Here is a 288,358-nt window from a genome sequence, read left to right on the forward strand (position 1 = left end):
GCCAAGCCTCTGCCAGGATCCCACCCCTGGCAGAGACCCTACTGTCTCTTCCTCCACAACACCCTCTCTCACTAGGTGTTGCTTCGTTCAATCCAGTCAGCGTTCTCCCTAACTTCCTGCCTGACCCCCAGTTTACCCACTATGGTGGGGAGTGGCCTAATGAATAGCACCCTTAGCTCCCCCCGGAGGCCCTGCTGTGAAACATATTGGTGTCTGTGATACCTGATCAGAGGAACTCCTTCAGTGCCATCGAACGCACCATGGCTCCCCTTAGTGGCGGAGCCACAGTACTGCAACGACCAGGACTCTGGGGCGCTGCATAAACGCATTGGATCAGCTGAGTCACCGTGTAGAGGCTCGTAACTCTGTACCCCAGAACCTCAATGACCTGAGGGCCGATCTTCAAGAAGAGTGGGATGCCCTGCCTCAGCAGACAATAAGGGCTCTTTTCCACTTGCGAGATAAACGTCCGTGTCTCGCATGTGAAAACCCAGCTCTGGCGCCGGCACTTGGGAGCGGAGCGTGCGGCTCCATGTATTGCTATGCGGCCGCACGCTCCGCTCTGGAGTGCTGGCGCCACAGCTTGGTTTTCACATGCGAGACACGGACGTTTATCTCGCAAGTGGAAAAGAGCCCTTACTCCACTTGTGAACAGCAGTTGACATTGTTGTCAGCTGTAATTGATGCTCAAGGCCACATGACAACTTAAGGTACCTTCACACTAAGCGACTTAACAACGATAGCGATCCGTGACGTTGCAGCGTCCTGGATAGCGATATCGTTGTGTTTGACACGCAGCAGCGATCTGGATCCCGCTGTGATATCGCTGGTCGTTGCTGAAAGTCCAGAACTTTATTTGGTCGTCAGATCGGCGTGTATGGTTGTGTTTGACAGCAAAAGCAAAGATGCCAGCGATGTTTTACAATGGTAACCAGGGTAAATATCGGGTTACTAAGCGCAGGGCCACGCTTAGTAACCCGATATTTACTCTGGTTACCATTGTAAAAGTAAAAAAAAAAACAGTACATACTCACCCTCTGATGTCTGTCACGTCCCCCGGCGTCCGCGCTGCTGCTTAGAGCTTCCCGCACTGACTGTGAGTGCCGGCCGTAAAGTAAAAGCATAGCACAGCGGTGACATCACCGCTGCGCTCTGCTTTTACTTTACGGCCGGCACTCACAGTCAGTGCGGGAAGCAAACGGCGAGGGACGTGACACCGGAATGTGAGTATGTACTGTTTTTTTTTTTTTTACATTTAGATGGTAACCAGGGTAAACATCGGGTTACTAAGCGCGGCCCTGCGCTTAGTAACCCGATGTTTACCCTGGTTACCCGGGGACTTCGGCATCGTTGGTCGCTGGAGAGCTGTCTGTGTGACAGCTCCCCAGCGACCACACAACGACTTACCAACGATCACGGCCAGGTCGTATCGCTGGTCGTGATCGTTGGTAAATCGTTTAGTGTGAAGGTACCTTTACTGAGAGATTGATATTTATTGTCGGGGTATACGCATCATTGTTGTTGGCTTTTGTTTCAATAAATTGTTTGAGATGAGGATATCACCATTGCATGCATCTACTTAACTGCCCTACTATCATAATATATCACTATAGCATGAACTTTTTTACATTTTCCATAAATTTTGCCTGAAAACGAAAGATCCCTAACTTTTTGTGAGTAGTGTATATTACTTTTGGACATTCCCTTTTTACCTTTTCTAGGAAGTAATGTGTATGTATTCACTGATACACAAGTTTGACCTGAGCAATAACCAAAGTTTATCTACCACCAGACATGCTGTAATAATGGCTGAGACTAGAAGAAGATCAGATTGTAACAGTAAGATCAAAGGGCTCACTTTGGCATCTTAAAGGAAATCTGAGATGATCAGTGTTGGTTTTCCTTATAACTGTGTAGCTTCATTTCATAGTGACAGGGATTCCACAATTGTCTTTTAATAATTTACAAATTATTGAAGTCCGTCTTACATTTCTATGGCGACTTGTTATATACGCATATTTAGTATCAATTAACTGTGACAACTTTATAATATACTGGATCCATTTGGCATTCATAATGGGGCCCCTCTGGTTTAACAGTACAATATTGTTGAAAAATCTAAATTGAATGTCTCCCTAAGGGATTAAAAAATAATTCCGAGCACACTTTGTCTGTTTACAATAAACACATGATTAATATAGGCCTGACCCTAGTATTATATTTACCAGTCGTTGTCTTCAGCTGTCCCAGCACCCATCTAGTCCCATTCCATGATCTTGTGACAGCAACTTCTGACTGACTGGAAGTCAGAGGTAACGGGTTGCTGTTCTCTTAATGTAAGTCTCTGAAAACCTCGTTCTGGTTCACGTAGACATCTACTGAGATGTGACTTCATCTTCAACCAGCAAACACTGGAGCGATCAGGTAGGTCAAAGCCTGCAGAAGACGCCGATAACAGATGAAGATGGCGGTTAGTAAGTATGAGACTACGGGCAGGGAACTTACATTAGTGACACCACTCCGTCAGTAAAATAACAAACGCAGGAGTGGTGCTTTCAAGTTTTACCCAGGCAAAAAAAACCCCACTTAAATAGCTGCTAACTAATAGCATGGTAGGGTCATTATTGGAAATTTATAATATATTTTTTCTTAGTTTAACCCATTAATGACTGCCGATATGCCTTTTAACTGCAGTGGTTAAGGGTACTTATTCCTCGTTGTTACTTTTTAGTGACTGAGAAATAAGGTTATAGTGCCAGCGTCAGAAAATCTCCAGGTTCTCGACTACCTGAGGTAGCTGAGGCCCCGGAGAACATGATTTGGGTCGTTTTTTACAGTCCCCAATCTTATGATCGTCATTATTCACCGAATAACGGCGATTGCAAAAAAAAAAAAAAAAAAGTCTGATTCCCATTCACTTCTCTATCCTCTGATATGATCTAGCATACCAGAAGAGAGAGAAATGAGGTCCCCCGAAACTACCCCCCCCCCCCCCGGTACCTCCGGCCCCCGGTGTCTTCTACCTGGAAGAAAATGGCGGGCGCAAGAACAGTGCGGCTGCCAAGATCTGTCGGCCAGCAACAATAGGAGATTTTTCCTATTGGTTAATTTTGATCACTGTGATAAACCCTATCACAGTGATCAAAATAAAAAAAAAAATAGTAAATCAAACCCCCCTTTGTCACTCCCTTAGTTAGGTAAAAGTAATTAAATTGAAAAACATGTATTTTTTTTCCATTCTTTGCGGTTAGGATTAAGGTTGAGGTTAGAGCTAGGGTTGTGTTGGGGTTAGGGTTGTGTTGGGGATACGGTTGTGATGGGGTGGGGGTTAGGGTTGGGATTAGGGTCAGGGGTAGACTGTGTTAGGGTTGGAGTTAGAATTGGGGGAGTTTCCATTGTTTAGGTACATCAGGGGGTCTTCAAACGCGACATGGTGCCCGCCATTGATTCCAGCCAACTTTGTGTTCAAAAAGTCAAAACAGTGCTCCCTCCCTTCTGAGGCTTGTGCCCAAACAGTGGCTTTCCCCCACTGAAGAAATTGCACAACAAGTTTTATGGTCCATTTTCTCCTGGTACCTTTGTGAAAATAAAAAATTTGGGTCTAAAATAAACTTTTTGTGTAAAATGTTCATTTTTTTCCTTCCACTTTGCTTTAGTTCTCGTGAAGCACCTGAAGGGTTATTAAACTTCTTGAATGTGGTTTTAAGCACCTTGAGTGGTGCATTTTTTAGAATGGTGTCACTTTTGAGTATTTTCTGTCATATTGACCCCCCAACTGTGAGGTGGTCCCTAAAAAAAATGGTTTTGCAAATTTTGTTGGAAAAATGAGAAGTCGCTGGTCAATTTTTAACCCTTATAATATCCTAACAAAAAAAATTATGTTTAAAAAATTGTGCTGTTGTAAAGTAGATATGTGGGAAATATTATTTTGTGTGATATAACTCTGATTTAAGGGAACAAAACCTAAAAGTTTGAAAATTGCAAAATTTTCAATTTTTTTGGCTAAATTTCCATTTTTTTCATAAATAAAAGCAAGTCACATAGAAGAATTTTTACCACTAACATGACGTACAATATGTCACGAAAAAATAATCTCAGAATCAGTGGGATACATTGAAGCGTTCCAGAGCTGTAACCTCATAAAGTGACACTGGTCAGAATTGTAAAATTTGGCTTGGTCATTAAGGACAAAATTGGCTTGGTCACTACGGGGTTAATACAAGTTTGTTTGTCCATAGATCCCCATTGTTGTCTTTTTTAGCAGTAAAACTATGGTTATTCATCTGATGAAGTTGTTACTAGGATATGCCATCATGTTATGATTGGGGTCTGACCTCTGAATCTTTCCTGAGAATGAAACTGCTGCAGCGCTGATTTTGCTGTTCAGTCTCTGCATTGGTTGATGACATAGGCTGTGCTGGGGATTACAGCAAGACCCCGTTTACCTCAATGGAGCTGTGTTGTGGGTCCTTGTACAGCTTGGTGACCCAGAGAGCCACTATGCAAAAATAAAAGTGAATGGGTTACAGTATAATTCCCTACCGATCATAAAGCGATGGTATATAGTACTATGCTATCCATAAATAAGATGGGAATAAAACTTTAACGAATGTGATACAGTGATTTCGAAATGTTCCAATGTTCTAAAATTGCACATCGCTTTGTAATGAACTTTTACATATTTCGCCTCTTCCCAGTTTGACGGCAGGACGTGGATTAGCTATTCATGACAAATATATTATTACAAGAATCCGCTTCTTATCTGTTGGAAAATGCAGCTACTATTCTAGCGGGTTGAGGAGGGCAAAGTGGTGCTGTAGCAGGGAAGTAAACACATCTGAATATTTCATGCAGGCATATGTTAAATATGAATTATAGATAAGTTATGTAACCCTATAGTGATGTATAGATTTTAGCAGACAAATGTGTTTTTTTTTCACTCTTCTGATGAGGATAATTTTCACACGTTTACATACATCAATAATGCATAAAACATAAATACTGAATAAAAAGTACTATAACTTCAAACCTCTTCTACATGTTGTCTGGAAATCGACACAGTGGGGAAAATATCACATATTGCTTTACATTCGTAAACACATTTATGATTTCGTTGCTAAATAACAATAAAAAAACTTGTTAAAAAATCATCGGTATATTGCTCACCCATAGGGTATTACATCTTCTTGGGTACATTTTGTTGCTATAAATACCTCAAAAAATTGGCCCAACAAACAGGCTCTCCATGCATGTGTTGTAACTGTCACACAGCCGCGACACATGCAGCTGCGGAGCCGAACTGCTGATTATCAGGAGCACTTCAGGTATCCGGGTTCCCGAGGCAGCTATTCGGGAAGCGCTATAGCTATTCCATCAACCCTAGTGGTGAGTTCTCATTCAATGGAAGTCTTCACACACAGGCATGGCACACATCTCCCTGAGATGGTTTAGTGAATCCTGCACTGAGCAGGGGGTTGGACATTATGGTCCTGGAGGTCCCTTACAACTCTAACCTTCTAAGATTCTATTACAAGAAGGAGACCAGGATGGTGCATTTCTACAAGATGGTGACATTGCTACAAGATGGGGACCAGGAAAGGGACATTACTGCAAGATGAGGATCAGGATGGGGCATTACTACAAGATGAGGGCATTTGTTCAAGATGAGGACCAGGATGGGAACATTACTACAAAGAGAGGATCAGGATGGAGATATTACTCCAAGATGAGGACCAGGACGGGAACATTATTCCAAGATGGAGCAATACTACAAGATGGGGACATTACTGCAAGAAGGGGACCAGGATGGTGCATTACTACAGGATGGATGACATTATGATAAGATGGGGACATATCTACAATATGGGACATAACTACAATATCGGGACATGACTATAATATGGGGACCTGGATTGTTATGACCCCAGTGGACAGGGTCTCAGAGGAACGTGTAAGTCTGCAAGATACAAAAATCCAGCTCATAGGGCTGTGGTAACTGGGTTGACCAAATAGCTACTCCTAACGCCAACACTAGAAGTAGCCGGGGATCATGCCTACGGTGATCGCTAGATGACTCGCGCCAGCCGGAGAATCTAACTACCCCTAGGAGAAGAAAACAAAGACCTCTCTTGCCTCCAGAGAAAGGGACCCCAAAGCAAGATACAAGCCCCCCACAAATAATAACAGTGAGGTAAGAGGAAATGACAAACACAGAAATGAACCAGGTTCAGCAAAGAGAGGCCAGCTTACTAATAGCAGAATATAGCAAGATAACTTATCTGGTCAACAAAAACCCTATAAAAATCCACGCTGGAGATTCAAGAACCCCCGAACCGTCTAACGGTCCGGGGGGAGAACACCAGCCCCCTAGAGCTTCCAGCAAAGGTCAGGATACAGATAGGAACAAGCTGGACAAAAATACCAAACAAAACAAAAGCAAAAAGCAAAGAAGCAGACTTAGCTTGAAAAACAGGAACCAGGATCAGAGGACAAGAGCACAACAGATTAGCTCTGATTTCAACGATGCCAGGCATTGAACTGAAGGTCCAGGGAGCTTATATAGCAACGCCCCTGAACTAACGGCCCAGGTGAGGATATAGGAAAAGACAGACGCTCCAGAGTCAAATCACTAATGACCACTAGAGGGAGCAAAAAGCAAAATCACAACAGTACCCCCCCCTTAGTGAGGGGTCACCGAACCCTCACCACGACCACCAGGGCGATCAGGATGAGCGGCATGAAAGGCACGAACTAAATCGGCCGCATGAACATCAGAGGCGACCACCCAGGAATTATCTTCCTGACCATAGCCCTTCCACTTGACCAGGTACTGAAGCCTCCGCCTGGAGAGACGAGAATCCAAGATCTTCTCCACCACGTACTCCAACTCGCCCTCAACCAACACCGGAGCAGGAGGCTCAGCAGAAGGAACCACAGGCACAACGTACCGCCGCAACAAGGACCTATGAAACACGTTGTGGATAGCAAACGACACAGGTAGATCCAGGCGAAAGGATACAGGATTAAGAATTTCCAATATCTTGTAAGGACCAATAAAACGAGGTTTAAATTTGGGAGAGGAAACCTTCATAGGAACAAAGCGGGAAGAAAGCCACACCAAATCCCCAACACGTAGTCGGGGACCCACACCGCGGCGGCGGTTGGCAAAGCGCTGAGCCCTCACCTGTGACAACTTCAAGTTGTCCACCACAAGATTCCAGATCCGCTGCAACCTATCCACCACAGAATCCACCCCAGGGCAGTCAGAAGGTTCCACATGACCCGAAGAAAAACGAGGATGGAAACCAGAGTTGCAGAAAAACGGCGAAACCAAGGTGGCGGAACTAGCCCGATTATTAAGGGCAAACTCAGCTAACGGCAAGAAGGTCACCCAATCGTCCTGATCAGCAGAGACAAAACACCTCAAATAAGCCTCCAAAGTCTGATTAGTTCGCTCCGTCTGTCCATTAGTCTGAGGATGGAAAGCAGACGAAAACGACAAGTCAATGCCCATCCTACTACAAAAGGATCGCCAGAATCTGGAAACGAACTGGGATCCTCTGTCTGACACAATATTCTCAGGGATGCCGTGCAAACGAACCACGTTCTGGAAAAATACAGGAACCAGATCGGAAGAGGAAGGCAGTTTAGGCAAAGGAACCAAATGGACCATCTTGGAGAAGCGATCACATATCACCCAGATAACAGACATGCCCTGAGACACCGGAAGATCAGAAATGAAATCCATGGAGATATGTGTCCAAGGTCTCTTAGGGACAGGCAAGGGCAAGAGCAACCCGCTGGCACGAGAACAGCAAGGCTTAGCTCGAGCACAAGTCCCACAGGACTGTACAAATGACCGCACATCCCTAGACAAGGAAGGCCACCAAAAGGATCTGGCCACCAGATCTCTGGTGCCAAAAATTCCTGGGTGACCTGCCAACACCGAGGAATGAACCTCGGAAATGACTCTGCTGGTCCACTTATCAGGCACAAACAGTCTGTCAGGTGGACAAGAATCAGGCCTATCAGCCTGAAATCTCTGCAACACACGTCGCAGATCAGGAGAAATAGCTGACAAGATAATACCATCCTTAAGAATACCAACAGGTTCAGCGACTCCAGGAGCATCAGGCACAAAGCTCCTGGAAAGAGCATCGGCCTTCACATTCTTTGAACCTGGTAAATACGAGACAACAAAGTCAAAACGGGAGAAAAACAATGACCAGCGGGCCTGTCTAGGATTCAGGCGTTTAGCAGACTCGAGATACATCAGATTTTTGTGATCAGTCAAGACCACCACACGATGCTTAGCACCCTCGAGCCAATGACGCCACTCCTCAAATGCCCATTTCATGGCCAACAACTCCCGATTGCCCACATCATAATTTCGCTCCGCAGGCGAAAACTTCCTAGAGAAAAAGGCGCAAGGTCTCATAACAGAGCAACCAGGGCCTCTCTGCGACAAAACGGCCCCTGCTCCAATCTCTGAAGCATCCACCTCAACTTGAAAGGGAAGCGAGACATCAGGCTGGCACAAAACAGGCGCCGAAGTAAACCGACGTTTCAACTCCTGGAAAGCCTCCACGGCAGCAGGAGCCCAATTAACCACATCGGAGCCCTTCTTGGTCATATCCGTCAAAGGTTTCACAATGCCAGAAAAGTTAGCGATAAAACGACGGTAGAAGTTAGCGAAACCCAAGAACTTCTGAAGACTCTTAACTGACGAGGGCTGAGTCCAATCAAGAATAGCTCGGACCTTGACTGGGTCCATCTCCACAGCAGAAGGGGAAAAAATGAACCCCAAAAAGGGAACCTTCTGTACACCAAAAAGACACTTTGAGCCCTTGACAAACAAAGAATTTTCACGCAAAATTTTAAAGACCATCCTGACCTGCTCCACATGCGAGTCCCAATTATCAGAAAAAAACAGAATATCATCTAGATAAACGATCAGAAATTTATCCAGATAGTTCCGGAAAATGTCATGCATAAAGGACTGAAAAACTGAAGGGGCATTAGAGAGCCCAAAAGGCATCACCAAGTACTCAAAATGACCTTCGGGCGTATTGAATGCGGTTTTCCATTCATCCCCTTGCTTAATGCGCACAAGGTTGTACGCACCACGAAGGTCTATCTTGGTAAACCACTTGGCACCTTTAATCCGGGCAAACAAGTCAGACAACAGCGGCAAAGGATACTGAAATTTGACAGTGATCTTATTTAAAAGCCGATAGTCAATACAAGGCCTCAAAGATCCGTCCTTTTTAGCCACAAAAAAGAATCCCGCACCAAGAGGGGAAGAAGACGGACGGATGTGTCCTTTCTCCAGAGACTCCTTGATATATGAACGCATAGCGGTATGTTCAGGTATCGACAGATTAAACAGTCTTCCCTTAGGAAATTTACTGCCTGGAATCAAATCTATTGCACAGTCACATTCCCTATGAGGAGGCAATGCACTGGACCTGGACTCGCTAAAGACATCCTGATAATCAGACAAGTACTCCGGAACTTCCGAAGGCGTAGAAGAAGCAATAGACACAGGCAGGGAATCCTCATGAATACCACGACAGCCCCAACTAGACACTGACATAGCCTTCCAGTCAAGGACTGGATTATGGGTCTGTAACCATGGCAGCCCCAAAACAACCAAATCATGCATTTTATGTAGAACGAGAAAACGTATCACCTCGCGGTGTTCGGGAGTCATGCACATGGTAACCTGTGTCCAATACTGCGACTTATTTTCTGCCAATGGCGTAGCATCAATACCCCTAAGAGGGATAGGATTTTCTAATGGTTCAAGAATAAAACCACAGCGCTTAGCAAATGAGAGATCCATAAGACTCAGGGCAGCACCTGAATCTACAAACGCCATGACAGGATAAGATGACAGTGAGCAAATCAAAGTTACAGACAGAATAAACTTAGGATGCAAATTACCAACGGTGACAGGACTAACAACCTTAGATATACGTTTAGAGCATGCTGAGATAACATGTGTAGAATCACCACAGTAGTAGCACAAGCCATTCCGGCGTCTATGAATTTTCCTCTCATTTCTAGTCAGGATTCTATCACATTGCATCAAATCAGGTGTCCGTTCAGACAACACCATGAGGGAATTTGCGGTTTTTCTATCACATTGCATCACATCAGGTGTCTGTTCAGACAACAACATGAGGGAATTTGCGGTTTTGCGCTCCCGCAACCGCCGGTCAATTTGAATAGCCAGGGACATGGTATCATTCAGACCTGTGGGAATGGGAAAACCCACCATAACATTCTTAATGGCCTCAGAAAGGCCATTTCTAAAATTAGCGGCCAGTGCACACTCGTTCCAATGTGTCAGCACGGACCATTTCCGAAATTTTTGGCAATACACCTCAGCCTCGTCCTGGCCCTGAGACATAGCCAGCAAGGCTTTCTCTGCCTGAATCTCAAGATTGGGTTCCTCATAAAGTAAACCGAGCGCCAGAAAAAACGCATCAATATCAGCCAATGCCGGATCTCCTGGCGCCAACGAAAAAGCCCAATCCTGAGGGTCACCCCGTAAGAATGAAATAACAATTTTTACTTGTTGAGCAGAGTCTCCAGACGAACAAGGTTTCAGGGACAAAAATAATTTACAATTATTCCTGAAATTCCTAAACTTAAATCGGTCTCCTGAAAACAGTTCAGGAATCGGAATCTTGGGTTCAGACCTAGGATTTCTGGTAACATAATCTTGTATACCCTGCACACGAGCGGCAAGCTGGTCCACACTTGTAATCAAGGTCTGGACATTCATGTCTGCAGCAAGCTTAAGCCACTCTGAGGTAAAGGGGAAAAGAAAAAAAAAAATGAGAGAGGGAAAAAAAAAACTCAAAATTTTCTTTCTTATAATCCCACTTCTGCAATGCATTAAACATTTAATACTGGCCTGGCATACTGTTATGACCCCAGTGGACAGGGTCTCAGAGGAACGTGTAAGTCTGCAAGATACAAAAATCCAGCTCATAGGGCTGTGGTAACTGGGTTGACCAAATAGCTACTCCTAACGCCAACACTAGAAGTAGCCGGGGATCATGCCTACGGTGATCGCTAGATGACTCGCGCCAGCCGGAGAATCTAACTACCCCTAGGAGAAGAAAACAAAGACCTCTCTTGCCTCCAGAGAAAGGGACCCCAAAGCAAGATACAAGCCCCCCACAAATAATAACGGTGAGGTAAGAGGAAATGACAAACACAGAAATGAACCAGGTTCAGCAAAGAGAGGCCAGCTTACTAATAGCAGAATATAGCAAGATAACTTATCTGGTCAACAAAAACCCTATAAAAATCCACGCTGGAGATTCAAGAACCCCCGAACCGTCTAACGGTCCGGGGGGAGAACACCAGCCCCCTAGAGCTTCCAGCAAAGGTCAGGATACAGATAGGAACAAGCTGGACAAAAATACCAAACAAAACAAAAGCAAAAAGCAAAGAAGCAGACTTAGCTTGAAAAACAGGAACCAGGATCAGAGGACAAGAGCACAACAGATTAGCTCTGATTTCAACGATGCCAGGCATTGAACTGAAGGTCCAGGGAGCTTATATAGCAACGCCCCTGAACTAACGGCCCAGGTGAGGATATAGGAAAAGACAGACGCTCCAGAGTCAAATCACTAATGACCACTAGAGGGAGCAAAAAGCAAAATCACAACACTGGATGGTCATATAACTACAATATAGGGACCAGGATGGGGCATTACTACAAGAATAGGACCAGGATGGGACATTGCTACAAGAAGGGGACCAGGATGGGGGACATTACTACAAGATGAGGACCAAGATGGGGCATTACTACAAGAAGACAACCAGGATGGGGGACATTACTACAAGATGAGGACCAAGATGGGGCATTACTACAAGAAGACAACCAGGATGGGGGACATTACTACAAGATGAGGACATTTGTACAAGATGGGAATCAGGATGGGAGCATATACTACAAGAAGGGGGACCTGGATGGGGACATTACTCCAAAATGAGGACCAGTATGGGGCATTACTAAAAGATGGGGACCAGGATTGTGCTTTACTACAAGATGGGGGCCAGGATGGGGCATAACTACAAGAAGGGGACCAAGATAGGGCATTACTGTAACAGGACCAGGATGGGGACATTACTTCAAGATGGTGCTATACAAGATGGGGACATTACTATATGAAGGGGACCAGGATGGAGCATTACTACAAGGTGAGGACCAGGATGGAGACTTTACTACAAGAAGAGAACCAGGATGGGGCATTACTAAAAGCTGAGGACTAAAATATGGGGACTTGAATGGGGACACAACTTGAATGGGGACACAACTACAATATGGGGCCATAACTACTAGATGGGGACCTGGATGGGGACATACAGCGGGGACAGAAAGTATTCAGACCCCTTTAATTTGTCACTCTTTGTTTCATTGCAGCCATTTGGTAAATTCAAAAAAGTTAATTTTTTTCTCATTAATGTACACTTCTGCACCCCATCTTGACTGAAAAAAAAACAAATTTAGAAATGTTTGCAAATTTAAAATATGAAATATCACAAGGTCATAAGTATTCAGACCCCTTGCTCAAATATGAAATATCACATGGTCATAAGTATTCAGACCCCTTGCTCAGACACTATTTAAGTCACATGCTGTCCATTTCCTTGTGATCCTCCTTGAGATGGTTCTACGCCTCCATTAGAGTCCAGCTGTGTTTAACCCCCAAGGATGGTTTGCATGTTAATGACTGGGCCAATTTTTACAATTCTGACCACTGTCCCTTTATGAGGTTATAACTCTGGAATGCTTGCATGGATCCCGATGAGTCTGACATTGTTTTCTTGTGACATATTGTACTTCATGTTTGTGCTAAAATTTCCTTGCATTTATTTGTGAAAAAAATGGAAATTTGGCAAAAATTTGGAAAATTTCGCAATTTTCCAACTTTGAATTTTCATGCCCTTAAATCACAGAGATATGTCACATAAAATACTTAATAAATAACATTTCCCACATGTCTACTTTACATCAGCACAATTTTGGAACCAACATTTTTTTTGTTAGGAGGTTATAAGGGTTAAAAGTTGACCAGCAATTTCTCATTTTTACAACACCATTTTTTTTTTAGGGACCACATCACAGTTGAAGTCACTTTGAGGGCTCTATATGATAGAAAATACCCAAAAGTGACACAGTTCTAAAAACTGCACCCCTCAGGGTGCTCAAAACCACATTTAAGGCCTGCTTCACACGTCAGTGGCTCCGGTACGTGTGGTGACAGTTTTCTCACGTACCGGAGACACTGACTCACGTAGACACATTAAAATCAATGTGTCTCTGCACATGTCAGCGTGTTTTCACGGACCGTGTGTCCGTTTGCAAAACACGGAGACATGTCAGTGTTCGTGGGAGCGCACGGATCACACGGACCCATTAAAGTCAATGGGTCCGTGTAAAACACGTACCGCACACGGACAGCATCCATGTGCTGTGCAGGAGACAGCGCTACAGTAAGCTTGTGGTGCTGAAGCGGCCATTCATTTCTTCTCTCCAGCAGCGTTCGCTGGAGAGAAGGAATGAAAAATCTTTTTTTTTAAATTTTTTTGGCGGTTGAAATAAAGTTCCCGGTAACATGCGGCTCCACCTCCCATAGGGGTGGAGCCGCATATTCATCACCGTAATGAGCGGCACCACGTGACCGCTCATACAGGAAAAGCTGCGGCGCTGAGAGGAAGCATCGAGGGAGCTGGGTGAGTATTTTATTTCCAGCAGGTGGGCGCACAGGGGGTGGGAGGGGGTTGGTTACTGGGAACTTTATTTCAACCGCCAAAAAAATAAAAAAAGAATAATTTTTCATTCCTTCTCTCCAGCGAATGCTGCTGGAGAGAAGGGATGAATGGCGGCTTCAGCACCCAAAGCAGGGGACAGCGCTTACTGTAGCGCTGTCTCCTGCACGGTCCGTGTGGTACCCAGTCGGCACACGGGTGGCACACGGCTGCCGCACGTGTGCCACACTGATGTGCCACGTGAGCTCACGGACACACGGACACGGATAACTCCGGCACCGATTTTTCCGGTACCGGAATTATCTGTACGTGTGAGACTGGCCTAAGAAGTTTATTAACTCTTCATGTGCTTCACAGGAATTTTTGGAATGTTTAAAAAAAATGAACATTTAACTTTGTTTAACAAAAAATTTACTTCAGATCTAATTTGTTTTATTTTACCAAGGGTAACAGGAGAAATTGGACCCCAAAAGTTGTTGTAAAATTTGTCCTGAGTACGCAGATACCGCATATGTGGGGGGGAACCACTGTTTGGGCGCACGGCAGAGCTTGGAAGGGAAGGAGCGCCGTTTGACTTTTCAATGCAAAATTGGCTGGAATTGAGATAGGACGCTATGTCGCGTTTGGAGAGCCCCTAATGTGCCTAAACAGTGGAAACCCCCCACAAGTGATACCATTTTGGAAAGTAGACTCCCTAAGGAACTTATCTAGATATGTGGTGAGCACGTTGAACCCCTAAGTGCTTCACAGAAGTTTATAATGTAGAACCGTAAAAATAAAAAATCATGTTTTTTCACAAAAAATGATATTTTTGCCCCCAATTTTTTATTTTCCCAAGGGTAACAGTAGAAATTGGACACCAAAAGTTGTTGTGCAATTTGTCCTGAGTACGCTGATACCCCATATGTGGGGGTAAATCACTTTTTGGGCGCACAGCAGAGCTCAGAAGGGAAGGAGCACCGTTTGACTTTTTCAATGCAGAATTGTCTGGAATTGAGATCAAACACCATGTCGCATTTGGAGAGCCCCTAATGTGCCTAAACGGTGGCGACCCCCCAAATCTATCTCCAACCCTAACCCCAACACACCCCTATCCCTTATCCCAGCCCTAACCATAACCCTAACCACAAACCTAACCCTAATCCCAACCCTAATCCTAACCCTAACTTTAGCCCCAACCCTAACCCTAACTATAGCCCCAACCTTAACCCTAACTTTAGCCCTAACCCTTACCATAACCCTAATGGGAAAATGAAAATACATTTTTTTTATTTTATTATTTTTCCCTAACTAACGGGGTGATAAAGGGGGGTTTGATTTACTACTTATAACGGGTTTTTATGTTTGGCAGCTGCTAAAAGATGCTTTTTATTGCAAAAAATAGTTTCACCACATTTTGAGAGCTATAATTTTTCCATATTTTGGCCCACAGAGTCATGTGAGGTCTTGTTTTTTGAGCGACGAGTTGACGTTTTTAGTGGCACCATTTTCGGGCACATGACATTTTTTGATAGTTTTTTATTATAATTTTTGGAACAAAACCCAGCAATTCATGAATTTCTTTGGGGGGGCGTTTATACCGTTCAGCGTGTGGTAAAATTGATAAAGCAGTTTTATTCTGCAGGTTAGTATGATTACAGCGATACCTCATTTATGTCATTTTTTTATGTTTTGCAACTGAAAAAGGAAAACCGGTCACAGGAGCGCAGGATAGAGGACACAGACACCAGTTTGGGTTGAACCATAACGCGTTTCAACGGCATACGCCGTCTTCTTCAGGCGCTCCTGTGACCGGTTTTCCTTTTTTACTTGCAAGCAACTTCCCCGCTGGGGGTATCTGGCTGGAGCTCCGGAGATTCGGGTGCCTATCTTCCCCTTCTTGGGACTCCTGCTAGTGCTCCACTCACAAACCGCTAATCATTGTTACATATTTTTTTATGTTTTGCCACTTTTATACAATAAAAACTATTTTATATAAAAAATAATTATTTTCACATCGCTTTATTCTGAGAGCTATAACTTTTAAATTTTTTCGCTGATAATGCTATATTGTGGCTTGTTTTTTGCAGGACAAGATGAAATTTTCAAAATACCATGTTTATTTATATCCGTCTTTTTGATCGCGTATTATTCCACTTTTTGTTCGGAGGTATGATGATCATTCTTTTTTAGCCTTGTTTTTTTATGAGGTTCACTAAACGGGTTAACTAATGGGACAGTTTTATAGGTCGGGTCGTTACGGATGCAGCGATACTAAATATGTGTACTTTTATTGTTTGTTTTTTTATTTACATAAAGAAATGTATTTATTGGAAAAATATTTATTTTTTTTCCTTTATTTAGGAATTTTCAAAAAAAATAATTTTACACATGCTAATTTTTTTTTAAACTTTTTCACATTGTCCTAGGATGGGACATCACTATATAAAGTCAGATCGTTGCACTGCACTGTATCAGATAAGCAATCTGACAGTGAAGGAAGTTGCTGGTGCCTGCTCTCAGCACGCACTGAGAAGCCACCTCTCTGCAGGACCCAAAAGAACCCCGCGACCATCTTGGAGCCAGGGGTCTGAAAGGAGAACCTCAATAAAAAACGCAATTACATTGCGTTGTACAGAGGGAAGCATGCAGGGAGCCCCCTCCCTGCGCGATGCTTCTCTATGCCTCTGCCGGCATCGGAACACTGCGATCTTGTTTGATCATAGACATGCAAAGAGAATAGAGTAATACTTCCACCAAGGAATAATTTTATCACAAAATTTTATTATAATTAAAACAAAAAAGGCGCTTTCATATTACTGGCATAATTTCCCAGTGACAGAATTATAGCAAGGGAAAACAGGTGCAGCAAAAGTACAACACCACTACGCAAGTGCAAGAGGAAAAGATATTGCTTCCATACACGTGAATATAAAGTGACAGTGCAGTAATGGGTCCAATCGATATCAAAATAAAGTGACAGTGCAATAATGGATCTGAAAACCCGTCAGCATAGATGCAGTGTAACCTCAAGTGAGGTATTTATCCAAAGACTGAACATCAGGCCACAACCTAGTCACATAATATTAATCCTCTTACCCATGGCTGTAAGGGGTTCCGCACACATCGCCCCGACGAGCGTTTTGCGTGGGCTTCTTCTGGGGGCTTACTTGTACATGATCTAATCTCATATGTCCCCATAAATACTAAACTGCCAGGTGTTCTTACCATCGCTAATTGTTGTTTGATCACAGTGTTCCGGAGGTTATCTTGTTTGATCACAGTGTTCCGAGGGTTAAAGTGCCGGGAGCGGTCCGTGATCGGAATCAGCTGACAACCGGCCGCGATTGGCCACACACCCCGCGTGAGCGTGGCCGATCACCGATGACATACTATACCGTCTATGGTCAGACGGGCCCATGGCACATGGACGGGATAGTACGTCAGATGGCAGAAAAGGGTTACATTTATATCAAGACGTTAACTGTGAAATAAAAATTACAAAGTAAATATATATTTTTGTTTCAGCATTCTTATGAAAATAACAGTTTTACATAGTTTTCATTATATTATACTTTTATAAAATAATTTTAAAAAGATAAAAACTTTTTTTTGCCTCACCGTGTAGCGAGAATCATAATAATAATAATAATAATAATTTTTATTTATATAGCGCCAACATATTCCGCAGTGCTTTACAAATTATAGAGGGGACTTGTACAGACAATAGACATTACAGCATAACAGAAATCACAGTTCAAAACAGATACCAGGAGGAATGAGGGCCCTGCTGCTCGCAAGCTTACAAACTATGAGGAAAAGGGGAGACACGAGAGGTGGATGGTAACAATTGCTTATTTGGACCAGCCATAGTGTAAGGCTCGGGTGTTCATGTAAAGCTGCATGAACCAGTTAACTGCCTAAGTATGTAGCAGTACAGACACAGAGGGCTATTAACTGAATAAAGTGTATGAGAACACGATGCAAGGAACCTGATTATGGGTTTTTTTTTGTTTGTTTTTTTATGATAGGCCACACAGGGATCATTAGGTTAATGCGTTGAGGCGGTAGACCAATCTGAACAAATGAATCATACCTTATTATTAATATTTTTCCATCAGTGTAGCTTCATGAAGGCGTTTTTTGTGGGGCTAGCTGTAGTTTACATTGCTACCATTCTTTCGCTTTGAAAGTGTCACAAAATAAAAAAGAATCAACAATTGAAAAAATTTAAATTATTAATGTTTTAATTCATAAAACATATATAATAATTTTTTAAAGTAAAATGAAAAATAATGTAAAAAGGTTTGACATTTCCACTTTTACACACTAGGGGGAGCAGCTGCTGACATTTGTCCTGAAAACGTACAACTGGCTCACATTACGATTGCAGTAAATGTGGGCGGGGCCTGATCACACATGTGACGTCTCCTCTCCTCCCCTTCTGGGTGTAACAAGATAAGAGAGGATGACATTTAGGATCACAGTGAGGAGCCATTTTGTTGGTGACTGCAAAGTGTTACTAACAACTAGACAGTGTCACTGAGGACGGCTGTCAGCGCAGATTCTGTTAGTTGGTGCTGCTCGCTGTATCATAACCTTGGGTTAGGGTACCGTCTCACAGTGGCACTTTGGTCGCTACGACAGCACGATCCGTGACGTTCCAGCGATATCCATACGATCTCGCTGTCTCTGACACGCTACTGCGATCAGGGACCCCGCTGAGAATCGTACGTCGTAGCAGATCGTTTGAAACTTTATTTCGTCGTCAAGTGTCCCGCTGTGGCGGCATGATCGCATCGTGTAACAAAGGTGTGCACGATATTGTATACTGTATATATTGTTTATCGTACTGTCCCGTACGACTTCTACATCGCAAATACGTCATGAAATTATCGCTCCAGCGCCGTGCATTGCGAAGTGTGACCGCAGTCTACGACGCTGGAGCGATACTGGAGCGTCATGGATCGTGCCGTCGTAGCTACCAAAGTGCCACTGTGAGACGGTACCCTTAGATACGTGGAGTGTATCACATGTGCGATTAGATACGCTTAGAGTAACACCCTGGGATTAGCTACAGGGCTCAGTGTAGTTTATCACATGATGGGATTAGATACTGAGCAAAGAGGAGTGTATCACACTGGATGGGCTTAGATGCACAGTATCTAATGTACAGTACAGACCAAAAGTTTGGACACACCTTCTCATTTAGGCTATGTTCACATTTGCGCTGTGCGATGTTGCGTCGGAGACGCAATGCACAATGCAAACAAAAACGCAACAAAACGCACGCAAAAACGCTGCGTTTTGTGACGCATGCGCCTTTTTTTGCCGAAATTTGGACGCAAAAAAAATGCAACATGCTGCGTTTTCTGCGCCCAACGCTTGCGGCCAAAAAACCGCATGCGTCGCAAAACGCATGTCCATGCGCCCCCATGTTAAATATAGGGGTGCATGACGCATGCGGCGACGCAGCGGCGCCCGACGCTGCGTCGCACAACGCTAATGTGAACGTAGCCTTAAAGATTTTTCTGTATTTTCATGACTATGAAAATTGTACATTCACACTGACGGCATCAAAACTATGAATTAGCATATGTGGAATTATATACTTAACAAAAAAGTGTGAAACAACTGAAATTATGTCTTATAGTCTAGGTTCTTCAAAGTAGCCACCTTTTGCTTTGATGACTGATTTGCACTCTCTTGATGAGCTTCAAGAGGTCGCAGAACTTCGGCCACTCAGATGGGACCCTGATGGTGTTGATGATGTAGCTGAAGGTACGCTAAAAAGGGGACACTGTTTTCATGTGGCAGGAGGCCAAGGCGTGGATACGCAGACACTCTCAGCCACAACTACGTCCCTGGTCCCCGCTCACACGGATGGCGGATTAGGATTTTTTCCAATCATACCTGGATAAGGATGGGTCCATACATACCAGGACGAAGATGGGGGCCCTGCATATCAGGATATGGATGAGGGGGGCGTTTCTACCACGCTAGGGATAAGGGCGACATGCCTACCAGGCTAGGGATGAGAGGAGCATGCATACCAAGATGGGGATGAGGAGGCCATGTGTCGAAGAGAGGACTGGGCAAGTCTCCAGATATCAACCCCATAGAAAACCTTTACAAGTTGAAAGTTTGTGTTCCCAGCGACAGGACCAAAACATCACTGCTCTAGAGGAGATCTGCATGGAGGAATGGGCCAACATACCAACAACAGTGTGTGGCAACCTTGTGAAGACTTACAGAAAACGTTTGACCACTGTCATTGCCAAAAAAGAATATATAACAAAATATTGAGATGAACTTTTGTTAATGACCAAATACTTATTTTCCACCATAATTTTCAAAATAAATCTTGACAAATCAGACGAGGTGATTTTCTGGATTTGTTTTCTCATTTTGACTCTCATAGTTGTGGTCTACCTATCATATCAATTACAGGCCTCTCCCATCTTTTTGAGTGGGAGAACTTGCACAATTGGTCGCTGGCTAAATACTTTTTTCCCCACTGTATGTCCTCTCATCCTGCTCCCATATATGTTGTATGAGCCCTTATTCTCAGTTGCACATGGAAACAGAGAAGCAATTGAATAAAACTGAAAGGGAGAAGATGCAGATTAGATATTAGAAACAACTTTTTGACAGTGAGGGTGATCAATGAGTGGAACAGCTGCCATGAGAGGTGGTGAGTTCTCCTTCAATGGAAGTCTTCAAGCAGAGGCTGGACAGACATCTGTCTGAGGTGGTTTAATCTTGCCTTGAGCAGGAGGTTGGACACAATGGCCCTGGAGGTCTCTTCCAACATTCTATGGGGGGATGGTATATGGCACTGATTACAGGCCTAGGACAGAGGCTGAATCACTGAGCTCCTGTGACCACTGTGGACCCCCATCACAGAGAGCTGCATTACTGTGCCGTGTGCTGTAGGAGATGGTGAAGCGACAATAACACAGGAAGCCACAGTCTCCTCAGGCACCCTGCCATCCTGCAGAGCTCAGGTACAGGGACACCCCCGCAGTCGCACATGGTCTCACCGGATAGCACTGCAGCATTCTGTAAGTGGGGCTCTAAAAGTTGTTGTTCAGAGGGGGGTTCTCAGAGGAAGGGGAGGCGGCGGCAGGGAGGAGCAGCGCGTGTGCTGTTGTCGCAGCAGCAGTAGCAGTCTGGGGTTTCCCTTCGGTGCCGGGCTGATTCCTGGGATCCCTGTGAGCAGTTCCTGGGACTGGCGCAGCCTCCTGTCATTCTCGGCACGCTGCAGACTATTGGTGAGACAGTGCAGGCAGTGGGCATTGGGCAGGCAGTGGGCAGGCAGCAGGCAGTGGGCAGGCAGGAGGAGGGGAGACGCTGCGCTGCAGGAGCTGTCATGACGAGGGAGGAGGGCTGTGGGCAGCAGACTGTCTCTGTACAGGAGCCTGCTGCTGCCATGTGCCTGCTGTGAGCTGTGCCTGCTGTGAGCTGTGCTGCCGCCGTCTCACTTCTGCCTTCTTCTAGGACCGTGCCTTGCCTATGGAGCAGCTTCTCTCCTCTCCATAGAGTGTGCCCACACTGGCTGCAGGATCACCACAGCACGCTCAGCCCACACTGTCTGCTGGAGGAGCCATGGAGAGGAGAAGTTCTGCAGACCAATGTCACCCTCTGCTGGAGGAACAAGCTCTCCCAGACAGGACTGCCAGGGGGGAGAAGAGCTTCCGCTTGTGGTATGTTGGGTGGGCTTCCCTAGACCGAAGGACAACTTTACCAATGCTGCCATGGCTGGTGGCAGAGATCCGCAGGCGTGCAGAAAGGCAAGACCCTCCTGGCTGTGTGGCCCCTTGTCGAGAGGTCCAGCTCCTGGTGGTTGCCCCTCACCTTCGTTGTGTGCCCTCTTTGAATGGAGCCAGTGGCAACACAGCGGTCTTCATCTTTGAGCACAAGGCACAGCACATTGCCCGCTTCATCCACAATACCCAGGACCCCTCATACTTTGCCTACTTGATTAAGACTCAGCCTGACAACCCAGAGTCTGAGATGGCCTGCCATGTCTTCAAGGCTACTGACCCCAGCCAGGTGAGAAGTCAAAAGCAGATTAATAACGTACAGGTTGGCAGGCGGAAAACACTAAGTCAAACCTGTGGAGGAAGTTTCGTAAAACATTTTCTGTAAATGATCCAACATTGGATGACCACCCCAAACATGTCTACAGGGAGCTGTCTGCTCCGCAAACATGTCTGTCTGGTGTATACGTTCCTAGAAGGCCACGGCGTACGCTTCCTCCTAGAATCTCATGCATAAAGTGACAGATGGGTGTTATCATCTCCCTTGTCAAACGGGTGTGTTCCTATGTAATCTGACTGTCGGCACTGATTGGCTAAAGTCGGGGACACACCCCCAACTCGTACCACCCAGTTGTCAGTTCATCCATTTCTAGAAGGAATAACGGGAATAGTACAATGCGGAGGTTTATGAAAGATGCTCCCGAGTTATGTTATTGGGAGTAATAAAGTATTTCCAAAAGTCGGACATGTCAGAAGAAGTGACAGGACCTGTTTAAGTTTCCATGTGCTAGGATTGTAGATTCATTGTTGGTGTGCACAAGGCCCTGTGCGTGGCATGTGTGCCCGCTGTGGTATAATGGATGTTCTGTCTGTTATTAAGAAGTAGGAAGTTGTGGTTGTGTCCTGGACGCAGGTATCCTGGTTGTCAACTGTAGTAACGAGTGCCGAGACCTGCCCGGAGAGCGCAGCTGACCGGTGCCTGCTTCCATGATCCATGCCATTACTGTGACACTTGGAAGTGAATCTCCACCAACCGCTGGACTAGTCCTAATGGTCCACTGGAGGAGATGCAACTCTACAATCTAGGGACAACCTGCATGCCTGGGAGTACTGAGTTACAGGGCTTGACCGATTAAACCAAATTACCACCAGATAGGTGATAGCATGCTATTAGTGGGGTATGAGCTCTTGGACTTGCACTGATCGGCAGAACGGGGGATTGTTATCATTGACTGGGCACTTCTGTCACTGTTACAGATCGGATGCCGGACTGCTGCTCCATTTATTCTCTATGGGGCTGCCGGAAAAGGCGGATGGATGGCGTACCAGGTGCACATGTGCACTACATGCTAATGGGGATAAAAGCTTCCCATTCTCCCAATCGGTGCAGGTGCCAACTGTTGGACTGCCACCGATTAATACGTTATCGCCAATAACTGTAGGTGACAATTTTCTTTCATCGGACAACCCCTTTAAGTGAGGCTAAAACGATGACATCTACCCGTGTTATGTGGCATCATCTATGCATCAAATGCACAAAATCTGTGAATAAAGTATGTAGCTATATATCGCTGCACATTGATAAAATATAAACCATTACAAGTGAAATAAATACTGTATGAGGCAGAAAACTAATACACCACATATACGTGTAAGTGATTAAACCACAAACCTACACTGAAGTGTTCTACAAAGCGTCAGCTGAGGCTAACCACGGCCGTGTGAGCAGGCTGATCTTGTTTTTGTTTTTAATTTTATAACCTGTCAGAAAGTTAAGCCATAAACGAGTAGGGGACAACTTCTAGGACCCTTGCTCATGCAAAACTGCAACAGAACAGGGAACTGGAGGACACAGAAAAGGGCCCCTATGTAAGAGCAGTTATGGGCCCTATGCAGTCCAATAGCTCATTATAATGCACAATGTCCCCTTCTGTGGAGGTGGAAATGGGCCCTTTATGTCTTTGGCCCCTGTGCGGTTGCACCAATGACATGTCTGCCCTTTGTGGGGGTTCCTGCAGTCACTATCCCACAAATCTAAGATTTATCACCTATTCATTGGCCAGATGATTAATGCTTATTTTTTGATGAGAGTAGTTGTGCACTGTGACCGGCCCTAGAGAGGTGGGACTGGGCGTCAGACCCCCATGATACTTATATGACCTGTACAATTTACAGCTTATAGGGTCTCTTGTGTTCTGCTTCTGTATTTGGTGCCTCCTTAAAGGGAATCTGTCACTACTTTTTTGGCATATCATGTAAAAATATCATTCAGTTCAGTGTTACCTATGCATTATAACAGTACTTCTGATACACCTTGACTCCCCACCTTTGATCCATAAATACCGTTTATATTCCTCCCGCTGTGTATGTAAATCTGCTTGGTCCTGAGGCTTTATTAGGCTAGGTAAGCCATGACGTTTGGTAGGGTTCTCAGATAGATGACATTCATCCTAAAAAGAATATAGACACCTTCCCCCAGGATCCAAAATATCAGTAAAATTGTTAGGGTAAGTTCACATAGGGCGGTTTTGCTACGGTTTTATTATGCTAATTTTCAGCTGCTTTTTACAGTACCAGCAAAGCCTATGAGATTTCAGAAATCTCTTGCACACACATTGGTTTTTTGTGTGATCAGTATTTTGTGCTTTGCAGTGTTTTTTGGACATAGGGCATGTCACTTCTATCAGCGTTTTTCCAGCGTTTACCACTCTTTGACTTGAATGGATGGTGAAAAAATGTTGCAAATACGCAGGTTGACTTTTCTTGCAGCGTATTTGCTACAGAAAAGTCAAGGACAGCTGGATGTGACGTCACACTCGGCTCTGCTACATCTAGATGGCAGGGTGCATGATGCGTCCATGCAGCTTGTCATCCAGCAGAGCGGACCCGATCCCCATTCACTTGATTGGGGAGACCGACAATACAGTGTTTGACTGTATCTATCTATTCATTCTATCTATCTACACTTCTACAGGAAGTTTTTTTTTCTCTGTGTGCACTCAACTTTATTGGCATGCACAAAGAGAAAAAAAACATGCATGAAAAAATGCACCAAAAACGTGGGTAAACCGCACCAAAAAACGCACTTACACCTGCATTTTTGGCAAAGCTTCTTTCCTGCCAAGTAGATCAGGTTTTGCTGCAGAAGAAAAACGCCCTGTGTGAACTTACCCTTATTAAGCTACTTTCACACTAGCGTCGTACGAGGCACGACGCAATGCGTTGTGCCGATGTACCGACGCATGCTGTGAAAAAAAAGCACAACGGAGGCAGCGGATGCAGTTTTTCAACGCATCCGCTGCCTCATTGTGATGTCCGGGGAAGCGGGGGCGGGGTTCCGGCTGCGCATGCGCGGTCGGAAATGGCGGACACAATGCACAAGAAAACGTTACATGTAACTTTTTTTGTGCCGACGGTCCGCCAAAACACGACGCATCCGTCGCACGACGGATGCGATGTGTGGCAATGTGTCGCAATGCGTCGCTAATGCAACCCTATGGAGAAAAAATGCATCCTGCGGGCAACTTTGCGTCGTACGACGCTAGTGTGAAAGCGCACCGTTAGCCACAGCTAGATGTAATATTGGTGCTGAGTCGTTATACCAGACACAGCCGCACAGAGAGCTGCTGCAGGGAAGAGGGCACCGCACTAAAAGGGGTTGTCCAGTGAGGATAGGTTATCACCTATCCCCAGAAAAGGTGATAGCTTGCTGATTGGAGGGGTCTAACCACCAGGACCGTAGTTACATAGTTACATAGTTACATAGTTACATAGTTATTAAGGTTGAAGGAAGACTGTAAGTCCATCTAGTTCAACCCATAGCCTAACCTAACATGCCCTAACATGTTGATCCAGGGGATTTACAGAAGGGGACACTTTTTCCACTTCGCCCATAGAGAATAAATGAAGCGACGCACTGCCGGTCCATTCCATATGTGGATAATGGAGATTAAACTGCCCGTTCTTCCCATCAGTGCGCCCACCGATCCATCAGTTGTTTCCTATTCTATGGAGAGGTGATTAAATATCCTCACTTCCCAACCCCTTTAAATAAGAGATTCTGGGAAGCTGCGACCAGTCAGGAAGCAGCAGGAAGTTGCTCATGATCACCATTCTGATGAATTACCGTCTATGTAATACAAGGCACAGACAAAGCAGCTGTTTCTTCTAGGTCACAGTGCAGAGCCCCCCAGTGTATGATGCCCATGTCTGCCTTTAGGGTATGGGGGCAGGGGTTGGCTTCATGGAGCCTTTCATGACCAAGTTCTGCCTTTTTTTTCTTGTGTGGGGTCAATAGATCAGTGATCCCTAAATCAAGGTCCCTATGTCCCGGCTTGCACACAAGGTGGTATGTACGCAGTCACCCTGCACAATTGCTATACGGAGAGGGTAAGCCCACGCGTGGCCATCTCTGTGCTACATCGGACAGTAGCGTGGAGTCCACGGCATCTGAGGCCGAGCATTGACCTCATACTGGATAATGTACAGTCATTAGCTGTGTAGCCCAGTTACAGCATCGAGGCTGGATGCAATAACTGCACACTTGGGATGTGGGGCAGAGTCACACAGCGCTGTTTTACACAGTAATTCATGTTCTGAACCACAAACAAGAAAGACAATTGTAAATACATGCTGAACTCTTCTATTGTTTTTTATGTCAAATTATGGTGTGTGAATGTGGCCTCAGACCTGTCCTTCCACATAAGCAGATGAAGTGTGCAGCCGCCTATCACATAGGCTCTGTCCCCTTGTTGTACACCAGGTGCAGCTCGGTGCTTCGAGGATTGGCAGGGACTATACAGAGCAAAGTGTCAGTCACTGCGCTCAGGCCGCATTCACACCTCTTTTTTTCATATGCGAAAGAAACAGACCTTTTTCATCATTCTGTCTTCTCTTATCATTTTACCTGTGAATTGAGAATATTGAGAATAAATGATGAGTCCTGGCGGAGAAAGAAACAGAATTCCCTAATAAGATAAATTACAAAGTTGCTTATTTTCATGTGTATTATTGATTAATAAAAATTAAAATGATGCTTACACTTTAAGTAAAAAACAGACACATGGAGTAAAATGGATGGAACTCTGATCCAACACATTGATGAAAAAGGTCTGTTTTTCTTAGATAAAAAAAATGACAGAAAACTTCCAGGCACCTTCCGCCTGTCAATTAAAAAAGAGACATGACTTGGATGACACAACAATGGTATCCGTTCTCCCTGGGTTTTTTATGGACCCATTTGGGTCATATTGATCCTCATATCAGATAAAAAAACACGTTTTTTTGTTTGTTTGTTTGTTTTCAATTTCGCTCGGACAATCCGTACTCAAACAAATCCGAGCAAGTGAATCTTCCCATAGACTATAATGCTATAATGGGTACCGTATATGTTCTTTCAGTGATAATCACAAATAGAACACGTGTCTGAAAATGAAGCTTTAGTTGAAAAACCAGCCAGAGGCACAATGAGAAACTTCAGAGCGGTGCCTGATAAACAAACAGCTGACGTGTCGGGATGCTGAGTCAAGTCCCCACCAATCTAATTGATTACATATCCCAAGAATCGGCCATCATTGCGGTTGATTGCTGCTACCAAGATGCCTTTATTCTGCGTAATCCAAGGGTGATCCATTGATTTTTCATGCTTTAGAATAAATGATCAGCCACTTAGCATATTGTGTGATCTTTCCATTAAAGACTTTATTACAGGGTTTGCACCAGGTTAATAACTTACTTCCTATCAATAGGAGATAGGGGATAACTTCCCCTTCTTTAGGAGTCTCATAGACAATGAATGGAGAAGAGATGCACATGCCCAACCTTTGCTTCATTCAGATGGGACTCTTGAGAATATCTTGGGAACTGGGGCTCCCAATGGTCGGACTCCATGATCAGTAACTTAATCCCTATCCTATTGATCGGTGATAACTTGCTAACGGAGAAAGAATAGAAGACCGAACAATGGAGGAATATCTAATAAAACATCACTTTTATTCAATGTAACAATGGAACAGGAGCATTTGATCACACCAACACATTTGGGTAGTTAAACCTTAGTCATGGCAGAATAAGAAATCACTCCCATAAGTGTTTTACTTCATTAAATGTGTGTATATGTGCATGTAATGTAGTGTGAGTGGATTACTATACTCTCCTACCGCCACTCTCTGGGTCCAGCGCATCTCCGCTCCTCAGTGACGTCACCGCAGTTCAGTGTGACCGGCTTACCCCATGCTCCATGCGTCAGTCGGAAGTCTCTTTTACAAAGTAAGCTTCTAGGGCCTCGGTCTGTCTCTCCATAGACTTACATTGTAAAAGCCACTTTCAGATCACACAGAGTGGAGCATGACCCGGAGAGTCTTAAGAGCGGTGACGTCACTGAGAAGCGGAGCAGTACGGCGCTGGATCGCGGAGAGGGTGGCGATAGGTGAGTATAGTATTCTACTCACACTACATTACATGAACATATACACACATTTACTGAAGACAGATCTTCACGGGATCGCTTCTTTAACTTGACGGATACACATACCCCCAATAGATCAGTAATATGAAGATCCTGTGGTGTTAAGAGAGCCTTGTCCCTTTGCCTTCTGGCCATTTACGGCCGCGATGACCTTTTCTCTGGCCCAATTCCATGGGGACCACAGTGCTGCAGCGTTCACTACTGAAAGCAAAGGCGCCTACAGTGAAAGATTACATCCTGACACCAGTGCCACCGTCAGGACGTACTTTGTGGGCGGAGTTACCTCGCAATTTGTACAGCCCCTGAAGGATGGCATAAATGTCAGAATGGCCCTTGGCAGGAAGAAGGCTCCTCACCCTTGCTTTAGGGCCTGCAACCATTGTTTTGAAGTTGGCCGGATGGCTGGATCCCTCCAGCTTCTGTGCCCGATACTGCAGAGGCCAAGCTGGCCCTGCTAGCAGCATGGGAGCGTGCTTGTCAGTCTCCGGGAGCACACCGCCCATGGCAGGCAGAAAGCCAGGAGGCAAATGTGCTCCTGAAGAAAGAAAAAATTAAAGAGTCTTAAGGCCCATCTAAAGAGGCTGATAATGAATGAGGGCTCATTCTCGATGATCATGTCAGTCATCACCGGACAATTAACCAAATGCTTGTTCTTCAGGTCAATGGATTATTTATGCCGCATAAGAATCATTGTTATCGGCAGCACATTGCCCCATGTAAATGGGAGACGTACTGCTGACAGCTTGATACCTTATGGGTCAGAAGTATGTTACTAACGATTGTTCTGTTCCCATCCTGCCAATAAAAACAAGATATTGTAGTTGATACATCAACTAATGTAGTTGATTAACAATACTTAATGCAGCACGGTGGCTCAGTGGTTAGGACAACATCTGCAAGGAGTTTTGTATGCTTTCCCCATGTTTGCGTGGGTTTCCTCCGGGCACTCTGGTTTCCTCCCACACTCCAAAGACATACTGAAAGGGAATGTAGATTGTGAGCCCCAAAGGGGGCAGTGACGATGATGACTGTAAAGTGCTGCAGAATATGATAGTGCTATATAAGCAATGCATAATAAATAATAAAATTAAAATAAAACGCAGTCAAATTGACCCTTCTAAACTGGCCTTTCACTTATGACATCTACCATACAAAGTGACGTGAGCAGGGCTAAATGGTCACAGGGATGTGACAAATGCTGGCGCTCCTTGCTTGTAGATGTAAGCTTTTTGGTTTTACAATTCTCCAAGGTGGTTAATTTTAGGGGGTCAGTGAAGGTCCCAATGCAATGACAATGACAGCGACCACTACGCAGTGAATGGAGGCAAATGTTATCCTCTCCATTCATCCAGGTCACGTCCAGCCACTGCCTGAGCTGGAACCAGAAGATGGGTAGACGTGCTGGATGTCGGGCTGTTCCCGATCTGATATTGATGATACTTCCTGAGTTATGGTGATCAATATCAGTAATCTGGACAACCCCTTTGCGCTCCATTGTGTCTCATAGTTTTGTAGAGGAGTGGAATGTGGTGCTCATAACTATCGCTCTTACCCTAGAGGAGATAGGTGTGAAACCATAGTGATGAGGACATGTGTAAAGCAGGGTTTACATTTCTTTGAGAACACAAGATGTTTATTACCATATTAAAAATACACAGTAAAGACTATTAATAAGTTGAAGCAGAGAAATGTTGGATATTTCACCCTAGTGAGAAGATGGTGTGGATACAACCTCAAAATTACAAGGTCTATTACTTAGCCAAGGTAATTTTCTGTGTCAGCAACACTTAAGAATTTCCATTGTGATGGATCAGGTACTTTGAAGGACCACTTTTGGGCCATTTTGGCTTCCATGCTATTATTTTTGCGCTTTCATTATTATAAAAGCTTGTTGGTGTAAAGTTCTTGTTCCTATTATTATTTACTATGCCCTTTATGTAGCCTTGTGTTGATATGCACGTACATATAAGATTGCTCTTTTCCCTATTCATTACTATATGCTAGAAAGAATCCAAGGTTTGGAGTCTGGAGGCCCTGCTAACCTTGTCGCGTTCCAGTATGTAGACACTTCATTGCACAGTGAAAGTTCAAGGGCGTACAATGAAGAGCGGGATTGCCAGGATGAGTGACGAACTGTTAGAGACAGTGTGTGTTGCCTTGATCTGTGCTTATTTTCCTTATTTGTCCTCATATTTTCCAAGAACGCGTTCTTTCAGGTTTCATCTGTAGAAAGCCATATTTAGCCGTGTTTGTCGAAAATATCTATGATGCTTGAATTAAGTGGGTTTTACCAAGTTTCTAAATTAACCCCTACTATAGAATAAGAGATACTTTCTTGATCTCTGGGTGTCCAACTACTGGGACCCCCAGTGGTCCCCAGGATGGGGCGATGACGAGTCACATCTGAATAGAACAGAGGTCGAGCATGCACACATCTTTTCCATTCATTCTTTATGGGACTGCTAGAGATAGCAGATTACTGTACTTGGCTATATGTAACAGATAATTTGTAAGAAATACTAAATTTTCACGTCTCATCTAAAATATGTAATGGTATTAGAAGCCACCATTATAGCTGCATTGTTGCGTGTTTTCCTGTAATTTATTTTTAGGTTTTCTTTTGGTAATAATACATAACAGTAAGACAACAACTATAAAACATGATACGTGTGTTCAGATTTATCAACAGCTAAGGCTAGGTTCACATTGCGTTAACAGCAGCCCGTTCAACACATGCGTTAACGGACTGCTGTTAACGCAAGTGCCGGCGTTTACATCGCGCTAGTGCAGATAGAGCTAGCAGATGCTCTGTCTGCGCTAGCAGTGACGGACCCGGAAACGCCGCAGCCTGTGTTTCGGGGTCCGTCACTCAATGACGGCACATCGCTAGCGCACGCCCATTGTGGGCGGGCGTGCGCTAGCGATGCGTCCGACATTGGACTAAATGGCAGCGTTAACGGACTACGTTACACCGCAGTGTAACGTAGTCCGTCTATCGGACGCCAAAAACGTAATGTGAACCTGGCCTTAACAATAAGTAATCATAAAACAGTAGGTATCATCAAAAAATAGTTTGTTAGACATAGGCCAAACTTTGTAAGAGCAAATATTCAACGGATCCACGTGGGCTAAATGTACATAGAGTACAAAGCAGCGTGCCAAATTATGTTCAAATAATGCATCAGTGTCCATCACCTCCAACCATCTTGTTCCACAAACATTCAAATTTATAAGAGCATTTCTTAAAGGGAACCTGTCACCCCCAAAATGGAAGTTGAGCTAAGCCGACCGGCATCAGGGGCTTATCTACAGCATTCTGTAATGCTGTAGATAAGCCCCCAATGTATCCTGAAAGATGAGAAAAAGAGGTTAGATTATACTCACCCAGGGGCGGTTCCGGTTCTGTTCTGGTCCCATGGGCGTCGCGGTCCGGTCCGGGCCCTCCCATCTTCTTACGATGCCTCCTCTTCTAGAGGGTCCTCCCCTCTAATCTAACCTCTTTTTCTCATCTTTCAGGATACATCGGGGGCTTATCTAGAGATCTACAGCATTACAGAATGCTGTAGATAGGCCCCTGATGCCGGTGGGCTTAGCTCACCTTCGATTTTGGGGGTGACAGGTTCCCTTTAATTTTTCATTTATTTGGCAGCACTTTACATACATGATCACCACTGTCCCCCTTGAGGCTCACAATCTAGATTCCCTATCAGTATGTCTTTAGAGTGTATGAGGAAACCCACGCAAACACAAGGAGAACATACAAACTCCTTGCAGATGTTGTCCTTGGTGGGATTTGAACCCAGGACCCCAGTTCTGCAAAATGCAAGAGTGTTAACTATTGAGCCACCGTGCTGACCCTAAATAAGACTGTACATTGCAACATAGTTATTTGCTTTACTAGAAACTTATTGCATTACATTTGGTGAATTCTGAAGAATAAATCGCAACGTGATAGTGAATGGGGTTTCTTCAAATGAATTAATTTTACAATTGAAATTCGGCAAACGTTATGAGACTTGTGAGCACCCAGTGTAATTACCTCCAGTTGTCCTGTATTACTGGATCACCCCACTATGTAGAGGAAATAAGTAAAATCTTTGCACTTTATAGTCCACCTGAGCTTTAGGGCACAAATTCCTAAAACTTGCTCCATAGTTGATTGCATGACACATGCTGTATTTACCAAGTAGCTAAATAAGTGCGTTGATTTAATAAGTAGGTGTCTGGGTACAAGGATGATTGTTCCTGGTACAAGGCTGGAAGTAATGATGGGCCCTGGCGGCCTGGGTCCGGTAGCTAATTTACTGATACACAGCCATAACTTCTGCAGACTGTTTATCTGTGTCAGCACGGGCAGATAGTAACTGGAAGCCTGTTTAGTATAATATTGCCAACTCTGCCATATCAGATAAGATGTTTGTGTGACTAGCTTGTTGCTGTTGTATGACGTTTATCCAAAAAATGCTACGGACCCTTTTGACATGAAAAAAAGTAATTTTTACATGTCAGTGGTTTAGCTTTAGTTAATAAAATTGCACTAGGTTTTAGTCTGCGCTTTAGATTCCTTCATTCATTTTCAGACCCTCTGCTATGCAGTTTGCAGCCTCATCTAAGTTTCAGATATTTTTCATGTGGGAGTGTCCCTTCCTGTAATACATGCTGGATGAGGTCTGTGTGTATCCAGGGTGCTATTGTCTTCACTTGCTTTGATGTAACAGCACAGCTCCAGAATTCCTCCTTTACCGTTGGCCTGTTTATTCTGCTCTCCATAAGACTCTACACACTTTCTTCCCTCTCCAATAAATAACCCTCTTCCCCTCCATTCTTCTACCTGTAAGGGAGCTCATACACGTGAAGTCAAAGTTGTTTGAAACTTCAGATTCGACCATAACTAACAGTAGTTAGTTGCAGATGCCTTGTTTCTCTGATTTATACAGTAAAAGCCTTGAAAGCACCTACTATGCTTAATATTAAAGAAAGCTCCCTATTGTTGAAAAATTTCATTGGAAATGTTTAGATTTTTTTTCATGATTGAAATGCCAGCTGTACTGATAGAGGCGGGAGGAAAGAGTTAATCCACATTCCATTTCTTTTTGGGTGTAACTCTTGTGCAATTAATATTGACAGTCTAAACATTTTCTTCTTTCTCGCAGATAAGATACTGACAGAGTCTGGCATATACTCTCCCAAACGTACAGAGGGCTTTTTTATTGAGTTAAAAGGCATTTTGCACATACAGGCTGTGTTATTCCAATGTGGATTCATAGCTACACTCTCAACACATTACTATACAAGGGGATTCAGAAAGGAGGGTGCAAAAGTAAAGGCCTTTAGGTACAGTGGTAAATGGCCGGTGACCGAAAAGCAAAGCTGGCTTATTTGCCCAGGGAACTGTTCCCAGCACAGCTTTCATTGTTCCATAGCTATATGTGAACTGTGCTTACATAGTGTGGTATAAGAGGGAGACATCGAAGCATCATAAAGCTTTTTTTGGATTGAAATTTGCAAAAACGCGGTCTGTTGTGACAGCACAGCGAAACTTTCAGAATGACTTTGGTACACATGCTCCATATAGAAACTGCATTTCACGTTAGGTGAAAGAACTCCAAACCACTAGGTGCTTGTCCTGGGACACGGTGGGGCCACTCAGAGACTTCTGAAGAGGAAGTGACAAGGATGTAAGTTGTGAATGAGCCTAGTCCAACAAGGCAACCAGGCTAATTAGCATTGAACTACAGATGCCATCAAATGCCAGACCTTCCGTGTCACCAAGGCAAACCAGCCTGAACATTTGTATATAGATAAACTTGGATAGTTAACTTTTCATGTTAAAGGGAAGCTGTGGCCAGTTTTGTCCTGTGTCAACTACAGCTATGACCTTAATCAGCGCCTGTGCTGCAGCCCATCAATGGTTGTATAACCCCCTATGTAACCCCAAAAAGCGTTGTGAAGTTCTCTCTATGTTAATCCTGACGGTCCGGTCCATGGGTGTTGTTTTCAGCGGTCTCTATCCCTCCCAGTGGCTGATAGCTGTCCTCTTAGGCCTCTTTCACACTTCCGTCGGGACGCTCCCGTCCTGCTGCGTCGCCGAGACGTAGCGACGGACCTGTGTCAAAACGTATGTGATGGGTGCACTGGGCCCGTCTTTCTGACGGACCCGTCGAGGCTATGTGCACCTGTTGTGTATGCGTCTTCGCAGCGGTTTTCCGCTGCAAAAACGCATCAACACAAACCAGGTTAAATAAAATTTAAAAAATCGCATAATCCTCACCAAATGGCGTCCCGCACAGCGATGCTCCCGGCAGCTAGCGTTCCTAGTAATACATTGCGAAATCTCGCGAGAAGTCGCAGTCTCGCGTGACCGCGACTTCCCGCGAGATTTCGTAATGTATTACTAGGAACGCTAGCTGCCGGGAGCATCGGTGACGCTGCGCTGGACGTCGGTAGGTGAGAATATTGCAAATTTTTATTTTTTTTATTTTAACATTATATCTTGTTACTATTGATGCTGCATAGGCAGCATCAATAGTAAAAGGAGAAAGAGAGTGAGCGAGAGAGAATTTCCCTAACAGGAAATTCTGCCACACATGCTCAGTTTGAAAAGATGGGACCCGTCGCTGGATTCCTGCTTTTCACAGTCAGCGGCGCATGCTGCGTCCATAAGCTTCCATTGTAGCCAGCAACGGGCAGCGCAGGATGCGTCGCTGACCGATTTTCCAACGTGCAGAAAAAACATTCCTCTGAACGTTTTCTCTGCCCGACGGACCATTTTTTTATGCAGGATCCAGTGCACGACGGATGAAACGGATGGCCATCCGTCGCTTATACAAGTCTACAGTATGAGAAAATGCAGGATCCTGCATTCTCAAAAATCGACTTATTGTGACGGGAGCTGAAAAATGGAAGTGTGATTGATGTGAATGACACCTTTTGTGTCATCCATGTAAGGAGGGCGAAATCTCGCTCCTGCACTCTGGCTCGCGGCTGCGCACTATGCTCTGCCTTAATCATAACGGCGCATGTGCACTTATGTTTTCAACTCTACTGGCAGAACGACAGAGCATAGTGCCAGGTGTAGACAGTGATTATTATTTCACTTTCCAGCCTTTTCGGTGAACACACTGCCTTCTGTTACAGCCACTTTACATTATGACCTGTCAATCTAGAGCACCAGCTGCCATTGTTCTTGTAATGCTGCTGCAGTGCAGTATAGCGCAACCTCCACCAGGGGATGTTGGTGAGGGAAGAGATGTTGCACACACAGCGCAACAGCACGGACCAGCAGCACAAGCACCACCTGGTGGCGAAAGAGTGGTCAGACGGGCCGAGTCAGAAACAGTCAGGATAAGAAGTACCAGAGGTCACAGCAATACACGTGGTCAAATACAAGCCAGAAGTCATGACAGTTCTGCTCCCCAGGTCCTATGTTCTCCTACATAGTTCAGTCATTTAGCCTTATTTCTATGTAGAAGATATGACTTGTTTGCACCCAGTTCTTTCACGAAGACCACTTCTGGCTACACGTCTCTGAACAGATGGGTGTAGCTGGTCCCACGGCTGCTGCCAGTTGTCACTGCTGGATATCGTTAGGTCTTTTAAAGGGAAGTAAGCTTGATGTGTCTTTCATCTGCTGCACTAATTTTTCTTGGCCGACCTCTGCGTCTATGCTTTCAAGGTTACCAATTTCTTCATGTTTTTTCAAAAGAGCTTAAACAGCACATCTTAAAAACCCAGTCTGCTCTGAAATCTTTTCCTGGGATTGATCTTATGGATCTTATGGACTGTTGTCTTGTTACCGCGCTTACTCTTGCCCTGGTGGGTGACCTGTGACATGAAACTGTCTTCCACAACCTCACCTTTGTAGTAGGTTCTGTTCCTATATTATCTACTACTATGTTGCAATGACATTGTAAGTAGAATATTAGACCCCACTTTCTATGGCATTTTGTTATTCATTAACTGTAAAAGTCTCGGATTTACTTTTCCTTCTTTTTTTTTTAATTGGTGAGGCCAATGCATGACATACGGGAGCACATCCAAAAAGTAAAAAAAAATATTGTATATTTCTCTTTCTCAGCATTTTACCTCTCACGTGATTCCTGTTTTTAGTTGACAGGCTCAGTAAATATTCTGTGGAAAATTTTGTCTTTTGTATTTGATGCATCATTTTTTGGAAAAGCATAGGTTACAATGAGTAAGGCTAGGTTCACATTGCTTTAGGGCAATCCGTTAAGCGCATAGCGCTAGCAGATTGCGCTAACGCAATGTATCTATAGGGATCGCGTTTGCCGATCCCGCTAGCGCAGAGGAACGGACCTCGGGCACACCTCGGACGCTGCAAGCAGCATCCGAGGTCCATCAGAAAATGACGGCACATCGCTAGCGCGTGCCGAAAATGGCATGCGCTAGCGATGCGCTAGAGAGCAGATTCACATTGCCGTCAATGGGTGCGCTAACGGACCTGTTGCATGGCGTTAATTGCGACAATTTTGCCATGCAACGCAGTCCGTTAGCGTTAACCCATTAACGCAATGTGAACCTATACTTCCTGCACTATGGGTTTTTGATGTTCAATTTACAGAATAATAATGATTATGATTTGCTGACTCAATTTAACTTTCTAATGACCTCCATACATAGGTTTTTCACAGGACCAGATGACTCCACGCTTCTGACTTATAATGTCGGTGTGAGAAGGATCCATCATTTTGTATAAAACACCTGATACTTCTGTTCTTTCTGTAGATAATTCACTATTAGAGTTGCAGTGGCTTACTTCCCTCTCCATATACAGAACACATGCATGCCCCGTCATGCCCAGCGTGCATGTTTATCAACTGCTATTAGCTAAATATGCAGCAAACCTTAAAAATTCTTATTTTCTAAAAGGAAAATAAGAATGTTGACAAATTTGAGACGTTGACAGATCTTATATACAGTACCTGTCTGAACAGGGTTGAAAAGTTATATAAAACACAACCCTCAAGTTATAGTCAACCCTGACAGAAGTACCGTAACCCTCAAGTTATAGTCAACCCTGACAGAAGTACCGTAACCCTCAAGTTGTAGTCAACCTATGCTGGTGATGATGCGTGTGTCCATTTCTTTCAGTCTGCCTTTTCCGATCAGTGACAATATGACGAGATTGGGGCATGAGGGCATAGTTGGCCAAGTCAATGAATAACTTCTGCGTGTCTAGTCCATCCTGGAGCACTGAGCCGCAAGTAGCGCTGTGAGCGAAAGGAAGTTTTTAGTTATGTTTTTCCCTTAAGAAAAAAAGATAATTCGGAAAGACATCAGGAGAAATGCAGCAAAATCCAAATAGTAAACTTGGCCTTAGAGCTGATGGTTCTGTATTGTAAGTTTACTCGTCATTGTCCAGTCACTAGTCTATAGGACACTTTGTGCCACCTTCTGATTATGCACTGCCAGAATACCATGACTACCACCATTCCCCTCCATGACACTTGATGCCATTGTACTAGTTTTGAACATATTTGTGGTACGCAGACCGAGATGGATGGCACTAGCTGACGTTGACCCTGATGGCGAAAGAGCGGGCTATGAATAACTGTCGCCCCCTTGCCTGTAGCCATAACTGTTAATTATGGAAGTTGATAATGATCGTTGTGTGTTCTGGGAGAGTTGTGCCCTGTGCAGTCTAGCAGTACCTCACTACCTTGCACCGTGCTGATCGGTAACATCTGCGGACTGCTTATTTCTGGCTCACCTAGCAGGTAAATGAGGAAAGACAGAACGTGATGAACCTTTGTCTGCTTTTAGCCAAACCTGCTCTACACAAACGTGTTTATACAGTACGCACTGCCCGTCTCCTGATCTCCAGCTGACAGGCCGGTTTTCATCTGCTTGACTTTCTTTCCTGGTGCGGGGAACAGAATACCTAGAAATGAACATAGTAAACATCTTCATAATGACATTGACTTCCAGGCAAGTAGGAACATATTGTACAATCTGCATTCGGGGTCAGAAATGTTTTCCCTATCATTGTGATATCCGTGACTAAATGTGTCACAACCTGGAGAAACCCTTGTTATTACACGGAATAATGCGCCCGCTATTATCACACATGTGAGGGTATATGGAGACTTCTCAGCCATACCTCCTGTTCTCTAAATGTTGTGACTGTTATTATCAGAGGTCACTACTGGAGTAAACAAGACGTACATAACTTCCATAGACTTCAATGGAGAGTCACTGTGCAAGCACGGCTGATAGCCCGTCAGGAAAGGAACGCATAGCCCCTTTTCTCAGCCAGATAAGGCTGAAGCAAATCATAAGTTTCTCTGTTGTTAATTTGGGTCTTTGATCGATTTCTCCATTGTAGTGGACTGTAGGCTAATGTCTGCACCTCTAGTGGTCTATGGCAGTAAAGGTTTGGTTTGTAAGGTTCCCCGGTAGACTAATGGTCTGAACCCCCTGATATCAATAGGTTCGGCTGATGGTCTAATGTGTATGGGCGTGTCGGCCAACTAATGGCTTGAAGAGATGTCTATCGGACATGTCTGATTTCAGACTGCCGATTGCATTGTTATTCTGAACATACGCTACCATGCCATGGCAGTCGGCAGGTTTGTCGAAAACACATTACCAAAAAAGGGCCAACATTTTTAGCTCTACCACAAAATTATATAATGTAACCAAAAAAGAAATGGGCCTTAGAGCAGTTAATAATTAATATAGAACTACTTTTTTACAAATAATGTACAGAAGAAAATCATTAAAATAAGTACAAATAACAGGGATAGTGACACCTAAGTGCCACGTCCGATAAGGTTAGTATACAATGCAAAAATGTCATAAATTGTCCCAGTAATACTATAAAGATAACCCAAAGAACCATCTCAGATACTGAAAATATTAATAGACAAGTGAACAAGCAATAAATAAATGATAAAGGAACGGCAAAAATATAGCTGAATATATAGGCTCTAAAAAGTGCAAGTGCAGTAAACAGTATTGTAAACAAATGGGTGCAGAACCAGTCGGCACAATCAAGAAATCTAAAGAGCCACAGCCAGATTACCGAAAACCTATGATGGATATATTGCTTTAAAACGCCACTTTTACAGGAGAGACAGACACATGTAAAATGGGTTATGAAGGGAGGACAGCATGATCAAATAATGAAAGCAAAACCAACCTTAAGACCGGATGTGGAAGAGGGACCCAACGCGCGTTTCGCTGTAGTGCTTCTTCGGGGGCGTCCCTCTTCATGACCCATTTTACATGTGTCTGCCTCTCCTGTAAAGAGTATACAGACAGGACAACAGGGGATCACAGCTGGTTTTTCCTTTGATGTAAAACATTGTTTATAATCATGCAGGGGAATGTTTTACCTCACAAAAAGATTCAGCTGTGATTCCCTGTCTGTATAATGTCTGTATACTCCCCTGCCCAGTAGATGTGGTATGATCAGACCATGTTCCTGCACGGTCAGACACAGCCATTACACAGTACATAGTAGGGGCACATTTATAAGATTATCTCAGCACAGGAACATTTTATTTAAACACATCCAATTGTGGAAATTATTATTATTGCAAGACCTATTGATTTTAAATTAACTTTTATTCTTGGTAAAACCTTTTTAAGTTTATCTCTACTGACTTAGGTCAGTAAAGTGGTTAATTTAAAGAACCCTGGCAGAAAGAAGGGACAATAGTGCATACCTGAAGTTCAGTAGGTTACTTACCTGTCCAAGCTCCATTGAATATGTACACCTGGCCGGTTCTCTCTGTGATTGGGCTGTATGACTCCAGGGTGTTTTGTCTGAGTTTTAAGATAAACATTAATTTTGTCTGTTCTCCCTGAATTCATCTTCAGCATGGACAGAGACCAGCCGCTATGATGTCTCCCATACATCACACACAGATGAGGAGATCCTGCTCCCCCATCTCCATCACGCTCGGTAGCAGTAGCAGCATTGGGACAGTAGACAGCGGAGATAGCCAAGCTTGCATTACACCACACTACACTACATGCTGCTCAGTACTCCGAGATGCAAGAAAATTAGGTATGAAAATGGTACAAACAGATTGGGTTCATCAGATTCTAATTTTTATTTTATCAAGATATTTTTTTTTACTTAAAATAAGAAGTAGTCCCAAGTATCTGAAAAGTGTGAAATGCACATCAAAACCTTCATTTCATGTTTTTATTTTTTCCTGGAGCACATTCCACAGTGCTATGGCTACAACTTTTGTTAATATATAAATCTGGTTCCATACGGTATAAACCTGTGTCCGTAAATAATTAAACGTGCCCAACCTCAGTTACCTGGACATGGGTAGAGTTTTTGTAATGCCCTTGTGTTTATTCTAATGGCTCCTAGTTATAAATTAACATAATTAGGTCTACGATGTGCAATTTTCCACTGTACGGTGAGCGATGCTGTGTATGTACTCAGGGCAGGGACATCAAACATTACAGTATGTGATCTAGGCATTCCAAGACTAAGGAGCGATAAAGACGTAATCGGATTTCTGCAGTCACCTTGAAGGCCGTGCTATGTTGTGAATGTTCATATTTATAATGTTCATTGTCCTGTTGCTAACAATCCAGTAATTACGTTTTATTGCTCATCTTAAAATTCCCTGATAGAACTTTGAAGGCTTCAAGGATTGATGAAGAAGAAAGTTGTTTTTGAGCAGAAGGGCCTCTGACGAGTACAAGATCTCAGAGGAGCTGTCATTTGTCCAGCCAGTCAAAATAAGGTTATTAAGTAGATAAAAGGATTTCTAGGGGATATGTGGCCTATGCAGACAGATTACGTGGCCTAAATGCCTTTTACACGGGCTGATAATAACGTTCATAATAACACTTGTTCTCGATCATTGACTGTGCAAACATGTCGCCGATCAGCCAACAAACAAGCAAAATGCCTGTTAATTGACTGATTTGATTGTTTTGCCGACATAAAAATCATCACTGACAGCAGCACTTCATTTCGTGCTGACAACATGTATAAAGGTACCGTCACACTCAGCGACGATGCAGCGATATAGACAACGAGCCGATCGCTGCAGCGTCGCTGTTTAGGTCGCTGGGGAGCTGTCACACAGACAGCTCTCTCCAGCGACCAACGATCAGGGGAACGACTTCGGCATCGTTGAAACTGTCTTCAACGATGCCAAAGTCCCCCTGCAGCACCCGGGTAACCAGGGTAAACATCGGGTTACTAAGCGCAGGGCCGCGCTTAGTAACCCGATATTTACCCTGGTTACAAGTGAACACATCGCTGGATCGGTGTCACACACACCGATCCAGCGATGACAGCGGGTGATCAGCGACGAAATAAAGTTCTGGACTTCTTGCTCCGACCAGCGATATCACAGCGGGATCCAGATCGCTGCTGCGTGTCAAACACAACGAGATCGCTATCCAGGACGCTGCAACGTCACGGATCGTCGTCGTTCTCACTGCAAAGTCGCTTAGTGTGAATCTACCTTAAGGGGTCAGAATGATTATACGTTAGGCTACTTTCACACTAGTGTTAACTGCAATACGTTGCAATGCGTCGTTTTGCCGAAAAAACGCATCCTGCAAAAGTGCTTGCAGGATGCGTTTTTTCTGCATTGACTAACATTAGCGACGCATTTGCGACGCATTGACACACGTCGCAATCGTCGTGCGACGGTTGCTCCGTGTTGTGGCGGACCGTCGGGAGCAAAAAACGTTACATGTAACGTTTTTTGCTCCCGACGATCCGCTTTTTCCGACCGCGCAAGCGCGGCCAGAACTCCGCCCCCACCTCCCCGCACTTCCCCGCACCTCACAATGCGGCAGCGGATGCGCTGGAAAAATGCATCCGCTGCCCCCGTTGTGCGGCGCAGAGAACGCTAGCGTCGGTAACCTCGGCCCGACGCACTGCGACGTGCCGAGCCCGACGCTAGTGTGAAAGTAGCCTTAGATTGTTCTGTTCTCAGTGTGTGTTGCCCTGTCTGAATGGGAATTTAAGTGATCGCTGATTGGCTTGTATGTTAATTGGCACTTGTTAATAGACTATAACAGTGTAAATGGGCCTTGAAGGAGTGTTTTTCCAACGTCATAAATGGGTAAAATTGCAAAGTGCTTGTAAAAGCCAGCTACAGTGCAATTTATTTACAGTTCTTAAAAAAACTCTGTCTGCAAGAATGGAGAGATTTTTAATTTTAGAGTTTGCTACTTGTTGCAGGTCTTTTATGCAGTCTAACATGGTTAGCCAAATATCAAAAGACTGACAGTCACCTCCAAACAGAAAACAGGTGTAAACAGGTGCATACTAAGAGTAACCATCTCCAGGTATATAGTATCATGGATAACCGGTCTCCAAAGCAAGGGTTGGTATTTTCTATAGAGATTGCAGTCACTTCTTTGAAGTTGCCCACACCACTGGATTTAGCGAGGTTTAGTGCTCCTCCAATTCTACAGACAACACAATTTCGGCCAGTGGCACAACTATGGTGCTGGCCCAAGCAGAGGCAGAGTAGTGGTGCATACCTGAAAGTACGATCATCATGTAACCCTTTTAAGTCTTATCGAAATCCATCTAAGACCACGTGCAATAAATATAGAACGTATTGTCAGGAGAGAGAAATACTATGGAGAAAACATCAGTCCTGAACTATGTTGCTTTTACCGGGACATGTTTTCTCTATACATCACATCGACCTGCAAAACAACTTGGAAGCAAGCTTTTATTTGGCAAAAGGCCCCCAACACAAAGCGCAGTATTGTGTCAGAAAGACAACCTTGGGATCTAGATAACGGTCACCTTTATAATGTCACAGGGTAATTGCTGTCTCAATTTGTATAAATGTCTGTCTGTAAAATTAGCTCATAGAGAAACCAAGAAAACATTGTGCTGCTCTACATCGCTGCAATGTATCTGATGTGCCTTCTAAATTTTTTTGTGCAACCTTTTTCCTCAAAGGCCTTTTTTTTTCTTTTCGATGCAGAATCTACTTACTGTCAATACTTTTTAGGCTAATCCATAAAATCTCTGCCAATCAATACAGAATTATATCTTTTTTTCCCATGTTGTGAACAAGCCCAAGGTGACACAATGAAAAAATACCATAACTAGGAATGCACGTGCCTTGTACACGTACCTACATCAGTGATCTGTATTCCCTGCTGTTATGCTCGCAGGTGGCACACGTGGTTCGTGGACCAACTGTGCCATGGATTGGATCTACCCTGGAGGAGCATAACTAAGCAGCTACCATGGTGTTTATTGGATCCTCTAGTGGCGAGGTCAGGTTTGTGCGACAAGTAGCTACCAGGTACCACTCCAGGGTGGCGTCCGACAGTAGCAGCTGACCACAAGGGTCTAAGCATTTATTCCAAATTTCTAGAGAGGGCAGGATGCCAACTGGAACAAGTTCAGACAGTGCAGACAAGACGGCCACTTGGGACGGGTTCAGACTGCAGACGGGACTTCCACTTGGGACGAGACTGTGCAGACAGGACGGCAACTTGGGACGAGACTGTGCAGACAGGACAGCCACTTGGGACGGGTTCAGACAGTGCAGACAGGAAGGCCACTTGGGACAGTTTAGACTGTGCAGACAGGACGGCCACTTGGGACAGTTTAGACTGTGCAGACAGGATGGCCACTTGGGATGGGTTCAGACTGTGCAGACAGGACGGCCACTTGGGACAGTTTAGACTGTGCAGACAGGACGGCCACTTGGGATGGGTTCAGACTGTGCAGACAGGACGGCCACTTGGGATGGGTTCAGAGAGTGTAGACAGGACGGCCACTTGGGACGATTTCAGACAGTGTAGACAGGATGGCCACTTGGGACGAGTTCAGACAGGACGGCCACTTGGGACGGGTTCAGACTGCAGACAGCACGGCCCTTGGGACGAGACTGTGCAGACAGGACGGCAACTTGGGACGAGACTGTGCAGACAGGACGGCCACTTGGGACGGGTTCAGACAGTGCAGACAGGAAGGCCACTTGGGACAGTTCAGACTGTGCAGACAGGACGGCCACTTGGGATGGGTTCAGAGAGTGTAGACAGGACGGCCACTTGGGACGATTTCAGACAGTGTAGACAGGATGGCCACTTGGGACGAGTTCAGACAGGACGGCCACTTGGGACGGGTTCAGACTGCAGACAGCACGGCCCTTGGGACGAGACTGTGCAGACAGGACGGCAACTTGGGACGAGACTGTGCAGACAGGACGGCCACTTGGGACAGGTTCAGACAGTGCAGACAGGAAGGCCACTTGGGACAGTTTAGACTGTGCAGACAGGACGGCCACTTGGGACGGGTTCAGACTGTGCAGACAGGACGGCCACTTGGGACGGGTTCAGACTGTGCAGACAGGACGGCCACTTGGGACGGGTTCAGACTATGCAGACAGGACGGCCACTTGTGACTGTTTAAACTGTGCAGACAGGACGGCCACTTGGGACAGTTTAGACTGTGCAGACAGGACGGCACTTGGGATGGGTTCAGACTGTGCACACAGGACGGCCACTTGGGATGGGTTCAGAGAGTGTAGACCGGACGGCCACTTGGGACGATTTCAGACAGTGCAGACAGGACGGCTACTTGGGACGTTTCAGACAGTGCAGACCGGACGGCCACTTGGGATGGGTTCAGACTGCAAACTGGACGGCCACTTGGGATGGGCTCAGACTGTGCAGACCAGACGGCCACTTGGGATAGTTCAGACTGTGCAGACAGGAGGGCCACTTGGGACGGGTTCAGACTGTGCAGACAGGACGGCCACTTGGGACAGTATAGACTGTGCAGACAGGATGGCCACTTGGGACGGGTTCAGACTGCAGACAGGACGGCCACTTGGGACGGGTTCAGACTGTGCAGACAGGACGGCCACTTGGGATGGGTTCAGAGAGTGTAGACAGGACGGCCACTTGGGATGGGTTCAGAGAGTGTAGACAGGACGGCCACTTGGGATGGGTTCAGAGAGTGTAGACAGGACGGCCACTTGGGATGGGTTCAGACTGTGCAGACTGGATGGCCACTTGGGACGAGTTCAGACAGTGCAGACTGGACGGCTACTTGGGACGTTTCAGACTGTGCAGACCGGACGGCCACTTGGGATGGGTTCAGACTGTGCAAACTGGACGGCCACTTGGGATGGGCTCAGACTGTGCAGACCGGACGGCCACTTTGGGATGGGCTCAGACTGTGCAGACCGGACGGCCACTTGGGATGGGCTCAAACTGCAGACCGGACGGCCACTTGGGATGGTTCAGACTGCAGACAGGAGGGCCACTTGGGATGGGTTCAGACTGTGCAGACAGGACGGCCTCTTGGGACAGTTTAGACTGTGCAGACAGGACGGCCACTTGGGACAGTTTAGACTGTGCAGACAGGACGGCACTTGGGATGGGTTCAGACTGTGCACACAGGACGGCCACTTGGGATGGGTTCAGAGAGTGTAGACCGGACGGCCACTTGGGACGAGTTCAGACAGTGCAGACTGGACGGCTACTTGGGACGTTTCAGACTGTGCAGACCGGACGGCCACTTGGGATGGGTTCAGACTGTGCAAACTGGACGGCCACTTGGGATGGGCTCAGACTGTGCAGACCGGACGGCCACTTGGGATGGGCTCAGACTGTGCAGACCGGACGGCCACTTGGGATGGGCTCAGACTGTGCAAACCGGACGGCCACTTGGGATGGTTCAGACTGCAGACAGGAGGGCCACTTGGGATGGGTTCAGACTGTGCAGACAGGACGGCCTCTTGGGACAGTTTAGACAGTGCAGACAGGACGGCCACATGGGACAGTTTTGACTGTGTAGACAGGACGGCCACTAACTATTGCCCCATCGACTAAAGGACTAATTTGCATAGCAAAGCGGAGCTTATGTATACTTTTTTCAACATGTAGGTGACTAACATGATAAAGGGCTGGTTAGGCGGGGAATTTAGCAATAAATACACAAATGCTGAGTTGGAGGGTATGGGAGACCTCACAGGTTCCCTTTAAGGCTTATTTTCATTAGCCTATATGAAGTGTTGATAGGCCATCCGTTGGCTAAATATTTGGCGACTGATTACTAGCCTGTTTAGACAGGCTGACCGTCCTTATGATAGTTCTGAGCACATAGATTGTCCTGTTTACATGTACTGTTGCCAAGAACTAGAATTTTTTTTTAAAGTAGGTAAGCCAAAAGATGTGCTCATTAGTTGGGTGATTGCAGCCTTTTACACAGCACGATTATCAGGAAATGAGCGATTCTAGGTAGGCTTGTTCCCAATAATCGTGCGGTGTAAATGCACCCCAGGAACTTTCAAAGAATCCAACATAGTTCATCTTTGTTCTAAAAAAAAACTAGACTGGAGAAATAATCCAGATCTCAGAGCTGGAATAAAATGAATGGGCCATTCGTGTACATGGGTATCATGGGTACAATCCTGTACTGATAATCTCCTGCTGATAAAACACTGATTTCGTGGAAACTACAAGAAGCAGCCCAGTAGGTGACACATGACTGAAATCAGTATATCTGCTCCTACATCATGCAGCTCTCAGATTAATATATCCAGATTAATATAACAAACATCTGTTGACAGATTCCTTTTTAACATAAAAAATTATATAAAAATTCTCGTGATGTAGTTTTGTTTATTGTAATATTAGACCTATATTATAATTTGAGGATTAGTGGTGGAGCATCAAAGATCTAAGAATTGGACAATCATCTTCAACATACATGGGAAGACTATTTAACCCTGAGGGTGATGGGTGATCCAGGAAAGGGTTAAGTACAGGGGCGTAAATACAAAAGGTGCAGAGATTGCAATCGCACCCGGGCCCTGGAGCCTACAGGGCCCCAAAAGTCCCTTTTGCCTATAAAGAAGACCAATGCTATTAAAGATTTGCAATAATTGGGGGCCCTGTTGGAGCTTTTGTATTGAGGCCCATAAGCTTCAAGTTGCGCCTCTGGGTAAGTAGATGTGTATTTCCTATCCCCAAGAGTGTAGTGAGTCTCCTTTGAATTTATCCATACCCTATAGCACCCTATAGCATGGAATGCTGGAATCTGAAGTTTTTCTATGAACTAGAGTCTCAGGTTGCAGACCACTGATGTAAATGTATAATGCATAAGTGTTCGCACACAGGTTTGAGTTTAGGAAATCTGATGTGTATGGGCAATGAAAATCAGAAGAAATCCTTGCCTGACCATAGTATTGTGCCCCAGATTTGCAGTTTACTTCTGCGGGTTTAGCCCCATTCAATTATTGGGTCACGTAACCAATCTGGAATCGGCCATTGTTGAACCTTAGAAAATTAAGGTAAATTGCAAAGATAGATAAAACATAGGACACTCACCACTGTACCTTGTCTCATGAAGCTCGCCTTGGTTTCCCTGTATCTAGTACATATTTCCGGCCATTCTCTTCCTCTGGTGCAAATACTTAGAAGCCAATGTCTGGTATATTTTATAAGATCTGCCTATACACATTTTCTCCATTTCCTGCCAGCCCCATTGATTGTTGCAAGCTCTGGTTGATATATTTTCATATACATCGTAAATTAGAAACTTGAACTAATTTACACTCAACCCAACCCACCAAAGAATTTTTTGAGTAATTGGATAACTCAGATAATTATCGTATATACTCGAGTATAAGCTGACCCGAGTATAAGCCGACCCCCCTAATTTTGCCACAAAAAAACTGGGAAAACTTAATGACTCGAGTATAATCCTAGGGTGGGAAATGCAGCAGCTACCGGTAAATGTCAAAAGTAAAAATAGATACCAGTAAAAGTAAAATTAATTGAAACGCCAGTAGGTTAAGTGTTTTTGAATATCCATATTGAATCAGGAGCCCCATATAATGTTCCATAAACGTTAATTATGGCCCCATAAGATGATCCATAAAGATATTTGCCCGATATAGTGCTGCACAAACGTTATAGCCCCATAAGATGCTCCATATAGACACTTGCCCCATATAGTACTGCACAAACGTTGATTATGGCCCCATAAGATGCTCCATACAGACACTTGCCCCATTTGCTGTTGCTGCGATAAGGCGCCGCTCCATCTTCAGCGTCTTCTGCACTGACGTTCAGGCAGAGGGCGTGCACTAATCATATCACCGCGCCCTCTGACCTGAGCGTCACTGCAGAAGACGCTGAAGACGGAGCGGCGCCGGAACAGGGAGCAGGGTGAATATCGCACAGCGCTGCGCTCCCCTCCCCGTTATACTCACCTGCTCCTGGCGCGGTGTAGTCCCTGCTTCCCCGGCGCCGCAGCTTCTTCCTGTACTGAGCTGTCACCGTTACCGCTCATTACAGTAATGAATATGCGGCTCTACCCCATGGGAGGTGGAGCTGCATATTCATTACTGTAATGAGCGGTACCATGTGACCGCTCAGTACAGGAAGAAACTGGGGAGCCTGGGACCTGCAGGGACCGCGTCAGGAGTAGGTGAGTATAATTAGACAGCCCCCGCTCCCCCTTCCCTGCCGACCCCTGGGTATGACTCGAGTATAAGCCGAGAGGGGGACTTTCAGCCCCAGAAAATGGGCTGAAAATCTCGGCTTATACTCGAGTATATACGGTGTTTGCTCTTCAATTAAATATTAAGAAAATTGGTCACTTGTGGTGCAATTTATGTGCAACCTAATGGATTAGAATTAATAAATCCCCACACTTTCATTGCAGACCCTATCATACATATACAGAACGCTTTTTGTACAAATCCCTGGGACTGTATATTAAGCCACAGAAGGCAAACACCGTGCATGATGAAATAAAAGATAAGAAGTAACACAACGTGCTTATTTCGTAGCAATGATGTGAGAGTACAGGACCTGAGATGAACTTCCAAATGTTTTCTACATTTGCAATTTCTAAAGAAAAACTTCAAGTGGTTGTCCACTAGTATGATATTAATGAACTATACTTGGTGATCCCCAGGTTGATGGGGGTCTGACACCTGGTGCACCCGCCGAGCAGCTGCTGCCAGCTCAGGTGGCGGTTGTCTATACACAGTGTAAAGATTGGAACACCACAGCGCCATATATTGCTTAGTGGCCCTTCCTGGCTACTGCAGGTCATCTCAGATTCACTACATTTGTGTGAATTGTAGCTAATTGGAGTAAGGGTTTAGGGTTATAGATCTGTAATATGTAGCTGCATCTTTTCAAAGGGGCCAAGAATATTTGGACAGTTGTTTCAAATACTCTTTAATGTACTGCATTGTTTTTTTCCCCTTCTTAATCTATCGTCAAATAAGCAGGTAAAAGGTCTGGAGCTGATTCCCAGTGTGGCATTTGCATTTGTTAGCTGTTGCTGTGAACTCTTAACATGAGGAATAGAATGGAAGAGAAACAGACCATCATTAGACTGAAAAAAGAAATCCATCAGAGAGATAGCAGAAATGTAAGGAGTGGCCAAAGCAATAGTTTGGTACAGTCTGCAACAAAAAAAGAGCACATTGGTGAGCTTGGGACCTCAAAAAGGCCTGGACGTCCATGGAAGTCAACAGTGGTGGATGATCACAGAATCTTTCCATGTTGAAGACAACCCCTTCACATCATCCCCCCAAGTGAAGAACACTTTCCAGGAAGTAGGTGTTCCAGTATGTAAGATTACCATAAAAAGAAGACTTCATGAGGGTAAATACAGAGGGTTCACCACAAGGTGCAAACCATAAATCAGCCTTAAAAATAGAAAGGACAGATTAGACTTTGCCAAAAAGACACCTAAAGAAGCCTGCCCAGTTCTGGAAAACCATTATTTGGCCAGATAAAACTAAGATCAGCTTGGACCAGAATAATGGGAAGAAGAAAGTATGGAGAAGGGTTGGAACGGCTCATCATCGGAAGTACACCACATCTTCTGTAAAACCTGGTGGAGGCAGTATGATGGCATGCATGGCTTCCAATGGCACTGTGTTACAGTGTTTATTGATAAAGTGGCTGAAGACTGAATGAATTCTCAAGTGTGCAGGGCAATACTTTCTACTTAGATTCAACCAAAACAGCAAGGTTAATCGCGCAGCACTTTGCAGTATAGATAGACAATGACCCAAAACATATTGAAAAAGCAACCCGGGAGTTTTTTAAAGCAAAGAAGTAGAATATTCTACAATGGCCGGTCAACCACTAGATCTCAACCCCATCGAGCATGCATTTCACAAACAAGCAACAACTGAAGTCAGCTGAAGAAAAGGCCTGACACAACATCATAAAGGAGGAAACCCAGTGTTTGGTGATGTCCATGACTTCCAGATGTCAGGCAGTCATTACCTGCAAAGGATTCTCTGCAAAGTATTAAAAATTAGCATTTTATTTGTGGTGATTACTTTTGAGCCCCTGAAATGAGGAAGCTTTGTAGAAAAATGGTTGCAATTCCTACAAATTTTACATGATATTTTACTTCAACCATGGAAATATAAGGACTTATTCTACTAAATCAGATACAATAATTAAAATTAAACAATCATACACAAAAAGACTCAACAACTGGTTGGATAAAAAAGGCCGCAGTGCTTTATTAAAGGGAATCTGTCACCCCAAAATTCGCCTGTAGCTAAGCCCCTGATGCTGGTGGCCTTAGCTTATAGGCCTAAAATGGGGTGACAGATTCCCTTTAAGGATAATGATTAAATAGTAGCCAATTAAACCAACAAAACATAATATAACAATAATAACAACTCAGTCCTTACTCGACTCAAGTCGCCATCCAGTCCATCGTTAAATATTCTATGCAAACCACCAAGACAGAAGGCTATGTGTTACCTCCCTTCAATAAAGCAAAGCAGCAGAAGTTGAAAGAAAGAGGGTGGACAGGTGGGAAAAAATTTTATTCAGTGTCCTGTCAGAATTCCTGTCGGAATGACATCATCTCTGCTGTGCCCAGGGTTAAATCCGGCCAAAGCACTATATTGTAATCCGAACGTGGTTAACTTCTTCTTCTTCTTACTATTATTATTAGGCTTTTTTCCGCAATTAATGCGGCCCGTACCACTGCACGCACAGACTCCAGTGAGGCGTCATTTCGAAGCCAGCGTCCACGAGAGGTGTGCTAAGTATTTTTCGTGTCGATCCGATTTGTAGTTTTTTTAAAAATCGCATTTTAAAAAAAAAATTTCCCATAGGAAATAATGGCGAACTTTCCATTAACCCCCAACTTGACCTTCCAAAGATGGCAGCTATGCAAATGTACGGTGTCCATTTTAGGATATGATCATTTATCAATGTCAAACATCAGAATAAAGTGACTATGACACCCTCTCATCCCGTGTGTGAAAAGTAAGTGCACCCCCGGTCCCGTGGGTGAAAAGTATGTGCACCCCCGGTCCCGTGGGTGAAAAGTAAGTGCACCCCCGGTCCCAGGTGTGAAAAGTAAGTGCACCCCTGGTCCCGGGTGTGAAAAGTAAGTGCACCCCTGGTCCCGTGGGTGAAAAGTAAGTGCACCCCAGGTCCCGTGGGTGAAAAGTAAGTTCACCCCCGGTCCCGTGGGTGAAAAGTAAGTGCACCCCCGGTCCCGTGGGTGAAAAGTAAGTGCACCCCCGGTCCCGTGGGTGAAAAGTAAGTGCACCCCCGGTCCCGTGGGTGACAAGTAAGTGCACCCCCACCCCCCAAATCGGACCCCGAGTGGCCCCGCCCCCCAAATCGGACCCCGAGTGGCCCCGCCCCCTAAAGTGGCACCTGAGGTTCCCCGCCCACCAAATTGGCACCTGAGGTTCCCCGCCCACCAAATCGGTCCTGAGGGGCATCCAAGTGTAAAACTCTTGCAGGGGCAGCCTAGGCACCATTCCAAAGCACTATCTGTAGTTCCTTCAGGAAATACCCATCTAGTTTATACATTGTTACCTGACCAAAATCAGACAGCTCATTAAGGTTGATAGGAGCTACTACTTGGGTTCCAATCCTGGTATCTGGCGCACTTTAGTAGTGTTATGTGTAGGGTGAGGCTGAACAACGCGTGCTTCTATGTGATATTTATCAGACAGTAGGTACAAATTAATTATCTGTGTTGTGAATTCTCGACCTTCCAATGATGGCTCATATAATGCAGCAGCTGGAAAGTTGTCACTGTTGAATTTGTAACAACTCACCACATGGTGTGTCCTACAACCCAAGAGTTACGACCTAGTGTTAAAAAGTACAGTGTTCGGTCTACAATGGGCTTTATTATTTGCTAGTAGAGAACAGGACGGTTACTTTATATGTGGTGAATCCTTTTCTCTGCGTGGTTGGGCGTTCTGATGATAATCATGTGACATCTCTGCTCGTAAAGACGAGATTTGCAGCCCTGGTTGTTATTGTCAAAACTGCTGATTATTATTACCGGTATCTCTAGCCAGGAGACATTTCTGCTTTGGCATCTCTTGTTGTAGACGGTAAAGTACAGCAGTGGGGAAATAAATCATCTGCAAATAATTGAGAAAAAAATCCTAATTTACCTTTTATTCCCCATTAGTGTGCCTGGAACTAGTGAAATACTTGGTCAGGAGCTTTAGTGTTATTTGAGCTTGTGCCTCAGACTGTCTTGTTGCTGAGAAATTTCTGGATTTCATGATGACATTTTGCTACTGAAGTGGCCACCAAGTTATAGTTTTTCTTGAGCTCCTTTGTATTGTTATAAGGAAACACAATATTAAAACTGAAAGGCCCAGCTCACACGTCCAGGGTCTGTCATGTAATGTGTCGTCATCTAGGTACCCCTGAATCCCTGTAGAGGTGCCCGGACCTCACTGGTGCTGGATTTTATCTGCTGTAAGCTGCAAGCACTAGGCTTTTTTATTCTGGACCATTAGATTGTTGGATGGGCTGATCCAGTCAAGGAGACGTCTTCTGAAGATCTCCTTTATGTATAAGAACGTTCATTTTGCTCTTATTGCCTTTGTTGTCTAGAATATAGTCCTGCCTGAGCCATCCTATACTTCTCTTTCTGCACTAAAACTTGTAGTCTTGGCCAAGCTAAGCCTGCATAGTGATGGGAGGAATATCTGTCAGGCTAATGCGTGTATGGTGACCATAAGTCATCCTTGTCACTTCCAAGTTTGTTTGCTGTGTTCATCAACCTCACTACGCAGACCATATCTATAGTATTGAACAGGGTGTGCGAGGAGCATTCAGTCCTTACTGGGATTAAGGAGTGGCCGGACTCATAGGAATGCAAGAGAGAAATATCAGGTGAGGAAGGAGTGGTTTGACATATAGACGAGCAGTGGAACCAGTGATGTGATATGTGGAGGGAGGGCATGGCACAGAGAGAGTGGGATTATATGGTGGGAGGGCATGGCCTAGAGAGAGTGGGATTATATGGAGGGAGGGCATAGCACCGAGAGAGATGGATTATATGGTGGGAGGGCATGGCACAGGGAGAGTGGGATTATATGGAGGGAGGGCATGGCATAGAGAGAGTGGGATTATATGGAGGGAGGGCATGGCATAGAGATAGTGGGATTATATGGAGGGAGGGCATGGCATAGAGAGAGTGGGAATTTATGGTGGGAGAGCATGGCATAGAGAGTGGGATTATATGGAGGGAGGGCATGGCATAGAGATAGTGGGATTATATGGAGGGAGGGCATGGCATAGAGAGAGTGGGAATTTATGGTGGGAGAGCATGGCATAGAGAGTGGGATTATATGGAGGGAGGGCATGGCATAGAGAGAGTGGGAATTTATGGTGGGAGAGCATGGCATAGAGAGAGTGGAATTATATGGAGGGAGGGCATGGCTCCGAGAGAGTGGGATTATATGATGGGAGGACATGGCCTAGAGAAAGTGGGAATATATGGTGGGAGGGCATGGCACAGGGAGAGTGGGATTATATGGAGGGAGGGCATGGCACAGGGAGAGTGGGATTATATGGAGGGAGGGCATGGCATAGAGAGAGTGGGATTATATGGAGGGAGGGCATGGCACCGAGAGAGTGGGATTATATGGAGGGAGGGCATGGCACCGAGAGAGTGGGATTATATGGAGGGAGGGCATGGCACCGAGAGAGAGTGGGATTATATGGAGGGAGGGCATGGCATAGAGAGAGTGGGATTATATGGAGGGAGGGCATGGCACCAAGAGAGTGGGATTATATGGAGGGAGGGCATGGCACCAAGAGAGTGGGATTATATGGAAGGAGGGCATGGCATAGAGAGAGTGGGATTATATGGAGGGAGGGCATAGCACCAAGATAGATGGATTATATGGTGGGAGGGCATGGCACAGGGAGAGTGGGATTATATGGAGGGAGGGCATGGCATAGAGATAGTGGGATTATATGGAGGGAGGGCATGGCATAGAGAGAGTGGGAATTTATGGTGGGAGAGCATGGCATAGAGAGTGGGATTATATGGAGGGAGGGCATGGCACAGGGAGAGTGGGATTATATGGAGGGAGGGCATGGTATAGGGAGAGTGGGATTATATGGAGGGAGGGCATGGCACCGAGAGAGTGGGATTATATGGAGGGAGGGCATGGCACCGAGTGAGTGGGATTATTTGGACAGAGGGTAGGACACCGAGAGAGTTGGATTATATAGAGGGAGGGCATGGCACCGAGACAGTGGGATATGGAGGGAAGGCATGACACCGAGAGAGTGGGATAAGTGGGGAAAGGATTGTGACTACCAATATCGTCACCATTTACAGGATTTTATTGTGCTTTACAGTACTTGACGCTGATTGTTATGATCACAGTGTCGAGACATGCATACTAACCTTGTAAAACCAGCAGATATCCTCGCATCAAGTGCTAATTCTACACTAAGCCCTATTTAAACTTTGTCCTGTTGAACCCCTTCTTTCACTTTGCAGTCTCTAATAGTTTTTGTTACTCTACTGCGCTGGATAGAGAGAGAAGTTTTTCTGTATCTTCTCTAGCTCCTCTCCTTCTGGTAATAAATACCTTCCATTGTTATTACTGCCAGTGCCCAGGACCGCTCACTTTGGCAGCGCACCATGCTGGCAGCAGTTACGCGCAGAATGGTTGGGGGTATGACCCCGTATGGTTATTGGTGGTGTTTTCTAGGTCATATTTTATTAGTTTTATATGTACAAATGTCCAGTAATATGAGATGGGCTTTAAGTACTGTTAGTAAAATCTATTATTGTAACGCACGTCGTCTTGCTGCGACTTGCACTTATTTTCTGACCCGTATGACTGACCTCAATCTTGAGAATACTGGATGTTCCGCAGTCTCCACGTTCGGCATGTTAATGGGAGTATTATGTGTTCATTATGCTTGGGCTGCACGTCGTCCACAGGTACATTGAGTTCTGGATGGAGCAGTGCTTTAATTGTACTTTATTAATGTGGCTTTTTTAGGAGATTTTGATCCACACAGTGACAATGTATATTATTGTTATCTATTATGCAAAATATGGAGTGTACATATAATGGTATTACTAATTGTTAAAAAAAACAGCGTTTTATAGTAACAGCAAAATCTCATTCACAGAGTGATTCATTCTTTAAGTTCTTCGACCCTTGGTGATTATTTTATAAGCATGTCCATTCTTTCAGCGTTTTTACAGCAGATTTCCCTATTTGCTATATGCACAGAAAGTCTTTTAAACTCCAACAAACCCAACAAGTTTTTCAAGCAGCACATGCATCAGGAAACTCTGGAGTTTTTTTTGTCTTGTGTCTCTTTTGACCCTTTCCTGAGTATTTTTCAGACTTTTTTTTTTTCATTTGTCTTTTTTTTTGCTATGGTATTTGTTATGTATTTTTATTTACTGTATTTTTTCTGTTTTTTTTTTTCCACTCCATAGAATAAGTTTAATTTTTAAGCAAAAACTTACGGCAAAATGCTTTTAAAAATTCTGATTGTCATCCAGGTATCTTTTGAGCTTTCACATTGACTTGTATTGTAAAATACACTGCGTCTTCCGAGTAGAAAGCGCCAGAAGAATGAACATGTTACATCATTTAACCACTTGGCGTTTTTAGAACCATGAAGTGGCCAGAAGCCTGAACATATGCACTGCAAGTCATTTTTACATAGACGCTAAACGTGAACATACCCTAGTGGTGCTCTTAGTATGATTAATAGAGAAGTTTTTCCATCAAGTTGTAAACTATTAGATGAGGTCCAAAATTATACAGTGCTCTGTGATGAGCACTGTGGAAGGTTTTCCTCCAAGTCCATGAAAAACAGAATTCAGATGGAGCCATTCAGTATAATGGGAAAGAGCGTACCAGTTTGGACTTTTTTTAAGGGAAGGACACAAAAGCATAGACTACTACACAATTGTTTCCACCTACAGAAGACATACACTGTTAGAATAGAGACAAATTATGTCTAAAATGTTTCTGTCTTATCATACTTAATATCTCCATTTGAATCCTGTTTTTCAGGAATTTAGTTGGAATTCTTCCATGCAGTGCTTAACATAGGGTACAAGGCAAATGTGAACTGTGCCCTACTTTCATCCTATGTTGATCTAGAGCAGGGTTTCCCAAATTCCAGTTCTCATGGCCCCCCACAGGTGACGTTCTCAGGATTTCCTTAGTCGTGCACAAGTGGTGGAAGTATCATCAAGACATTAGGAATTCTGTCACCTTTCTCACAGTCCATGAGGACTGGAGTTTAGGAAACATTGATCTTGAGCATAGTTTATCTGAAGCATAGACCAGTTTTGGAAGGGCACAGTTAGGGATGCAGATCTCATGGTAACCAGTCATGATCTGATGTTATGGAGTGTGCATTTTTGTTCCTCAGGGCATTGATGTGGCTATTTATATACAGTAGCTTTTGCTGGTAGATATTTTGGGGCGTTACTGAATTATTCCATGCTTAATTGTCATAACTCCCCAAACTCTGAATTATGGAGCTACACATGGAATATGTGTAGCCATAATCTCTTCTTTCAATACAATGGAGCTTTACAAATATGTGCCAGCAAGAAAGATCCCACGCCAAAGAGATGTCTAATTAGTCCGATTAAAAGGAGAAATGATGAAAAGTTGCCAAACTGATTCAAACTTTTTATTTCATGTGTTCACCATCTCACAAGTTTGGGCAGGTTTTCCTTATAGGAATAAAATTGCGACATTCCAAGAGGGAAGGTGAAAAGTCTTGTAGATTATCCAGATTATAAATACAAGGTTTTCCTGTATTTAATTATATTAAAAATCAAATTCACCCAAAACTGAAAATTCAGAAGAATTGGGTTTATTTTACAGGTCACTAGCTCACAAATCATTTTATAACTGAAATGTAATAATGTTCACCATTATTCCCCCCCCCCCCCGATTACAACAGCTAACATTTGACCCCCGTGGATGACCTAAGGAAGTAATGGAGGAATATGATCTGTGATGTCAAAAGCAATACAAAACGATTTGGCGGGGTATGTCAAAAGTAAAAGAAAATTCAAAGATGCTTTAGGATTCTTAGAGGATGAAAATGGTGAAGTGGTAAAAAATTATGTTGAGAAGACCGAACTTTTAAATTCCTATTTTGCATCTGTGTTCTCTCAGAAGGTAAATGGAACATCAACTGATCTTCACTCTACTGTTGAAGGAATAAAAGAATCCACACTATAAACGGAGAGATAGTGAGGGGACACTTAGCTAACATAAATGAATTCAAGTCTCTAGGTCCAGATGAATTACATCCTAGGGTACTGAAGGAGATAGCAGAGGAAATTATTGAACCACTCTCCATAATCTTTGAAAATTCTTGGAGAACAGAAGTCCCAGAAAATTGGAGAAGGACAAATGTTGTCCCTATTTTCAAAAAGGGAAAGAAGGTGGACCTAGGGAACTATGGGCCTGTGCACCTGACTTCTATACCAGGAAAGATCTTTGAACAAATTATTAAACAACATGTATACAAGTACCTTTATGAGAATGAAGTGATTAACCAGAGCCAGCATGGGGTTGTAACTAATAAGTCATGTCAGACTAACTTAATTTCCTTGTATGATAAAATCACTGACTGGGTGGATCAGGGAAAACACAGTAGATATAGTGTAACTTGACTTCAGCAAAGCATTTGATACAGTGTCTCATACCATCCTCCTTATTGAAATAATGACCAAGTACGGAATGGACAAGGCAACAGTTAGGTAAATTCATAATTGGCTTAGTGATTGGACTCAAAGAGTGGTCGTAAATGGCTGCACATCCAGTTGGAAGAATATCTCAAGTGAGATACCACAGAACTCTGTCCTGGGCCCTTGTCATGTCGGACGCTGTTCAGACCAGGTCGTCCGACAGACAGCGGTAATTCCGCTTTTGACCACTATTTACTCATTGGCGTCTGCTAGATTTTGTCTAGCTGTTCCGGGGTTAATTTACCTGATCCTCGGATTGGAAGCTGGGCCATTTCCATGGCCTTTAAATAGTTCTCCTGATCATTGGGTGTCGCCGATTATAGCTTCTGTCTTGCGTTGTTATCTCGGTCTGGTGTGGAGAGCTGGTGGTTGGAGATTCGTTGCTGGTGGTGTATATTCCTTCGTCTTATTTACTCCTTCCTATATTTGTGTTTATTTTGCCCTGCACATTTATAGTGTATTCCTGAGTGTCTGCGGCGTGGTGTATATTTTCCTTTATCCTTGTCTGTGCTAACTGTGGGTATTTAAGTATTACCTCTTCACTGGGTGGTGGGTGGAGGTTTCAGCCTAGGGCTGAGCTCAGGAGTTAGGGTGAGGTTCGAGGCCTGAACATGCACACCATCAGTGTAAACTTCAGGTAGAGGGTCAGTCAGGATTTCCCTAGTCTTAGGGAAATTGCAGGAGCCCGGGTTATTAGCTCTCGCTCACCAAGTCTCTCCCTGACACTATAATCGGCCCAACAACGACAACAACAAAAAAAAGGGGTTTCTTTTTTTTTTTTGTCATGGATCCCATGACTTCCATAACCCGCCAGTTGGAGGCGCTGTCCCTACAGGTCACTGAGTTGAGGGGGGCAGTGCAGCAACAGGGACTAGCAGTGTCCAATGTGCAAGCTGGAGCGACAGGAAGAGTTACTGAGCCTAAATTTCCGTTGCCTGAAAAATTTGCTGAGGAACGCAGTAAATTTGTTTCTTTTCGTGAAGCTTGCAAACTATATTTCCGTATGCGCCCGATATCTTCGGGTAATGAGGCTCAGCGTTTGGCCTGGTGTTGTCATTGTTAAGTGGGGATCCCCAAGCGTGGGCATTTTCTTTGCCATCTGATTCTGCGGCATTTGTCTCTGTGGAGAGTTTCTTTTCTTCTCTTGGGAAAATCTACGATGAACCTGACAGAATGGCTCTGGCAGAATCTAAGATATGCTCTATTCGCCAGGGGGAGCGAGTAGCAGAGGATTACTGTTCTGAATTCCACCGCTGGGCGATCGATACCCAATGGAATGATCCAGCATTGCGGAGTCAGTTTATACATGGGATTTCTGGAAGGGTTAGATGTACGAGACTCCTACTTCTCTGGATTCCGCTATGAGTCTGGTTGTCCGCATTGATCGCCGTTTGCGTCAGGGGGAGCATGAGACACCGCCTATGGGAGAGGGTTTAGGTTCACGTGAGGTTGCTGCAGGTGAGCCCACGGAGCCTATGCAAATCGCAGGGGTGTCACATGTCAAGCATCGAGCCCCTGAGCTCAGAAAGCAGGGAGCATGCTTTTACTGTGGTAAAACTGGTCATTTTATTAACATCTGTCCTCTGCTGCCTAAGAAAAACGCAACGGCGGAAAACTTCTGAGCTCAGAGGGTGTGGAGGAGACCAGTCTGAGCTTATGTATATCCTCCATGGTGGTTTCTCAGTGCATGCTCCCTGCTAAGGTTTTTTGTTGCTGGCAGTGAGCTGCCAATTACTGTTTTTGTGGATAGTGGTTCAGCCACAAATCTCATTGATGAGGGGTTTGCGCGCACAGCAGGTTTTAGGATTGAAAAACTGTCTCATCCTATCCGCGTGGTCACCATCAATGCTGCTCTCTCTCAGGGGGAGATTACTGAATTTGTGGCTGAGGTGAAACTCCACATTGGAGTTCTACATTCTGAGCGGGTTACATGTAAGGTGCTCAGGAATCTTCCTGCTCAGGTGGTTTTGGGTTTTCCTTGGTTGTCTATGCACAACCCGGTAATTGACTGGAAAACTCAGGACATTATTCGGTGGAGCGAGTTCTGCCAGGAGAATTGCCTGGCCACATGTGTGGCTGCGGTGACTTCAAGCGTTCCGGAGTCACTTCAGGATTTTGTGGGTGTTCTCTGAGAAGGGTTGTTCAGAGTTGCCGCCACATCGTCCTTATGACTGTTCTATCAGGTTTAAACCAGGGGCCAAATTACCTAAAGCAAGGATGTTTAACATCTCCGGTCCGGAGAGACAAGCGTTAAAAGATTACATTGCGGAAAGCTTGAGCAAAGGGCACATCAGGCCGTCATCCTCGCCGGTGGCAGCAGGGTTCTTCTTTGTGAAGAAGAAAGATGGCGGATTACGCCCGTGTTTGGATTTCAGGGAGTTGAACCAGATTACGGTTCGTGATCCATACCCTATGCCTCTGATACCAGATTTGTTCAACCAGGTGGCAGGTGCTAAGTGGTTCACCAAGCTTGACCTCAGGGGGGCGTACAAACTCATAAGAGTCCGTCAAGGTGATGAGTGGAAGACGGCTTTTAATACCCCTGAGGGTCATTTTGAAAATTTGGTGATGCCGTTTGGGTTGACTAACGCACCTGCAGTGTTCCAACATTTCATCAATGATGTGTTCTCGCATGTTTTGGGGAAATTCGTTATCATGTACCTAGATGACATTCTCATATATTCTTGCGACTGTGAGGCTCATTTAGATCATGTCAGGCAGGTGTTACAGCTTCTCAGAGAGAATAAGCTGTATGCTAAACTTGAGAAATGTGTATTTTCTGTTCAAGAGTTGCCTTTCTTGGGTTATATTGTGTCTGCTTCTGGTTTTAAAATGGATGCCGCTAAGGTGCAGGCGGTGCTGCATTGGGAACGTCCTGATAACCTGAAAGCACTTCAGCGGGTTTTCTAACTACTATAGGAAATTTATCAAGGATTTTTCCATCATTGCTAAACCACTAACTGACATGACTAAAGAGGGTACCAATTTCTCTGTTTGGCCTGAGGCTGCTGTGCGCGCATTTGAATTTCTTAAGAACAGTTTTGTTTCAGCCCCCATTCTTGTGCAGCCAGACGTATCTAAACCATTTGTTGTGGAAGTCGATGCGTCTGAGGTTGGTGTGGGGGCGGTACTATCTCAAGGCTCATATTTGAGTGGTTTACGTCCGTGCGCCTATTTCTCCAAGAAACTGTCGTCCGCCGAACGTAACTACGATATCGGCAACAGGGAGTTGTTGGCAATTAAGTTGGCCTTTGAGGAATGGCGACACTTCTTGGAGGGGTCGGTCCATCAGGTAACTGTTACTACCGATCATAAGAATCTGCTGTATTTGGAGTCAGCCAAGCGTCTGTCCCCCAGGCAGGCTCGCTGGGCATTGTTTTTCACGCGGTTCAATTTTGTGGTCACTTACAGACCGGGGTCTAAAAACACTAAGGCGGATGCTCTGTCCAGGTGTTTTCCGGGGGGAGAACCTCGGGAGGATCCAGTACCCATCCTCCAAAAGGGTGTTGTGGTTTCGGCTCTCACTACCGAGGTTGAGGCTGAGATTGCCGAGGCTCAGGAGGAGGTATCATCTGAGCTTCCCGTCATCAAATCTTTTGTTCCGCTTCATCTCCGCCTAAAGGTTTTGGCGGAGCATCATGATGCCGTCCTGGCTGGTCACCCAGGGGTTAGAGGTACCTTGGAGTTGGTGTCACGTCGGTTTTGGTGGCCCAAGATCCGACAGGACGTGGTCTCATACGTGCCAGCTTGTACCACGTGCGCTAGGGCTAAGACGCCCCGCTCCCGTCCTGTTGGCACACTACTTCCTCTTGAGGTACCTAGTAAGCCATGGACGGAAATCTCCATGGATTTCATCACTGATTTGCCCTCATCAGCTGGAAACACGGTCATCTTGGTGATTGTTGATCGTTTTTCTAAAATGTCGCACTTTGTGTCTTTGCCTGCGTTGCCTAATGCGAAGACTCTGGCGCAGGTATTTGTGCAGGAAGTGGTCAGACTTCATGGGGTTCCGTCTGACATCGTGTCTGATAGGGGGTCTCAGTTTGTGGCAAAATTTTGGAGAGCGTTTTGCTCACGGCTGGGAATCAAGTTATCTCATTCTTCGGCGTTTCATCCTCAGTCAAATGGTCAGACTGAGCGTATGAACCAAAATTTGGAACAGTACTTACGCTGCTTTGTCTCTGATAACCAGGAGGAGTGGTCTACCTTTCTTCCTTTGGCTGAGTTTGCCATTAATAATCACCGCCAGGAGTCGTCTGGGGAGTCTCCGTTTTTTTGTGTTTACGGGCTACATCCTCAATTTTGTACCTTGAGTCAGAGGGGCTCTTTCGGCATTCCGGAGGAGGACCAGTTAGGAACACAATTGTGATCAGTCTGGAGGAGAGTTAAACAGCGCCTGTTGAGTGTGGGTGCTAGGTACAAACGTGTGGCTGACAGTAGGCGTGTGCCAGGTCCGGACCTGAGTGTGGATGACTGGGTGTGGTTATCCACAAAAAACATAAGACTCAAAATACCGTCCTTTAAATTGGGTCCACGGTTTATTGGTCTATTTAGGGTCACCGCCGTCATTAACCCAGTTGCGTACCGATTGGAGCTCCCTACGGTGTATAAGATACACAACTTGTTCCACAGGTCTCTTCTAAAGAAGGTTGGTGGGTTCTGTGGACGCGGCGCCTATGCCACCTCCAGTCTTGGTGGATGGTAATTTGGAGTTTGAAGTCTCCAAGGTGGTTGACTCTCGTGTAGTGCGTCGCACTTTACAGTACTTGGTTCACTGGCGTGGTTATGGGCCTGAGGAGAGGTCTTGGGTACCAGCCTCGGACGTTCATGCTGACCGGCTGTTCAGGTTGTTTCACCGCCGTCATCCGGACAAGCCGGGTCCTGTAAGCCGTGAGGACCCTGGGGTCCCTCGTAGAAGGCGGGGTACTGTCATGTCAGACGCTGTTCAGACCAGGTCGTCCGACAGACAGCGGTAATTCCGCTTTTGACCACTATTTACTCATTGGCGTCTGCTAGATTTTGTCTAGATTGTGTGCATGTTCAGGTCTCTCCCTGACAGCCCTGTGTTGTTCAACATCTTTATCAATGATTTAGATAAAGGAATTAGGCTATGTGCACACGATGCCGATTTAGTGCGGATCCACAGTGGGTTTTTCCACGCAGAAACGCTGCAGATCCTACAGTACAATGTAAATCAATAGTGAAAAAAAACTGTGCACATGGTGCGTAAAAATCAGTGCAGAAACGCTGCGGATTTAAAAGAACTGCATGTCACTTCTTTTGTGTGGATCTGCAGCGTTTCTGCACCCTTCCATTATAGAAATCCGCAGGGGTAAAAACAACAGAAAATCCGCACAAAATCCGCATCAATTCTGCATAAAAACCGCACAAAATTTGCGGCAAATCTGCACCTACGGTTTCTGCCAGGAGATGTGGATTTTGTGCAGAAATTTCTGCACCCCATTCCGCAACGTGTGCACATAGCCTTAAGGGTAAACTGATTAAATTTGCTGATGTCACAGAGCTAGGAGTTATATCTAATACTAGAGAATAGAGAGGATTCAAAAAGATATAAATAAACTGGAGCAGTGGGCAGCAACAAACAGAATGGTGTTTAACCCCTTAACGACCGCCGATACGCCTTTTAACGGCGGCCGCTAAGGGTACTTAAACCACAGCGCCGTTAATTAACGGCGCTGTGGCAAAAGTGAATAGCGCCCCCCAGAGTCGGATTTTCTCTGGGGTCTCGGTTGCCGAGGGTAGCCGAGACCCCAGAGAACATGATTCGGGGGTTTTTTACCGACCCCCGAGTTGCGATCGCCGGTAATTAACCGTTTACCGGCGGTCGCAACAAAAAAAAAAAACGCGATGTGCCGTTTAATTTCTCTGTCCTCCGATGTGATCGCACATCGGAGGACAGAGAAATGGGGTCCCCGATGGCCCCCGATAGCCCCCCAATACTTACCTACCTCCCCCGGTGCTCCTCGTGGGTCCCCATGGGCGCCGCCATCTTTTTTCCGGGAAAAAATGGCGGGCGCACGCGCAGTACGCCCGCCGCCCGGCACCCGGTAGATCTTTGGGGTCTCGGCTGCCGGGGGTAGCCGAGACCCCAAAGAACATGATCGGGGTCGGTTTGCACCGACCCCTGTTTTGCGATCGCCGGTAATTAACAGTTTACCGGCGACTGCAAAAAAAAAAAAAAAAGCGATCTGTATTTCTCTGTCCTCTGATGTGATCACACATCAGAGGACAGAGAAATAGGGGGATTCGGGGACCCTAACATACTCACCCGGTGTCCCTGGGTCCTCTTCTGTCTTCTCCTGCCAGCCGGCTTTTTCCTTATGGCGGGCGCATGCGCAGTGCGCCCGCCATCTGCTGCCATCTGCCGGCCGGCAGGAGAAGACGAGTTGGGGCTAAAATTAGGGTTAGGGTTAGGGTTAGAGTTAGGGTTAGGGTTAGAGTTAGGGTTAGGGCTAGAGTTAGGGTTAGGGTTGGGGCTAAATTTAGGGTTAGGGTTAGGGCTAGGGTTAGGGTTAGGCTACTTTCACACTAGCGTTTTTTGGCTTCCGCCGCAATGCGTCGGAGAAAAAACGCATCCTGCAAAAGTGCTTGCAGGATGCGTTTTTTCTCCATTGGCTTGCATTAGCGACACATTGCGACGGATTGCCACATGTCGCATCCGTCGTGCGACGGATGCGTCGTGCTTTGGCGGACCGTCGGCACAAAAAAAGCTACATGTAACTTTTTTGTGCGACGTGTCCGCCATTTCCGACCGCGCATGCGCGGCCGGAACTCCGCCCCCGCCTCCCCTCACAATGGGGCAGCGGATGCGTTGAAAAAACAGCATTCGCTGCACCCGTTGTGCGGCGCTTACAACGCTAGCGTCGGTACGTCGGCCCGGCACACTGCGATGGGCCGAGTACGACGCTAGTGTGAAAGTAGCCTTAGGCTTCTATCACACTTGCGTCGGTACGGGGCGGTCGCAATGCGTCGGCCCGACGTACCGACGCACGTTGTGAAAATTGTGCACAACGTGGGCAGCGGATGCAGTTTTTCAATGCATCCGCTGCCCAGTCTATGTCCTGGGGAGGAGGGGGCAGAGTTACGGCCACGCATGCGCGGAAATGGCGGACGCGACGTACAAAAAAAAGGTTACATTGAACTTTTTTTGTGACGACGGGGCTAAAGTTATGGTTAGGGTTGGGGCTAAAGTTAGGGTTGGGGCTAAAGTTAGGGTTAGAGTTGGGATTAGGGTTTGGATTAGGGTTGGGATTAGGGTTACGTTTGGGATTAGGGTTAGGGGTGTGTTGGATTTAGGGTTTTGATTAGGGTTATGGTTAGGGTTGAGATTAGGGCTGTTTTGGGGTTAGGGTTGTGATTATCGTTAGGGTTGTGATTAGGATTATGGATCGGGTTAAGGATTAGGGTTAGGGGTGTGTTGGAGTTAGGGTTGGAGTTATAATTTGGGGGTTTCCACTGTTTAGGTACATCAGGGGGGTCTCCAAACACGACAGCCAATTTTGCGCTAAAAAAGTCAAATGGTGCTCCCTCCCTTCTGAGCTCTGCCGTGCGCCCAAACAGTGGTTTACCCCCACATATGGGGCATCAGCGTACTCGGGATAAATTGGACAACAACTTTTGGGGTCCAATTTCTCCTGTTACCCTTGTGAAAATAAAAACTTGGGGGCTAAAAATCTTTTTTGTGGGAAAAAAAAATATTTTTTTATTTTCACTACTCTGCATTATAAATTTCTGTGAAGCACTTGAGCATTCAAAGTTCTCACCACATATCTAGATAAGTTCCTTAGGGGGTCTAGTTTCCAAAATTTGGTCACTTGTGGGGGGTTTCTACTGTTTAGGTACATCAGGGGCTCTGCAAACGCAACATAACACCCACAGACAATTCTATCAAAGTCTGAATTCCAAAATGGCGCTCCTTCTCTTCCGAGCTCTGCCGTGCGCCCAAACAGTGGTTTACCCCCACATATTGGGTACCAGCATACTCAGGACAAATTGGACAACAACTTTTGGGGTCCAATTTCTCTTGTTACCCTTGTGAAAATAAAAATTTGGGGGCTAAAAAAATCTTTTTTGTGGGAAAAAAAAATATTTTTTATTTTCACTACTATGCATTATAAACTTCTGTGAAGCACTTGGGCATTCAAAGTTCTCACCACATATCTAGATAAGTTCCTTAGGGGGTCTAGTTTCCAAAATTTGGTCACTTGTGGGGGGTTTCTACTGTTTAGGTACATCAGGGGCTCTGCAAACGCAACATAACACCCACAGACAATTCTATCAAAGTCTGAATTCCAAAATGGCGCTCCTTCTCTTCCGAGCTCTGCCGTGCGCCCAAACAGTGGTTTACCCCCACATATTGGGTACCAGCATACTCAGGACAAATTGGACAACAACTTTTGGGGTACAATTTCTCTTGTTACCCTTGTGAAAATAAAAATTTGGGGGCTAAAAAAATCTTTGTGGGAAAAAAAAATATTTTTTATTTTCACTACTATGCATTATAAACTTCTGTGAAGCACTTGGGCATTCAAAGTTCTCACCACATATCTAGATAAGTTCCTTGGGGGGTCTATTTTCCAAAATGGGGTCACTTGTTGGGAGTTTCTACTGTTTAGGTACATTAGGGGTCTGCAAACGCAACATAACGCCCGCAGACAATTCTATCAAAGTCTGCATTCCAAAATGGCGCTCCTTCCCTTCCGAGCTCTGCCGTGCGCCCAAGCAGTGGTTTACCCCCACATATGGGGTACCAGCATACTCAGGACAAATTGGACAACAAGTTTTGGGGTCCAATTTCTCTTGTTACCCTTGTGAAAATAAAAACTTGGGGGCTAAAAAATCTTTATTGTTAAAAAAAAATATTTTTTATTTTCACGACTCTGCATTATAAACTTCTGTGATGCACTTGGGCATTCAAAGTTCTCACTACACATCTAGATAAGTTCCATGGGGGGTCTAGTTTCCAAAATGGGGTCACTTTTGGGGGGTTTCTACTGTTTAGGCACATCAGGGGCTCTCCAAACGCGACATGGCGTCCGATCTCAATTCCAGTCAATTTTGCATTGAAAAGTCAAATGGCGCTCCTTTGCTTCCGAGCTCAGCCATGCACCCAAACAGTGGTTTACCCCCACATACGGGGTGTCGGCGTACTCAAGACAAATTGTACAACAACTTATGGTGTCCATTTTCTCCTGTTACCCTTGGTAAAATAAAAATTTGGAGGCAAAAAGATCATTTTTGTAGAAAAAATGCGATTTTTTTATTTTCACGGCTCTACGTTATAAACTTCTGTGAAGCACCTGGGGGTTTAAAGTGCTCACCACACATCTAGATAAGTTCCTTAAGGGGTCTAGTTTCCAAAATGGTGTCATTTGTGGGGGGTCTCCACTGTTTAGGCACATCAGCGGCTCTCCAAAACGTGACATGGCGTCCGATCTCAATTCCAGCCAATTCTACATTGAAAAAGTAAAACGACACTCCTTCTCTTCCAAGCTCTGCGGTGCGCCCAAACAGTGGTTTACCCCCACATATGGGGTATTGACGTACTCAGGAGAAATTGCACAACAACTTTTGTGGTCTAATTTCTCCTGTTACCCTTGTGAAAATAAAAATTTGGGGGCAAAAAGATCATTTTTGTAGAAAAAATGCGATTTTTTATTTTCACGGCTTTACGTTATAAACTTCTGTGAAGCACTTGGGGGTTCAAAGTGCTCACCGAATATCTAGATAAGTTCCTTAAGGGGTCTAGTTTCCAAAATGGTATCACTTGTGGGGGGTTTCCACTGTTTAGGCACATCAGGGGCTCTCCAAACGCGACATGGCATCCGATCTCAATTCCAGCCAATTCTGCATTGAAAAAGTCAAACGGTGCTCCTTCACTTCCAAGCTCTGCGGTGCGCCCAAACAGTGGTTTACCCCCACATATGGGGTATTGACGTACTCAGGAGAAATTGCACAACAACTTTCGTGGTCTAATTTCTCCTGTTACCCTTGTGAAAATAAGAATTTGTGGGCGAAAAAATCATTTTTGTGAAAACAAATGCGATTTTTTATTTTCACGGCTCTACGTTATAAACTTCTGTGAAGCACTTGGGGGTTCAAAGTGCTCACCACACATCTAGATAAGTTCCTTAAGGGGTCTAGTTTCCAAAATGGTATCACTTGTGGGGGGTTTCCACTGTTTAGGCACATTAGGGGCTCCCGAAATGCGACATGGTGTCTGATCTCAATTCCAGCCAATTCTGCATTGAAACAGTCAAACGGTGCTCCTTCACTTCCAAGCTCTGCGGTGCGCCCAAACAGTGGTTTACCTCCACATATGGGGTATCGGCGTACTCAGGAAAAATTGCACAACAAAATTTGTGGTTAAATTTCTGTTTTTACACTTGTGAAAATTAAAAAAAATGGTTCTGAAGTAAAATGTTTGCAAAAAAAAGTTAAATGTTCATTTTTTTCTTCCACATTGTTTCAGTTCCTGTGAAGTACGTAAAGGGTTAATAAACTTCTTGAATGTGGTTTTGAGCAGCTTGAGGGGTGCAGTTTTTACAATGGTGTCACACTTGGTTATTTTCTATCATATAGACCCCTCAAAATGACTTCAAATGAGATGTGGTCCCTAAAAAAAAATGGTGTTGTAAAAATGAGAAATTGCTGGTCAACTTTTAACCCTTATAACTCCCTAACAAAAAAAAATTGTTTCCAAAATTGTGCTAATGTAAAGTAGACATGTGGTAAATGTTATTTATTAACTATTTTTTGTGACATATCTCTCGGATTTAAGGGCATAAAAATACAAAGTTTGAAAATTGCAAAATTTTAAAAATTTTCGCCATATTTCCATTTTTTTCATAAATAATCACAAGTAATATCGAAGAAATGTTACCAGTAACTTGAAGTACAATATGTCACGAAAAAACAATCTCAGAATCAGTGGGATCCGATAAAGCGTTCCAGAGTTATAACCTCTTAAAGTGACACTGGTCAGAATTGTAAAAATTGGCTCGTTCATTAAGTACCAAATTGGCTCTGTCACTAAGGGGTTAACAGGTAGAAATGCAGTCCTACATCTGGGCAAGAAAAATGAAAAAAAGCATATAAAGAATGGGAGGAATAGGGCTAAGCAACAGCACATGTGAAAATGACTTGGGTATACTAATAGACTAGTTGGCCCGTGCAAAATTTTCGCATATTGGTTGTCGGGGGCGCAGGCAATTTCAGGAAAATTAAGCTGGTCAAATGTAAATGTACTTAATGAGATGATGAACCCCGAGAGGTATGTGTTTCACTGATACAACACACACACACACACACACACACACACACACACACACACATATGTGTGTATATATATATATATATATATATATATATATATATATATATATACACACGTTTTCACAAATATTTTAGCCCATGGATCCATTATATGTCCATTTTGCAAGCCGGCGAAAAAAAAAATCGCCATATGGATGTCATACAAATGTCACTCGGATACTTACATGTGAGAAAATCGCATCCTCGCACTGCACACGGATGACACACAGATCAATGTTCAGGGAACATTTCTGCGATTCTCGTCCAACGGACCGATTTTTTTTATACGTTGTGTATAACTCCAGCCTAACAAGGATTTCAGTTGAGTTCCACTCTGAGTTACTGGGCCTGTACTTTTCTTTGTATGTAGTTCCATTAGTGTTCAGTAGGTTATTTCATGTGTTTGGTAGCCTTTCTTCTCCATAATAAACCTCATTTTTGCCATTTGACTGTTTGTCCATCTGTTCACTCTTGAACTTCATGTCACATAAACCCATGAATCTGGGACAGAGCAAGGGGTGTAATTAGTTTCTTAGAACTGGCGGCAGTAATATTACTATTTTACCCTCCCTCCTTCCTTCTCACTTGTAACCAAACACCCCTGAATTTCTCTTTCTGAAATAGCAACCACTGGCTCTCAGCATGCCAGCAGGGTTCACTTCATACTCTGACCGGTTAGTGTCTGGATACACTCAGATCTGCCAAAAATGTAAGATGTGGTCTGCAATATGATGCTTCATAATAAGGCCAAGGCCACAGTTACGTCATGCTTTCTATCAGAAAAAAATAATTGTGTTTGTAATGAAAAATTGTAAACCAGATTTCGGCATGTTTCTGAATATTAGTCTTTATGCACCCTCGCCAGGTAACAGTGAGAGCAGTTTTTTTCACCTTTAATTTCCTTGCAAGCTCTGCTAGCTATTGCTGTACCACGCTGTGCTGATCACTGAGGATTTATTAGACATTTCCTAACTTGCCTGAGATTATCACAAACATACAGTATCTTGTGTTTATATCCTCCAAGATTTATCTGGATACAGCTGCTCCAACATAGACATGTGATCCAATAAAGATAAAACATTCTTCTTATTTCTTCCCTCATGGTGTGCTGGAGTCCAGGTGGTAAAGCTATCTTCGTTCTGATCAGGTGTACGGTTGTGCCATACTCCAGCATGAATTATTCTGTAGTATCACATAACTCACCCTTTGTGGCCACTGCATTCTTGCTTCTACCCTAAACCTTGCCTTATAATAAAATTGCCATTTTTTTTTTAACTCGAACTTAAAATGCTCATTATAAAATCAATCAGGAAAAAAATAAATATACAGCCGTTTTGGTATGGATTTTCAAAGTAAATACACCAGCCTCATTAGGTTTAACATCAGAAGTGTAGTTATGGTTATGGGCTGCGGGGAGGAGAGCCTTCTGAGTGGACCCCTAACCAGGTAACCTTGATTACTACTATGATGGTGCACCCTAATAGTGGAGGAGAACCTCAGCAGATGACCGCGCTGTTGCTGAATATAATCTCTATACAAAGACCAACACTGATATTACCACCATATGGTTACCATGTAGTGGTAGACACCAGTCCTGCAGACCATGTAATAGATTACAGTACAGTTACAGATAGAGACTTACTGCTCATGTTCTTTCTGATGGAATAGTTTTTTTCCCCATCTTTTCCATCTGGCCCAAACCGACACAACAGCCACGACTCAGCTGCATAGATTACAACAAAGACACATTAACTTGACTTCTCACATTTCCTGATGAAACCCCAATGCTGAGCAACTGCTGCCTTATGTGTCCCTATTACTGCAACTATTGTGTGTCCTATGAATGGTAAAACAACCCTCTAGAATATAGTAATGCCGGGTGCATGTGCCATAGAAAACAGTGCCCACATTTTGCCCCCTAGAAAGTAATAATGCCCTCTGTGCGCCCCTTTGACAGTCACAATAACCTGAGTGAGTTCCCCTATAACAATAAGTGCCCACTTAGCATTTAATAATGTCCTGAGTCTCCCCACTGTACCGCTCCCCTCTACACAGTATGATGCTCTCTTATACATAGTATAATGTCCCTTCACTATACAGTACCCCCACACAGTATACTGACCCTTTAGTAGCCCCCAAACTGTTTGATGGTTCCAACACTGCATGATGGCCCCCACACTGTATGATAGTCGCCTAAATAGCCTCCGTATAGTATAATGTCCCCAATATGGTACAATGCAATACCCATGGCCTCTATATAGTACAATGCACTCCCCATATGCCAATATATAGTATAATGTACTCCCCATAGGCCTCTATAATAATCATTTTTATTTATATAGCGCCAACATATTCCGCAGCTCTATATAGTATAATGCACTTCCCATATGGCAATTTATGGTATAATGCATTCCCCATAGGCCTACATATAGTATAATGCTTTTCCCATAGGCCTCTATGTACCATAATGCACTCCCCATAGGCTTCCATATATGCACTCCGCATATGCCTATTTATAGTATAATGCACTCAGCAAAGGCATCTATAGTATTATGCACTCTCCATAGGCCTCTATATAGTATAATGTACTCTCCATAGGCCTCTGTATAGTATAATGCACTCTCCATAGGCCTCTATATAGTATAATGCACTCCCCATACGCAGACTCTATATAGTATAATGCACTCCCCATAGGCAGACTATATATAGTATAATGCATCCCCCATAGGCAGACTCTATATAGAATAATGCATTCCCCATGGGCAGACTCTATATAGTATAATGCGCTCCCATATGCAGACTATATACACTGCTCAAAAAAATAAATGGAACACTAAAATACCACATCCTAGATATCACTGAATGAAATATTTCAGTTGCAAATCTTTATTCATTACACAGTGGAATATGTTGAGAACAATAAAACATAAAAATGATCAACGTAAATCAAAATTAATATCCCATTGAGGTCTGGATTTGGAATGATACTCAAAATTAAAGTGGAAAATCAAATTACAGGCACGTCCAACTTCAGTGGAAATACCTCAAGACAAAGAAATGATGTTCTGTTGTGTGTGTGTGGCCTCCATGTGCCTATATGACCTCCCTACAACGCCTGGGCATGCTCCTGATGACGTGGCAGATGGTCTCCTAAGGGATCTCCTCCCAGACCTGGACTAAAGCATCCATCAACTCCTGGACAGTCTGTGGTGCAACGTGACGTTGGTGGATGGTGCGAGATATGATGTCCCAGATGTATTCAATCGGATTCAGGTCTTTGGAACGGGCGGGCCAATCCATAGCTTCAATTACTTCATCTTGCAGGAACTGCTGACACACTCCAGCCACATGAGGTCTGGCATTGTCCTGCATTAGGAGGAACCCAGGGCCAACCGCACCAGCATATGATCTCACAAGGGGCCTGAGGATCTCATCTCGGTACCTAATGGCAGTCAGGCTACCTCTGGCGAGCACATGGAGGGCTGTGAGGCCCTCCAACGAAATGCCACCCCACATCATTACTGACCCACTGCCAAACCAGTCATGCTGAAGGATGTTTCAGGCAGCAGATCGCTGTCCACGGCGTCTCCAGACTCTGTCACGTCTGTCACATGTGCTCAGTGTGAACCTGCTCTCATCTGTGAAGAGCACAGGGCGCCAGTGGCGAATTTGCCAATCCTGGTGTTCTGTGGCAAATGCCAAGCGTCCTGCATGGTGTTGGACTACCTGAGCGATTTGTGTGGGTTGTAGAGTCCGTTTCATGCTACCACGAGAGTGAAAGCACAACTAATATTCAAAAGTGACCAAAACATCAGCCAGAAAGCATTGGTACTGAGATGTGGTCTGTGGTCTCCACCTGCAGACCCACTCCTTTATTGAGTGTGTCTTGATAATTGCCAATACTTTCCATCTGTTGTCAAACAGTGTTGCATCCTAAGTGGACAGTTTGATTTCACAGAAGTTTGATTTACTTGGAGGTATATTCTGTTGTTTAAGTGTTCCCTTTATTTTTTGAGCAGTGTAGTATAATGCACTCCCACAGGCAAACTCTATATAGTATATAGTATAATGCACTTCCCATAGGCAGACTCTACGTAGTATCATTCACTCCCCATAGGCAGACTCTATATAGTATAATGCACTCCCCATAGTCAGATGCTATATAGTATAATACACTCCCCATAGCCATACGCTATATAGTATAATGCACTCCTCATAGGCATACCTTATATAGTATAATGCATCCCCCATAGGCAGACTTTATATACTATAATGTACTCCCCATAGGCAGACTCTATATAGTATAATGCAGTCCCCTTAGGCAGACTTTATATAGTATAATGTAGTCCCCATAGGCCTCCATACAGTATCAAGCACTGCCAAATAAAATAAATAAATACTACTCGCCTCTCCTCCTCTTTCCCCTTCTGCTCTGAGCGCCCGCACATCTCGGGACAGCGTTTGCCAAGTAATGATGTCATCGTGCCCACTGTCAGTGTCTGTGTCAGTGACCTCAGACGCAGAGGGGGAATGATGGCTCCCTCTCTTATCATTGCTTTCAGCTGTATCAGCATCCAGACGGGTTTCTGTGCAAGGAGATCGAGCCTCCCTGCTCTGCCACAGAGTTTAACTGTATGGACTCACTGCGCACTGCCATGCAGTTAACAGTAGAGTAGCTCTGGGTGGGCCCCTCTAAGCGCGGGGCCTGGGCCGACTGCCCCTCTGCTTCCGCAGTTGCTACGCTACTAAGATGTATATTTAATATAATGATATCTGGAGGACTGGACTCGGACTAGACTTCTGAGACATTAGGCTTTTTAAACTATGTTTTCTATGAAATGTTGCATAGTTTTCGAGTAAAATTTATATGGTTGCAATAATGCAACCAGTGTCTGATCTATGGGTGGCACGAATCTCTGGAGAGGAGAGGATTGCCTGCAGGAGATGTCTTCTGTGCATACTCTTACTGTGAAGTAGCATTTTCCTTGTTTTTTCCTTCGCTGATGTGACCTCTGTCCTAAATATCCTTTGTACAGTTGAGTGCTAATGTGATGTCTGACCAGCTGCATTCTCAAGGTCACATTGCCTTTATAATGCAGGCTAAAAGCTGTTCTTTAGAAGCGGAGCAGAGTTCTGTGCAGGCCGCTATTAGTCTAGTCAATTGCTTGTGCTGATTGTTACAATAACATTATGATGAGTGCTGTGGAGCGTGGGAAGATCGAAAATCTGTTTATCTTCTATTTAGTTTATACCTCCCACACTGCAATCAGGTTTATGGATCGGAGAGTAAAGAAAAGTGCGTCAGGCGGCCGCCAGTGAGATCTACGTGATTTTATGCCGCCATCATAGGGAACCTCTCCTTCTATTGTGTGGGAGATCCGACAAAAAGTGCCAGTGCCAGAATAATACTGTGAACAAAGGGAAGAGGATGTTACGGGACACACCGTATAGGAAGCCAATAATGAAATAGTAGGTCCAGTGCTGGATTTTAGAGACTGACCAATTCAGAAATATTATATTATATTGGAGGAATGCTAATTATGGCAATTAGAATGTAGTAAAATCCTGTAAGTCACGCATTAGTGGGAACTAGAAGGATCAAAGGAATCAGATTATTGAATATTCCTAATTATCTAGTACTCCGAAAAAGTATATAAAGTATATAAGTAAACACTACATCATAATAATACTAATAAGAATAATAAAAAAATATTATTATTGTCAGCCAAATGAGACTCAGTTTTCCTACTGTTCATCAGCCTATGTGTATAGATAAAAAAAAATCTGCACCACAGGTCACTTTACGTACAGAAATTATCCGCAATGTGTAAAATAATATTTGATAAAATCTCTGATATTGCAGATTGGTGCTATGTTTGCGTTGTGTTGGTAATGCAGCTTCTTCTCATTGACTCGCCATAGGGTAATGGAAGCAGTCAAACACAAACCGCTTTCTGTCCTAGCCAAGCCACAATGTTGTAGCCTCTAAGAATGAAAAAAAAGGGTTAAAACCTTTGCAGATTCGCTGTCAAAGCCATTATCTCTAAGACGTGGCATTCGTCTGGCGGCAGATGTTCGCTCTGCCCTAATTGCCAGCGCTGATGTCATTGTGTCAGCTTGAAGATGAAATAAATGCAATTACTTCTTGTCCATTAGACGCTCTACGTTTTCATATAGGAACAATTCAGTGAGATGCCGTGTAGACGCCGGTATATGGGAAAAGCTTGTTGCTAGGCCCATTATCGTCTAAGTGACATTGCCACTAACGTGAGGCACAATAATGGACATTTTGTAAAGGCGCCAAGTGCACTGGTTTTAGAGACTGGTAACATTTATACACTTTATAACCTATGACATGTTTGATCCATTCTGGGATAAACTGATCTTTGTAACATCCGTGTACAAGAAGACAACATGTGACACAAAATATAATGCGTGCTCCATTTTCTTTCCTATGTGAAGGTCATATTGATTCAAGTCACAGGCCCGAAGCCTGCAGTGGTCGTACTCCAATATTTCTGTATTCTGGCGGTTTAACATTGGGGATAAATGAGGGTCAGGGTGCAAAATCTGTAGAAAAGGTTTTTTTCTTTATATACAGTGGATACGGAAAGTATTCAGACCCCTTTAAAATTTTCACTCTTTGTTTCATTGCAGCCATTTGGTAAATTCAATTAAGTTCATTTTTTCTCATTAATGTACACTGCACCCCATCTTGACTGAAAAAAAAAAAACGAGAAATGTAGAACTTTTTGCAAATTTATTAAAAAAATAAAAACTGAAATATCACATGGTCATAAGTCTTCAGCCCCTTTGCTCAATATTGAGTAGAAGCACCCTTTTGAGCTAGTACAGCCATGAGTCTTCTTGGGAATGATGTAACAAGTTTTTCACACCTGGATTTGGGGATCCTTCCATTCTTCCTTGCAGATCCTCTCTAGTTCCATCAGGTTGGATGGTGAACGTTGGTGGACAGCCATTTTCAGGTCTCTTCAGAGATGCTCAATTGGGTTTAGGTCAGGGCTCTGGCTGGGCCAGGCAAGAATGGTCACAGAGTTGTTCTGAAGCCACTCCTTTGTTATTTTAGCTGTGTGTCTTGTTGGAAGGTGAACCTTCGGCCAAGTCTGAGGTCCAGAGCACTCTGGAAGAGGTTTTCATTCAGGATATCTTTGTACTTGGCTGCATTCATGTTTCCTTCAATAGCAACCAGTTGTCCTGTCCCTGCAGCTGAAAAACACCCCAATAGCATTATGCTGCCACCACCATGTTTCACTGTTGGGATTGTATTAGGCTGGTGATGAGCAGTGCCCGGTTTTCTCCACACATACCACTTAGAATTATCACCAAAAAGGTCTATCTTTGTCTCATCAGACCAGAGAATCATATTTCTCAAAGTCTGGGAGTCCTTCATGTGTTTTTAGCAAACTCTGTGCAGGCTGTCATATGTCTTGCACTGAGGAGAGGCTTCCATCGGGGCACTCTGCCATAAAGGCCCGACTAGTGGAGGGCTGCAGTGATAGTTGACTTTGTGGAACTTTCTCCTATCTCTCTACTGCATCTCTGGAGCTCAGCCACGTTGATCTTGGGGTTCTTCTTTACCTCTCTCACCAAGGCTCTTCTCCCACGATTGCTTAGTTTGGCTGGACGGCCAGGTCTAGGAAGACTTCGGGTGGTCCCAAGCTTCTTCCATTTAAGGATTATGGAGGCCACTGTGCTCTTTGGAACCTTGAGTACTGCAGGAATTCTTTTCTAACCTTGGTCAGATCTGTGCCTTGCCATAATTCTGTCTCTGAGTTCTTTGGCCAGTTCCTTTGACCTCATGATTATCATTTGGTCTAACATGCACTGTGAGCTGTGAGGTCTTATATAGACAGGTGTGTGCCTTTCCAAATCAAGTCCTTTCAGTTTAATTAAACACTGCTGGACTCCGATGAAGGAGTAGAACCTTCTCAAGGCGGATTACAAGGAAATGGACAGCATGTGACTTAAATATGAGTGTCTGAGCAAAGGGTCTGAATACTTATTACCATGTCATATTTCAATTTTTCTTTTATAATAAATATGCAAAAATATATGTTTTTGTTTTTTTCAGTCAAGATAGGGTGCAGAGTGTACATTAATGAGAAAAAAATAACTTTTTCAATTTACCAAATGGCTGCAATGAAACAAGGAGTGAAAGAATTAAAGAGGTCTGAATACTTTCCGTACCCACTGTAATTTCCAATAGTTACCAAAACACCTCAAAAGCACTCCAGAAGCTTGTAAAGTGCCCCTCTGTCAGTCCATCAGCACCCCGTGAAGCTAACACAAAGCGCTAATGGGTTTCCATGGCCCCTGAATCTGCCATAGGCATCTGCTAATTAGTCTGTGGCTCATCAGTGCTGCATTGACAGGCTATATTGCCTTGTAAAATCCATGTACAATACAAAGCTTACAGGATTCTCTAGTATACTGTAATTAAAAAAAAAAATTGAGTTTAGTAAAGTTTAATGATATAACTTGGCTTGGCTTCGATCCACCATAACAACCCTTTACAAAAAAAAAGTATACTGCACGCTATACATTTGTGGTGGCCCTCTGTATAGAAATCGTTTAATAAATAATGCAAACGTAAACTGTTGTGAATTCGGTTTGTGGGCTCCCCCGGTGGTTTGTTATGGTAGTGTCTCTTATGTGCCTTCTTCCATCTCTGATTACCTGTCGCCACCCTCTAGGGGAGTTTCCTATTTAAGGCTGCTTGGCTGTTAGTCATATGCCGGCCAACAATGTGCTAGTAGCATTCTGTTGCATTCACCTGCTTCAAGTCCCAGTTCAGCTAAGTTGAATTTTGTTTCTTGTTTTGCTATTTTTGTCCAGCTATCTGCAATGTGACCTTTCAGTGCTGGAAGCTCTTGTGGACAGAAAATTACTACTCCAGTGGCATGAGTTGTCACTGGAGTTTAAAGTAGTTTCTGGATGGTGTTTTTGAATAGTGTTTTTAGGTTGACCGTGAAGTAACACTTTCCTGTCCTTCTGCTATCTAGTAAGCGGACCTCACTGTGCTAAATCTGCTGTTCATCCTACGTATGTCATTTCCTCTGAACTCACCGTCAATATCTGTGGGGGGCTACTATCACCTTTTGGGGTTCATCTGGAGGTAAGGCAGGCCTGTATATTCCTCTTATAGGGGTAGTTAGATCTCCGGCTGGCGCGTGGTGTCTAGGGCATCGTAGGTACATCCCCCGGCTACTGTAAGTGTTGGGTCAGGTTCAGGTCACGGTCGACCTTAGTTTCCATCACCCGAGAGCTAGTCCGTTTTGTATTTTTATTCCCCTGGTCATTGGGGTAACCATAACAGTTTGGCCGGCCAGTAAAAAATCTATGTGTTAAAATATGCACTAAAGCAGGAAGGAGGAGAAAAGGTTTTTTTTTTTCTGTGTTTGAAAGTGCACCTTAGTTTGCTCATTTGTATTCCTTGCTTAAACTGCAGTCTTCAGCCTTTTTTTTTTCTCCTCTCCTCTTAACCTCTGAATGCTTGGGTTACACCCATTTGAATCATGGATTCACAGAGTTTAGTTGCAGGTTTGCATAACCTTGCGACAAAAGTACAGAACCTACAAGATTTTGTTATACGTGCTCCAATGTCTGAACCTAAGATTCCTCTGCCTGAATACTTTACCGGAGACAGATCCCGGTTTTTGAGTTTCAGGGAAAATTGCAAATTGTTTTTGTCTCTGAGATCTCACTCTGCTGGTGATCATACTCAACAAGTTAAAATTGTTATCTCTCTACTGCGCGGCGACCCACAAAGTTGGGCATTTGCATTATCGCCAGGGGATCCTGCGTTGTTAAATGTAGATGCGTTTTTTCAGGCTTTGGGGTTGCTTTATGAAGAGCCTAATTTGGAGATTTTGGCTGAGAAAGCCTTGATAGCTCTTTCCCAAGGGCAAGATGAAGCTGAGATATACTGCCAGAAATTCCGTAAATGGTCGGTGCTTACTAGATGGAATGAGTGCGCTTTAGCAGCTAATTTCAGAGAAGGTCTCTCTGATGCCGTGAAGGATGTCATGGTGGGGTTCCCTGTGCCTACAGGTCTGAATGATGCCATGAAATTGGCTATCCAGATTGATCGGCGTTTGCGGGAGCGCAAATCTGTGCACCATATGGCGGGGTCTTCTGAGGAAAAATCTGTGCACCATATGGCGGTATCTTCTGAGCAAAAACCTGTGCACCATATGGCGGTGTCTTCTGAGCAAAGACCTGTGCACCATTTGGCGGTGACTTCTGAAAAGGCATTGGAGCATATGCAATGCGATCGTGTTTTGTCTAGAGGCGAACGTCAAAATTACAGGCGCAAAAATGGATTGTGCTTCTACTGTGGTGATCCAGCTCATGTTATATCAGCATGCTCTAAACGTATAAATAAGGTTGATAAAAAGGTTGATAAATCTTTTTCTACAGGTACCTTGCAGTCAAAATTTCTTTTGTCCGTGACATTGATTTGTACCTTATCATCTGTGACTGTGAATGCTTATGTGGATTCTGGCGCCGCTCTGAGTCTCATGGATTGGTCCTTTGCCAAGCGTTGTGGGTTTGATTTGGAGCCGTTGGAAATTTCTATTCCCCTGAAGGGTATTGATTCTACACCTTTGGCTAGCAATAAACCACAATATTGGACACAAGTGACTATGCGTCTTACCCCAGACCATCAGGAGATTATTCGTTTCCTTGTATTATATAACCTACATGATGTCTTAGTGCTTGGATTACCATGGTTACAGATTCATAATCCCGTCTTGGACTGGAAATCTATGTCTGTGTTGAGCTGGGGATGTCGGGGTATTCATGGGGATGCACCTTTGGTTCCTATTTCTTCATCTACTCCCTCTGAGATCCCAGCATTTCTGTCAGATTTTTATGATGTCTTTCAAGAGCCTAAAGTTGATTCTCTCCCTCCCCACAGAGAGTGTGACTGCGCTATTGAATTGATCCCCGGTAGTAAGTTTCCTAAGGGTCGCTTGTTTAATTTGTCTGTGCCCGAACATACTGCTATGCGGGAGTATATCAGAGAATCCTTGGAAAAGGGTCATATTCGCCCCTCGTTGTCTCCACTAGGGGCAGGATTTTTCTTTGTAGGTAAAAAGGATGGTTCATTGAGACCTTGTATCGACTATCGACTTTTGAATAAGATTACAGTTAAATACCAGTACCCGTTACCTTTACTGACTGATCTGTTTGCTCGCATAAAGGGGGCTAAGTGGTTCACTAAGATCGATCTACGTGGTGCGTATAATTTGGTGCGGATTAAGCAGGGGGATGAGTGGAAGACCGCATTTAATACGCCTGAAGGCCATTTTGAGTATTTGGTAATGCCTTTCGGTCTCGCAAATGCCCCTTCCGTTTTTCAGTCCTTTATGCACGATATTTTCCGTGAATATCTGGATAAGTTTATGATTGTGTATTTGGATGATATTCTTGTTTTTTCGGAGGACTGGGAATCTCACGTTCAACAGGTCAGGAGAGTTTTTCAGGTTTTGCGAGCTAATTCTCTTTTTGTAAAGGGCTCAAAGTGTAGTTTTGGAGTTCAGAGAATTTCCTTTTTGGGATATATTTTTTCCCCTTCATCTATGGAGATGGACCCTGTCAAGGTCCAGGCTATTTGTGATTGGATGCAACCTACTTCTTTGAAGAGTCTGCAAAAGTTCTTGGGTTTTGCTAATTTCTATCGCCGATTTATAGCGGGTTTTTCTGCCATTGCTAAACCTTTGACTGATTTGACCAAAAAGGGTGCTGATGTTGCTAATTGGTCCTCTGCGGCTGTGGAGGCCTTTCAAGAGCTTAAGCGCCGCTTTTCTTCCGCTCCTGTGTTGCGCCAACCTGATGTGTTACTTCCGTTCCAGGTTGAGGTGGATGCTTCGGAGATCGGAGCAGGTGCAGTTTTGTCGCAGAAAGATCCTGACTGCTCAGTAATGAGACCATGTGCGTTTTTCTCCCGAAAGTTTTCGCCCGCTGAGCGAAATTATGATGTGGGAAATCGGGAACTTCTGGCCATGAAGTGGGCGTTTGAGGAGTGGCGTCATTGGCTTGAGGGTGCTAGACACCAGGTGGTGGTCCTCACTGACCACAAGAATCTAATTTATCTTGAGTCGGCCAGGCGTCTGAATCCTAGACAGGCGCGCTGGTCGTTGTTTTTCTCCCGATTTAACTTTGTGGTGTCATATCTGCCTGGGTCCAAGAATGTGAAGGCGGATGCCCTCTCTAGGAGTTTTGAGCCTGACTCGCCTGGTGATTCCGAACCTACCGGCATCCTGAAGGATGGGGTGATATTGTCAGCTGTCTCCCCAGACCTGCGGCGTTCTTTGCAGGAGTTTCAGGTGGATAGGCCTGATCGCTGTCCGCCTGGTAGACTGTTTGTCCCTGATGATTGGACCAGTAGAGTTATCTCGGAGGTTCATTCTTCCGCGTTGACAGGTCATCCTGGAATTTTTGGCACCAGGGATTTGGTGTCTAGGTCCTTCTGGTGGCCTTCTTTGTCTCGAGATGTGCGCATGTTTGTGCAGTCTTGTGATGTTTGTGCTCGGGCCAAGCCCTGCTGTTCTAGGGCCAGTGGGTTGTTGTTGCCCTTGCCTATTCCTAAGAGGCCTTGGACGCACATCTCTATGGACTTTATTTCTGACCTTCCGGTTTCTCGTAGGATGTCTGTCATCTGGGTGATTTGTGACCGTTTTTCTAAGATGGTTCATTTGGTACCTTTACCCAAATTGCCCTCCTCCTCTGAGTTGGTCCCTCTATTTTTTCAGAATGTGGTGCGTTTGCATGGTATTCCTGAGAATATAGTGTCTGACAGGGGTACTCAGTTTGTGTCTAGATTTTGGCGGACGTTCTGTGCCAGGATGGGTATCGATTTGTCTTTTTCGTCTGCATTCCATCCTCAGACTAATGGCCAGACTGAGCGTACTAATCAGACCTTGGAGACTTACTTGAGGTGTTTTGTGTCCGCTGATCAGGATGATTGGCTTGACTTTTTGCCGTTGGCAGAGTTTGCCCTTAACAATCGGGCCAGTTCTGCCACTTTGGTTTCTCCATTTTTTTGTAATTCAGGGTTTCACCCTCGGTTTTCGTCCGGTCAATTGGAGTCTTCGGATTGTCCTGGAGTGGATGCTGTGGTTGATAGGATGCATCGGATTTGGGGACAGGTTGTGGACAATCTGAAGTTGTCCCAGGAGAAGACTCAACAGTTCACTAATCGTCATCGGCGTATTGGTCCTCGTCTTTGTGTTGGGGACCTGGTGTGGCTGTCTTCTCGATTTGTTCCTATGAAGGTCTCGTCTCCTAAGTTTAAGCCTCGGTTTATCGGCCCTTATAGGATTCTGGAGGTTCTTAATCCTGTGTCCTTTCGTTTGGACCTCCCAGCATCTTTTAATATCCATAATGTTTTCCATCGGTCATTATTGCGGAGGTATGAGGTACCGGTTGTTCCTTCTGCCGATCCACCTGCTCCTGTGTTGGTTGAGGGTGAATTGGAGTATGTGGTGGAAAAGATCTTGGACTCCCGTGTTTCCAGACGGAAACTTCAGTATCTGGTTAAGTGGAAAGGTTATGGCCAGGAGGATAATTCTTGGGTGACAGCATCCGATGTTCATGCTCCCGATTTGGTTCGTGCATTTCATAGTGCTCATCCAGATCGCCCTGGTGGTTCTGGTGAGGGTTCGGTGCCCCCTCCTTAAGGGGGGGGTACTGTTGTGAATTCGGTTTGTGGGCTCCCCCGGTGGTTTGTTATGGTAGTGTCTCTTATGTGCCTTCTTCCATCTCTGATTACCTGTCGCCACCCTCTAGGGGAGTTTCCTATTTAAGGCTGCTTGGCTGTTAGTCATATGCCGGCCAACAATGTGCTAGTAGCATTCTGTTGCATTCACCTGCTTCAAGTCCCAGTTCAGCTAAGTTGAATTTTGTTTCTTGTTTTGCTATTTTTGTCCAGCTATCTGCAATGTGACCTTTCAGTGCTGGAAGCTCTTGTGGACAGAAAATTACTACTCCAGTGGCATGAGTTGTCACTGGAGTTTAAAGTAGTTTCTGGATGGTGTTTTTGAATAGTGTTTTTAGGTTGACCGTGAAGTAACACTTTCCTGTCCTTCTGCTATCTAGTAAGCGGACCTCACTGTGCTAAATCTGCTGTTCATCCTACGTATGTCATTTCCTCTGAACTCACCGTCAATATCTGTGGGGGGCTACTATCACCTTTTGGGGTTCATCTGGAGGTAAGGCAGGCCTGTATATTCCTCTTATAGGGGTAGTTAGATCTCCGGCTGGCGCGTGGTGTCTAGGGCATCGTAGGTACATCCCCCGGCTACTGTAAGTGTTGGGTCAGGTTCAGGTCACGGTCGACCTTAGTTTCCATCACCCGAGAGCTAGTCCGTTTTGTATTTTTATTCCCCTGGTCATTGGGGTAACCATAACAGTTTGGCCGGCCAGTAAAAAATCTATGTGTTAAAATATGCACTAAAGCAGGAAGGAGGAGAAAAGGTTTTTTTTTTTCTGTGTTTGAAAGTGCACCTTAGTTTGCTCATTTGTATTCCTTGCTTAAACTGCAGTCTTCAGCCTTTTTTTTTTCTCCTCTCCTCTTAACCTCTGAATGCTTGGGTTACACCCATTTGAATCATGGATTCACAGAGTTTAGTTGCAGGTTTGCATAACCTTGCGACAAAAGTACAGAACCTACAAGATTTTGTTATACGTGCTCCAATGTCTGAACCTAAGATTCCTCTGCCTGAATACTTTACCGGAGACAGATCCCGGTTTTTGAGTTTCAGGGAAAATTGCAAATTGTTTTTGTCTCTGAGATCTCACTCTGCTGGTGATCATACTCAACAAGTTAAAATTGTTATCTCTCTACTGCGCGGCGACCCACAAAGTTGGGCATTTGCATTATCGCCAGGGGATCCTGCGTTGTTAAATGTAGATGCGTTTTTTCAGGCTTTGGGGTTGCTTTATGAAGAGCCTAATTTGGAGATTTTGGCTGAGAAAGCCTTGATAGCTCTTTCCCAAGGGCAAGATGAAGCTGAGATATACTGCCAGAAATTCCGTAAATGGTCGGTGCTTACTAGATGGAATGAGTGCGCTTTAGCAGCTAATTTCAGAGAAGGTCTCTCTGATGCCGTGAAGGATGTCATGGTGGGGTTCCCTGTGCCTACAGGTCTGAATGATGCCATGAAATTGGCTATCCAGATTGATCGGCGTTTGCGGGAGCGCAAATCTGTGCACCATATGGCGGGGTCTTCTGAGGAAAAATCTGTGCACCATATGGCGGTATCTTCTGAGCAAAAACCTGTGCACCATATGGCGGTGTCTTCTGAGCAAAGACCTGTGCACCATTTGGCGGTGACTTCTGAAAAGGCATTGGAGCATATGCAATGCGATCGTGTTTTGTCTAGAGGCGAACGTCAAAATTACAGGCGCAAAAATGGATTGTGCTTCTACTGTGGTGATCCAGCTCATGTTATATCAGCATGCTCTAAACGTATAAATAAGGTTGATAAAAAGGTTGATAAATCTTTTTCTACAGGTACCTTGCAGTCAAAATTTCTTTTGTCCGTGACATTGATTTGTACCTTATCATCTGTGACTGTGAATGCTTATGTGGATTCTGGCGCCGCTCTGAGTCTCATGGATTGGTCCTTTGCCAAGCGTTGTGGGTTTGATTTGGAGCCGTTGGAAATTTCTATTCCCCTGAAGGGTATTGATTCTACACCTTTGGCTAGCAATAAACCACAATATTGGACACAAGTGACTATGCGTCTTACCCCAGACCATCAGGAGATTATTCGTTTCCTTGTATTATATAACCTACATGATGTCTTAGTGCTTGGATTACCATGGTTACAGATTCATAATCCCGTCTTGGACTGGAAATCTATGTCTGTGTTGAGCTGGGGATGTCGGGGTATTCATGGGGATGCACCTTTGGTTCCTATTTCTTCATCTACTCCCTCTGAGATCCCAGCATTTCTGTCAGATTTTTATGATGTCTTTCAAGAGCCTAAAGTTGATTCTCTCCCTCCCCACAGAGAGTGTGACTGCGCTATTGAATTGATCCCCGGTAGTAAGTTTCCTAAGGGTCGCTTGTTTAATTTGTCTGTGCCCGAACATACTGCTATGCGGGAGTATATCAGAGAATCCTTGGAAAAGGGTCATATTCGCCCCTCGTTGTCTCCACTAGGGGCAGGATTTTTCTTTGTAGGTAAAAAGGATGGTTCATTGAGACCTTGTATCGACTATCGACTTTTGAATAAGATTACAGTTAAATACCAGTACCCGTTACCTTTACTGACTGATCTGTTTGCTCGCATAAAGGGGGCTAAGTGGTTCACTAAGATCGATCTACGTGGTGCGTATAATTTGGTGCGGATTAAGCAGGGGGATGAGTGGAAGACCGCATTTAATACGCCTGAAGGCCATTTTGAGTATTTGGTAATGCCTTTCGGTCTCGCAAATGCCCCTTCCGTTTTTCAGTCCTTTATGCACGATATTTTCCGTGAATATCTGGATAAGTTTATGATTGTGTATTTGGATGATATTCTTGTTTTTTCGGAGGACTGGGAATCTCACGTTCAACAGGTCAGGAGAGTTTTTCAGGTTTTGCGAGCTAATTCTCTTTTTGTAAAGGGCTCAAAGTGTAGTTTTGGAGTTCAGAGAATTTCCTTTTTGGGATATATTTTTTCCCCTTCATCTATGGAGATGGACCCTGTCAAGGTCCAGGCTATTTGTGATTGGATGCAACCTACTTCTTTGAAGAGTCTGCAAAAGTTCTTGGGTTTTGCTAATTTCTATCGCCGATTTATAGCGGGTTTTTCTGCCATTGCTAAACCTTTGACTGATTTGACCAAAAAGGGTGCTGATGTTGCTAATTGGTCCTCTGCGGCTGTGGAGGCCTTTCAAGAGCTTAAGCGCCGCTTTTCTTCCGCTCCTGTGTTGCGCCAACCTGATGTGTTACTTCCGTTCCAGGTTGAGGTGGATGCTTCGGAGATCGGAGCAGGTGCAGTTTTGTCGCAGAAAGATCCTGACTGCTCAGTAATGAGACCATGTGCGTTTTTCTCCCGAAAGTTTTCGCCCGCTGAGCGAAATTATGATGTGGGAAATCGGGAACTTCTGGCCATGAAGTGGGCGTTTGAGGAGTGGCGTCATTGGCTTGAGGGTGCTAGACACCAGGTGGTGGTCCTCACTGACCACAAGAATCTAATTTATCTTGAGTCGGCCAGGCGTCTGAATCCTAGACAGGCGCGCTGGTCGTTGTTTTTCTCCCGATTTAACTTTGTGGTGTCATATCTGCCTGGGTCCAAGAATGTGAAGGCGGATGCCCTCTCTAGGAGTTTTGAGCCTGACTCGCCTGGTGATTCCGAACCTACCGGCATCCTGAAGGATGGGGTGATATTGTCAGCTGTCTCCCCAGACCTGCGGCGTTCTTTGCAGGAGTTTCAGGTGGATAGGCCTGATCGCTGTCCGCCTGGTAGACTGTTTGTCCCTGATGATTGGACCAGTAGAGTTATCTCGGAGGTTCATTCTTCCGCGTTGACAGGTCATCCTGGAATTTTTGGCACCAGGGATTTGGTGTCTAGGTCCTTCTGGTGGCCTTCTTTGTCTCGAGATGTGCGCATGTTTGTGCAGTCTTGTGATGTTTGTGCTCGGGCCAAGCCCTGCTGTTCTAGGGCCAGTGGGTTGTTGTTGCCCTTGCCTATTCCTAAGAGGCCTTGGACGCACATCTCTATGGACTTTATTTCTGACCTTCCGGTTTCTCGTAGGATGTCTGTCATCTGGGTGATTTGTGACCGTTTTTCTAAGATGGTTCATTTGGTACCTTTACCCAAATTGCCCTCCTCCTCTGAGTTGGTCCCTCTATTTTTTCAGAATGTGGTGCGTTTGCATGGTATTCCTGAGAATATAGTGTCTGACAGGGGTACTCAGTTTGTGTCTAGATTTTGGCGGACGTTCTGTGCCAGGATGGGTATCGATTTGTCTTTTTCGTCTGCATTCCATCCTCAGACTAATGGCCAGACTGAGCGTACTAATCAGACCTTGGAGACTTACTTGAGGTGTTTTGTGTCCGCTGATCAGGATGATTGGCTTGACTTTTTGCCGTTGGCAGAGTTTGCCCTTAACAATCGGGCCAGTTCTGCCACTTTGGTTTCTCCATTTTTTTGTAATTCAGGGTTTCACCCTCGGTTTTCGTCCGGTCAATTGGAGTCTTCGGATTGTCCTGGAGTGGATGCTGTGGTTGATAGGATGCATCGGATTTGGGGACAGGTTGTGGACAATCTGAAGTTGTCCCAGGAGAAGACTCAACAGTTCACTAATCGTCATCGGCGTATTGGTCCTCGTCTTTGTGTTGGGGACCTGGTGTGGCTGTCTTCTCGATTTGTTCCTATGAAGGTCTCGTCTCCTAAGTTTAAGCCTCGGTTTATCGGCCCTTATAGGATTCTGGAGGTTCTTAATCCTGTGTCCTTTCGTTTGGACCTCCCAGCATCTTTTAATATCCATAATGTTTTCCATCGGTCATTATTGCGGAGGTATGAGGTACCGGTTGTTCCTTCTGCCGATCCACCTGCTCCTGTGTTGGTTGAGGGTGAATTGGAGTATGTGGTGGAAAAGATCTTGGACTCCCGTGTTTCCAGACGGAAACTTCAGTATCTGGTTAAGTGGAAAGGTTATGGCCAGGAGGATAATTCTTGGGTGACAGCATCCGATGTTCATGCTCCCGATTTGGTTCGTGCATTTCATAGTGCTCATCCAGATCGCCCTGGTGGTTCTGGTGAGGGTTCGGTGCCCCCTCCTTAAGGGGGGGGTACTGTTGTGAATTCGGTTTGTGGGCTCCCCCGGTGGTTTGTTATGGTAGTGTCTCTTATGTGCCTTCTTCCATCTCTGATTACCTGTCGCCACCCTCTAGGGGAGTTTCCTATTTAAGGCTGCTTGGCTGTTAGTCATATGCCGGCCAACAATGTGCTAGTAGCATTCTGTTGCATTCACCTGCTTCAAGTCCCAGTTCAGCTAAGTTGAATTTTGTTTCTTGTTTTGCTATTTTTGTCCAGCTATCTGCAATGTGACCTTTCAGTGCTGGAAGCTCTTGTGGACAGAAAATTACTACTCCAGTGGCATGAGTTGTCACTGGAGTTTAAAGTAGTTTCTGGATGGTGTTTTTGAATAGTGTTTTTAGGTTGACCGTGAAGTAACACTTTCCTGTCCTTCTGCTATCTAGTAAGCGGACCTCACTGTGCTAAATCTGCTGTTCATCCTACGTATGTCATTTCCTCTGAACTCACCGTCAATATCTGTGGGGGGCTACTATCACCTTTTGGGGTTCATCTGGAGGTAAGGCAGGCCTGTATATTCCTCTTATAGGGGTAGTTAGATCTCCGGCTGGCGCGTGGTGTCTAGGGCATCGTAGGTACATCCCCCGGCTACTGTAAGTGTTGGGTCAGGTTCAGGTCACGGTCGACCTTAGTTTCCATCACCCGAGAGCTAGTCCGTTTTGTATTTTTATTCCCCTGGTCATTGGGGTAACCATAACAGTAAACTGGTCATACAGAAGCCAAAAGCATACTTGTCACAGGTTTACCATGACAGAGAGGAGCCGGAAGACCGCAGCATCTGATTTCTTCTGCTCTAGCACTGATTAGAAGCACTTCACCTTCTTATTAAACGGTGTAAATTTATTTTGGCAGTGTAGGGGTTAATCTGCTCGCTCTCAGCTGTGCTCTGTTAGCCACTCCCATCTCGTATATAATCTGGGCCCTGGCTAGCTCTCATTGTCAGAGATTATGCTGCATGGTTGCAGGTGGTTGTTGGTTAATACAGGAGAAGGCGTTTGGTGGATTTATCTGTGACTGTTGCTAGGTTTTGAGTGTGTGATAATTCCCTTTCTTCTCCTACTTTGGGTTTACCCCATCCTGCACTCCCTGGTGCATTCCTCTGTTGTATGTGTATGTTTTTTTATTTTTCATTACCCCTGTTCGTATTACCTTGTTAGTCTGGTTGGTGTATTACGGTACACTACTACTCCCTTCTTGCCTGGGTGGGGGAAGGGTACAGACTGAAGGCGGATTCAGGAGCTAAGGCAAGGTGCGTGGCCCCAGCATCTTCACCATCAGAAGTAATCCGGGTAACAGGGCGAGCTAGGGTGCACCTAGTGTTAGAGACAGGGAAGGAGTCCCTAGTCTCAGGACACCCGGCAACACAGTCGTGACAAAACTCATTTGGCCTCCATTTGGTCAATTGAGGCCTACAGAAATGTTAAAGGAGTTTGTCATAATTAGATAAACATGGTTGCCTTCTTCTAAAAGCATTGCCATTCCTGTCTACCGAATGCTCTCAAGTGAATGATGCTGGGCAGTAATACCACACACAACCTGTAGACAGGGTGTTGCTGTTTTTTATATGTAGACAGAAATGTTTTGATCATTTTTGAGAACTTTTTAATCCTACAATGCTTCATGATGTATATACGGTATACGTTATGAGCACGTTACTTTCTGCTCCATGACTGATATGTCCATCATGCAGGAATGATTGTCAGGCTCATCTGCAGAGGCCCAACTGTTATAAACAGCCGAGCTTCTGCTGTAATGCTGGGATTTGCGTTATTGAGAATCTTAGCAGTTTAACCCCTCAAACACTGCTGTCAATAATGTCAGTGGTACATGAGGTTTTTGACACAGGTCAAACCCTCTCTCTTCAGCCCGTTGGCACCCCTGCAGCTAAGTTGTGGGTGTTGACAGGTTGTTATGGAAAGCGGAGGCCTGACAAGGGATGCTGGACCCGCCATGCCCTATAGCCAATCAGATCCTGCCAGATCGGGGGCCTGATAGGCGAAATGTCAAAATCCCATTGGGGAACTAAGAAATTTTGTAAACAAAACCTAGAAATAAACAAGTATTCAAGGAAAAATAAAAAATGGAATAAAAAGGAAACAAAATTAACGCAGATTAAAATGTCACATTTGGTATCACGATATCCTCATTGATACGTACTGTAACACTATATTAGTATTTAAGAGAGAAACTGCACAGCAAATTAAAGTGCACTCCGGATAGTAGGTAAAACACAATTTTTATTAAATGACAAGAAGTGAGGTTGACAAACAATTAAGAACATTTGAAAAGTTGTAAATAACAAGCAGGAGGATTGATATAATAAACAAAAGATAATCCCCAATGATCAGGCACAAATAAATATAATACATGATTATATATAATACCCTGCTTAGAGCAGGGTCCCCAACCTGTAGCTCTGGAGCCACATGTGGCTGGTGGTCCCATGAACTGTGGCTCGCGGCTGTCTGTCAGCTTGGTGCATTAGCTCCAGTTCTAGCATACAGATGTGAAGAGCACACTATTGTGAGGGGGCGGGAGCTGAGTGTGGCTCGCGACCCTCTGTCAGAGGTGAATGTGGCTCTCAAGGTCAGAAACGCTGGGGACCTCTGGTAGAGGAATAGATGAAATAATGCTAAAGTATAAATGAAATGAATGGAAGTAAAGGCTTTCTTCTTCCACCTCTATTGAGTGTACGGCTTATTGTGGTCGTATCGACAGAGACTCCAGTCTCTGCTTGGGAACTCTGCACCTCCTTCACAGTTACCTCTGGTCTCTGTGCTACCTCTGATTAATGCCCCCTTGCCCGGGCTGAGAGTTTTGTTGGGCGGCTCTCTCTTGGCATGTTCTTTCCATTTGATGATAATGGATTTGATGGTGCTCGGGGGGATCATCAGGGAATGGGATTTTTTTTTTATAACCGAACCCTTACTTTGACTTCTCAAGGTATGTGCACACGATCCAGAACTGGCAGAACTGTGGACACAGCGTATGTTCACTGTATCCCAAGCGCTGCTGTCTATTGCACGCAGGTAAATTCGCATGTGTTCACTGAATCGTACATATTCAATGCATCCAGTACATTCTATGGGTGAAATTGACATGCTGCAGATGAGAAAGACATGCCGCATGTCCATCGGGAGAGCGTCTGTGGACGGATAGTGGGCATAAGATTTCTTAAAATCCCGTCGACTATGCTGTAAAATTTGGATTCTGCGTGATGGACGCTGCACCTATACGCAGTGTTTACTGATAGTGGGCACATACCGTCAACAACTTTGTCCCTAACTTGTTTGGTGATCTCCTTGGTCTTCACAGTGCTGGGTTAGTGGTGCTTCTTGCTTAACCCCTTAACGTCCAATGATGGACACAGTCCGTCATGGCCGGGTGTCAGTTCCTGCACCAGAACAGGCTGTGTCCGTCAGGCATTTAAACAGTTTAGTGCCGACAGCTGTCTGTGACAGCTGAGAGGCATGGGAAGAGGTGCCGGGACCCATGCTGTCGGTCCCCACACCCAGATCGCTTTAAACAGTCAGTCAATCTGACTGAACGATCACAGCATGGTCGCGCAGGAGATGCTGAAATATCAGCACCTTCCACCTGATCAGTGCTGCAGCTCAGCTCTGCCAGTGGCTGAGTGTCTTCACCAGCAGCCAGGAGCGGTGTCCGCGCCACCCCTGGCTGTTAACCCCCTAAATGCTGTGATCGAGCACGATTGCAACATTCAGGAGGGAGGCAGAGGGACCGGAGCTCCCTCTGCCTTCAGATCGACGTCTCCACGACATAATCACGGGGGCCCGATTGTTGCCATGGTGACCCGGGGCATAGCCCCATGCGGTAAGTAAGCCGATCAATGCATTCCTATGTGTGCGAAATCGCTGCGATTCCGCACAAAGAATGAGCATGCTGCGTATTTTCCGTATTTGAATTCAATGGGTTGTGTTGTGTATGCGTTTTCGCCATGATTTTGCAGCGAAAAAAACGCGGCAAAAACGCATGCAATCCGCAATGTGTGCACATAGCCTAAAAGTGCCATGCTAGTTAACTCCTTCAGTGAACACCGTTAAAAAAAACAAGAAAGTATCAAACTATGCTTTATCATCATACTGCTTGGAAAAAGTGGAATAAAATGCAATCAAAAAGACAAATGTAAATAAAAATAGTGTCACTGAAATTGCCGTCTTGACCCACAAAAAAACAAGCCGCCATACAGCTCCATCAGCGGAGAAATAAAAAAAAGTTGTAGCTCTCAGAATAAAGTGATGTAAAAATAAATATTTTTTCTATAAAAGTTTTTATTGTGTAAAAGTGCAAAAACATTAAAAAAAAACCCACACCACTGGGCCCTGGGCTACCACCCAGATTGACCTCATTATAATCCGCCACTGCTAATGAGGGGTTTCCACTGTTTAGGCACTTCAGGGGCCCTCCAAAAGTGACATGGCGTCCGCTGTCGATTACAGCCAATTTTGTGTTTAAAAAGTCAAACCTTGCTCCTTCCCTTCCGGGTCCTGCTGTGTGCCCAAACAGTGGTCTTCCTGCACACATGGGGTATCAGCGTACTCAGGAGAAATTGCACAACAATTTTTGGGGTCTATTTTCTCCTTCTACCTTTGTTAAAATAAAAAATTTGATGCTAAAAGATGATTTTTGTAGAAAAAATTTGATTTTTAATTTTCACGGCTCTACGTTATAAACTTATGTGAATCACTTGGGGGTTCATGGTGCTCAACAAACATCTAGATAAGTCCCTTGCAGGGTCTAGTTTCTAAAATGGGATCACTTGTGGGGGGTTTCCACTGTTTAGGCACATCAGGGGCTCTCCAAACGCGACATGGTGTCCACTCTCGATTCCAGCCAATTTTCTGTTCAAAACCTCAAATGGTGCTCCTTCCCCTCTGAGCCATGCTGTGCGCCGAAAGAGTAGTCTTCCTCCACACATGGAGTATCTGCATACTCAGTTGATATTGCACAACAAATAATGTGATTCATTTTCTCCTGATACCCTTGAGAAAATAAAAAAAAATTGTGTACGAAGTAAAATTCTTGTGAAAAAAACTGTTCATTTTTTCCTTCTACGTTAGTTCTTGTGAAGCACCTGAAGGGTTAATAAACTTCTTGAATGTGGTTTTGAACAGGGGTGCAGTTTTTAGAATGTTGTCACTTTTGGGTATTTTTTGTCATATAGCCTCCCACAGTCACTTCAAATGTGTTGTGGTCCCTAAAATAATGGTTTTGTAAATTTTGTTGGAAAAATGAGAAATCGCTGGTCAATTTTTAACCCTCATAACGTCCTAACAAAAAAAATTCTGTTTCAAAAATAAAAATTTTGAAAATTGTGAAATTTTCTAAATTTTTGGCGAATGTAATTTTTTTTCACAAGTAATTTTGAAGACATTTTACCACTATTATAAAGTACAATATGTTGTAAAAAAAAAACAGTCTCAGAATCAGTGGAATTCGTAAAAGCGTTCCAACAGTGGTCAAATTTAAAAATTAAGGCCTGGTCATTAACCTACTAAGTGGCTTGGTCCTTAAGGGGCTAATGGTGTTGCAGCCTCTGTGGCATTTCAGAAAAGGTGAGTATATGCTGACAGACCATGTGACACTTAGATTGCACACAGATGGGCTTCCTCTCACTAAACATGTGACTTATAAAGGTGATTGCTTGCACCAGAAATATTTAGGGGTGAATACATATGCCCATTCTAATTTGATCCCATAAATTTAAATTATGCCTATATTTTTCTCATTTCGCTTTATCAACTTAGACTATTTTGTGCTGACACAAATTGGAATACAAAAATATTTAAACGCAGATTATAATGTATCAAAATAGGGAAAAAGTCAAGGGAGTGAATACTTTCGCAAGCTGCTGTAAATTAAATTCAAGCAATTCCTATATAAAAAAGGAAAATACAAGATGTAACCTGCAGACAGTATGCCAGTACAGGCAATTGTAATGTTTCATGCTGAACTGCTCTAATCTGTGGTGGGGTTGTTTACTTTCTCCAGTGTGTTGCTTATGATTGATCAGCATCATACAGGGAGAAGTACTGTGCCAGTGAGATCTATCTGATAAATAGAAATGGGAGTTAACAAAAGTTAACTCATTAAGTCCCAAATACTTTGATAATTTCTGTGCAACGGAAAGGTCGAATTAAAAAACAGCTTTTTATTGTGCTTTCCAGCCACTGTTACATAGTTTATCCACTAAAACATAAAACATTTGGTGAAATGTTCTCTCTTTAAATGGTTTTTCCGGCCTGAACCTAAATGTGTGCATTCACTGTATGTGACTGCATATTGCCAAATCCTGACTGTGCAATAGCCTCACTGTCAGGATTCCCCTTTTTGCCAGCTCGGGAGGATGTCACATGACCACAAGTCAGGATAACCTTCTTTGGCCAGCTCAGGAGGATGTCACATGACCACAAGTCAGGATTCCCCTCTTTTGCCAGCTCGGGAGGATGTCACATGACCATAAGTCAGGATTCTCCTTTTTGCCAGCTCGGGAGGATGTGACATGACCACAAGTCAGGATAACCTTCTTTGGCCTGCTCAGGAGGATGTGACATGACCACAAGTCAGGATTCCCCTCTTTTGTCAGCTCAAGAAGATATCACATGACCACAAGTATGTGATTTTCATATTGTCGTTCACATGCTGACCAGCTTCTAATTAGCTTGTTTCAATAGAAATTGATAGAAGCAGTTAAAATTGCCAGTCATTATGTTACTGCAAGTATCCAGATCGCATACTTTCAGATATGTTCATTGGTCACTGTGGCCACTGATTGGCTGCAGTGGTCAAATGCTGACCAGGTCGAAAAAGAAGGAGCGGAGGCTGGAGGGGCACCCAACCAGAAGGACAGATGGAGGATCCATGGGCTAGTATATGCTGTTTATAGTTTTTATAGGACAATCTCCACATAAATTCATTGAATGTTAAAGGGGAAAACTTTGTTAAAATATAAAAGCAGAGACTTATTTGTCAACAGGTTAGCACAACCTAGCATGGTATGTGGGATAATTTATTTTCGTAGCCCACTATGTTTATACGTAGAAGTACAAGAAAATGTATTCACTAATAATAACATTGTGCAGATCCAAAGAGATAAATTAATCTCTGCAGCAGTGATAAAACAGCTAGTCCTGAATGATGTGAAATAACAGCTAGTCCGGATGTCAAATAACAGCTAGCCCTAATATGAAAAAGCAGCTAGTCCTGATGTGAAATATCAGCTAGTCCTGATGTGAAATATCAGCTAGTCCTGATGTGAAATAACAGCTAGTCCTGATGTGAAATAACAGCTAGTCCTGATGTGAAATAACAGATAGTCCTGATGTAAAATAACAGCTAGTCCTGATGTGAAATAACAGCTAGTCCTGATGTGAGATAACAGCTAGTCTTGATGTGAAATAACAGCTAGTCCTGATGTAAAATAACAGCTAGTCCTGATGTGAAATAACAGCTAGTCCTGATGTGAAATAACAGCTAGTCGTGATGTGATATAACAGCTAGTCCTGATGCGGAATAACAGCTAGTCCAGATGTGAAATAACAGCTAGCCCTAATATGAAAAAGCAGCTAGTTCTGATGTGAAATAACAGCTAGTCGTGATGTGATATAACAGCTAGTCCTGATGCGGAATAACAGCTAGTCCAGATGTGAAATAACAGCTAGCCCTAATATGAAAAAGCAGCTAGTTCTGATGTGAAATAACAGCTAGTCCTGATGTGAAATAACAGCTAGTCCTGATGTGAGATAACAGCTAGTCCGGATGTGAAATAACAGCTAGCCCTAATATGAAAAAGCAGCTAGTCCTGATGTGAAATAACAGCTAGTCCTGATGTGAAATAACAGCTAGTCCTGATGTGAGATAACAGCTAGTCTGGATGTGAAATAACAGCTAGCCCTAATATGAAAAAGCAGCTAGTCCTGATGTGAAATAACAGCTAGTCCTGATGTGAAATAACAGCTAGTCCTGATGTGAAATAACAGCTAGTTCTGATGTGAGATAACAGCTAGTCCTGATGTGAAATAACAGCTAGTTCTGATGTGAGATAACAGCTAGTGCTGATGTGAAATAACAGCTAGTCCTGATGAGAGATAACAGCTAGTCCTGATGAGAGATAACAGCTAGTCCTGATGTGAAATAACAGCTAGTCCTGATGTAAAATAACAGCTAGTCCTGATGCGAAATAACAGCTAGTCCTGATGTGAGATAACAGCTAGTCTTGATGTGAAATAACAGCTAGTCCTGATGTAAAATAACAGCTAGTCCTGATGTGAAATAACAGCTAGTCCTGATGTGATGTAACAGCTGGCCCTGATGTGAGATAGCAGCTAGTCCTGATGTGAGATAACAGCTAGTCCTGATGTGATGTAACAGCTGGCCCTGATGTGAGATAGCAGCTAGTCCTGATGTGAGATAACAGCTAGTCCTGATGTGATGTAACAGCTAGCCCTGATGTGAGATAGCAGCTAGTCCTGATGTGAAATAACAGCTAGTCGTGATGTGATATAACAGCTAGTCCTGATGTGAGATAACAGCTAGTCCTGATGTGATGTAACAGCTAGCCCTGATGTGAGATAGCAGCTAGTCCTGATGTGAAATAACAGCTAGTCGTGATGTGATATAACAGCTAGTCCTGATGCGGAATAACAGCTAGTCCGGATGTGAAATAACAGCTAGCCCTAATATGAAAAAGCAGCTAGTTCTGATGTGAAATAACAGCTAGTCCTGGTGTGAAATAACAGCTAGTCCTGATGTGAGATAATAGCTAGTCCTGATTTGAAATAACAGCTAGTCCGGATGTGAAATAACAGCTAGCCCTAATATGAAAAAGCAGCTAGTCCTGATGAGAAATAACAGCTAGTCCTGATGTGAAATAACAGCTAGTCCTGATGTGAGATAACAGCTAGTTCTGATGTCCTAACTTGTTGCTGAATAAGCTGTGTGCATGGAATGAGGATGGCTGCTGTAACATTGCTGGATTGTACGGAGCCAGGTTTACATAACTAGCTGACATTTATTCTGAATCTATTGAGACTCCGTAACAATGTTAGAAAGTTTATTATATGTTTTGGGGGACCTATGACCCAAACTACAAATATCATTGCTGTGTGAAGAATACCATGAAAGGTTTCAAGTTAGTCATTTAAATGTCAAAATAGGCAGCGTCTGATACATGCTGCCCTTAGATATATAAGCTGTCAGGTTCCCTTTAATGATTCGGGCCCATAATTTCATAGTTTTAAACCCCTTAGTGACCGGGCCAAATTTTTGAAATCTGACCAATGTCACGTTGTGTGTTACTAACTCTGGAATACAAATCCCTGTGATTTTGAGATTGTTGATTGTTTTTTTGTGGCACTTTATAGTTTATGATGATGGTAAATTTAGGTCAATATGTTTTGTGTTTATTTATAAGGCATATCAGAAATTTGACAAAAACATGTAAAATAATTTGCAATTTTCAAACTTTGAATTTCAAACTTTGATTATCCCTTTAATCCAGATAGTCATACTATAGAAAAACATTACTAAATAACATTTCCCTCATGTCTGCTTTATATCAGTACCATTTGTAAAATGTTATTTTACTTTGTTAGTCTTTTAGAAGGTTTAAAAATTTAGCCGTATTCTTTTTATTTTTTTCAAGGCAATTTACAAAATGTATTTTTTAGGGACCTATCTAGTGAATTTGTGGGTCATATATATATATATATATATATATATATATATATATATATATATATATATATATATATATATATATACACTCACCGGCCACTTTATTAGGTACACCATGCTAGTAATGGGTTGGACCCCCTTTTGCCTTCAGAACTGCCTCAATTCTTCGTGGCATAGATTCAACAAGGTGCTGGAAGCATTCCTCAGAGATTTTGGTCCATATTGACATGATGGCATCACACAGTTGCCGCAGATTTGTCGGCTGCACATCCCAAAGATGCTCCATACAAGGCAGGATGGATCCATGCTTTCATGTTGTTTACGCCAAATTCTGACCCTACCATCCGAATGTCGCAGCAGAAATCGAGACTCATCAGACCAAGCAACGTTTTTCCAATCTTCTACTGTCCAATTTCGATGAGCTTGTACAAATTGTAGCCTCAGTTTCCTGTTCTTAGCTGAAAGGAGTGGTACCCGGTGTGGTCTTCTGCTGCTGTAGCCCATCTGCCTCAAAGTTCGACGCACTGTGCGTTCAGAGATGCTCTTAGGCCTACCTTGGTTGTAACGGGTGGCGATTTGAGTCACTGTTGCCTTTCTATCAGCTCGAACCAGTCTGCCCATTCTCCTCTGACCTCTGGCATCAACAAGGCATTTCCGCCCACAGAACTGCCGCTCACTGGATTTTTTTTCTTTTTCGGACCATTCTCTGTAAACCCTAGAGATGGTTGTGCGTGAAAATCCCAGTAGATCAGCAGTTTCTGAAATACTCAGACCAGCCCTTCTGGCACCAACAACCATGCCACGTTCAAAGGCACTCAAATCACCTTTCTTCCCCATACTGATGCTCGGTTTGAACTGCAGGAGATTGTCTTGACCATGTCTACATGCCTAAATGCACTGAGTTGCCGCCATGTGATTGGCTGATCAGAAATTAAGTGTTAACAAGAAGTTGGACAGGTGTACCTAATAAAGTGGCCAGTGAGTGTATATATATATATGTGTGTATATATATATATATATACAGTATATATATATATATATATATATATATATATATATATATATATATATATATTGGGAAACCTCCAAAAAGTGATACTATTTTGAAAGCAGCACCCCCTGACATATTGAAAACTGCTGTCAGGTAGTCTATTAACTAGTGTTGAGCGATACCGTCCGATACTTGAAAGTATCGGTATCGGAAAGTATCGGCCGATACCGGCAAAGTATCGGATCCAATCCGATACCGATACCCGATACCAATACAAGTCAATGGGACTCAAGTATCGGACGGTATTCCTGATGGTTCCCAGGGTCTGAAGGAGAGGAAACTCTCCTTCAGGCCCTGGGAACCATATTAATGTGTAAAATAAAGAATTAAAATAAAAAATATTGCTATACTCACCTCTCCGAGGGAACCGGCAGCGTTGTTTGCTTAAAATTCGCGCTTTTCTTTCCTTACGTGAAGTCCCGGCTTGTGATTGGTTGCGTGCCGCCCATGTGACCGCAACGCAACCAATCACAGCAAGCCGTGACATAATTTCAGGTCATTCAGTATTTTAAAATTACGCTCCGGCTTTGTGATTGGTTGCGTCGCACTCACATGGGCGACGCAACCAATCACAGCAAGCCGTGACGTAATTTCAGGTCCTTAAGGATTTTAAAATTACGTCCCGGCTTTGTGATTGGATGCGTCGCAGTCACATGGGCGACGCAACCAATCACAAGCCGTGACGTCACGGGAGGCTGGACACGCGCGCATTTTAAAATGCGCGCGTGTCCAGCCTCCCGTGACGTCACGGCTTGTGATTGGTTGCGTCGTCCATGTGGCTGCGACGCAACCAATCACAAAGCCGGGACGTAATTTTAAAATACTGAATGACCTGAAATTACGTCACGGCTTGCTGTGATTGGTTGCGTCGCCCATGTGACTGCGACGCAACCAATCACATAGCCGGAGCGTAATTTTAAAATACTGAATGACCTGAAATTACGTCACGGCTTGCTGTGATTGGTTGCGTTGCGGTCACATGGGCGGCACGCAACCAATCACAAGCCGGGACTTCACGTAAGGAAAGAAAAGCGCGAATTTTAAACAAAGAACGCTGCCGCTTCCCTCGGTAAGGTGCAGGCTGCGTCGGAGAGGTGAGTATAGCAATATTTTTTATTTTAATTCTCTCTTTTACACATTTTTACATTAATGTTGTTTCGATACCGATACCCGATACCACAAAAGTATCGGATCTCGGTATCGGAATTCCGATACCCGCAAGTATCGGCCGATACCCGATACTTGCGGTATCGGAATGCTCAACACTACTATTAACCCTTCAGGCGATTTTCAGTAATTAATGCAAAGTGGCGTGACAGAAATGAAAAAGTGTATTGATACCACCTAAATGTCGCCATTTTTTGGCCATGAATTGCCATGACAAACATCAGGACCACACAATCATGATCCCAGGGTGCCAATGGGGATAAAGAGGAAGCCCCCACACTCTGTTAACCATTTATATGATGTAGTCAGTATTGACAGCAGCATCTAAGGGGTTAAACTGATATGGACGGTGCCAACACTGATCGTGGCTGATGCAGCAAGTTGTCAGCTATGGTCTCTTTCACACTTCCATCTTTCATCTCCCATCATAATGTGTCGTTTTGCGATTTTGCCCGCAGGATGCTTTTTTTTTTTCTCATAGACTTGTATTAGCGACAGCGAGGGATTGTGAGGGATGGCCACACGTTTCATCCGTCGTGCACTGGATCCGTCGTTAAATTGCTGTCCGTCGGGCGGAGAAAATGCACAGAGGAACGTGTTTTCTGCATGTCGGAAAATCGCTCAGCGACGGGTCCTGCGCGGCCCGTCGTTGGCTACAATGGAAGCCTATGGACACAGGATCCGTCGCTGACTGTGAAAAGCTGGAATCCAGCGACGGATGCCGTCTTTTCAAACTGAGCATGTGCGGAAGAATTTCCCGTCAGGAAAATTCTTTTGCGCGCTCTCTCTCTCTTTTTACTATTGATTCTGCCTATGCAGTAAATAGCAGCTAGAAGAGTTTTTCCCAATTCTTAAAACATAACCTTTACTAGTTAAATTTAAAATGGACAAACTAAACACATACAATACCAAAACAAGTGCTCATGACAAAAACTGTGCTCTAATAAAAAACTGGTTTGATCTCACCAATTATGGACGAAAGGGTCCCCACACTGGTTATGTAGGGTCCAGGGAGGGTCCACGGTAGCAGGGTGGGGTAGAGGATATGGGGACCTTTTCCCTAAACCCTGTCATGCCCCAGCAGTAACTCCTGCCCGAGGACTCACACACAGTGACACACGGTTACACAGGATCGCTCACTCCTGGGATTATTTAGCCACTGCTAATACCCGATATTTATGGACATTTGAGTTGAGATGTAGGCCTTTTGGCCGGTAAAAACTCCCCTGATGAATCTCCGGGATTGGAGAGGAAACGCGTAGGGAGGCGTCTGTATTTTCTGTTCCTATTGGGGGTGTCCATAGTAGGGCTCACTTGGGGACTGCCCTTGTGAGGACAGGAGTTACTGCTGGGGCACGACAGGGGTTTAGAGAAAAGGTCCCCATATCCTCTACCCCACCCTGCTACCGTGGACCCTCCCTGGACCCTACATAACCAGTGTGGGGACCCTTTCGTCCATAATTGGTGAGATCAAACCAGTTTTTTATTAGAGCACAGTTTTCGTCATGAGCACTTGTTTTGATATTGTATGTGTTTAGTTTGTCTATTTTAAATTTAACTAGGAAAGGTTATGTTTTAAGAATTGGGAAAAACTCTTCGGCCATGTTCACACGCTGCGGGTTCCTCTGCGGGTTAATCCCGCAGCGGAATTGAAAATCTGCAGGGCAAAACCGCTGTGGTTATCCCTGCAGATTTATCGCGGTTTGTTCCGCGGTTTCCGCTGCGGGATTACTGCTGTACTATTGATGCTGCATATGCAGCAATATGCAGCATCAATAGTAATGTAAAAAATAATAAAAATTGGCTATACTCACCCTCTGACGTCGCGATCTCCCCGGCGCTGCAAGCGGCTGTGCCGACAAGGACCTTCGTGACGTCACGGTCATGTGACCGCGGCGTCATCACGGTCATGTGACCGCGACGTCACCACAGGTCCTGTTCGGCACAGCAACTGAGACCGGACGCCGCGGGCAGCGCTGAGAGGTGAGTATAGCTTCATTTTTTATTTTAATTTTTTTTTTTACACTATTTTATGGTTCCCAGGGCCTGGAGGAGAGTCTCCTCTCCTCCACCCCGGGTACCACCCGCACATTATCCGCTTACTTCCCGCAACGTGGGCACAGCCCCATGCGGGAAGTAAGCGGTTCAATGCATTCCTATGGGTGCAGAATCGCAGCGATTCTGCACAAAGAAGTGACATGCTGCGGGTTGTAAACCGCTGCGTTTCTGCGCGGTTTTTCCCGCAGCATGTGCACAGCGGTTTGCGGTTTCCATAGGGTTTACATGTAAATGTAAACGCTTTGGAAACTGCTGCGGACCCGCAGCATCAAAATCGCGGCGGTTCCGCGGTAAAAACCGCAGCGTGTGAACATGGCCTTCTAGCTGCTATTTACTGTTTACCCTGAGAGTTGTGCAACAGTTTGATTATCTTAAGCTGAGGCTGATTCTGCCTATGCAGCATCAATGCTTAAAAGATATGTTAAAAAAAAAAAAAAAAATCGCAATATTCTCACCTTCCGGCGTCCCCGCAGCGGTACCAATGCTCGCGATGCTCCCGGCAACTGCCGTTCCCAGTAATGCCTTGCGAAATGATCCGAAAACAGCTGCGAAGACGCATGCACAGCAGGTGCACGCATACACAACAGGTGCACATAGCCCAGTGCACCCGTTTTTTACAATCTGCACAGGATCCGTCATTTCAACATTTTGACGGATCCTGTGCAGATTGTAAAAACGGAAGTGTGAAAGAGGCCTGTAGTGTACAGCTAACAGCTGCTGGATTGTCACCTGTATGGGGAGGCTAGTCACTTATATCTCAGGTCAGTAAAAAGACGTATTGGCGGTTATTAACGGGTTAAGAATGAAAGAAGATACAAGTCCATCGAGTTCAACCTATAACCTAAAATGTTGATCCATACAAAGGCAAGAACCCCATGAGGCATATGCTAATTGCTCCATAGAGGAAAATTCCTTCCTAATTCATCACAGAACTTAGTATCCATAACCTGTAATCTTAGGCTGGTTTCACACTTGCGTTTTGATCTGCAGCGTTTAAAAAAAAAACGCATGTGGTGAAAAAACGCATGTAAACGCGTGCAAACACTGCGTTTTTTAGACGCATGCGTTTTTGCATGCAGAAAAAAAACCGCGGCGTTTTGACGCGTTTACATGCGTTTTTCCTGCGTTTGCATTTTTGAAACGCATGCTGAGAAGTGTGTGACAGCTGCCAATCATCAAAATCAAATAGAAAACCCACTATAAACAGAAATAGCTAGGGTTAGGGTTAGGATCCCTAGTAACCCTAGGGATCCTAACCCTAACCCTAGGGATCCTAACCCTAACCCTAGGGATCCTAACCCTAACCCTGTTAGGGTTAGGATCCCTAGGGTTACTAGGGATCCTAACCCTAACCGTAACCCTAGGGATCCTAACCCTAAGGGTTAGGATCCTAAGCCTAAGGGTTAGGATCCCTAGGGTTAGGGTAAGGGTTAGGATCCCTAGGGTTACTATGGATCCTAACCTTAGGGTTAGGGTTTTCTTGTGTTTTCTTGTGTTTTTCTATAGAAACGCATGCGTTTAAAAACGCATGCAAACGCATGTGCTTAAAAACGCATGCGTTTACATAGACAGCAATACATTTTTTTGCCGCGAATAAACGCATGCGTTTTTTTGCGGCAAAAAAACGCCGCTAGAAATTACTACAGGTTGCATTTCTGCAAACAAACGCATGCATAAAAAACGCATGCGTTGCCAAAAACGCGTCAAAACGCATGCAAAAAAACGCATGCGTTTTTAATGTTAAGTATAGAAAAAAACGCATGCGTTTTTAGCGCTAAAACGCAGCGTTCAAAAACGCAAGTGTGAAACCAGCCTTATATTTATCAAGAAAGGCAAGGGTCCAATTGCTCTCGCTGGAAATACTGGAGAATCCTGACAGTGTGCAGTGCCCATGCTGCAAGATTTCAGAAGTCTATAGTCTCTGCAGACTTTTATCAGAAGACCGAACAGTTCCTATAATGTAACATTACGCTTAGTAATAGAGCTGCTTTACATAGTGACATTTATCCGTCTTTTTTCTCTTCCTTTAGTTTGTGGCACAAGTATGTTTTCTACGCACTATAGTTTATCCAGGTACAACTCTATAGCTAGACAATGTCATGTTGTACTGCTACTGTCTTCACCTGATAATACTTCTGTGTTTTCCTTTCTTTTTGACTGTACAGAATAATCTAATCTATTAGACTGCTCTTGTGTTTGCAAACATCACATGAAGGACATTTGGCACAACATAGTGGCATATAGGTACACGAGGTCCTGGCGTATATCCTCAGATAGCAGCACGTGATCATGTGATATTGGCTGCTTCCTACTAGTCGCTCTGTTTATACAAGGAAAGTCAATAACAAGGTGAACACATTTCCCTTCCTAGTTTCATACTTGTTTTTACTAGAACACCAAATATTGTACCTTATAAAATTAACATTTCTAGTTAATAATTTCATTTTTTCGTTGAGTTATGCCCCAAAAGTGTACCCTTTATTATATTTTTGCCCTTTAAGTTGTCGTACTTTAGCTATTAATTGTTTCTGTTAAATTTACATACACTGACGATTTTGCAAGATTTCCCACCTACAAAGAACGGAGAGGTCTGTAATTTTTATCATAGGTTCACTTCAACTGTAAGGCTGCCGTCACACTAGCAGTATTTGGTCAGTATTTTACATCAGTATTTGTAAGCCAAAACCAGGAGTGGGTGATAAATGCAGAAGTGGTGACGTGTTTCTATTACTTTTCCTCTATTTGTTCCACTCCTGATTTTGGCTTACAAATACTGATGTAAAATACTGACCAAATACTGCTAGTGTGACGGCAGCCTGAGAGACAGAATCTAAAAATAAAAACTAGAAAATCACATTGTATGATTTTTACATAATTAATTTGCATTTTATTGCAGGAAATAAGTATTTGATACAATAGAAAACAGAACTTAATATTTGGTACAGAAACCTTTGCAATTACAGAGGTCAGACGTTTCCTGTAGTTCTTGACCAAATTTGCGCACACTGCAGCAGGGATTTTGGCCCACTACTCCATATATATCTTCTCCAGATCTTTCAGGTTTCGGGGCTGTCACTGGATAATATTGAGTTTTAGCTCCCTCCAAAGATTTTCTATTGGGTTCAGGTCTGGAGACTGGCTAGGCCACTCCAGGACCTTGAAATGCTTCTTATGGAGCCACTGTGTGTTTTGGGTCATTGTCATGCTGGAAGACCAAGCGTCGACATATCTTTAATGCTCTTACTGAGGGAATAAGGTTGCTGGCCAAATCCTCAGGATACATGACCCCATTCATCTTTCCTTCAATACAGTGCTGTTGTCCTGTTCACTTTGCAGAAAAACACCCCCAAAGTATGATGTTTCCTCCATCATGCTTCACAGTTGGGACAGTATTATTGGGGTTGGACTTATTCTTGGTCCTTCAAACACGGTGAGTGGAGTTGATACGAAAAAGGTTCTATTTTGGTCTCGCCTGAACACATGACCTTCTCAAATGCCTTCTCTGGATCATGCAGATGATCATTGACGAACTTCAAACGGGCCTGGAAATGTGCTTGGCATGAGCAGGGGGACATTGCATGTCCTGCAGGATTTGAAACCATGACGGAGTAGTGTGGTACTAATGGTAATGTTTGAGACTGTGGTCCCAGCTTTCTTCAGGTTATTGTCTAGGTCATCTCGTGTAGTTCTGGGCTGAATAATGACCTTTCTCAGAATCATCCTTACCCAAAGGAGAGATCTTGCATGGAGCCCCTGGCCAAGGAAGATTGAGGGTATGTGTCCACTTTCAGGATGGCCGGCGGTTTAGACGGAGCGGCAAACCCGCTCCGCCCTAAGCCCCGCCCCCTCTGTGACGCGATGATGCCGGATGTGTTCATTGCACACATCTAGCATCATCGCACCCCACACATAGGGCCCTGTGATATACCTTGCGGCAGCGCAGCGTCACCACAAGGTACACGGACATGCTGCAATCTTAAAAGACGCGCAGCATGTCCGGAATCGCAGGGCCGTCGGGTGCGTGTTACCACGCATAGTGGAGACGGGATTTGATAAAATCCCCTCCACTATGCTGTAACATCTGGACGCTGCGTGTTTGACGCTGCGGCTCTGCCCAGCGTCAAACACGCAGCGTTTCCTGAACGTGGACACATACCCTTACAGTCATTTTGTGTTTTTTTTTTCTTTCCATTTTCTAATAATTTGTGCCAACAGTTCCCAACCTTGTGCAGGTCTACAATTTTGTCCCTGGTGTCCTTAGACAGCTCTTTGCTCTTGTCCATGGTGGAGAGGTCGGAGTGAGATTGAGTGTGTACACAGGTGTCTTTTATGCAGGTGATGAGTTCAAACAGGTGCAATTAATTACAGGTAATGAATACACAGTAGGAGAGTTCCCCTTTCTGCCAGCTGATGGAATAGTAAGTCAGCTGGCAGAACCCCCGCTTTGAGGTGGGCTCCGGCGGTGAGTCCACTTCAAAGCCGGCGACATGTCACCTGTTTTGTACAGCTGACATGTGCGTGCAATGAGCGCGAGTGGAATCGCGATCCGCCCGCGCCCATTAACTAGTTAACTGCCGCTGTCAAACACTGACAGCGGCATTTAACTAGCGCTCCCGGCCACGCGGCCGGAAGTGCTCGCACCGCTGACCCCTGTCACGTGATTGGGGGTCATCGGTGCATTGCCATAACAACCAGAGGTCTCCTTGAGACCTCTATGGTTGTTGATGGCCGATTGCTTTGAGCGTCACCCTGTGGTCGGCGTTCAAAGCAATCCTGCAATCTGCTACATAGAGGTGATCTGTTCTTCACCTCTATGTAGCAGAGGCGATCGAGTAGTGCATGCTTCTAGCCTCCTATGGAGGCTATTGAAGCATGCCAAAATTAAAAAAAAAAGTGTTTAAAAATATAAAAAAAATAAAAAATATATAAAAGTTCAAATCACCCCCCTTTCGCCCCAATCAAAATAAAACAATAAATAAAATCAAACCTACACATATTTGGTATCGCTGCATTCAGAATCGCCCGATCTATCAATAAAAACAAAGGATTAACCTGATCGCTAAATGTCGTAGCGAGAAAAAAAATCAAAACGCCAAAATTACGTTTTTTTGGTCGCCGCAACATTGCATTAAAATGCAATAACGGGCGATCAAAAGATCGTATCGGCACCAAAATGGTATAATTAAAAACGCCAGCTCGGCATGCAAAAAATAAGCTCTCACCCGACCCCAGATCACGAAAATTGGAGACGCTACAGGTATCGGAAAATGGCGCAATTTTTTTTATTTTATTTTTTTAGCAAACTTTGGAATTTTTTTTTACCACTTAGATAAAAGAGAACCTAGACATGTTTGGTGTCTATGAACTCATAACGACCTGGAAAATAGTAATGGCAGGTTAGTTTTAGCGTTTAGTGAACCTAGCAAAAAAGCCAATCAAAAAACAAGTGTGAGATTGCACTTTCTTTGCAATTTCATCGCACTTGGAATTTTTTTCTGTTACATGGCACGGTAAAACCAATGATGTTGTTCAAAAGTACATCTCGTCCTGCAAAAAATAAGCCCTCACATGGCCATATTGACGGAAAAATAAAAAAGTTATGGCTCTGGGAAGGAGGGGAGCGAAAAACGAAAACGAAAAAAGCTCCGGGGGTGAAGGGGTTAAAGAAAAGCAAAGAGGTCTATAACAGACAGAATTCTTGCTGTTTGGTGGGTGATCAAATACTTATTTCATGCAATAAAATGCAATGTAATTATTTAAAAATCATACAATGTAATTTTCTGGTTTTTATTTTTAGATTCTGTCTCTCACAGTTGAAGTGTACCTATGATAAAAATTACAGACTTCTCCATTCTTTGACAGTGGGAAAACTTGCAAAATTGTCAGTGTATCAAATACATATTTGCCCATTGTATATCCTAGGATGGATGGATTGCCAGTTAAATCTTTTATATTTTGAATTGAAATTTTGAATGCAAGCCATCGTAATGGCGGCTTCAGGGTCCTGATGTTGTTGGACATTGTTGAAGATTATGATTAAGTGTAATGGCTTTATGTATGGATGACTATGGAGAGCTTTTGATTCCCCTTAACTTTATTAAATGGGTCCATCTTAGCGCTTTTAAAGATTTTTTCTGATCTATTCTTAGTCTTTTAGACACCATGGAGGCATTATGGAATAGCAGTAGAACCCCTTGTCGTTATTGTATGTACCCACCCTGGGTGCTTTGGGATTCAAATTAGCCATCTGGCTTGAACTGTTAGTTTCTGTGCACAAGACCACATTTGTACATGGCAAGCTGAAAATCATTCCCTCACAGTCTTGTCCCTCAAATGAACAATTTGGCTTTTGCTCTTGCATTAAAATCAACTGGGGTAAGTTCCACATTGTGCCCATTGACCTAAGGTCCCAGACATTGCTAACCTGTTCACAGCCTCTTCACTGTCCTGTTCAGTACTAAACTTTTACTACCACAATCTGAGATCATGTTAGACCATGAAAAGTGCAAAATTCTGACTTCTTCCTCTCTATTCCTTCTGGGGTGAATGTACCGTAGATAAAATGATCCTCCTTCCAAAAAATTCTGTACATTGTCCTGGCTTCCGGGTGACAGTGAGCTGCCTAATAATTACCATGTCCCCCAACTTCAGTACAAACTCTGTTTCCTGAAGCCTCTTTGATTATAGATGACTTTCAAGTTACTACATTTATTCTACCATCCCGGAATAAGAGAACAATATTGAGTCTGTGAGGAGACTTTCTTAATTATAGAAACAAATGACCCTTTCTGTAAGATCAGCAGCTGATTGAATCCTAATGACCCTCCTCTTCCGACAAGTCTACAACCTGCAGTAACCACCGATCGACCAAACTGCTGCATGACCAGCTCTATCCTCACCTACTGTATTCTCACCCATCCCTTGTAGACTGTGAGCCCTCACTGGCAGGGTCCTCTCTCCTCCTGCACCAGTTATGACTTGTATTGTTTAAGATTATTGTACTTGTTTTTATTATGTATACCCCTCCTCACATGTAAAGCGCCATGGAATAAATGGCGCTATAACAATAAATAATAATAATAATGTCGTCTGCGTAATAATCCCTAAGTGATGATGATGCTTAGTCTTTGAGGCCCTAAATTTATTCTCACACCCCTTTACTGCATGTAAGGCTTGGTTCTATATTCTCCGAGTGGCGTCACTCAGAAACAGAAGAACGGCGTTGGACACTGGAGTGAGCAGCGGTAGGTGAGTAGATTAATGTGCTCACACTACATTACATGCACATACACACACATTTACTGAATAAAAAAGTGTGACTGCTTCTTTAATAGTGCCAGCAGACACTTTATAACATGCTTCTTTCTCAACTTGAGAGACGCTTCTTCACTCTTGTTTTTTAAGCTCACCATCCTGTCTGAAGAACTATTCAAATTCGTCTTGGTCTAAGCAAGATGAACTGCCAAGTGATAGATTACAGAGCCTATTAAACTTTATGCAAAGAGAAGTTGGGAAGAGCAGTGAGCACAGCCGCACCGTGAGATAACAGGCTGATTGTTCTTCAGATTGTAGTATGTTTATTTTGTTTCAGTGATGGATTCACAGCTATACTGCTCAGTGATGTTGTATAATATCCTCCATGCTACTGCAGCTTCTGTCTTAAGTGCTGCTGAGAAAGAAGAGCAAGAGTCTCTTAATTTCTATGTTTGAAGAATGTAGTTAATATCATAGCCACTCGTCTCCCCTACTAGTTCAGAGACAATTGAAAGTTAGAGATAGAACATGCAAATGGAAAAACTGTTGAAAATGCCCGATAAAAGTCGTATAATAGCCAGAAATAGTGTTGATGCACAACTCATTCTGATAAGTTACCTGAATGACAGGTACCTGCCAAGCTGAAAATCAGTGTACATAGACAAGGGCAAGGGCCCACCAGTAACATTGCTCATCTACAGGCAAATTTTACATTATTTGCTTTCACAAATGTAGCTATGCTTCTATATCATAATAAACTGCGTAGTTTGATGAATGATGAGATGCTGCTTTTGTCTCTACATAGAAAATAAAATATAAAGGGCTAACTTCTGCTGATGTTGGGTGGTAAGTGGCCTACTCCTGCACAGGGGCCCACCTGGGGATTCACCTGTTCCCCTGTGGGCCAGTTGGAGCCCCAGTGCAGGAGTAACTTTTCCATGTGTACTTATCAAGGAATTCTAGAAGGCACAAGGGCTTGCCTATTGAAGCTACATTCATGAGACTCAGAGGAGGAAGCAGTAATGTACAGGGAATTGTGTACTTGTATAAATGCTCAGTTCTTTAAAGCATCCAAAATAGCTGACTGAAGTCTCACCTTCCTGCCTCAGTTACAGAGAAAGCAGCTCTGAGGCACAAATTGCTGCTGTGAAGATTGTAACCCTGTTTAAAGGAATGTTCCTGGTAAAGGACAGCATATTGTTGGGATAAGCATTCACTTGCTTATCAGTCCAAACTCAGGACCCCACCATCACTTCAACAAAATGGCTTAAGGTACCTTCACACGAAGCGACGCTGCAGCGATAGCGACAACGATGTCGATCGCTGCAGCGTCGCTGTTTGGTCGCTGGAGAGCTGTCACACAGACCGCTCTCCAGCGATCAACTATGCCGAGGTCCCCTGGTAACCAGGGTAAACATCGGGTAACTAAGCGCAGGGCCGCGCTTAGGCTACGTTCACATTAGCGTTAAGCTAATGTGCGTCGGGTTTGCGTCGGCGACGCAGCGGCGACGCATGCGTCATGCGCCCCCTATACTTAACATGGGGGACGCATGCGTTTTTTTGTGTTGCGTTGTGCCACACATGCGTCTTTTTTGCCGCAAGCGTCGGACCAAAAAAACGCAGCAAGTTGCATTTTTCTTGCGTCCGATTTTCGGCAAAAAACGACGCATGCGTCGCAAAACGCAGCGTTTTTGCGTGCGTTTTGCCGCGTTTTTGCGTGCGTTGTGCGTTGCGTCGCCGACGCAGCGGCGCACAACGCTAGTGTGAACTTAGCCTTAGTAACCCGATGTTTACCCTGGTTACCAGCGTAAAATCTAAAAAAAACAAACAGCACATACTTACATTCACGTCCCCCTGCGTCCACTTCCTGACTGACTGAGCGCCGTACAGTGAGAGCAGAGCGGTGACGTCACCGCTGTGCTGCTTTCACTTTCACTTTGCGGCGCTGAGTCAGAGGAGGAAGCAGACTGCAGGGGACGCAATGTGAGTATGTGCTGTTTGTTTTTTTTACATTTTACGCTAGTAACCAGGGTAAACATCGGGTAACTAAGCGCGGCCCTGCGCTTAGTAACCCGATGTTTACCCTGGTTACCAGTGTAAAATATCGCTGGTATCGTTGCTTTTGCTTTCAAACACAACGATACACAGCGATCGGACGACCAAATAAAGTTCTGGACTTTATTCAGCGACCAGCGACATCACAGCAGGATCCTGATCGCTGCTGCGTGTCAAACGAAACGATATCGCTAGCGAGGACGCTGCAACGTCACGGATTGCTAGCGATATCGTTATAATGTCGTTTCGTGTGAAGGTACCTTTAGGTTGAGGCTGTTCTCTGTAGGTGCTATGCAGAGAACTGCAGCTGTAGTATTTACTCAGCATCCGGACAGCCGAGAACCTGGGCAGGGTCAATTGTATAAGCATTATTGCTCCACAAAACCCTGTACTGAGAAATATGAGCATGTTATTATACACTACAACACTACAATCTTCTCAGTCTTGTGTAGAAATGTCGTGGATGGAAGAGTGGTTACAGAGCACACCTCAGGCTCTGGAGGACCTGCCATGTATGACACAGACTCCCCATTGAGTCAGTGCTATGTAATGCAGATACAGGTAGATGTGCACTCTATAGTTAATTATTTTTGCACTGCCCAACTTCAATTCATTTTTTTATTTACACTTTGCAATACTTCCGCTACATCTCCCTGTGATGTGGAGTCATCATTGCAAGGGAAAGTAGAATCTGCCAGGAGACAGGGCAATGTCTAAACGGGAGTGACGGATTATCCGTGAGCTGAGAATTGCTGGTTTCTGTGGGGTTTTTTAAACCGTTTTTACTGCATCTCTGTCCTTATTCTCAGAATTAGGCCACATCCTCAAGTTGAGTATTTGGTGATTTTTTTTTTACCTCAGTATTTGCAAACCAATACCAGGAGTGAGTGATAAAAACAGATGTGACGTGTTTCTATTCTACTTTTCCTCCGATTGTCCCACTCCTGGTTTTGGCTTACAAATACTGAGGTAAAAAACTCTCCAAATACTCAAAGTGTGCACGTGCCTTATTGTATCAGGTTTGGCTTTAGATGCAGAGCCTCAGACGGCACTCTGTACTTTCTGGTATGATTCTTATGGATTTGAACATGTAGACACTATTGCCTGTTTGCATTTCTTCATCTCAGACAATGGCACTGATCCTGCTACTTCATTGTGGGCTTCCAGGGGTCTGTCTGCCTTCATTACAGGAGAGAACAGCTGTCACATGGCATGAAGCAGCATGCTGAGCGCTTTGCGGCCAGAAACTTGTTTATTTACACGCCTCGTCTGGGTCGCCCACTCCTGCCATCAGGGACAGCTTCACTTCTGTCTTCTGTGCTAACAGCTCAGCTACATAAATTAATGCATTTGATGCATTTCTCAGCTGCATTATCCATAAATGTCCTGGTCTAAGTATCGCCGCATATGGCGCATGTATGTTTAAATACCATAGGCCATTCTAAGGCCACAGAGCCAACGATAAATCAACCTGATCCCAAGACAGTGACAGCTTCTTCTGTATTCTGTCCAGCGTGTAATGTGGAGCCCCTGATGGATATGTGGTGGCTCCAGTAGTTCACCCTATGACAGTCTCTACTCTGAATATTACAGGGCCCAATATACTCAGAGTGCTAGGATCGGGTATATTATATTATATATTATTACCCATCATTGTCCATGTCTATAGGGGAGTTTGCCTATCTAGCTTTCCAACGATACCTCTCTAATGTATACAGCAAGCTATAGGGAATTACAGGACAGCAAAAAAATATAGTGATAGAGTGCTGTATCCAAGCATATGAATGGAAAGTTGAGTGGAAGGAAAAAGTGTGGTAGAAAAAGGTGCACAAGCAACCGGGATAACCGCAGCCTTGAAAGGATTGTTCAGAAAAATTTGGGGAAGATTCACAAGGAGTGGACTGCTGCTGGAGTCATTGCTTCAATAGACACCACACACTGATGTATCCAGGACATGGGCTACAAGTGTCGCATTCCTTGTGTCAAGCCACTCATGACCAATAGACATCGCCAGAAACGTCTTACCTGGGCCAAGGAGAAAAAAAACTGGACTGTTGCTCAGTGGTCCAATGTGTTGTTTTCAGATGAAAGTAAAGTTTGCATTTCATTTGGAAATCAAGGTTCCAGAGTCTGGAGAAGAGAGGAGAGGTTCACAATCCAAGCTGCTTGAGGTCTAGTGTGATGTTTCCACAATCAGTGTTGGTTTGGGGAGCCATGTCATCTGCTGATGTAGGTCCACTGTGTTTTATCAAGACCAAAGTCAGCGCAGCCGTCTACCAGGACATTTTAGAGCACTTCATGCTTCCTTCTGCCGACAAGCTTTTTGGAGATGGAAATTTCATTCTCCAGCAGGAGTTGGCACCTGTTCACGCTGCCAAAAGTACCATTACCAGGTTTAAAACCAACAGCATCACTGTGCTTGATTGACCAGCAAACTCGCCTGACCTTTACCCCATAGAGAATCTATGGGGTATTGTCAAGAAGATGATGAGAGACACCAGACCCAACAATGCAGACGAGCTGAAGGCTGCTATCAAATCAACCTGGGCTTCCATAACAACTCAGCAGTGTCACAGGCTGATCGCCTCCATGCAACAACGCATTGATGCAGTAATTGATGCAAAAAGAGCCCCGACCAAGTATTGAGTGCATTTACTGAACATACATCTCAGTAGGCCAACATTTCAGATTTTAAAATAATTTTTCAAGTTGGTGTTATAAAGTATTCTAATTTACTGAGATAATGACTTTTTGGTTTTCATTGTCTGTCAGCCATAATCATCAACATTAACAGAAATAAACTCTTGAAATAGATCCCTCTGGTTGTAATGACTATATATGAGTTTCACTTTTTATATTGAAGAACTGAAATAAAGTAACTTTTTGATGATATTCTAATTTTGTGAGCGCACCTGTAGTATATAGTGAGAAATATAAATGTAATAAAAATAAAATAAGAACAAATAAAACAATGATGAAAATAATACCATGCCCCCCAAAAAGCCCATATCAACTCAAACCCACAAGAATCGACATTGAGATGCATTCATACATTGTGGTCAAATCATGTTTTTTGCCATAAATGGCAAAAAATCTTCAATTCACTTCAACATTTCTGTACCTGGATGAACACTTGCTGATGCTAAGCTTAAAGCTATGGTGAACATATCTATACAACGCTTAAAATGAATCTGTCATCTGGTGTTTGGTATGTAATCTGCAAACAGCATGATGCAGGGGTAGAGACCCTGATTCCAGGAATGTGTCTCACTCACTTGCCTGCTTGGTGCAGTTTTGAATCAGTTTTATCTGCTGCAGTTCCTTGAATGCTGAGCTCTGTACAACCCCGCTCACATCACTAATTTACTGCTTTGTGTGTACACTGTACATTGCCAGGAATCTGCTAATCAGTGGGAGTGGAGAGGAGGTTACAGAGAGCAGGAGGACCACATGGCACGAGACAATTAGTCCTGTCTTGATAATCTCCTGCTGATAAATACTGATTTTATTAAAACTGCTACAAACTGACCAGTAAGTGACACCTCTGAAATTAGGATCTCTGTCCCTGCAAAATTCTCCTAACCAATTATCTTCAAAGGAGTGAAGTCATGTAAAACTGATGTTTTTTTAAATAGTTTTTGAGCTTAATATTATTGTTTCAGCAAACTACATCAAGACAATGTGACAAATAAGATATCCCCTCTAATTTTTAATAATCCTAAAGCATTTAGCCTTTTATGTTTATTAAAAAGTATTTTTGTAGAACTACAAAGTAATCACCTTTTATAAAAATGTACAGTTTGGTCTGGACATCAAAGACCAAAATATCCCTAGATATCCTGAAAGGAGCAAGTGACAGATGGAAGGAGCAAGTGACAGATGACCACGGATGGGTGAACTGTTACTGGTCTGTAGTCCTTTGAATACCACACTGTAGATCGCTTAGTGCACATAGTGTGAGTCCTGTTCACACAGGACAATACACCGCCAAGAACAATGATCTTTTGTATTGGACAGAAGATCTTTTCACCCCATGAATGAATGTTTTGCTCGGTCATCGGGTGATCGGCAGCCTAAGTACACAGCCAGATAACTGAAATTACCGTTTTCAACAATGCTCGTTCACAATTCTCTTTCAGTGTATAACCCTCTTACATTTCTCTCCCTGTACAGGCTCTTAGAGGAACCTTTCTTCATGTTATCACCCACTTTACCAATTAGGAAGTGTATTTTATTTGCCTTGTATTTGACACATTTAGGGGGATGGGAAAGGTCTTTTTTATATGCTATCAGAACGGAAAATAGAGCAGCAGCACATCCATTTATCCCCCTATGAATAATCATGACCATCGACAATATTTACCGGTTCTGTATTGTGGAGATTTTGGGTTTGTTTAATTCTAATCATTGTCAGTGTATGTGAGCATAGGCATAAGTGAGATATAAGAAGTGCACATCCGGAGCATCTTGTTTTTTTGTGTTAATGCATATTTTACAAAATGTTGATTTTTACTGCAAAATGTACTTATTCCGTCTATGATTGGAAAGTTCTGATTGGAGTTTTCACAAAGTGACCGGTGTTTGTCTACTTTACAAAAGTAGATCAGGATGGGAGTGTTTTATTCTTATATTTCTTCAAAATATTGCTTTTTTATTTATAATTTTTTTTCTTATAAAGTGTGAAAATAGTCTTAGTATCAAAATGGTTAAAAGGTGTCTGCAAAAAAGGGACTGTTCAAACCAAACACAACACCTTCTAGAGAACATAACCCTAATGAAGAATCATATCTCTGGTGTCCAAATTCATTTCTGGAAATTGTTCTTTAATCAGATATGCTAATGAGATGCACAGTGCACCCTTGGCATGGCCGAGCAGTTCAGTGCACCTTTCCAACTTCTTGTTTTCCATCAATGTACTCCCTTCTCCATCTTGATTGATAGCTATGACTTTACAAAAGCAAAGAGGAGGGTGAAGATATACAGGAGGTGGTAATAATGTGCTCTGATCTGCTCGGCCACTGTAGGGGTGCACCAAGCATCTCATTGTGTATTGAATAAAGAGTAAGTTCTAGAAAACACGGCAACAGTTTTGGACCCAAAGGTAACATTTTTTATTGTGGCTATATTCTCTACAAGTTGCTGTGCTTGGTATGAATAGTCATTTTGTATTGCCAGACTCTTTTTTTGGAAATGTTTGCCGAAAGTGATTGGAATAGTTTTCTATTCCTTCCTTAGTCTGCATTTATGGCCTAAGGCTCTCCTGAACCCAAAAGTCTCACAGGCATATTGAAGACGGTCATATAAAGACCGGCAGCAGGTCATTGCATAGAGATCCATAGCCTTTTGAATCTGGCCTGATGCCTGCAGATTTAGCTTGTGTGGATTGCTGGACAAGCTTTAAGGGTATGTGCCCACGATCCGCAGTTGCTGCGGTTTGACACTGTGTCAGAGGCGTAGCTAGGGTTTTGGTTCAGAGGGGGCGAAGCTTCTGAGTGGGCCCCTAACCAGGTAACCTTGATTATAACTGGGTGACGCACCCTAATAGTGGAGGAGAACCTCAGCAGAGGACTGCACTGTTACTGAAGATAATCTCTATACAAAGACCAACATGGATATTACCGCCATATGGTCAGTGGTAGATACCAGCCCTGCAGAACATGTAAGAGATCACAGCAGAGTTACAGATAATGACTTACCGCTGATGTCCTTTATGATGGAATCGTTCACTTTTCCCATCTTTTCCTTCTGGCCCAGACCGACATGACAACTTCTTCCAGCTAGGACTCGTCTGCAGAGATTACAACAAAGACACGTTTCACTTCTCATGTTCCAGCAATCACCATCTATTCCCAACCTGCACAGACTCCTTATCCTGCTGATACCCCAAATACTGAGCTGCTGCTGCCGTATATGACCCTATTGCTGCACCCGATACCCCAATACTGAGCCCCTGCTGCCATATGTGTCCCTATTTCTGCACCTGATACCCCAATACTGAGCCGCTGCTGCCATATGTGTCCCTATTACTGCACCTGCTGTGTGGTTCTCTGTACCCTCTAAAGTAATGCCGGGTGCAAGTGCCCTAGAAATCAGTGCCCACATTTTGCCCCCTAGAAAGTAATATTGCCCTGTGTGCCCCTTTGATAGTCAAAGTAACCTGAGTTCCCCTATAACAATAAGTGCCCACTTTACATTTAATAATGTCCAGAGTCTCCCCCCTGTACAGCTCCCCTATACAGTTTAATGCCCACTCACTGTATAGTACCATCCACACAGTATACTGACTATACTGACCCCTTATTAGCCTCCAAACTGTTAGATGGCTCCTACACTGTATGATGGCCCTTTCACTGTAATCCCCACACTGTATGATTCCCCTTCACTGTAATCCCCACACTGTATGATGGCCCCATAGATCACCTCCATATAGTATAATGTACCAGATAGTCCTCAATATAGTACAAGGCAGCACCCCCATATGCAAACCCTGTAGTATAAGACAGTACCCTTATAGGCAGACCCTGTAGTATAAAGCAGCACCCCCATTGGCAGACCCTGTAGTATAAGGCAGCACCCCATAGGCAGACCCTATAGCATAACACAGCACCCCCCATAGGCAGATCCTGTAGCAGCACCCCCCATAGGCAGATCCTGTATATAAGGCAGCACCCCCCCATAGGCAGATCCTGTATATAAGGCAGCACCACCCCATAGCCAGATCCTGTATATAAGGCAGCACCCCCCAATAGGCAGATCCTGTATATAAGGCAGCACCCCCCCCCCCAATAGGCAGATCCTGTATATAAGGCAGCACCCCCCCAATAGGCAGATCCTGTATATAAGGCAGCACCCCCCAATAGGCAGATCCTGTGTATAAGGCAGCACCCCCCAATAGGCAGATGCTGTATGTAAGGCAGCACCCCCCCAATAGGCAGATGCTGTATGTAAGGCAGCACCCCCCCAATAGGCAGATCCTGTGTATAAGGCAGCACCCCCCAATAGGCAGATGCTGTATGTAAGGCAGCACCCCCCCAATAGGCAGATGCTGTATGTAAGGCAGCACCCCCCCCAATAGGCAGATCCTGTGTATAAGGCAGCACCCCCCAATAGGCAGATGCTGTATGTAAGGCAGCACCCCCCCAATAGGCAGATGCTGTATGTAAGGCAGCACCCCCCCCAATAGGCAGATGCTGTATATAAGGCAGCACCCCCCCAATAGGCAGATGCTGTATATAAGGCAGCACCCCCCTAATAGGCAGATCCTGTATATAAGGCAGCACCCACCCAATAGGCAGATCCTGCATATAAGGCAGCACCCCCCTAATAGGCAGATCCTGTATATAAGGCAGCACCCCCCCTAATAGGCAGATCCTGTATATCAGGCATGTCAAACTCAGGGTACCCCGAGGGCCACATGAGTAAGGCTAGGTTCACATTGCATTAATGTGTGCACGCTAACGGACAGCGTTGCACGGCGAAAATGTCGCAATTAACGCCGTGCAACGGGTCCGTTAGAGCACCCATTGACAGCAATGTGAAGTTTCCCTGTAGCGCATCGCTAGCGCGTGCCTTTTTCGGCTCGCGCTAGCGATGTGCCGTTCTTCTGTGGCGCGCCTCGGACGCTGCTTGCAGCGTCCGCGGCGCGCCCGAGGTCCGTTCCCCGCTCTCGCAGATCGGGGATCTGTGAGAGCGGGGACGTTAACGCGACCCCCTAACGCGGCCCCTAAATAAACATTGCGTTAGCGCAATCCGCTAGCGCTAAACGGATTGCCCTAACGCAATGTGAACCTAGCCTAACAAGAGGTTGTTGCGAGGGCCGCACACAGCAGCTAATGTCACACACGTATTTTAACAGCAGTCATGAAAACAAGATATGAAGTAGTAATATGTAACAGCAACATATATTTGCAGTGCGCAACAGCAACTAATATATTTAACAAAAATACAGCAATTAAAAACTAAACATTTATTTGCCATCATTTTTTTCAATCATTAGTGTTTTGTCCTGAGGCTTGACACCTCTTTGTGCTAACAATTGTTGGTATATCAGGCTGAAATGACAACGCAGTGCCTACTTTGATCAAAGATGATAAGTGGTGCTCAGTCAGCCTTGGTCTCTGAGAAGATTTTGTTAGTTTCATAAAAGAAAATAACTGTTCGCAAACATAGGTTGAACCAAACATTGCCATAATCTTTGTGGCAAACTTTTTAAAGTTGTTAAACTTTTCAGGAAGGTATGAAAAGAAACCAGGCATTCCCACTTCAAGATACTTTGCTCTGAGTGTAGAATCAGATTGTATTTCTAAGGGCTCATTTCCACTGGCGAGAGACAAATCGGTCCGTAATCTGGACCGAAAAAAGGGATGTAGCGTATGCGATTGTCATGCGAGTGTAATGCGAGTGCAATGCGATTTTTAATCGCACCATCCGTTTTACATCCGTATGACATCCGTATGCAATCCGTTTTTTTTCTCTGCAACTATTTTTAGACAGTCATTTACAGAACCATGGACAGTGTTCTAGGCCACAGAATGGTGATGTATCCGTAAAAAACGGACGGAATACGGATGGTCCGTATTCCGTACGTTTTTTTTCTCGCACCCATTGACTTGCATTGGCGAGTCTCGTCCGAGACTCGCAGCAAATCGCAGCATGCTGCAATTTTTTTCTCAGTCCGATTTCGGCTGAGAAAAAAATCGCAAATGAAAAGACACCTATTGAATAACATTGGTCCGAGTGCAATCCGATTTTTTATCGGATTGCACTCGTCCGTTTTCCTCGCCAGTGGAAATGAGCCCTAAAAGTTCCATCTGCAGGCTTTCTTCTGCCTTTGCAACATCAAAGGTGAATGGTGCTGAGAATAATGCAAACTGATGTTCAAAAGATGAGAAATCACAAAATCTTTCCTGGAATTCCTTTGACAATAGCTTCAGATGACTGTCATACTTAGCAAAGATAAGTACAGACTCAGTATTAGCTGTGTTTTTTAACTCTTTGCACGTAGGAAAATGAACTAAATTTTCATTTGACAACTGCGACTTCCATAAGCTTAGTTTTGCAAGGAAGCACTTGATATGCTATGTCACAAGCGCTCAATGTAAGACTATGAGGCTATGTCCACTTATTGCAGATTCGTGTGGGGATTTCCTGTGTTTTAGTCCGGATTTCACCTGCGTTTTACCACCTGTGGATTCCTATTGTGGAGCTGGTGTAAAACGCTGCGGAATCCGCAAAAAGAATTGACATGCTGCGGAAAATACAACGCAGCGTTTCCGCGCGGTAGTTTCCGCACCATGTGCACTGCGGATTTGGTTTTCCATAGGTTTACATGGTACTGTAAACCAGACGGAAAACTGCTGCGAGTCCGCAGCGGCCAATCCGCACCGTGTGCACACAGCCTGACAGTGAGAGAGAGGCCAGAACGAGGCTCCCACAGACTCACACTGATTAGTGACCTCTGCGCTGCTCCATGAAACACTGGAGCCTTGGACAGGCCACAAACTGCAGGAGACGGAGCCAAGCAGAGACTAAAACATATGAAAACGCCAGAAGGTATCAGACAGGGGGCAGGGGACGCGGATTTCAGCACAGCTCCAGCAATGAAATACAAAATAATGCTGGAGTGGTGCTGTAAATGTGATGCAGCTCTTGGTTACTGTATGGGGGCTCCTTATACTAATACTCATAAAAGGCCCAGGTGGTACGTATCAAAAGGCCCCGACCCCCCCATCTCCAGCCTCCCCCCATCTCCAGGCTCCCCAGACAGCAAATATTATGTGATGGAGTACATATAATATCAGAACTAAACATAATATTCAGCCCCCAGTGACCTGTCCCCCCTCCCCCACTTCAGTCCCAATACCCCCATCAACTCACATCCACCCCCTCAGTGCCCTGTCCCACCTCACCCACCTTCTGCCCCCACAATACCCCCATCGTCTCACATTCACCCCCCCCCCCCAGTACCCTGTCCCCCCTCACTCACTTTCAGCCCCCACAATACCCCAACGCTCTCAGTGACAAACCTGAATTTAATAAACCTAAAATGTTCCATCCCCAGCACTTACTGATAACGTTTGCACTGCAGGCAGGACCAGGAAGTGTAAGTGTAATGCAAGGTGGGCACTAGGACCCAGCGTGCCTGAGCCAATCCCAGCGTGCACAGAGTGAGGAAAACTGCAGCCATAGGAAATGCTTCATGATCAGGTCAGACGGGCGAAACCATTCACTGCAGGGGGGAGACTGCAGCCGGCCACTGTGCTAGCAGCCTGCAGTCTCCGTCAGACGGGAGCAGACATTATACTGCTCTGCTCCTATGCGGTGTTCTGCCTCGTCACAGAAGTGGCCCTGGCTCCCAGTGGGCCCCTTCATGTGACAGGGCCTGGGACGATGGCCTCCTCTGCCCCCCCAGTAGCTACGCTAACAGCACCAATGGCAGGTTACATACAGATGGTGTTCCACCAGTTCATAGAGTAACAGCTCTCCATTTGCATCACAATTATTTATAATCTGAGTGCTCACCCCTCTCTTTAGTTTTTAATGGTTACATACAGGAGGGCCACTCACTTGCTTGGACTTTGCCTGTGCGGCAGTGGGTCCCTTCTTCCTCAGCACGGTCACAGTATCCCAGTCACTCTCAGCCACGACTCTTCCTCCGCTCACAACAAAACTGACTTAGGTGATCAGCAGCCACACGAGCCGCAGATGTACAAAACTCACGATCAGCACTTCCGGGTCGTCATTCATTGGCCCATATCCCTGTATATGACCTGCTTACGTGATCAGCAGCCGACCAAAGTACACGCGTCATGGATTGACACGGAGCTAGTTGGTCGGCTGCTGATCACGTAAGCAGGTCATATGCAGGGATATGGGCCAATGAATGAAGAGCCGGAAGTGCTGATCGTGAAGTTTTGAGCATCTGCGGCCCGCACAAAAGTCTCAAACTTTGTGTTTAGAGACAAAGTTTGAGACTTTTGTGAGGGCCGCAGATATGCCTGTAAAGGGCCGCATGCGGCCCTCGGGACGCGTGTTTGACATGCCTGCTGTATATAAGGCAGCACCCCCCCAATAGGCAGATCCCGTATATAAGGCAGCACCCCCCAATAGGCAGATCCTGTATATAAGGCAGCACCCCCCTAATAGGCAGATCCTGTATATAAGGCAGCACCCCCCAATAGGCAGATCCTGTATATAAGGCAGCACCCCCCCCAATAGGCAGATCCTGTATATAAGGCAGCACCCCCCAATAGGCAGATCCTGTATATAAGGCAGCACCCCCCCAATAGGCAGATCCTGTGTATAAGGCAGCACCCCCACCCCCAAAGGCAGATCCTGTATATAAGGCAGCACCACCCCATAGCCAGATCCTGGATATAAGGCAGCACTCCTTAATAGGCAGATCCTGTATATAAGGCAGCACCCCCCCCCCCCAATAGGCAGATCCTGTATATAAGGCAGCACCCCCCCCCCCAATAGGCAGATCCTGTATATAAGGCAGCACCCCCCCAATAGGCAGATCCTGTATATAAGGCAGCGCCCCCCCAATACAGCTCACCTTGCGATAATGGGCAGGGGGCCCACTGCTGGCACCGGGCCCCCCGCCTGCTCAGGGGCCCCATAGCGGCAGAGCGCCGATGCAGTTACAGTAGCGTAGCTCCGGGTGGGCCCCCACAGAGCACCAGGCCCGGGACGATGGCCCCCTCTGCCCCCCCGGTAGCTACGCTACTGCACTGCGTACTTGTGCAGCATCAAACCCGCAGCTGCCAGCTATTACAGCATAGTGGATGGGATTTCAAAAAATCCCATGTCCACGATGCATCCACAGACGCCCGCGGAGACTGATATCCGTGCGTCTTTCCACACCGCATGTCAATTTCCCTTGCAGAGAAGAGAAATTGACATGCTGACATTCTCTTCACCAATAGGATGTATTGGATGCGTTGAATCCGCGCGGTTTAGTGAGCACATGCGGATTTACCTGTGTTCATTGGCAGGCAGCACTCTGGACGCAGCGAACATGCACTGTGTCCAAATCGCTGCTACTTCCGGATCATGGATTGTCTGATCACCTGCAAAATGCTATAATTCACCCAAATCACTGTCAAAAAGTACTCAAATAAAAGTAGTGCTCAGAGGCAATTGTTGTAGTGCCAAAGAAAAAACTAATCTGCAATTAACGTTGTTGCGTTTATTATTAGCTTTACGGTGGACAGCGGATTAGTATGACCCAGGGTACATGTGACTCACAGATTTCAGTAATCATACTTCTTAGGAAAAATACTGGACATGAGGCTGTAAAGCTACAAAGGATGCAGTGATTACAGTTCAGCAGAATTCACATTTGTCACAGCACATCCTTTACCGAGTTATCAGATGAAAAAATGCTGCTTTTTTGTGGAGGGTTACATTTTCTCTTCAGGTGACTGCTACATAATATCAATCTGCTCTGATTATTGTGTTTTTTTAATGCGTTTTCTCCCCTTTTTTATGAGTTTTTGCTGCAGATTTGAAGCTGTTTTTTTTCATGCATTTTTTTCTACTGCAGTAAAGCTGGGAATCTGGTCTTTAAAAAGCAACTGCATTTTTTTAGGCTCCCCATAAAAGCCTGTAAAAAAAAAAAAAAAAAACGCACCAAAATGTTCAACAGTCTTTAACAGTATGTGCACACAGTCTGTAAACATCGCGCGCTTGCGCAGCGTCAAACCCACAGTGTCCACAGTGTTACAGCATAGTGGAAGGGATTTCAAGAAATCCCATGTCCACTATGCGTGCACCAACTCCTGCGGCTTACCTGCGGAAAAGGACATGTGGCGCGTCTTTCTAGACCGCGGCATGTCAGCTTATCTTGCGGAGATGCGAGTTTCTGCAAGATAAATGTCACCCATACAATGTATTGGATACAACCATTCTGCACGGTTCTCTAATCACATGTGGAGTCACCTACGTTCAATAAGCGGCAGTTCTTTAGACGTAGCGGACATGTGCTGTGTCCGAAGCGCTGCTGATTCCAGAGCGTGTGCACCTACCCTAAAGCGAACCTGTCAGCAGGATTTTGCTAAGTAAACTACAATGTCAGGTTGGCTCTGTAATACTGATTAAAATGATACCTGGGGTGAAGAAATCCATCGTATGGCTCTTGTGAAATCAGTGTTAGAAATTTTCAGTTAATGAGATGCTCGTGCTTCGGGGCAGGACTGTAGGCAGAGTCTTATCTTCTTTCTCTAAGCCAGAGAAACCAAGGAAAGACCTGCCCACAGGCCGCCCCACGCACAAACATGTTCTTCATCATAGGGACAGACTGTTTGTGCTTTGGGGCGGCCTGTGGGCAGGTCTTTCCTTGGTTTCTCTGGCTTAGAGAAAGAAGATAAGACTCTGCCTACAGTCCGACTCCAGAGTTCAGGCATATCATTAGCTGAGAACGTTTAGGGTATGTGCACACGTCCGGATTTCTTGCAGAAATTTCCTGAAGAAAACCGGAAATTTTCTGCAAGAAATCCGCATTTTTTTTTTGCGTTTTTTTTCCGTTTTTTTCGCGGGTTTTTTAGCATTCTGCAAGCGTAATTAGCTTGCAGAATGCTAAAGTTTTCCAAGCGATCTGTAGCATTGCTTGGAAAACTGACTGACAAGTTGGTCACACTTGTCAAACATACTGTTTGACAAGTGTGACCAACTTTTTACTATAGATGCTGCTTATGCAGCATCTATAGTAAAAGATAGAATGTTTAAAAATAATAAAAAAAATTAAAAAATGCTTATACTCACCTGCAGACAGCTGATCTCCTCAGCGGCGTCCGTTCCTATAGCTGGTGTGTGTGCGCAGGACCTTCCATGACGTCGCGGTCACGTGAGCGGTCACATGACCGGTCTCGCGACCAATCACAGGACCGCGACGTCATCGCAGGTCCTTCACCGCACACCAGCTATAGGAACCGAAGCGGCAGCATGCACCGGAGAGGCGGGAAGACATCGAAGGTGAGTATATCACTATTTTTTATTTTATTTCTTTTTTTTGGACCAATTATATGGTGCCCAGTCCGTGGAGGAGAGTCTCCTCTCCTCCACCCTGGGTACCAACCGCACATAATCTGCTTACTTCTCGCATGGTGTGCACAGCCCCGTGCGGAAAGTATACAGATCAATGCACTCCTAGGTGTGCGGAATCCCCGCAATTCCGCATTTTTAATGAACATGTTGCTTTCTTTTCCGCGATGCGATTTTTCCGCAGAAAAAAATGCAATATTTGCACAAGAAATGCGGAATACACTGTAAATAATAAAAGGCATATGTTAGCGTTTTTTTCGCGTTTTTATCACGTTTTTATAGCGAAAAAACGTGAAAAAAACGCGAAAAATACTGAACGTGTGCACATGGCCTTAACCACATTTCTTCACCCCAGTTATCATTTTAATCAGTGTAATACTACCAACCTGACACTGTCTGTAGTTTTCCTGCTGACAGTAGTCATGAGTTTTCATGAAATTACTTCCTGTTTGATTTAACTGTTGAATGCAATGGATTTTCTGCAAATAAAAAATGTTGTGTTTATGCTACATGGGAAGAAGGCCTAAGGATTTTTTACATAATGTAGATTTATTGCAGAAGTTTGTTATTGTTTCATTCATATGATGGGTTTCCAGATGTCTAAGTGTTTTCTGTCTAACCAACCCATTCAGATGAATGAAACTAACGTTCAACCCTATAAATTTCTTTAGCATATCTTAAATGTTGCAGTCAGGTCGCTGTTTTGTACAGTCTTTGTGACCTGACTTGGATGGAGAAATATATATGTTTTTAAGTTGGCAACCCATTTAATTTTAACTGTAGGAAACGTAATATCCTGTCCGAGTGTACTGGGTAATATGAAGACACAATGTACAACCTTCACCTTCTGTAGTCACATGTCTATGAAGACCGTAGTCTTTTCACTTGTTTCAGAGATATGTTAGAAAAATTGCATTAGTTATGGTTGATAAGGAGGAACCCCACATTGTAAGTGAGTGTTGATGACATTGTGAGCTTTGAGACACGTGCACAATCAGTAGGTTTTGTGCACATTAGAATAAGATACATACATGATAACTACCGATTGTACACATCTCAACGGGTGTGTGGGCCCATAACCACCATCGTCACTGCTCATTTCTGTTGCAGAAGTGAGCTACGCCATGAAACTTGGGATAGCCCCATTAACAGCAAGCTATTTCTCCTTACTTCAGCATTCATTATCGGAACAATATCTGCTGGTCTAAATACACTGTAAGAGGCTGGTTTGTATATTGCCAAGCTCTCTGGCCCTTCCTTGCCCTTAGTTTAATGTCAGCTGGGTCATGAGCAGAAGACCTGAGGAATCTAAATAGCCAGCCTGTTAGCAATGTGAGCAATGTCCTGTTCACTTCAAAACTGGATTAGCATTCTATCAAGAAAGGGAAAATCCACATGCCAAAAATCATCCGACACTGTTGTATATCCTAGTCTCAGATATTATGTCTTGTTTGTTAAGGGACAGATAAGGAAATCCCTAATGTTAGGGATCAGTAACAAGATGACCTCCGCTAAGTAATAGGTAAAATATCTATACACATGCCTAATTCTTGTGCTTTCTTTCTATTCAGGTTTCCACAGTCATCAGTAGCATTCGTCAGGTTTCCAAGGTTGCCCTGAAGGAAGACTCAAAGCCCAACAAAGACAGTGAAGATGCCTTTTATAATTCACAGAAGTTTGAGGTTTTATATTGTGGGAAGGTGGTAATTGCCCATAAAAATGCCCCTTCAACACTTATTGATGACTGTATCGAGAAATTCTCTCTACACGAACGTCAGCGTCTGAAACTGCTGAGCGAGCAACAGAGTGTGGACTCGAGCTGTGACCTCACCTTGGCTGAGACTAACTTTCCACTCTCTCCATCTGATAGTACATTTCAGGATCTGGACACTGACTCTAATGCCAATTCTGCCTCCAGGAACCATTCAGGGATATTTACAGTAGGTAGCCAGAACAATCTTGCTGGTATGCGGGTATCTTTTCCGGAGAGGATACTTGAAGACTCAGGCTTTGATGACCAGCAGGAGTTTAGGTCTCGATGTAGTAGTGTGACTATTCAGAAGAAGGGTTATGATGGAAAAGTACAGTCAAGAAGAAGACATGCAAGTGCACCAAGCCATGTGCAACCCTCTGACTCTGAGAAGAACAGAACAATGCTCTTTCAGGTATGTACAAATCTAGAATAACTCCCTGGAGGTTCTCTGTTTCAGCATTTTAAACATTGTATTGCTTCATGTTCTTGGTTTTGTTCATCAACCACCAAACAGTAGCACCACAGGCTCATTCTTACATGTCCAAGAAATAGTAATTTCATGTATTCTGCTGACTTCATCTTCTTGGTCCATGCATTAGATAATGGGTGGAGGTATAACAAGCTATATTTGGTTTCTAGGGCCAAGTTGCTGTGGTGCCTTGTAGACTGGGTTTTGTGTTGCCCTAGGCATTTTGAACCATCCAAATAGTATGTGTTTCACCACAAATATATCAGGGCATAATGAAGCAAATTAGCCTGCAAAGGTTCATTTTGAAGTGTACGCAATAGAAGGGAGTGAAAAATCTGTTTAAATAAAGGTCTTCTTCTGGAGGTCTCTCCTTGTTGAGCTGAAATGACAGTAGCCGCAGCGTTCTAGGATCAGGTCATTGTTGTAGGACCTATAACATAAAGCCATTGGACACCTTTTGTAATGGAGAATCATTTTTTTCCAAAGTGCACGCCTTTTTGGCTAAAAATATTTTTTTCAATAGGTTCATATTCAAATTGTTGGCTTTACAACCTCTATGTATCACACTACACAGCTAGCTTCTGAATGAGCTGACGGTGAATCTATGGCATGGTATATTCTTTATCAGTGTTCTTCTAAACTCTTCTAAATGCCTCTTCACCAATGAGACAAACAAAACCACAGGTTCAATACAAACATTAACCCCTGTGCCCGTCAGGAGATGTTACAACCACAACGGTCCCATACAAATAAATATATAAACCTATAGAAAATATGCACGAGTCAGACCTCAAAATACAAAAAATACCAAATTTTATTAAGAGACAAAAAAGTAACAAAAGACAGCAATGATGGTGATGTATACCAGTATAAATGACACCATAGATCTGAGGCACGTATTAGTACCAATATCCCTCTTGCCACACATACAAGTATCCCATATACTAACAACTTATTACGCCCAATGGCATGATACATATAGTATTATATCTCTAGTGTGGCATAGTAAAATATGTTTAGCAATAACAAACTACATTACCTCAGATCTGATGGTGCCAGGTCCCCTACGCGCGTTTCGGCAGCGTGAGCCTTTTTCCGGGGGAGTGGCATCATCAGATCACTAACCAGATTATATAGTGCTCCCGCCCAATCATATTTAATAAAAATGCTCAGCGTCATGAAGCCACCTCCTTATTGCGGCGCATGCTCCGACCGCCGCCACAAGACCCGAGTCCCTCACGGCGTCATCAGATGCCCACAAGAAGGCCCGCCCAGGCAATCACGTGAGCGCAGGACCCGATAGAGACGCCAGTGATCAACGCACAGCCAAGTAGCGAGGGGCGCGCACGCGCACAGAGGCGGCCACACACGGAGCAGAGCGACCATAATAAAACCAGGTAACAATAGCGCTCAATTCAAATTCTAACCCGAGCATCATAAATGAACAGCAGACAAACCGGATCCCATATATTACAATGGTGTATATATACATAAAATGGGTGCCATAAAAAATGCAGCAATAAACGTGCATAATGCACGAATAAATTCATATGAAACACACATAAAAAGTGCAAAGTGCCATAATTATAATGTGCAACCTACAACAAAATAACAAAAAATGCCAATATCCTAATATATATTGACACCAAATATATTCTATAAATATCATAGCAAATAAATATGCTATATATATATAAACGTGTTATTATATAAAGTGCAAAGCGCATAAAAACTACAGACATACTGACAAAATAAACAAATATATTGTACACAAATAAGTGGAGAACACTCTCTCAAAATATACAAATATTATATAAAAAGTGCATATTTATTATGAAGTGAATACAATATGAGAATTCTTCCATTTTCGTCCGACTTCGATCACAACTCACAAGGGTCAAAAATCTTGGCAGAAACTAAAAAAATATAATAACAAAAACAGTTAAAGTCAACATAAAAAAGAAAAGGTTAAAATCCAATAAACCACACATTTAAAAACAGCAACCATGTCAAAGAAAAGGTGCAAAGCTCAGAGTTTCATTTAAGCCGTCAGGTTTCAAGGTGCGAAGTTCCCAAATCCAACGGGATTCTTTTTGGGCCAACATTTTACTCACATTCCCTCCCCGTGGATTTAAAGGGATACAATCTATCCCCTTTACCCTCAGACACGAAGGATCACTGGCATGAAATTGTTTAAAGTGCCTCGGGACACTTTTCAATAAGTCCAGATTATCTTCCTCCTTCCCAGCAATGATATCTCTCACATGTTCTCTGATTCGTATCTTCAGGGCTCTTGTTGTCAACCCTATATAGATTTTAATACATGTACAATACGCGTAATAAACTACCGCAGTGGTCGTACACGTTATTGTGTGTGTAATTTTGAAATTTCGTCCATCAGAAGATACGAATTCAGTTGCTGTGTCAACATTGGGGCACGCCACGCACTTCCCACATGGTTTGCAACCCCATGGGGATCTTGGCTGTTGTTTCTGTAGCCCAAATAGTGGTCGTTCTTTTGGGACATATAAACTCTTGACCAAAGTATCCCTTAAACTTTTCGATCTTCGCGCAGTGAGAGAGGGCTTCTGTAGCAAGTACTGTCTAAGCACCGGATCCGCCAATAAAACTGGCCAATGTTTTGCCACACTATCAGAAAGTTTACTCCATTGGGAGTTATAGGTTGTCACCAACCTTACCTGATTAGTTGCAGCTCTTTTCACAGATGAATATAGAAGTTGGTGGCGGTCCGTATTTCTAGCACGATTGTACGCTCTTTTTATACTTCTGCGACTGTAACCCCTCTCCAGGAATCTTGTTCTCATTTCCAGTGCACGATTTTCAAAATCCTCCATAGTGGAGCAAATTCTTCTGATCCGAAGAAATTGGTCGTATGGCACTGCATTAATTACATGAGACGGATCAGAAGAGCTAGCATGCAGAACAGCATTAACCGCAGTATCTTTACGAAAGGCATCGGAGATAAGGAGACCATTGGGGTCTCTTTTGACCAAAACATCGAGGAATTCAATCTGCTCATAACTATATTTATATGTTAAATGAATATTTTAATAATTATTCAAAATCTGAAAAAAAGTTTAAAGCTTAGCTGGTGTACCACGCCAGATCAAAAAAATGTCATCGATGTAGCGGGTCCAAAAAATGTCCCGCTCCATCGATGTACCCCGATCCGACGTGAATAGATCCCTCTCCCACAGCCCCAGGAACACATTTGCATACGAGGGCGCACAAGCCGCCCCCATCGCAGTGCCCTGGAGCTGTAGGTAGAGGGAGTCATTAAAAATAAAAAAATTATGAGTTAAAAGGAATTGTAAAAGACTTACCAAAAACTCGATTTCCTCCCTCGAAAAATTGGTGATGGTCAAAAAACTCGAAACCGCCCTCAAGCCATCGTGGTGTCGGATGTTAGTATATAGTGACTCCACGTCACAAGTCACTAAATGCATGTCCTCATCTATATGTACTGAATCTATTTTTTTCAAAAAATCAGACGTGTCTCGAGTGAATGAGGGAATGGCTTCCACCAATGGCTTGAGGAACATGTCTATATATCTCCCGATGCCCTCCGTAAGGCTGCCTATCCCAGAAATAATGGGCCTTCCGGGAGGATTTTTCTGATTTTTATGCACCTTTGGCAATAAATACAACGTTGGTATACGTGGATCCTTTACCAACAGGGTATCCCGTACCTCCACAGTAATGATTCCCCTCTCCTCAGCCCTCCATAGAATTTTGCGTAACTCCTCTTTATATGAGACAAGGGGATTGAAAGTTAATTTTTTGTAACAGACAGAGTCTCTCAACATCCGATATACCTCTGTCTCATATAAACTGGTGGGTCAGATTACCACATTCCAGCCCTTGTCCGCAGGTGTTATTAGGACATCTTTGAGGTTACTCAGGACCTTTATAGATTGATGTTCTTTCTTTGTTAAATTGTCCTGCCAAACTATTGGTGGAATCCCCTCAAGCTCTTTTGTCACCAATTTAATAAAAATATCCACATTCGGACATAAGGACAGGGGAGGACATTTTTTAGATTTCGGGCGGAGTGAGGGTGGTATCTTACCCAAAGATGGATTAATATGCTCTTCCACCAGGTCCTCCAAATCCCTCAATGTAGCTTGTTCCTCAGGCAAAGGAAATAACTTTTGAATCTCTTCACTATGATGCCACTTTATGAACAATAATGATCTCCCGAACACATGCAGGTCCTTAATCACCGTGAAGGTGTCAAGCCGCGTACTAGGTGAAAAAGTTAAACCTTTAGATAAAACCGATAGTTCTTCATTACTAAGCTCATAATTAGATAGGTTAATTACCTTTAATGCATCATTTCTGGAGTTAGGGATCTGCGGACGTTTATTTGTATCCACTTTTTGTTCTTTCTTCCTTTTACTATTCCCAAATCTCGTTTGTATAGAGTATTGGGTTCCGTCAGATCTCCCTCCAGAAGATGCCAAAGATGATACCGAAGAAGTTCTTCTGATATAACTCCCAGAGTTTTTCCTTCTCCATCTATATACAGTGCCTTGTTGGAAATCAGCATTGTCGCGGGACACCTTCTTAGCCTGCACTATTTTTATCTGTGCTTCCCATTCATCTGAATTTTTATCCATACTCAAATTGAAGCTGGACAGAGATTCTGCAGATATCAGTTTTTTCAAATTTCCATAAGACTCATCGATCTCCGACTCCAAACCAGTTACAGATTTTTTATTTAGTTCAATCAATAATTCCATAAACTGAAACGATGATGCAGTACACACTTCCTCCCACTTGGTAATGAAATTTTCATCATGCACTGGAAATGAGGGGAAAACCTGGATCCTTAATCCCCTAGGGATCAATTTCTTTTTCAAATAATTCTCAAGGAACGTTCTATTCCACCATAGCTTGGTACGTTTATATACCAGACGTTTTAACTGTGCTTGCAAATTTTTAACCTCTTCATTACTGTTGGTTGCTGCACTGGTACCTGCACCATCAAAGACCGAAGCAGCTTGTATCTGCCAGGTCGTGTCTCGGTTTCTATAATCCATTGTTTGTCAAAAGACACTCTGTGAAAATACACAGCAAAATACTGTTAACCAATGAGACAAACAAAACCACAGGTTCAATACAAACATTAACCCCTGTGCCTTTCAGGAGATGTTACAACCACAACGGTCCCGTACAAATAAATATATAAACCTATAGAAAATATGCACGAGTCAGACCTCAAAATACAAAAAATACCAAATTTTATTAAGAGACAAAAAAGTAACAAAAGACAGCAATGATGGTGATGTATACCAGTATAAATGACACCATAGATCTGAGGCACGTATTAGTACCAATATCCCTCTTGCCACACATACAAGTATCCCATATACTAACAACTTATTACGCCCAATGGCATGATACATATAGTATTATATCTCTAGTGTGGCATAGTAAAATACGTTTAGCAATAACAAACTACATTACCTCAGATCTGATGGTGCCAGGTCCCCTACGCGCATTTCGGCAGCGTGAGCCTTCTTCCGGGGGAGTGGCATCATCAGATCACTAACCAGATTATATAGTGCTCCCGCCCAATCATATTTAATAAAAATGCTCAGCGTCATGAAGCCACCTCCTTATTGCGGCGCATGCTCCGACCGCCGCCACAAGACCCGAGTCCCTCACGGCGTCATCAGATGCCCACGCCCACACGAAGGCCCGCCCAGGCAATCACGTGAGCGCAGGACCCGATAGAGACGCCAGTGAGCAACGCACAGCCAAGTAGCGAGGGGCGCGCACGCGCACAGAGGCGGCCACACACGGAGCAGAGCGACCATAATAAAACCAGGTAACAATAGCGCTCAATAACTCTGGGAGTTATATCAGAAGAACTTCTTCGGTATCATCTTTGGCATCTTCTGGAGGGAGATCTGACGGAACCCAATACTCTATTCAAACGAGATTTGGGAATAGTAAAAGGAAGAAACAACAAAAAGTGGATACAAATAAACGTCCGCAGATCCCTAACTCCAGAAATGATGCATTAAAGGTAATTAACCTATTTAATTATGAGCTTAGTAATGAAGAACTATCGGTTTTATCTAAAGGTTTAACTTTTTCACCTAGCACGCGGCTTGACACCTTCACGGTGATTAAGGACCTGCATGTGTTCGGGAGATCATTATTGTTCATAAAGTGGCATCATAGTGAAGAGATTCAAAAGTTATTTCCTTTGCCTGAGGAACAAGCTACATTGAGGGATTTGGAGGACCTTGCGGAAGAGCATATTAATCCATCTTTGGGTAAGATACCACCCTCACTCCGCCCGAAATCTAAAAAATTTCCTCACCTGTCCTTATGTCCGAATGTGGATATTTTTATTAAATTGGTGACAAAAGAGCTTGAGGGGATTCCACCAATAGTTTGGCAGGACAATTTAACAAAGAAAGAACATCAATCTATAAAGGTCCCGAGTAACATCAAAGATGTCCTAATAAAACCTGCGGACAAGGGCGGGAATGTGGTAATCTGGCCCACCAGTTTATATGAGACAGAGGTATATCGGATGTTGAGAGACTCTGTCTGTTACAAAAAATTAACTTTCAATCCCCTTGTCTCATATAAAGAGGAGTTACGCAAAATTCTATGGAGGGCTGAGGAGAGGGGAATCATTACTGTGGAGGTAAGGGATACCCTGTTGGTAAAGGATCCACGTATACCAACGTTGTATTTATTGCCAAAGGTGCATAAAAATCAGAAAAATCCTCCCGGAAGGCCCATTATTTCTGGGATAGGCAGCCTTACGGAGGGCAACGGGAGATATATAGACATGTTCCTCAAGCCATTGGTGGAAGCCATTCCCTCATTCACTCGAGACACGTCTGATTTTTTGAAAAAAATAGATTCAGTACATATAGATGAGGACATGCTTTTAGTGACTTGTGATGTGGAGTCACTATATACTAACATCCGACACCATGATGGCTTGAGGGCGGTTTCAAGTTTTTTGACCATGACCAATTTTTCGAGGGAGGAAATCGAATTTTTGGTAAGTCTTTTACAATTCCTTTTAACTCATAATTTTTTTATTTTTAATGAATCCCTCTACCTACAGCTCCAGGGCACTGGGATGGGGGCGGCTTTTGCGCCCTCGTATGCAAATGTGTTCCTGGGGCTGTGGGAGAGGGATCTATTCACGTCAGATCGGGGTACATCGATGGAGCGGGTCATTTTTTGGACCCGTTACATCGATGACATTTTTTTGATCTGGCGTGGTACACCATCTGAGCTTCAAACTTTTTTTCAGATTTTGAATAATAATTATTATAATATTCATTTAACATATAAATATAGTTATGAGCAGATTGAATTCCTCGATGTTTTGGTCAAAAGAGACCCCAATAGTCTCCTTATCTCCGATGCCTTTCGTAAAGATACTGCGGTTAATGCTGTTCTGCATGCTAGCTCTTCTGATCCGTCTCATGTTATATTTCTTCGGATCAGAAGAATTTGCTCCACTATGGAGGATTTTGAAATTCGTGCACTGGAAATGAGAACAAGATTCCTGGAGAGGGGTTACAGTCGCAGAAGTATAAAAAGAGCGTACAATCGTGCTAGAAATACGGACCGCCACCAACTTCTATATTCATCTGTGAAAAGAGCTGCAACTAATCAGGTAAGGTTGGTGACAACCTATAACTCCCAATGGAGTAAACTTTCTGATAGTGTGGCAAAACATTGGCCAGTTTTATTGGCGGATCCGATGCTTAGACAGTACTTGCCACAGAAGCCCTCTCTCTGCGCGAAGATCGAAAAGTTTAAGGGATACTTTGGTCAAGAGTTTATATGTCCCAAAAGAACGACCACTATTTGGGCTACAGAAACAACAGCCAAGATCCCCATGGGGTTGCAAGCCATGTGAGAAGTGCGTGGCATGCCCCAATGTTGACACAGCAACTGAATTTGTATCTTCTGATGGACGAAATTTCAAAATTACACACACAATAACGTGTACGACCACTGCGGTAGTTTATTACGCGTATTGTACATGTATTAAAATCTATATAGGGTTGACAACAAGAGCCCTGAAGATACGAATCAGAGAACATGTGAGAGATATCATTGCTGGGAAGGAGGAAGATAATCTGGACTTATTGAAAAGTGTCCCGAGGCACTTTAAACAATTTCATGCCAGTGATCCTTCGTGTCTGAGGGTAAAAGGGATAGATTGTATCCCTTTAAATCCACGGGGAGGGAATGTGAGTAAAATGTTGGCCCAAAAAGAATCCCGTTGGATTTGGGAACTTCGCACCTTGAAACCTGACGGCTTAAATGAAACTCTGAGCTTTGCACCTTTTCTTTAACATGGTTGCTGTTTTTAAATGTGTGGTTTATTGGATTTTAACCTTTTCTTTTTTATGTTGACTTTAACTGTTTTTGTTATTATATTTTTTTAGTTTCTGCCAAGATTTTTGACCCTTGTGAGTTGTGATCGAAGTCGGACGAAAATGGAAGAATTCTCATATTTTATTCACTTCATAATAAATATGCACTTTTTATATAATATTTGTATATTTTGAGAGTGTTCTCCACTTATTTGTGTACAATATATTTGTTTATTTTGTCAGTATGTCTGTAGTTTTTATGCGCTTTGCACTTTATATAATAACACGTTTATATATATATAGCATATTTATTTGCTATGATATTTATAGAATATATTTGGTGTCAATATATATTAGGATATTGGCATTTTTTGTTATTTTGTTGTAGGTTGCACATTATAATTATGGCACTTTGCACTTTTTATGTGTGTTTCATATGAATTTATTTGTGCATTATGCACGTTTATTGCTGCATTTTTTATGGCACCCATTTTATGTATATATACACCATTGTAATATATGGGATCCGGTTTGTCCGCTGTTCATTTATGATGCTCGGGTTAGAATTTGAATTGAGCGCTATTGTTACCTGGTTTTATTATGGTCGCTCTGCTCCGTGTGTGGCCGCCTCTGTGCGCGTGCGCGCCCCTCGCTACTTGGCTGTGCGTTGATCACTGGCGTCTCTATCGGGTCCTGCGCTTACGTGATTGCCTGGGCGGGCCTTCTTGTGGGCATCTGATGACGCCGTGAGGGACTCGGGTCTTGTGGCGGCGGTCGGAGCATGCGCCGCAATAAGGAGGTGGCTTCATGACGCTGAGCATTTTTATTAAATATGATTGGGCGGGAGCACTATATAATCTGGTTAGTGATCTGATGATGCCACTCCCCCGGAAGAAGGCTCACGCTGCCGAAACGCGCGTAGGGGACCTGGCACCATCAGATCTGAGGTAATGTAGTTTGTTATTGCTAAACGTATTTTACTATGCCACACTAGAGATATAATACTATATGTATCATGCCATTGGGCGTAATAAGTTGTTAGTATATGGGATACTTGTATGTGTGGCAAGAGGGATATTGGTACTAATACGTGCCTCAGATCTATGGTGTCATTTATACTGGTATACATCACCATCATTGCTGTCTTTTGTTACTTTTTTGTCTCTTAATAAAATTTGGTATTTTTTGTATTTTGAGGTCTGACTCGTGCATATTTTCTATAGGTTTATAAATGCCTCTTCACCTGAACCAATAATTCAGAACTAGAGTTCATAATAACGCTCGGTTGTTGGCTGATTGTTTATACATCCCAAAGATCATCGTTGTCAGTGTCTCTCCACAGGCAATGGGTGTTTTGCTGACATTATGAATGCTGTATATGGGGAACGAATAACCACATTTATCAGTTGTGCGGTCCCAATACAGTTTGCAGGGGGCTGTGTAAAAAGGCATTAAACCAGCCCTGACTGACAAATTTTGTCGTTCAGTGCTTGTAATCGGTTCCCATGTCTGCCCTTGTAAATCCAGATTAAGATTATTTGTGGCGACTTTTGTTTCTACTGTAGATTTTTAATGAAATCCAGGAAAAATGTATACTGTAGATACAGCAAAAATGTGAGAATGATGTTAAAAACCAACAAAACTAAACCTGAGACCAATCAAAAAAAATGGGGATAGTGAAATAGACCTTATCAAGTATAAGTATTATATATTATAAGCACTATCCTAATAAATTGTTGGGCAATTTAGTAGTTATATCCATTTTATTGGTATCAATAAGTAGACATATAAACATTCCTTTTTACATACACAAAGGAATTGTGACGGTTGTTGATTCCAATTGCAGGGGACCCGATGTATCTCTGCGATATATAGCTACATGATCACAAATTGGAATCTAACCCACAATTCCAGAAAAGAGAATTGGACACGCGGTCACATGGGCCAACAGTAGTTGCGCACAAATAATGAAAAACATTCACTGCCCCTATAAGACATGTTCAGTAACCAGCAGACAAAACAGATATAACGTATAATTGAATATAGGGACACAAGACTTAGCCACCGGTGGTTAGCGAAAAAGGCTGAAAATACAGCCGTGACCCCTATAAGACAAACTGAAAATGGAATAAATGTGCTGATACAGTTAAATGACTGTGGTACTGTATGAAATAACGCTGCAATGGTGCCAAATAAAAATCATGTTACCAAACCTTCAAAAACACAATGGTGAAATAGAAAAGTGGAACGATCTCACCACTGCAGTTGGAGTCAGGACTGCAGGGTCAGTCAGTGATGGCATCATTATGTATATGTAGGGAGAGGAGACCAACAAGATGTCACCTAAATGAGAGAACATTTGCGATTTACTGTTGTTAAAAGATGTCGATTGGCTACATGCTAGCCTGTGTAGAGCAGCCGACCACATGCACTTAGCAGCATCACTAATATGATCGTTCTGTGTGCTTAGGCTGTCATTGTTCTCGGCAGCATGTGTTCTGTTCACACAAGATGATGTGCTGCAGAGAATGATGATTTCCAAGCACGCTTAAAGCTCATTTCACCTGACAAACAAATATTTTGTTGGGTGATTGGCAGCGTTTTTAAACTGGACAATAATCAGGAACTCTTGTAGCTAATTATTAGCCAGTTAAAATGCACGTTTAGTACATGCATATGTGCTCACAAATAAACAGTAAAAAAGGCATACAATAAACAAGCAATAAACAATATTAGTTATGTAATATTTAGGGTATGAGGCAATTGTAAAAATACAATACAAAAGCAAAATAACATATTCAATATTGCTACTTGTGCACTTTAGCAGATTTGTTGCAGATGATTCCACAGCAAATCTGACATAGAATAAGCTGTAAAAAATGTTCAACGAAATCAGCATGATTTTGTACAGATTTTACTAGTGTATTCTAGCAATAGGAAAAACAATTGATACCCGCTTCTACCTCTTCTACCGAGACATCCCTGTGCCCCCCAGCAGGTCCCTGCACTTCTGACTCCTTATAATGACATGTTGACACGTGTGAATGCTGAGGACTATGACTTGTGTCAGCACCTCACCAGAATGAGTTAGTAATCCAAGACTATGGGACAAGGGAAACCTCGCAAGTGAAGTACTGTAAGTGAAGGGAATGGTAGGTAAAGTACATTTTTTATTTTTATTTTAGACAGTTTTTTACCCCTGCAGTTTTTGCTGTGGATCTGCCAATAATCTCATGCAACACAAGCACTTTGCTGCTTCTGTAATATGCGGCAGAATTGTTTTTTTTGCAATTCTGAAGTAGCTCTTTTTTTGTGGAATTACCTTTACACCCTGTTTAGAGCTAATCCACTCCTTAACATTGCACTTGAACCACTGAGGAGGAAAACTTGTGTATTTATGAAAATAACAGGATCAATAGACATTTATTTCCATTTTTTAATAATTTTTCAAAACATTTTGATTCATTCAGTATCAAGTATGAGCGCCACATGCCGAAGTATACACACTTACACACGTTGCCTACTATCAGTGAGGTTATTAATGGTTGTCTGAGGAATGTTCGGCCGCTGAATGCACTTGGGCATCCAAATCATCAAGATGTGCTGCTGACGGCTGCCTTTGTAGTTGCTTCCCAGATGTGCTCAATGGGTGAAAAGTCTGTAGATGCTGCATGCCATGGCAGTACATTTAAGCCATGCAGGCTGCTCACAACAGCACGAGCCACATGCCGCCTGGTGTTGTCATTTGGATGGAAGCTCCTGTTACAGTTTGAGAATTGAACAAACCAAATTAATCTAATGCTGAGCTGTCAATGTATCTGGAAAGAAGAGTCTAGAGATCATGCTACTGTCCATAATCCCAAGAGTGTGATACTTCCATGTGAAGGCCTTTTCATTGCATTGCCCACATGGCTATGAGACCAATGTTTAGCTATCATTGTGTCCAAGACAAAAGCAGGAGTCATCGCTGAAGAGGATAGACCTTCATTCTAGCCTTTAATGCTCCATTCCAGCCTTCGGACTTCACCTGGAGACCATGTGGGCAACTCCATGAAGAGGCTGTCACGAGGAAACATCACACTGGTCATACTAGTGAGATTATGGTGTGGGGGTGGAATGAATGACATAGCCGTTACTCAAAAGTGTTCCAGGAGCTGTTTTTCAATACAACACGAAGCCACATGTTGCTCGTGCCACTGTGAGCAGCCTGCATGTCTTGATTGTGCTACAATAATCTGCAGTGTCTTTGTAGTTTGTACTTGTCTTATCCAGCACATCTGGGATGTTGTTGGTCTTCAATAGCAAAGAGAGCTGCCAGCAGCGGATAATGATGATTTGCGCACCTAAGTGCATTCATTATGTCAGAACATTACGCAGACAACCATTAATAACCTCATTGATAGCAGCCAAGGCATGTGAGTGCAAATATTCCTCCACGCTCATACTCGATATTGAATAAATCGTATTGTTTTGAAAATTTTATTTCCATATTTTCAGCCTCTGCATATAATTAACATATCTATTGATCTTGTGATTTCTATGATTTTATGACTTTTCCTTCTTGGCGCTGCAGTTTCACTGTTGAGGAGTGTATACTTATGTACAGCATATATTGTATGTGTAATATGTATATGTCTCTGTGTTTTTGCATTAAGGAACAATTTTGCAAAAAGTATTACCCAGTTTCAAAGTTGAGGAGCGGGTACATTAATGACCACAATTGTAATGCTGATAATTACATTTATTTTCCAGGTTGGAAGGTTTGAAATTAATCTCATAAGTCCTGACACCAAATCTGTAGTGCTGGAAAAGAACTTTAAAGATATCTCCTCATGTTCTCAGGTAAGTGTCAGGATGCTACATCCTCTTGTTTAGTTATTCTAGAGAGTGGAGATTTTGTCTGACTTATTGAATAGACATTGCCTTTATGGCTGCATAAAATGAGGCCTGCCCAAGAACTAAACGAAGAACATTCTAGAAAAGATCAAATTTACACTGTGAGCTTGCTTTGCACTATAATGCAGGTGATTAATGAAAATTAAAAGGAAGTTCCCTAATCATTAGTTTGGGGGTTACTGTATATTCAGTGCATTTGCACCCAATTCTTTAAAGATGGTCTGTCACTAGAACAGCCATCCCCATCTAATTACAGCACTGCGGCAGGTTAATTAAAGAGGATGTCTGGTCTTCTCATAGAGATCTACAGACATCTGAATCCTGCCAGTGGTTGTGGGCGATGTGCCTGGGTTCTCTCAATACAGGAGAATTCAGAGGAACCAAGCATGTCTAGTCAGCACGTGATCGTATGTACTGTATGTAAGTTGCATGCTTGTAGTTACGTGATCTCCTGTTCTCACCAGCAATGAATCCTGACAGCATTCGCAACATATACTGTCCAAGTTCAATAGTTTGTAATCTTAGGCTATGTGCACACGGTGCAGATTTTGATGAATTTCCGCAGTGTTTTTGGACGCTCGGAATTGCATCAAATCCGCAGTGTAGTGCACAAGCAATGTTAGTCAATGGGAAATTGACAATTGGTGTGCACATTCTGCGGGGAAAAAACGCGCGGATTTGCAGTGTTTTATTTTCCGCAGCTTGTCAATTCTTTTTGCGGATCTGCAGCGTTTCTGCACCAATTGACTACCATTGTGTCAAGCAAAACCGCGGGTTTAAAAAGATCTGCAGTTTTGCTGCTGAGTTGGGCGCAAGTAATGCTGCAGATAGGGAGGAGGAAGTGTGTGGGCGGAGACTGTGTGTGGGCAGAGACTGTGTGTGGGCGGAGACTGTGTGTGCGGAGAAGATTGCTTGTCTGTGTGCGGGTGTTTCTGTGTATCTGTGTGTGTGTGTGTAGGCAGGCATCGTCCAATGGGACTACTAGTCCCATCCGGCTATGCCAGCTACAGTGACAGCTAGCTGGATGATGGAACAGCAGTAGTCCCATCATCCGGCTACTGTGTAAAAAAAAAAAAAAACAACACACACACATATACACATACAGTACATACAACATGCAGTATATACTCATCATACACTTAGTTCCCAAAGCCCTTGATCACCTGTAAAAAAAAAAAAAAAAAATAATAAACCAACAGTATACCCCCTGATCCGATGTAATCCATTTAATAACGAGTGTCCCTTGATGATCTCCCGTGGAGAGCTGTCACATCATTAGATGTGACTGGCTCTCCAAGGGCTCCGGTGATACAATGACGGCAGGTAATCCTCCGCACTGTATTCCTCCACCGAGTTCAGCAGAGTGAGTTCACACTATCACTTGCGGCACCGCTGCGTGGGAAAATTCTCACACAGCAATGCCGTAAAGTGAGAGACTGAACTCATTGAACCCTCAGTGATATGACTGCAGGGCCATTGTCTCCTGTCAGTGTGTCAGTGGAGGCCTCAAAGAGCGGTCACATCTCCTGATGTGACAGCTCTATAGGGTAGATAGTCATGGAAAACTCGTTGTTAAATGAGTAATAATGAACCCAGACACACTACAATGATGATAAACAATCAAGGGAGGTGCAAAGGCCAGTAGTAAAATGAATCATATGACAAAGAAGAGGAAAGCACTACTGTAAGGCATGCACACTACACCAAAAATCATAAAATATAATAATAATTTTTATTGGCACACAATAGCAAAAAGAGAAGCATAAAACATAAGTAAAACATATCAGGAAAACCACTCACAATCCCCTACAATGAATACATTCACCAAGTGTAATAAATATAACGATCACATGACCCCGAGGTAATATAAACCCATAGTATATGTAATGTCCAATGCACCCAGGAAAATCAATAGTTCGAACCATGAAGGTTGGACTATGCCTGGTAACCCTGAAAAGAAATCAGATCAGGGTATGACCCCTAAATGTTGGAAATCCAGCATAAGGCACCCTTGCAATAAGGGTTGTAAACAAAAAGCAACCCAAACCTGGGCTGTGATAACAAGGCTGTGAGTGACAGTGAACTCAAAGGAGCTAATGGTGGTGACCCATGGTGAGTAAGTCACAGCAGAGAAAAGTGTCCAAAAGGCCCAATATAGCAAGGAAAACACTCACAGCAATGAAGCCAGGAAAAAAGTAGACCAGGCAGGAGCGTCCAAACAGTTGGGGGTGTGAGTGGAGGACCCCAGAGTGGCCACTCACCATGGGTCACCACCATTAGCTCCTTTGAGTTCAAGTGGCGGCAGCAGTGCCGGGTATTGAGGTGCGAGACTTGTGCGAGTTTCTCACAAGTGTGACCCCCGGCCTAACACAGAGTATGTATGTATGTGTGTGTGTGTGTCTTTGTCTTTATTTAACTGTTTATGTACCATTTTATTATGTTTATTACTAAACATCAGGCTTGGAATTATCTATCTATCTATCTATCTATCTATCTATCTATCTATCTATCTATCGATCTATCTATATCTGTGTTTGTAAACATTATTCTTCAATGGAGTATGTAAATGAAAAGGTTGAACAAGAAATTACAAGAAATGACATCACAATTCTTTTTTTTGTTAAATAATAGATCTTTATTTATCCTACAAAAATGCATACAAATCTGCATGAAAAAAAAAACCGCATGAAAATCCGCAGCAAAAACGCACAAAAAACGCCTAAAAATGCATCAAATCCATGTGGATTTTTACCTGCGTTTTCTGCCAAGAGATGCAGAATCTGCACAGAAAATTACACAGGCAAATCTGCAACGTGTTCAGTGAACACTGTTCACATATCCTTGTAGAGTGACTGCAGATTTTTATCAGAAGACCAGACAACCCCTTTAAACAATATTCAGTGCTTATTTGAATGTTTCTAGACTTCCTTTGTTTTTGGCTCAACTCTGAGGTGGACTGTCAGCACAATGAAGTGTCAGGTTACACCTCTTATTTTACTCTATAGAGGGTGACGAGGAGCGAGGAGCAGAGTCAGAAAACAGGCAGAGGGAGAAACAGAAAGATTGTGCTGAGCTCTCTATCAAGTCTTTTACCTCACCACAGAGCTGAATTCACATCTCCACTGTTCGGTAGTGATACATACCGTAGTTTCCTCCAGGCTACTTCTTCTTCTGTTCATGTGCTACATACAGAATGAAAAGAAGGAATCCACGTCTACATACAGGATAATAGTCAGTTGAAAATTAAGAGAATAAACCTGCTGAGGAGAAAACTGGTGAAAATACAGGATAGAAGTCATATTATGGGAAGAAATAGTGTTATCCTTCATGTTCACACACAGGACAGCTTATTCTGAAAAATGACTTGAAAGTACAGTTACCCTTTAAATGAATGTGTTGCGTGATATTTGCAGTTCACATGGCTCTTGTCCAGTTCCTGACGCAATTTAATTTGACATAAATGACATTTAACAAAACTCCAGTCTTACCCCATTCATTGGCTTGTAAATGTTTTCTTGATGTTTAGATGTTTCCTGGAAGTCAGTGCTTCAAGTACCGACTTGTCTGTGAGATTGTTGTCGACGTGTGCTTATACGCAGCAGCTTACAAAAACTTAACCTTCTAAAATGTAACCTTTATTATTAATTAAAAAAAAAGAAACCTCAGATACACACTATAATAAGTAACTATATCCATAGGCAAAATGTTCCAATAATAAAATTATGCCCTGAGGGTATAGAAAGTTTCTCCCTAGATAGCCAAAGAGTAGAGGACTACATATCCGTGGAGGTTGGCACCCTACAATTAACGCAATGGTACCCCCGCTCAGCGATGGCTGACCTTATTAGGTCCTATTGTTTGCTAACCATGGATACTACTATTATATTAGGATAATACAGAGACCTAAAAATCTCAAACCAGAGCATTAATTATTATGTAAGCACTTATTATGTGGAGCTCATACGCGATGAACCAAACAAATATAATGGGCACAAGAATAATGAATTCACTCATCTGCATCTCTCGCTGTAGGTAGCCTCAGCGCGTTTCCCCTCGTTTATAAGGTTCTTCAGGAGGCTCTAGGAAAGTGTGGCATCACAAAAGTGACATCCATGATGTACTGCGGCCAGGTTTCCATTCTCCCAGTGGTATCCATAATTCCATTTAAATATAGTTATATACTGTACAATACAAGACAATGGAATGTCTGAAAAAAAATGCCAACGTTTCCTGGCGTGTCTTCCTTTTGCTAACTTGGTAGGTTCACCGGCCTGAAAAAAAACATTGTATGCAAATGGCCATAATTGACGCACCGCTTCAAACACTGACATATTCACAGCACATGTTTTTAGTCTGGCCTATTATTGCTTATTCCAATAACCCAACATATGCCATTTATTGTTTCGTTACCCTTTTGTGTGACAAAGGGCTCTGGCAGGAAAGGATTTTCCCAAAATAATTTCTTTTATTCCGCATGCTTGCCAAAGTAAATACTAAGTCACATAACGTTGAATTTTGAAAAATTGGATCCGTCGCAGATTGTGAAAAACTGATGTGACAGATCCTTTTTTTGCCGGATCCGACTAGCTGATCCAGCTAATTGGTTCCTTAAAAAAACGAGCATGCTCAGTTAAAAAACAACAAATTCCGTCACTGGATTCCGTCATTTGACGGACCCGGCGCAATAGGCTTCCATTCCAGCAAGCGACGGGTCTGTCACTGTCCGTTTTTTCAACGGACACAAAAAACCTTACTATGTTCGTTTTCTCTGGCTGCCGGATAAACAGTTTTCGATGGATCCGGAAAAAACGGATGAGACATGAGGCCATCCGTCGTTAATACAAGTCTATGAGAAAAAACGGATACGGCGGCAACTTTTGCCCGATCCGTTTTTTTCAAAATTCGCCGGATTGTGACTGACGGCAAAAAACTGATGTATGAAAGCAGCCTAAAGAGACCTATTTCAGTTTGTGTTTTAGACCTCAGTGTAAATTACGGTACTACTTAAGCCCTATGTGCTTAGTACAGCAAGTAACAAACTAGTGTACTTTGTACCCCTAAGATGTATGAAAAGCACAGTAAATAAATCACCTGGACATCTTCCTTTGTGGATATCTATGTGAAGTGTGTGAGGTTTGTTCTCTTGAACAATACTTTGTATAAGACCAAGTCATGGCAACCAGTAAGGTGAAGGTGACTGGATTAAGGATTTAGCCTGCGCTATTGAATAAATAGATTATTGTAAGAGGCTTTGGGCTTACTCGCTAGCAGAATCCAAATTAAAAGCTACTTGGCGTTTATAATGGACAAATTGCTACTTAATATGAAACATAATTGCAGTATCCGTTATTATCACTATTGTAAGGTTTGATGTAGAAAACATTATTTAGGCTGAAAATGTAAGTATGTGTAATGCTGTGGAGACTGAAAGAAAATAACTGGGGTAGAGGAAACTTTCATTAGAAGGAATCTGTCAGCTCTATGCACCCCCAAAACTGCGTATTTGTTAATATTGCTCTCTAAAGTTAGAGATAATGTCATCTACTGATGCAATGTGCTGCTCCCTGACTGAATACAAATAACTGCTTTATTTTATGTACAAATGAGATTTAAGTGCTCTGGGTGTATCAAAGCACTTCCCATGTCTCTGCCTTTCCTTCTCTATTCCCCGCCCATCCCCACATCCTCGCGCTTTATTGATAGCTCAAATGCTGTGTAGTCAAGACAGTGAGCTGTCAGACAAGCAGGGGAACGTGAGGCTGGGCAGGGAATAGCGAAGGGAAGACTTCGGAAGTGCTTGGGAAGTGCTTTGCCATGCTCAAAGCACTTCAACCTCATTTGCATATACATTTCAAACTGCATTTTTTTAGACAGCAAGTAACAGATTGCTTCAGTAAAGGTGTGATTGGCAACTTCTTTCGGAGAGCATCATAATGACCACATAAAAAGTTTGGGGGGAAAATGGTGAATTGTGCTGACAGATTGCATTTAAGTTTGCTCTTGGCCCCACTGGAGCACATTCCTATGCCTATAGTGCTTAGAAAGCATTCTTAATGAAGTTGCTGACCTTTTGGGAACATATTTTTTTTTCTTGAAATTCATGTACGGTAATTAGATCTAAAAATCATTTTTGGAACTTGCTTTCATTAAAAATGTTGCAGTGTTTGTCTTTAGAGCCCTGATGATGCTGGCTGTAGTAGGTGTTAACTGAAAATCTCTCAGTCAGTCCGCAATCATGATCGGATTGATAGTTTTTAAAGGGGCATTTTCTGCAAGGTAGTGATGAGCCTTGTTAAAAAGGCTTGTTTAATGACTATTCATCATAGACCTGGTGATCCCTGGGTCTGGAGGAGGAAGCACTGTCAGTGCTTTCTAATGGGTATATACAAGCCCTGGTTCAGCATTTTTTATACAGCAATTGAGAAGGTAATAAACCATGACAGCTGTTTCCCCACCACCACTGCTGCACAATTTTCCTGCAAGATGCTTTCCATTGTTGTTTTAGATCATCATTGAAGTGTAAAGTGTGGACTGCACAGATGTTTATAGTCTATGGCCCATCCAGAAATAGGATATGTGTCTTTATTAAGGGGGGCTTTGCTCACAGAATTCTGTGGGGGTGTGTCTACCGACAATCTTCATTCTGTGCAATAAATAAAAAGGCCCATATCTCTGGAACCATATGAATTCTCTAATAAAAGAAAACAAATGTAATACTAAGGGGATCAGCGGGAATAAAATAATAGGAAAAACACTGTTAAACTGGTCACTTTTGACCTGGTGACAGATTTCCTTTATAACAGTGTATTTGTACCACGCTCAAGAAAGGTGTTGTGGATTCGGCAGGTACAGTATCACCTAATAGCTAGTTTCAACTATGGCATATAAGCCATAATAAGACAAGAAGATAAATGAATAACTTTGTAATAGAAGTAACCTTCTTGCATTAACCCCTTCATGATGGAGCCCTTTTTCGTTTTTGCGTTTCTGTTTTTCGCTCTCCTTCTTCCCATAGCCATAACTTTGTTATTTTTCTGTCAATATGGCCATGTGGGGGCTTGTTTTTTGCTGCACGAGTTGTACTTTTGAACGACTTCATTAGTTTTACCATATCGTATACTCAAAAACTGGAAAAAATTCCAAGTGCGGTGAAATTGCTACAAAATGCAATTCCACAACTGTTTTTGGGATTTTTTTTTTTACTGTGATCACTAAATGCTAAAACTGCCATTATGTAGAACAACAAATGGCGGTTTGGAGAAGAAGCGCTAGGGACCGTCTCAATGAGGAGGAAATAAGTGCGCAGGTACCCGCAGCTCCAGCCGGATACCCCACAACGGGGGAGAAAAACTTACAGGAACTTACAACAGGAACAGAATAGCCGGTCTCAGGAGCACACAGTGAGAGCACAGAAGAGCTTCAGAAGAAAACGGCGTACGCCGTTGAAACGCGTTGTGGTTTTACCCTAACTGGTGTCTGTGTTCTCCTTTTGCGCTCCTGAGACCGGCTATTCTGTTCCTGATGTAAAACTGCCATTATGATTCTCCAGGTCCAGGACCCATAACGTCTCAATTTTTCAGGATCTGGGGTTGAATGAGGGCTTATTTTTTGCATGCCGAGCTGACGTTTTTAATTTTACAATTTTGGTGTGTATTTGACCTTTTGATCACCCGTTATTGCATTTTAATGCAATGTTGCAGCCACCAAAAAACATAATTCTGGGGTTTAGACTTTTTTCTCGTTACGCTGTTTACCGATCGGATTAATTATTTTTATAGCTTGATAGATCGGGTGATTCTGAACATGGTGATAGCAAATATGTGTATGTTTGATTTTTTTTTAATTGTTTCATTTTGAATGGGGCGAAAGGGGGGGTGATTTGAACTTTTATATATTTTTTATATTTTTAAAACATTTTTTTTTAAACTTTTGGCATGCTTCAATAGTCTCCTTGGGAGACTAGAAGCTGCCATAACCCGATCGCCTCTGCTACATACAGGCAATGATCGCCTGTATGTAGCAGAATTGTTGAGTTGCTATGAGCGCCGACCGCCATCAAAGGGAGGGACAGGGCATGTGCAGTACATGTATGGGGTTAAATGTCTTGCATTTATCATCACAACTTTTGTATATCAGTTTAAGCTTATTATATTATAGTGTGATTGTAAATGGAGTAGCATTGATCATCTTCATAGTAGACATCTATTTGGGTACATATGTATAGCTATAATTCTGTAAATTGTATTTCGTTAGTGTACACACTTTGCATGGTAACATTCAATAGTAATTTATTAATTTTCTATTTTTCAGGGTATTACACATATTGATCACTTTGGTTTTGTCTGCCGTGAAAGTTTGGAGCCTGGCATAAACCAGTATGTTAGCTATGTCTTCCAGTGTGCCACAGAAGCCTTGGTGAGTAACAAGCAAAGTATTATTAGTGGCCATCTAATTATACATATTCTTCACAACACCCATTATAATGATAGGCTTAACAGCTGCCGTTATAATGCCTCATATCCAGAAACTTAAATTATAGCACCACTGCAGCGTTTTTTTCAGGCCTGGAGTGGTGCTTAAGTGTAAGTCCCCTGCCCCTGGTCATATACTTACCCTCCGCTGTCTTCACTGTTTTTCAGCACCAGCCAAGTCCTATGGCGCCATCTTGTGAGCATAGCTTCTGAGTAGCTGGAACTCAGAAGCTACATCACAAGCTCTCAATGCAAGTCTATGAGAGCCAGAACAAGGCCAGAACGTGACTCTCATAGACTTGTATTGAAAAGTGACCTCTGCACAGCTCAATGAAACACTGGAGCAGCCGGGCAGGTCACAAACGGCAGGAGACAGATTGGAGCGATGGTGAAAAGAGATGAAAATGCCAGAAGGTGAATATCAGACAGGGGCCTGGGGACTTGGATTTTAAGCACCACTCCAGTGGTGAAATAAAAAGAAAAATGCTGCAGGGAGATTTTCATCAATGGAAAGATAGAGATTTAAAGTTTAAAGTCCCAATCCAACATTTTTTTTAAATTTCACAATCAGTTTGGTATCCGTAATGTACGTTTTGTATGTGTAAAATACTTACCAGTCACGGTTTTCTGCCATTACCAGTGCTGCTCCAGTCTTTCTCCACAGTTTTGTGGCTGACGCTTTTTCTTGCTGGCTCACACTAAGAACTGTTGTTTCCTCTCTTAGGCCAGGTTCACATTGCGTTAAAGCAGGCCGTTCAAAGCATAGCGTTGACGGGCTGCGTTACCGCTATAGCATACACGCCATCGCGTTGTGCTATACCGCTAGCGCAGATGATTCATCTGTGCTAGCGGTGACGGAGCCTCAGATGCTGCAGCCCGCATACAAGGCTCTGTCACTGAATGACGGCACATCGCTAGCGCATGCCGATTATGGCATGCGTTGGCGATGCGCCCGATAATAGGGGTTAATGGCAGCGTTAACGGACTGCGTTACACCGCGTTATGCCACTGTCTAACGGACTGCATTAACGCAATGTGAACCCACCCTTAGGCTGCGGTCACACTATCAGTATTTTACATCAATATTTGTAAGCCAAAACCAGGAGTGGAACAGTCAGAGGAAAAGTATAATAGAAACATATGCACCACTTCTGTATTTATCATCCACTCCTGGTTTTGGCTTACAAATACTGAGCAACTGCTGATAGTGTGACCTAAGTGTAGGTCAGCCTCGCTCTGAGTCTCACAGACTTACATTGAGAAATGGCTTCCTGTTCACCCAACAAACACTGGAGTGGTCAGGCTAGTCACAACTAGCGGTCTCATGATCGAGGAAAGGAGCGGAGCAGCAATGGCAGAAGATGGCGACTGGAACTTTACTACACACATGGAACATATATTATTGATGCCTAGGAGATGATCACATTAAGAAGCTCCGTAGTGGAACTTTAAGACTAAGGTTGATACAGTTTGATTGGACATCTACATCAGCAAAAGGCTGTTTCAAGTTTTATACAGGATTTTCCAAGCGGGGACCAAGTAAAAAAGACCTACGGTACATCAGTAAGGATAATTATAGAGGCACTGAGGAGGAGACAACACTCTGTTTTAAAGGGGTTTTCTAGGATTTGGCATTATGATGGCCTTCTGTGGTCTATATTATTATATTACACATCAACGTTGTGTAATATGAGTTTTCTCTATCGCCTCTTATTGGGGGACACAGGAACCATGGGTGTATGCTGCTGCCACTAGGAGGCTGACACTATGCACACAAAAAGTTAGCTCCTCCTCTGCAGTGTACACCCCACCGACTGGCATTATACTCTTCAGTTTAGCTTAGTGTCAGTAGGAGATGGACACGGGTCTTTTATTAGACCCCTATGTACCTCAATGTGCGTCGTTTTTCTTTTAGGTTCTCCAGAGAGATACAGGGTGAACAATCACACCTGTAATCCCACAATGCGGACTATGAGTACAGCGTGTACTGCCACCCCGTATCCTCATAGATCCCTCAGCAGGACCATGATCCTAGCACACAAGAGTGCTTAGAAGTCCGGACCTAGCTCCATCCCCCACCCACTCGCCCACCAGAGCCTGTCGGTTGGAGTAGACAAGGACGTCCATCACAGCTCCCTGGACGTCTCATTCCCCTCAGGTTAGTAACGACGTGGGATGTTTAGGTGAGTATTTCCCACTCCCATTCCCAGATTACTCGCAGTGTGGGGGAGAAGAGGTCCATTTTTACCTTTATTTTCATTAGGGATCCCACGGGCAGAATCGCATCGCGCGGCGGCCTTTCAGGCTGCCGCGCTCCCTCCTGAGTTGCGCCGTTTTTTTTCCGCCGTGAAGGCCGACTAGCGACGCTGGATCTGTCTCCTTCTTCGGTGGCGCAGTGCTCTCCCTGCAGCCGCACTGCTCGGCGGCCGCAGTGTCCCCATTTTCAGTGCGACAGCCTAACAGGCTGCCGCGCCGCTTCCCCCTGCGGCCACACTGCTCGGCGGCCGCTATGCGCCCTGTGTCTGCGCAGCGGTCAGGCTGCCACGCTGCTTAGTCCCTGCGGTGCACTGCTCCAGCGCGGCGGTTCTCTTCTCCAGTGGCGCCGGCCTCTAAATTTAGGTCCCGGCTTCGGCCGGGGCCTACTTCCGGCGCCGCATCTCTGCCACTTCCGGTTTGCTCGGGCGGGCTTTTCTCCCGCCTGACAACCTTCTCCCCGCATTCTCCACCCACCAGCGCCATCTTGGTGCTCCTGGGCGCTCAGCAGACTCCGCCCCCCCCACTTCGCTGGCGCCACACATCGCCTCTCCTCCACCTTGCAGAATGCGCAGTCTACCGTTTTCCTGCGGTTCCCCTTCTTGTATTGTGGCAGAAGCTCATATCGCCTCCCTGTCTAAAGACTTCCCCGAAGGTCCACACGCAAGCCGGACAACTTCCTCCACCTGGATCCCGTTTCGTCTGCCGTGAGTAGCTCTGCTCTGCAGACTGACACTCACCTCTGTCCCTCTGTCCCCTAACCCTCTGGCATTTCTTCAGGGACCCGTAAAAATGTCTACTTCTAAAGGAAGCCGCTCTCGTCCCCCTACTTCTTCCTCTTCTGCCTTAGTCAAGTACTTTGCATGTTCGTCTTGTAACTGCAAACTTCCCTCAGGTCAGTCCTCCCCACTCTGTCAGGCCTGCAGCAACCCGATTGTTCCCACCGCCCAGGATCCCCCGGCCGATCCGCCCGAGAGTGATACCCCCACCCCAGGCTGGGCTTCCTCTCTCTCACAATCGGTGGCCGATCTAACACAGGTGTCTCAGACTCTGGTGTCCGTGCTGGATCGTTTACCTCTGCAGACCCCCGCAGTAGCCAGCGGGTCACAGGAGCCTCCGTCCGAGCCCTCCATTATAAGCCGCAAAAGGTCCAGACATGAACGCCGCTCTGAGTCCTCTTCCCGCTCCATCTTGCCACACGGTCCTTCTCTGCGGGCGGCTTCCTCCCGGTCCTCCTCTTCTGAGTCAGGCGAGGCATTCTCTGATGATCCTTCGGAGGATATTTCGGAGCTGGATTCTAACGAAATTGCTAGCATGAGGGATATGGTTCAGAACCTCATTGGAGCAATAAATCAGACCTGTGGCATCAAGGATTCCTCTACGGAACCCGCAGATCAGGCGGTTTCGTTTAGACGGACTAAACCACCTTCCAAGTTTTTCACTCCGCATCCTGAATTCGAGGAGATCATGACCAGAGAAAGACAGAACCCGACCAGACGCTTTCAGAGGGGAAAGCGCCTTGGCGTTTTATATCCTTTTTCTCCAGATATTACCACAAACTGGACTGTCTCTCCCTCGGTGGACCCTCCAGTCTCTAGGCTATCCACCAACACGGTCCTCCCACTGTCCGCCGGAGCATCTCTAAAGGATTCTAACGATAGGGTTATAGAATCCTTTGCGAAATCAGCCTTTGAAGCGGCTGCAGCTACTCTATGCCCGGCCTTTGCTTCCACTTGGGTTTCAAAATCCATATCCAAATGGGCCAAACAGCTCCGTCGGGGCATCCTGGACGGGGCTCCTCCCGGACAGCTGGCGGAGTTTGCCGACCAGATTTCTCATGCCAGTGAATACCTGGTCTCCGCCTCCCTGGACGCTGTGTCTTGTGCGGCTCAGGCGTCCAGCAATGCTGTTGCTATCCGTCGGACCGTTTGGCTCAAAGCCTGGCAGGCGGATTTGTCTTCTAAAAAATCCCTTACCAGCCTGCCTTTTCAGGGTTCACGACTCTTTGGTTCTAAGCTAGACCAAATCATTAAGGACGCCACCGGGGGCACAAGTTCTCTTCTTCCACAGTCGAAACCTCGTCGCCCTCCTCCTAGACAGCAATTTCGGTCCTTTCGGCCTTTTCGTTGCTTCGCGGCGTCAAACTCCTTTTACCAACAGCAACAGAGGCCACAGGCCCGTCAAGAGAAGAAGTCGGTATCCTTTAGACCCACTCCTTCCTGGCATCCCCGCTACTCCCAGGGTAGATCTTCCAGGCCCAGGACCGGAAGATCCACCTCCGGGTTTCTTCGCAGCCATCGCTTCTCTCCTCAAAGTCGGGGTGATCGTTCCCGTCCCAGGAAAAGAACGCTTCACAGGTTTCTAGTCAAACCTTTTTGTGGTGCCGAAAAAAGATGGCAAGGTTCGTCCCATTCTGGATCTCAAATTGCTCAACAGGAGAGTTCGTCTGAATCACTTCAGCTTGGAATCCCTTCGTTCAGTAATCGCTTCCATGGAGGCTCAGGAATTTCTGTGTTCCATAGATATTCAGGTGACAGAAAGGCATGTGCACAGCAACTGAAAGGTGCATGGGTAGGTTCCCAAACCGTAGTAATCAATTCAACAAAACCCAGCACTCAACTTTGCGGTGAGAAACTGAAAAGAATTTATTGATCCCAATGCGTGATAAAGACGTTTCGGTCCCTACACGGGGCCTTCATCAGTAACGTACAGAGGGATATGTGGTAAGGAAAACGGCTATGGAAGCATATGCTACTGGCTTCCATAGCCGTTTTCCTTACCACATATCCCTCTGTACGTTACTGATGAAGGCCCCGTGTAGGGACCGAAACATCTTTATCACGCATTGGGATCAATAAATTCTTTTCAGTTTCTCACCGCAAAGTTGAGTGCTGGGTTTTGTTGAATCCATAGATATTCAGGACGCCTACCTCCATGTTCCGATATTCTTGGGACATCACCGATTCCTGCGCTTTGCGGTGCTCCAGGAACACTTTCAGTTCATCGCCCTGCCGTTCCGTCTTGCAACCGCTCCCAGGGTTTTCACGAAGATCATGGCAGCGCTTATGGCCATCCTGAGGGTCAGAGGCCTGGTTCTGTTCCCATACCTCGATGACATCCTCATCAAGGCTCCGTCCTTTTCTCAGGCTCACGAAAGTCTGTCCATCGTTCTCGACACCCTAGCCCGCTTCGGGTGGCTGGTCAACCGGAAGAAGTCCTGCCTAATTCCTTCTCAGCGCATTGTCTTTCTGGGCATGCTCTTCGACACTCGTCAGACCAAAGTCTCCCTTCCCGAAGTCAAGAGATCTGTCCTTCATCGGGACATACGCTTGCTCCAGGGTCCTCGGCCTCCCTCCTTCCGTTCGGCCATGAAGGTTCTGGGGAGAATGGTAGCAACATTGGAAGCGATTCCCTTCGCCCAATTTCATTCGCGACCTCTTCAGCAAGCCATTCTGTCCCAGTGGGACAGGTCTGTCTTCTCCCTGGATCGCCTGATCCGACTCCCTCTCCGGGTCAAACGGTCTCTCAACTGGTGGCTGACGTCACCTCTCATCTCCCAGGGCAGGTCCTTCCTTCCAGTTCACTGGCAAGTGGTGACGACGGACGCCAGCCTGCTCGGCTGGGGTGCGGTGTTTCGCCACCTGACTGTTCAGGGTCGTTGGTCGGCGCAGGAGTCAACTCTGCCAATCAATGTCCTCGAGATTCGGGCCATTTTTCTGTCCCTTCGTCACTGGGAAAGGATTCTCAGGGGCCTTCCAATCCGAATCCAGACAGACAATGCCACGGCTGTGGCTTATGGCAACCATCAGGGGGGGACTCGGAGTTCCTTGGCCCTTGCCGAGGTATCCGAGATCCTCCTCTGGGCAGAGGCAATGGTTCCGGTGATATCCGCGGTGCATATCCCTGGCGTGGAAAATTGGGCCGCCGACTTCCTCAGCCGCGAGGGCCTCGCGGCAGGGGAATGGTCCTTGCATCAGGAGGTCTTCCATCAGATTTTCCTTCGATGGGGGACTCCGGATGTAGACCTCATGGCATCCCAAATGAACAGGAAGGTTCCTCGGTTCGTCTCCAGATCCCGCGATCCTCTCGCAGTGGGCGTCGATGCTCTGGCCATTCCTTGGTCGCAATTCACGCTCCCCTATCTGTTCCCACCCCTTCCTTTGCTTCCCAAGCTGTTGAAAAAGATCAAGGCGGAAGGGGGTGCCGGTCATTCTCATCGCCTCGGATTGGCCCAGGAGATCTTGGTTTGCGGATATCGTCAACCTCCTTGCGGACGCCCCCTGGCGCCTTCCAGACTGACCCGATCTGCTGTCTCAGGGTCCGATCTGCCACCCGAATTCTCAGTCGCTCAGTTTAACGGCATGGCTGTTGAGACCGCAATTCTAAGGGCGTCCGGCCTTTCGGACCGGGTGATTCACAGTATGATCCAGGCTAGGAAGCCTTCGTCTTCCAGGATCTACTATCTTATCTGGAAGTCTTACTTCCGTTGGTGCGAGTCGAACAACGTTTCACCCATGTCCTTTTCCCTGCCTTCCATTTTGGCCTTCCTGCAGGCAGGACTGGATTCGGGCCTTGCTCTTAGTTCCCTAAAGGCCCAAGTTTCTGCGCTCTCCATCCTTTTTCAGAAGACGTTATCTTCTCGGCCACAGGTTAAGACCTTTCTTCAAGGTGTAGCCCACGCTGTTCCTCCGTACAGGGCCCCGGTGGATTCATGGGACTTAAATCTTGTGCTGGATGTTCTGAGGGGTGCCCCCTTTGAGCCTCTCAGGGAGGATTCCCTGTCACTTCTATCTTGGAAGGTGGCCTTTCTTGTGGCCATCACTTCTATGCGCCGCGTCTCCGAGTTGGCGGCCCTTTCTTGCCGACCTCCTTTCTTGGTTATCCACCAGGACAAGGTGGTCCTCAGGCCTCCGCCTTCCTTCCAGCCTAAGGTGGTTTCCACCTTCCACCTCAACGAGGACATCGTACTACCTTCCTTTTGTCCAGCTCCGACTCTGGAGAGATCGTTGAACAAGCTGGACCTCGTCAGGGCAGTGAAGATCTACCTGACTAGAACGGCCGCCTTCCGGAAGATGGATTCTCTTTTCGTCATTCCTGATGGCACGCGTAGAGGCCTGCCGGCTTCCAAAGCGACTATTGCTCGCTGGATCAGAATGGCTATTCTGGAGGCTTACCGGGTCAAGAACAGAGTGCCCCCTTCTGGGATAAAGGCTCACTCTACCCGGGCAGTTGGCGCCTCCTCGGCGGGGCACCACAGGGCTTCCGCCCTACAGCTTTGCAAGGCAGCAACCTGGTCTTCCATCCACACATTCGCCAAATTTTACAAGGTCCATACCTATGCTTCGGCGGACGCCAGCCTAGGCAGAAGGATCCTGCAGGCGGCAGTGGTGAGTTCTCTGACCTGATGGAAGTCGGTTTTTCCCACCTCAGGGACTGCTTTGGGACGTCCCATGGTTCCTGTGTCCCCCAATGAGAGGCGATAGAGAAAACAGGATTTTTGGTTGCTTACCGTAAAATCTGTTTCTCGGAGCCTCCATTGGGGGACACAGCTCCCTCCCATGTTAGTTTTCGCTGTTCTGTTTTCTATGACTGTTCTCATGTTTACAGTTCTCATGTTTGTGGTTATGTTTCAACCTTTCTCATGTTTGTGGTTATGTTTCAACCTTACTGTTTTTTCTCCTACTGCTTTCTCACTAACTGTAGAGTATAATGCCAGTCGGTGGGGTGTACACTGCAGAGGAGGAGCTAACTTTTTGTGTGCATAGTGTCAGCCTCCTAGTGGCAGCAGCTTACACCCATGGTTCCTGTGTCCCCCAATGGAGGCTCCAAGAAACAGATTTTACGGTAAGCAACCAAAAATCCCGTTATCTGACAAGGATGCAGCCAGGAACAACACAAATAAAGGCACCAGTATCCTTGGTGTGCCATGTTACTCAGAAGTCTGTATGTGTATATGTCTTATAAAATTGTGGAGGACTGTTTTGGACCATTTAAAGAGGACCAATAAACCCATATTTCTGTAATTGTTTTTTTCTATATTGCTTCCCATTTATCAGGTGGATGAAGTCATGCTGACCTTAAAGCAAGCATTCAGCACTGCTGCTGCTCTGCAAAATGCCAAGACGCAGATCAAGCTATGTGAAGCCTGTCCTATGCATGCTCTGCACAAACTCTGTGAGCGAATTGAAGGTATGAGAGCATTTTTCCTGAACAGGACAGCATAACTAAAACCTGCTCATACAATAAGAGGTGTCACAAAGCCCTGCACATGTCCGCTCCTAATAGTCCACGGGATTGAGTAGATGATCTTCTAAGCGATTAAATTGAATGATCTATTGTGAATTGGCAGACAAGATGTCAGGGTAATTGTAAAAAAATCGTTCATTTTCAATTGAATGTCATTCATTGTGTTCAGACAAATTTATCATACAGTATCATAAAAAGATCACAACATTTCTATGTATGTTGCACTATGTATAAGCAAACAACAATAGAAGTAGTTTAATTAAAGTATACATGGTGAGAATAATTTATGTATCCATAGATACTAGGAAATTTTCAAGAAGAAATGTCTTGAAAAGCATCTGTTTTACAAATTGTGTGGTTTTACCATAGCGTTGATGAATAGTTGAGGGTCGTGAAAATGTTCACCTCTTAGTTTTAGTTCTTTTCTGCCTGTTCATTTTTGCTAATGGCTATGTCTTTCTCTCCTAGGACTGTACCCACCCAGAGCCAAGCTGGTAATACAGCGACAGTTGTCTTTGCTCTCTGATAATGAGCAAGCAGACATTTTTGAAAAAGTCCAGGTTGGTATCCTTTTGTTTTATTATGCTTATAACCAAACATATGTCACGGTACATAGTATGTATGCCGGCTACGAAAGAAATAATATTTGGTTGTATCAAAAAATACTGTGTAATCTGTCAAGGCACAGAAAAACATTGCACTCCACTGAGTATTTCTACTTCTGACTCATCAGTTGACGATGAAGCATAGATAGACGTGCTATTAAAAATGTGTAATACATTCAGCAAATTATTACATTGACATGTAAAAGTTCAAGCACCCCGGTCAACTTTACTGTTATTGTGAACATTTAAGCAAAAGGCCTAAAGTTAAAAATGACACATTTCCTTTGTATTTTTAGGCAAAAAAATATGGTTGTTTGTTTTTTTTCATTTTAAAAATTACAAAAAAGAAAATGGGCTGATGAAAATGTTTGGGCACCCTAGGAGATTTATGTGCTCAGAAACTTTGACCAACGTTTCAGACCTTAGCCTGTTAGGGTTATGGCTTGTTCACTGTCATCTTTAGGAAAGGCCAGGTGATGCAGATTCCCCAGCTTTATAAAAACCCAGCTTCCTTTAAACTTGTGCCAAAAAACAGCAGCCATGGTTTCTTCTAAGCAGCTGCCTAACACTCAGTATAAGGTCAGGAAGACCAAGCAACATTTCAGTGAGACCTGCTCGTAGGATTCCATGAGAGGCAAATCAGAACACCCGCTTGACTGCAAAAGACCTTCAGAAAGATGTAGCAGACTCTGGAGTTGTGGTTCATTGTTCTCCTTTTCAGAGACACTTGCACAAATATGGCCTTCATGGACTAGTCATCAGAAGAAAACTTCTCCTGCATGCTCACCATAAAATTCTACATCAGAAGTGTACAAAAGAAAATGTAAACAAACATTTTGGAAACAAGTCCTGTGGACTGATAGGCTGTGTGCCCACATTGCGTTTTTTATGCGTTTCCACCTCGTTTGTTGCCGAAGCGGAAACGCTTAAAAACGCATTCCCATGCAATCCTATGGGATTCCGCAGTTGCTGTGCCCATGCTGCGGGTTTTCCCGCTGCGGAATCGCATAGCGGTAAAATCCGCAGCATGTTCATTATTTCTGCAGAATTTCCGCCACCATAGGATTGCATAAACACTCACTTTACGCATGTGGCTATGCCCACCATGCGTAAAGTGAGCGCTTCATGTGCGGTTGGTACCCAGGGTTTGGAGGAGAGAAGACTCTCCTTCAGGCCCTGGGTACAATATTCCTGCAAAAAAAAAGAATTAAAATAAAAAACAGAGATATACTTACCTTCTGATGGCCCCGGAGTCCTCCTGCCTCTCAGCGGTGCACGCGGCGGCTTCCGTTCCCAGGTATGCACTGCGCGAATCACCTGAGATGACATGACAGTCAAGCGACTGTCACGTCACAAAGGTCCTTCGCGCAAAGCATCTCTGGGAACAGAACGTAGCGGGAGCGCCACTGAGGAGATGGGGGGCCGTCGGAAGGTGAGAATAACCATATTTTTTATTTTTTTTATTATTTTTAATATTCTATCTATACTTGACAAGTATGACCAACCTGTCAATCACTTTTCCAAGCGATGCTTCAAAGCGCTTGGAAAACGCAAGCATTCTGCAAGCCTAAAACGCTTCTGTTTTGCGGGAAAACGCATGCAAATTCCGCATGTGTTTTACCTGCAGCTGGGAGTTGTGGAAATGCTGCGGATACTTTGAAGAACCTAGAATATAAGACATTTTCAGTTGTTTCACACTTTTTTGTTAAGTATATAATTCCACATGTGTTAATAGTTTTGATGCCTTCAGTGTGAATTTACAATTTTCATAGTCATGAAAATACAGAAAAATCTTTAAATGAAAAGGTGTGTCCAAACTTTTGATCTGTCCTGTACAACAATCAAAAGCTGCAAAAACTTGTTTTTTAATATAGATCTATGGGAGAGGTACATGTCCTGTGTAGTTGGGTCTCCCCAGTGGACCTGTAAAACAGGAGCTCTCTCTGTGGTGATTGCCTTATATGGAATCTGACAGCAGGTTTTTGCTATGTAATCTGAGGACAGCATGAGGGGTTAAAAGACACATTTCAATTATGTGTCACATGTCAGGCTGTCTGCTGTTTACTGACACTGAAGATTTTATCTCCTGGTGATTATCATTGCCCATGTTACAGCAGCGCATGCAAAGTAGTCCGACTCCGCCTCCTCCTGCAGTAAGCAGCTCACCGTCTATAGACAATGTAAATACAGAGCCTTGTGTGGGCACGGTTAGCTTTGTCACTCAGCCAAGCACTCCTGTATTTTCTATGGAGTGCAGCAGATTGACATGTAAGTGGCAGGATTGCTTTCTAATTTCTGATAGATTTCAGTTGGTGTCATGACTTTCCATGGCTTTTTGCACCTCTCTTTCTTCATGTGTTCAATACCTTTTCCATGTGTCATTTCTCAATATTACACATAACATCATGTATGGACATCTATGGTCTGATTTCTTTGCCTGTGTGGATTGGATGGGTTTTTACTGAGATCTGGTTAGAATTTCATATCAAAAACACCTTTAAAAATATATTTACTTAGTAAATTGACATGTGACATGTTCAATTCTTGTTTCACCCGCTGTATATATTCATTCACTTGTCAGAAAATGAAAGCGACCAGTGACCAGGAGGAGAACGAGCTTGTCATACTTCACCTAAGACAGTTGTGTGAATCCAAGCAGAAAACCCATGTTCATATCGGAGAAATGCAGACGGTAAATGATGCTCATTATGATTCTTAACCACTCTGCCATGTAGGACTCCAGGAGGGTGGCCAACAAGACTTTTACTCCCATATTGGATGATGGCCACGACATATAAATAGGAAGATATAAATAAGCAAATATTCATCAACATGAAGCTGAAAGGGAAACTCCAGCCTTTGCCCATAAGACTAACGGCACATAAGCGTTTCTTCGGTCTGTGTGTTATTCATGTGTGTGCAAGAGACCGAGTATGGTCCGCTGTTAGCCATGGTGTTAGTGTACATGGACTATTTTCCACAAAGACCTCAGGTCCATGTGAGAAATGTCAGGGCAGGTGATAGTGTCATCTAATTTATGGAACAGACTAGTGCATGTAAATGCCGGCAGCCCCTGCACCCATCCTCTATCTGGACAGGCACACTGTGGTCGTCACGTGAGCAATTCATGGGTTCACAAAGTTCACGGATCATCTGAACTTAGGCTGGGTTCACATTGCGTTAATGGAAATGCGCTGATGGCATCCGTTACATAGCGGCACTAACGCTATGCAACGGATGGGTTAGCGCACCCATTGACTGCAATTATGTAGCGCATCGCTAACGCATGTCATAATCGGCATGCGTTAGCGAAGTGCCGTCATACTGTGACGGACCCTCGGACACGGTCTGCAGTGTTTCGGGGTCTGTCTCCACTAGCGCAGATGGAGAATCTGCGCTAGCATGATTGCATAACGCGATCTTTAACGGCACTTGCGCTAATGCATGAGTTGAACTGACTGCCCTAACGCAATATGAACCCTGCCTTAGTCTTACTGAGGTACATTTTGCTTGGTTTTATGTGGCAGTTTCCCATCAATAATCTTTCTCTCATTGATAGTTTTGTAATTTTCAGGCTTTCTGTGAGGAAAATCATCTGATCATGTACTGACCTTCCCGTTGAACTTGTGCCTTTACATAGCGTACACTGAGCCGGAGTGCATTTATTACATGGCGCACGCTTAATAATAAACTTGTTACCTTTTAACCTCCTCGCCTTCTGTGATCATGTGCGATACTTTGCCGGCTCAGTGTAGACCGTGCTTGACATCAGGGCCGGCTCCAGGTTTTTGAGGGCCCCGGGCGAAAGAGTCTCAGTGGGCCCCCCCCCCCTTTAAAATATATCACGATTCATGATGCCCAGATACAGCGGAGAAATATAGGTATAGTACAATGCCAGATTTCACTTCTTACATGAGTGATAGCTATTGTAAATTCTGCAGTGTATATATACAGGGGAGAGGTACTGTGCAGTGTATATATACAGGAGGAGTGGTACTGTGCAGTGTATATATACAGGAGGAGAGGTGCTGTGCAGTGTATATATACAGGAGGAGCGGTACTGTGCAGTGTATATATACAGGGGAGAGGTACTGTACAGTGTATATATACAGGAGGAGAGGTACTGTGCAGTGTATATATACAGGGGAGAGGTACTGTGCAGTGTATATATACAGGAGGAGCGGTACTGTGCAGTGTATATATACAGGGGAGAGGTACTGTACAGTGTATATATACAGGAGGAGAGGTACTGTGCAGTGTATATATACAGGGGAGAGGTACTGTGCAGTGTATATATACAGGAGGAGCGGTACTGTGCAGTGTATATATACAGGAGGAGAGGTACTGTGCGGTGTATATATACAGGAGGAGCGGTACTGTGCAGTGTATATATACAGGGGCGACGTACTGTGCAGTGTATATATACAGGAGGAGTGGTACTGTGCAGTGTATATATACAGGGGCGACGTACTGTGCAGTGTATATATACAGGGGAGAGGTACTGTGCAGTGTATATATACAGGAGGAGCGGTACTGTGCAGTGTATATATACAGGAGGAGAGGTACTGTGCGGTGTATATATAGAGGGGAGTGGTACTGTGCAGTGTATATATACAGGAGGAGTGGTACTGTGCAGTGTATATATACAGGAGGAGTGGTACTGTGCGGTGTATATATACACGAGGAGTGGTACTGTGCAGTGTCTATATACAGGACAGGAGGAGTGGTACTGTGCGGTGTATATATACAGGAGGAGTGGTACTGTGCAGTGTATATATACAGGAGGAGTGGTGCTATGCAGTGTATATATACAGGAGGAGTGGTACTGTGCAGTGTATATATACAGGAGGAGTGGTACTGTACAGTGTATATATACAGGAGGAGTGGTGCTATGCAGTGTATATATACAGGAGGAGTGGTACTGTGCAGTGTATATATACAGGAGGAGTGGTACTGTACAGTGTATATATACAGGAGGAGTGGTACTGTACAGTGTATATATACAGGAGGAGAGGTACTGTGCAGTGTATATATACAGGACAGGAGGAGAGGTACTGTGCAGTGTATATATACAGGACAGGAGGAGTGGTACTGTGCAGTGTATATATACAGGACAGGAGATATGGTAATGTGCAGTGTATATATACAGGACAGGAGGAGTGGTAATGTGCAGTGTATATATACAGGACAGGAGTGGTACTGTGCAGTGTATATATACAGGAGGAGTGGTACTGTACAGTGTATATATACAGGAGGAGTGGTGCTATGCAGTGTATATATACAGGAGGAGTGGTACTGTACAGTGTATATATACAGGAGGAGAGGTACTGTGCAGTGTATATATACAGGAGGAGTGGTACTGTACAGTGTATATATACAGGAGGAGTGGTGCTATGCAGTGTATATATACAGGAGGAGTGGTACTGTACAGTGTATATATACAGGAGGAGAGGTACTGTGCAGTGTATATATACAGGAGGAGAGGTACTGTGCAGTGTATATATACAGGACAGGAGGAGTGGTACTGTGCAGTGTATATATACAGGACAGGAGGAGTGGTACTGTACAGTGTATATATACAGGAGGAGAGGTACTGTGCAGTGTATATATACAGGAGGAGAGGTACTGTGCAGTGTATATATACAGGACAGGAGGAGTGGTACTGTGCAGTGTATATATACAGGACAGGAGGAGTGGTACTGTGCAGTGTATATATACAGGACAGGAAGAGTGGTACTGTGCAGTGTATATATACAGGAGGAGTGGTGCTATGCAGTGTATATATACAGGACAGGAAGAGTGGTACTGTGCAGTGTATATATACAGGACAGGAGATATGGTAATGTGCAGTGTATATATACAGGACAGGAGGAGTGGTAATGTGCAGTGTATATATACAGGACAGGAGTGGTACTGTGCAGTGTATATATACAGGAGGAGTGGTACTGTACAGTGTATATATACAGGAGGAGTGGTGCTATGCAGTGTATATATACAGGAGGAGTGGTACTGTACAGTGTATATATACAGGAGGAGAGGTACTGTGCAGTGTATATATACAGGAGGAGTGGTACTGTACAGTGTATATATACAGGAGGAGTGGTGCTATGCAGTGTATATATACAGGAGGAGTGGTACTGTACAGTGTATATATACAGGAGGAGAGGTACTGTGCAGTGTATATATACAGGAGGAGAGGTACTGTGCAGTGTATATATACAGGACAGGAGGAGTGGTACTGTGCAGTGTATATATACAGGACAGGAGGAGTGGTACTGTACAGTGTATATATACAGGAGGAGAGGTACTGTGCAGTGTATATATACAGGAGGAGAGGTACTGTGCAGTGTATATATACAGGACAGGAGGAGTGGTACTGTGCAGTGTATATATACAGGACAGGAGGAGTGGTACTGTGCAGTGTATATATACAGGACAGGAAGAGTGGTACTGTGCAGTGTATATATACAGGAGGAGTGGTGCTATGCAGTGTATATATACAGGACAGGAAGAGTGGTACTGTACAGTGTATATATACAGGAGGAGTGGTACTGTGCAGTGTATATATACAGGACAGGAAGAGTGGTACTGTGCAGTGTATATATACAGGAGGAGTGGTGCTATGCAGTGTATATATACAGGACAGGAGGAGTGGTACTGTGCAGTGTATATATACAGGACAGGAGGAGTGGTACTGTGCAGTGTATATATACAGGACAGGAGGAGTGGTACTGTGCACTGTATATATACAGGACAGGAGGAGTGGTACTGTACAGTGTATATATACAGGAGGAGTGGTACTGTGCAGTGTATATATACAGGACAGGAGGAGTGGTACTGTGCAGTGTATATATACAGGAGGAGTGGTGCTATGCAGTGTATATATACAGGACAGGAGTGGTACTGTACAGTGTATATATACAGGGGAGTGGTACTGTGCAGTGTATATACTTCAACAGCCGCCCAGCCCAGGCCCCCAGCACCTGTCCTGTATATATATTATATACACTGTATCTATACAGGCTGTGCTGGGGGCCTGGGCTGGGAGGCTGCTGTAGTATATATATATCAGCTGCAGCCGCCCAGCCCATGGCCGCCCCAGGTCACCCAGTCCCAGACTGTCAGAACATACAGCGATATAGCATTGCACTCACTCAGGTGCTGGTAGGAGCTCCGTCTCCTCCATAAGTTCAGGAGTGCACACAGTCAGGAGATTCAGAGCAGGAGAACTCTCCGCCCACAATGTCACGCTGGCTGTGTCCTTAATTAACCCCTATGTGTGCCTGGCCCTGCACTGACAGTGAGAAGATGCTTGTGCCAGCGCAAATTGAAAGGGTAGAAAGGGTTAAAGCAGCCAGATGGCTCTATGACTGTGTGAGTGGGCCCCCCTGTCTCGTCAGGGCCCCGGCAATTGCCCGGCTAGGCCGGGTGTTGACGCCGGCCCTGCTTGACATGCTCGTCTTAGGGTCCGTGCCCACGATCAGGAATAGCAGCGTTTTGCACTTGCGCTGCTTTGAAAACGCTGCGTTGTATGATACGAGCACAGTGCATGAGATTTATAGGAATCCCATGCCCACTGTGCTTCTATTTGATGCTGCGTATACTCCCCCGTGGTGCAGGTTTACGAGCTGCAGCGTGTCAGTTTCTGCTGCGGAGACACTAGTCCCCACAACAGAAATGTCCACAATAGAAGGTACATGCGGATTTACCTGCAGGCTTAGAACACAGCGCTTTGGACACAGCAAAAATACGGTGCTAGTCCTGATCGTGGGCACGTAGCCTTATGTGACCAATTGTTTCCTTAGTCCTATTGCAGTCTTTGTGAATGATGGCTGCTGCGTATAGGGACAGCATTCCTTCTATTCATCCTCGCAATGTACGGCTAAATCTCTGCCTATGGCTTCACAGCTGGGCTCATATCACACTTCATTAAATCTGAGCTCAGGACATGATCCATGAAGAAAAAGGCTCGGATCTGCTTCCTGATTTTGTGAATATTGGTAGAAGCATTTAACGATTTAAACATTGATAATTAGATCGCACCAAATTAGTATCTAGGTTTATCTCCCAGCATGTATTTGTGGCCAGGCGAAGACTATCACAGGCTTTGTCTGCTTAATGAGAAAGTACATACGAAGAGGCTTTTCAACATATTAACTCCAGTGCTTTAAAATTGATTCCTATAACTCTAATATAAAACAAAACTAGTTTATCAAATTTGCTTCATGTTTCATGCAGTAATTATACTAAGTTCATTGCCTACAGCTCACGGTTCTCGGCCCGGTGACCAGACTGTGCATGTTTATACAGTAACTTCCCCATTCACCTGAACGGACCGTGCAGAAATCCATGCATATTTATACTCCAGAAACCCTATTCAAATGAATGGATGTGTCTTTTTTTGTGAGCTACTTTTGTTACTACCACTACATGCACAAAATATATCTACATCGATAAACATGAGAGGTATTAAGAAGCTAAGAGTTACCACTCCATATAAAGTAATTCTCCCAAAATTGAATCCCATTTTTTTTTTTTGCAGATGTCTTCTGTTTCCACCATAATAACTTTTTGTCCTTGGTTTCAGAGCTTATCAAGCAGCTCAATCCCGGAGAACTCTGCCCCTAGTGGTCGCTTCAAGCTAGATATTTTGAAGAACAAGGCTAAGAAGTCCTTGACCAGCTCTCTAGAAAACATCTTCTCAAGGGTATGGGTGAAAGAACCAGGATCATGTTATATGTTTCTTTAATTACATACTTTTTAGGAATTGCTTTTTTACAGAGATGACAGATAATAATCTTAAGTATATTGTACAGGGGCGGACATACCGCACTTGCAGCCAGTGCGGCTGCATCTGTGCCCGGAGGTGGAAGGGGACCCCTTCCGGGCGGCTAACACTGAGGGCAATCTGGCCTGCTTATCCGGCCCCAAGACTCCGGGGGGGGGGGGTCCTGACCAGATTGCCCTCATGTGCGGCGGGTGGGGAATGATCCCTGCAGCTCTGCTGCCTAAAGGAGAAAATTGCAGCAGAGCAGAGCTGCAGGGATCCGTCCTGCTTCCTACCCGCGCTCCATTTCTGACACAGCAGAGCGGCTAAATTACGTCAGCATTCAGCGCCGGCTGTGTCAGAGAGAAAGCTACCAGCGACAAAGATCCTGCGACTCCAGGGGACGTGCGGAAAGGTGAGTGGTGCTGTGTGTGTGTGTATGTGTGGCTGCAAGGACCGTGCGAAGAGGTGAGTGGTGCTGTGTGTGTGTGTGCGTGCGGCTGTGGGGGAATGTGCAGAGAGGTGAGTGGTGTGTGTGTAGGTGGTGGAGAGGGAAATGATGAGGGTGAAAGAAATGATAGAGGTGGTGGAAAGGGCAATGATGGAGGTGGTGAGGGAGAAGGCAATGATGGAGGTGATAGAAAGGGCAGTGATTGGTGTGGTGGGGGAGAAAGCAATGATAGAGGTGGTGGAAAGGGCAATGATGGAGGTGGGGGGAGAAGGCAATGATGGGTGTGGTGGGGGAGAAAGCAATGATAGATGTGGTGGAAAGGGCAATGATGGGGAGGGGGGGAGAAAGCAATGATGGCTGTGAGGAAAGGACAATGATGGGGTGGTAGGGTAAAAGGCATTGATGGAGGTGGTGGAAATGGCAATGATGGGGTGGTGGGGGAGAAAGCAATGATAGAGGTGGAGGAAAGTGCAATGATGGGGGTGGTAGGGCAAAAGGCATTGATGGAGGTGGTAGAAAAGGCAATGATGGGGTGGTGGGGGAGAAGGCAATGATGGAGGTGATGGAGAGGGCAATGATGGGGGTGTGGTGGGGACGAAGCAATGATAGAGGTGGTGGAAAGGGCAATGATGGGGGTGGTGGGGGAGAAAGTAATGATAGAGATGGTGGAAAGGGCAATGATGGGGGTGATGTGGGGAGAAGACAATGATGGGGGTGATGGAGGGAGAAGGCAATGATGGAGGTGATGGAAAGAACAATGATGTAGGTGGTGGAGAGGGCAATGATTGGAGTGGTGGAGAGGGCAATGATTGGGGTGGTGGAGAGGGCAATGATAGAGCTAGTGGTGAGGGCAATGATGGGAGTGGTTGAGAGGGCAATGATGGGGGTGGTGGAGAGGGCAATGATGGGGTGGTGGAGAGGGCAGTGATGGGGGTGGAGAGGGCAATACTGGGGGTGGTAGAGAGGGCAATGATGGGGTGGTGTCACGGGAGACCTAGGTAGGCACTTGCTAATAACCCGGGCCCCTGCGATTTCCCTCAGACTAGGGAAACCCTGACTGACCCTCTCCCAGAGTTTACACTGATGGTGTGCATGTCTGGGCCTCCATCCTCACCCTGTCTCCTGTTTCAACCCTAGGCTGAAAACTACCACCCACCACCCAGTGAAGAGACCACACACCAGTACCCACAGTTAGCACAGACAAGGATAACGGAAAAATATGCACCACGCCGCAGTCACACAGGAATACACTATAAGTGCACAGGGCAAAACAAATACAAATATAGGAAGGAGAAAATAAGACAAAGGGAAATACACCACCAGATACGATACTCCAACTCCTAGCTCACCACTCCAGACTGAGATAACCAAGCACAAGACAGAAGCTATAATCGGCGACGCCCAATGTTCAGAAGAACTATTTAAAGGCAGTGGGCGTGGCCCAGCTTCCAATCCGAGCCCCAGCTAAATTAACCCCGGACCAGCTAGATAAAATCTAGCCGACGCCACTGAGCGCATAGTGGACAAAAGCGGAATTACCGCTGTCTGTCGGACGCCCTAGTGTGAACAGCGTCCAACATGACAGGTGGTGGAGAGGGCAATGATGGGGGTGTTGGAGAGGGCAATGATGGGGGAGAGAACAATGATGGGATGCAGGAGGGGAGGAGGACAATGAGGTGTGGGATTGGGATGGGAGGATGGAGAACTTTTAATGGACTTGCAAACAGGTTGAGGGGAGGAAAATAAAATATGGATGTAAAATTAATTGGGTGGTGGAGAAGGATGCTAAGCCCCTGATAGCGTCCTACCCCATCTCACAATTAATTTTGATGCTATCATGCTATCCGGGACTTAAAATTTATTGGGGATTGAGAGAGGAGGCGATAAGTTGCATAGGACCCTTTATAATTAATTGAAAGGTGGGAGAAGACACTGTCATAGACTTGTAATGAATTGGGAGGTGGCAGAGGATGCTCTGTACCTGATAGCGTCTTCTCCCACTTCCAAATTCATTTTTATGCTATCAAGGACTTATAATGAATGGGGGGACACAGGACAGGGACTAAGGCTATGTGAGCACTTTCAGGATTTGCAGGAGAAAATTCTGCTGCATATCCTAATGTGTTGGCAGGAAGAAAGTTGCGTAAAATATATTTATTTTTTTCCACATTTTTCCCATGCTTTACTTATTTTCTCCCATTAGTATGGGTGAAATACACTGCAAGAATTGACATTATGCAAATTTTAATCTGCTGCAAATCTGCAAGGAAAAACTAAGCAGCTTGTGCATGAGACTAAAGGGATCTCATTCAGTTTGCTTGTACTGTAAAACCTTGCATATTTTCCATGTTCACATAGCCTTAGGCTGGGTGCACATGTTGCGTTTTTTTCGTGCTAAAACTGCATTAAAAAACTCATACATATGCATCCTATCATTTAGAATGCGTTCTGCAATTTTTGTGCACATGATGCGTTTTTTTCCGTGAAAAAAAACGCATTGCGGTAAAAAACGCAGCATGTTCATTAATTTTGCGGGGTTTTTTTTCGTGTTTTTCCCGCTATATAAAGCATTGGGAAAGCTCCGGAAAAAAACGTAGTATATAACAGCCCACACACGCAGTATATAACACAGCCCACGTAGTGTATAACACAGGCCACGTTGTGTATAACACAGGCCATGTAGTGTATAACACGGGCCACGTAGTGTATAACACAGGCCACGTAGTGTATTGCACAGCCCGCATAGTATATAGCACAGCCCACGTAGTATATAGCACCGCCCACGTAGTACATTGCACAGCCCACGTAGTACATTGCACAGCCCACGTAGAACATTGCACAGCCCACGTAGTACATTGCACAGCCCACGTAGTATATAGCACAGCCCACGTAGTATATAGCACAGCCCACGTAGCATATAGCACAGCCCACCTAGTATATTGCACAGCCCACATAGTATATTGCACAGCCCACGTAGTATATTGCACAGCCCACGTAGTATACTGCACAGCCCACGTATATAGCACAGCCCACGTAGTACATTGCACAGCCCACGTAGTATATTGTACAGCCCACGTAGTATATAGCACAGCCCACGTAGTATATAGCACAGCCCACGTAGTATATTGCACACCCACGTAGTATATTGTACAGCCCACGTAGTATATAGCACAGCCCACGTAGTATATAGCACAGCCCACGTAGTATATTGCACAGCCTACGTAGTAAATTGCACAGCCCACGTAGTAAATTGCACAGCCCACGCAGTACATTGCACACCCCACATTGTACATTGCACAGCCCACGTAGTACATTGCACAGCCCACGTAGTACATTGCACAGCCCACGTATTATATTGCACAGCCCACGTAGTATATTGCACAGCCCACATAGTATATAGCAGCCTACGTAGTATATAGCAGCCCACGTAGTATATTGCACAGCCCACGTAGTATATTGCAAAGCCCACGTAGTATATTGCACAGCCCATGTAGTATATTGCACAGCCCACATAGTATATTGCACAGCCCATGTATATTGCACAGCCCACGTAGTACATTGCACAGCCCACGTAGTATATAGCAGCCCACGTAGTACATTGCACAGCCCACGTATTCTATTGTGCAGCCCATGTAGTATATTGCACAGCCCACGTATTATATTGCACACCCACGTAGTATATTGCACAGTCCACGTAGTATATAACAGCCCACGTAGTATATTGCACAGCCCACGTAGTATATTGCACAGCCCACGTATTATATTGCACAGCCCACGTATTATACTGCACAGCCCACGTAGTATATTGCACAGCCCAAGTATTATATTGCACAGCCCACACAGTATATAGCACAGCCCACGTAGTATATTATACAGCCCACGCAGTATATTGCACAGCCCACGTAGTATATTGCACAGCCCACATAGTATATAGCAGCCTACGTAGTATATAGCAGCCCACGTAGTATATTGCACAGCCCACGTAGTATATTGCAAAGCCCACGTAGTATATTGCACAGCCCATGTAGTATATTGCACAGCCCACATAGTATATTGCACAGCCCATGTATATTGCACAGCCCACGTAGTACATTGCACAGCCCACGTAGTATATAGCAGCCCACGTAGTACATTGCACAGCCCACGTATTCTATTGTGCAGCCCATGTAGTATATTGCACAGCCCACGTATTATATTGCACACCCACGTAGTATATTGCACAGTCCACGTAGTATATAACAGCCCACGTAGTATATTGCACAGCCCACGTAGTATATTGCACAGCCCACGTATTATATTGCACAGCCCACGTATTATACTGCACAGCCCACGTAGTATATTGCACAGCCCAAGTATTATATTGCACAGCCCACACAGTATATAGCACAGCCCACGTAGTATATTATACAGCCCACGCAGTATATTGCACAGCCCACGTAGTATATTGCACAGCCCATGTATTATATTGCACAGCCAATGTAGTATATTGCACAGCCCACATACTATATTGCACAGCCCATGTAGTATATTGCACAGCCCACGCAGTATATAGCAATGTGGGCATCATATCCCTGTTAAAAAAAAGAATTAAAATAAAAAATAGTTATATACTCACCTTCCGTTGGCCCCGGATCCAAGCGAAGAGGTTACCGATGCTCCTTGGGCGCTCCGGACCCAAGAGTGCATTGCGGTCTCGCGAGATGGTGACGTAGCGGTCTCGAGAGACCGCTACGTCATCATCTCGCGAGACCGCAATGCATGGAGCGGTCACCGGAGCGTCGCGAGGAGCGGGAAAGACCGGACCTGGATCCGAGGGACCGACGGATGGTGAGTATATAACGATTTTTTATTTTTTAAATTATTTTTAACATTAGATCTTTTAACTATTGATGCCGCATAGGCAGCATCAATAGTTAAAAGTTGGTCACACAGGGTTAATAGCAGCGGTAACGGAGTGCGTTACCCGCGACATAACGCTTTCCATTACCGCTGCAATTAACCCTGTGTGAGCGCTGACTGGAGGGGAGTATGGAGCGGGCACTGACTGCGGGGAGGAAGGAGCGGCCATTTTGCCGTCGGACTGTTCCCGTCGCTGATTGGTCGTGGCCGTTTTGCTGCGACCAATCAGCGACTTGTATTTCCATGACAGACAGAGGCCGTGACCAATGAATATCCGTGACAGACAGACAGATAGAAAGACAGACAGACAGAAAGACGGAAGTGACCCTTAGGGTATGTGCACACGATGCAGATTTAGTGCAGAATTGGTGCAGATCTGCAGCAGATTTTTCTGCTGCAGAAACGCTGCAGAACTGCACTGTGATTTGCAGTACAATGTAAATCAATGTGAAAAAAAAAAGCTGTGCACATGGTGCAGAAAAATCTGTGCAGAAACGCTGCAGATTTCAAAGAAGTGCACGTCGCTTCTTTTGTGCAGTTCTGCAGCGTTTCTGCGCAGATTTTTCTGCACCATGTGCACAGCTTTTTTTTTCACATTGATTTACATTGTACTGCACAGAAACTGCACAGAAACTGCATCAAATGTGCAGATGCAGATTTAGTGCAGAAAATTCTGCACCACATTTCTTACGTGTGCACATAGCCATAGACAATTATATAGTAGATGGGGGTTACAGTGCTGCTCATCACTTTATATTTTTAATGGTACATGGCTTATTAATGGTGGGGTACATATCTATATTCAGGGGAGAGACACATGTATGTATACAATGTATGTGACCTTGTTATTTTCAGGGCTGTGACGATCATCGCGACAAGTCGAAGGTCTGACCAGATGGAGAAGAAACAGGAGAAAGCGGCTCCTAATCAGACGAGATGTCAGCAGTACATGCTGCAGTGTGTGATTTGGAGTGATTTTTTTTGTAAAATCCCTTATTCTACATTTTCACATTTGTGTGAAATGTCCGTGTGCTTCCAGGTTTTTTTTTATCGGATGGCACACGGACTCAGAGTTTTGTAGGTCCATTCACACATACATGAAAATCACGGATCTGAGAATGAGATCCGTGAGGGTCAGAGAATGTTCTGTTCTGAACCGATTTTGAGGATTAGAATAGGGCATGCTCAATTCGTCTATAAAAGCAGCACACTGTCACTGCACACGGATACGGGAATGTAGACTTATTATGTACAGTGGGGCAAAAAAGTATTTAGTCAGTCAGCAATAGTGCAAGTTCCACCACTTAAAAAGATGAGAGGCGTCTGTAATTTACATCATAGGTAGACCTCAACTATGGGAGACAAACTGAGAACAAAAAATCCCGAAAATCACATTGTCTGTTTTTTTTATCATTTTATTTGCATATTATGGTGGAAAATAAGTATTTGGTCAGAAACAAAATTTCATCTCAATACTTTGTAAAATATCCTTTGTTGGCAATGACAGAGGTCAAACGTTTTCTGTAAGTCTTCACAAGGTTGGCACACACTGTTGTTGGTATGTTGGCCCATTCCTCCATGCAGATCTCCTCTAGAGCAGTGATGTTTTTGGCTTTTCGCTTGGCAACACGGACTTTCAACTCCCTCCAAAGGTTTTCTATAGGGTTGAGATCTGGAGACTGGCTAGGCCACTCCAGGACCTTGAAATGCTTCTTACGAAGCCACTCCTTCGTTGCGCTGGCGGTGTGCTTTGGATCATTGTCATGTTGAAAGACCCAGCCACGTTTCACCTTCAATGCCCTTGCTGATGGAAGGAGGTTTGCACTCAAAATCTCGCGATACATGGCCCCATTCATTCTTTCATGTACCCGGATCAGTCGTCCTGGCCCCTTTGCAGAGAAACAGCCCCAAAGCATAATGTTTCCACCACCATGCTTTACAGTAGGTATGGTGTTGGATGGATGCAACTCAGTATTCTTTTTCCTACAAACATGACAAGTTGTGTTTCTACCAAACAGTTCCAGTTTGGTTTCATCAGACCATAGGACATTCTCCCAAATCTCCTCTGGATCATCCAAATGCTCTCTAGCAAACTTCAGACGGGCCCGGACATGTACTGGCTTAAGCAGTGGGACACGTCTGGCACTGCAGGATCTGAGTCCATGGTGGCGTAGTGTGTTACTTATGGTAGGCCTTGTTACATTGGTCCCAGCTCTCTGCAGTTCATTCACTAGGTCCCCCCGCGTGGTTCTGGGATTTTTGCTCACCGTTCTTGTGATCATTCTGACCCCACGGAGTGGGATTTTGCGTGGAGCCCCAGATCGAGGGAGATTATCAGTGGTCTTGAATGTCTTCCATTTTCTAATTATTGCTCCCACTGTTGATTTCTTCACTCCAAGCTGGTTGGCTATTGCAGATTCAGTCTTCCCAGCCTGGTGCAGGGCTACAATTTTGTTTCTGGTGTCCTTTTGACAGCTCTTTGGTCTTCACCATAGTGGAGTTTGGAGTCAGACTGTTTGAGGGTGTGCACAGGTGTCTTTTTAGACTGATAACAAGTTTAAACAGGTGCCATTACTACAGGTAATGAGTGGAGGAAAGAGGAGACTCTTAAAGAAGAAGTTACAGGTCTGTGAGAGCCAGAAATCTTGATTGTTTGTTTCTGACCAAATACTTATTTTCCACCATAATATGCAAATAAAATGATTAAAAAACAGACAATGTGATTTTCTGGATTTTTTGTTCTCAGTTTGTCTCCCATAGTTGAGGTCTACCTATGATGTAAATTACAGACGCCTCTCATCTTTTTTAGTGGTGGAACTTGCACTATTGCTGACTGACTAAATACTTTTTTGCCCCACTGTATAGCACAGTCCCTTACTATATAGTGTACTCGCTTATTATGTATAGCACAGTCCCTCAGTATATAGTATACTCACTTGTCATATATAACACAGTCCATTAGTATATAGTGTACTCATTTTGTATTGCACAGTCCCTTAGTATATAGTTTACTCACTTATTATGTATAACACAGTCCCTTAGTATATAGTTTACTCACTTATATATAGCACAGTTCCTTAGTATATAGTGTACTCACTTATTATGTATAACACAGTTCTTTGTTACATAATTTTATCTTTTATGTATAACACCGTCTCTTATTACGTACCTTCCTCTCTAGTTATGTATGGTGCCGTCCCTTATTACATAGCTTCCTCTGCTGTTATGTACAGTGCTGTCTCTTACATAGTTTATTCTTGTTATGTTTGTTATTCACAGCTCCCTCTTTTATTACATAGTCCTCTCTCTTGTTAGATATAAAATGACTGCTGATGGAGCAGCCGGTGACCAGAAGACAAGTCTATCAGCTCCTCCATTGGAAAAGAAGCCTTTCCATGCTCCATCAACCATCATTGCATTATACAGTTATATGAAAACGTTTGGGCACCCCTATTAATCTTAAGCTTAATGTTTTATAAAAATTGTTTTTTTTGCAACAGCTATTTCAGTTTCATATATCTAATATCTGTTGGACACAGTAATGTTTCTGCCTTGAAATGAGGTTTATTGTACTAACAGAAAATGTGCAATCTGCATTCAAACAAAATTTGACAGGTGCATAAGTATGGGCACCGCACCAGAAAAGTGACATTAATATTTAGTAGATCCTCCTTTTGCAAAAATAACAGCCTCTAGTCACTTCCTGTAGCTTTTAATGAGTTCCTGGATCCTGGATGAAGGTATTTTTGACCATTCCTCTTTACAAAACAATTCCAGTTCAGTTAAGTTTGATGGTCGCCGAGCATGGACAGCCCTCTTCAAATGATCCCACAGATGTTCAATGATATTCAGGTCTGGGGACTGGGATGGCCATTCCAGAACAGTGTAATTGTTCCTCTGCATGAATATCTGAGTAGATTTGGAGCAGTGTTTTGGATCATTGTCTGCCTGAAAGATCCATCCCCTGCGTAACTTCAACTTTGCAACTGATTCATGAACATTATTGTCAAGAATCTGCTGATACTGAGAGGAATCCATGCGTCCCTCAACTTTAACAAGATTCCTGGTGCCGGCATTGGCCACACAGCCCCAAAGCATGATGGAACCTCCACCAAATTTTACTGTGGGTAGCAAGTGTTTTTCTTGGAATGCTGTGTTTTTTTGCCTCCATGCATAACGGCTTTTTGTATGACCAAACAACTCAATCTTGGTTTCATCAGTCCACAGGACCTTCTTCCAAAAAGAAATTGGCTTCTCCAAATGTGCTTTTGCATACCTCAGCCGACTCTGTTTGTGGCGTGCTTGCAGAAACGGCTTCTTTCGCATCACTCTCCCATACAGCTTCTCCTTGTGCAAAGTGCGTTGTATAGTTGACCGATGCACAGTGACACCATCTGCAGCAAGTTGATGCTGCAGCTCTCTGGAGGTGGTCTGAGGATTGTCCTTGACTGATCTCACCATTCTTCTTCTCTGCCTTTCTGATGTTTTTCTTGGCCTGCCACTTCTGGCCTTAACAAGAACTGTACCTGTGTTCTTCCATTTCCTTACTATGTTCCTCACAGTGGAAATTGACAGGTTAACCCCTTAATCCCATATGACGTACTATACCGTCGAGGTGGGGTGGGCCTTAATTCCCGGTGACGGTATAGTACGTCATACGCGATCGGCCGCGCTCACGGGGGGAGCGCGGCCGATCGCGGCCGGTTGTCGGCTGCATATCGCAGCTGACATCCGGCACTATGTGCCAGGAGCGGTCACGGACCGCCCCCGGCACATTAACCCCCGGCACACCGCGATCAAACATGATCGCGGTGTACCGGCGGTACAGGGAAGCATCGCGCAGGGAGGGGGCTCCCTGCGGGCTTCCCTGAGACGATCGGTACAAGGTGATGTACTCACCTCGTACCGAACGTCTTCTCCCTGCAGGCCCCGGATCCAAAATGGCCGAGGGGCTGTATCCGGGTCCTGCAGGGAGCACTTCCGGGTCGGAGCAGGCTGCAGATGAAAGCTGCAGCCTGCTCCGATGAAAGTATGATCGCAGATCTGATAGAGTGCTGTGCACACTATCAGATCTGCGATCTGTGATGTCCCCCCCTGGGACAAAGTAAAAAAGTAAAAAAAAAAATTTCCACATGTGTAAAAAAAAAAAAAAATAATTCCTAAATAAATAATAATAATAAAAAAATATTATTCCCATAAATACATTTCTTTATCTAAAAAAAACAAACAAAAACAATAAAAGTACACATATTTAGTATCGCCGCGTCCGTAACGACCCAACCTATAAAACTGGCCCACTAGTTAACCCCTTCAGTAAACACCGTAAGAAAAAAAAAAAAACGAGGCAAAAAACAACGCTTTATTACCATACCGCCGAACAAAAAGTGGAATAACACGCGATCAAAAAGACAGATATAAATAACCATGTTACCGCTGAAAACGTCATCTTGTCCCGCAAAAAACGAGCCGCCATACAGCATCATCAGCAAAAAAATAAAAAAGTTATAGTCCTCAGAATAAAGCGATGCCAAAATAATTATTTTTTCTATAAAATAGTTTTTATCGTATAAAAGCGTCAAAACATAAAAAAATGATATAAATGAGGTATCGCTGTAGTCGTACTGACCCGACGAATAAAACTGCTTTATCAATTTTACCAAGCGCAGAACGGTATAAACGCCTCTCCCAAAAGAAATTCATGAATAGCTGGTTTTTGGTTATTCTGCCTCACAAAAATCGGAATAAAAAGTGATAAAAAATGGTCACGTGTCCGAAAATGTTACCAATAAAAACGTCAACTCGTCCCGCAAAAAACAAGACCTCACATGACTCTGTGGACCAAAATGTGGAAAAATTATAGGTCTCAAAATGTGGAGACGCAAAAACTTTTTTGCTATAAAAAGCGTCTTTTAGTCTGGTTTCACACTTGCGTTTTTATCTGCATGCGTTTTTTAAAAAAACCGCATGTGTGAAAAAATGCATGTAAACGCGGTAAAACGCATGCGTTTTTATAGAAAAACACAAGAAAACAAGAAAAAAACAAAAAACCCTAACCCTACCCCTAACCTGAAATACGTGGCACTGAAATACGTGGCACTGAAATATACGTTTATATACGTATATACGTATATAAGTGCCACGATATTTCAGTGGCCACGTATATAAGTGCCACGTATTTAAGTGCCACGTATTTAAGTGCCACGTATTTACGTGCCACGTATTTACGTGCCACGTATTTACGTGCCACGTATTTTTCAGTGCCTGAAATACGTGGCACTGAAATACGTGGCACTGAAATATCGTGGCACTGAAATATCGTGGCACTGAAGTATTTACGTGCCACGTATTTTTCAGTGCCTGAAATACGTGGCACTGAAATACGTGGCACTGAAATACGTGGCACTGAAATATCGTGGCACTGAAATATCGTGGCACTTAAATACGTGGCACTTAAATACGTGGCACTTATATACGTGGCACTTAAATACGTGGCACTTAAATACGTGGCACTTATATACGTGGCACTTACATACGTGGCACTTATGACTGTCAGAAAATGTTCAGTAAACGGTTAGGGGTAGGGTTTCAGGTAGAATTGGGGAGTTTCCACTGTTCAGGCACATCAGGGGCTCTCCAAACGCGACATGGCGTCCAATCTCAATTCCAGCCAATTCTGCGTTGAAAAAGTAAAACAGTGCTCCTTCCCTTCCGAGCTCTCCCGTGCGTCCAAAAAGGGGTTTACCCCAACATATGGGGTATCAGCGTACTAGGCACAAATTGAACAACAACTTCTGGGGTCCAAGTTCTCTTGTTATCCTTGGGAAAATAAAAATTTGGGGGGCTAAAAATCATTTTTGTGGGAAAAAAAATATGTTTTATTTTCACGGCTCTGCGTTGTAAACTGTAGTGAAACACTTGGGGGTTCAAAGTTCTCACAACACATCTAGATAAGTTCCTTGGGAGGTCTAGTTTCCAATATGGGGGGGTTTGTACTATTTGGGTACATCAGGGGCTCTGCAAATGCAACGTGACGCCTGCAGACCAATCCATTTAAGTCTGCATTCCAAATGGCGCTCCTTCCCTTCCGAGCTCTGTCATGCGCCCAAACAGTGGTTCCCCCCCACATAGGGGGTATCAGCGTACTCAGGACAAATTGGACAACAACTTTTAGGGTCCAATTTATCCTGATACCCTTGTGAAAATACAAAACTGGGGGCTAAAAAATCATTTTTGTGAAAAAGAAAAATAATTTTTATTTTCACGGCTCTGCGTTATAAACTGTAGTGAAACACTTGGGGGTTCAAAGTTCTCACAACACATCTAGATAAGTTCCTTGGGGGGTCTAGTTTCCAATATGGGGTCACTTGTGGGGGGTTTGTACTGTTTGGGTACATCAGGGGCTCTGCAAATGCAACGTGACGCCTGCAGACCAATCCATTTAAGTCTGAATTCCAAATGGCGCTCCTTCCCTTCCGAGCTCTGTCATGCGCCCAAACAGTGGTTCCCCCCCACATAGGGGGTATCAGCGTACTCAGGACAAATTGGACAACAACTTTTAGGGTCCAATTTATCCTGATACCCTTGTGGAAATACAAAACTGGGGGCTAAATTTCATTTTTGTGAAAAAAAAAAAAAAATTATTTTCACGGCTCTGCGTTATAAACTGTAGTGAAACACTTGGGGGTTCAAAGTTCTCACAACACATCTAGATAAGTTCCTTGGGGGGTCTAGTTTCCAATATGGGGTCACTTGTGGGGGGTTTGTACTGTTTGGGTACATCAGGGGCTCTGCAAATGCAACGTGACGCCTGCAGACCAATCCATTTAAGTCTGCATTCCAAATGGCGCTCCTTCCCTTCCGAGCTCTGTCATGCGCCCAAACAGTGGTCCCTCCCCACAAATGGGGTATCAGCGTACTCCAGACAAATTGGACAACAACTTTTGGGGTCCAATTTATCCTGATACCCTTGTGAAAATACAAAACTGGGGGCTAAAAAATCATTTTTGTGAAAAAAAAAAATAATTTTTATTTTCACGGCTCTGCGTTATAAACTGTAGTGAAACACTTGGGGGTTCAAAGCTCTCAAAACACATCTAGATAAGTTCCTTAGGGGGTCTACTTTCCAAAATGGTGTCACTTGTGGGGGGGTTTAATGTTTAGGCACATCAGGGGCTCTCCAAACGCAACATGGCATCCCATCTTAATTCCAGTCAATTTTGCATTGAAAAGTAAAATAGCGCTTCTTCCCTTCTGAGCTCTGCTATGCGCCCAAACAATGGTTTACACCCACATATGGGGTATCGTCGTACTCAGGACAAATTGCACAACAACTTTTGTGGTCTAATTTCTTCTCTTACCCTTGGGGAAATAAAAAAATGGGGGTGAAAAGATCATTTTTGTGAAAAAATATGATTTTTTATTTTTACGGCTCTGCATTATAAACTTCTGTGAAGCACTTGTTGGGTCAAAGTGCTCAACACACATCTAGATAAGTTCCTTAAGGAGTCTACTTTCCAAAATGGTGTCACTCGTGGGGGGTTTCAATGTTTAGGCACATTAGGGGCTCTCCAAACGCAACATGGCGTCCCATCTCAATTCCAGTTAATTTTGCATTGAAAAGTCAAATGGCGCTCCTTCCCTTCTGAGCTCTGCCCTGCGCCCAAACAATGGTTTACACCCACATATGGGGTATCAGTGTACTCAGGACAAATTGCACAACAATTTTTGGGGTCCAATTTCTTCTCTTACCCTTGGGAAAATAAAAAATTGGGGGTGAAAAGATCATTTTTGTGAAAAAATATGATTTTTTATTTTTACGGCTCTGCATTATAAACTTCTGTAAAGCACTTGTTGGGTCAAAGTGCTCACCACACATCTAGATAAGTTCCTTAGGGGGTCTACTTTCCAAAATGGTGTCACTTGTTAGGGGTTTCAATGTTTAGGCACATCAAGGGCTCTCTAAATGCAACATGGCGTCCCATCTCAATTCCAGTCAATTTTGCATTGAAAAGTCAAATGGCGCTCCTTCCCTTCCGAGCTCTGCCCTGCGCCCAAACAATGGTTTACACCCACATATGGGGTATCAGCGTACTCAGGACAAATTGCACAACAATTTTTGGGGTCCAATTTCTTCTCTCACCCTTGGGAAAATAAAAAATTGGGGGTGAAAAGATAATTTTTGTGAAAAAATATGATTTTTTATTTTTACGGCTCTGCATTATAAACTTCTGTAAAGCACTTGTTGGGTCAAAGTGCTCACCACACATCTAGATAAGTTCCTTAGGGGGTCTACTTTCCAAAATGGTGTCAATTGTGGGGGGTTTCAATGTTTAGGCACATCAGGGGCTCTCCAAATGCAACATGGCGTCCCATCTCAATTCCAGTCAATTTTGCATTGAAAAGTCAAATGGCGCTCCTTTGCTTCCAAGCTCTGCCATGCGCCCAAACTGTGGTTTACCCCCACATATGGGGTATCAGCGTACTCAGGACAAATTGTACAACAACTTTTCGGGTCTATTTTCTCCTGTTACTCTTGGTAAAATAAAACAAATTGGAGCTGAAATAAATTTTGTGTGAAAAAAAGTTAAATGTTCATTTTTATTTAAACATTCCAAAAATTCCTGTGAAACACCTGAAGGGTTAATAAACTTCTTGAAAGTGGTTTTGAGTACCTTGAGGGGTGCAGTTTTTAGAATGGTGTCACACTTGGGTATTTTCTATCATATAGACCCGTCAAAATGACTTCAAATGAGATGTGGTCCCTAAAAAAAAATGGTGTTGTAAAAATGAGAAATTGCTGGTCAACTTTTAACCCTTATAACTCCGTCACAAAAAAAAATTTTGGTTCCAAAATTGTGCTGATGTAAAGTAGACATGTGGGAAATGTTATTTATTAAGTATTTTGTGTGACATATGTCTGTGATTTAAGGGCATAAAAATTCAAAGTTGGAAAATTGCGAAATTTTCAAAATTTTCGCCAAATATTCGTTTTTTTCACAAATAAGCGCAAGTTATATCGAAGAAATTTTACCACTAACATGAAGTACAATATGTCACGAGAAAACAATATCAGAATCGCCAAGATCCGTTGAAGCGTTCCAGAGTTATAACCTCATAAAGGGACAGTGGTCAGAATTGTAAAAATTGGCCCGGTCATTAACGTGCAAACCACCCTCGGGGCTTAAGGGGTTAAATCTCTGAGACAGCTTTTTGTATCCTTCCCCTGAACAACTATGTTGAATAATCTTTGTTTTCAGATCATTTGACAGTTGTTTTGAGGAGCCCATGATGCCACTCTTGAGAGGAGATTCAAACAGGAGAGCAACCTGCAAGTGTCCACTTTAAGTAGCTTTTCTAATCATTGCATACACCTGGCTATGAAGTTCAAAGCTCAATGAGGTTACAAAACCAAAAAAGGGGCTTTAGTAAGTCAGTAAAAAGTAGGTAGGAGTATTTAAAAGAAGAAAATGATAAGGGTGCCCATACTTACGCACCTGTCAAATTTTGTTTGAATGCAGATTGCACATTTTCTGTTAGTACAATAAACCTCATTTCAAGGCAGAAACATTACTGTGTCCAACAGTTATTAGATATATGAAACTGAAATAGCTGTTGCAAAAAAAACAATTTTTATAAAACATTAAGCTTAAGATTAATAGGGGTACCCAAACTTTTTCATATAACTATATATCTAACAAGACAGGACGGTATGTAATAAAGACAGGGCTCTATATAATCCAATATGAAAGGAACAGTGTTTTATATAACAAGAGAGGGCACTGTGTAATAAGGGACAGCAATATACATAATAAAGGAGACTATGTAATTTAAATACATGTATGTGGTGTGTGGGTATATATATACAGGGGGGGAAAAAAGGATTTAGTCAGCCACCAATTGTGCAAGTTCTCCCACTTAAAAATATGAGTGAGGCCTGTAATTGACATCATAGGTAGACCACAACTATAAGAGTCAAAATGAGAAAATAAATCCAGAAAATCACCTTGTCTGATTTGTCAAGATTTATTTTGCAAATTGTGGTGGAAAATAAGTATTTGACCATTAACAAAAGTTCATCTGAATATTTTTTACATATCCTTTTTTGGCAATGACAGAGGTCAAACGTTTTCTGTAAGCATGCTGGCCAATTCCTCCATGCAGATCTCCTCTAGAGCAGTGATATTTTGGGCCTGTCGCTGGACAACACGGACTTTCAACTCCCTCCAAAGGTTTTCTGGAGATTGGCTAGGCCACTCCAGGACCTTCATATGCTTCTTACAAAGCCACTCCTTTGTTGCCCTGGTGGTGTGCTTGGGAGTATCATGCTGAAAGACCCATCCACATTTCATCTTCAATGCCCTTGCTGATGGAAGGAGGTTTGCACTCAAAATCTCACGATACATGGCCCCATTCATTCTTTCATGTACACAGATCAGTCATCCTGGTTCCCTTGCAGAGAAACAGCCCCAAAGCATGATGTTGCAACACCCATGCTTCACAGTAGGTATGGTGTTCTGTGGATGCAACTCAGCATTTTGTCTCTTCCAAGCACGACGAGTTTTGTTTCTACCAAACAGTTCTACTTTGGTTTCATCAGACCATATGACATTCTCCCAATACTCTTCTGGGTAATCCAAATGCTCTCTAGCAAACTTCAGATGGGCCCGTACATGTACTGGCTTAAGCAGGGGGACATGTCTGTCACTGCAGGATCTGAATCCCTGGCGGCGTAGTGTGTTACTGATAGTAGCCTTTGTTACGGTGGTCCCAGCTCTATGCAGGTCATTCATTCAAATGTCTACATTTCTGTTTTTTGTCAGTCAAGATGGGGTGCAGAGTGTACATGAGAAAAAAATTAACTTTTTTGAATTTACGAAATGGCTGCAATGAAACAAAGAGTGAAAAATGTAAAGGGGTCTGAATACTTACTGTACCCACTGTATATTGTTCTGTAACTTTTTTTTATGTTTACTTTATTTTTTAATTTACTTTATTACTTTGACCAGTTTCATTAGATTTTTATATGCTGTAGTTTGTAATTAAATAGACATTCTACTATTAGGCCACCATGTGGTCTTTGTTGCAGGAATAACATGGCTGCCATTGGGGCTTTCACAAGGCTTCTGTGTGCAATGGAACCCATCAGCACACTTCAGTTGCATTGCTGGGTGTCAATAGGTGCCTGATGTCAGTCATCTGAATGAGTAAACAGCAGAAATTGGAGCTAGCTCTGGTCGCTGCTGCTACAGGCGGATGACAGTTGTATAATACAGCCAGCATTTGCCAGGTATATTGCAGGCTCAGTTACATGCGCCTCCTGCATCGATATGCCCCCAATTATGTTATATAGTTGCAAATCGGAAAAGTGAAATGGATATAGAAAAAAATAATAATATGATGAGTATAAAGGAACAGAAAAGAGCAGGAGGTGACAGCATGCTAGCCCTATTCTGACCTCAGTAGCACAAGGTGCCTTGGGCAGATATTTCTATACCTTGTGGTGCATTTTGTATCATCAGTAGGTGGATAACTGCTGCCAGCATAATATCCATCTAAGCAAGACTAAAAATATATTCATGGTGTCTTTTCACAGGGGGCAAATCGTATGAGAGGCCGACTGGGCAGTATGGACAGCTTTGATCGCTGCAACAGCTTTGCTTCTGACAAGGTACCTGATCCTATACGCGAGGTATTTATACAGCTATGGTGAGAAGTGTGGCAATGAAAGCCCAAGCTCGGAATCTGCATTTTCTGTGATCACAGGATGTAGTTGTCACCATGCTGGCTTGTTTCTATTCTAGCAGGAATGAAAGCAAATAGCTAAGTGTTATGTGCACGGTATACAGAGACGTGTGGCGGTTGGGTAACACTTTCCTCCCCAGAGGCCGTGCCGTATACAGCCATATAACTTCCTCATGTACTTCGTGCTTCGCAGAGAACGGCCCTCCAGCACCCATGTGATAGACACAACAGCAGCAGGAGTCCGGTGTTCTTGTAGGGCCAAGCTACCAGCCTCCATCACAATAATAGCATGTTTTCCAGGATATTCCACTGACAGCACAGGAAACCTGTGTCCAGGAAACTAGCATGAGACAAGAAGAAAAAAGCCAGAAGGGCTTTATTCTCCACCACAAAGCCAGGAGCGTTGGCCGCTCGATGAGAGCAGTTTGAGATCGCCGAGCATTTTTTACTTTTTGATGTCAGGCTTGGTGTGCTCCAAAGTTGTGGGAGAGATCAGGACTAATGTTGTGAGGAGCTGCAGTCTGTACTCAGAAAGTATTATCTTACCTTAGGACGGCTCGCCAGGAGATTCTCCGCCCGCCACTCCACCATCTTCTCCTGTGTCATCGTCTTGGCAGTCGTTTCCAGAAGAAGATCCAGACTCGCCCCAGTTTCGCCGACGGGCTCACACTTTTAGTCACCCTACATCCAGTGCCAAGAAAAGGATAACGTTTCCTGATGCCAAATCACCAAACAGCAAGTCACCCCTGCAGAGGCAGCACTCGGTAGCCTGTGATGGGGGGCACAGCAGGTCAGTTACATGCTTGTATTGTCATGTGCATTACATGAAGAATTCTTTTGGGATGATATGTAGTGATCCATTGACTATCTAATTATTTAATGTACCCCTATGTCCATACCAGTAATCGATATTTTACAGAATGTATGTATGACGCATGCTTAGTGAATTGATTTTTGTTATAACCCAGTATTAAATACAACAATATGACTATGTGAAGTTAAACGACTTGTCAGGATTTTTATTCAAATCGGATTTGCCACCAGCTTTTACTATTCAAACTCTATACTTTATTAAATTCACATCTTAGACCTGATGAGCCTGATGTGCTTACTTTAAAAATCTATGTGAGAATGACTGTATAATCCATTTGAAAGTTTTCCTGCATGACACAAGTCCAGCTATTAGAATTATACAGCAATTTTGACAAGGATTTTCATGAAGTACACCAGCCTCATCAGGTCTTAGATATTTATTTTACACTGTATTCGGTTTGTACTTTGGAATCTGGTGACAGATCCACTTTAATAGACAAATATCAATTGAAAACTTAAAATGCTGGGCTTATTATATCACTGGGATAGTGTTTCCCAACACATGGAGTTCCTGGGCTGCAGAGCAAGATCTGCTAACTGTCCTAACTGCTACACATTATTTCTACTACCACCAGTGGTTAGGTCCTTGGCTCCTGGCCATGAGCCCAGCAAATCATCACCTTTTCTGCCAGCATCCCCGACATCTTTCTTTGAGTAGCCGGCCTGGCGCGATGTTGTGTGTGGTTTATGCCGCAGTAATGATATCGTGCCAGGCCGGCTAGTTAAGTGAACAAAATTGGTAATTACAGCACTCCTGTGGATGGTGCCCAAGTAGGAGCCTATCCCATGTAAATCTGGTAGAAAACTTTGCACTCAGGTAAATGTAAGCAGATCATTTTATTTTGTGCAGGCAATCAAAAAATAAAGAACCGTTTCGGTCCTACAAGGACCTTCATCAGTCAGACAGCTTGCAGCGTGCACAGGGTTATAGGCAGTCTGACTGATGAAGGTCCCTGTAGGACCGAAACGTTTCTGTATTTTTAGATTGCTGCACAAATAAAATGATCTGCTTCAAACATTTACCTGAGTGCCATGTTTTCTACAAGAGCTAGTTAAATAAACCCCCGGGGATGCTGTCAGGTAGGGTCTAATCACATCTCATCATGGTGCCAAACCGTGCTGACCTGGGTATTGGAGCAGGGTTCTGCAGATCGATTAGCTCACCTCTGACTAGTGGACTTTTCATATCTGGCATACAGACAGGGTTTTTGGCCCCTATAAAAACACCCATAAACATTAAATAGCTGCCACAATCTTTCGTCCGACAGTGGTTTCTCTTGACTTCCCCAAGAACTCATGTCACAACCGAGCACTCCATTGTTTTCTATGGGAAAGTCTCTGCCATAGCCTCTTACAGAAGCTTGTCTCCTGGTGAACGAAAGGATCATCTGCTGGAAATGCAACAGGCTAATTCTTCTTTACCCCAACATCATTTGTCGGGGGCCCCCATACACATTGGTGTGTTTAGTCTAATACTTATGGTGTCTTAGTGCTCCATCAGTCAGGTGCAAGTAGTAACTTTGCACTCCCTATAGTTAGGTCACTAGTTTACCATGTGCATGTAGCTGCATTTATGTGCTTACTGCTATAAGGTATATTCAGCATGTGCTTTTCTATATACTTGCATTCATAGGGATGCCTGTAAAATGAGGAATATACTGATAAACTTAGAGACAGTTCAGACAATAAATTTCACATCATTTCAAAAAGAATCCCTTTCTTCATTCTGCATTGTACAGTAATCGTGACATATATTTTTGATTACTCGGCATTACTGCTTAGAAATAATTATTAGTAATATACCCTTTGTGTTCATATTAGTTGTGTCCTGGATTCTAAAACTGAATGTATTACCTTAAAGATGGCTTTTTAAATTTCATAGCAATTACATGATTATGACTCTTATATGGCATGTATAGTTTAAGTTTTACATTTTTCTAGCGTTTAGGCGCTTTGTAGTTTCCCTGCTAATATTGTTTTCTGACACTCAGCCCTGTTCCCATTGTCCGACGTGTCCGCACTGAGAGCGAGCCTTCGTCCTCCAGTCTCCCCTCATCCTTTTCTACCCCTTCTTTCCTGAAAAATTTATACCAGGGTTCAGGGAGACGTCCATCACATTGTGAAAATGATGTACTCAAGAGGTGAGACATGGCGGGCTGCTTCCCATACACCTCCTGCACTTTTGTGTATGTCTGGTCACAGCAGCTCGCTTGCCCTGGGGAATTAACCCAATTTTGGGCTGTGGCAGGGGGAAATCTGCTTCCATATCTTCCAGTAATTACCTTAATTGGCCTCTTATAATGGTAAAATGTTCAGCTGTGCATGTGATGATGCTGTGTGAACTGCGGCAGATAGTAGTATACAGAATATAGTGTATAAGTCATCCATAGGCAGAGCAGGGCTGTGTTATGGGCCTGCAGAATCAGTTATGCTATGCTCACATCTAGCTGTTGTACATGGTGAAGGTATATGTTGAGTATTCTCTGCTGTATACCTCTGACGTGTCCATCTGCTACTATGCACTCGACATATGGCAATAAACTACACTTTTGGCCAACAATGGACGCCAGTACCTGCATACCTTTTTTCTGTGCAGAAATGCATAGTCATCTACGCTTTCCTATGCAGAGGTGCACTGTAAAGCATTACACTAAGCTCTAGAGCAGGGATCAGCACTCTGTGGCACTCCAGCTGTTGTACACTTACATCTTCCAGCATGTGTTGACTGCCTGCAGCACTCCAGCTGTTGTACACTTACTATTTGCAGGATGTGCTGACAGCCTGCGGCACTCCAGCAGCTGTAAACTTACTACTTCCAGTATGTGCTGACAGCCTGCGGCACTCCAGCAGCTGTAAACTTACTACTTCCAGTATGTGCTGACAGCCTGCGCCACTCCAGATGTTATACACTTGCTTTTTAAAGCATATGCCGACAACCTGTGGCACTCCAGCAGTTGTACACTTACAATTTCCAGCATGTGCCGACAGCATATGGCACTCCAGTTGTACACTTACTACTTCCAGTATGTGCCGACAGCATGTGGCACTCCAACTGTTGTACACTCTTTGCTTCCAGCATGTGCCAACAGAACGTGGCACTCCAGTTGTACACTTACTACTTCCAGCATGTGTCAACAGCACGTGGCACTCCAGTTGCACACTTACTACTTCCAGCATGTACCGACAGCATGTGGCACTCCAGCTGTTGTATGCTTACTACTTCCAGCATGTACCGACAGCATGTGGCACTCCAGCTGTTGTATACTTACTACTTCCAGCATGTACCGACAGCATGTGGCACTCCAGCTGTTGTATGCTTACTACTTCCAGCATGTACCAACAGCATGTGGCACTCCAGCTGTTGTATGCTTACTACTTCCAGCATGTACCGACAGCATGTGGCACTCCAGCTGTTGTATACTTACTACTTCCAGCATGTACCGACATCCTGTGGCACTCCAGCTGTTGTATACTTACTACTTCCAGCATGTGCCGACATCCTGTGGCACTCCAGCTGTTATACACTCACTACTTCCAGCATGTGCCAACAGCGCGTGGCACTCCAGTTGTACACTTACTACTTCCAGCATGTGCCAACAGCACGTGGCGCTCCAGTTGTACACTCACTACTTCCAGCATGTACCGACAGTGTGTGGCACTCCAGCTGTTGTACACTTACTACTTACAGCATGTGCCGACAGCACGTGGCACTCCAGCTGTTGTACACTTACTACTTGCAGCATGTGCCGACAGCACGTGGCACTCCAGTTGTACACTTACTACTTCCAGCATGTACCGACAGTATGCGGCACCCAGTTGTACACTTACTACTTCAGTCAGGGCATTCTGGGAGGTGTAGTTTCACACCATCAGTGTGGTTCAGGTTGCTGATCCTTGCTTCATACAGGGGCATAATATATGCGGGGAAATACCTGTAATATCTTCCTTTGACGTTGCAAAAAAATTAATTAAAGCCTTATATGAAGACTTTTCTGTGCTGCCCTTTTGCTGCTGAGGCTGTATAAAACGCCCTTCAGGATGGTTCCCGTGTCTTGTACCGCAATACAAGCATGTCACTGCACAGCTGACATTAGTACCATGAACATTTCACCATTTTCTTCCTGTATAGCAATACTAATAAAACTGACTAATTTTGCATGATTCAATTCCTCTTAGTAATTGGAATGTTGTTTAATACATGGTCAAGGGAACTTGTCAGTCGATTCATATTGCCCAAACCACAGGCAGCATGAATCAGAGCCTGGCTCTTAGCCAGCCTGGACTATAGGAATAGACAAGACTAGTTTGTCTCTACCCCTGGATGGCTGCTCCCCGCACCACTCCAGGTAACTGCCAGGTCTTACCCCATGTACACAGATACTACTGTATGTACACACATGGGAGAGACTTCATCACCTGCAGCAGTAGAGAAAAACCATCATGTAGCCAGTGTCCGATTCATGGTGCCCATGGTTTGGGTAGTATGAATCGAATGACAGCTTCCCTTTAAATATGTTCATATGGCTGGCTCCGTAATAATCTCTGTGTTGGATGCTGGCTTCTCAGTGTTGTATCCTAGTCTCTTGGCGCTATCCTGTACTGTATGTATTGTACTTCTTTTTATTCCTATATAAGTTTTCAAGCATAAAATGTTGACTTGGTGTGTGAGCTACAACTATTGAGAAGGAGATAAAGCCTGAAACACTGTGTACAGGGCATAGATTTACTGAAAACCAAAACTGGGCTTCCTTGCAATGTTGTAGATTTGTTAGAATTTGCAGCACAAGTGAAGAAAGTGACTTGACGACTAGGATTTTTCTAGAAAACCCACCATATCATAGAAATGTGTATATCATGAGGCAATTTTTTTGCTTGGCCAAGGATAAATAATAATAATCTAGTTGGCTAAAATGGGAATGTTTTTCATGCAATTGTTTGCAATATATTTGTAGTGTTGATTTATGAAGCTGAATGTGTCGTAATTTTTTTTTAGTTGCTTTGTACTTATTTAATTTTTATTATTTAATTTGTCATACCCCATGTCATGCAAGGATGGCTTGGCTTCACTGCAATGGAGTGTGCCTTAGCGGAAATGGGTGTAGCCTAATAAGCAACACATAAGGGCTTATTCTTTAGGACTGGTGTACACACCAGTCTTAATGAAGGGGTATGTTTGGGTAACATTATACCACATTCATTATGCAGCGCACACCACTTGATAAATTCTACGCATCTTCTCAGTTGCATGCTCCTCACCAGAAATGCTATTCCAGTCAGGGACTGACGTAACATTTCTGTCATAAGTTCTGAAATCAGCAGGCAGGTGCCATCATTCCCTGTCCCGCCTATTCTCCATCATCTGTGGTGGAGCTGGCTGGGACTGGCGTAACAAGATCAAAAGTCGCAAAATGTTTGCACAACTTCTCTGTTGCACAAAAAGTTGCAACTTTTCAAAGTGATTAATGACAGAACACTGGTATAAACACTAATGAAATGGCCCCTTGCGCCCAAATTTTGACAAAAATTTATTTCACAAAGTAAATGGTGTAAACTTCGATTTTACAGTCTAAAGATGCACCAACAAGCATGAACCACTACAATTAGTGATGAGCGAATGTGCATGGATAACGGCTGTATCTTGGCCGTGCTCATATATTATGTTCGAGTCCCTGTGGCTGCATGATTCGTGGCTGTTAGGCAGCCGGGACACATGCAGAGATTGCCTGTTTGTTAGTTAATCTCCACATGTGTTCAGGCTGTCTAACAGCCGCAATTCATGCAACGGCAGGGACTTGAACATAATATACGAGCACTCCCAAATGCTCAGATATCACCCGAGCATGCTCGGATAATGTCTCATCACTAACTACGATACATCTGGCAGATTTTAAGACTGTTTAGTCTAAATTTATACTAAGAAATAGACAGTATTCATTATACTTTTTGGTGTTTATAGATATTTTTAATTTTATTTTTAGGATATTTTGAGTTGACAAAGGAAAGTACAGAATACAATATTATGCTTGAGTGCAAGTAGCTGATGATGATCTAGGGCGGAGGGCACCACTCCAGTAAACAAGGATCACCTGTAGTATGCTAAGTGAAATGAGAAACCCAAGAAGGAAGAAACAGAGGCATACTAATGTCAGGATCACTCACAAATATAACATGTAAAACATTTGTACCTTTATTAACATACAAGAAATACTCCAATTGTAAAAACATTAAAAAGCCAAAACAGGCTCACATAACAAACAAGCCTATAATAAGGCTATGACCGTCCCACCACACTCATGACCCGGAGGTGCTTGAGTTTGATATCTTTCGCTTTACCTGCCCAAATTGGTGCATGATTGATGGGCATGCAGCTGTATAGATATATAAAAAATATTTTGCTAAATAAGGCAACTTCTTAATTTAATTGTACAGTATAGTTCAAATAGTGGGTTCCAACATCATGTAATTTGAGTGGTATTTTGTGAGTATTTTAGGCTACTTTCACACTAGCGTCGTACTCGGCCCGTCGCAGTGCGTCGGGCCGACGTACCGACGCTAGCAGTGAATGCGCCGCACAACGGGGGCAGCGGATGCTGTTTTTCCATGCATCTGCTGCCCCATTGTGAGGTGCGGTGAGGTGCCGGGAGGTGGGGGCGGAGTTCCGGCCGCGCATGCGCGGACGGAAATGGCGGTCCATCGGCAGCAAAAAACGTTACAGGTAACGTTTTTTGCAGCCGATGGTCCGCCACAACACGGTGCAACCGTCGCACGACGGTTGCAACGTGTGGCAAAGCGTCGCAATGCGACGCTAATGCAAATCAATGGTGAAAAAACGCATCCTGCAAGCACTTTTGCAGGATGTGTTTTTTCAACCAAACGACGCATAGCGACGTGCAGTGCACGACGCTAGTGTGAAAGAGGCCTTACACATGCACTTTATTTGCTGGGTCAGGGTCATGAGTGTGGTGGGACGGTCATAGCCTTATTATAGCCTTGTTTGTTATGTGAGGCAGTTTTGGCTTTTTTATGTTTTTACAAATGGAGTATTTCTTGTATGTTAATAAAGGTACAAATGTTTTACATTTTATATTTGTGAGTGATCTCTGACATTAGTATGCCTCTGTTTCTTCCTTCTTGGGTTTCTCAAGTAGATTATGATGTCTGCTATTCATAAAGGAGCAAAAAAAATCTGTTTTCACCAAAATTATAAAACGTTATTGACTTTCTGCCCACGAGTTCAACCAGAGAATCCACGGAACATCCGACATGTGTGAACATACCTTTAGTGTGAATAATTCTGATGGTGCTGTCCATGCAGTCAGCCATTTGTGCTTACTGCAGAAGATTTCCAGCTTATTCACCAAGGATTTCCTTGGCATGTTGAAGGAAGTAGAAGGCAAGCAGGAGTCCTGGGTGTGAGCTGTAGTCCCTCCAATATTGTACATTATTTTTTCTGCAGCAGTGTACTCCTTACATAAAAAACTGGTAGAAGAAAAAGTGGAGTCAGTTACCCATAATAACTAATGAAATTGTCTGTCCAGGTTACAAAATAACATCTTGAGTCTAATTTCTGTTTGCAACTGCTCCGAATATTTGTCTGCGTAAGTGTTAGTGTATAGGGATGGGGCCTATTGTTTTTTGGATTTCTAGAATTCCGCATTGTATTTCTTCCTTATATCAATAATACTAAAGATCATGGTGTCATAAGTCACTTTTGATTCTAGTAATGTCATCTCTGTGATGCCTTTAAAGGGGACTCCAATGTACACCTTTTTATATTTTATTTGTTTAATTTTTTTAGTCAATATTGTTGGGAGCAGTACTGATTGCAGCTCACACTGACTGATCCATAATCCATTATTTGACTGTATTTGGATTTTGGGGATACATATTAAATAAATAATAAAAATTGATTCCCATCTGTCTTGTAATATGATTAGATCAGCTGTAAGATATTCCTTTTGTGATGAGTTGTAGTTTTTCTAAGCAGTGCTGGTATCTGATCCCATAGTTTATACTGAAACTGCTCTAAAGATCACATAGGATTCACTGAAACTATATAAAGCACATAGGATCCCCTGTCCCACATAGCATACACTGAGATTTTGCTGTACATATCACACAAGATACACTGAGACTTCTGTATATATCACATAGAATACACTGAGACTACTATATATACATCACATAGGATACACTGAGACTGCTGTATATACATCACATAGGATTCACTGAGACTCTGCTATATACAGAACATAGGATACCCTGTCCCACATAGCATGCACTAAGATGTTGCTATATACATCTCACATGGTACACTGAGATTGCTGTATACATTACACAGGATACACTGAGACTACTGTCTTTACATCACATAGAATACACTGAAGCTGCTGTATATACAGGGTGAGCCATGTATATGTATACACCTTGGTGGGCCATGTATATGGATACACCTAAATAAAATGTGAATGGTTTGTGATACCAACTTCTTGTTTGTATATGGGAGGGGGAAAACTTTTCAAGTTTTGCCCATTCTGCAAATTCAGCCCGCCGATCTGGGTCATCCTCGTTGAGATGCTGCAGCAGCTGGATTTTGTAAGGGTGCCATTTGTGAGTAGCTAATATCTGCTGAATAAAAATAAAAAAACAAAAAACAGCACAAAAAAATACAAAAGCTTGCAAACCTTCCAGGTATATACCAAACCTATCCAATAGTACATGAAAAATGAAGGCAGCACACCAATAAATGAAAAACATGATGCAGTTTATTGGCCAATATGTGACATTTCGGTCCCAAGTGTGAACCTTTATCAATCCTCAATAGCTTGAGAAAGGTCCACACTTGGGACCGAAACGTCGCATATGGGCCAATAAACTGCATAGTTTTTTTTTCATTTTTTGGTGTGCTGCCTTAATATCTGCTGAAGGGATGTTCGACTGATGCCAGATCGGTGTGCTGAATTTGCGGAATGGGCATAACAAAAATTTGAACAGGACCCTCAATTTACACAGAACATTATGTTCAGTGATGAGGCAAACTTTTCTGGGTGGGCCGCCATTTATATGGAAACACCTAAATAACATGGGAATGGTGACAGTTTTCTTGTGTAGGGTGTCTTGCATTGAATTCTGCTGCAATGGCCCGGGTACTGCGTTCACCAGACATCAACACAATTTCTATCCGCTCCTCACGTGATAACCTCTGCGACATGTCAATGGCTGTAAACAAAGAGAAACTTGTAAATAACTCATGAAAGAATAAAGTTACGTTAAAACCAAGCACACCATTGTTTTTCTTGTGAAATTCTCAATAAGTTTGATGTGTCACATGATCCTCTTCCTATTGGAAAAAAAATAAAGTTCGATCCAAAATGGCCGACTTAAATGGGTTACCACCCATCTTGAAAAGTTTTACCCCTCCCATATACTAATGTGCCACAAACAGGAAGTTGATATAACAAACCATTCCCATTTTATTTAGGTGTATCCATATACATGGCCCACCGTGTACATCACATAGAATTCAATGAGACTGCTATATACATCACATAGGATACACTTTGACTGCTGTATACATAACATAGGATACCCTGAGACTGCTGTATACATCACATAGGATACACTGAGACTGCTGTATACATCACTTAGGATATACTCATACTCTGCTGGGACTCTGGCATTTTGGGAAATGTAGTCCGTGTTTGGGGATCAATATCAGTGGGGAAGAAGGAATCAATATAGCAGACAAATCAGATAAGGAACATCAACTAATACAGGTATAACAGAAGCCATATAAAGGAACACACAAAAATCTCTACACTATTCTTAAAAAAACACACCAACCTTTTTTTTTTTCTAAATAGTGCAGCATAGGCTATTACTAAAGTTTACATTGTTCCCATATTACACTTGTATGAAAATAATGTAAACCTAATTTAATGAAAAGCAGATGATGACAGATCTTTAAAAAAAAAAAGAACCACGTCGAATGAATACTGCACTTTGGCATCAGTTTAAGTCTCACAGAAAGTATTAGAATCCATCATCTCTCCTGTTATGATCTGTATTTCTATTAAGAAGTTGTTTTAGTTCCCGCTTGGGGATAACTTTTTTAAAAAAGGAGCACCACAATGGCAGACCAGGTCTGACCATGCATTACTGCAGCTGCAGGGGAAATATTTGATCAGCAGTGTTTTCACACATTGGGGTGGAGGTTTTACAGAGGCCAGACCTTTGGCTTCCATTCACATAAAAGTTGTTTTCATAAGTCAACCCTATTACAAAATACATGAAGATAAAATAGTATAAAGAAACCGGTGGACTTTATAGTATCTGGTCAATATGCTTGAAAACTGCTGTCTACAAGATCAAAATGTAATTTATTATAATTTGCTTAATACGAACTTCAGGGGCTGTTACAATCAACTCCAAGGTCTCGTGTATCATGTATTCATTTACAAAAATATTAAACCTGGTGTTTTATTACAGTGAATGTGAAGGAAGAAGGAGGACTTTCTCTTCCTGCAGTAATGACTCATTAAGTGCTTCTGGTACTCCAGTCACACCACGCCGAATTTCGTGGCGACAGCGGATTTTCCTGAGAGTAGCTTCACCAATGACTAATTCCCCTTCAGATATGCAGCATATAGGTAGGTAATGTGTTCTGTGTGGAATTGGTGATTTATATACTTGCTATCCACTTTTTGTTACCAAAGCTTTTTTTGTTCAGTCACATGTCATATCTAAGCAACATACATATATTTTTATTGACAACTTTTAGAGCAGTTATTAAATGAAGCCTGTCAACACATTTGACCTATTTAAAGCATATAGGCATACAGGTTATTGCTGTGGAGAGTGATACCTTTATACCTCAGAGCAGATGCTTTGTTACTGAGAAATCATCTTTCATCGCTTTATATAAATGACGTCTTCCAGGCTCTGGGGAGGACACTGCCTGGAAGATAACTCTGCCTCCAGAGCTTATTTAGCATGAACGGAGTTACCAGTGTGAGACAAGTAACTAACACAGAATAGGAGAAATGAAATTTGTCTTCTTGCAAACACATTTTTTGCTTCTCTCTGAGCTCTGCTGTATTATAAAAATTTTGCAACCCTGTCTACCTGTGATATGGGAGTCGAAGCTGAGAGGAACCTGCAGATGTGTCAGTTATAACCACACAGTGAGATCAAGAGAGCAGAGAGCGGCCATTACACATCACACTGGTAACCATTACACATCACACTGGTATCTCCCTTATATTTAAAACAAGCTCTTAATTCTATGTAGTTCTGTGATTGGCCTCATTGAATTCTGTGAATTGTCAAAACAGCAAAACAAGCTGTCTATTCTGTTCACCCAGAATCCTCTGAGCACAACTCAGATCACCCCCACTCTCAGCTGCTATCTCCCAGAGAAGAAGAAATTGTTAGCAAAATTCATGCTTACTCTGCTAATATGTGACTATATAGAATTATTGTGGATTTGGACAAAATCTTGCCAAAAACTGTATATTTTTAAATGTTCCAAAAAGTTGCAAACCACACAGTGACTTAAAACATCAGGGCAGTCCGCATATAAATGTCACAGCGGTACATTGCTAAAACAATTACTAAAACATCATTGCTGAATCCAAAGCTGCACTGAAATCAAGCAGGAGTGGGGAGCTGGAAGTCAGAGAAGGCAGAGCCAGTCTATTACCATCTCTGCCTTTCTATTTGCTGTATGTACGTTACCAGTGGAAATGCATGATAATAATGTTGAATTTTTACATTGTCCTCAATATCGAGGAAAAAAGAATATGAAAACGGCATTATAAAATTAGTCCCCATGTGTATCAAAAAAAGTGGGACAAATTATTTAAATATTCAAATTGGAATTTTATTTCACAGCTCTTGAAACTGCAGGTATGAAAAAAAAAATGTGCCTGATCATGGAACATGGCCCGGTCTTGATCTGTTTAATGCACTGGGAGTGTACTTGGTATCTACAGTCTAAATTACACCCAGAAGCTTAAAAAAAGATCTAAACGTGTCACTAAAACAAGAAGTATGAGCATGTTTATACAGAAAACAGGAAGTCTGGTCCATGACAGAATGTAGGCTTTCTTCACAAGGACGCGACACCAGTCAGCTGGAAAATGTTGTGACCTCTGATGTGTAATGTTTGATCCGGTGGAAATGATGCTGGATATTCTGTGTCTCCATTATTTCAGATCACATAGATGGGAATGATTTGCTACCTTTATCTCCTTTTCCTCCAACCATGGAAGAGGACCCTCTGACATCCCTTCTACAGGACGACAATGCTGCTGACAGTACAGATGGGAAGCGGACGGCCGAACATCTCCAGAGGTTATGGAGGAAAGCAATCCATCAACAGATTTTATTACTGAGAATGGAAAAGGAGAACCTGAAACTTGAAGGTTAGTTCTAAATGTGATGTAAGGTGAAACTACAGTACATAGGTAGAAAAGTTTGATATTTTACAATGATCTATGTTCATACCTTGTGTTTCAGCATTGGTGTCTCGTACAGTCTATATGCCCAATGATCCCAAGTTCCTCATAAGAACAAAAAGTCATTGTAACATTTCTCTCATCATAATGTTATTGTGAGAATTCATTTTTGTTGTATAGTGCTGGACATTTTTTAGTATTATGTTTCTGCAATACTATCCCCTTACCCTACAGGTCTCTGGCAAGAGGTAATGTTGTCATAATACATTGCTCTGAGCACCACCCTGACCAACAGGTTTGTGGAAGCATGAAGTAGCTGATCATTAGGAAGTGTGATAGCAAACAATCACATTGCTTATCATCAGGCCTTCAGCATAAATCTTTGGATTATCAAAACATATTATAACTTACTGGTATTAAAGCCCATTGATAATATCCTTGTTTTTTTATCTTTTGTGCTTCCATGGAATATATGACTCTTAATTTTTCGTTTTTCAGAAGGTAAGGAAACGCATTGAATGTTTTGTAATTGTTATAATTTCATAATTTCAAATAAACACCAAAAGTTAAAAGTTGGGGAAAAGGATAGAATTGGCAATCAAAATTGGGAACACCTTGGTGAAAATTCTGTGTGAGGTCTAATAGCAAGAATATTGGCTACATGAAAAAGTGAATGAATATGTGTGCTGATGTCTTTTTACCTTTTTGTGAATCATCCACGTTTTGCATTTTACAGTAGTTTCTACTAGAACTCTTATGCTTCTACCAATATCAGGTTTTTTGTTTCAGTACTTTCACTGCCTGTTGATGTATCGTCCATGGGATATTGCCACAGCAGACAATCTTTGGCCTCCTTCTGATGTTTTACTATTATTATTATTATTTAGCTCACTTACATAGCACCATTAATTCCACAGCACTTTACAGACATGATCAGCAATGTCCTCATTGGGGCTCACAATCTAAACTCCCCATCGGTATCTGTTTGGAATGTGGGAGGAACCCGGAGGAAACTCACACAAACACGAGGAGAACATGCAAACTCCTTGCAGATGTTGTCCTCAGTGGGATTTGAATCCAGGACTTCAGCTCTGCAAGGCAATAGTGCTTTAAATATTTATTGATATCTTCATAAAAAACATATAAATATAATAACAGATAGAACTTTCAACAGGAAGAAAAAATTCGGGAGGTGGGGGTAAGACACAATTCACTTAAAGCTAATAGTGGATCAAATAGCAGCATTCAAAAGTAATGATATGAGGCTATTGTATTTATATCTTTTTATAAAGATATCAATAAATATTTAAATGTTATTTGTTAGTTGTGTTTCACTTCTATAGGTTTTTGTATCTGAATGGTCACACGAGAACCGCATATGTACTGTGTATGCAAAGCAACAGTGCTTACCACTGAGCCACCTTACTGCCCATACAACTATATGATTAAATTATTAGCTGATTAGCATCTATTGATGGCTATGACTTATGGTGAATTAAATGCACTGTTGTCACATGACCCGATGGGTAGCTGTCAGCCTCACTCAAAACTTCCAGATCTATCTCAGTGGCATTTAGCGAATGTATATAGCCATAAGTACATTGTGTATTGACATTAGGTATTTTTAGGGTAAATGCACATGCTGGACTTTGAAGCATTTTTGCATAGTTAAGTATCCTTTTTTATAATAATAATAATAAGCACCTAAAACACCACATATGGACTCTCTTAGAGGTCTTTCCTATTTCTGTGTTCCTTGTTTTCATTATTATTGTTATTTAATTTTTAATTCCCAGCTAGCAGAGATGAGCTGCAGTCTAGAAAAATAAAGCTGGATTATGAGGAAGTTGGAATGTGTCAAAAAGACGTCTCAAGTCTATGGGATAAGAAATTAAACTGCAAAACTAAGATCCGGTTTGATATGGAAGAGATATATGCAACACTAAAAGAAGGTACTGACATTTTAGATGCTTGTGTTTAGAATTATTAATACTTTTTGGTAATACAGTGCAACATCTTTTTGAGAAGACTCCTTATCTCACAGATTGTGTGACACTCTGAACACTGCATGCTCTATAGGCTGTATAGGTATATGTTGTAACTTTACTAATATTCTTTACTGCTGAGCACCTCCAAGAGGCTAACATGTCTTACATCCCCTTAGTTCTGAAATATGAGCTCAGTGTGGGTAAGGATGAAGGGCCAGGTTCTCTTTTTAGAGAGACAAAGAATTACCGTATATACTCGTGTATAAGCCAAGCTTTTCAGCACTTTTTTGTGCTGAAATTGCCCTCCTCAGCTTATACATGAGTCATTGTCCCAGTTTACGGCAGGGGAGGGAGAGTGGCGGAGCAGTGGGTCACAGGAAGCAGGAGCCGATGGCTGCGGCTAATGCCTGTGCCCGCTGCTAAAGATAAATGAATATTCATTGCACTGGCGATTTCTCTTATAGCACGCGCACAGTTACAGATGCATCCGCCGTTTTCCAGCAGCTCCTGCGGCCGGGCTCTCATGGGTGCCCACTCATTAAGATAATGAATATTCACCTCTCTCCACTCCCATAGGCGTGTAGAGAGGTGAATATTCACTGTCTTAATGAGTGGGCACCCATGAGAACCTGGACGCAGGAGCTGCTGGCACCAGAATGAGATGCTGCAAGGGCCCGCAGGGAAGGTGAGTAGGATGGGGGTTTTCTTTGTTTTTGTTTTTTTTAATTCTTTTCTCATGGGGTCCATACATACAAGGATAGGGATGACGAACCATGCAGACAAGGTTGAGAATATGGAGCCATGCTTACAAGGATGGGAATAAGGAGTCATGCATATAAGGATGTGAATAAAAAGCTCATGCATACAAGGATGTTAATAAGGAGCCATGCATACAAGGACGGGGATAAGGAGCCATGCATACAAGTATGTGGATAAAGAGGGAAGGTGAGTAGGATTTTTTTTTTTAATGCTTTTCTCATGGGGGCCATACATACAAGGATGAGGATGAGGAACCATGCAGATAAGGATGAGAATAAGGAGCCATGCATACAAGATGGGAATAAGGAGTCATGTATACAAGGATGGGAATAAGGAGCCATGCATACAAGGATGGGAATAAGGAGCCATGCATACAAGGATGGGAATGAGGAGCCATGCAGACAAGCATGGGAATAAGGAGCCATGCAAACAAGGATGGGGATAAGGAGCCATGCATACAAAGATGGGAATGAGGAGCCATGCATACAAGGATGGGAATGAGGAGCCATGCAGACAAGGATGGGAATGAGGAGCCATGCAGACAAGGATGGGAATAAGGAGCCATGCAGACAAGGATGGGGATAAGGAGCCATGCATACAAGGATGGGGATAAGGAGCCATGCAGACAAGGATGGGAATCAGGTGCCATGCAGACAAGGATGGGAATGAGGAGCCATGCATACAAGGATGGGAATGAGGAGCCATGCATACAAGGATGGGAATGAGGAGCCATGCAGACAAGGATGGGGATAAGGAGCCATGCAGACAAGGATGGGGATAAGGAGCCATGCAGACAAGGATGGGGATAAGGAGCCATGCATACAAGGATGGGAATGAGGAGCCATGCAGACAAGGATGGGAATGAGGAGCCATGCAGACAAGGATGGGAATAAGGAGCCATGCAGACAACGATGGGGATAAGGAGCCATGCATACAAGGATGGGGATAAGGAGCCATGCAGACAAGGATGGGAATCAGGTGCCATGCAGACAAGGATGGGAATGAGGAGCCATGCATACAAGGATGGGAATGAGGAGCCATGCATACAAGGATGGGAATGAGGAGCCATGCAGACAAGGATGGGGATGAGCCATGCAGACAAGGATGGGGATAAGGAGCCATGCAGACAAGGATGGGGATAAGGAGCCATGCATACAAGGATGGGAATGAGGAGCCATGCATACAAGGATGGGAATGAGGAGCCATGCAGACAAGGATGGGGATAAGGAGCCATGCAGACAAGGATGGGGATAAGGAGCCATGCAGACAAGGATGGGGATAAGGAGCCATGCATACAAGGATGGGAATGAGGAGCCATGCATACAAGGATGGGAATGAGGAGCCATGCAGACAAGGATGGGAATGAGGAGCCATGCAGACAAGGATGGGGATACGGAGCCATGCAGACAAGGATGGGGATGAGGAACCATGCACACCAGAATAGTGATTAGGGGACAGTGCATACCCAGCTTATACTCTATAGTCAATAAGCTTTCCCAGTTTTTCGAGGCAAAATTAGGTGCCTCGGCTTATGATCGGGTCGGCTTATACACAAGTATATACGGTAATTCATGAAAGGCATGGCATAGGTTTTGCAGGCAAGTTTAAAGAGTTATTCCTAAAATCATATGTGGTGTCATAATTCTGTACACACAGACTAATCTTATGTGTCAATACAACTTCTTTTCCAATTGGTTCAGTTTTGAAGATATCAACCCCCTAATGATGGCCCCATACTCTGTTTCCCCTCCGATACAGTGGCTGACAGTGAGCTGTGCTATGTTCAGCTCTGCTGTGTCTGTTCAGCTCTGCTGTGTCCTGCACACCAGGAGGCTGGCTGATAAAGCAGAGTGTGAGCAGGACAAAACACCATTCAGCTGTGCTAAGTTTGGCTTTGCTGTGTTCCGACAACAGGAGGCTGGCTGATAATGTGGAGAGAGAATGGAGCTAAAGGCCCCGTCACACATAGCGAGATCGCTAGCGAGATCGCTGCTGAGTCACAAGTTTTGTGACGCAACAGCGACCTCAGTAGCGATCTCGCTATGTGTGACACGTACCAGCGACCAGGCCCCTGCTGCGAGATCGCTGGTCGTGTCGGAATGGCCTGGACCTTTTTTTGGTCGTTGAGGTCCCGCTGACATCGCTGAATCGGTGTGTGTGACACCGATCCAGCGATGTCTTCACTGGTAACCAGGGTAAACATCGGGTTACTAAGCGCAGGGCCGCGCTTAGTAACCCGATGTTTACCCTGGTTACCAGCGTAAATGTAAAAAAAAAAAAACAGTACATATTCACCATCTGATGTCCGTCAGGTCCCTTGCCGTTTGCTTCCTGCTCTGAGTGCCGCCGTACAGTGAGAGCACAGCACAGCAGTGACGTCACCGCTGCGTTCTGCTCTCACTGTACGGCGGCACTCAGTCAGAGCAGGAAGCAGACGGCAAGGGACCTGACGGACATCAGATGGTGAGTATGTACGGTTTGTTTTTTTGGTAACCAGGGTAAACATCGGGTTACTAAGTGCGGCCCTGCGCTTAGTAACCCGATGTTTACCCTGGTTACCCGGGTGCTGCAGGGGGACTTCGGCATCGTTGAAGACAGTTTCAACGATGCCGAAGTCGTTCCCCTGATCGTTGGTCGCTGGAGAGAGCTGTCTGTGTGACAGCTCCCCAGCGACCACACAGCGACTTACCAACGATCACGGCCAGGTCGTATCGCTGGTCGTGATCGTTGGTAAATCGCTATGTGTGACGGGGCCTTAAGGCTATCTTCACACCTGTCACTTTGCCATAGAAACACAGTTTTTCCTATATGTATATGTCGGGAAAACACAGCAATTTAACAGTGATTTCAGGAAAATCGTGACTCTGCTGTGCCATTAATGAGACATTTGACTACAAGGAATATCTGGAGTTACAGAAGATAGCAAAATAGTAATGAATAATAACCAAAACACACTATTGTTGGGGTGCATCCACATGTTGGATATAACTAAATAAAGCAGCACAAAACAAGATAACACTATAATATACAGTACACCACCACACTTTGATTTCTTTGCACGGTGCATAAAATCATAGTCACTAACCCACGCATTAACCATGTTAGGTGAAATTCACTAGCCTGTCCCATACAGTCCATATACGGATTGCACAGGCCTACAGATCGCTTGCCTTCCACTAAGGCCGGCCTCACACTCAGCGTAAGACAATACGGTCCGTTTTTTACGGCCGTAATACGGCCGTAATACGGAGAAATGTTCCCAAAATAGTGATCCGTATGTCCTCCGTAGGCAGGGTGTGTCAGCGTATTTTGCGCATGGCATCCTCCGTATGTAATCCGTATGGCATCCGTACTGCGATATTTTCTCGCAGGCTTGCAAAACCGACATCTAATGGATTTATGTGCTCAAATGTTCGGTAAAACATATATACAGTATATATATATATATATATGTCATTGAGACACATATATATATATATTCTGTATTTATATTTAATTCAGCGCGATATCTGTGAAAAGCCGGTAATTCAATTGCCGGCTTTTCATTTCTCCTTCACAAAAACCCGACAGGATATGAGACATGGTTTACATACAGTAAACCATCTCATATCCCCCTTTTTTTTTGCATATTCCACACTACTAATGTTAGTAAAATTGGCGTGGGCTCCCGCGCAATTTTCTCCACCAGAGTGGTAAAGCCAGTGACTGACGGCAGATATTAATAGCCTGGAGAGGGTCCATGGTTATTGGCCCCCCCCTGGCTACAAACATCTGCCCCCAGCCACCCCAGAAAAGGCACATCTGGAAGATGCGCCTATTCTGGCACTTGGCCACTCTCTTCCCACTCCCGTGTAGCGGTGGGATATGGGGTAATGAAAGGTTAATGCCACCTTGCTATTGTAAGGTGACATTAAGCCAGATTAATATTGGAGAGGCGTCAATTATGACACCTATCCATTATTAATCCAATTGTTTGAAAGAGTTAAAAAACACACACACACATGATTAAAAAGTATTTTAATGAAATAAACAAACAGGTTGTTTTAATATTTTATTGCTCTCTCAATCCATTTGTAGACCCTCGCTTGGCAAAATAATAAACCCACAATATACATAACCTCTGATGAACTGTCAGGTCCCACGAGGTAATCCATCTGAAGGGGTTAAAATATTTTACAGGCAGGAGCCCTGCTAATGCAGCTGTGCTCGTGTCTGTAAGCCCCGGCGAATGAAGGAAATGTAGGTCAATGATCTATAGTTACCTTCAGTCGCGGTGATGCGCCCCCTGCTGGATGTCCTCATATGACCTGGAGCATGGGAAAAAGTTCCTAGGCTGCAGTTCATGAGGACATCCACCAGAGGGCGCCTCACCGCAACTCAATGTAAGTACAGATCACCCTGATTTCCTTTCAGCACCCGGGGTTTTTACAGCCACGAGCGAGTGCTTTAGCGCAGCTCCTGGCTGTAAAATGATTTAACCCCTTCAGATGGATTTACTTCGTGGGACCTGACAGTTCATCCGAAGGTATGTATATTGTGGGTTTATTATTTTGCCAAGCGAGGGTGTTCCGGATGGATTGAGCGAGCAATAAAATACTAAAACAACCTGTGTCTTTATTTTATTAAAATACTTTGCAATATTGTGTGTGGTTTTTTTTAACCATTTGATACAATTGGATTAATAATGGATAGGTGTCATAATTGACGCCTCTCCATTATTAATCTGGCTTAATGTCACCTTACAATAGCAAGGTGACATTAACCCTTCATTACCCCATATTCCACAGCTACACGGGAGTGGGAAGAGAGTGGCCAAGTGCCAGAATAGGCGCATCTTCCAGATGTGCCTTTTCTGGGGTGGCTGGGGGCAGATGTTTTTAGCCACTGGGGGGGCCAATAACCATGGACCCTCTCTAGGCTATTAATATCTGCCCTCAGTCACTGGCTTTACCACTCTGGCGGAGAAAATTGCGCAGGAGCCCACGCCAATTTTTTCCGCCATTTAACCCTTTATTTTAGCAGCTACAGCGCCCAAATTTTGCACATACACACTACTAACATTAGTAGTGTGGAATATGCAAAAAAAAAGGGATATGAGATGGTTTACTGTATGTAAACCATGTCTCATATCCTGTCGGGTTTTGGAAGGAGAAATGAAAAGCCGGCAATTGAATTACTGGCTTTTCACTAACACCGCTGCGTATTTCTCGCAAGTCACACTGCTGGTCCGTGTGGAATCCGTATTTTTCTCGCCCCCATAGACTTTCATTGGCGTATTATTTGCGCAATACGCTGACAAACGCAGCATGCTGCGATTTACTACGGCCGTAGAAAGCCGTATAATATGTCGCCGTAATATACGGCTGATAGGAGCAGCCCCATTGAGAATAATTGTGCCGTTTGTTTGGCGAGTTTTATGGACGTATTTTCTGCGCTCATACGTCCGTAAAACTCGCTAGTGTGACGCCGGCCTAATAGTCTCAGATATGTCGGGGAAGCTGTTAATTTGGGTCTGGAATTCTGCAGAACTGCAATTGGCCATTTCAGGCCATACATGGACCATATCAGGATGTGTGAATTCAATTTTGGGCCGAATTCACACGTTTTCTTTTCTCCTCCGATAAAAACAGACAGTTCTTTCATCTCGGGGCTGAATCAGATTTTTATTAGTATTGAATCCTTGTGTTGGTTTTTTCCATGAGACTTTCATCAGTTTTTATCTTACACAAAATAATCTGATGGAGGATTCCCAAGCTGTTCCTGGTTGGTGAAAACAGACAACATGGGCACAGATCAGATAATATCCATGTGCTGTTCATATTTTAGCAGATCCGTTCACTTGGGCGAGTTTGGTCCTTCAGCCAGACTAAAATAGGATGTCTTCAATTTGTTTTATCTATCTGTTAGCAAAAATAAAAACAGATATGCGTTGCTCCTAAAATATAATGTCACAGTGTGCTGTCAGTGTGTTATGGACCAGGCTAATGCATGTAAGAGCAACGACCTCCTGGAGCACACATCAGTAATTGGTCGGGTAGATTTAGGCAAATGTTCACAAACTGTACCTTGTAGTTTAGGATTATCAGATGTACATACACAGATACAATAAAACCTCCTCTTTATCCAGACTAAATGTTCTGCTCCATCATATACTCTTCATAATAGATCATGTATATTTTAATATAGATATTCTTTTATTTGTTTTTCTGCCATATAGGTGTCCCAAAATGCAAGCGTGGGGAAATCTGGCAGTTTCTTTCTGTGCAGTATCGTCTAAGGCACCGACTTCCAAACAAGCAGCAGCCGCCAGATATGACATACAGCGAGCTTCTGAAGCAGCTCACAGCTCAGCAGCACGCCATCCTTGTAGATCTCGGTATGTGGTTAACTTTCCCCATAGAAGATCTTTGCATATTTCATTCTCCTCTGCATTGTATAAATATTTTATCCCACAGCTGTTACTATTGTATCTGAAACCTCTGAGATATTATTTTAAGTCAGGTTCAGTCATCAGTGTAACCTGCTCGAATTGTATACATTATATACATGTATGAGTGGCATTATTGTGTATGAATTCAAAGATTAAGGAATATATATATTTATTTTACAGGAAGGACTTTTCCCACTCACCCGTACTTCTCTGCACAGCTCGGGGCAGGACAGCTGTCTCTGTATAACCTTCTTAAAGCTTACTCACTGCTTGACAAGGAAGTTGGCTATTGCCAGGGAATAAGTTTTGTGGCCGGGGTACTTCTGCTACATATGAGTGAACAGCAAGCCTTCGAGATGCTAAAATTTCTTATGTATGACCTTGCGTTCCGTAAACAGTATCGGCCAGATATGATGTCCCTTCAGGTATGTGTGGTTCACCCAAATTAATTTCTTTTTAAGGATCACAAAATCTTAAGCCTGCTGCATTGTCACCCTAGCGTTTTCAGGTCTTCAGAAATCATTTTGTAGCCCAACATACAAGTCCACTTCGTTTTGCAATATGAACTCTGCTATTGCATACCCTAAAGCAGAGGTGTATCTAGGGTTTCTGGCACCCGGGGCAAAAGTTCAGTTTTGTACCCACCCCCAGTATGTATGCGATTTGCACACTAAGGCTACTTTCACACTAGCGTCGTGCACTGCACGTCGCTATGCGACGTTGCGGCGCACCGACGCTAGCGTTGAAGGCGCCGCACAACGGGGGCAGCGGATGCGGATCCGCTGCCCCATTGTGAGGTGCGGGGAGGCGGGGGCGGGTTTTTTTGTGCCGACCGTCCGACGCAACCGTCGCACGACGGTTGGGACGTGTTGCATTGCGTCGCACTGCGTTGCTAACGCTAGTCTATGGAGAAAAAACGCATCCTGCAAGCACTTTTGCAGGATGCGTTTTTTCTGCAAAACGACGCATAGCGACGTGCAGTGCACGACGCTAGTGTGAAAGTAGCCTTAGTCACATGTTGACGAGCTGCTCGCCCTAGTACACTGTTCAGCTAAAAACTGAGAGAAGCAGAAGAGAAGCTCGTTGTATATATACGCAACAGTATGAAAATCGCAAATTAGTGAAGCGGCCATGTGATGACTGCTGGAACCAGCAAGCAGAGCTGAATCTTGACAGTGAGTATATTTCAGGCTGTTAGCATTGGCTGCAGGGCTTCATTTTAGAATTAAAGGGTGCGTCCAGGTTTGAGGTGAAAGTCTGCAGTCACTATAGGTGGCTGCAGGCTTCTGAATTCTCACAGAGCAGGCACTGCACACTTTTAGGATTCCCCTTGCACAAGTATGTGATTTGTATATTTCTGACCATATTCCGAATAGACGTGCCCGGCTTCGCTCAATTCATTTTCATTGAGTGAGGCCAAATATGTCTAGTCAGCACGTGACTGCATGTATGCAAATCGCCAGCACCAGAGAAACCTGACAACATGCAGTGCGCACTGTGAGAATTCAGAAGTCTGCAGTGACATAGAATGACTACAGACTCATCACGAACATAAATAAAAATGAGAATTAGTATCACAAAAAAACATTGAAATCCAGGTACCTTATAGATGACGTTGTCTCTGGAGTCGTTCTCCACAGCCGTCGCTGCACACTTCCATCTTCTCCGGTCTTCTGCAGCACATCCCCACACGACGCCTTTAAAGATACCAGTGTCATTATAATGCTCCTGAAAAAAAAATATCTGCCCTACGCTGAGTCCCTGAATAAACAATTGCCCTGCACTATATTCCATGCACTAAATATGACCCCACACTGTCCCTCTTATGGTACATGCCCTTCACGCTGTCCGTCTTATGGTACATGCTCTCCACACTGCTCCCTCCTTTCCATACTGGGCCACCTCTTCACACTGTTCTCTCACACTGAGTCACCTCTATAGGGCCCAGTCTCTAAACTGTGTCCCCTTATCACACTCTCCCGCCTTGGTATACTGTCGCCTCCTTTCTGTGCCATTTCACTGCTCCCCCATGCTACACCCCCCACACTATTCAATCTCTATTCTGTGCCCACTCTTATTTTTTTCCCACCTTACTGTCTCCTCGCACATTTCCTCTTCCTTCCTCATACTTTTACCTTTTCACTTTCTATACTGCCTCCTCACACATCCCTCCGACTTCCCATACTGTGTCCGCACCCATCCCATCACCCTCACTTCCCATACTGTGTCCTCATACATTTTTCCCTCTCTCCTCATACTGTGTCCGCACCAATACCACCACTCACCATACTGTCTGCACCCATCCCCCCCATACATGCCCCCATCTCATACCTTCTTCCTCATATTATGTCTTCAAATTTCTCCTGCTCCCCATATTGTGTCTGCACCTGTCCCTTCCTTGATCCCCAAGTTTGTGTCCTCAAATCATCCCCCGTTAGACAAAATATCACCCAGCCCCATTATACTAAATACCCCATCACAGTAAATCTTCTGCCCGTTACAATAAATCTCCCCCACACAGTAAATACCCCCCTGACACACACATACACACACACACACACACACACACACACACACAGTAAATATCCCCCACACTCCACACACAGTAAATACCCCCAACGCCCCCACACAGTAAACAACCCCCCACACATACAGCATAAATATCCTCCCTCACACACAGTAAATACGCTCCTACACACACACACACACACACACACACACACACACACACACACACACACACACACACACACAGTAAATAGCCCCCTCAAACACACACTGTAAATACCCTCCTCACATGCACAGTAAATGCCTCCCTCACATGCACAGTAAATACCTCCCTCACACACAGTGAATACCCCCCCACACACAGTAAATACCCCCTCACACACACAGTAAATACCCCCTCACACAGTAAATACCTCCCTCACACACACAGTAAATACCCCCCCACACACAGTAAATACCCCCTCACACACAGTAAATACCATCTCACACAGTAAATACCTCCCTCACACACACACACAGTAAATACCCCCCACACACAGTAAATACCCCCACATAGTAAATACCACCCACACACACAGCAAATGCACCCCCCCAATAAACACCACCCACAACCAGTCAATACCCCACACGCACTAAATACAACAACACACACACAAATGAAATACCCTCACACACAGTAAATGCACCCCCACCTGTAAAAACACACCCCAGGAAATGAAATACCCCTCCAAGCAGTAAATACACTCCCCCATATCTTTGGTGTCTTCAGCTTCACTGAGGTGGAGCACTTACCACCAATCTGCCCCTCTGCAGCGCTGGCTAGTGACATCTGCAGCATGATCACATGACATGATCACACTGCTGGCGTCGCTCTGACCTGGCGGGCAGAGCTTCAGTTGTATTCGTGTCTGTTAGACGCCAGTACAATTGAACACTGGGAGCTGGCACGCTGCAGCTTGTCTGTGCTGGATGTCAGCTTGATAGCCAGCTCAGAGAACTGCCGATTCCCAGTCCAGGGGGCAGCAGAATACCGTCACCAGGGAAGACACTTCGGACTGCCGCATTAGGTAGCCCGACAGCGGCCCCCTGCCAGCTGCGCCCAGTGCACATGCCCTGACTGCCTACCATTAGATGCGCCTCTGCCCTAAAGTGTAAATGATTTGCTTCAGATATTGTTGTCTTCTGCAGGGCCTCATGGTGTGAGGGCTATGGTAGGAGCATTTTTGCCGTAAGTAAATGACATAAAGGTCTGTATATGGGGGGATTTCACCTCTCGTAGACTGATTAGTGTACAGTCTGATCTGGGCCGCATGGATCAGAGCCTGGCCGCACGATGGCAGCCTGGTATATTCTGAAATGCTCTGGCATTTTAGTTTGATGGTCCGGGTACGAACTACAGTAGAGAACAGACAGGTTGGTTTGGGCAGCATGAATCAGCTGACAGGTTCCCTATTAATATCTATGCAGATTACTGTATTAGTCATGGAATCTATTTAATTCTCGTTTCTTAGCGGCTCATCCAAAAATTACATTGTTGTCAGAAGTTATTGGCAGCCGGCCAATAACTTCTGGGGTTATAAAATAAGGCTTTGTTCATACATTCAGGTTTTGATGAAGACTTAGGCTACTTTCACATTTGCGTTTTTCAGCTTCTGTCACAATCCGTCGATTTTTGAGAATGCAGGCTCCTGCATTTTCCCATAGACTTGTATTAGCGACGGATTGTGACGGATGGCCATCCGTTTCATCCGTCGTGCACTGGATCCGTCGGAAAATAGCGGTCCGTCGTGCGGAGAAAACGTTCATAGGAACGTTTTTCTGCACTTCGGAAAATCTGTCATCCTGCGCTGCCCGTCGTCGGCTATAATGGAAGCCTATGGACGCAGGATCCTTTGCTGACCGTCACACACAGGAATCCAGCGACGTATCACGTTTTTCCCCTCTGAGCATGCTCGGAAGGATTTATAAATCCGGGAAGAAGTCTCTCTCTCTCTCTCTCTCTCTCTCTCTACACTGGATGCGTCACACACGTTTTTCACTATTTTCGTGACATCCGACGATACGTCATTTCACTGCACAACGACGGAAAGCAGAAGACGCAAGTGTCAAAGAAGCCTTAGAGAGTAGCTGTCATTTAAACTTTTATTTCGTAAATCAATAATACATGTAAAAATAAGCAACTTTGTAATGTGTCTAGTTAGACAAATTAGCTTTTTTCTCAGCCACAATTGATCAGTCATTATCAAAATTCTCAACTGAGGTAAAATCTGTATACAGTGAAGACAGACTTTCCCATTACTGAGATAGGAGATGGCAGCTGCTGCCGATAAGATTCTGTGTAGATGGGAGGATGGAGGAGCTACAAGCCGAGCTCCTCCCCCTCCTATACAGATTTTACCTCAGAATTAAGAATTTTGATAATGACTGATCAATGTTGTCAGAGAAAAAAGCTAATTTTTCTGATTAGATACGGTATATTAAAGATACTTATTTTCATGTGTACTATTGATTTATAACATAAAAATTAAAACAACGGTTACACTTTAGGCGCAGATTCCAGGCCTAGATTTTCATTGATATCACGGACATGAAAAAGTCTGTATCTGAAAAAAATTATTTGACTATTTCTGGTGAGGGAGGATTTAAATTGATCCTTCACGGTTAACCCAGTGATTTCCAAATTAATATACAAGGTGTTGCCGGCAACTGAAAATGACCAGACGGAGACGTGTGTCTCTGTATGGGGGATCGAGCTGATCTCTGGCCTCCGTTTATTTTGTGTATGAGTTTTCATTGTCATAGAAATTATACTTCAACCAATCAGCATAAGAACACGCTCACAGTTCTTAACCTATAAGAATGCAGGAAAAACTTAACCCATGAGGATACAGGAAAAATGGAAACTACAGATATGGTCATGTCTTTTTGGCACAGTATGTGTTTTTCTAACAGATGCCTCAGTCTTGTATAGTGATACACCCCCGAATCTATTATCTGGCTTGAGTCAGAAAACTCAAGGTCTTTATACCAATTATGAACCATAGCCTAGTTGCATACCAGGCTTGTGAACAACAAGATAAAATTACTTCATGGCAGCTGTAACCTTTTACCTAATTAAATAACAGAATTTATCTTAAAGCAACAAGAAAATGGAGTCAAAAACACAAAATGGAGAATCTAACACAAAATGGAGAACCTTTCATAATTTGTTCCTTCACAGTTCCTCTCTCTTATGTTTTCATAGATACAAATGTACCAGCTTTCGCGACTGTTACATGACTATCACCGGGATCTTTACAACCATCTGGAAGAGAATGAGATAAGTCCTAGTCTCTATGCTGCTCCCTGGTTCCTTACACTGTTTGCCTCACAGTTCCCTCTAGGATTTGTAGCCAGAGTTTTTGGTAAGTTATAGTCTAAAACTTTGTTAACTTAGCTGCATACTTGTCCATGCAGCATGTATGGTGGCTTATATATGGAGGATGTGATTGTCATGATCCAGTTTGTTTGTTTATTCTCTCCCCGGGATGGTCATGCGGGGGTTAATCTTCCTTGCCTCGTTTTGGGATCGGTCTGGCTATTTCAGTCTGCTGTTACCTGCAAGCACTGTCAGTTATAGTTCCTGTCTCTGGCTTGAGCAGCAGACCCGTTATACCCTGATTTGTCCTCTGACCGTTTACCTAGGTCCCGTTCCTGTGTTCCCCTGTGACTTCGCTCATTGTAGTACTTGCTCTCCGTGTTGTGACCCCCTGGTATTTGAGTCGGCTTGTCCTCTGACCAGTTTGACTGTCTTGCGTCTCTGGCTTTCCTGCTTCCGATCGGCTCCAACTTCTTTGACTTGTTTCTGACCTTGTGTATTGCTGTAACCTCTGGTACTTCGTTCCCTCTCTGTTACTGACCCAGATTTTTCTGACTACTCTTTCGCCACCTAGTGGCTTCTGCCTGCTGCTCTGTGATTTCACGGAGTGTACCTGTTTTCCTTCACCCGCACCCCCTGGTGGAGGTTGTGTGCTACTGCGCTGCAGCAGGCACTACAGTAGTAATTTGCATATTTGTCCATGTACTGTATGGTGGCTAATATATGGAGAATGTGATATTCTGCATACTTGCCCATGTACTGTATGGTTGCAAATATATGGAGGATGTGATAATCTGCATACTTGTCCATGCAGCATATGTGGTGGCTAATAAATGAGAATGTGATATTCTACATACTAGTCCATATACTCTATGGTGGCTAATACTGTATATGGAGCTTGTGATATTCTGCATATGTGTCCATGTACTGTATGGTGGCTAATATATGGAGGATGTGATATTCTGTATACTTGTCCATGTACTGTATGGTGGCTAATATATGGAGGATGTGATATTCTGTGTACTTGTCCATGTACTGTATGGTGGCTAATATATGAAGGATGTGATATTCTGTATACTTGTTCATGTACTGTATGGTGGCTAATATATGAAGGATGTGATATTCTGTATACTTGTCCATGTACTGTATGGTGGCTAATATATGGAGGATGTGATATTCTGTATACTTGTTCATGTACTGTATGGTGGCTAATATATAAAGGATGTGATATTCTGTATACTTGTCCATGTACTGTATGGTGGCTAATATATAAAGGATGTGATATTCTGTATACTTGTCCATGTACTGTATGGTGGCTAATATATAGAGGATGTGACATTCTGTATACTTGTCCATGTACTGTATGGTGGCTAATATATGGAGGATGTGATATTCTGTATACTTGTCCATGTACTGTATGGTGGCTAATATATGGAGGATGTGATATTCTGTATACTTGTCCATGTACTGTATGGTGGCTAATATATGAAGGATGTGATATTCTGTATACTTGTCCATGTACTGTATGGTGGCTAATATATGGAGGATGTGATATTCTGTATACTTGTTCATGTACTGTATGGTGGCTAATATATGAAGGATGTGATATTCTGTGTACTTGTCCATTTACTGTATGGTGGCTAATATATAGAGGATGTGACATTCTGTATACTTGTCCATGTACTGTATGGTGGCTAATATATGAAGGATGTGATATTCTGTATACTTGTCCATTTACTGTATGGTGGCTAATATATAGAGGATGTGATATTCTGTATACTTGTTCATGTACTGTATGGTGGCTAATATATGGAGGATGTGATATTCTGTATACTTGTTCATGTACTGTATGGTGGCTAATATATGGAGGATGCGATATTCTGTATACTTGTCCATGTACTGTATGGTGGCTAATATATGGAGGATGTGATATTCTGCATACTTGTTCATGTACTGTATGGTGGCTAATATATGGAGGATGTGATATTCTGTATACTTGTTCATGTACTGTATGGTGGCTAATATATGAAGGATGTGATATTCTGTGTACTTGTCCATGTACTGTATGGTGGCTAATATATGGAGGATGTGATATTCTGTATACTTGTCCATGTACTGTATGGTGGCTAATATATGGAGGATGTGACATTCTGTATACTTGTCCATGTACTGTATGGTGGCTAATATATGAAGGATGTGATATTCTGTGTACTTGTCCATGTACTGTATGGTGGCTAATATATGAAGGATGTGATATTCTGTGTACTTGTCCATGTACTGTATGGTGGCTAATATATGAAGGATGTGATATTCTGTATACTTGTCCATGTACTGTATGGTGGCTAATATATGAAGGATGTGATATTCTGTATACTTGTCCATGTACTGTATGGTGGCTAATATATGGAGGATGTGATATTCTGTATACTTGTCCATGTACTGTATGGTGGCTAATATATGAAGGATGTGATATTCTGTATACTTGTCCATGTACTGTATGGTGGCTAATATATGGAGGATGTGATATTCTGTATACTTGTTCATGTACTGTATGGTGGCTAATATATGAAGGATGTGATATTCTGTGTACTTGTCCATTTACTGTATGGTGGCTAATATATAGAGGATGTGACATTCTGTATACTTGTCCATGTACTGTATGGTGGCTAATATATGAAGGATGTGATATTCTGTATACTTGTCCATTTACTGTATGGTGGCTAATATATAGAGGATGTGATATTCTGTATACTTGTTCATGTACTGTATGGTGGCTAATATATGGAGGATGTGATATTCTGTATACTTGTTCATGTACTGTATGGTGGCTAATATATGGAGGATGCGATATTCTGTATACTTGTCCATGTACTGTATGGTGGCTAATATATGGAGGATGTGATATTCTGCATACTTGTTCATGTACTGTATGGTGGCTAATATATGGAGGATGTGATATTCTGTATACTTGTTCATGTACTGTATGGTGGCTAATATATGAAGGATGTGATATTCTGTGTACTTGTCCATGTACTGTATGGTGGCTAATATATGGAGGATGTGATATTCTGTATACTTGTCCATGTACTGTATGGTGGCTAATATATGGAGGATGTGACATTCTGTATACTTGTCCATGTACTGTATGGTGGCTAATATATGAAGGATGTGATATTCTGTGTACTTGTCCATGTACTGTATGGTGGCTAATATATGAAGGATGTGATATTCTGTGTACTTGTCCATGTACTGTATGGTGGCTAATATATGAAGGATGTGATATTCTGTATACTTGTCCATGTACTGTATGGTGGCTAATATATGAAGGATGTGATATTCTGTATACTTGTCCATGTACTGTATGGTGGCTAATATATGGAGGATGTGATATTCTGTATACTTGTCCATGTACTGTATGGTGGCTAATATATGAAGGATGTGATATTCTGTATACTTGTCCATGTACTGTATGGTGGCTAATATATGGAGGATGTGATATTCTGTATACTTGTTCATGTACTGTATGGTGGCTAATATATGAAGGATGTGATATTCTGTGTACTTGTCCATTTACTGTATGGTGGCTAATATATAGAGGATGTGACATTCTGTATACTTGTCCATGTACTGTATGGTGGCTAATATATGAAGGATGTGATATTCTGTATACTTGTCCATTTACTGTATGGTGGCTAATATATAGAGGATGTGATATTCTGTATACTTGTTCATGTACTGTATGGTGGCTAATATATGGAGGATGTGATATTCTGTATACTTGTTCATGTACTGTATGGTGGCTAATATATGGAGGATGTGATATTCTGTATACTTGTCCATGTACTGTATGGTGGCTAATATATGGAGGATGTGATATTCTGCATACTTGTTCATGTACTGTATGGTGGCTAATATATGGAGGATGTGATATTCTGTATACTTGTTCATGTACTGTATGGTGGCTAATATATGAAGGATGTGATATTCTGTGTACTTGTCCATGTACTGTATGGTGGCTAATATATGGAGGATGTGATATTCTGTATACTTGTCCATGTACTGTATGGTGGCTAATATATGGAGGATGTGACATTCTGTATACTTGTCCATGTACTGTATGGTGGCTAATATATGAAGGATGTGATATTCTGTGTACTTGTCCATGTACTGTATGGTGGCTAATATATGAAGGATGTGATATTCTGTGTACTTGTCCATGTACTGTATGGTGGCTAATATATGAAGGATGTGATATTCTGTATACTTGTCCATGTACTGTATGGTGGCTAATATATGAAGGATGTGATATTCTGTATACTTGTCCATGTACTGTATGGTGGCTAATATATGAAGGATGTGATATTCTGTATACTTGTTCATGTACTGTATGGTGGCTAATATATGAAGGATGTGATATTCTGTGTACTTGTCCATGTACTGTATGGTGGCTAATATATGGAGGATGTGATATTCTGTATACTTGTCCATGTACTGTATGGTGGCTAATATATGGAGGATGTGACATTCTGTATACTTGTCCATGTACTGTATGGTGGCTAATATATAGAGGATGTGACATTCTGTATACTTGTCCATGTACTGTATGGTGGCTAATATATGGAGGATGTGATATTCTGTATACTTGTCCATGTACTGTATGGTGGCTAATATATAGAGGATGTGATATTCTGTATACTTGTCCATGTACTGTATGGTGGCTAATATATGAAGGATGTGATATTCTGTATACTTGTCCATGTACTGTATGGTGGCTAATATATGAAGGATGTGATATTCTGTATACTTGTTCATGTACTGTATGGTGGCTAATATATGGAGGATGTGACATTCTGTATACTTGTCCATGTACTGTATGGTGGCTAATATATAGAGGATGTGATTTTCTGTATACTTGTTCATGTACTGTATGGTGGCTAATATATGGAGGATGTGATATTCTGTATACTTGTCCATGTACTGTATGGTGGCTAATATATGGAGGATGTGATATTCTGTATACTTGTCCATGTACTGTATGGTGGCTAATATATGGAGGATGTGACATTCTGTATACTTGTCCATGTACTGTATGGTGGCTAATATATAGAGGATGTGATATTCTGTATACTTGTCCATGTACTGTATGGTGGCTAATATATAGAGGATGTGATATTCTGTATACTTGTCCATGTACTGTATGGTGGCTAATATATAGAGGATGTGATATTCTGTATACTTGTCCATGTACTGTATGGTGGCTAATATATGGAGGATGTGATATTCTGTATACTTGTTCATGTACTGTATGGTGGCTAATATATGAAGGATGTGATATTCTGTATACTTGTTCATGTACTGTATGGTGGCTAATATATGAAGGATACGGTATTTTGCATACTTGTCCATGCACCATGTATGGTGGCTAATATGTTGGTGAACATTGGCTAAAAATGAGACAGTGAATAAGCAACAGTTTAGTAGTTTAAAATGCACCATCAACGCAGTAGCACACACATTAAAGGGAACCTGTCATGTCCGTTAATCCTATTAACCTGCATTATAGGGTTAATCTGCATGATAATAACGTTATGAAGCTGCCGGCCACTGTACTGAAAATGCAATATCCAGGGGAAAATGAACTATTTCTCCATGGAGCCGCTGACTTTCAGTCATGGAGGTGTGCCCAGAGCAATTCCAGTCATCGCTCACCACACTGAGAGCAGCAGAAGTTAGACAGTGCAAGGGTGTGCTGTGAGCACACAGCCTTCTCACTGCCATCTCTGCAGTTCACGGGTGCAGAGTGCTGTGAGCGGTGACTGTAATTGCTCCAGGCATGCCTCCCTGACTGAAAGCCGGCAGCTCCAGCGAGGAATAAAGTTAATTTCCTCTCTGTAGCTGCACTTCTAGTATGTGGACAGCCATCTTCATAATGCTAAAAACCTGCAGACCAATGGGTTGTTGGACACAATAGGTTCCCTTTAAATTCCACAAGGACTATGAGTTTGGATAGACATCAACACCTCCATATGTACTGGGTCCTCTGTTGTCTTTGTCCATATTCACGTTATGCAGTTTTTCCGGGTATTTTTTCTTTTTTGACTGCATTTAATCACTGCATTCTGCTCTCTATTACACAAGCAGGTGATCGCATTGTCTGTATGATGGCATCTTTCTCTCTTTACAGATATTATTTTTGTACAAGGGACTGAAGTCATTTTCAAAGTGGCACTTAGTCTTCTCAGTAATAATAAAGAATGCATCATGGCATGTGACAGTTTTGAGAATATAGTAGATTTTCTGAAGGTCAATATTCCTGATATGACAAAGGACACCATGGACAAGATTATAACCCAGGTAATTTGATTAGTCATTATCTGTACTTTTAACATGTAGAAAGTCCTGGGAGAAATTCTTCTCAGAATATGTTTGATCCAATTTTACTTTTGTCTCTATCATTCATTTTAATGTGTTAAAGCAAATAAGGCAAAATGAGTAGTAAGTGAAAACTTTAGTATTTTTTATATTTAGCGTGACAATCAACAACTGTTGATAACTGATTGGTTGATAAATAATTGATAACTCAATGGTTGGCCTTGTTTTTTGTAGGGATGGAGGATAATTTTGAGCCTAATTTTAGCATAATAAAAACCTTTTGCATCATATCAAGGCATCATAGAGAAACTGTGGTAATCCAGAAGTAATTGCTTATATACATTGAAACGCCCGACACTGAAAAAGGATCCATTTAGACTTTTGGATTTTTATATCAGGCAGTTTATAAAGAGTTAAATATGTATAGTGAAAGTCTGGTATTTACATGGTTAAAAAAAATAATTACCCTGTGTACCGTATTTTGGACTATAAGACGCACTTCCTCCAAAAATGTGGCGGAAAATGGGGGGTGCGTCTTATGGTCGAGATGTACTGTACTATAGTCCGAAAAACATGGTATTGCTAAACTGCTTTATCTATATTTTATTGTGTATTTCTGATTTTTCGCTTTCTAAAAAGATCTGTCATGTCTTCTTATATTTTTCATACAGGTGTTTGAAATGGATATTTCTAAGCAACTCCACGCTTACGAGGTTGAATATCATGTAATTAATGATGAAATGCTGGAAACGGCCAATCCATCTGATGACACAGAGGCTTTCCAAAAGCTTGAGAAGGCGAACAACCAGCTTAAGAGGCAGAACATGGACCTCCTGGAAAAGTTACAGGTAAATTGATAAACACTAAATCCTAGCAATAAAGGATTTGTGAGGATGTGATAATAATGCACATCATGACGAATACTAATATGTCGTTTTTTTTTTTGTTTCTTTCAATATTTTTTGTTCCTGCTGATTTTGCAACTGCAGCATATTTGGTATATCAGCTCCGTCCCGTGTGAGTGGGGAGGAGATGTACTACTAGGTACAGTATATGTACATGATCAATGCTGGGTCTGCAAAGAAATCTAAATGTCTGCAATGCTCTAGAGAGTACTGTGACTCTAAATGGTCACACATTGTTAAGTTTAATTATTTTGTTAGATTAAAAGGGTTTCTGAAATATTGAGGTATTTTCAAACAATCCAATGAACATATACACTATAAATAAATTATACTTTGTAATATACTGTAGTTATCCCCTTCCCGACCTTTGACGCAGCGTATGCGTCATGAAAACCTGTGCCAATCCGACCTGTGACGCAGCATATGCGTCATGGTCGGATCGCGTCCCTGCAGGCCGGGTGAAAGGGTTAACTCCAATTTCACCCGACATGCAGGGACAGGGGGAGTGGTACTACAGGCCGGGGGGTGGCTTCGCCCCCCCATGGCTACGATCGCTCTGATTGGCTGTTTCACTTTCAACAGCCAATCATAGCAATCTGTAATATTTCACCTATGAAAATTGGTGAAATATTACAATCCAGCCATGGCCGATGCTGCAATAGCTTCGGCCATGGCTGGATACCCCGATCTGGCCCCCCAACGACTGACGTCGGCGATCTGCAGCTGCCGTCAGTGTTCCGTACCCCTCCGTCCTGTCCTAAGCGCCTTCCTCTCCCCTCTGCCCCTCCCCTGTCCTCCCCTCCGCCCCCTCCACTGTCCGATCGCACCCCCCATACGTACCTAGTCCCAGTGTCCTCGGTCTTCTCGCATGGGCGCCACCATCTTAGAAAATGGCGGGCGCAGTGCGCCTGCCGAATCTGCCGGCCGGCAGATACGTTCCCTGTACACTTTGGTCGATGTGATAGGTTCTATCACAGCGATCAAAATAAAAAAAATAGTAAATACCCCCCCCCCCTTTATCACCCCCATAGGTAGGGACAATAATAAAATACAGAAAATATATTTATTTTTGTTTTTCCATTAGGGGTAGGGTTAGGGTTGCACTTAGGGTTAGGGTTGCACTTAGGGTTAGGGTTGCACTTAGGGTTAGGGTTGCACTTAGGGTTGCACTTAGGGTTAGGGTTGCACTTAGGGTTAGGGTTGCACTTAGGGATAGGGTTGCACTTAGGGATAGGGTTGCACTTAGGGATAGGGTTGCACTTAGGGATAGGGTTGCACTTAGGGATAGGGTTGCACTTAGGGTTAGGGTTGCACTTAGGGTTAGGGTTGCACTTAGGGTTGCACTTAGGGATAGGGTTGCACTTAGGGATAGGGTTGCACTTAGGGATAGGGTTGCACTTAGGGTTGCAGTTAGGGCTAGGGTTGCAGTTAGAGCTAGGGTTGCACTTAGGGCTAGGGTTGCACTTAGGGTTAGGGTTGCACTTAGGGTTAGGGTTGCACTTAGGGTTAGGGTTGCACTTAGGGTTAGGGTTGCACTTAGGGTTAGGGTTGCACTTAGGGTTAGGGTTGCACTTAGGGATAGGGTTGCACTTAGGGATAGGGTTGCACTTAGGGTTGCACTTAGGGATAGGGTTGCACTTAGGGATAGGGTTGCACTTAGCGATAGGGTTGCACTTAGCGATAGGGTTGCACTTAGGGCTAGGGTTGCACTTAGGGCTAGGGTTAGAATTAGGGTTAGAATAAGGGTTACAATTAGGGTTACAATTAGGGTTAAGGTTAGAATTAGGGCTAGGGTTAGAATTAGGGCTAGGGTTGGAATTAGGGTTAGAATTAGGCTATGTGCACACGGTGCGGATTTGGCTGCAGATGCGCAGCGGATTGGTCGCTGCAGATTCGTAGCAGTTTTCCATCATGTTTACAGTACCACGTAAACCTATGGAAAACCAAATCTGCTGTGCCCATGGTGCAGAAAAGACAGCGCGGAAACGCTGCGTTGTATTTTCCGCAGCATGTCAATTCCGCAGCGTTTTATACCTGCTCCATAATAGGAATCTGCAGGTGAAATCCACACAAAAAACACTGGAAATCCACGGTAAATCTGCAGGTAAAGCGCAGTGCATTTTACCTGCACATTTTTCAAAAACGGTGCGGAAAAATCCGCACACAAATCCGCAACGTGGGCACATAGCCTTAGGGTTGGAATTAGAGTTAGGGTTGGAATTAGGGTTAAGACTAGGGTTAGGGGTGTGTTGGGGTTAGGGTTGGGATTAGGGTTAGGGGTGTGTTGGGGGTTAGGGGTGTGTTGGGGTTAGTGTTGGAGTTAGAATTGAGGGGTTTCCACTGTTTAGGCACATCAGGGGGTCTCCAAACGCGACATGGCGCCACCATTGATTCCAGCCAATCTTGCGTTGAAAAAGTCAAATGGTGCTCTCTCCCTTCCGAGCCCCGACGTGTGCCCAGGAGAAACTGGACAACAACTTTTGGGGTCCAATTTCTCCTGTAACCCTTAAGAAAATAACAAATTTCGGGCTAAAAAATTATTTTTGAGGAAAGAAAAATGATTTTTTATTTTCACGGCTCTGCGTTATAAACTTCTGTGAAGCACTTGGGGGTTCAAAGTGCTCACCACACATCTAGATTAGTTCCTTAGGAGGTCTAGTTTCCAAAATGGGGTCACTTGTGGTGGAGCTCCAATGTTTAGGCACACAGGGGCTCTCCAAACGCGACATGGTGTCCGCTAATGATTGGAGCTAATTTTCCATTCAAAAAGCCAAATGGCGTGCCTTCCCTTCCGAGCCCTGCCGTGCGCCTAAACAGTGGTTTACCCCCACATATGGGGTATCAGCGTATTCAGGACAAACCGGACAACAACATTTGGGGTCCAATTTCTCTTGTTACCCTTGGGAAAATAAAAAATTCCGGGCTAAGAAATCATTTTTGAGGAAAGAAAAAATATTTTTTATTTTCACGGCTCTGCGTTATAAACTTTTGTGAAGCACCTAGGGGTTTAAAGTGCTCACTATGCATCTAGATAAGTTCCTTGTGGGGTCTAGTTTCCAAAATGGGGTCACTTGTGGGGGAGCTCCAATGTTTAGGCACACGGGGGCTCTCCAAACGCGACATGGTGTCTGCTAAAGATTGGAGCCAATTTTTCATTCAAAAAGTCAAATAGCGCTCCTTCCCTTCCGAGCCTTACCATGTGCCCAAACAGTGGTTTACCCCCACAAGTGAGGTATCAGTGTACTCAGGAGAAATTGCCCAACAAATTTTAGGATCCATTTTATCCTGTTGCCCATGTGAAAATGAAAAAATTGAGGCTAAAAGAATTTTTTTGTGAAAAAAAAGTACTTTTTCATTTTTACAGATCAATTTGTGAAGCACCTGGGTGTTTAAAGTGCTCACTATGCATCTAGATAAGTTCCTTGGGGCGTCTAGTCTCCAAAATGGGGTCACTTGTGGGGGAGCTGCAATGTTTAGGCACACGGGGGCTCTCCAAACGCGACATGGTGTCCGCTAAAGATTGGAGCCAATTTTTCATTCAAAAAGTCAAATGGCGCTCCTTCCCTTCTGAGCCCTGCCGTGCGCCCAAACAGTAGTTTACCCCCACATACTCAGGACAAATTGGACAACAACTTTTGTGGTACAGTTTCTCCTTTTACCCTTGGGAAAATAAAAAAAATTGTTGCTGAAAGATCATTTTTGTGACTAAAAAGTTAAATGTTCATTTTTTCCTTCCATGTTGCTTCTGCTGCTGTGAAACACCTGAAGGGTTAATAAACTTCTTAAATGTGGTTTTGAGTACCTTGAGGGGTGCAGTTTTTAGAATGGTGTCACTTTTGGGTATTTTAAGCCATATAGAACCCTCAAACTGACTTCAGATGTGAGGTGGTCGCTAAATAAAATGGTTTTGTAAATTTTGTTGTAAAAATGAGAAATCACTGGTCAAATTTTAACCCTTATAACTTCCTAGCAAAAAAAAAATTTTGTTTCCAAAATTGTGCTGATGTAAAGTAGACATGTGGGAAATGTTATTTATTAACTATTTTGTGTCACATAACGCTCTGGTTTAACAGAATAAAAATTAAAAATGTGAAAATTGTGAAATTTTCAAAATTTTTGCCAAATTTCCGTTTTTTTCACAAATAAATGCAGAAATTATCGACCTAAATTTACCACTAACATGAAGCCCAATATGTCACGAAAAAACAATCTCAGAATCGCTAGGATCCGTTTGAAGCGTTCCTGAGTTATTACCTCATAAAGGGACACTGGTCAGAATTGCAAAAAATAGCCAGGTCATTAAGGTCAAAATAGACTGGGTCATGAAGGGGTTATAGGTGCTTCTCACAAAATTAGAATATCATCAAAAAGTTAATTTATTTCAGTTCAATACACCTGAAAAGTGAAACTCATATATTAAATAGAGTCATTACAAACAGAGTGATCTATTTCAAGTGTTTATTCCTGTTAATGTTCATGATTATGGCTTACAGCCGATGAAAGCCCAAAAGCAATTATGTCAGTAAATTAGAATACTTTAAAACACCAGCTTGAAAAATGATTTTTAAAATCGAAATGTTGGCCTACTGAAATGTATGTTCAGTAATTGCACTCAATACTTGGTCGGGGCTCCTTTTGCATCAATTACTCTGGAGTCGAGCAGCCTTGGGGACTGCTAAGGTTTTATGGAAGCCCGGGTTATTTTAATTGTAGCCTTCAGCTCATCTGCATTATTGGGTCTGGCGTCTCTCATCTTCCTCTTGACAATACCCCATAGATCTTCTATGGGGTTAAGGTCAGGCGAGTTTGCTGGCCAATCAAGCACAGTGATACTGTTGTTTTTAAAGCAGGTATTGGTACTTTTGGCAGTGTGAACATGTGCCAAGTCCTGCTGGAGACTGAAATTTCCATCCCCAAAAAGCTTGTCGGCAGAGGGAAGAATTAAGTGCTGTAAAATTTTCTGGTAGACGGCTGCGCTGACTTTGGTCTTGATAAAACACAGTGGACCTACACCTGCAGATGACATGGCTTTTCAAACCATCACTGATTGTGGAATCTTCACACTAGGCCTCAAGCAGCTTGGATTGTGTGCCTCTCCACTCTTCCTCCAAACTCTGGGACCTTGATTTCCAAATGAAAGGCAAAATTTACTTTCATCTGAAAACGACACCTTGGAACACTGAGCAACAGTCCAGTTGTTTTTCTCCTTGGCCCAGGTAAGACGCTTCTAGCCTTGCCTATTGGTCATGAGTGGCTTGACACAAGGAATGCAACACTTGTAGCCCATGTCCTGGATACATCTATGAGTGGTGGTTCTTGAAGCAATGACTCCAGCAGCAGTCCACTCCTTGTGAATCTCCTCCTAATTTCTGAATGGCCTTTTCTTAACAATCCTTTCAAGGCTGCGGTTATCCGGTTGCATGTGCACCTTTTTCTACCACACGTTTCCTTCCACTCAACGTTTCATTAATATGCTTGGTTACAGCACTCTGTGAAGAGCCGCTTCTTTAGCAATGACCTTTTGTGGCTTACCCTCCTTGTGGAGTCTGTCAATGACTGCCTCCTGGGACATATGTCAAGTCAGGAGTCTTCCCCATGATTGTGGAGCCTACTGAAACAGACTAAGGGACCTTTAAACGCTTAGGAAGCCTTTGCAGGTGTTTTTTGTTAATTATTCTAATTTACTTAGATAATGATTTTTGGGTTTTCATTGACTGTGAGCCATAATCATCATCATTAACAGAAATAAGCACTTGAAATAAATCACTCTGTTTGTAATGACTCTATATAATTTATGTGTTTCACTTTTTGTATTAAAGAACTAAAATAAATTAACTTTTTTATGATATTCTAATTTTGTGAGAAGCACCTGTACCTAATTGCTGTTATTTCATAGCCGTGTCCTATAACTATAATACAGTTGTGGTCCACAATATTGGCTACAAGAAAAATATCTGCTAAAATAAAGTGTTTATTGAAACTGATCTTTGATATAGAGAAACAAAAATTAAAAAATAACAAAACTTAGAAGAAAATAAAAGTAGAACATTGAAAACAATTTCAGGCCACGATAAACAACACCTTTTGTTCACTTTGAACAAAGGACAAAATCAGTGGGTAATTAGAATATTACCCGTCCCCAACATGTCAGTGCTTACATGACTTTAATTAGTTGACTAATGCTGGTTTTGTTGCTTAAATAGGTAATTTTTATTGTCTGTTCTTTCTTTACAATGGCAAAGACAAAACACCTGAAAAGACCAGAAATGCTATTACCACCAACCACAAGCAGTCTAAAGAGTACAAGATTATTTCCAAAGACTATGGAATCCCGCCTTCAACAGTCCAATAAATAACAAACTTTCTGATAACATTTAGAATGGTAATGAATCTTCCAGGACTTGATGGAAAGAAGAAATTGCCATATTTTGAATCAACTTTCATAGGCTTTTTCGCCCTTCCAAAGGAACCACCTACTATACTATATTTGAAAAAACCTAAACGAAGGCCAAGGAGAACCTCACTGCTTAAAGAACGGCATGACGAAATCAGCAAGTTTTTACTATTTAATCTGAGAGCAGCATAATGCAGAGACCAATTCCAAGAATGAGTCACTTGCTCAGCAGCTCACTATTGTTTCAAAACAATCTGTTTATCAGCAGGAGATTATCACTGCCTGTGTAGGTCTCTCCTGCAGGCCAGTCAGGCTAATCTTTGTAGCCACATTACCACCACTGATTGCAAGCTGACAGCGTACAGAGGAAGCTGCCAATCTGGTGTGTGGTGGGATCATACACAGCTGATCATTATGACCACTACTACATCTACAACAGAGAAAACAGGGATTCAATCAAAACTGCACCAAGCAGTCCAGTAAGTGACACATTGCTTGAATCGTGTCTCTGCCCTTACATCATGCATCTGTCAGATTACATAAAAAATCCGCTGACAGATTCCCTTTAAGGCTAGTTAATGTACAGGTTGAAACTGGACAGCAATGAGATCTTATCTGAGTTTAATTGAAAATATTCGGATAAAGCTGATGTCTGCTAATGTGAAAAGGGACCTGCAAACATTCAAGAGCCTGAAAGAATTAAAATGGAAGAGGGAAGAAACTACCAACAGACGTGTGCAGGAAGTTCACAAATGGCTACAAAATCATTTGGAGGCCATTGTTGCCAAGTATTAGGGAAGGGTGCCTTTAATCTTGTTCATATCATATATAGGGGAGAGTGGACCTTTGGAAGTTTCAGTTCTGGTACCCAACCCGAACTTTATTTTCAAACTAGAAATGGATAGTGATCGTAAACACATGTCAAAATCCATAATAGACTACCTCTAAAGGCGCAAGCTGAAGGTTTTACAATGGCCCTCACAGTGCCCTGATCTGAACATGGTTGAAAATCTGTGGCTAAACCTCAAAATAGCAGTGCATTCAAGACGACCCAGGAATCTCACAAACTGGAAGAATTTTCCTAGTAAGAATGGATGAAAATCCCTAAAATAAGAACTGAAAGACTCTTGTCTGGCTACAAAAAGCGTTTTCAAGCTATGATACTTGCAAAAGGGGCTGCTACGGAGTGCTAACCATGCAGGTTTTATTTATTTTTTTTGCATCAGCTCATTTTCCTTTTTGTAATATTTAAAATGTAAAATATTAAAATATATATATATTTGCCTAAAATACAAAGGAAGTGTGTCATCTTTAACTTTAGGCGTTGTAGAGATCATTTCATCTTCAACTTGCTTAACTGTTCACAGTAACAGTAATTTTGACCAGGGGTGCCCAAACGTTTACATGACATTGTATATGAAGTGTGCAGAGGAAGTTGACGCCAGTACACCTCGATTCACTGTGTGCCAGATGGAGCCTGTATTATGTGCCTAGCATATGAGATGACTTAGGAGCAGCTCCACCACCACTGATCCCTGCAGGTCATATTCATTTAGTGCACACATTGGCTGGAATGTAGGAGGACATCAATATCAGCCTATTACCATCCTGGACAGTAGGTCGGCTGTGATTTGGGGGTCTAAAACATACTGGAGGATTCACTTTAAATGTCGTTTTTTGGCCTTAAGCAGATTGTTAAAAAGCATTTGATGGCGTATTTTCTAATTTTTCATGTCTTTATATAATTAACGTTAGCTAGCATACAGTGCATTACATTGCTTTACTAATGCCTTTCTTCCCATTATTAATAGGTAGCTCACACCAAGATTCAGAGTCTGGAAACCAATATTGAAAAAATTGTATCCAGAGAAAACAAAACAAGAAATGTTATCCGATCTTTGGAACAAGAAAAATCAACTTATCAAAAGATGGTGGAGCAAATGGGGAAATACGTGCCGGCTCATGTACTGAGTGATTGTGAACTCATGCTAAAGGATGTTAGCTGTAGCCCAAACAACAAAACAAAGGCAGGAAGTAAGCAATAAAAGACAAAGCTGGGGCTGCTCCGGCATACGGCGTACAGCATACCTTTTATTCTCAAAACCAAAAATGATGCATGCTCTGGAGGAGGTCCGCACACCACCGTGCATGCTTCATGGACTCTGAGGGTAGGGAGGCTTTTTCTAGGCGCAGATCCACGTTGACTGGAGGAGCCTGTAGAAACCGTTATAAAGAAGGAAAAGCTAAACGCAATCTGAGATATTAAAGAAAATGCCTCCTTGATTTCCATATGCAAAAACCTTGTCATTATAGACAGAATTTGAAAAAAGGGAAAGTTTTTGATTTGCTTTTCATTTACAAGCTAGTATGGGAAATCACCAATCGGCCAGAAGCCACGTGATATCACTTGTCGGCAGCATCTGTGTAGAAATCCAGATTGTAATAGTTGAAAATGAATGTTTCCCAAAGAGTATCATATTTTACACTTCCGAAGTGAAGTGTCTATTAGAACTTTTGATTATTTTTGTGCCTGTCTTTCAGTCTACTGACATTTGTTACATTTGTGTACAGTTTTTATAAAGCAATCACTACATGATGTGCTATGATGGCCTGCGGGCGCACTTCTACGATGGGCGTGCACATGGGGGATTAGTTCTGTAGCAGAGCTGAGCTTCCTAGGAATGAGTAGACATAATGGTAACTGTCGATTTTTGCTTATTTCGATCTTTCTGGAGCACTTTGGTTCTCTTAAGTAAAAATCCATCTTTGAACACTCTATTCTGTTACTGCAGTAGGCCCAAAATTCTGAATTATACCACAATTTAATAAGTATAGGCATTTATACTGACAAGCAAAAGGGTAACAATGTTTTGAACTTTTGACTTTCAGGCTTCTAAGCTCACCATCCACTACTGCTTCAATTTGTGAGACTACCATCAATTCATAGACCATCATCTTGGCTATCTCATACAGAAATTTAACTTGCAATTGCTTAGCATATGATTAATTATGCAGATTCTTGTCATGTCTCTACATTGTTACTGTTTTGCTCCTGGTGGTGGGACTTGCAACTATTTTGCATATGATTAGTTTTGCAGATTCTTGTCATGTCACTACATTGTTACTGTTCTGCTCTTAAAAATCTAAATCTTAAATTTTATTTTTCTATTATTTTGTTAGTGTTTTCTAAATACACCTTTGGTGTTCAAAACTGGCTGAATCCTTCTGGTCATGCTCTCAATCAGATTCAAGCATGTCTCGATCGAAATCTGATCCCTGGTCTCACGTTCCCAAAGATAGTGCATACTGGTTGACTCACTTGGGTATTATACACCTTTGTCAACTGTACCCACAAGTATTCACTTGGGTTGAGGTCTGGGGACTGCGGGGGCCAATGCAGCACCTCTACTTCATTGTTATTGAACCATTTCTTCACCAATCTTGATGTATGCTTTGGGTCGTTGTCCTGCTGGAACACTGTGTGGTACTTTTCATACCCATAGTACTCGAATGTACAAAGTTACTTGTCTTTTAGGATTGACTCATATAACTTAGCATTAAGACTACCATCAATCCTGGTCAACTTACGAAGCATACGAGCAACCTCCAAAACTGATAGACCTTGTGATGAGCAGACTTGTTGACTCCAATATTTTGCCTGGACATCCACCTCTTGGCTTTAAAATAGATGGACAGATTTAATTTTGTATTCATCCAACTGTCATGGCACCCACATGACGCAGTTTGGCAATTTTCTTGGCCGAGAGACCGCCATCGTTGAGCTGGATTATGCCATTTATCTTTTCTTGGGGAATATTCTTCATGGCTGCTCTTCGATTTGGACCAGTGACCTTTCACCTGGGAATCAGCCTAATAACACACTGAGCTATATGGGAATGTGAGAACAGGTTGTATTTTATAGTATACAGGAAGAAAAAGGTTTTGCCATGACCAAGAGCAAAACAATAACAATGCAGTGACATGACAAGAATCTGAGTTACTAATTATATGCTAAATAGTTTCAAGTCAAATTTTTGTATAAACTAGCCAAGATGATTGTCTGTTTAATGATGGTGATCTCACTTTCGAAGCATTAGTGGATGCTGGAATATGGAGCCTGAAAGACAAAAGTTCAAAACATTGTTACCCTTTTGCTCATGAGCGTACTTCATGCAAAGTTATACAGCCCCCATTGATTTCAATATTACCCATACAAATATGTACTTATTAGTTTTCTGTGCACCCCTTATTGGTGACTCTATAACAAAAAGTTGTGATCTCTATAGTATGATATTAAATTAATCACCAATGAATTTTTTACTTACTCAAATGGATAAAAAGTGGACATTTTACTTTAAAGCAATCCAAGAAATGAGTGGGCTATTCAAGTTTTGACTTGTAAATCAATATTTTTGGCATCTTGGATTGTCATAGCATATCATGTTTGTTGTCCAGTAGGTAATGTGACAGCACTGCACACAATACTGTACATGCACAAGGATGTGATTTTTATTACAGATTTGTCCTTTCTAAAAGGAAATCTGTCAGGTACCATGACTGTCAAAAATTGCTAGTATGGCAGTATAGATGTCGTGTAGCAGTATGGATGTGGATTTATGTATTCTGATATAGTGTTTTATATTACACGCTAACATAACGTACTGTAAAAATGAACTTATTTCCTGCTGCATCACATGTGTACACTGAGGCTGGACCACTCTGGTGAAGCCTCGCCTCCCTGGACTAGTCCTGCATCGGTCCCTATAATCATGTCTCCTTACAGTGATAATGATTGACAGCCTCCATACAATCGCCATTATTGTAGGACTGCCAGCACTCACATGTATGTAAATCATGGCCAAGGTAGCATAAATTAGAGGATCTGAGGCACAACTAGCCTGGAGAAGATTCCTCAGTGGACTAGTCCTATCTCAGTGCGACAGAATAAATGTTCATTTTGAGAAGACAGGAACCCTACTATGTAACATAAAACACCTTATCAGATACACAAACACATCTATACCACCATAATAGCTGTTTGGCACCAGAAGGAGACCTGACAAGTTCCTTTTAACTTGTATTGAAACCTAACATATCTCCAGATATTTGATGAGAGATGTTAAACAAAGATGAACAATGAATCCTTTGCTGGAAATCACTCGTCATATAAAGTGTGTGCTTAAAGTATCCAGTTTTTTTATTCCATAGCTGTGATAGATGCTTCTGATAAATGCCATCCCTCACTCATAGTTAAAGGAATTGCCCACTACTCGGACAACCCCTTGTCAATCACTATACTTCTCCCAGGTAAAATAATAACGCCTATACTCACCTGCGGTAACACCGCTGCCACTCCAGCAATGTCAGCACTTATAAAAATGTAATTCCAGCTCACCCAGTTGCTCTATGCTCATCCACCCAGGGCTCAGACACCGGCCTCGCCCTGGCCTTGCATCAAGGAAAATAGAAAAAATTGGAAGTCCGGCTCAACAGGACTGGATTTTATTTTTATTTTTCAAAAGAAAATATAGTGCATACAAAAGAAAAATTTACATGGTCGACATGACCCAGTCGACGCGTTTCGACTGCACTAGGGCAGTCTTACTCATGTCTTACTCGTGCCTCCTTCAGACGCAAATGACATCCTGAGGCAGTGAAAGCTGCAGCTGCTCTCTCAGTTAGGGTATCGTCTCACAGTGGCACTTTGGTCGCTATGACGGTACGATCCGTGACGTTCCAGCATCGCTTGATTATCGCTCCAGCGTCGTAGACTGCGGTCACACTTTGCAATGCACGGCGCTGGAGCGATAATTTCATGACGTATTTGCGATGTAGAAGCCGTTGGTTACTGTGCGCACATCGTATACAACCTTTGTCACACGATGCAATCATGCCGCCACAGCGGGACACTTGACGGCGAAAGAAAGTTTCAAACGATCTGACATACGATTCTCAGCGGGGTCCCTGATCGCAGTAGCGTGTCAGACACAGCAATATCGTATGAATATCGCTGGAACGTCACGGATCGTGCCGTCGTAGCGACCAAAGTGCCACTGTGAGACAGTACCCTAACTCCAGTTGTGTGATTTGTCTGAAGAAGGGGGGTGGGGAGAGTGAAGCGGCCACTGATTGCGTGACATTGTCGCACAAGTCCTGGGAGAGAAAGTGCCCGGGGCCGCTGGAAATGTGCCAGCACTGGAAGTGGGGGAAACATAGTTGTCCGAGTAGTGGACAACTACTTTTAAAAGTGTGTAATTAATGTATATGATTTATTTTACTAGATGTCTGAAGTCACTCTGCACTGTGGGGATTCACCGGTTTTTGACCCGGGACCGGAGGGTATGTATGCGTTATACATGCTCCTGGATAGAACCTGTCCAGTGGGTGAGGCCTCGCTTCATACACTTGTGTATGGAGCGAGACCGCGCCTACTGGCCAGGAGTATGTGTAACGCGTACATACCCTCCGGTCCCGGGTCAGAAACCGGCAAATCTCTGCAGCGCACAGCGCGTGCACTGGGGGAGGGGGGGATTCATGAGTCTGCAGTCATACAGAGTGACTGCAGACTTTTTGATTTGGACCGATCAACCCCTTTAAGGGTGGATATATTTGTTTGTAACGGTTTTCTACACATTGAATGCCTTATTTTTTACATGCTTCTTAAACACTAAGCATGATGCACTGGTCAATATACCATATGCTAAACTGAAAGTAAATTCTACCTTTACAGCTTTCACTTTTATTTCTTCAGAAAAATATTTTAAACTGTGTGGTTTTCACTTCACACATTTACCTTGGATTTCCATTTTGTAGATTTACTGTATTTTTTAGTCCACACTATTACTTAGGTGACCAGCATAGACTCAGTTCTGCTTACACCTGAAAGTTTATCCAGTCTGGGTAATCCTCTGTGAGTTCAACAGTATGCAGATACATTTTACCTACACTGATACATGGAAGCAATTGATTGGATCAGGGCAGAGTTTTCAGTTGCTTATTAGAGATGGAAAAGTGTAAGCAAATTCATTTATTTTTCATTTTGAAAACTATATTTCCATTGTATAAGACAATGGAAGTAGAATATGAATACATGTTTTAGGCTCTGTTTTCTTAAGGGCTTACTCTCAAGTTATATAATTGCATTAATTAGTTAGCATGAAAATAATCAGATTTGGAATTGACTTGATTTTCCTATCGCCTGTCATTCTCGTGCTGTGAGAGCTTTTATCTTACATAGTGTACAGCTGGTTTCCAAAGCCTGACTGAGTGAGTTACATTCCAAGAGAGAGATGTTAACCCTTAACATACCAGTCACCTCTCACCAGTTTATTGATTTCTATACAGGAATAAGCTGCTTACCACCCTTAACCTCCCTTCCAGCTTCTGACAATCTGCTCTTATCAGTCCTATTGCATCACAATTCCCCAGCAATAGCAATTTTCAGAGCAGTTCTTCTAATCATGGCTCTCACTGTCCTGAGCAATGTGCTTGTTCAAATGCACTCTCTATGTTCAAATACAGTGATAACTGTGTAGACTCATAACAACAAATACATAGTTGAATATAATACAACAGAACTTGTGTTGAACTTTATAATTCTACTAATACTACAGCTGTGCTACTCACCTGTACTTTCACTCAAGTAGGAATGCCTGACCACCAAAAACCAGTAAGCCTACTGCATAATTGCAAGCTGTTCAAGAGGCAACTTGAGAATAATCCATTAAGTCAGACAAATACAAGAGACTTTCCAATGCTTTGCTCATTTCTGATTTTTTATATATTTTGCTCAAAGATGATTTTGTAGACTGGATTTAACTGTAGTGAAGCAGATATGGGGATTCAGCCTCTGGATATACACAACATAGTTTTCATACTCTTAACAACAAGCAAAGAACTTGTAAAATAAAAGAAACTGAGAATGATTAAATGGTACCTAATGTAGTTACCGTAACAAAAAACTTTTAGATTGTGCGAGTTGGGTAAAATGAAAAAGAAATATGTCGGCAGTTTTGACCCACGCATGCTATTAACATTGTAAAATAGGTGTTAAGGAAACAAGTTCAAACCTACACGAGAAAACTAAGCTATATTTACTTACAAACCATATACTAATTAAGCACCAATTATCTGCTGGGCCATTTTTTATTTGTGAAGTGGCCCGTGTTCTGTGAAGTGGCCTGCTGATGCCAAGTGCTAGTTAGTAAAAGGCCTGTGATTACAGCAGCCTCTGCACTGTTACAACCTAGCACCACGCTTTCTCTCTCTTTGTAGTGTGAGCAGTGAACAATGTAATATAAGTAAGTTTGTAGTCAAAGTGACCAGTGACTGGTCTACACAAACGCAAACTCCGTAACATGGCTGATGACGATGATAACTTCTTTAATTAGGAGGCATCAATAGCATGTTAAGACCTTATCATATCAAGATATCACGACGCAGAAGGGTATTGAACATGCCCAGTTAATGTCAAATTACACTTGTCTGCATCTATATAACTTGCTGCATTGATTTGTGTGTCATATCAGAAAATATGCGAATTGCCTCTTCAGAGAAAAAGTGGACTAGAACTCCTAGTGTCACCTATAGGAAGTAGCAATCCTAAAAGTCAATATCAACCCTTCAATGAGCCTTGCCACCTGACTTAGGAAAAAGGCCAAACCATAAAGAGAAACGTTACCCCTTGGATATTAGAAAATGCTACATCTGTAGTAGGGTAAAGGCTTCACAAAGGTACTGTACATGAGGATCTAAATGTAAAGTTGTTATTTTTCACTATAGGTATCTTTTATATAAAAACAGAAACCCTTTTGAATCTCGAGCCACACATTATGTATCTAAATGGGATTTGTTAATTCTGTTAATTATTATAAAGTCTGAAGCAGCCCACAGTAAACGAGCGGCCACTGATTGGTAATATGGATTTTGTACTTTTCTTCTTTTAATGTCATGAAGAAACTTTTTGGTGTTATTCTTGTTTTTTCCTTCTGCTTTTAAAATGTTTTGACATCTGCACTCAGGGACATTGTTACTAATCAAAAGATCTAGGGTCAGGAATACAACTATGTATCCATTCAATCATGTATACTAATTGTGATCATTGTCAGAACATGTAATCTTCATTGTTACCAATACCACCAACCAGAATCCATCCGCCCATCCCCAGTCTGGCCCTCTCACTTGTCTGAACGCGACTGGGTGCCCAAATCGCCTCTTTAAACTGTGATCGAGTTTTGTACAGGAATCCAAGCCAGTGACAATATAAAGTGCATTTTACTCATTCACCATGGCTACTACTGTGATGAAATTGTGCCTCCAAGACTGGAACTGGAACTCTGGAACTTGCAACGATGATGCTTGAGAAGTTTGAACATCTCATCTCTGGGAAAAATAGTCTTAGATCCAGAATGCCAATTCTTTGTTCCCAGGACAGCTGACACCAGTGTTTAATATTCTTGAAGTCTGGATATGTTGACTCATCTTAAAAGTTTTATAAATGTGTGTGAATGAAAGCACCTAACATATCGGTAATTTTTCAACTTCATATTTCCGATTGTTATATTATACACAATGTTGTAGTAAGAAACTCCGTCCTGCAATTTGCTTCCTCAGTGAAATAATTTTAAATTTTTTCAACAAGAGACAGAATTTAAAGTAATAAGATAAATGCACTTAAAGTGGTTGGAGCTCTGTATGCCAATATTTGTTATTTAAAATGAAGCAACTGAGATGTAAGTGAAGTGTAGACATTTAGATTTAGTTATAGGGGTTGAACAAAAATATCCTGTCAAACATTTAGGAATTGCAACCATTTTTCTATAAAGCTTGCTCATTTCAGGGGCTCAAAAGTAATTGGACAAATTAACATTCTCATAAAATGTTCATTTTTTGGACTTTGTAGGGAATCCTTTGCAGGCAATGCCTGGCTGAAGACTGGAAGCCATGGACGTCACCAAACACTAGGTTTTCTCCTTTGTGATTTTGTGACGCTTTGCCAGGCCTTTACTTCAGCTGACTTCAGTTGTTGCTTCTTTGTGGGTATTTCTGCCCTTTTCTGTCTTAAGCATGTAAAATGCATGCTCGATGGGATTGAGATCTGGCGATTGACTTAGCCATTGCAGAATATTCCACTTTTTTGCCCTAAAAAATTCCTGGGTTGCCTTTGCAGTATGTTTTGGGTCCTTGTTCATCTGTACTGTGAAGCACCGCTCTGTGCATAGAGAATGGATGCTATAACCACCTCCCCAGAACTAACTGACATCCGGTTCATCATTAGAGCCGGCTATCAGTCAGTGCTGGGGTGCGGTTACAGCCATCGCTAACTATGCTCAGAGTGGTGACTGAAACCGTGACGGCACCACTCCTATGAATGAAACCTAAACACTGCTATGGGGAGTAAAGTTACTTTCCTCCTGGCAGCGGGGTTCTCAGTGTGGTGGCTGCATGTTGTCAGAACGCTATTGACCTGCACATTAACCCCATATCTGCAGGTTAAGTGTTATTTTACATGACAGATTCCCTTTAAGGTCTTATGTAACAGTTGAAAGTTTGGCTCAGTTCTTAGTAATCATTTCAACTTCCTTATGCACTAGATTATATCTCATTTAGAATTACTGTAAAAATTTGCAACATAAATATAAAGGGAAGTTTCACCCCCAAACTGAAAGCTATGTATTAGTCTCTTGTCCTTAAAATTATATGTGTTTTTTTGCAAAAGGTTACCCTATCCGACCACCTCCTTTCCTGGAGAAAGAGGGTAGAAACAAAGCGGACATATCTCTGCCTGCTGTATAAAGAGCAACATGTTCTTGTAGAAAAGTAAAACATTCATGATTCAAAGGATATTATAAGAAAAGTATTGGCCTCTCTATACATTGTATAATTGTATACATTGTGAATATTCTTGCCCTTTTGCACACATTTTTGGCGTACACATCTACAGTGACAGTAGGTCACATTACCTCAAAATGTGGATATTCTGACCCTATATCTCAATGCCGTGTCACAATTCTGTAGTTGCTGCATCCTACGTTATTCAGGTGTCAATGGCAAAGGATCTTTATTATACAGTTATATGAGACCTTCATTCTACTGGGAGGCCTGGGTTACCCCATGTCTTGTGGCGTGTGAGGCAACGAAATGCATTTATTCAATCAGCAACTCAAGAGAATGAATGCAAGTCTTTGTGCATAACAGCATTAGAGGCATACGTCATTATATTCCAATTGGCACAAACACTGTTCATGACGTGCATTATTGGGGATCAGGAATTTTCAGCTGTTAAAATGTAATGCTGTATATTTTCTGAATACACTTTTAATATTGCTGGTGACACTTTTACAATGTATTGGGGAGGAGTCTACTGATAACTAATTTTGGAGAAGACTGAAAGCAATCTATCTTACGTAATAATATGATCTATCTGTATGCTTAAAGGGTTTATTCAGGACAATTTTTTTTTACTATTGATCTAAGAACTAACAGGCAGGTAGTTGCTAACTTCCTGCCCGCTGCTGATCTTTGACCATTCAGACATGTCGCACACTGCTCCTGCCAGTAAGTCTTCGGCTTCCGCTGACATCATGTCAACAGAGAAGCTGCTTCTCTACTACCCTGCCCAGTTGAGAAGGCATGAAGAGTTGCTCTGTTGACATGAAGCAGAATCATCAGCAGGAGCGGCCCGTGACCCCTCTGAGTCGGCGCCAGGTAGATGAGGCAGGTTGTTAGCAACTACCTGTCAGTTAGTTTTAAGCCCATAGTAAAAAAAATAAGATAGTCCCAGATGACCCCTTTAAGACGGCACTAATTCTCATGAGTGTTTTGGCCCAAAAATCATAAAATAGAATTTTTATGCAGCCAATTATACTGAAGGTGAAATGTCTATTATTCGGAGACTTCTAGGCAATAACACACCCCACCCAGAAGTTGTGCAGCCTTTTCCTTGTAAGTGTGATCTCAATGTGCAACTGTGCCAAATCTGGATACACAGTATGATAACCTACATTCTGCATTATATTGCTCTGTGTCTGCTTCCTATGCAATGATTCACTAAACGCACCAGTCCCTCCACTTCGAAAAAGAATAAAATTTGTCTTAAATGCAAAACTTTTTTGTGCTGTTTATTTCTATCATTACACCAAAAATGCATGTGGCTACATCCGAATATATCAGCAATGTTACTAGATAGCCACAAAACATATCTTGATAACGGCTTTGTCCAGGACGTGCATATTGTATCAGATCGGTGAGGTTCTGACACAAGGGATCCCCACCGATCACCTGTTTGCAGCTCCAGCTGAAGCCGGGTGTACATATTGTACTCTGATTTTATACTGATGACTTATCCTAAGCTTAGGTTGTCTGAGAATGAAATAGTGGTACATATAGTAAGGATAAATCATAAATAAGAGATGGGTCAAGGTCTGCCACCCGGCACCCCTACCAATCAGTTGTTGGCATCGGAGGTGGTGCAGAAGTAAACACTGAGTGAAGCTTAACATCACAGCTCTGTTAAAAATATAGTGGGCACTGTCAAGAGCTGCAGATCAGCTCCTATTCTCATAAAGGCTGACCTCCAGTACCCAGCAATGGCTGCTACACATTGTATGGAGCTGTGCTGCTCAGCTATTCTCCATAAATATGGCAGCTGATCAGATATTGATGACCTATCCAAAAGATATATAGTATATGCTTGGAAATATGGCATCCCGGGATGTTTCGATGCTCAGAGTCCAGTCCCATAAATTATAGTATACAAAGAATCCAACACTATTGGGTAAATAATGAGAACAATATGTGTATTTTATGTCATCGAATGCACAATGCAAAAATCGTGAGGCTTCTGTATAAAAAATGACCTCCAAACAAACACTGAAAGAGATACAAAACAGTAAATGAGTAATCTGAAATGGCAGACATGACCATAAAATAAGTAACAATAAAAAAAAATAATGTAATTATGTATTGAAAGAAAAAGGTTGGGTCAAAGGGGGAGAATTAACCCTTTAACGACAATGGGTATTTCAGTTTTTGAATTTCTGTTTTTGCTCCCCTTCTTCCCAGAACCATAACTTTTAAATTTTTTTTGTCAATATGGCCATGTGAAGGCTTGTTTTTTGCAGGACAAGTTGTACTTTTGAACAACATCATTGATTTTAACATATCATGTACTGGAAAACGGCAAAAAAAATTCCAAGTGCGTTGAAATTACAAAAAAGAGCAATTCCACAGTTTTTTGTTTTTGTTTACCATTTTTACTAAATACTAAAACTGACCTGCCATTATGATTCTCCAGGCCATTACGAGTTCACAGACACCAAACGTGTAGATTCTTGTTTATTTAAATGGTGGGTAAAAATATCCCAAATTTGTAAAAAAAAAAAAAAAAAAATGGCACCATTTTCTGAGACCTGTAAGCGTCTCCATAATTGTGAAAGAATGGGTTGATCTAAAAAGTTCACTGAATTTGAGCGTGGCACTGCAATAGAATGCCACCATTGTAACAAGAAAAGAAAATATGTTATTTTTCAGGCTTCTTGGTTCAAGTAAAGGAAAATCTTAATCCTTCAGCATATAAGACATTTTGTACTAATGTAAGCTGTGTACTGGGGTGGGCTCCCCATGATACAGCGAAGCAACGAACGAGTAAAACGACTCCCAACACCAGTTCATTCACTGAAAGTATTTTGCATAAATGGGTGGATAATCATAACCAAAAAGAGTGGGAACATTTAAAGAAATTCACAGACACTCAGCCGGGAGGCCGAGATCCTTGTGCTGTACAGTGTGGAAACCTGTAATACAGTAGGTGCCACATCTTTGCCTACAGGCTAGCCTATATAAACCTACCACCGATTACCTGTTAATACCCTAGAATCTTGAACAATTTCATGAGTGTGTAGTCCAGGCTTGCCTGCAGTACAGCACAACAGCTTGCAATCTTATAATGAATTACAATAATAATAATAATAATCTTTATTTATATAGCGCCAACATATTCCGCAGCGCTTTACAGTTTAACAGTTTCAAACACAACAGTCATGGGTAACAATGTTAACAATACAGTAATAAAGCAAAATAAGACGACCCTGCTCGTGAGAGCTTACAATCTACAATGAGGTGGGGAGATACAAAGTACAAGTGTGTATTTACAATGATGTATTTACAATGATGGTCCAGCCATCTTCAGGGGGTGGGGGATAGATGGAGATAGTTAATGGGCTACACACACACAAACATAAAATGAGTTTGATTAGGGAACGTGATAGGTCGCTCTGAACAAATGAGTTTTGAGCGAGCGCCTAAAACTATGCAAGTTGTGGATGGTTCTAATATCTTGGGGTAGAGCATTCCAGAGGATTGGCGCAGCACGGGAGAAGTCTTGGAGTCGGGATTGGGAGGTACGGATTAGTGCCGAGGTTAGTCGAAAGTCTTTTGCAGAGCGCAGCGGTCGGTTAGGCCGATAGACAGAAATGAGGGAGGAGATGTAAGGGGGTGCCGCACTGTGGAGAGCTTTGTGGGTGATAACAAGTACTTTGAATTGTATCCTGTAATGAATGGGCAGCCAGTGTAATGACTGGCGAAGAGCGGACACGTCCGAGTAACGATTAGCCAGATGGACAACCCTGGCTGCCGCATTAAGGATAGACTGGAGAGGGGAAAGTCGCATGAGGGGGAGGCCAATTAATAGAGCGTTACAGTAGTCCAGACGGGAGTGGATTAGGGCGACAGAGTTTTTGTTGTCTCCATGGTGAGAAAAGGGCAGATTCTAGAGATGTTCTTTAGGTGTAAGCGGCACGAGCAGGCAAGAGATTGTATGTGGGAGGTGAAGGAGAGATCAGAGTCAAACATAACACCCAGACAGCGTGCCTGCTGCCGGGGTGTTATTATGGTGCCACCCACGGAGAGGGAAATGTCAGATTTAGGGAGGTTAGTAGAAGGCGGGAGCAGAAGTTCAGTTTTGGAGAGGTTGAGTTTCAGATAGAGAGCGGACATGATGTCAGAGACTGCGGACAGTCAGTGGCGTTCTGTAGTACAGCGGGGGTAAGGTCAGGGGATGATGTGTATAGTTGTGTGTCATCAGCATAAAGATGGTACTGAAAGCCAAATCTGCTGATGGTCTGTCCAATTGGGGCCGTGTAGAGGGAGAAGAGAAGGGGGCCAAGGACTGAGCCCTGAGGTACCCCAACAGTGAGAGGAAGAGAAGATGAAGTGGAGCCGGAGAACAGAACACTGAAGGAGCTTTCAGAAAGATAGGAAGAGAACCAGGAGAGAGCAGTGTCCTTAATGCCTAGTGACTGGAGCCTAGAGAGTAGGAGAGGGTGGTCAACCGTGTCGAAAGCTGCAGAAAGATCGAGGAGAATGAGCAGAGAGTGGTCACCGAGGAGAATGAGCAGAGAGTGGTCACCGTTACATTTTGCTGTCAGAAGGTCATTGGTCACCTTGATGAGTGCAGTTTCTGTCGAATGTAGGGGGCGGAACCCGGACTATGAAGGGTCTAGGAGGGAATGAGTGGAGAGGTAACGGGTAAGGCGAGAGTAGATCAGGCGCTCCAAGAGTTTAGAGATGAAGGGGAGATTGGATACCGGTCTGTAGTTGTTTGTGCATGATGGGTCAAGGGTGGGGTTTTTTAGTAATGGAGTAATGATAGAGTGTTTGAAGGAGGAGGGAAAAATGCCAGAGGAAAGGGAGAGATTAAAAATTGTAGTTAGGTGAGTTGTGATGACTGGAGAGAGAGACTGGAGGAGGTGTGAGGGAATGGGGTCGGTGGTGCATGTAGTCGGACGAGAAGAGGAGAGGAGCTTGGAGACTTCTTCTGTGATGGGATTGAATGTGGAGAGTGAGCCAGGGGAGATGCAGGGAGGGATGGGAGTCATTGCACTTGGTGTCTGGGAGCGGATTTCCTGACGGATATTGTCTATTTTCTCTATAAAGTGGGAGGCCAGGTCATCAGCATAAATGTCTGTGATAGGGTCTTGTGCTTTTGGCCTGAGGAGGGAGTGAAAGGTGTTAAAAAGTTTCTTGGGGTTGTTGGATAGTGAGGAGATCAGGGTGGTGTAGTAGGACTGTTTGGCGAGGTGAAGGGCAGAGTTATAGGTTCTTAACATAAATTTGAAGCGTGTGAAGTCTTCTGGTGTGCGAGTTTTCCTCCATAAGCATTCAGCACTTCTAGAGCATCGCTGGAGAAATCGGGTATGCGATGTGAGCCAGGGCTGTTTCACTCTGTGTTTGGAGGTTCTGAGGGTGAGGGGAGCTACTTGGTCTAGGGTGCTTCTAAGAGTGTCATTGTAGTGATGTACAGCCAGATCAGGACAGGAAAAAGAAGAGATTGGGGACAATGATGAGTGTAAGGAGTCTGAAAGTGTATGAGGGTTAATGGCTTGTAGATTTCTGAAAGTGTGGTAGGTAGGAGAGTGCTGGGGTAGGCGAGGAATTGTGAGGGTGAAGGAGAGAATGTTGTGGTCAGAGAGGGGAAGTGGTGAGTTATCTAGGTAAGAGATTGAACAGAGCCGGACAAAGACCAGGTCCAGGGTGTTGCCGTCTTTGTGTGTTTCAGAGGTTGAGAGCTGTGAGAGGCCTAGGGAAGTGGTTAGTGATAGAAGCTGGGATGCAGATGTGGAAGTGGGGATGTTGAAGTCGCCCAGGATAAGGGTTGGTAGTTCTGAGGACATGAAGTGCGGCAGCCAGGCTGAGAAGTGGTCAAGGAAGTGGGTGGGTGAGCCTGGGGGCCGGTATATGACCGCTACTCTGAGGGAGAGGGGACTTAAGAGCCTGATGGTGTGGACCTCAAAAGAAGGGAATGAAAGTGAAGGAACTGGGGGTATAACCTGGAACGTGCATTGGGGGGACAAGAGTATGCCGATTCCACCATCAGGTCTGTTTGTGGGTCTTGGGGAATGGGAGAATTGTAAGCCACCATGGGAAATGGCAGCAGGGGAGACAGTGTCAGAGTCCTGGATCCAGGTTTCAGTGAGGGCCAACAGATTCAGAGAGTTGTTCACAAAGTAGTTGTGCAGGAAAGGAAGCTTGTTACATACAGACCGTGGATTCTAAAGGGCACAATTGAAAGGGAGAGATGAGGGAGTGCAAGTAATATTAATAAGGTTAGTATGGTTTTGATATGAGGTAAGGTAGCGGTTGAGGTTGGGGGATGGGGGACCGGGGTTGGGGGATATGTCCCCCCGAAATCAGTAGGAGTAACAAGATAAAAAGCAAGTAGTTTTTTGAAGTGTAACAAGTTTTTTTGTGCAGTGTGTTTGGGTAAGATGGGCTGAGGTTTTTCAGGAAGGTAAGTGCATGGGAGCTGTACATGGGAGATGGAAGCAGTGAGGAGCTGATGTGTATGAGTCGTGGTGGAGGGGGGATTGGGCGGTGAATGTGGATTGCAAGGGAGCATAGGAGGATAGGAATAAAGCACATCGATAGAAGAGAGCAGAGTGTGGGTTACCCCTGGTTACTCCTGCCCTGACTAACTGCCATGGAATAACTGCTGTATCACGACGCTTATCTTCGTGACGCTTTGCTTCTGGGACGCGTGCACCCCCACTTGCGTGCACCCCTAAGGATGGTTCTACATTTATAGTCCAATGCTGGGTCAGAAGAGATGGATTGTGGGACCAGGGTGGGGATAATTTGGCAGCTGGGGCCAGCACACCAGGGGGTGGTTAAATGATCAAACACATTGTGGCTGGCAACATCTATATGCTATAAAACACCTTCAGCAAGATAATATCTAGAGTGGCCACAGTGATGGAAATACTGTACATCAAACAGTGAGTAAATCGGACAATGCAACAAATGAAATATAACAATCATTAAGCAGGCACATTAAAATATGTTGCTAGATGGTAGAGTGGCAGATGACAGGCAGCAGACAGCAAGCAGAGGGAGTTTATACCATTAGAGTCTATTGCAGCGGATGAAACGGATGAGACAGCAAGCAGAGGTGGGAAATCTTATAATGAATTACAATGGGTATGGAAAGTATTCATTCCCCCTTTACATTTTTCACTCTTTGTTTCATTTCCGCCATTTGGTAAATTCAAAAAAGTTCATTTTTTTTCTCATTAATGTACACTCTGCACCCCATCTTGACTGAAAAAAAAACAAATGTAATTTTTGCAAATTTATTAAAAATGAAAAACTGAAATATCACATGGTCATAAGTATTCAGACCCTTTGCTCAGTATTGAGTAGTAGCACCCTTTTGAGCTAGTACAGCAATGAGTCTTCTTGGGAATGATGCAACAAGTTTTTCACGCCTGGATTTGGGGATCCTCTGCCATTCTTTCTTGCAGATCCTCTCCAGTTCCGTCAGGTTGGATGGTGAATGTTGGTGGACAGCCATTTTCAGGTCTCTCCAGAGTTGCTCAATTGGGATAAGGTCAGGGCTCCGGCTGGGCCAGTCAAGAACGGTCACAGAGTTGTTCTGAAGCCACTCCTTTGTTATTTTAGCTGTGTGCTTAGGATCATTGTCTTGTTGGACGGTGAACTTTTGGCCAAGTATGAGGTCCAGAGCACTCTGGAAGAGGTTTTCATCCAGGATATCTCTGTACTTGGCCACATTCATGTTTACTTCAATGACAACCAGTCGTCCTGTCCCTGCAGATGAAAGACACCCCCACAGCATGATGGTGCCACCACCATGTTTCACTGTTGGGATTGTATTGGGCAGGTGATGAGCAGTGCCTGGTTTTCTCCACACATGCCACTTAGAATTATTACTAAAAAGGTCTATCTTTGTCTCATCAGACCAGAGAATCTTATTTCTCATAGTCTGTGAGTCCTTCATGTGTTTTTTTTAGCAAACTCTATGCTGGCTTTCATGTGTCTTGCAATAAGGAGAGGCTTCCATAAGGCCACTCTGCCATAAAGGCCCTACTGGTGGAGGGCTGCAGTAATAGTTGACTTTGTGGAACTTTCTCCCATCTCCCTACTGCATCTCTGGAGCTCACCCATAGTGATCTTTGGGTTCTTCTTTACCTCTCACACCAGGGCTCTTCTCCCATGATTGTTCAGTTTGGCTGGACGGCAAGGTCTAGGAAGACTTCTGATGGTCCTAAACTTCTTAAATTTAAGGGTTATGAAGGACACTGTGCTCTTAGGAACCTTGAGTACTGCAGAAATTCTGTTGTAACCTTGACCAGATCGATGCCTTGCCACAATTCTGTCTCTGAGCTCCTTGGCCAATTCCTTTGACCTCATGATTCTCATTTGGTCTGACATGCTCTGTGAGCTGTGAAGTCTTATATAGACGGGTGTGCGCCTTTCCAAATCAAGTCCTATCAGTTTAAATAAACACAGCTGGACTCCAATGAAGGAGTAGAACCATCTCAAGGAAGATTACAAGGAAATGAACAGCATGTAACTTAAATATTAATATCTGAGCAAAGGGTCTGAATACTTATGACCATGTGATATTTCAGTTTTTTTTTAATTAAATTTGCAAAAATTACTACATTTGTGTTTTTTTCAGTCAAGATGGGGTGCAGAGTGTACATTAATGTGAAAAAAGGAACTTTTTTTGAATTTACAAAATGGCTGCAATGAAACAGAGTGAAAAATTTAAAGGGGTATGAATACTTTTCCATACCCACTGTACTCAGCTGTGTGCCTCTATGTTCATGCCAGCTGGGATCTAGTAACTCATCATCCTCTGTGTTATCACATTTCTCGCCCTTGGAGTCACCCTTCTCTTCCTGCCCTGACAGCACAGTCCGCGTGAGCCTCAGATATCTGAGTCTCATCAGGATCACCTCCCCCTAAGGGTTAACGTCTGATGATGAGGGTCAGGAAGCTGTTCGGACCCTACTTTGTCCTGCCCCGGATCCACGCTAAAAAAATTTTCAGTGCAGATTTCCTCCTCTTGACTCTGTGAAGCTTTAGAGTACACTTCTGATGACCATGGCATAGAATGTGTGAACAGCCCTTCAAACTCGCCCATCTATGGTTTTGTACAGTCAGTTGTACTGTTGAAGAGTTGGGATGCGGGGAAAAGCAAGGGGCATGGGTGCCGCCTCTGTGGACTGTAATGAGTGTGATGTTAAGGTGGAGGAAGAGGAGGAGAGGCCACTCGAAGTTGCACTTGCCATCCACTCAAGCTCATGCTCTTTCTGGGCCTCATCAACAAGGCGTACCGCTGTGTGTCTGCCAAAGAAAGGTAGTGGAGTAGCCCATCCAGTAACATAAGTTGTCAGCTGTCTGCATAGGACGTGACGTTGATTCACTAGTGCTTTCACAAACATTACCACCTACCCCACATACACCTTAAACACTGAGCCTAATTTCCCTTCCAACGCGGCCTTGCTTTTTCCCAATCATGTTGCTCAGATAGTGTGGTACAAGCACAATATTAGCAACCAAAAAACGGATTTTAAACTCTGCATCAAGGTGAAATATGATGTGCTGTATCGTGTTAGTCACAAAAGAAAGAATTTGAGTGTGCATGAGGCTTGTATGACAAAGAAGATATGCTACAAACAATTAGAAAGTCAGATGTCCCCTACTATATGATGTTAGGAACACAAGAATATTTTAGTGGCCTCTGGATAAGGACTTTATAACACACTAGATGCTGCACACTATTTTAAAGTCAGGTCCCCTACTGTCTGACACTAGGAACAGAAGAATTTTTTGTGACCTCTAGATCAGGCCTCTAATACAATAGATGCTACAAACTATTTTAAAGTCAGGTCCCCTACTGTATGCAGGGCTGGCATTAGCAGCAGGCAGACCAGGCAGCTGCCTAGGGCCCCTGCTCCCCCAGGGGCCCCCAGCTAGCGGCACATCATGCAGACGCTATTGGGCCCGTGAGGCAGGGGGCTCTGCCTGCCGCCAGCACCGACTCCCCTCGCTGCCGCTGCAGCCCCATTGAACTATACCAGCATCATAGACGCCAGTACAGTTCAAAGCAATGATGGAGGAGAGAGTGTCACCTGATGCTCCCTCCAATCATTCTCCTCTGCCTTTGACACTGTGGGTACGCGATGACATCATATCATTATGCGCCCACTGTGTGCCTGGCCCGGACAGTGCAGCCGCTGACACCAGAGCCGGGAGCAGCGTGGAGCACGAGGAGAGGTGAGGATTATGTTTTTTTCTAATATATCCATAAGTACTGGACTGTGGCACTATTGGGGGGGTGCTACATTATATTCTATGGAGGAGGCTGTGTTATATACTATGGAGGCACATCATATTCTATGTAGGATGCTGTTTTATATACTATGGGGGTACATCATATTCTTTGTAGGAGGCTGTGTTATATACTATGGGGGCACATTACATTCTATGGAGGAGGCTGTGTTATATACTATGGGCGGTACATTATATTCTATGGAGGAGGCTGGGTTATATACTATGTGGGGGGCACATCATATTCTATGGAGGAGGCTGTGTTATATACTATGGGGGCACTACACTATATTCTTTGGAGGAGACTCGTATATACTATGGGGGGAACATTATATTCAATGGGGGAGGCTGTGTTATATACAATACTATGGGGGGTACATTATACATTATATTCTATGGGGGAGGCTGCATTATATACTATGAGGGGCACATTATATTCTATGGGGGAGGCTGTGTTCTATAGTATGGGGGGCACATTATATTCTATGGATGAGGCTGTTATATATACTATGGGGTACATTATATTCTAAGAGGGAGGCTGTGTTCTATACTATGGGGGGCACATTATATTCTATGGGGGAGGCTGTGTTATATACTATGGGGGGCACATTATATTCTATGGAGGAGGCTGTTATATTATGGGGTACATTATACATTATATTCTAAGGGGGAGGCTGTGTTATATACTATAGGGGGCACATTATATTCTATGGGGGAGGCTGTGTTATATGCTGTGGAGGGTACATTATATTCTATGGGGGAAGCTGTGATATACTATGGAGGCACATCATATTCTATGTAGGAGGCTGTGTTATATACTATGGGGGTACATTATATTCTATGGAGGAGGCTGTTTTATATACTATGGGGGTACATCATATTCTTTGTAGGAGGCTGTGTTATATACTATGGGGGGCACATTACATTCTATGGAGGAGGCTGTTATATATACTATGGGGGTACATTATACATTATATTCTAAGGGGGAGGCTGCATTATATACTATGAGGGGCACATTATATTCTATGGGGGAGACTGTGTTCTATACTATGGGGGGCACATTATATTCTATGGATGAGGCTGTTATATATACTATGGGGTACATTATATTCTAAGAGGGAGGCTGTGTTATATACTATGGGGGGCACATTATATTCTATGGGGGAGGCTGTGTTATATACTATGGGGGGCACATTATATTCTATGGAGGAGGCTGTTATATTATGGGGGTACATTATACATTATATTCTAAGGGGGAGGCTGTGTTATATACTATAGGGGGCACATTATATTCTATGGGGGAGGCTGAGTTATATGCTGTGGAGGGTACATTATATTCTATGGGGGAAGCTGTGATATACTATGGAGGGTACATTATACATTACATTCTATGGGGAGGCTGTGTTATATACTATGGTGGGGCTACATTATATTCTATGGGGGAGGCTGTGGTTTATGCTATGGGGGTACACTATATTTTATGGGGGAGGCTGTATTATATTCTGTGGGTGGGCTGTATTATATTCTATGGGGGTACATTATATTCTATGGGGGAGGCTGTGTTATATACTATGGGGGTACATTATATTCTATGGGGGAGGCTGTGTTATATACTATGGGGGCACATCATATTCTATGTAGGAGGCTGTGTTATATACTATGGAGGCACATCATATTCTATGTAGGAGGCTGTGTTATATACTATGGGGGTACATTATATTCTATGGAGGAGGCTGTTTTATATACTATGGGGGTACATCATATTCTTTGTAGGATGCTGTGTTATATACTATGGGGGGCACATTACATTCTATGGAGGAGGCTGTGTTATATACTATGGGGGGTACATTATATTCTATGGAGGAGGCTGGGTTATATACTATGTGGGGGGCACATCATATTCTATGGAGGAGGCTGTGTTATATACTATGGGGGCACTACACTATATTCTTTGGAGGAGACTCTTATATACTATGGGGGGAACATTATATTCAATGGGGGAGGCTGTGTTATATAAAATACTATGGGGGTACATTATACATTATATTCTATGGGGGAGGCTGTGTTATATACTATGGGTGGCACATTATATTCTATGGAGGAGGCTGTTATATATACTATGGGGGTACATTATACATTATATTCTAAGGGGGAGGCTGCATTATATACTATCAGGGGCACATTATATTCTATGGGGGAGGCTGTGTTCTATACTATGGGGGGCACATTATATTCTATGGATGAGGCTGTTATATATACTATGGGGTACATTATATTCTAAGAGGGAGGCCGTGTTCTATACTATGGGGGGCACATTATATTCTATGGATGAGGCTGTTATATATACTATGGGGTACATTATATTCTAAGAGGGAGGCTGTGTTCTATACTATGAGGGGCACATTATATTCTATGGATGAGGCTGTTATATATACTATGGGGTACATTATATTCTAAGAGGGAGGCTGTGTTATATACTATGGGGGGCACATTATATTCTATGGGGGAGGCTGTGTTATATACTATGGGGGGCACATTATATTCTATGGAGGAGGCTGTTATATTATGGGGGTACATTATACATTATATTCTAAGGGGGAGGCTGTGTTATATACTATAGGGGGCACATTATATTCTATGGGGGAGGCTGTGTTATATGCTGTGGAGGGTACATTATATTCTATGGGGGAAGCTGTGATATACTATGGAGGGTACATTATACATTACATTCTATGGGGAGACTGGGTTATATACTATGGTGGGGCTACATTATATTCTATGGAGGAGGCTGTGTTATATGCTATGGGGGTACACTATATTTTATGGGGGAGGCTGTATTGTATTCTATGGGTGGGCTGTATTATATTCTATGGGGGTACATTATATTCTATGGGGGCTGTATTATATTCTATGGGGGCTGTATTATATTCTATGGGGGCTGTATTATAGTCTATGGGTGGGCTGTATTATATTCTATGGGGGCTGTATTACATTCTATGGGTGGGCTGTATTATATTCTATGGGGTTACATTATATTCTATGGGGGCTGCATTATATTCTATGGGGGCTAGATTATATTGTATGGGTTCATCATTATATTCTATGGGGCTGCATTATACTCTATGAGGAGGGCTACATTGTATTTTCTGGAGGTGCTACATTATACTATATAAGGGGGCTGCATTATATTCTATGGAATGGCTGCATTATATTCTGTGGGGGGCTACATTATACTCTATGAGGGGACTACCATATATTCTATGGAGGGGCTGCATTACACTATATGAGAGGGGCTGCATTATATTCTATGGGGGGGGTAGTGCAGCGCCCCAGAGTCCTGGTCGTTGCAGTACTGACGCTCCGCCGCTAAGGGGAGTGATGGTACGTCTGATGGCACTTAAGGAGTTCACCTGACCAGGTATCACAGACACCAATACACTTCACAGTCTGGCCTCCAGGGGGAGCAAAGGGCACTATGTATTAGGCCACTCCTCACAATTTGGTAAAACTGGGGGTTGGATAGAAAGTTAGACAGAAGCTGACTGGGTTGGAACCAGGCAACATCCTGTGGCAGAGGGTGTTGCGAGGGAAGATTCAGGGGGGTCCCTGTCAGGGGTAGGATCCTGACAGAGGCCTAGCGAACAAGAAAGAACGTTAAGGAACCGCGCCTGCACTACATTGCGGCAGTATCTCAAGAAAGGACAAGAAGCGAGGTTTATTGTGAAGAGTGAAAAACGAGATCATAGCAAAAAGGAGATAACACCAGTAGGAGTCGTGCTGTAAGAACGAGGCAACATCCTACTGAGGCGCATAGCCGGTGGCTGGAACGCCGAGGAAGTATTGGGCTCCAAGCATTACTTCAAATCAACGGCAGGACAGTTAATTATAGGTTGGCTGTCTCACCTAAATCACCTAAGCAGACATAGGGGGCAACTATGGGAGAGGGGCGTCACTAGGGTCCCGGAAGAACTCCAGGCCTACCCGTCATATGGATGCGTCCTAGCCATATCATCTGGGGGACGGAGAAGAACATCAGAACAGATATAAGTTGTGGGAAAGAACATCAGAAACAGACACAACAGTTGTGAGGACTATCCCGTGGTTCTCAGCAGGGAAGTACTACAACACACAGGCGCTAGAAGGTAGGCACAGATTTCCACCTGCAAAGGGAACTCTGGAGGTGCCATCGGTCCGGCCAGTCTCAGACAGCCCTGTTAACCGTACTCTGGATTGAGGATCTTGAAGCCTTCAGTAAAGAGGTAAAGAGACTGCAACCCTGTGTCCTCGTTATTCATCGCGACCTGCACCACTACCTACACCTTTCATTGGACGCCCCTTAGCAGGGTCACGGACCGGGTCTAGCCACCGTGACAACCCCAGAACTGAGACAGAGGCCCGGTAGCGAGTACCCCGCGGCCCTGCATCTGGGGGCGCTCCAGTTACATTATATTGTATGGCGGGGCTGCATTATACTTTGTGGGGTAGCCACCAATCTATGAATTATTTACTTATACGCTTTTCTACTAACCCCCTATATCAATGTAACTTCGCAGATCTTATTAACGCTATATGAGGAGACTTTGAAAGGTGGTAAAAATATACTCGTACGTGCTTTGGCAGATGCCAGATTTTTAGAATGAATAATAATAATGACCAAGAATTTTTTGTTCCTTATGCAAGACCTTCCTATTAAAATTCCAGAGGCATTTTTTAAAAACCTTTTCCTCGATACAGAACACCTTTATTTGGGATAAGAAAACACCCAGACTTAAATGCTCAATCCTTTGCAGACCTAAGGATAGAGGTGGTATAGGTCCCCCTGTCATTAACCTTTACTATTTGACTGGACATTTAGCGCGAATAGTTGATTGGTGCAGAAATGGTCAAAATGAGGCTTGGGTGCACACGGAGCAAAGCTTTTGTCCCTTTCCACTGCGTACCCTTCTGTGGACTCTGGCTTCTGTTTTCAACTTCTTAAAAACACATCCGACAATTGGCCCAACTCCAAACTGCTGCCGTAATGCAATTGTTGGCACTAGTGATTAGCGAATATACTCATTGCTCTGGTTTTCCCGAGCACGCTCGGGTGGTCTCCGAGTACTTGTAACTGCTCGGAGATTAAGTTTTTGTTGATTCAGCTGCTTGATTTACAGCTATTAGCCAGCCTGAGTACATGTGGGGGTTGCCTGGTTGCTAGGGAATCCCCACATGTAATCAAGCTGTCTAGTAGTCACAAATCATCTAGCTGCAGCAAGGAAAACTTAATCTCCGAACACTAACAAATACTCGGAGACCACCCGCGCGTGCTCGGGAAAACCCAAGCAACGAGTATATTCGCTCATCACTAGTTGGCACTATTGCAATTTCCCATACTCAGCAATATCTCCAATACTGAGCCACCCTGATTTTGTTCCAGGGACCAGGTCAATCAGATCCCATTTTCAAGGCTTGGATAAATGCAAGTAAGGTTTGAGCGGAGATTTTGAGCAGCAGTAGTGACTAGACCTCTTTTGAATATCTCTTGGGTGTAACAGAGCCAGTCACATTGAGATATTAGACATGATTGCAATTAAAACACTTCCTAGACAAGCTACCTCTTAAATCCAATTTCTTGCAAACTAAAACACAATCTGAATTGTCTTGTCTGGGTACGGGTCCAATTAGACATAGCCGTTCTAGGGTTTACTCCATGTTTGACTCCCGTCTGGACTACCCTCCTTCTCCGTTAATCCTAAAGTGGGAGGTGGATTTATAGTAGATACCCATCTTATCTCCGAACAAAGATCTCAGATTTTTACCCTCACACATAAATCGTGAAGGCTGGCTATAAGCTACTTTTCAGATAGTACAGAGGCCCATCATGTCTACATGTACTTTTTCTGTCTTCTGACACCACATGTTGCAGGTGTGATGTGGATGAGGGTTCTTTTTTACATATCTTTTGTGAGTGTAACTTATGTTTCTCATTCTTGTCCAGAGAGACAGATATCATAGGTAAAGTTACAGAATCCACTGGTGAAAGGGATCCTGCCTTGTTTCTCCTACATCACTGCGAGGCCCCATTGGCCGCTCATAAATGCTCTTTGCTTAAATTCCTGATTATGGCAGCTAGAGCTTGTATTTCATCTTTTTGGGCTCATACTCATCTGTGAGCAAAACAGACGAGTGCAATTCGATAAAAAATGGGACTGCACTCTGACTAGTGATGAGCACATTAACTTGTTATCCAATCGTGCTTGGGGGTTACCCGAGTATCTTTGGCATGCACGTATATTATGTTGGTGTCCCTTTGGTTGCATGATTTGCGGCTATTAGACAGCCTGAACACATGTAGTGATTGCCTAACAAGCAGACAATCCATACATGTCTTGAGGCTGTCTAAAGTCTCCAAATGATGTAGCCACAGGGACAGGAACATAATATATGAGAACGCCCAAGATACTCGGATAACACCTGAGCGTGCTCGGATAAGACGTTATCATGAGGACGTTCACCCATCAATAACCCTGACAAATGTTAATCTATGAGACCCTGCTCATCTGCAATTTTTTTCTCAGCTTAGAATGGAATGAGAAACAATTGCAGCATGCTCCGATTGTCCTCATATCCCGTGCAAGATAGGGCGGCAAACATTGCTTCTGATTAGTGGTAAAATAACATGAGCACAAACACCCATTCAGGACCCACACTTTCATGTAGTGCCATGCTACACTAGGATGTGGTCTAGTCATCACTGACATAGTGAATTTTTAGGCTGGGGGGTCAGCATCCATGGCTCCTTGCCAGCCTGAGAATACCAGTCCCCAGTTGCTTGCTGTCAGCTGTCTACTGGTTGTCAAAATTGTGGGGGACCCCCAAGCCATTTTTTTCATTATTTATTTAAATAATTAAAAAAAAAGGCATGGGGACCCCTCTATTCTTGATAACGAACCTTGCTAAAGCTGACAGCTGAGGGTAGCAGTAAAAAACGGAGGACACAGGTTTGCAGTCTCTTTACCTGGTTTACTGAAGACTTCAGGCAGCCACAGCCCAGGGCACCAGATCACACGTACAGGCAGGATGCGGCCGGCTTGGAAGCGAGGTCAGAGTCCCTTTTACCAGGTGGAGTTAGAAGCCTTCCTACTAGCGCTGTGGTGTAGTCCCTTGTGCCTGTGGCTTCTGTCAAGGTCTTCACTGTTCTCTCTATAAACATAAGGATGAATGACCTCGGGGAGATCAAAACATCCAACACCGCGGAGACACCATCACGTGTTTCTCAACGCAGTGATCCAGAACACTACCCCCATCCCTAAAGGGAAATATGCAAATGCATGTAGAAAAGCCGCGGAGACACCATCACATGTTTCTCAACGCAAGCAATGAATAGCCAGGTCTTTCACCGGGAAGGAACAACCACGGGAAGGGCAGCATCCAATAAAGGAAAACCACCTATGCCAAAACATGGTATCCATCCACAGACAGCTGTTTCGGGGTATTTGCCCCTCATCAGTGTGGAATAGGAAACTGGCTATTAGGAGCAGTGACTAGTGAAGAGATTATAAACATAAGGATGAATGACCTTGGGGAGATCAAAACATCCAACACCGCGGAGACACCATCACGTGTTTCTCAATGCAGTGATCCAGAACACTGCCCCCATCCCTAAAGGGAAATATGCAAATGCATGTAGAAAAGCCGCGGAGACACCATCACATGTTTCTCAACCCCGAAACAGCTGTCTGTGGATGGATACCATGTTTTGGCATAGGTGGTTTTCCTTTATTGGATGCTGCCCTTCCCGTGGTTGTTCCTTCCCGGTGAAAGACCTGGCTATTCATTGCTTGCGTTGAGAAACATGCGATGGTGTCTCCGCGGCTTTTCTACATGCATTCACTGTTCTCTCTGTCCTCCTTAAAGGTGGGACACTAACCTGTATGACAGGTGGCTCGAGCCTTTTTACAGGGTCTCTATCACGACCAGGGCTCTATGCGCCACAGTGTCTCCTGGGTATTAGGGCGGACAGGTTAAGTGTAGTCCAGCTGTCCTGCTGGTTTCTGCTGTGCCTCCTAGAGTCCGACACAACCTCGGTCTTCCGGCTACTGGAATCTGCGTTCTGTAGGGAGGTAGCCCACTCGCAGCTGCCCCCCCCCCAGTTCTTACTCTCCTGTGCTTCACTCTCTTGCATACTCTCTACAATGTGTACCAGGCAGCACGGTGGCTCAGTGGTTAGCACTACAGCCTTGCAGCACTGTAGTCCTGGGTTCAAATCCCACCAAGGACAACATCTGCAAGGACTTTGTACGTTCTCCCCTTGTTTGCGTGGGTTTCCTCCAGGTACTCCGGTTTCCTTCCACACTCCAAAGACATTGTGAGCCCCATCAGGGACAGCGATGATAATGTGTGCAAACTGTAAAGCGCTGCGGAATATGTTAGCGCTATAGAAAAATAAAAGATTATAAAAGAATGTGTTCTTTTTTCTATGATCTCTCTGTCCAGGAGCTGCAACACCCTCGTGGCTGCACGGCCCCTCCAGTCCTTCTGATTGCTCTCTGTCCTCTCTGTCTCTCTGAGAGGAACTGAACTCCTTTCTCTCCAGACCAAAATATATATATATATATATATATGGGAGCCACCCCTAAGCTGGGTCAGAGCTCCCCCTTCTGGCCTGGAGTGTGAACATGTTGTATGCTTGTGGTTACCAGATAAAGAAGATCTTTGCTTGCTTCCAAGCCTGACATCACTCTCCCCGTGAGCAATGCCACTGTAACAACCAGAACTCTGGGGTGTAACTTTAGCCCCTCATACATTGCACTCCTCCCCCACATTCAGTATTAAACCTAATACAGTGAATTGAGCACTTTTCCAACATGTTTATTACTCACTAGAACACCAGGCTTGCCAGACGTGAGCTATAACCTTTTTAGAAGACTGGCAATGCATAAGGTTCTGATGGGCTTCTGCTTCTCTCCACAAAGCACTTTACCCAGATGAGGCTTCCGGAAACTGTGCCTTGACATGTCTACAACATTCATCAGTGTTACCTTCCAGCAGCTGAATAGACAGATCAATTGTCACTCCTCTGTAATAATAACCCGTCAATAACCCTGCGCAGGGTTGATGGGCTGCATTTAGAGGGTGATACTCTAATGGTTTCTGCGGATGTTGAATCCCTTTATACGAACATCAAACATACTGATGGCCTAGCAGCTGTGAAATTTTTTTTGAGTACTTCTCTTCTATTGGGATTTGCAACTTTCTGCTGGAGCTATTAGAGTTCACCCTCACTCACAACTTTTTTGTGTTTAAGGGGTGCTTCTACCTGCAGTTCCAGGGGACCGCCATGGGGGCGGCCTTTGCGCTGTAATATGCCGGTCTCTTACTGGGGTTGTGGGAGAGGGACCTCTTCCTGTCAGACAAATTGGGGTCTATGGAGCGTGTCCCGTTATGGACACGCTACATAGTCGATATCTTCTTTGTCTGGCAGGGCACCCCGGTCAACCTTGCGCAGCTTATTGAGGTTCTTAACAGCAACGACCTCAATATCCATCTAACATTTAGTTACAGTGGGGTGTCTTTAGACTTTTTGGATGTGACTATTAGGAAAGACACTTCAGGCATGTTGTAGACTGATATCTTCAGAAAGGAAACCACCACTAATACATTATTACATGCGTCATCTGGTCATCCACGGCACATGATTAGATCTGTCCATATTGGACAATTGCTCCGCATCCGCAGAATCTCTTCATCAGATGGTGATTTTGAACGCAGAGCGGAGGAGATGAAGGAATGTTTTATATCAAGAGGCTGCAGCCAGAGGATGATTAAACGAGCATATCATAGGGCAAAATATGCTTCTCGTCATGACTTATTATATAACAATAGATGGCCAGGACGATCTGGCAATGAGCAGGTGATGAGATTTGTCACTACCTATAACTCTCAGTCTGACAGGGTCCACTCTGTTCTTCTAAATGCCTGGCCAATTCTTAGGGTGGATCCTGTTATCTCAAAATTTATTTCAGAGAAACCCTCTATGACTTTTAGATGTGCCAAGAATTTGAGGGACCACCTCGTATCCAGTCATTACACCAACTGTCAAAAACCTACATTCTTGGATAATTTCCCAAGAAGGGTGGGCTGCGTTCCGTGTGGCGGATGTGTCGCCTGCCCCAATATTTATCGCAGTGACACCTTTGTCAACTCTGATGGGACCAAGTGCTATAAGATTAAACAATATATCACCTGCACAACTAGATATGTGGTTTATTATACCACATGTCATGGTTCCCAATGGCAGGGACTCAGGCAAACACAGACTAGCTCTAGGAATGATGGAATCTCAGATGACCGCGACGCTGAACCTAACACGCAACTAATAGTAGCCAGGGGGTGTGCCTACGATTATCCCTAGACACCTCGCACCAGCCGGAGATCTAGCTTCCCCTAGCAGAGGAATACACAGACCTGGCTTGCCTCCAGGGAAACCCCAAAAGTGATAGTAGCCCCCCACATATAATAACGGTTAGGTAAGAGGAAAACACGTACGCAGTATGAATATAGATTCAGCAAAGAGAGGCCCTCTGACTAGATAGCAGAAAATACAAAAGAGGACTTAGCGGTCACCTCAAAACCCTAAACAGCCATCCTGAAATTACTTTAACTCCGTTATCAACTCATGACACCGGAGTAGTAATTTCAGATCACTAGAGCTTCCAGCAGCAAAAGAAATATAAATGCATGCTGGACAAACAAACACAAAAAATGCCAAAGATCCAACTTAGCTGAATTGCAGACTTGGAGCAGGTAGCAAGCAACAGAGGTGCTCTGGTAACATTGATTGCCGGCACTAGAATGACTGAGAAGCCAGACTAAATAGGAAACTCCCAGTTTCCAGATGGAAACAGGTGTAAGACAAAAGTCAACCAGTACCACCAGTAACCACCAGAGGGAGCCCAAAAACAGAATTCACAACAACCACATGTCCGTGTGGTTTAATTTATGTGGGACTTACCACACGGCAGCTCAAGGTCCGCATCAGAGAGCATGTTCTGGGGATTCAGGCGGCAGTCAGCCACATGGAAGCAGCCACTTTAAAAACTATACCCCGACACTTTAAAGAGTTCCACAACTGTGATGGTGCCCTCTTGAGGGTACGGGGTATTGATGCTATCAAGATAAACATCAGAGGTGGGGGTTTAACCAAACGTTTGGGGAGACTGGAGGCGAGATGGATTTGTCAACTAAATACGGTTCATCCCTATGGTCTCAATGAATGCCTCTCGTTTGCTCCCTTTCTTTAGTCTCTTGGCTGCTGAGCACCTATAATGTGTCAACATCCGCATGGATATATTTTTATTCTGTATTTTAATTTCTTTTATTCTTCCTTTTTTTCCAGCACGTTGGGTTTCTTGGCCATGACATCGATATGTAACCTACAATGCAATCATCTCGTTGTTGGTGGAATTTGTGACCATCTTGTCCCCCACATTATGTCTCTATATATGCATTTGTATATAAATCCTGCTCTTTTTTATCATGTTTCTACATATGCATTGCTATTTAGATATTTACAGGTGTAATTTCTCTATGTATTGCATTGTATTCCTTTATCATATGCTGTCTTTGTGATTTCTTTTTTTGGGGGGCTTCTTTGTTTATATTAGTTTGTTTAATACTGTATACTATTGGTGCCATATACACCCCTGAAGAAGGATTACTCCGAAACGCGCGTTGGGGTGGGTAGAAGACGGCATGTCCCCTCTGCTATATTATTAGTATGCTTCCTATTTAGGTTTTTTACCATATACTGGGATATAATTTGGTCCATGTGTTCCCGGCTTGATACCTTATAATTTTGGATTGCCACTGATGTGGAACTTGCATGGATTAGAATTATTTTATTTTCTCAGTGTGTATGCATTTATTATATGCTATGGGGATTGTTGTCTTACTCCTTGTGCTCCATGCTTTCTGCCGCCACTTCTAAACTCACTATTATGTCCGTGACTTGTTGTTAATGTATTTCTATTCAATAAACTTGTCTACGATTACTTTATTTTTGGACTATTGCACTATATTTTCTATGTGGTTTTGCCTCCTGCCTCCCAATACATTCTTTCAGCACCTGCCTCCTCTCTCCATTTCGGCCCTTTATTCCTAGTGTCTCCACTGATGTGGTAATAGCTGATCGGTGACTGTCTCATGAGTGGCATGTAGGTTCTCCATCTCTCACATTGGATTTCACAGTAAAGTCTGGCAGTAGTTGTTAAAATAGTCTTTTAAACTACTGGTGAGCTCCACCCCTGCAGACGGCTGCCCTATACACTGGCCCCCTAGTGATTATTGTAAATACCGCTAAAATCCATCATGAAAGGGAGGAGGGAGCAACTGCAGAGAGTGAAGAGACGATGCTGCTGTCTTTTAGTGTGCCTTCTCACTCCAGTGCTGGATTCACTGATACACTGCTTGGTATAACTGTATAATGTCCTCCATACTGCGCTGCTTCTGTGTTACAAAGAGCAAGGGAGTAGAATCTCCTTGTGTGCTGGGTATGGGAGACATTATAGCTGCTAGTCTGGTGAACAAGCGAAAAAGGTATAATACAGGTCATATAATGGGCACAAATAGTGTTAATCATCACGTACAGAAGCTTATTCTGAAAATCCCTTGAAACTACAGGTACACATGACAGCAAAAATGAGAAATATATGTAATTCTTTATCATTTCACAATGCTTAGCCATTTGCCATTGCTTGTTCTTTGGATTTAGTCTAGATAAACATGCAGGTAGTGCAGGTAGATGGGAATCTAAGTTCCAAACAAAGAAAGGAGACATAATGCCCATGTTGTCATCTCTACAATCCAGCACTGTGCTATTTTTTGTGGTTTATTTTTCCATTATAAAAAACACATCTAGAATAATGTTATTATTACAGAGGAGAACAGTAGCGTTATTAACACAAAGGATACTAGAAAGCAACATGACTGATGCAGTTAGTAAGAAAGGTTAAACCAAGCAAATGTTTGTGGTGTCCATGGCTGAGAAAAAAAGGATTAGGCATGCTGAATTTCAACATGCCCCATCCTTTGTTGTTAAGGAATAGAAGTCACTGCCAAAGGTGTCTGGCTTTATTCTACTCTCCCTATTTAAAATACATGCATGCTTATTCTGTCCTTGTCTGTCCATGGCTGGGGAAAAAAGGATCAGGCATGTTTAATTTCAACATGCCTAATTGTTTGAGGTTAGGAGATATAAGCCACTGCCAAAGGTGATTGGTGTATTCTACTCTCTCTATTCAGAAGACAAGTATGCTTAGTCAAACTAAGTGTGGATGTATGTGGGGAAGCTATAGAAATTTCTCTTGGCCAAATGAGTGTTTAACTAAAAGCTATTGAATGTTTAAGGCCACTTTAAAGGGAATTTGTCAGCAGGGTTCTGCTACCTCATCTGACAGCAGTATGATGTAGGAAATGAGAAGCTGAAACTAATGATGTATCAATTAGTTTACTGTGTGCAGCCATTCTAGTACAATCAGAGCTTTTAGATTTAGAATGAAGCAGAGCTGAGAAAGCTAACCCCACCCACACCAGGCTCTGTATATACAATGTCCATAGACAGTGAGGTGTTTATCACAGGAGGGGACACAGCCTGACTAGTCCAGCAATGTTAATCTCTTAGTAATAAATCCTTCACAGTTAATAAACTACAGAATGTATTTTGATAAGTGACACATCACTGAATTCTGCATTTCAGCCACTATCTCCTGTTGTCTTCAGATTACAAAGCAAAAACCTGCTGACATATTCCTTTTAACTCTCATCTAAAAAAAAATCTGCCTGAGAGTTAAATTGTATTTTCATTATAGTATAATTATTTCCTGTTTTTCTATTAATGTAATGCTGCATAGTTGAGGACAGAAAGATAAGTAAATGGAAATCTTGTCATTATCCGCACTAGAAGAGGTTAGTGCCATTATAGCCTCTGTTATATAGTAATAACAATTCTGGAAATGAAATCAAGTATGAAAATACCACAGGGCATAGACGACTCAATTGTTTTTTCCCTCGGGGCAGCTAACAGTTTTATTGTTATAGCTGTAGAGCTGCATATGGCACGAATGTTCAAATGAGCCTTGTGTTTGCACCATACAATCGATTGTAAGGAAAAGTTTTTAATTGATGTAAATGATCGAAACCACACAAAATCACCAGAAAAATAGCAAAATATAGATAGTAAATGCTTGTAAAAATGGCAAATATGTACAGTGAAGAAAAATAATTAATATCATGCGCCGTATATGTAGGGCGCTGCGGGTGCTATGTTCCCGCAAACCACCGTACATATACTTCCTGGTGATTGTGTGGGCTCATGCTGAGCACCAACCCCAAGTGCAGGTGTCAGCTCTATATGAGAGCTGACACCCTGCAGCAAAGCCCATGATTAGTGCTAGTAATAGTGATAGCGACATCGAAGGGCATCGCAGACGGAGGGAGCTCCCTCGCAGCTCCCATTAGCACAACATAATTGTGATCGCATTGTGCCGATGGTGTCTTTGGTGACCCCGGGCCGAAAGATGGCCAAACACAACCGAATGTCATTGGAGTCAATGAGAGAAGAAATGAAAGAATATGTTCGGAACCAATCATCAAACATAAATTTGGCACAAATAGGGTAGCAACATGACATGAATATGGCAAATTCATATTTGGCGACTGATTCCGAACAAATTCGCTCACCTCTACTGGTGACTACAATGTACTGGTGACTACAACGTACTGGACCTTACAATGGCAGTTTGCAATTCTCACTCAGCAACATCCATTCCAGCTTGTTTCTGGAAAACACCCATGGAGTAAAAAATAGAACTAGTATTAACAGTAATTCGGTTTCTAGAAACCTTCCACGACAGCAGCATCGGAGGATGTCTCCCCACCCTAATAGGGGACAGGAAACACAGAAGAGGTTAAATACCCCTCACCTTCCTACAACCTCCAGTGGTTTTTCTGGACACAGTAGCGCATATAGTTACCACCAAAGTGCAGGAATCAACCAATAAGTACATCAGATAGGGCGGGAAGTTAGTGCTGTTGTGGAAGGCTCCTAGAAACCGAATTACTGGTAAGACTAATTCTATTTTCTCCAGTCACCTTCCACGACAGCAACATCAGAGTAATACCAACAACTAATTTCTTAGGGAGGGATAACAGCTTGCAGAACTTGTCTGCCAAATGTTAAAAGTCAGTCTATAGTGCCTGGTGAACGTATGGACAGACGACCAGGTGGTGGCTTTGCATGTCTGCTCAGAAGATGCGTTCCCTCTCTCTGCCCATGATGTTGATACTGAACGAGTAGAATGAGCCTTCAATGATGCAGAAGGTTAAAGATTCTGCAGCGAATATGCCAGCCAGATAGCTTGCTTGATCCATTTAGCAATCGTATTTTTAGCCGCCTTCTTGCCTTTATTTCACCCTGAGAACTGAATAAATAGGTTCTGGTCAATCCTCCAATTCTCAGTTTGCTGGAGGTAATAGAGAACCACCCTGTGATCATCAAGGGTGTGAAAGACTTTTTCCTTTGTATTGGAAGGATTTGGGCAGAATGAGGGTAGCACAATATCCTGACCCCTATAGAAGTCCGAGACTACCTTAGGCATAAAGGAGGGATCTAAACGAAGGACAATGCTATCTGTAGTGACCGATAAGTAGGGCTCCTGTACTGATAGGGCATGCAACTCTTCTACATGTCTATTGACAGTGATTGCTACAAGAAAAACGGTTTTAAGGGTCAGGTTCTTTAAACTCGTGGATGATAGGGGTTCAAATGGATCTCAGGTCAAACTATTAAGGACCAGATTCAGATCCCAGGGAGGAAGTCTAGGATGAATCCTAGTTGCAGACCTCATAAAGCTTTTAACCCTGCGACAGCCAGCTAAGTCCTGATCAGAAAAGGAATGAAGAGCTGATACCTGCACTTTCAGGGTCCTAGGTGTAAGCCCTTGATCCAACCCCTTTTGAAGAAAATCAGGAGGAATCAGGAGTACTCAGGAAACACCAGGATGAAATTTTTTTCCAAACCTTGCCATAGATGGCATTGGTCACTGGCCATATATATTACCTCATCTGAGAGCCCTTTAGCTTTTAGGATCCTGGTTTCAGTAGCCAGGCCGCAAGGTTCAATCTGCGCAGGCATGGGTGTAGCAGAGGGCCCTGGTGAAAGAGGTAAATTTTCTGGGGTAGAAGTAGTGTGTCCTCCTGAGCCATGTCTATCAAAGCACCTTACCAACTTCTTCAAGGCCACATGGGAGCGATTAAAATCGTGGAGACCCAGTCCTACCAAATGAAGCATCATCAAGAAAACCCGTTGCTCTCTGAAGAAGGGGAAGAGAGTCAAGTATCTCTTCACTAGAAGTCCCCTGAGATATGTGGTCTTCTAACATATGCAACCAGCGGAATAGAGACCTGGCGACACATGTTGAGGCCATGTCTGTTTTAAGCAGATTGGTGGAGGTGTCCCAGGACTTTTGTTAGCAAGCTCTCGATTTTACGATCCATGGAATCTTTGAGCTGGGACGAGTCTTCGAAAGGAAGAGCCGTTTTTTTGGCCACCCTGGACACCTGCACATCCACTTTGGGGGAATCCCATAAAGAGCAATCTCCACCTAGGGAGAAGCGATTTTTTAACTCAGACGGGACGCTAAATCTCTTCTCAGGAAGGTCCCACTCATGAAGGATAAGGCTTTGAATATTCTCGTGTATCTGAAAACCTTTCTGTTTCTTTGGTTTCAGCCCCCCAAACATCTCATCCTGCACAGAGTACCTCACTTCCTCCTCCTCAACCCCCATGGTGCCCCTCACCATGTTTATCAATTCTTCCGTATTCTCATAAGAGAAATAATATTATTTATTATTGGACTTGGGGGTGAAAGTGGAACCCTCATTTTCCCAAATATCCTCTGAACCAGAGGTACGAACTTCACCGCGTGCACCCAAACAGTAGTATGCGGTAACTGCGTGTTCAGGAGAAATTGCACAACAAGGTCCACTGAGGTCCACTTCTCCTGCTACCCTTTTGAAAATAAAAAAATTGAGGCCTAAAGTAAACTTTTTGTGAAAATTAGTTTAATGTTCATTACTTCCCTCCACATTGCTTCAGCTACTGTGAAGCACCTGAAGAGTTAATAAACATCCTGAATGTGGTTTTGAGTTCCTTTAGGGGTGCAGTTTTTGGAATGGTGGCACGTTTGCCTATTTTTTGTCATATAAACTACTCAAAGCCCCTTTGAATATGATGTGGTCCCTAAAAAAATGGTTTTATAAATTTTGTTGTAAAGATAAAAAATCGTTGGTCAACTTTTAACCCTCCTAACAAAAAAAATTGTGTTTTAACCCCTTCCTGACATCCGACGTACTATCCCGTCGAGGTGGGGTGGGCCCGTATGACCGCCGACGGGATAGTACGTCCAGCGCGATCGGCGGCCGATCGCGGCCAGGTGTCAGCTGCCTATCGCAGCTGACATCCGGCACTATGTGCCAGGAGCGGTCACGGACCGCTCCCGGCACATTAACCCCCATTAACTCTGTCAGAGTGCTATGCAAACTGGCAGATCACCGATCTGTATTGTCCCCCCCTGGGGCAAAGTAAAAAAGTAAAAAAAAAAAATTCCAAATGTGTAAAAAAATAAATAAATAAATATTCCAAAATAATGAAAAAAAAAAAAAAAAATATTCCCATAAATACATTTCTTTATCTAAATAAAAAAAAAAAAACAATAAAAGTACACATATTTAGTATCGCCGCGTCCGTAACGACCCGACCTATAAAACTGGCCCACTAGTTAACCCCTTCAGTAAACACCGTAAGAAAAAAAAAAAAACCGAGGCAAAAAACAACGCTTTATTATCATACCGCCGAACAAAAAGTGGAATAACACGCGATCAAAAAGACAGATATAAATAACCATGGTACCGCTGAAAGCGTCATCTTGTCCCGCAAATAACGAGCTGCTATACAGCATGATCAGCAAAAAAATAAAAAAGTTATAGTCCTGAGAATAAAGTGATGCAAAAATAATTATTTTTTCCATAAAATAGTTTTTATCGTATAAAAGCGCCAAAACATAAAAAAATAATATAAATGAGGTATCGCTGTAATCGTACTGACCCGAAGAATAAAACTGCTTTATCAATTTTACCAAAAGCGGAACAGTATAAACGCCTCTCCCAAAAGAAATTCATGAATAGCTGGTTTTTGGTCATTCTGCCTCACAAAAATCGGAATAAAAAGCGATCAAAAAATGTGACGTGCCCAAAAAGTTACCAATAAAAACGTCAACTCGTCCCACAAAAAACAAGACCTCACATGACTCTGTGGACCAAAATATGGAAAATTTATAGCTCTCAAAATGTGGTAATGCAAAAAATATTTTTTGCAATAAAAAGCGTCTTTCAGTGTGTGACGGCTGCCAATCATAAAAATCCGCTAAAAAACTCGCTATAAAAGTAAATCAAACCCCCCTTCATCACCCCCTCAGTTAGGGAAAAATAAAAAAAATGTATTTATTTCCATTTTCCCATTAGGGTTAGGGTTAGGGCTAGGGTTGGGGCTAGGGTTAAGGCTACAGTTAGGGTTGGGGCTAAAGTTAGGGTTAGGGTTGGGGCTAAAGTTACGGTTAGGGTTCAGATTACATTTACGGTTGGGATTAGGGTTAGGGGTGTGTCAGGGTTAGAGGTGTGGGTAGGGTTACTGTTGGGATTAGGGTTAGGGGTGTGCTTGGATTAGGGTTTCAGTTATAATTGGGGGGTTTCCACTGTTTCGGCACATCAGGGGCTCTCCAAACGCGACATGGCGTCCGATCTCAATTCCAGCCAATTCTGCGTTGAAAAAGTAAAACAGTGCTCCTTCCCTTCCGAGCTCTCCCGTGTGCCCAAACAGGGGTTTACCCCAACATATGGGGTATCAGCGTACTCAGGACAAATAGGACAACAACCTTTGGGGTCCAATTTCTCCTGTTACCCCTGGGAAAATACAAAACTGGGGGCTAAAAAATAATTTTTGTGGGAAAAAAAAGGATTTTTTATTTTCACGGCTCTGCGTTATAAACTGTAGTGAAACACTTGGGGGTTCAAAGTTCTTACAACACATCTAGATAAGTTCCTTGGGGGGTCTAGTTTCCAAAATGGGGTCACTTATGCGGGGCTTCTACTGTTTAGGTACATTAGGGGCTCTGCAAACGCAATGTGACGCCTGCAGACCATTCCATCTAAGTCTGCATTCCAAATGGCGCTCCTTCACTTCCGAGCCCTTCCATGCGTCCAAACGGTGGTTCCCCCCCACATATGGGGTATCAGCGCACTCAGGACAAATTGGACAACAAAGTTTGGGGTCCAATTTCTCCTGTTACCCTCGGGAAAATACAAAACTGGGGGCTGAAAAATAATTTTTGTGGGAAAAAATTTTTGTTTTATTTTTACGGCTCTGCATTATTAACTTCTGTGAAGCCCTTGGTGTGTCAAAGCGCTCAAAACACATCTAGATAAGTTCCTTAGGGGGTCTACTTTCCAAAATGGTGTCACTTGTGGGGGGTTTCAATGTTTAGGCGCATCAGTGGCTCTCCAAACGCAACATGGCGTCCCATCTCAATTCCTGTCAATTTTGCATTGAAAAGTCAAACGGTGCTACTTCCCTTCCGAGCTCTCCCATGCGCCCAAACAGTGGTTTACCCCCACATATGGGGTATCAGCGTACTCAGGACAAATTGTACAACAACTTTTGGGGTCCAATTTCTTCTCTTACCCTTGGGAAAATATAAAATTGGGGGTGAAAAGATAATTTTTGTGAAAAAAAAAGATTTTTTATTTTTACGGTTCTGCATTATAAACTTCTGTGAAGCACTTGGTGGGTCAAAGTGCTCACCACACCTCTAGATAAGTTCCTTAGGGGGTCTACTTTCCAAAATGGTGTCACTTGTGGGGGGTTTCAATGTTTACGCACATCAGGGGCTCTACAAACGCAACATGACGTCCCATCTCAATTCCTGTCAATTTTGCATTGAAAAGTCAAACGGCGCTCCTTCCCTTCCGAGGTCTCCCATGCGCCCAAACAGTGGTTTATCCCCACATATGGGGTATCATCGTACTCAGGACGAATTGTACAACAACTTTTGGGGTCCAATTTCTTCTCTTACCCTTGGAAAAATAAAAAATTGGGGGCGAAAAATAATTTTTGTGAAAAAATATGATTTTTTATTTTTACGGTTCTGCATTATAAACTTCTGTGAAGCACTTGGTGGGTCAAAGTGCTCACCACACCTCTAGATAAGTTCCTTAGGGGGTCTACTTTCCAAAATGGTGTCACTTGTGGGGGGTTTCAATGTTTAGGCACATCAGGGGCTCCCCAAACGCAACATGGCGTCCCATCTCAATTCCAGTCAATTTTGCATTGAAAAGTCAAATGGCGCTCCTTCGCTTCCGAGCTCTGTCATGCGCCCAAACAGTGGTTTACCCCCACATATGGGGTATCGGCGTACTCAGGACAAATTGTACAACAACTTTTGGGGTCCATTTTCTCCTGTTACCCTTGGTAAAATAAAACAAATTGGAGCTGAAGTAAATTTTTTGTGAAAAAAAGTTAAATGTTCATTTTTATTTAAACATTCCAAAAATTCCTGTGAAGCACCAGAAGGGTTAATAAACTTCTTGAATGTGGTTTTGAGCACCTTGAGGGGTGCAGTTTTTAGAATGGTGTCACACTTGGGTATTTTCTATCATATAGACCCCTAAAAATGACTTCAAATGAGATGTGGTCCCTGAAAAAAAATGGTGTTGTAAAAATGAGAAATTGCTGGTCAACTTTTAACCCTTATAACTCCCTTACAAAAAAAAATTTTGGTTCCAAAATTGTGCTGATGTAAAGTAGACATGTGGGAAATGTTACTTATTAAGTATTTTGTGTGACATATCTCTGTGATTTAAGGGCATAAAAATTCAAAGTTGGAAAATTGCAAAATTTTCGCCAAATTTCCATTTTTTTTGCAAATAAACGCAGGTAATATCAAAGAAATTTTACCACTATCATGAAGTACAATATGTCACGAGAAAACAATGTCAGAATCGCCAAGATCCGTTGAAGCGTTCCAGAGTTATAACCTCATAAAGGGACAGTGGTCAGAATTGTAAAAATTGGCCCGGTCATTAACGTGCAAACCACCCTTGGGGGTGAAGGGGTTAAAAAAATGTCCTGATGTAAAGTAGATATGTGGGAAATGTTATTTATGATCTATTTTGTGTGACATAACTCTCTGATTCAAGGGCATACAAATTAGTTTGAAAACTGCTAAATTTTCTCCAAATTTGGAATTTTTTCACAAAGAAATGCAAGTCATATCGAAGAAATGTTACCACTATCATGAAGTGCAATATGTCATGAAAAAATATTCTCAGAATCAGTGGGATCCGTTGCATCGTTCCAGTGTTATTACCTCACAAAATGATAATGGTCAGAATTGTAAAATTTGCCCTGGTCAGGAAGGAGAAAACAAGCTTCGGGGTGAAGGGATTAACATTCCAATATTTCACAAACAGACAACAAAAACTTGTTTCTGTTACTTGAATTAATGAGGATTGGAATATTTTCCCACTCAAGAGGTTGCCTCATCAAAACAACCTTAATTGAATCTGTCAGCAGTGTTTTTTCTGTGTAATCTGAAGACAACATAAGATAGGGACTGAATCACAGATTTCAAAGACGTGTGACTTTTCAGGTTGTGTGCTGTTGTTTACTTATAATGAAGGTTTTATCACTAGGAGATTATCATTGCCAGACTGCTGCTCCGACTCTGCCCCCTTCTCTGATGAGCAGGTCAATAGACAATGTACACAGAGAGCCTGTTGTGGGTGGGGTTAGCTTTGTGAGCTCTGCTACATGTTATATTTAAGAACTCTGATTGTGTCACAACTGCTGCACCCACTAAACTAAGTGAAACATCATTGGAATTAGGCTCATTTGCCCTACATTATGCAACTCTTAGGTCTAGTCTGTCAGTGTCATAACACACACCTGATCTCCACTCATTAGTTGTTATCTATGACAGGAAGCCCCCTGCCCACACATTTTCATTGCATTGATAGCCAGGTCCACCAGAGTGGCTCTCTATTCTGCTTCATAGAAGAAGTCCTGTAGACAGATATTGTCTCTATGAGACAAACCATGTCAGAATGGATGTGTATTCTTATAATCAAATAAGCATTTACGAGAGCAGCTAAACAATAAAAAATGCTCGTGGCATGAGTGCAAGTGTATTTAGTCTCTGGCAAGCAAGCCTGCCTGACAGCTGCAGCTTGTAATATGAGATCTCAGCAGCAGGCAGGATGGACACTGAGGAGCTGTCAACCAGACCAAGTGACTGAAAATTAAATTTAATCTTCCCAAACATATTATATACCCAGTTTGGTGTGTTATCAGTGTAAGTACATCAGCTTCATTTGCTCTAAGAGATCTATTGATGTAATAGTATATGCATTTTGTATTGTGAAATCTGGTGAGAGAGCCACTGTACTCCTCTTTCAATTTCAGTTGCTCTTCCTGCCATCTTTTACAGCAGCGGTCACCATGATGATAAAAAAAAGAAATGTTTATTCTTATATTAATTATATGAACAGCAGAGTGGGTATCCTTTTCTTTAATAATCATGCATACCTTTGTCTGCTTTTATTTTCTGTAGTATTGTCCTTTATAAATGCATAATATCTGTTGAGTAAATGTAGTAGTGACCAACAAAGCTAAAATATGTACTGGGATGGAGTAGAATACAAGTAGTATAAATCTTTATTAATGAAATTAAATAAAAAAGGGAAATGGGGGCGAGTAAAAATCCAACATAGATAAATAAACTAGGGAGTGAGCACCACAGAAAAAGAATTAATGTGAAAAGTCAGATGATTAAAAATAGACCAAAGGCAAGAGAGGGGGGTGAAAAAGACACCTTGGTATCTGACCCCAGTATGGAACAGTATGAGTCAAAGTAGTAGTAAATGCTGGACGTCAATATGGCAGGAATATATAGCAAGGTGCATTTCACAAAAGTGCATTACCAGTGCCAAGACTATGTATGAGTACCAATAAATACAAATATATATCAATATGAAGTGTAATAGTGCAAAAAATAATCAGAATAACAGAGTACATTGATGCTCACCCACCAACACCCCACACGCTTCCATATCACTTTGAAGTGTATGGTTTAATAAAGCTGTAAAGCTATAAAATGATCTGGAATGGAGGGATATTAAGTAAAATGTAGGATCCAAGTGGATAAGAAGACCCATGACATTAAAAATAAGAGTTTTAACATTTTCCCAAAATCCTTGAATACCTGTACATGACTAAAATAAGTGAGGTAAATCCCCATAATTAACACCACACCTCCAATAGTAAGTAGGAATATTAGGATTAAGATTATGTAATAAGGAAAGGGTATGATGCTAAAACATAAGTAGTTTAACCCCTTTCTGCCATCGGATGGAATAGTACGTCCGATGGAAGATCCCTTGCTTTGATGCAGGCTCTGGCAGTGAGCCCGCATCAAAGCCGGGACATGTCAGTTGTTTTGTACAGCTGACATGTGCCCGCAATAGCGGCAGGTGGAATCGCGATCCACCCACCGCTATTAACTTTAACAAATGCTTCTGGCTGTGCGGCCGGAAATGTGAGCACCGGTGACCCCCGTCACGTGATCACCCTTAACATTATACATTATAGACTGTTCATGTCTTTGTCAATGGGCAAACTTACAAAATCAGTAAGGAATCAAACACAGTGCCTTGCGAAAGTATTCGGCCCCCTGGAACTTTTCAACCTTTTCCCACATATCATACTTCAAACATAAAGATACCAAATGTAAATTTTTGGTGAAGAATCAACAACAAGTGGAACACAATTGTGAAGTTGAACAAAATCTATTGGTTATTTTAAATTTTTGTGGAAATTCAAAAACTGAAAAGTTGGGCGTGCAATATTATTCGGCCCCTTTACTTTCAGTGCAGCAAACTCACAAAAAAAAAAATTCAAAATGTATTGCTTGGAAATTCGGAGACATGTTGTCAGAAGTTTATAGAATAAAAGAACAATTTACATATAAAGAGAGAAATCAGACAAACTGAACATTTTGCAGTGGTCTCTTAATTTTTGCCACAGCTGTACATATACAGTGGGGAAAATAAGTATTTGATACATTACCGATTTTGCAAGTTTTCCCACCTACAGTGAAGAGGTCTGTAATTTTTATCACAGGTAAACTTCAACTGTAAAAGACAGAATCTTAAAAAAAAATCCAGAATATTACATTGTATAATATATACATAATTAATTTGCATTTTATTGCATGAAATGTATTTGATACAATAGAAAAACAGAACTTAATATTTAGTACAGAAACCTTTGTTTGCAATTACAGAGGCTTCCTGTAGTTCTTGACCAAGTTTGCATACACTGCAACAGGGATTTTGGCCAACTTGGTCATACAAATTTTCTCCCAGATCTTTCAGGTTTTGAGCTGTCACTCGGCAACATTGAGTTTCAGCTCCTCCAAAGATTTTCTATTGGGTTCAGGTCTAAATAGTGGCTTGGGCACTCCAGGACCTTGAAATGCTTCTTACAGAACCACTCCTCAGTTGCCCTGGCTGTGTGTTTTGGATCATTGTCATGCTGGAAGACCCAGCCGCGACCCATCTTCAATGCTCTAACTGAGGGAAGGAGGTTGTTGACCAAAAAATCCATCCTCCCTTACATACGGTACAATCGCCATGTCCCTTTTCAGAAAAGCACCCCCAAAGTATGATGTTTTCCCCCACCTTGCTTCACTGTTGGGAGGGTGTTCTTGGGGTTATAATCATCCTTCTTCTTCCTCCAAACACAGCCAGTGTAGTTGATACCAAAAAGTTCTAACCTTCTCCCATGCCTCCTCTTGGTGGACTTCAGATGGGCCTGGACATGTGCTGGCATGAACAGTTGAACCTTGCGTGCCCTGCAGGATTTTAATCCATGACAGCTTAGTTTGTTACTAACGGTAATGTTTGAGACTGCGGTCCCAGCTCTCTTCAGGTCATTCACCAGGTCCTCCATGTAGTTCTGGACTGATTTCTGACCTTTCTCAGAATTATCCTTACCCCACGAGGTGACATCTTGCATGCAGCCCCAGACAGAGAAAGATTGTCAGTAATCTTGTGTTTCTTCCATTGTCTAATAATTGGGCCAGCTCATCAAGCTGCTTGCCTATTGTCCCATAGCCCATACCAGCCTTGTGCAGGTCTACAATTTTGTCCCTGATGTCCGTAGACTGCACTTTGGTCTTGGCCATGGTGGAGAGGTTGGAGTGTGATTGATTGTGTGGACAGGTGTCTTTTATACAGGTAGCGAGTTCAAACAGATATAATTAATACAGGTAATGAGTCTAAAGTAGGATGGCTTCTTAAAGAAAAACTAACAGGTCTGTGAGAGCCAGAATTCCTGCTGGTTGGTAGGTGATCAAATACTTATTTCACGGAATAAAATTCAATTTAAAATCATACAATGTGATTTTCTGTTTTTTTTTTTATTTTTAGATTCTGTCTCTCACAGTTGAAGTGTAGCTACGATAAAAATTACAGACCGCCATTCTTTGTAAGTGGGAAAACTTGCAAAATCAGCAGTGTATCAAATACTTATTTTCCTCACTGTATATAATCTATAATATAACGCTGGGAGCGTCACTCTGTCCGAAGCCTTTATAGACTGCGCAAGCGCAAGCGCCGGCGCAGTCTGGACCCCACAGAGCGACGCTCCCAGGAGATCGCGGTATGCGTAAGCGCTGAACGCACACCGCGATCTCCAACAGAGAAACAGGGACGAGCCAGGAGGCGGAGGGTGAGTATACTTACCTGTCCCGTTCCACCGACGCCATTCCGGGCCATGAATATCCCCCTGCTCCCGGAATCGGCGCCTGCGCAGTCCGCGCTTTCCGGCGCCATTTTCTTGAAGACACATTGCAGTGTGTCTTCAAGAAAATGGTGCCGGAAAGCGCGGACTGCGCAGGCGCCTTTTCCGGCACCAGGAGGACACAGAAAATCTGTCCTCCTGGTGCCGGAAAAGGCGCCTGCGCAGTCCGCGCTTTCTGGCGCCATTTTCTTGAAGACACACTGCAATGTGTCTTCAAGAAAATGGCGACGGAAAGCGCGGACTGCGCAGGCGCCGATTCCGGGAGCAGGGGGATATTCATGGCCCGTAATGGCGTCGGTGGAACGGGACAGGTAAGTATACTCACCCTCCGCAAGTAACAAATTGCTGTGCCATGAGGCTGTGGCACTTCATGCCACAGCTATTTGTTACTTACGCCACTTACGTCCACAGCCACCGCACCCACCACAGCCACCGCACCCAGCACAGCCACGCACAGCCGCCGCACCCAGCACAGCCGCTGCACCGAGCACAGCTGCCGCACCCAGCACAGCCGCCCACAGCCGCCCACAGCCACACACAGCCACCCACAGCCGCCGCACCCACCACAGCCACCGCACCCAGCACAGCCACGCACAGCCGCCGCACCCAGCACAGCCGCCTACAGCCACGCACAGCCGCTGCACCCAGCACAGCCACGCACAGCCGCCCACAGCCACGCACAGGCGCCTACAGCCACGCACAGCCACCGCACCCAGCACAGGCACGCACAGCCGCCGCACCCGGCACAGCCACGCACAGCCGCCGCACCCAGCACAGCCACGCACAGCCGCCGCACCCAGCACAGGCACGCACAGCCGCCGCACCCGGCACAGCCACGCACAGCCGCCGCACCCAGCACAGCCACGCACAGCCGCCGCACCCGGCACAGCCACGCACAGCCGCCGCACCCAGCACAGCCACGCACAGCCGCCGCACCCAGCACAGCCACGCACAGCCGCCACACCCAGCACAGCCGCCGCACCCAGCACAGCCGCCTGTTGTGAATTTGGATTCTGGGCTCCCCCGGTGGCTACTGGTGGAATTGAACTTGTGACATCATCTTCCCTGTTCACCTGTTCTGATTAGATCTGGGTGTCGCTATATAACCTGGCTTCTCTGTTAGATGCTTGCCGGTCAACAATGTTATCAGAAGCCTCTCTGTGCTTGTTCCTGCTCCCAGACATCTACTAGATAAGTTGGACATTCGTCCATGTTTTGTTTTTGTATTTTGGTTCCAGTTCACAGCTGCAGTTTCGTTACTGTGTCTGGAAAGCTCTTGTTGATCAGGAATTGCCACTCTGGTATTATGAGTTAATGCCAGAGTCCTAAAGTAATTTCTGGATGTGTTTTGTTAGGGTTTTCTACTGACCATGAAAGTATGCTTTCTGTCTTCTGCTATCTAGAAAGCGGACCTCAAATTTGCTAAAACTATTTTCCTGCTGCGTTTGTTGTTTCATCTCATATCACCGCCAATATATGTGGGGGGCTTCTGTCTCCTTTTTTTTGGGCATTTCTCTAGAGGTGAGTCAGGTCTTATATTTCCCTCTGCTAGCATTATTTAGTTCTCCGGCCGGCGCTGGGCATATAGGGATAAAAAGTAGGACATGCTACCTGGCTACTTCTAGATGATGCGGTAGGTTTAGTTCATGGTCAGTATAGTTACATCTTCCAAGAGCTTGTTCCTATAGAGGCTTATGCTAGTTCTCTGGCCATGGAGATCATGACAGTTTGACCGGACCACTAAAGGGTTAAAATCCTTGGCTGAGAAAGGAGAGAAATAAGAAGTCTGCTGAGAGTTTTTTTTTTTTTTTTTTTTTTCTGTGCTCTTAATTGGATCACTTGCCAGTCTGTCTATGCTGCAGTCTTTCTTTTTTTTCTCTCTCCTTATAATCTTTGAATGGCTTTGTGTTCACCTGTTAATAATGGATCTTCAGAGTGTAACTGCAGGTTTGAATAATCTCACCACGAAAGTACAAAATTTGCAAGATTTTATTATTCATGCTCCGGTATCTGAGCCGAGAATTCCTTTGCCGGAATTCTTCTCAGGGAATAGATCTAGCTTTCAGAATTTTAGAAATAATTGTAAGCTATTTTTGTCCCTGAAATCTCGTTCTGCTGGAGACCCTGCACAGCAGGTTGGGATTGTGATTTCCTTGCTCCGCGGCGACCCTCAAGACTGGGCTTTTGCATTGGCACCAGGGGATCCTGCGTTGCGCAATGTGGATGCGTTTTTTTTGGCCTTGGGCTTGCTGTATGAGGAACCTCATTTGGAACTTCAGGCAGAAAAAACTTTGATGTCCCTATCGCAGGGGCAAGATGAAGCTGAAATTTACTGCCAAAGATTCCGTAAATGGTCTGTGCTTACTCAGTGGAATGAGTGTGCCTTGGCGGCTACTTTCAGAGAGGGTCTCTCTGATGCCATTAAGGATGTTATGGTGGGGTTCCCTGTGCCTGCGGGTCTGAATGAGTCCATGACAATGGCCATTCAGATCGATAGGCGTCTGCGGGAGCGCAAACCAGTGCACCATCTGGCGGTGTCCACTGAGAAGACGCCAGAAAGCATGCAGTGTGATAGAATTCTGTCCAGAAGCGAGCGGCAGAATTTTAGACGGAAAAATGGGTTGTGTTTCTATTGTGGGGATTCTACTCATGTTATATCAGCATGCTCTAAACGTACTAAAAAGCTTGATAAATCTGTTTCCATTGGCACTTTACAGTCTAAATTTATTTTGTCTGTGACCCTGATTTGCTCTTTGTCATCTATTACTACTGACGCCTATATCGACTCTGGCGCCGCTTTGAGTCTTATGGATTGGTCCTTTGCCAATCGTTGTGGGTATGATTTAGAGCCTTTGGAAACTCTTATTCCTCTGAAGGGGATTGACTCCACCCCATTGGCTAATAATAAACCACAATACTGGACACAAGTAACTATGCGTGTTAATCCGGATCACCAGGAGACTATTCGTTTTCTAGTGCTGTATAATCTACATGAGGATTTGGTGCTGGGATTGCCATGGCTGCAGTCTCACAACCCAGTCCTTGACTGGAGAGCTATGTCTGTGTTGAGCTGGGGATGTAAGGGGACTCATGGGGACGTACCTTTGGTGTCCATTTCATCATCTATCCCCTCTGAAATCCCTGAGTTCCTGTCTGACTATCGTGACGTCTTTGAAGAACCCAAGCTTGGTTCACTACCTCCGCACCGTGAGTGCGATTGTGCTATAGATTTAATTCCGGGTAGTAAATACCCAAAGGGTCGTTTATTTAATCTGTCTGTGCCTGAACATACTGCTATGCGAGAATATATAAAGGAGTCCTTGGAAAAGGGACATATTCGTCCATCGTCATCTCCCTTAGGAGCCGGTTTTTTCTTTGTGTCAAAAAAAGACGGCTCTTTGAGACCATGTATTGATTATCGGCTTTTGAATAAAATCACGGTTAAATATCAATACCCATTGCCGTTGCTGACTGATTTGTTTGCTCGCATAAAGGGGGCCAAGTGGTTCTCTAAGATTGATCTCCGTGGGGCGTATAATTTGGTGCGGATCAGGCAGGGGGATGAGTGGAAAACCGCATTTAATACGCCCGAGGGCCACTTTGAGTATTTGGTGATGCCTTTTGGTCTTTCTAATGCCCCTTCAGTCTTCCAGTCCTTTATGCATGATATTTTCCGCGATTTTTTGGATAAATTTATGATAGTGTATCTGGATGATATTCTGATTTTTTCGGATGACTGGGACTCTCATGTCCGGCAAGTTAAGAGGGTTTTTCAGGTTTTGCGGTCTAATTCTCTGTGTGTCAAGGGTTCTAAGTGCGTTTTTGGGGTTCAGAGAATTTCCTTTTTGGGATATATTTTTTCTCCCTCTTCCATTGAGATGGATCCTGTCAAGGTTCAAGCTATTTGTGATTGGACGCAGCCCTCTTCTCTTAAAAGTCTTCAGAAATTTTTGGGCTTTGCCAACTTTTATCGTCGATTTATTTCTGGTTTTTCGGATGTCGTTAAGCCATTGACCGATTTGACTAGACAGGGTGCTGATGTTGCTAATTGGTCCCCTGATGCTGTGGAGGCCTTTCAGGAGCTTAAGCGCTGTTTTTCTTCTGCCCCTGTGTTGCGTCAGCCTGATGTGACTCTTCCTTTTCAGGTTGAGGTCGACGCTTCTGAGATCGGAGCTGGGGCAGTGTTGTCGCAGAAAAGTTCTGACTGCGCCGTGATGAGGCCTTGTGCCTTCTTTTCCCGTAAATTTTCGCCCGCTGAGCGGAATTATGATGTTGGGAATCGGGAGCTTTTGGCCATGAAGTGGGCGTTTGAGGAGTGGCGCCATTGGCTCGAGGGGGCCAGACATCAGGTGGTGGTATTGACTGACCACAAAAATTTGATTTATCTTGAGACCGCCAGGCGTCTGAATCCTAGACAGGCGCGCTGGTCATTATTTTTTTCTCGGTTTAATTTTGTGGTATCGTACCTACCAGGTTCTAAGAATGTTAAGGCGGATGCCCTTTCTAGGAGTTTTGAGCCTGATTCACCTGGCAACTCTGACCCCACAGGTATTCTTAAGGAGGGAGTTATCTTGTCAGCCGTTTCTCCAGACCTGCGGCGGGCCTTGCAGGAGTTTCAGGCGGATAGACCGGATCGTTGTCCGCCTGATAGGCTGTTTGTTCCTGATGATTGGACCAGTAAAGTCATCTCTGAGGTGCATTCTTCTGCGTTGGCAGGTCATCCTGGAATTTTTGGTACCAGGGATTTGGTGGCAAGATCCTTCTGGTGGCCTTCCCTGTCACGAGATGTGCGAGGCTTTGTGCAGTCTTGTGACGTTTGTGCTCGGGCCAAGCCTTGTTGTTCTCGGGCTAGTGGATTATTGTTGCCCTTGCCTATTCCTAAGAGGCCTTGGACACACATCTCGATGGATTTTATTTCAGATCTGCCTGTTTCTCAGAAGATGTCTGTCATCTGGGTGGTGTGTGACCGTTTTTCTAAGATGGTTCATTTGGTTCCCCTGCCCAAATTGCCTTCTTCTTCCGAGTTGGTGCCCCTGTTTTTTCAAAATGTTGTTCGTTTGCATGGTATTCCTGAGAATATCGTTTCTGACAGAGGAACCCAATTTGTGTCTAGATTTTGGCGGGCATTTTGTGCTAGGATGGGCATAGATTTGTCTTTTTCGTCTGCTTTTCACCCTCAGACTAATGGCCAGACCGAGCGGACTAATCAGACCCTGGAGACATATCTGAGGTGTTTTGTGTCTGCTGACCAGGATGATTGGGTTGCTTTTTTGCCATTGGCGGAGTTCGCCCTCAATAATCGGGCCAGCTCTGCCACCTTGGTTTCCCCGTTTTTCTGTAATTCGGGGTTCCATCCTCGATTTTCCTCCGGTCAGATGGAATCCTCGGATTGTCCTGGAGTGGATGCGGTGGTGGAGAGATTGCATCATATCTGGGGGCAGGTGATGGACAATTTAAAGTTGTCCCAGGAGAAGACTCAGCTTTTTGCCAACCGTCACCGTCGTGTTGGTCCTCGGCTTTGTGTTGGAGATTTGGTGTGGTTGTCTTCTCGTTTTGTCCCTATGAGGGTCTCATCTCCTAAGTTTAAGCCTCGGTTCATCGGTCCGTATAAAATATTGGAGATTCTTAACCCTGTTTCCTTCCGTTTGGACCTCCCTGCATCCTTTTCTATTCATAACGTTTTTCATCGGTCGTTATTGCGCAGGTATGAGGCACCGGTTGTGCCTTCCGTTGAGCCTCCTGCTCCGGTGTTGGTTGAGGGTGAGTTGGAGTACGTTGTGGAAAAAATCCTAGACTCCCGTGTTTCCAGACGGAGACTCCAGTATCTGGTCAAGTGGAAGGGATATGGCCAGGAGGATAATTCTTGGGTCACTGCATCTGATGTTCATGCCTCTGATCTGGTTCGTGCCTTTCATAGGGCCCATCCTGATCGCCCTGGTGGTTCTGGTGAGGGTTCGGTGCCCCCTCCTTGAGGGGGGGGTACTGTTGTGAATTTGGATTCTGGGCTCCCCCGGTGGCTACTGGTGGAATTGAACTTGTGACATCATCTTCCCTGTTCACCTGTTCTGATTAGATCTGGGTGTCGCTATATAACCTGGCTTCTCTGTTAGATGCTTGCCGGTCAACAATGTTATCAGAAGCCTCTCTGTGCTTGTTCCTGCTCCCAGACATCTACTAGATAAGTTGGACATTCGTCCATGTTTTGTTTTTGTATTTTGGTTCCAGTTCACAGCTGCAGTTTCGTTACTGTGTCTGGAAAGCTCTTGTTGATCAGGAATTGCCACTCTGGTATTATGAGTTAATGCCAGAGTCCTAAAGTAATTTCTGGATGTGTTTTGTTAGGGTTTTCTACTGACCATGAAAGTATGCTTTCTGTCTTCTGCTATCTAGAAAGCGGACCTCAAATTTGCTAAAACTATTTTCCTGCTGCGTTTGTTGTTTCATCTCATATCACCGCCAATATATGTGGGGGGCTTCTGTCTCCTTTTTTTTGGGCATTTCTCTAGAGGTGAGTCAGGTCTTATATTTCCCTCTGCTAGCATTATTTAGTTCTCCGGCCGGCGCTGGGCATATAGGGATAAAAAGTAGGACATGCTACCTGGCTACTTCTAGATGATGCGGTAGGTTTAGTTCATGGTCAGTATAGTTACATCTTCCAAGAGCTTGTTCCTATAGAGGCTTATGCTAGTTCTCTGGCCATGGAGATCATGACAGCCGCCGCACCCGGCACAGCCGCCGCACCCAGCACAGCCGCCGCACCCAGCACAGCCACGCACAGCCGCCCACAGCCATGCACAGCCGCACACAGCCACGCACAGCCGCCGCACCCAGCACAGCCACGCACAGCCGCCGCACTCAGCACAGCCGTCCACAGCCGCCGCACCCAGCACAGCCACGCACAGCCGCCCACAGCCACGCACAGCCGCCGCACCCAGTACAGCCACCGCACCCAGCACAGCCACGCACAGCCACCCACAGCCGCCGCACCCACCACAGCCACCGCACCCAGCACAGCCACGCACAGCCGCCGCACCCAGCACAGCCGCCTACAGCCACGCACAGCCGCTGCACCCAGCACAGCCACGCACAGCCACCCATAGCCACGCACAGGCGCCTACAGCCACGCACAGCCACCGCACCCAGCACAGCCGCCGCACCCAGCACAGCCACGCACAGCCGCCGCACCCAGCACAGCCACCGCACCCAGCACAGCCGCCGCACCCAGCACAGCCACGCACAGCCGCCCACAGCCACGCACAGCCGCCCACAGCCACGCACAGCCGCCGCACCCAGCACAGCCGCCGCACCCAGCACAGCCGCCGCACCCAGCACAGCCGCTGCACCCAGCACAGCCACGCACAGCCGCCCACAGCCGCCGCACCCAGCACAACCGCCACACTCAGCACAGCCGTCCACAGCCGCCGCACCCAGCACAGCCACGCACAGCCACGCACAGCCGCCTACAGCCACGCACAGCCGCCGCACCCAGCACAGCCGCCGCACCCAGCACAGCCACGCACAGCCGCCCACAGCCACGCACAGCCGCCGCACCCAGCACAGCCACCGCACCCAGCACAGCCGTCCACAGCCGCCGCACCCAGCACAGCCACGCACAGCCGCCCACAGCCACGCACAGGCGCCTACAGCCACGCACAGCCACCGCACCCAGCACAGGCACGCACAGCCGCCGCACCCGGCACAGCCACGCACAGCCGCCGCACCCAGCACAGCCACGCACAGCCGCCGCACCCAGCACAGGCACGCACAGCCGCCGCACCCGGCACAGCCACGCACAGCCGCCGCACCCAGCACAGCCACGCACAGCCGCCGCACCCGGCACAGCCACGCACAGCCGCCGCACCCAGCACAGCCACGCACAGCCGCCGCACCCAGCACAGCCACGCACAGCCGCCACACCCAGCACAGCCGCCGCACCCAGCACAGCCGCCGCACCCGGCACAGCCGCCGCACCCAGCACAGCCGCCGCACCCAGCACAGCCACGCACAGCCGCCCACAGCCATGCACAGCCGCACACAGCCACGCACAGCCGCCGCACCCAGCACAGCCACGCACAGCCGCCGCACTCAGCACAGCCGTCCACAGCCGCCGCACCCAGCACAGCCACGCACAGCCGCCCACAGCCACGCACAGCCGCCGCACCCAGTACAGCCACCGCACCCAGCACAGCCACGCACAGCCACCCACAGCCGCCGCACCCACCACAGCCACCGCACCCAGCACAGCCACGCACAGCCGCCGCACCCAGCACAGCCGCCTACAGCCACGCACAGCCGCTGCACCCAGCACAGCCACGCACAGCCACCCATAGCCACGCACAGGCGCCTACAGCCACGCACAGCCACCGCACCCAGCACAGCCGCCGCACCCAGCACAGCCACGCACAGCCGCCGCACCCAGCACAGCCACCGCACCCAGCACAGCCGCCGCACCCAGCACAGCCACGCACAGCCGCCCACAGCCACGCACAGCCGCCCACAGCCACGCACAGCCGCCGCACCCAGCACAGCCGCCGCACCCAGCACAGCCGCCGCACCCAGCACAGCCGCTGCACCCAGCACAGCCACGCACAGCCGCCCACAGCCGCCGCACCCAGCACAACCGCCACACTCAGCACAGCCGTCCACAGCCGCCGCACCCAGCACAGCCACGCACAGCCACGCACAGCCGCCTACAGCCACGCACAGCCGCCGCACCCAGCACAGCCACGCACAGCCGCCCACAGCCACGCACAGCCGCCGCACCCAGCACAGCCACCGCACCCAGCACAGCCGTCCACAGCCGCCGCACCCAGCACAGCCACGCACAGCCGCCTACAGCCACACACAGCCGCCTACAGCCACGCACAGCCACCGCACCCAGCACAGCTGCCGCACCCAGCACAGCCGCCGCACCCAGCACAGCCACGCACAGCCGCCCACAGCCACGCACAGCCGCCTACAGCCACGCACAGCTGCTGCACCCAGCACAGCCACCGCACCCAGCACAGCCGTCCACAGCCGCCGCACCCAGCACAGCCACGCACAGCCGCCGCACCCACCACAGCCGCCGCACCCAGCACAGCCGCCCACAGCCACGCACAGCCACCCATAGCCACGCACAGCCGCTGCACCTAGCACAGCCACCGCACCCAGCACAGCCGTCCACAGCCGCCGCACCCAGCACAGCCACGAACAGCCGCGCCACATACAGCCGCCCGCACTCAGCACAGCCGCCGCACTCAGCACAGCCACCGCACCCAGGACAGCCGCCCACAGCCACGCACAGCCGCCTACAGCCATGCACAGCCGCCGCACCCACCACAGCCGCTGCACCCAGCACAGCCGCCCACAGCCACGCACAGCCACCCATAGCCACGCACAGCCGCTGCACCTAGCACAGCCACCGCACCCAGCACAGCCGTCCACAGCCGCCGCACCCAGCACAGCCACGAACAGCCGCGCCACATACAGCCGCCCGCACTCAGCACAGCCGCCGCACTCAGCACAGCCACCGCACCCAGGACAGCCGCCCACAGCCACGCACAGCCGCCTACAGCCATGCACAGCCGCCGCACCCAGCACAGCCGCCGCACCCAGCACAGCCGCTGCACCCAGCACAGCCACGCACAGCCGCCGCACCCAGCACAGCCACCGCACCCAGCACAGCCGTCCACAGCCGCCGCACCCAGCACAGCCATGCACAGCCGCCCACAGCCACGCACAGCCGCCTAGAGCCACGCACAGCCGCTGCACCCAGCACAGCCACCCACAGCCGCCGCACCCAGCACAGCCGCCGCACCCAGCACAGCCACGCACAGCCGCCGCACCCAGCACAGCCGCCGCACCCAGCACAGATGCCCACAGCCGCCGCCCACAGCCACACACAGCCGCTGCACCCAGCACAGCCACCACACCCAGCACAGCCACCCACAGCCGCCCGCACCCAGCAGCGCCACGCACAGCCGCCCGCACTCAGCACAGCCGCCCGCACTCAGCACAGCCGCCCGCACTCAGCACAGCCGCCCGCACTCCGCACAGCCGCCCGCACTCCGCACAGCCGCCCGCACTCAGCACAGCCGCCCGCACTCCGCACAGCCGCCCGCAATGATGTGGGCGCAGGATGGAGCAGCACGTGATAGGATGGGGGCGCAGGATGGGAGCACATGACAGGATGGGGATGCAGGATGGAGCAGCACATGACACGGTGGAGCAGCACATGACAGGATGGGGCGCAGGATGGAGCAGCACATGACACGGTGGAGCAGCACATGACAGGATGGGGATGCAGGATGGAGCAGCACATGACACGGTGGAGCAGCACATGACAGGATGGGGGCGCAGGATGGAGCAGCACATGACACGGTGGAGCAGCACATGACAGGATGGGGATGCAGGATGGAGCAGCACATGACACGGTGGAGCAGCACATGACAGGATGGGGGCGCAGGATGGAGCAGCACATGACAGGATGGGAGAGCAAGATGGGAGCAGCACATACCAGGATGGAGACCATATACCAATATAAATGCTCGCCACCCGGGCGTAGAACGGGTTCAATAGCTAGTATGTGTATAAGTTGCTAGATCATTATTGTTGAACTAGATGGTGGCCCGATTCTAACCCATTGGGTATTCTAGAATATGTATGCGTAGTGTATAGCACAGCTCACGCAGTACATTGCGCAGCCCACGCAGTACATTGCGCAGCCAACGCAGTACATTGCGCAGCCAACACAGTACATTGCGCAGCCCACGTAGTACATTGCGCAGCCCACGTTGTATATTGCGCAGCCCACGTTGTATATTGCGCAGTCCACGTAGTATATTGCGCAGGCCACGTTGTATATTGCGCAGCCCACGTTGTATATTGCGCAGCCCACACAGTACATTGCGCAGCCCATGCAGTTCATTGCGCAGCCCACGTTGTATATTGGGCAGCCCACGTTGTACATTGCGCAGCCCACGTTGTACATTGCGCAGCACACGTTGTATATTGCGCAGCCCACATAGTATATTGCGCAGCCCACGTTGTATATTGCCCAGCCCACGTTGTATATTGCGCAGCCCGTTGTATATTGCGCAGCCCACTTAATATATTGCGCAGCCCACTTAGTATATTGCGCAGCCCACTTAGTATATTGCGCAGCCCGTTGTATATTGCGCAGCCCACGTTGTATATTGCCCAGCCCACGTTGTATATTGCACAGCCCGTTGTATATTGCGCAGCCCACTTAGTATATTGCGCAGGCCACTTAGTATATTGCGCAGCCCGTTGTATATTGCGCAGCCCACTTAGTATATTGCGCAGGCCATTGTATATTACACAGCCCACGTTGTATATTGCGCAGGCCACTTAGTATATTGCGCAGCCCACTTAGTATATTGCGCAGCCCGTTGTATATTGCGCAGCCCACGTTGTATATTGCACAGGCCACTTAGTATATTGCGCAGCCCGTTGTATATTGCGCAGCCCACGTTGTATTTTGCACAGCCCACATAGTATAGTGCGCAGCCCACGTTGTATATTGCGCAGCCCACGTTGTATATTGCGCAGGCCACTTAGTATATTGCGCAGCCCGTTGTATATTGCGCAGCCCGTTGTATTTTGCGCAGCCCACGTTGTATTTTGCACAGCCCACGTAGTATAGTGCGCAGCCCACATTGTATATTGCGCAGCCCACGTTGTATATTGCGCAGCCCACGTAGTATATTGCGCAGCCCACGTTGTATATTGCGCAGCCCACGTTGTATATTGCGCAGGCCACATTGTATATTGAGCAGCCCACGTATATAGCAATGTGGGAATGATATCCCTGTTAAAAAAAAAGAATTAAAATAAAAAATAGTTATATACTCACCTTCCGTTGGCGCCTGGATCCAGGAAGCGGTTACCGACGCCTGGGACCCACCGAAGCACCGCCGAGCTGCTCGCGCAGTCCGCCATCTTCCGTTCCCAGGAAGCATTGCGAAATTACCCAGAAGACTTAGCGGTCTCGCGAGACCGCTAAGTCTTCTGGGTAATTTTGCAATGCAGCGCCGGGAACGGAAGATGGCGGCCGGTGCGAGCGGCTCGGCAGACTACGGAGTGTGAGTATAGCAGTTTTTTTGTTTTTTTATTATTTCTAACATTACATTTTTTTACTATTGATGCCGCATAGGCAGCATCAATAGTAAAAAATTGGGGACACACAGGGTTAATAGCGGCAGTTAAAGAGTGCGTTACCCGCGGCATAACGCAGTCCGTTACCGCCGGCATTAACCCTGTGTGAGCGGCGACCGGAGGGGAGTATGCGGGCGCCGGGCAGTGAGTGCGGGGAGTAAGGAGCGGCCATTTTCTTCCGGACTGTGCACGTCGCTGATTGGTCGTGGCAATGGTCGTGGGCGTTTTGCCATGACCAATCAGCGACTTGGATTCCATGACAGACAGAGGCCGCGACCAATGAATATCCATGACAGAAGGACAGACAGACGGAAGTGACCCTTAGACAATTATATAGTAGACTAGATGGTGGCCTGATTCTAATGCATCGGGTATTCTAGAATATGTATAGTGGTATATAGCACAGCCCACCCAGTATATAACCCAGCCCACATAGTATATAACACAGCCCACGTAGTATATAACACAGGCCATGTAGTATATTGCCCAGCCACGTAGTATATTGCCCAGCCACGTAGTATATCGCATAGCCACGTAGTATATAGCACAGCGACATAGTATATAAACAGCCACGTAGTATATAGCACAGCCCACGTAGTATATAGCACAGAGACGTAGTATATAACACAGGCCACGCAGTATATAACACAGCCCATGCAGTATATAACACAGCCACGTAGTATATTGCCCAGCCACATAGTATATAGCACAGCCACGTAGTATATAGCACAGCCACATAGTATATTGCCCAGCCACGTAGTATACTGCATAGCCACATAGTATATAGCACAGCGACGTAGTATATAGCATAGCCATGTAGTATATAGCACAGCCCACGTAGTATATAGCACAGCCCACGTAGTACATAGCACAGAGACTTAGTATATAACACAGGCCACACAGTATATAACACAGCCCACGTAGTATATAGGAATGTGGACACCATATCCTTGTTAAAAAAAAGAATTAAAATAAAAAATAGTTATAAACTCACCTTCCGGCGGCCCCCGAACTCAGCCCAGGCGTTTAGCGATGTTCCTCGCGACGCTCCGGTCCCAAGAATGCATTGCGGCAATAACACGTGATGATGTAGCGGTCTCGCGAGACCGCTACATCATCATCTCGCGGGACCGCTACGTCATGTCCGGTCATTGCCGCAATGCATTCTTGGGACCGGAGCGTCGCGAGGAGCTGGAAAGGCGCGGGAAGGTGAGAATATAATTATTTTTTATTTTTTAAATTATTTTTAACATTAGATCTTTTTACTATTGCATAGGGGAGTAGGGAAGGGCGAATTTGCGGCCGGACTATGCCCATCGCTGATTTGTCGCGGCCGGCCAGCGACAGACAAACAGACTGAAGTACCCCTTAGACAATTATATATACGGTGGCACAGTGGTTAGCACAGTGGTTCAAGCCCCACATGGACAACATCTGCAAAGAGTTTGTATGTTCTCTCCGTGTTTGCGTGGGTTTCCTCCGGGTACTCCGGTTTCCTCCCACATTCCAAAGACATACTGATAGGGAATTTAGATTGTGAGCCCCATTGGGGACAGCGATGATAATGTGTGCAAACTGTAAAGCGCTGCGGAATGTGTTAGCGCTA

At 44.0% G+C, this 288,358-nt stretch overlaps 1 protein-coding gene across 2 annotated transcripts; it reads left to right on the plus strand.

Annotated features, from left to right (window-relative positions):
* The first annotated feature begins 20,954 nt into the window (after nt 1-20,954).
* Nucleotides 20,955-229,691, plus strand: TBC1D4 (TBC1 domain family member 4). 2 transcript variants are annotated; one of them, XM_077297240.1, is made up of 21 exons: nt 20,955-21,047; nt 21,274-21,828; nt 127,096-127,689; nt 140,889-140,978; nt 149,343-149,447; nt 157,813-157,945; nt 158,471-158,562; nt 161,189-161,299; nt 167,195-167,314; nt 185,317-185,391; nt 186,017-186,255; nt 188,330-188,479; nt 196,827-196,987; nt 198,554-198,763; nt 200,593-200,748; nt 207,761-207,919; nt 208,154-208,398; nt 213,726-213,885; nt 220,024-220,193; nt 220,883-221,059; nt 229,322-229,691. In XM_077297240.1, the coding sequence occupies exons 2-21, from the start codon at nt 21,382-21,384 to the stop codon at nt 229,553-229,555; spliced, it is 3,828 nt and encodes a 1,275-aa protein (XP_077153355.1). In that variant the 5' UTR covers nt 20,955-21,047; nt 21,274-21,381; the 3' UTR covers nt 229,556-229,691. The 2 variants fall into 2 exon arrangements, with proteins under 2 accessions (XP_077153355.1, XP_077153357.1); XM_077297242.1 differs by lacking the exons at nt 20,955-21,047; nt 188,330-188,479 and having other exon boundaries at nt 21,111-21,828.
* The last annotated feature ends 58,667 nt before the right edge of the window (nt 229,692-288,358 follow it).

Source organism: Ranitomeya variabilis, chromosome 3 (assembly GCF_051348905.1).
Source record: "Ranitomeya variabilis isolate aRanVar5 chromosome 3, aRanVar5.hap1, whole genome shotgun sequence".
Taxonomy (NCBI): domain Eukaryota; kingdom Metazoa; phylum Chordata; class Amphibia; order Anura; family Dendrobatidae; genus Ranitomeya; species Ranitomeya variabilis.

Excerpts from the sequence above, each read along its gene's own strand:
- TBC1D4 (XM_077297240.1), top strand. The coding sequence starts at position 21,382 with ATGGAGAGGAGAAGTTCTGCAGACCAATGTCACCCTCTGCTGGAGGAA. Across the intron at positions 186,256-188,329 it reads TGTGATGGGGGGCACAGCAG|CCCTGTTCCCATTGTCCGAC; the intron begins GTCAGTTACATG and ends TCTGACACTCAG. Across the intron at positions 213,886-220,023 it reads ATTTGTAGCCAGAGTTTTTG|ATATTATTTTTGTACAAGGG; the intron begins GTAAGTTATAGT and ends CTCTCTTTACAG.